We start from the raw sequence: 243,793 nt of genomic DNA, 5'->3' as shown, positions 1-243,793 counted from the left end.
TAAGTATATCCGTTATCATTATGTAACAACAACAAAAGGTAGCATTTACTTAGTGCACCTGGCACTGGACTGATTTCTTTACATGCATTATCTCGTGTGTTTGAACCTGTGCCCAGCATTTTGTTTGGTGCTTAGTTGTGATTTTCATTCCAGCATGGCCATACCGTGCTCATTTCTGGAGCTGAAGGCCAGAGAAGTTAAGAAACAACCTAGTTTGCACTGCACCTCAGTAGCAGGGCCAAGACTGGAACAGTGCCCTGTGCCCAGTCTGCTCCCTCTGGCGGTCCTCCAGGGCACCGCCCCTCCTCTCCGCCCTGACGCACTTGGGCCTCAGTCCTCCCCGTAGTACACGGCTCCGCCCTTTTGAATTCTACAAGATTCCGTCTCCCCGGCCTGCTTCTCCCAGCCAATCATCGCGGGCTTGGGATAACGGGAGGCGGGGCTCCCACGAGATGGGCAGCACCATCAGTCTCTAACATGAGGATGGGCTGGGATAGACAGCGCTATCCTCCAATAGGAGTAAAGCCAGATTCCTACGCGAGCCAATGGGGCCGGGAGGTGGGGTTCGGTTGTGTTAGAAGGGGCCCGGGGGATTGTCGCCGCTATCCCGGCGTCGGACGTGTAGGACAGCTGCGTGAGTCCTCCGGTGCTGTGTTCGCTGCTGCCATGAGCTATACAGGTGGGCCCGCCGGGTAGGGGTCGGGCTTCGGGTGGGGAGGGACAGGGACATGCCAGAGCCGCACCGTGCTCGCCCGCATCTCCCCCGGGGCCTGGACGCTGCCCTCTCTGCGGTCACAAAATGGCGCCGCAGGTCCGTCGCCTCAGGTTCGCTCCGCTCATGCCTTGGCGCCTCAGTTCTTTGTGCTCCGGCCCTCGCGTCCCGGCTCCCGGCCGCCCGAGGTCTTGGCCTCTGACGCTTGTGTCCGAGGGCCCCGGCCTGAGCGCGTGCGTTCTCTGAGCCCACCACCTCCGCCCTAGGTCGGGTCTGCTCGGACCTCGGAACCGCAGGTCGCCCTTCCTCAGGCCTTAACCCTTCAGATCGGGCAGCGGGCTGGGCTGCCTTCGCCATTGCCACAACCTCCCCCGCGCCGTTTCCCTGCAAAATGCCGCAGCTACCCACCCCCAACCCCTTCGCCTGCCCCAGGCTGGGAGAGGCGCCAGGCCCCGGGATGATGAGCGGGGGAACCTTGGGCCCAAGGGGCTGGGGGCTACGCCTGAGCCTTTGAGGAAGGACCGGCTTTTTCATTAATTCATTCGCCATCTGTCAGAGTCTCCGCGTCAGGTGCTGAACGAGCGCTGGGGAATTGACAGGAAATTCTGGAGCAGCTAATGGGCGGACCTTAACACGAAAACCAATGAATGTAGGATTCGCTCCCCGGGGCCCAGGCCGCCGAGGGGCTTGCTCGTTTGCGGGGGTGGGGGGGGGGGGTTGGGATCAAGGTAGAGAGGTGACATTTGAACAGACCTGAATGGAGTGAGGCAGATAAGGGTGTCTGGCCCAGGGTGCCATTGGCATAAAGGCCCATGAACAGAAACCGCCTGGCTTTTTAGATCAGCTAGTGAGGCCAGTGGGATTTGAGCAAAGCGGGGAGGGTGGATGTTGAGATCGGAGAGGGGACCCTGGGCTATGCTTGGACGGTTGTGAATTATCCCTGGAGGAGTTTGAAAGGCTGCCTGGGTTTGCCTTGGCAGTAACACACGAAGCTTCTCAGCCGGGAGCCATAAACTGGGCCTCCCCCTGTGACGGGGGTATTAGGCTCGAGCAAGTATGGTTGCTGGGTAACCTACGTTCTACTTGGAATGTTCAGGACTGACAATGGAAGTGGAGCCTCTGGGGCCGTTCCATACACTATTTTATGTTAGCCTCAGCAAAGAAGTAGTGCCAGGCGTCCCACCACTGGCCCCCAGGTGAGGAGCTTGGCAAGAACCCTAGCTTTTCCAGCAACCATCCCTTAGCTCCGTGGTTCTCAATCAGAGGTGGTTCTGCCCTCCTGCCCCTTCCGCCAATTCATTTGGCACTGTTTGCAGATGTTTCTGGTTGTCACATCTGAGAGTGGAGTTGCTACCGTCATCCAGTGGATAGAGGCCAGGAATGCTGCTAAACATCCTATAATGCACAGGGTGTCTCCCACCACCATAAATTATCTAGCCAGGAATATCAGTAGTGCCAAGGTTGGTCAGCCTTGCCCAGGCCTTTCTGTAGCTTTCCTGGTTCAGGAGAAAAGTCAGCAGGGTTGTTGCTGACATCTCTGGAATTGAGGTGTAATCTTTTCACCAAGTCTTGGATTTTAGGGGCAGGACTGCTGAGGAAAAAAGAAAAACAAAACAAAATGAAAGATTGGATGCTCTGGAGTAGCTTAATAATGGCGCATTTGAATTTATAGACAAGGAGACTATCTTTGAGAGAGTTGGAGAAGTCGCTAATGACCAGGTCTGAATTTCAACTCCAGATCTTGTAGGCTTTACATCTTGGCTCACTGAGGGAGCCAAGATAATGAGATAATGATTACTTTTTCCTTGATCTTGATCAACTAAAAACAACAGCAGTTTTATAATGTGAGTCTTTCCCGTTTAAGAAGCATACCACTGAAGTTAAAAAACTAAGTCCCGTTTCAAGGAATTAATGTGCCTTTAAGGAGGAGTTCGGGAGGCCTTGAAGTAGATGCTACCATTATTAACAAGCATAGGAGGTGATTAAAGTAACTTAACTTTTTGATAACTTGTCCAGCTTTTGAACCTAATTACTTTACGTGTACTTGGAAAAGGGGGCTCCATCTCTGGCACTGAGGAGAAGGATGGGAGCAATGGAAAAATAGGACAGAAGAATCCAAAATCAGGCCTTCAAACACTGCCAAACCTTTTATAAAAAGATTGCTTTCACCAAGTTTGTGTTGGGAGTGTGCAAGGGGTTTAGCTGTGTGGTTCTGGCTTGGGATCTCTGAGGTTACATTTTGGATATCCATCCAAAATGACTTCAGGGACTGTAGTCATCTGAAGGCTTGACGGGGGCTAAAGCATCCACCTCCAAGATGACTCAAACTCACATGGCTGGTGGGTTGATGCTAGCTGTTATCTCCTCACCATGTGGGCCTCTCCACAGGCCTGTTTGAAGGTCCTTACAGCATGGTAGCTGTTTGCCCTCAGAGTGAACGATCTAAAATAGAGCAAGGCAGAAACTATCGAAAGTCCTACTCAGGGGCGCCTGGGTGCTCAGTGGATTAAGCCTCTGCCTTCGGCTCAGGTCATGTCTTAGGTCCTGGGATTGAGCCCTGAATCAGGCTCTCTGCTCAGTGGGGAGCCTGCTTCCCCCTCTCTCTCCTCTTGCCTCTCTGCCTACTTGTAATCTCTCTCTCTGTGTCAAATAAATAAATAAAATCCTTTTTTTTTTTAATTTTTTAATTAAAAAAAAAAAGTCCTACTGAGTCATTTCTGCAGTCTTACTGGTTACACTGGCTACCTCTATTAGTTTGGGAAGGGACAGCAGCTTTAGGAAACAAGAATAAGTAGAGGCCATCTTGGAGGCTGGTTACCCCCAGACGGTAGAGGCTGGAGTCAACCTAACCTTGTTCCAGTTGTCTTCTAGTTTATATCACTTTGTCATTTCTTCAAAGAATCCCCTTTCAAAAAAAAAAAGAAGAAGAAAAAGAATAAAATGGAGAAGCTCTGTGTATTTTTGAATGAAGAAGATATCACAGTCTGACCAAGAGGGAGGGAGGGGTTATGATGCATAATTACCACAAATCCATGGTCTGACCATTAGCTTTCTAGGGCCAAACACTTATTTTTTCACCCAGAGCTGTTCAGGGTAAATCAAACCAAGAAGAGAAGGATTTATGAGCCAGATAAGAATTTATTCCTAAATGAAGCATAACAAGAATGTCCTACTCTGAAGACAGTATTGGGCAATAAAATGTGGACATGGGGAGGACAGAAGTAGAGCAGAGGTTGCCATTGACCTCTGAAGGCTTGGTGGATTGTCTTTCCCTTTTTTCCGGGGGAAGAACAAGGTCCCCACTCCCTTGAATAGACATAGATTCTTGGCTCTGCAGCTTTCATACTGTGTTCCAATTAGTAGTCCTGTCAGGGTGTGGTGGTTCCGGCCGCACCTGCTGTGTCTATAAACCATGTTACCTGAAGTCTGGAACCATTTCACTGGTGGCTTTATTGCTGAACAAACAGGTTTCGGGAAGCCAGTTAAGCAAACATTGTGGAGAAGGTAGGTGTAAGGTACTAATTTTTACACTGTGGGGCTTCCTCTCAAGTGAACCATCCAGAACGTGCTTTCACTGTTTCTTGTGGACATTGTTTAGGATGTATGCATCTTGGGAAGGTCCTGGGTCCCTGGAGGGAATCCATTATAATGTGCTGTTCTTAATTAGTGAAGGTAAAAATGGTTACCTTGGATACTTCGCCTTTCTCCTTCCCTAGCACCAAGTCTCAATTCCCTCCTCTGGGAAGTAAAGATAAAGTGTGGGTCCACTGATCTTTACTTGAAAGCTGGGAGCTGGGTATATTTTGGAATTCTAGCGTGAGAGGAGGACATTCCACAACACCCCCACTGGGGTGTGAGGAGCATCCTATAATTAAATGCATTATTTCTGTACTAGGTTGGGTAAAGAAAAATTGTAATTGTCCTCATAAGTCAGTTTTGTCCCACAGTGAGTGTTGGCACCACATTTGAGGAGAACACTTGGTTTTCAGATCTTTTTGGACTTGGGTACTGCAGGGTAAGGGATCTTGGCCCTGTCTTCTTTTGGCTGTGATGAGGATGAAATAAAATAATGCAGATAAGGCTCTTAGCACCCTGCGGGGGAAACACTTGTTAAATGTTGGCTTCTGTTGTGATCTTCTTTGTTGCTATGGTCCTAAAAGAAGAGCTAGAGAGACTATCAACATGTGAATGCCTACTCCTGGGAAGGCGATTGGTGTATGCTTTTGTTGATTTTCCAAAAAAAAAAAAAAAAGAGCTATTAAAGGTACTGGCTTTAATTTTTAGATCATGAATTGGCTCTGATGAGAATAGGCAAATATTGCCTCTTGGGTATCCATCACAGTTTCAGTGCTAAGGGTAAATCATTTTAAAATAATGTTTGTAAATGTAGTTTTAAAGATAGTACCAGGATTCATCATTTAAGAACAATAGTTTCTGATAGAGGTTCAAGTTTTCCTTATTTAGTACTAATTCATCTTAAGTTGAGAAATAGTTTGAGGGAAACCTGGCTCATTTGGATGAGTGTCTGCCTTCAGCTCAGGTCATGATTCCCAGGTCCAGGGATAGAGCCCCAAGTCAGGCTCCTTGCTCAGCAGGGAGTCTGCTTCTCCCCCTGCTTGTACACACACACATTCTCTCTTTCTCAAAAAATAAAATCTTAAAAAAAAAAGTTGAGAAAGTAAGAAATAATATGCATACTATATGACATTTGTTCGGTAAAAACATGCTTACCTCAAGTAATTTAATTGCATATACACATTTTTTATGGGAAAACTAGAAAATACAAAGCAATTTCTGTTTCAGAACGGGGGGGAAGGGAAGAGCTAATATTTGCCTTAACATTGTTCAGAACCAATACCCATCCTTGTTTGAATTGGAGGCGGCTCACCTTTCAGTCACTTGATATAAGTATTTTCCTCTTTTAACTGAATAATTTGGGCACTCATTTATCGAAACTGAATACTGGTTTAAATTGTTAGAACAGTTTTCTCCAGTGCTTCTAGTGTAGCAAGTTAAATATAGCCTGTCTTTTCATTGGCTAATATATCCTGGAGGTATAATTAAAGTGTTGAGAAGCTAGATATTTTGGAGGCTTTCCATTAAGAGGAGGGCCTGTCAGCCAGTCTACACTGAAGGGTAGTCTTAGGTCACCTCCATGTGGCTTGTTTTGGGAAATTAACCACACCATGTTTATATTTAGGCTTTGTCCAGGGATCTGAAACCACTTTGCAGTCGACGTACTCAGACACGAGCGCTCAGCCCACCTGTGATTATGGTAAGTGTGGGCCCCTGGGAACCAAAGGGTGAGAGCTTTGCCTTCTAGTGGCAGAGCAACCTCATGTCTCCTGGGTTGCCTTTGACTCTGCTCTCACTGTCTTGCTTGTCCTGGTGCAGTCTGTGTAAAACGGTGTGGTGGGCTCTTAGAATAGCTAGTGCTTCTGTTGGAAGCAGTAATGGGAAAGATGTGTGCTTTGAGCAGGCTGGAGTTCTTGGAGCTGTAAATGATTGGTCCCTTTGACCCTGTAACATGCTGTTGAAGTGCATATGGTCTGTGACAAAGGTCTGGCTTCACAAAATCCCCTTGAGAGCCTAGAAGGAGAGTCGCCAATCAAAGTCCAAAAGATTGGTCTGAGCAGAAACCTAGCCATCAGTTTAGCTTCGGGTTAGCATGTGGGATGTGTTTGTTAGAGAAGCTGCCTGTCTGAGTCTAGCAGGGATTTTAGAGACAGACCATCTCAAGCCAGCGGGCTCCTCACATGGGATTGAAGGAAAGTGTCGATCACTTTCTTAGTCATGATCAGACACACTAAATCTCTAATTCAGAAGTAGCCACTCGGGCACCTGGGTGGCTCAGTTGGTTAAGCGACTGCCTTTGGCTCCGGTCATAATCTTGGAGTCCTGGGATCAAGTCCCGAGTCGGGCTCCCTGCTTGGTGGGGAGTCTGCTTCTCCCTCTCCCTCTGCCCCTCCAGTTAGCATAGCAGTTGCTAACAGCCAATAAATGCTGGTCCACCTGTGGTCTGTGAACACAGATGTCTGTGAGAAGGAGCCCTCTTTGGAATTAATAAGGGTAATGCTTTGCATGCTGAGATGGGTAGATTGTTGCACTGTTAGGGTCTGGGGAGGGACTGAGCCTACACTGTGACACTACCTCAAGAGTCACTAAATAGGGGCACCTGGGTGGCTCAGTGGGTTAAAGCCTCTGCTCCGATCTCAGGGTCCGGGAATCGAGCCCCACATTGGGCTCTCTGCTCAGCAGGGAGCCTGCTTCCCCCTCTCTCTGTGCCTACTTGTGATCTCTGTCTGTCAAATAAATAACATCTTTAAAAAAAAAAAAAAAGAGTTACTGAATAAATGGACATAAACTCCCTCAAGTATTAGCAGCTAGTCCAGAGGGAGGAGGAGACTTAAAGTGTTAAGAAATTGAGTAAGGAGGTATCAGATATTTCCGAACAGAGGAGAAACTTGGTATATATGGCTTCCCTATCTTGCCCTGTCCGCCTCACCCCATTTAATCAAGCAGTAGTCCCAGATTGCACAGCTTATTTGAATTCTTTTCCCTCTGGTTTACATAGTCTCAGTATGGGCATTTTGGCAGATACACCATTTGCATATCTTTTCTTCCTGTCTGTGACCTGTCTATTCTTTTGTCAGTAGTGTCTTTCAAAGAACACAAGTTCTTCATTTTGATGAAGTCCTGTTTATCATTCTTCTCTTTAATATATGGGGATTTGGGTGTTGCGCCTAAGAAATTTTTGCCTAGGGGTGCCTGGGTGGCTCACTAGGTTAAGTGTCTGCCTTTGGCTCCAGGCAAGATCCCAAGGTACTGGGATCAACCCCCCATGTTGGGCTCCCTGCTCAGCAGGGAGCCTGCTTCTCCCTCTCCCTTTGCGGCTACCCCTGCTTGTGTGCGTGCGTGCACGCTCTCTCTCTGTGTCTGTCTCTCAGATAAATAAAATCTTAGAAAGGAAGGGAAGGAGGGAGGGAGGGAGGAAGGAAGGAAGGGATTTTTGCCTAATTCAGGTGCCCAAGATTGTCTTCTGAGTTTTCTTTTAGGTACTTTCTAGTTTTATATTTTCCATCTGTTCTGTGATCTATTTTTAGTTAGTATTTCTTCAAGGCATACATTATAGGTCAAGATTCTTTTTTAACTTTGTTGAAAATCTATCAAACCTCTATGTGTCGGTGTTTCTGGACTCTAATTCTGTTCTGGTCATCTGCATATCTGGATTTCCTCCAGTACCAGTCTGTCTTGATTACTATATAATGAGTCATTAAATCAGTTAATTCAGGTCCTCCAGATTTATTCTTTTTCCAGAATTGACTTGTATATTTTAGTTCTTTTCTTTTTGCCTATAAATCTCAGAATCAGTTTGTCGATTTCTGTAAGAATTCCTGCTGAGATTTTGAGTCGATGGCCTCAAATCTATAGATTCGTTTGGGAGAATTAACCTGCTAATGATATAAGTCTTCCGATCCATGAGTAAAGTGTCATTTGATTTAATTAGATCTTTGATTTCTTTCATTAGTGTTTTGTAGTTTTCAAAACACAGATCTTGCACATAGTTTGTTATAGTTGCATCTGCGTATTTCATATTTTTAGTTCCAAGGTAAATGATATTTTTTAAAGACTTCAGTTTTTAGTTGTTTATTGCTGATTTGTAGAAATTGGGTTGATTTTCATATATAGACCTTGTAATAAACCTTGCCAAGCTCACTTATTTTTGTAACTCATACAGATTTTTTTTACATAGTCAATCGTGAAAGAATAAAGACAGTTTTATATTCTGGCTTAAATTGTAAAAGCAGTATAACGATATTTTAAATAACATTTTGGAAGACAGTCAACTGCCATCCCGCCATATTAATACTTCTGTCAGCATTCCTGTTCTAAGTAGTTGAATATAGGAGGATAGAGTTTTGTGTATCCTGTTTTATTTGCTTACCGTTAGAAGCGTTTCCTTGTACTGGTAAGGCTGAATGGATTCTTTTTTGATGCCTCTATGAGGTATGTCACTGAGAAGGTAGGCTGTAACTTCCTTGAAGTTGACCATTTACGTTGTTCTGTATTTTTGTTCTATAAGTTTTGCTTACTATTACCATCTACTTTTCTCTTCTTCTGTTTGTTTTTCTCTTAATAAAAAGATTTTCATCCCAGGGCGCCTGGGTGACTTGGTTGTCTGCCTTCAGCTCAGGTCATGATCCTAGGGTAGCGGGATCCAGCCCTGCATCAGGCTCCCTGCTTCTCCCTCTCCTGCTCCCTCTGCTTGGTTCTCTTTCTGTGTCAAATAAATAAATAAAATCTTAAAAAAAAAAATTATATCCCTAAACTTTCCTGTGTCAACACTAGTCTCATCCCCCTCTGGAGGTAGAAGTGAGCTTTTGGAAGGGGCAGGTCTTAGGGACTCCCCAGGCTCAAAGTGTAGATAGAGGTTTCCCCTTGAAGGGACCTGGCTGGGAAGCCCCCTTCAGGGAGTCTGAGTTGCTCTGGGCATAGCAACAAGCACATGCGGAGTGCTTTCCAAGTCCTGTCTGTCAAAGGGCTATCACCTACCTATCCACTTGTCCTTGTGTTTACAGAGTTTAACATCCAATCCTGCTTCGTTTCCTTGTGCTTCCTTGCTCTGTTCTGGCAGATTTTCAGCCCCTAAAGCCCTGGAGAACCATACGCAAGCCTCATAAGTGGAGCCCCAGTGGGTCTGCCTTGGCTTCCCAGTCCTGTCTCCTTTTGAATAGCTAATGTCCACTGTTCCTGGTGCAAACACCCACGGGACCAGGCTCTTGTTAGTTGCTGGGGCTAAGTATATATTATTCCTTGGTTGCCTCTGGCAGCCTCTCTTCTTGCCTGTCAGAACAACTCCTTTGCCACTCATCTCTTAACTTGATTTCCTGCTGCCGGCTGTCCCTTGCTGCTTTCTAATTAGAAGTGTCTCCTTTAACAGACAGTGCTCTGGGCCTGAGCAGTGACCAGCACTGCCAACCTCTGCTGTTGTGTGCTTAGGATGATTGTTGAATAAAGGAATGAATGAGAAGCCTCTGCTTTGATTTCCCCAACCAAGAGGATTTTTGCTTTGTGAGCTCCCTGGAGCCCAAGGTGCATTAAGCGTAACAGTCATCTAGGGTTCTTTGCTGGTTTCTGATACCTCCCCATTCTGTTTATGCACTGGATTGAGGAGGAAACTGACTGTAGGACCTACCTTGGCCTGCCCCGTCCATCTTTTCAAGTTTATACACTCTTGCTGTCCTGTGACTGGACTCTGTCATTCATCACACTGCTGTCTCACTGAGCTTTGGTCCCTGTCCTGGGATAAAAGCATGTCTTGTCTGTCTGTAGGGTAGAGATAATAAGGAGTAGGAGACAACTCTGGAGTCTCACCAGAGACACTGGGAAAGTTCTGGTGGACTCCCCTGGGCAGGAACCATGTTTGCTTGGCTTGGAATTTCCACTTGACTTTGCACTTGGTCAATTCTCACTGGCTTTATATTCTGAAGGGGTGAATTTTTCTCGTGTGCTGGGTAAAATCCAGAATATATTCAGTTTATAATCCAGATTGTTCTCTCAGTAGCATTTCTCAAGCTGGGAATTGTTTGTCCTTACCTCTGCCAGTAGGTTTCTGCACAGCACACACAAGATTCAAGTGCTTGGTTGTCCTCCCTATTGAGGCATCTACTTGGGGGAACAGGATAGTCAGTTTCTCTGTTCCAGATGGCTTTTTTTGGGTGATTTGAGTGACATGATTTTCACAATGGATGTGGGCTCTGTGCTGAACTTCTTGTACAGCATAGTCTGTGAGAGGCACCAGAAACCGTTCTCCTCTTCCTCTGATTGGTGCTTAGCACAAAGTGGGAGTAGTCTAATTCTGGATCCTCAAGGGAGGAGTATGAGAGCCAAATTCCTCAGCTGGCAGTGTTGGCAAGGGGAGGCCCCTTAAGTAACAGACGGCCAGAGCCACAAAACTTCTGGCACCAGAGCAAGGGGTGACCTGGTTCATTTATGGAGTGCTCTTAAGCTCAGGGCTTCTCGGGGGAGGTTCAGTCTTCTGTCACCAGGCTGGCACTGGGAATCATCGTCTTTGTTTAAGCTCTTGTTGTATTATTATCAACTGTAGATGTAATTGCACTTTTCCTTTTTGTAGGGTATGGAACTTGGAACTCTGGGACAAACAGAGGCAAGTATTCCCATGAGTGCTCTCCTCTCCCTTGGGATTGAACTGGTTGTGTGTTTCCACCACTGCCCAGCTTGCCCAGAGTGTATTGGGAGGTGCTTTTGGGGGCCCCTGGTCCAGCTGCTCTTTCACAGGAGGTCCTGGGCTGGGACCCACCCAGCGGAATGGCTAGGCCCACCCAGCCTCAGGTGGCTAGGGTCCCCAGCTTGTCTCTGTGACAGAAGATGTCCTTGTCTCTCTGTCTGTCTCTCTGTCTGCCTGTCCTCTCCCTGTCCCTGCCATCTCCGTCCGTCCGTCTCTGTCTTCCTCCTTGCAGGCTACGAGAACTATGGCTATGGCTACGGCTATGGCCAGGATAACACCACCAACTATGGGTATGGTATGGCCACTTCAAACTCTTGGGAAATGCCTAGCTCTGACACAAATGCAAACCCTAGTGCTGCGGGTAGCGCCAGTGCCGATTCCGTTTTGTCCAGAATTAACCAGCGCCTAGATATGGTGCCACACTTGGAGACAGACATGATGCAAGGAGGCGTGTACGGCTCAGGTGGAGAAAGGTGAGTGGGTGTCCGCCCAGGGGCTGAGGCTCTGCCGGGTGCCTGCTGTCTGCGGGCACCTCCCTCTGTGACCTGCCTTCTGTGTCAGCTTTCTCTCCTTGCTTCACTGCTGGGGCTGCCGGAGACTGCTCAGCATCTGCTGTGCTTCCCTTCTCTGGCCTGGGGCCCCTCCTTGCCCTTTGCTCTTGCCTGGTGGCCAGTCTCCCCATAGCTCGTAAGGGGAAGAACAAGCCTCAGTTGGGCCAACTTCACTGTATCCTCTGAATGGCTCTTCTCAGGACCAGAGTGTAAAGGGGCCCCTCCCTGTGGAGACAGGCGTTTGGAGATCTCATGAGACTTTGTATCCCACACAGGGTCAGCGCAGGACACATTGGGTTGGGCTTGAAGCAGGACAATGAGTCTTTGGGGCTGACCACAACAAGCTGGACGTCCCCACGTAAGAGACCCAATATGGACACTTCCGGGCCACTCTTCTGAGCCTGACAAAGGTGTTCCTCTTGGGCCTCAAAAGTGCCTTTGTGAGGAACTGTTGTCGTCCTCATTCTTGAAGTGTAAGAGGTCACACTTCTTGCCTGAAGGCAGCCAGGACTAGGTGGTGGAACTGGGCCTGCCTCCTAGCTGTGCCCTATCCTGCAGCGTCATGCTGCGCGCATTTATCTGCCATTATCTGAACTGGTGCTGGCTCAGAAGTCCTCGTGCCTTAGTGAGAGGCTTCAGTGAGGAGGGCACACAATGGCGTGGAGGATCCTAATGGCTCCAGCTGACAGATGGGAGGAGAGCAGAGAGTAAGGAGGGGTCGGGCCGGGCACTGGTGGGTTCAGGTGAGGCCCCAGGGCCACTGGGGGCAAAGGCCACCAAAGGGACTTGCATGCATTGGCTCTGTAGCAGGCAAAAAGGGTGAGGGATCCCCAGACAGACCCCATACCCTCAGGCTGGGCAGCCGCTGTGCTTGGCACTAGAAGGGGCTTGGCTTTTGGCTAGTGGCTGTGTGGACCCTGTTGCTGCTGGTGCCTGCTCTCTGTGTACCTTCTTGCTACAGCCTAGAACAGGGGAGTAGGGATGAGGGAAGGGTGACAACTGGGTAGTGCTGGCTACTTCTCCCACAGTTGCTGGCACTTCATGGCTGCCCAGTTTTGCCAGGAGGGGCCTCTGTGCCTGTGAGACGTGTGGGGTTAGGGACGGGGTATGTGGGCTGCACCCATGGTTAGAAGAGTTTTCTGTACATTGGGGAGGGTATGTGCTATGGTGAGTGCTGCGAAATGTGTAAGCCTGATGACTCTCAGACCTGTACCCCTGGGGCAAATAATACATTATATGTTAATAAAAATAATTAAAAAAGAAAAAAAGACCTTTCTGTGGCGCTCTCTTTCTCCTGGGAGGCTTGGCCTGCCTTTCCAGTTGCTGTGGAGGGTTCGATCCCACAAGGTTGATGTGATAGAGCTCTTTCTCTAGTCCCTGGGCAAAATCACAGTTACTTTCCTGGGAAACACTCCCCACTTGTCTCCCTTCTCCTTTTGGGTGGTGAGAGCCTTTGGAGGATTGGAAGTTTGCTTAGCCAACAGGATGAGACCAGCACAGGGTTTCTTGTGGGCATCATCAGTCCTGTTGGACAAGCATTTGTGTGCTTAACTACCCACATACCACAGGACACTGGGGTGCTTGGTTCCACCCCCAAGTAGAGCCTTGGGCACTGTGGCTACCACAGATAAGTCCATGCTTCAAAGGGCTAAGGGCTGCAGGGTGTTTCTGCCCCTGTCTGAGATATACTCCATCCCATTGTCGGTTTGTCTTTGGGTCCCCTAGCTGGTGCAGAGGCAGTCCTGAACACTGAGCTGCTCTGACAGGGTACCGTAGGTGCTGGAGTAGGACTTCCTGTCCCGAGGACAGGGAGCTCTGGGGAAAGACAGGAACAGTAGGCTCCACCCAAGGGTAATGGGACCTGAGGGCCTCCCTGATGCTTGCCACCTGCTTCTGCAGATATGATTCCTATGAGGCCTGTGACTCGAGGGCCATTCTGAGCGAGCGCGACCTATACCGGTCAGGCTACGACTATGGCGAACTTGACCCCGAGATGGAAATGGCCTACGAGGGCCAATACGATGCCTACCGTGACCAGTTCCGCATGCGTGGCGGCGACACCTTTGGCCCACGGGCTCAGGGCTGGGCCCGGGACTCCAGGAGTGGCCGGCCGATGGCCTCGGGCTATGGGCGCATGTGGGAAGACCCCATGGGGGCCCGGGGCCAGTGCATGCCTGGTGCCTCCCGGCTGCCCTCCCTCTTCTCTCAGAACATCATCCCCGAGTACAGCATGTTCCAGGGCATGCGTGGCGGGGGCACCTTCCCAGGTGGCTCCCGCTTTGGCTTCGGTTTTGGCAATGGCATGAAGCAGATGAGGCGGACCTGGAAGACCTGGACCACGGCTGACTTCCGGGTGAGTGGAGGAAGCCATCCCTCCTGGCCCCTGCCTGGGTGGAGCAAGGAGCAAGGAGCGTGGAGCCGCCCGCCCTGACCCAGCTCCCACTTTCCAACCCAGACCAAGAAGAAGAAGAGAAAGCAGTGCGGCAGTCCCGATGAGCCAGACAGCAAAGCCACCCGGACGGACTGCTCAGACAACAGTGATTCAGACAATGGTGAGCTGGGCACTGGGTTGCCACTCCCTGCCCTCTATCCTGTGGGGCTCCCGGGCTGAGCTTGTCTCTTCGTGCTTTTCAGATGAGGGCACTGAGGGGGAGGCCGCAGAGGGCACTGAAGGCGCCGAGGCTGTGGAGAAGGGCTCCAGAGCAGTAAGTGGCTGCGCTCTGTGCACTGTCAGCAGGCGGGGCCTGTGCGGAGCGGGCTGGCTGAGCCTGTGCCGCGGGGCAGGGCTCTCCACGGGGGCCGCAGGCCATCCTGGTCGTGCACGTGTGAACAGCACAAGGGAGGTGGAGGTCTAGTGGAGAGAGAATAGGCTGCAGGCAGGCCATCCGGCTGGAGGCCGGGCTTCTTTATTAGAAAATGGTAAAATGAGCTCCCTGTGCAAGGGCTGCTGCGAGATTGTGAGACTTTTGGCCTAGTGCCTGACATTTCAGGCCTTGGCACTCAGAGCCATTATAAACAACTGTATGTGCTTTAACGTGGGGTTTTTGAAACTGTGTCCTAGGAAGGAGAAGATGAAGAGGGAAAAGAAGAAGGCAAAGAGGATGCAGAAAAGGGTGAGTCTTGTGAGTGGCCTGGATGCCGGGGAGACTGTTCCAGGCACTCAGAGTTGGAGGGATCCAGCTGAGGGCAGGGTTTTGACGGAAATGTGGTCAGCCTTGGTTTTACCTTCCTGTGGGGGCAGCAAGCAGAAGAGTTGGGGGGAACCACAGGCATACTTCCTGCCCTCCGTCCTTCAGTAGTGACAGTTCCAAGTCCTCAGTGGCTGGTATCTAAGTTGGGACCCTCGGTGCAGTTTTTACGGCTCTGGTTTGCGTGTCCTCTCCCTTAGCGCCTCTCCAGCCCCTGTTGGGAGTCCGTGTCCCCCTACCTGAGTGATGAGCGCCAGCAGGTACCTAACAGTAAATCCAGCCTCAGCCCACTGTTGCCGCGGTGCGCCGTGCGGGGGGGGAGGGGCCGAGTCCTATGAGCTTTCGGGTCTTTACCTCTGGGGGCTGCACTTAGGCCTCAGCCAAGGCCTCCCTGCATCCTGCTACCTGGCCCCTCTGAACTTGTGCCAGTGTCCCCACCCAGACGGCTTCTGTTTGCCTTCCAGCCTCCCTGTGGCCCTCTGCAGAGTATGGGTGTTCTGGAGAGCAGTGGGGTCAGTCTGTGTCCTCCTCTCTTCAGGAGCTAGGCCCAAAACGGTTCCCTGCCCAGCCCAGGGTGCCCAGTCCTGCTCGTGGCCGGAGTCCTTGTTCGAACGGCTGCTCTCAGAACGGACTATCTGGAGTAGAAGGCGGGTGATCCAGCCGGAGGCCCCAGGGCCTGCCCTGACCACTAGAACCAAGCTGGTGACTGTGCTCCTCTTTCCACAGGGGCCCTGAGCACCCAGGATGATAGTGGGCAGATCAAGCGCAAGTTGCAGGCAGGCAAGAAGAGCCAGGACAAGCAGAAAAAGCGGCAGCGAGACCGCATGGTGGAAAGGTAACCGGCTTCCCTCCAGTCCTTTGCCTCTGCCTCGCTCCGGGGCTGCCGCCTGGAGAGCAGGGCCATAGCTCTGCCGCCTCGCCGCCCTCAGGCCTCCCTCGGGAGCTGCCACCTGCTCGGCCGTGCATGGACCCTGCTTCCCGCCAGGCCCAGCTCCCAAGGCCTGACTCGTTCCCTGCCCCACTGCGGCCGCCTGGCGACCGCTGGCGTCTTTGACCTGAGACCCGACACTGCTCGGCACCGTTGCCCAGAAGCTCCAGCGCTAGGTCACTCGGCGCACGAGCCCCGAGGTGCACTGGGGGCCCGATGCCCCTGCGGGAGGGGGCCAGCTCATCAGAGACTCGAGGTCCAAGGCGCCTGTGCCACCCCAGCTAGCTGCCAAGAGGCCGCCGCCGCGCCCAGGAGAGATGGCAGCACCTGTGGGCTGTGGCAGCCGAGGGCCTGCCCTCTGCCCTGCCCGCCGGCCCTGTCAGGCCGGGCCTGTTTGCAGCTGAGGCCTTCACGCCCCTTGGTCGGGTCTGTCTGCCCTCAGGGCTCCCGCACTGGCGCTTGCCTCCTCCTCCTCCGCCTCAGACTCTTGCTCTTGCTGGACCTTCCTCAGCCTCGCCGGCGCCCGGCCCCTGGGCTCTCCAGACAAAGCTGACCCCGTGGCCCAGATAAGGACGTCCGGCAGAGGTAGGGACCCGCCCCGAGGCCTCGGTGGCGGCTGGCCTCCTCCGCCCCTTGCCACGGCGGCCTGCTCCAGCCCAGGCCCCAGACCCCGGGCTTCTGCTGTGGACACCAGGCCCAGACAGAGCACCTCGCTCAGGTGACTCCAGGCTGCCCTCTGGCAGGCCAGGCGGGCATCCTCCTTCCAGCTCAGACTGGTCTCTTCTTGGAAGAGGAAGATGAGGCAGCAGGAGCCCAGGCCTGCTTGCCTCCCATCCCTCCCGACACCACCCCCAAGCATTCTGAGCAGAGGATGGGCTGGGCCTTTCAGTCCCCCAGACCCAGAAGGAAGATGCAGCACCTTTTCGGGCCCTGCCTCGGGACTGTGTACTCCACTCTGCACCTCAGGGCCACCTGGCTCACGCCAGGGCATCCTTCCTTCCGGTCCCCAGCTGGGCCAAGTGCACACGCTCGTGCCCAGCCTTGCTAGAGAGGCCCACCGGCAGCCTTCCAGCGACTCCTGGCCTGTTGCAGCAGCTGCTGCCTCGGGTTTCAGCCTCCTGTCTGGGAAGGAAGAGTTCCACCCCTGCCCCCCACGTTGCAGTAACTGCAGTCTGCAGACTTTCTGTCCCTTTCTACTCCCGACCCTACTGGTCCCAGCTTGTCCCCCTGCTGGGACCGCCCTTCAGAGGCCCATGAGCAAGGCCTGTTTCAGGGCTCGCAGCTGGGTTGGGTGAGGCGGCAGCACTGCTCCCTGGGACCCTTGAGGCCTCAGCCCCTTGTTTCTTTCCGGTGGCAGGATCCAGTTTGTGTGCTCTCTCTGCAAATACCGGACCTTCTACGAGGAGGAGATGGCCAGCCACCTCGATAGCAAGTTCCACAAGGAGCACTTTAAATACGTAGGCACCAAGCTCCCCAAGCAGACAGCTGACTTTCTGCAGGTGAGCCTTGGAGCAGCAGTTTCTCAGACCCCTTGGAACACAGAGCAGCCTGCACAAACCTTGGTATCTCCTCGGTATCTTTGGCAGGAGTATGTTGCCAATAAAACCAAGAAGACAGAGGAACTCCGGAAAACCGTGGAGGACCTTGATGGTCTGATTCAGCAGATCTACAGAGACCAGGATCTTACCCAAGGTGAGGAGGTTCCATCCCACTCCAACAAGGCAGAGACTCAGCCTGCCCTTCTCTGATTCTCAGAGTGGGGTCAAGATACCCCTCTATTCCCCCAGGGAAGGTCAGTGAGAACAGCCTCAGGCCCACATGGAAATGGCAGGGCAAAGTGAGGAGCTGGTCTGGTGTTTTCCCTAAACTGCTGGGTATGTCTTAGGTCCCTGGAACCAGTGGTGACCCTCCTTCTCCTCCCTGCAGAAATTGCCATGGAGCATTTTGTGAAGAAAGTAGAGGCAGCGCACTGTGCAGCCTGTGACCTCTTCATTCCCATGCAGTTTGGGATCATTCAGAAGCACCTCAAGACCATGGATCACAACCGCAACCGCAGGGTGAGTGGCCACCAGTGCCCTTCTGCCATCCTGTGCATTGACTTAGGGGGCGGTGCTGGGGTTATAACCTCTGTTTGCCCATGAGGCACTGCAGGAGATGTGGTGAGGCAGGAAGATGGAGACATTTCAGTGCAGCTGTAGGGAGAAGGGAGGGAAATGGGGACACTGCCAGGTGCATTAGAGCTGGACCCTTAAGGCTGTGGGATATGGGGACCTTCGTGTGCATAGGGGCCACCAGCCAGAATAGGTTCAGAAACCCAAGAGGAAGTGTACATTGTGCATCTTGCTAGCGGAGGGGTTCGTGAGGGCTGGGCTGAGGGCCTTTGGCTCTCTCCTGTAGGCAGTTTTTAAGTCGGGCACTAACAGGATTAGAGTTGCTGCGCACTTGGTGTAGAGGGAGATCTCGGGGGCACAAGAAGAACTGTGGCACTACCGAGCTACAGGAGTGCCTCCACTTTGGGAGTGATGAGAAAGGCTGGACAGAAGGGCTATTTAAGGAAGTGACCATCTGGGATGTCTTGGGCTTCTGGCTTGAGTAACTAGGTGGACAGAGCTGCCGCTAAGATATGGTACAGGGAAAGGAGTAAGTCTGGCAAGAAGGTGAACAAATTCAGTCTTTTTGCCAATGTATCCTCAATGCCTAGCACACAAGCCAGAGGAGGTGTTTCTTGATTGAGGGGGTGACCTGCTGGGCTGAAGGTGGCTGTCAGAGGTTCGCTTGGGGTGGGGGGGCGGGGCAGCGGGGGGCGGAGGGATCTATGCAGTAGGGAGAGAACTCAGGACCAAGACCAGGACCAGGTCGGGGCCCCCAGAGGCTTGACTGCCACCATCCTGGAGGAGGCGGAGGGGATTTATGTGCAGATGATGGCAGCCAGGGGGAGCATAGGAAATAGCACTGCTCAGCCTTTTTCCACAGCCATCAGATTCATCTCTGGTCTTTCTTGATGCACTGATTCTCAACAATGGGATGGGGGAGGTGGTGGTGGAGATCTTGTGTGGATCTTGCCAACACCAGGTTCTGGAACTAGGATCTGATAAGGCGGTAAGAAGAGAGCAGACTGCAGTGCATGATATTAAAATGTGGAAAATCTAGGTGAAATGAGGGATAGCCAGTAAAACATAAACTCACATTGATCCTAGAAGTTTGGGGGAAAAAACAAAAAAGCCATAGCTGCTAATAGAGCTGCTAATAGAAGATAACTTAGAAATTAGAAAGCACTGGGTGCCTGGGTGGCTCAGTGGGTTAGGCCGCTGCCTTCGGCTCGGGTCATGATCTCAGGGTCCTTGGATCGAGTCCCGCATCGGGCTCTCTGCTCAGCGGGGAAGCCTGCTTCCTCCTCTCTCTCTCTGCCTGCCTCTCTGCCTACTTGTGATCTCTCTCTGTCAAATAAATAAATAAAATCTTTAAAAAAAAAAAGAAGAAAAAAAAATTAGAAAGCACCAGAAGTTGTTGAGTTACAGAGATTTGAGTACAATTTAAATACTGTATTTTAAGATTCCAGACTGTAGAAATGAATGAAAAACTTCTAATTGTAATTATTTTGGGTCACAGCTTTATTAAGATATAATTCATCTAGCATACAGTTCACCCATTTAAGCTATACAGTGCAGTAGTTTTTAGTATATTACAGTTGTGCAGCCATCAGCACAGTCAGTTATAGAACATTTTTATCACTTCAGAAAGAAACTCCTGTCCTTTCACTCTCACTCTCTAATGCCCCCACCATGTTTCCCCAGCCTCAGACAACCACTGAACTACTGTGTCTCTGTATATTTGCTAATTCTGGGCATTTCACGTAAATGGAAAATATGTGGTCTTCTGTGATCAGCTTCTTCCATTCATCGTGCGTTCAGGGTATATCCAGGTAGCATGTGTCTAAACGACATTCCTTATGGCCTAATCCTATTCTCTTGCATGGGTATACCATATTTGGTCTATCAGTTCATTAATTTGGACATTTGGGCTGTTTTCACCTTTTGGCTCTAACGCTATTACAAGCATTTGAACATGTGTGTACAAGTTTTTGTGTGAGCATATGTTTTTCTCTTGGGTATGTATCTAGGAGTGGAATGTATGAATCCAGTAGTAACTATGTTTAACTTCTTCAGGAACAGCAGAATATTTTCCAGAGTGGCTGCACCATTTTATATCCCATCATGTTTTATATTCCCATCAGCAATAGTGTGCGGGTTCTGGTTTCTCCATACTTCTTTAGCGCGGATATATGACTTTCTGATTCTAGCCTTCCTAGTGCATGTGAAGTCCTTTCTACTGTTTATTTACTTATTTATTTATTTAAAGATCTTAGAGAGATAGAGAGAGAATGAGTGGTAGGGAGGAGCAGAGGGAGAGACAGAGAAGCACCTGTAGAGCAGGAAGCCCGATGTGGGGCTTGATCCCAGGACGCTGGGATCACGACCCAGGCTGAAGACAGATGCTCAATCAACCGAGCAGCCCAGGAACCCCTATTTTTTATTTGGATTTCCCTAATGACAGTAATGTTGAGCATCTTTTAATGGGTTTGTTAGCCATTTATCTGTGTCCTTGGAGTTGGAGAATGTCTATTCAGATCTTGTGTTTTTTGTTTTTTTTTTTAAAGATTTTATTTATTCATTTGACAGACAGAGATAACAAGTAGGCAGAGAGGAAGGGAAGCAGGCTCCCCGCCGAGCAGAGAGCCCGATGTGGGGCTCGATCCCAGGACCCCGGGATCATGACCCAAGCCAAAGGCAGAGGCTTTAACCCACTGAGCCACACAGGTGCCCCTCTTGTGTTTGTTTCTTAGTTGCATGGTCTTCTTGAGTTATAGAGTTTTTAATATATTCTAGGGGTGCCTGGATAGCTCAATTGGTTAAGTGTCTGACTCCTGGTCTGGTTTCAGAGCAGGTCATGATCTCAGAGCCATGAGATCAAGCCCCATGTTGCGCTCTGCCCTCAGTTCAAGTTGGCTTGAGATTTTCTCCCTCTCCCTCTTCCCCCCACTCACATTCCTGCTATTTCTAAAACAAATAAATAAATGAGATCTTTAGAAAAAGAGTCCTTTATATATTCTAGATGCAAATCCTTCATCAGACCTACAGTTTACAAACATTTTCTCCGAGTTTGTATGTTGGTTTGTCACCTTCTTGATGTGTCTGCAGCACAAAAGTTCCATTTTGATAGAGACCAGTTTATTTTGTTGGCTTGTGCTTGGGGTGTCATGGCCAAGAGTCCATTGTTAAATCCAGGGTCACAAAGATTTATCCTTGTTTTTCTCATAAGCTTCAGCTCTTTTAATTTGGATCTTTTGATGCCATCTTTTTTTTAATCCAGTTTGACTATCTTTTGATTAGTTTGCTTAATCCATTCAGATTTAATGTTATTACTGAGATGATCAGATTTACATCTCTTGTTCTATTCCCCCTTTACTGGTTTTTGGTTTTTTGTTTTAATTTTTTAGTGTAACATTTTGATTTCCTTAATGATTTTTTTGTGTGTGCTGCATTTTTGGGGGGACATCTTTTCTGAGTGGTTTCTCTAGGGTTTACCTTATACATACTAACTTCTCAGAATCTTTTTCAGATAGAATACCTTTATTTCAATGGAACTGAATTACTCAAGTATAGCTCTCTCTATGTAGGCGGTTGTTGTGTTACTGTTGAATATAGTATTTTATCTGCATGTGTTATAATCCTAATAACACAAAGGCAATAGTGTAATACAGTATCATGACTACTTTATGTAATTTTATGTCTTTTAAGGAAGCTGACAGACGAAAGGGAAGCAATTATATATTTATATTATATATATTTCTAGTTTTTTGTATTTTTGTTATATTTCATATTTTTATATATTTTATATATATATTTATACATATTCTATATATTTCTAGTTTTTGTTATATTAGCCTTCTTATTTCTTACTTTTGGTTCTCTCCATCTGAGTTTTTCCTGTGGATTTAAGTTACCATCTGTAGTCACTTCTTTATTTGTCCAGTACAGCTTTAGTCCCGTTATTAGCAAAACATGTACCGTTATTAGCAAACATGTTTCTGTGTGCTAACAGATCAAACAGTACAAATGTGTGTGTGTGTGTATTGCTTTATACAACTAGTTTTTAGTCCGTTGAGAAGATAGGCAAAGAATCACACGTTTATAGTGTCTGTTTTTGTTGGTCTTTCACATGGGTTCGCATTACTGTCTGGGGTCACTTGCTTTCAGCATGGAGAACTTCCTTTAGTATTTCTTACAAGGTCTAATGGCAGCAGACGCAGGTATTCTTGATTGTGGAATGTCTATTTCACCTTTTTTTTTTTTTTTAAGATTTTGTTTATTTATTGGACAAGACAGAGATCCCAGGTAGGCAGAGAGGCAGGCAGAGAGAAAAGGGGAAGCAGGCTCCCTGCTGAGCAGAGGGCCCGATGTGGGGCTCGATCCCAGAACCCTGGGATCATGACCTGAGCCGAAAGCAGAGGCTTAACCCACCGAGCCACCCAGGCGCCCCATTCACCTTCATTTTTTGAAAGATAGCTTGGCTAGGCATAGGAGTCTCGTTTGACACTTTTTTCTTGGAACATTTTAAATATGTTCTTTTTGCTGCTTTCTAGCCTTGTTTCTCATGAGAAGCCAACCTTTAACCTTACTGGGATTCCCTTAAGTGATGATTCATTTTCCTTTTGCTTTCAACACTTTTTCCTTGTATTCAGCTTTTAGCACTTTTATTATGAGTCTTTTTGTGGATCTCTTTGTATTTATTCTACTTGGAGTTTGTTGAGCTTCTTGGATGTGTAGTTTTTCACCAGATTTACCAAGTTTGCATGCATTTTTTCCTTTTTTTTTTTTTTTTAAGATTTTATTTATTTGACAGAGAGATACAGCGAGAGAGAGAACACAAGCAGGGAGAGTGAAGAGAGAAAAGCAGGCTTTCCACTGAGCAGGGAGCCCAATGTGGGGCTCGATCCCAGGACCCTGGGATCATGACCTGAGCTGAAGGCAGACACTTAATGACCGAGCCACCCAGGCACCCCTGCATTCTTTCTTCATAAATTTTTTTTGGCTTCTTGCTCCTCTTGTGCTGGTATTCCCATTATGTGTATGTCAGGTCATCTACTGGTGTCCCAAGGTTGTCTGACAATATTTTTCTTTTTTCTCTGTTTTTCAGATCCTTTCTATAGATTTTCTAATTCTTCTGCCAGTTCAAATCTACCATTAAGCCCATGTAGTGAATTAATCATTTCAGTTACTGTACTTTTCAGCTCCAAGACTTATGTTTCTTTTCTATAATTTGTCTCTTTACTGATACTCTGTATTTGATGAGACCTTGTCATCATGCCTTTTCCTTCTTCCCACCCCTATCCTACTCTTGTTCCTGTATTTGCTTACTTATTTGTCTGGTCAAATTATTTGTTGAAGTCTTTCTCATCTCCACAACGTGAAGCCTTTGGTAGGGTGCCTTGGAGGAGGAAGCCATGGGACACAGCTTCCTGGAATAACAGCCATCCTGAAATAACAGTGGTTTTGACTGACAGGGTTCTCTTTTTTCTTTCTCAGACTAAACTTAACTATTACAAACTACAAAAACTGCAGATTGCTGTGTTGTTTTCAGCAGTGCTTCGAGACATTAAATTGTTCTCCAATCTGAGTCAATTAAATAAATCCAGGCTCTTTTATACTGATTATTTTTGAGGTCATTGTTTGAGAGTTCTGAGCCCTGTAGGCTCTTCTTTTTTTTAATATTTATTTATTTGACAGAGAGGGAGAGATCACAAGTAGGCAGAGAGGCAGGCAGAGGGGGAGGTGGAAGCAGGCTCCCTTTCTGAGCAGAGAGCCTGATGCGGGGCTCGATCCCAGGACCCTGAGATCATGACCTGAGCTGAAGGCAGAGACTTAACCCACTGAGCCACCCAGGCGCCCCCCTGTAGGCTCTTCTTAGCTGTTTTGTTGGTTCTCTCTGGTAATGGGGGACAGCTGATGATTTAGCTTATATTAGTATCCAATCTACTGGTCTCCTTTGAATTGCTTTTCCCCACACCCTCCACTGTTTTGAGAGAGCCCTCTGTCTTAAACTTCCTAACACACTTATGAATAAAGTAAGTTCCTTGGGGTGGGGGGCGCGCCTGGGTGGCTCAGTCATTAAGCTTCTGCCTTCTGCTTGGGTCATGATCCCAGGGTCCTGGAATCAAGCCCCGCGTCAGGCTCCCTGCTCAGCGGGATGCCTGCTTCTCCCTCTCCCACTCCCCCTGCTTGTATTCCCTCTCTTGCTGTGTCTCTCTGTCAAATAAATAAAATCCTAAAAAAAAAAAAGTTCCTTTGGAAAGAGAATTGGGAGCTCACTGTTTTAAGGCCTGTCTCTAGGTAAAACCTAAGCTTGATAACTTTTCCTTACTCAGTATTTCTTCATTTGCTGTATGTCCTTAGGACCTTTTCCCTTGACTTTAAAGGGTTGTGTTGTTCTATAGCCTTCATCAGTTTTACTACGGAGAAGGTTCACATAGCTTATCAAGTTGTCATGCTGGAAGTGTATCCTCTGATGTACTTTTAGGAAGATTTTTACAAGACCAGTGCTCTAACCCCTGAGCTATGGAGCCTAGGAAGATTTTTAAACCTTAATTCCAAAAATATGATAAGGATAATGCCAAGATAAAACTGTAGGGTAAAGAATAAAGTGTTGGATATAATATTAGTAATTACCAATATAGTAGAGCTTCAAGTGTATACTACATTTTTTTAAGGTTTTATTTATTTGACAGAGAGAGACACAGTGAGAGAAGGAACACAAGCAGGGGAAGTAGGGGAGGAAGAAGCAGGCTTCCTTCCCGCCAAGTGGGGAGCCCGATGTGGGGCTCAATCCTGGGACCCCTGGGATGACCTGAGCCAAAGGCAGAGGCCTAACGACTGAGCCACCCAGGCGCCCCATGTACTACACTGTAATTTAGTATGTTTCTGGAATACAAGGATGGTTCAGTAACAAATTAGCAACAGTATCAGTGTGAAATACTGGAAATGAAAACTTTATATGCAAATAATGTGATTATATTCTTAGAAAAGCTGAATGATTCCAACAGAATGGTCTTAGAATTAACAGAATGTGATAAAGGGATGGAATTCAAGATAATATCCAGAAAGAAATAGCCTTTCTCCATTCTGGTAATACCCAGTTAGAAATGAAAATGGGGAAAAATCTGGGGTACCTGGGTGGCTCAGTGGGTTGAGCCTCCGCCTTCGGCTCGGGTCATGATCTCAGGGTCCTGGGATCCAGTCCCGCATCGGACTCTCTGCATGGCGGGGAGCCTGCTTCCCCCTCTCTCTCTGCCTGCCTCTCTGCCTACTTGTGATCTCTGTCAGATAAAGAAAAATCTTTTAAAAAAAAGGGGGGGGTGAAAAATCTATTCACAGTAACCCCAAAGTATATAACACAACTAGGAATATAAATTTAAGAAGATAGATATGGGATCTTAAATTCCAAGGATAGGAAATAAGAATTCAGCTGAATAGAGGAATATATGGTGTTCTTCATAAGAGACTTAACAACAGAACAGAACAAACACATACATCTCCCCGCATTAATGTGTACAGTTAATGGGATTCCAGTCATACTCTGGGGAGGGGGACTCGATGAAATTGTTTTAAAGTTTATGTTGTAGAATTAAGTCTAACAATAGTCAAGAAAATTATAGAAAGGGTGGTAATTGAGTTCAGGGAGTTGGTTTCGCAAATAAAACTTTTTTTTTTTTAAGATTTTATTTTTTTATTTATTTGACAGAGAGAGAGAGATCACAAGTAGGCAGAGAGGCAGGCAGAGAGAGGGGGGAAGCAGGCTCCCTGCTGAGCAGAGAGGCTGATGCGGGGCTGGATCCCAGGACCCTGAGATCATGATCTGAGCCGAAGGCGGAGGCTCAGCCCACTGAGCCACTCAGGCGCCCCAGCAAATATAACTTTTTTAAAGCCACTACAATTAAAATGTGATATTGGCATAGTAATAAAGCAGTGGAACCAGAGTAGAGTCTAATGAAAGATGCCGGTATGTTTTGGAACTTAGTAATTGTCAAAGTCAGTACATGTTCCTTCTCTGAAACTCAAGGGCCAGATATTTTCAAATTAGTTTTTGGATTTCCAAACAGCTACGTGGTAATGATCACTAACATCCCTAGTGGGACCTGGGAGAGTGACTTGTAGTTGAACCATCAATAATGCCTCAAATGACTTACAGAAGTGGGATAAATAAAGATGGTATAAAAACACAATGGAGGGATGCCTGGGTGGCTCAGTTGGTTAAGCGTCTGCCTTCGGTTCAGGTCATAATCCCAAGATCTTGGGATAGAGTCCCACATCAGGCTCCTTGTTCAGCGGGGAGGATGTTTCTTCCTCTGCCTACCGCTCCCCCTGCTTGTGCCAATAAGTAAATAAAATCATAAAACACACACACACACACACACACACACACACACACACACACACAATGGAGCTTAGGAGAAAACTCTTCCTCTGGATTTAAGATTTGTGGAGAAGGGATTATTACGGACCTGTATGTCAACTTAATGGAGAAACAACTGTTTATCTCATTAGTTTCTGGGGAGAAAAGCTGGACCCCTAACCTACTACCAATATATTAAATTCTAGAAATAATGTGAAAAATTAAAGAGCAAAATTTAGAACCTGACCTGGAGGTTACACAAAGCCTTCCTGAGCAAGCCAGGAAACCCAGAAGATGACCTTCTAGAATGCTGGGCAAGGGGCCCCCGTGTGTCTGTCAGATCACTCACATTCACTGGTGGACAGGGAAATGCCAGCGAGACCTCATCCTTTTTTCTTTCCTTCAGCCACATAAGTATCCAACAGTGCTAACATCTGATGCTGCTTAGGAATCAAAGGGATAAGTATATTGTTTTAGTACAGGCGGAGGAAGCCCAACTTACTATAGCTTAATACAACTTTTTGCAGAGGACTGAGGCAGCACACTTTGGGGAACCTGTTGGGTAGCACTAATATGGAAGTATTTAAGTTTATTCTGGTGGTGTTTGGTTCTTGTAGCAAAATCTGGACACCATGTAAATGGGCTTCCCTTGGGAGCTGTGTGTACATCTCTGTGCCTACAGGGAGGAGGATCATGTGTTGGCAAGTAAGGAGTTGCAGAGGAAATGGTCTGACCTCGCATCCTAATTTTGCATCTTTAACTTGTTTCATTTTGAGCATGCATGAGGACTATCCATATTTTCCCCAAATAGTAGAGAAAATGAATAAAGAAAAAAAAAGATGAAGGTGGGAAAAGGAAATAGAAACAGCAAGTGAGAGGATGATGTGAAGAGCTGGCTGGGGTGCAGCAGTAGGATTCCTGGGGGTGGGCTCCCCATGCCAACAGAAATAGCTTTTATCTTCTTTCAGCTTATGGCTTTACACATACATTATCTTCATGATGATGAAAGTGAGATTTGCCTGTACTTACGCTACTGAGGAAACCACTTAGCATTTTGGTATAAATCCTTCCAGACAAAAATGCCCTGGCATGCTATGCACAGTGGCCCATCACAGACCTTTCTCCACACAGGAGATGAGCCTTTTTTTTTTTTAATTTATTTATTTGAGGAAGAGAGGGTACAGAAGCAGTGGGGAGGGGCAGAGGGAGACTCCCTGCGGAGTGTGAAACCCCGTGTGGGGCTTGATCCTAGGACCATGGGCTCATGACTTGAGCTGTAGTCTGTTGTTTAACCAGTTTAGCTATCCAGAGGCCCCAGAGATGAGCCCTGTCTTAAGGACTGCATGGGGTTCTTTAGAATGTTTTAACTACTTCACAGAACTTTTAGGTGCTTTCCAGTTTTTCACTACTGCAACTATGTGCATGAATGTTTCCAAGTCTTAAACTTAGGATAGTCTTGTAAAGAATTACTGAGACAAATTTTTAAGACAAGCTTTTGCTTTTGATACATTTTATCAAACTGCTTTCCAGAAAGTAAGTAAACATTTGACCCTGTCACCCTCAGGGTAGAAGGGTCTCCCTTCAGTGGGCTAAAAGGATGTATATCATTTAAATGTACTGTCTGACATTTGTATTCCTGTTCTTGTATCCTCCCTGTTAATCTTAAAAAGTTCCTTACATATGGGCAGTTGGCTTGTTGTTATGGGTTGCATCTCTGGCTTTTCATAGGTTTCCTAATTTGTTCACTGTTTGTAGTTTTTATGTAAGCACATCAGATTTCTGCTGTACAGCCGTAAAGACATATGTCTTTAATCAATTACATACAGTACGTATGGTGTGGAAGAATGGAGCATTCGAGCAAAGATCAGATCAGGTCTTGGCTCCGTGCTTGTAGAGTGGCCCTACGCTTGTACCCAAGGTACACCTGTACACTGATTTCACCATGTGGTTAGAGTGCTTGGCAGTGCTGAGCTGGGGGCAAGGGGGTTTGGGAGGACTCTGCAGATCTGGTGGGGTGGGGGAGGGGGGCTTTCTGGCGCCCAGAGCAGCCTCTCCAGCCCTACCTGCCTTGCCTGCAGCTCATGATGGAGCAGTCCAAGAAGTCCTCGCTCATGGTGGCCCGCAGCATCCTCAACAACAAAATCATCAGCAAGAAGCTGGAACGCTACCTGAAGGTGAGGCGCGCCGGCCCCAGCCCCCTGCCCCCACGGGTCCTTCCCTCGCTTCAGTGTTGGCCTCCTTCCCCACAGGGTGAAAACCCGTTCACTGATAGCCCCGAGGAGGAGAAGGAACAGGAGGAGGCCGAGGGCGGCGCCCTGGACGAGGGAGCGCTGGTCGAAGCGGCAGGGGGCGCCGAGGGTGCAGATGGCACGCCGGCGCAGCCCCCTGTGCCCCCGGAGCCAGCCCCCGAGGCCGCGTCCCCACCACCGCCACCGCCGCCGCCCCCCGAAGAGGAGGAGGAGGAGGCCGTGCCCCTGCTGGGTGGGGCGCTTCAGCGCCAGATCCGCGGTATCCCGGGCCTCGACGTGGAGGCCGACGACGACGAGGAGGGTGGCGGGGGCGCACCGTAACCCGGGCCCCAGGCGGGCAGGACCCGCGTGGCCAAAGCTGGAAGCCGGGCCTAATAAAGCTCTTCCCATCCCACTTCTAGTTCGTTTGTTGGTGTGCAGCAGGGTCGCCGTCGTTGGGAGCGGTGTGCGCCTGCGCACGGGACCCGGGAAGGGGTGGGGGTGCGCCTGCGCACTGGCGGCAGGAAGGAAGTGGGAAGCGCCTGCGCGCAGTAAGACTCGGTGGCCGGACCAAAACTCCCAAGATGCTGTGAAAGCCGAGCCCAAGCAACCGGAAGGCCCGCAGGGGAGACAGGGGCGGGTGCGCAGTGAAAGCTAGCCAATGGTGGTGTGCGGAAGGAGTGACGTATGCGCCTGGTCTTCCAGTAGCGGGCGGCGGAAGGTGTGTTGAGCGCATGCGTCCTGTGGCAGCCTAGAAAAAGGGGCTGCTGGCGGGCCGAGCTGAAGACATGGAGCAGGGCTACGGAGGTTCGTCAGGGTGGCTCAGTGCGGGGTGGAGGCAGACGGGTGCTCCCTCAGCAACGCAGCTAGGGCTGCGTAGAGGGCCGCGGACTCGGGCCTACGCCGGAGCGCGGTTACTCCAGCCCGACTCGCGGAGAGGAGGCCGGGGCGCGCGCGCGCGCTTCTCATTGGACCTAGGAGCCGTCGCTCCCGGGGCGCTGCGTGCGGATTGGTCGGCCAGGCTTGAGGAGGCGGGCGGGGTTTGGCGGGCAGACGCTGCGGCGGGCTTCGGGGGGCGCCTTGGGCTGTCCTGGCCGTTTCTACCCTCCAGCCCCAGCGAAGCTGGGTCGGTGGACCCCGCCGCTCGGAGGCCCGCCTTCCCCTTCCGAAGACCACAAAATGGCGGCGCCCGGGGGCGGAGCCACAGCGAGAGCTCGTGGGGCGCGGGGTCCGCGGTTGGAGCCCGAGGGAGTTGGGGTGCCTGTCTCCGGCCTGTGGGGCTTCGCGGGGGCCTGCGCGCGGTGCACGTGGTCGGTCGCGCGGGTCCCGGAAGCCGTCCGGGCGGCGCGGCGTCAGACCTTTCACCTCCAGTCCCGCGGTGCAGCGCAGTGGTTTTGAGCACGGTCTCTGCAGGGGTCAGTCTCGGCGGACTCCTGCCCTGTGCAGGAGTCGTGCTGGCCTAGGGACAAGACTTCGCGGTCAGGTGTTGGGTGTCTTTTTGTGCGTTGGGGGCGGGGAGGAGGGTGGCCTGGAAGTGGCTGAGAGCTGTGAAAGAGGGAGTGTGCCCCTTGGGCCTCGCAGCCTTCGGCAGGACGGATCTTCTCTAGCGGCTGGGTCTCAGTGCCCAGAATCAGAGGTTCCTCGGAGGCGTTTACTCCGTGCTGGAAGTCAGGTTTGCCCGGAGTGAGCAGTCGAACTTTGGAATACGTGGGATAGGACTTGACCAGGTGCAGTCCTTATCCAAGTATGTGAGCTTGGAGAAGCAAGCAGTCTGATCTCGGCCGCAACCGCTAGGGAAGGCACGGATCTTGAAAGGTGGCAGTGTGAGGATCCAGCAGCAGTAATTGCAAGGGAGGTGCTGAGGTGCACGGTGTGCTTTGTCTCCAGGGTCCAGGGGTGCCTCACCCTGGCTTCTCCCGTCTTTTCTGCAATCTGATGGGGTCTCGCAATTTTTTGCCTGTTTCTCACCAGATCTCTCAGACAGTAATCCTGCCCCGTGTACACACCCTGAGCATGAAGAGGTTTTGTTTCCCTCACTTCCTGTTTGCCAAAACCCTTCAGATTCAGTTTAGGTGGTGGGGCCTCCCTGAATTCTTCCTAGCTTGGGCACCTAGAGTTATTTCTCAGATTTCCTGAGTCTTGATAGTTGTTCTCTGGCTGTAGTAGGTATCTAGATCTGAGTTCAGGTCCCAGTTCTTCCATTCTCCAGCCACTTGGGCCTCTGGGTACAACAGGGTAATTATTACCCACCTAAAGGGGCGTTGTGAGGTTATGTGATTAGCGTATGCAACTTAGACCAGCACCCCGTAGTTGGCCATTTGCTGATAGACTCGCTGCTTGGTCTTTCTACCTCACACATGTAGAAGGCTGTGTGGCATGGGGAGACTGTAGTCTGGAGAGGGCAAACATCAGCGGCATGTCTTTGGATCAATGACCCTAACCTTTAAGCGTTAGCTTTCTAATCTCTAAATGGCATTCAGGGACACTAACGTATGCTCAGTGCCTGTCATGTGTCAGCACACGTTGGACACTTAGCTAGTGGCTTGGGTTGCTCTGGGGAGAGAGACAGGGTGTATTCCTGTTCTGTAATGTTGGGGATTGTTGACGGGTGTGGATAACTGCCCTTTCTCAGCTCTGAGGTTCCAGGGACAGAGAAATGACAAGCCCATACAGATGCTGTCATGGGAGTCCACAGGGGCAAGGGAAGCCACCACAGAGAGGAGTGCTACCTGGATACCTTAGGCCAGGGTGAAGCCCTGGGACTTGAAGGCCCAGGGGAGCATTGGAGGGTCCAAAGTCACAAAGAAGTGAGGCCTACAGTGGCACTGTTGTCGTCTCCAAATTCTGAACTTTGTTTTTCAGTTATGGGGGACTTAGGGCTGCTTGGTGAGCCAAACCGCCCCCAGGGTACGGACACAACTGTGTCCTCCTACCAGGCCAGCTGGCATTTTGTCCTGTGTTCTCCTAAGTTGTGGATTGAGACTTAGGCCACGGTCCCTCAGCAGGTTGCCGGCAGAGCTGGCCCCAAAGCCTATTCTCCCCAAATCTTTTTCTGCTTTGACCTCAGGCAGGTGGAGTGTGGTAATGCGAATCAACCAGTTGTGGAGAATTTTTAGAGGGACAGTGTGCATTCTGGTGCCTCGTGAGGCTGACATGGAACTCTCCTTAAAGGCGATCACTTTTGGCTCCTCAGAGCACCTCAGAAGCACCTCTTGTCTAGCGTGACAAATAGGATCGTAACTCACAGTTCTTCTCTCCGCAGGCTATGGGGCATGGAGTGCTGGACCTGCCAACACCCAAGGTGAGACCTTATGGGGAGGCACAGATTCCACCCCCGCAGGTCTGATCTGAAGTACCATCATAACAAACCTAGACACCGTGAACTGTAACCTGGAGAGGCTGACAGGGGGACTGGCGCTAGCCTGCAGATCCAGTGACCTTTTCTGTAAAGGGCTACACAGTGAAATTTGTTTTGGCTCTGGGAGCTACACAGTCTCTGCGATGCAGGAGTCACAGAGATGTTTATAGAGAAATAGATGTGGCTGTGTGCTGGTGATATTTACTTAAGAGCGCTGAAATTTGCATACCATGTAATTTTCATGTGTGATCGTCTTTATTTTAGGCATTTGGGTTATTCTAAGTAAATAGCCAGGGGGTTAATGAAAGATTTTTTTTGACTAATAGACTTTATTTTTCAATGGTTTTAGATTTATGGGATTAAGCAGATTCCATAGGATCTCTCCACAGGATTCCATATGATCTCTCTACTTTTCACCCCAGGAGTTTCCCTTATTATTAATATTTAGCATTAGTGGGAAACATTTATTGTCAGCAACAAGTCAGTGTCAATACACTGTTGTTAGTTATGATCCACAGTTATACTCACTGGTTGCATGGTTCTGTGAGTTTTGACAAGTATATGAAGGACACAAAGAATGCATTTCACGTCATGAAATACTTTTTTTTTTTTAATTTGCAGCCATTTAAAAAAGTAAAACCCATTCTTAGCTTGTTGGCTGTACAAAAACAGGCAGCAGACTAGATGTGACGTGGGGGCTTGACTTCCGCCCCTGCTCTGGAATCCAGATCACGAGGCTCTCTGTGCTTGAAGGACCCAAATGTCCTTCCTGGTGGCAAAGTTTTCTGCTTTTTGCCAGCATTTGTTCCAGGGGATGGGCTGAGGGCCCTCCTTGTTTTCTGAGCCCGGAACTTGCCCTTAGCACCATTGGGGGTGGTGGAATCACTTTTTCACCCATCACCAAGTTTTAAAAGAAGAGGCCCTTCATGTCACTAGGGTACATAATGTCCCCTTCCTCAGTTGAGTCGGGGACATGATTTTCCACTGATACATTGTCTGTGTTGATGGTGCCTGAGCTCCGGCTGCTGGTGAGAACTGGCACTTTTGAAGGGCTCTGCCAGGGGATCTGGCCTCTTGGCTGGTGGCCCACGCTGGACACTTCCTGGGAATGCTGCAGCGTCCTTTCCGCTTGTCCTACTCGGGGAGACGGGGCTTGCCTACGAGAGAAGTCTTGGTTATGCTTAGTTGAGTGCTCCACACAGGAAATGAGTTTTACAGCTGGTGGGCCCCAGCCATTCCTGGCCTTATCGGACAGCCAGGGGTGCCTCCCACAGATTGCCGCCTGCGGCCCTGGACCTGTGGGTAGTGGAGTGAGGGGATGGTTAGCGGGGCTATTTCAGGTACCTTCACTCTGTATACAAAACTCTTGTCTGTTTTTGTTTCCTCTAAGGTGCCTACGGAACTGGTGTGGCCAGCTGGCAAGGTAGGCCCTTTGGGTGTCTGTGAGTGCGCAAGATGTTCCTCTGGTCAGCTACCCAGAAGGGCTGGGACACAGGGACCTCCCATCCCCATCTCCCATTCTAGCTGGGCTCGTAGCTCTCCTGAAGACTTGGCAGGTCCAGGCATTCTCAAGGAGAACTTGTTGGAGGCCAGGGTTGTGGTTGTGTTCTGGGAGCAGCAGCCCCCACTGCTGCTTGTGCGTTCTCAGCCATCTCTGGCTTTGGATGAGGAGCAAGACTTCAGATCTGGCATGGAAAACCTACCGCTCATTGCTGAGGCTGCATCGCTGCCCTTCTCCTGCTGTCTTTTGGCAGGCGATGTGCACAGTGTGGGGTGATGCCAGTTACACTTGGTTCCTTGACACTCTTCCTTCTGTGTGGGTAGTGGGTGCTTCTCCCCAGATGTGTCTGCCATAGACTGACTTTGTGGCTTGGCTCTTCCTCCCTGTGGCAGGTTATGAAAACTACAATTATTATGGCGCACAGAACACCAATGTCAACACGGGAGCGACCTACAGCTATGGCCCAGCCTCATGGGAGGCCACCAAGGCCAGTGATGGCCTGGGAGCTGGGGGCCCTGCCGTGCACATGGCTTCTTACGGCCCAGAGCCGTGCACCGACAATTCCGACTCTCTCATTGCCAAGATCAACCAGCGTTTGGACATGATGTCCAAGGAAGGAGGCAGGGGCGGGAGCAGCGGCGGTGGGGAGGGCATGCAGGACCGGGAGAGGTGATTATGAACCTGGTCCCTTCCTTGAGGATCCCCCCCCAGCCCCAGCTTTGTGCAGATGACAGTGGGCACCCCCTCTTCCGGGGAGGGCTTTCCCCTAGCTCCCTCCTGAGTGTGGAGTAGATGAGTTGGGCAGAGGCATCACAGTGGGACTATTTGTGTCTGGGGTGGTGGGGCTTAGCTAAACTACACCAGTGCTAGACTTCTTATTTCTGCGTCAGGTACCTGTAGATCTTGTTCTTGTGGCCAAGGGTTTCATGTACCTCATTCAGCAATGTCCAAGGGGGTTTATATGTTGTGCCTTCTCAGCATTGAGGAGACCTCTGTGGTGGTGTGGTGTGCTGTTCTGAATATAGGGAAGCCAGCTGTGAAGGAGACCTGGGCTTGTACCTGGATTATAGTGACGGTTATGCTTCCTTTCCAGCTCCTTCCGCTTCCAGTCGTTCGAGTCCTATGACTCCAGGTCTTGCCTCCCCGAGCACCATCCTTATCGCCCCAGCTATAGCTACGATTATGACTTTGACCTGGGGCCTGACCGAAACGGTGGCTTTAGCAGTCAGTACAGTGACTGCCGAGACCCAGCCCGTGAGCGGGGCTCCCTTGATGGCTTCATGCGGGGCCGGGGCCAGGGCCAGGGCCGCTTCCAGGACCGGAGCAACCCCAGCACCTTCATGCGCAGCGACCCTTTCATGCCGCCCGCAGCCCCCTCGGAGCCCTTGTCTGCTCCCTGGACAGAACTGAACTATGTGGGTGGGCGGGGCCTGGGAGGCCCCTCCCCCAGCCGGCCACCGCCTTCCCTGTTCTCCCAGTCCGTGGCCCCTGACTTCGGTGTAATGGGCATGCAGGGGGCCGGCGGTTATGACAACTCGGTGTCCTACGGATGTGGCCGGTCACAGACCCGGATGAGGGATCGGGTAAGCCCTCAGGAAGTTCTAATCTGCCTTTTCAAACAGCTAGGTAGAGGCAAATTTGTGTCCTGTAAGATTCACTCATTTTTAAGTGCACGATCAGGTTTTAGTAAAACGTACAGAATTGTGCAGCCTTCACCAGCATCTAATTTTATGACATTTCCATCCGCTGGGAAAGATGCAAACCTCTGCCATTAGCAGTCACTCCCCATCCTCGCCTCCAGCCTTGGCAAGCACTAATCTGCTTTCTATCTTTGTAAGAGTCATTTCTCCCAAGCTTTCATGTGAATGCAGTCATAACATGTGGCCTTCTGTGTCTGACTTATGCGTGGCATGAAATTGGGGATGGGGGCATGGCTCAACTATGTCTTCTCCCTTTGTTTTCTGGAAATATCTTCTCTGACGTTACAACCTCTCCTTTCTTCGTTTCTCTGGGGTATCTTAATGGTCCGGGTAAGCGGTACATCAGATGTGCTTGTGTCTGTAGCCCAGGCGGAGAGGGTTTGACCGCTGTGGCCCAGACAGCATGGGCAGAAAACGGAAGCAGTTCCAGATCTACGATGAGCCAGATGCCAAACTGGCCCGGGCTGATAGCGAAGGAGATTTTTCTGAAAACGGTAGGCCCCGGGGGGTGTGGGATGAATCTGTTTCCTGCTCAGTGCTCTACCTACCCGCCCGTACATACAGTGGACAGGTGTTGAACTCGAGGGTAGCGCGTGTCACCCACTCTCCCGCGGCCCCCACTGCAGTTAGCACAAGCACGGTCACTCTGGACAGTGAGCCTGGGAGGGTGAAACAAGGAGTGGACCAACTCCCAAGGGGCTGACTTTCTCTCTCCTTTGTGTCTGGTAGATGATGGAGCTGCTGACTTCCGGTCAGGAGATGAAGAATTCAGGGGTGTAAGTCCATCTTCACTGGTCACCCTTTTTTATTTCTCTAGTGTGGGATTTTTTCTTTACTTAGCCTTTTTCTCCCAAAGAGGCAGGAACAGCTTCTGTGGTAGACTTGATTGCTTTGTGAGTGGATTTAATAGTCTGACTTGCAGCTAGATTTCTAAGAGTTTTGCACTCATGACAATCCTTCCTTCTTGAAAAAAACCCTGGCCATTCCTGTATCGTCAGTGATTTGCATAGCCACACGCGGGCCGAGACTTTCAAACTCGTGTTTGAAAGTGAGCACCCTGTGCTGGTGCTCAGCTGCCTCCTTGTCATCAGCCCTTAAAGCCAGTCACAGGAGAGAGGCATTAAAGGCCACCCCTGAGCCATGACCACACACGAGCACCTAGGTGGTGAGCCTTTGCTGCCCCTGCAAACTCTAATCCATGTCTGGGGGTAGCCTGGAGACCTGGATGTGTGAAGGCTTCGACCAAGTGCTTCTGATGGTCAGATTGGGGCTGGGGGCGGGGGGGGGGGGGGCGTGTCTTACTCACTCCCTAATTGGTTTGCTTAGATCTTGAGTCTGGGAATCTCTGCTGGTGACTTTTATTTAATCTTGAGCTGAATGTCTAAGAAATGGGCAATGTTTCGATTTTCAGTTACAGATGCATCATTTTTAATCCACACCTGGTTTGTTACAGCCTTTGGTAAATATGAACAGAAGGCTGGGGAACATGGTAAAGCCCTTTTTCGGTAAAGCTTGCTGGAGTTAGCATCCTGTCAGTCAGGGTTTCATGACATAGAGCTGATGGATGGGCTCTTGGCACTCCCACGTGCAGAACTGCGCAGGCACACAATTACCAAGGGCAGTTCTTTAGCCGTAGAAAGAACCAGAAAAGAGCCAGTGACTTTACTAGAAAAGCAGCTGGTCATTGCAGAATCTCAGAAGGCAACCAAGAGCAGTGACAGAACACGCTCAGCCTCTCCCACTGCCCTGGGACTTGTCCTGACACACTGTGACCAGGTGGTGGCAGGGTGCTAGGTCGGTTGTAGAAAGTTACAGAAACTCCACCTCATAGTCCGACTTTATGTGTTCCCTTTTTCAGGAGGATGAATTCTTCGACCCCGGGAGGCAGAGAGGTAGGCATTGCTTGGTGTCCCTCTGAGCTTTCCTTTGTCTGCTCAGCTCAGGCCGGGCTGGCCTTCTGAGCAAGCCTGGGGCCTGGATGCAGGGACTGGTGGCTCAGGGCAGAAGAGAGGCCATGGCCACTGGGTGGGCCTTGGCCATGGCGCTCACCGTGAGGCCCTACTACAGTGCTTAGAGGAGCACTTGTTGGAAACAAATCTGTTTGCCTCACTTCATGGGAGGCTGTGGCGGGGGGCTGGGGGAACACCTCATTTCTGAGTGTCTACAACAGCTTGCGGTGGTAGGGAAGGGAGAGTCTCAGAAATGAAAGAAAGGCGCTCTCCAGCCCATCTTCTGTGTTACTTATTGGCCAGTGCAGATCCCTCTACTGTCTTTTCCTGGGCTTCTTTCTTTCCTCATAGTTCCTCGGCTGCCAGCCCAGTCTTGTGCCCTCAGCTTCTGTGGTGGGATGCCAGCAGCAGCAGTCGTCCTGCTGTGCAGGACAGTTTAGACACCTGCCCCGGTTGGGAGCTGGGGGAGGAGGGAGGGGAGACCTGTCAGGTACACCCAAGCCCGGGATCCTCCAGAGATTGTCCTTGCTCAGCAGGGCTCACCAGTGCCCTTACAGGGCACCTGCAAGTCCAAAATAAGTGGCAAGAGCAGAGCAAAGCTAAACCTTTTTGACGGGCCATGGAGAAGCAGCCTGAGACTATGTGGCCTTGAGCTTACCCAGAAACCACTTGTTTCTTTTCCTGTTCCCAAGGGTCTGTCCGTAGCTGCTTTTCCCCAAGAATGACAGGCTGCCTCCTTTGTGGCTCTGCTCCCATCAGTCTGCAGGCCCCTGGCTTAGATCCTCTTCCTGTGTGTTCAGGCCGAGCCACCCTGCTGAGGTCCTCCCGCCTCAGTCCTGAAGCAGTTATGCCTGTAGCTTGGGACCACACAGCATTTAGCAGCTCGTGCAGCAGGGCAGATGCTAAAGCAAAGGTGACATGTTTATTGCGCGCAGGTCCTGCTGCCTACCCGGGATGACTTTGCTATTAAACAGCAGTAATAGTTTCAGGCAGTGACCTCTTGCCAAAAACCCCACACGCCCTTTTGAGAGGCTTCTGAGCAGCGCACGCCGGTCGCCATCTTCGTGGGACAGTCTCGTGACTGGCATCAGGGGTAGGGGTTACAGTTCAGATGCTTATCCAACCTTTCCTTAGTGTCTGGCCCTGGCCCTGAGCCACAGTGGCCTGGCCTGGCCTGACGCTGGGACGCTGGGCTGCACAGCTCTCGGAGGAGCTCCTGCACTGGCCCCAGGGGACGACGGAGGACCAGTTGGTCTCTTCCCACTTTTGTTTCTAGGACTGCTTCCCTCGTAGCCCTGGGAAGGCCCTAGATGGACTGTTTTTGTGAGTGGAAGATAGAGTTTGGGCCAGCAAGGACTGTCAGACCTGCTGAGGCCCTAGTTCAGAAGAGGCTGACGGGACAGTCGTCATGGCCCACCCAGAGGTGGGACGGAGGGCGGTAGAGTGGCTTGCTTTATTTTCTGAGGCCTTCCAGCTGCTGCCTCTTTATCTGGGAAGAACTGCTTCTCTCTCTCCTTAAGTGACTTTGGGAGAAGACCCAATGGTAGGGCACTGGATCGGAAAAGCAGGATAGGAAAGGACAAGAGAGCAGGTGGGCCACGGTGTGAGTGGGATGGGCGGACTGGGTCTCTGGCCCATCCCAGCCTTAGCAGGCCATGGGGGGGAAGTAAGGTGACTCCCTGGGAACTCCCAAGGGTTCTCATCAAAGGCACATCCCTGTTGGGAGCCTTTGACAGACTATTGGTGCCTCAGGGTGTCCTGACCCTGCCCTGTGTGGAGGCAGCGGCGGGTATGGGGGCGTAGTGGCCATACTGTGGCCCCCCACCCCCATCAAGGCCCTGGTGCCTCAGCTCCTCTGTGGGCTCCTCAGGGCATCTCGAAGGAAGTTATCTGTTGCAGGAGAGAAGGACGATGAGGATGATGAAGTAAAGAAGAGAAGAGAAAAGCAAAGGAGGAGAGACCGGATGCGAGACCGAGCGGCCGACAGGTGAGGAGGCAGGCAACGTGGGAGGTTGGCCGGAAGCTGAGCGCTGGCAGGGTTCTCCGGAGCCCATCTGTCTTCACTCCACAATGCAGGAGCAGCTTGGTTTGATCTGCCTCTGGAGCCTGTCAGGTGGAGAGGAGACAAAACTGGGGAAACAGATGGCATTCTGTTCTTGCCAGTGGGTCTCTGTGGCCCGCATGTATCCAGCAGGGGGCTCTCTTGCTCTCTGCTCCCCTCCCGCGAGTTTCCTTGCCCCTGGTTTGTGTGTGTCACTCCGGAGAGGTGAACTTCATTCAGCAGAACTGCTGAGAAGGTGCTTTGGGTGTCTTATCCAAATCCAGACCACCTCCAGAGTTCAACATGGCAGTTACGTATGCAAGGATAGTATCTTACAGATTTTGTCTCTAAACAGAAAAAGAATTACAAAAGTGCAAAGGGTGTTGGGGTGACCACACCATGTGCCTCTCTGTCTCTCCAGTGATCAGGTGACTACTGACTAGAGATGTAAACTACTGGTGGCCACGGGAGCCCTTGGTTGCTCAGGCCTTGACCACATGTGGTTTTTCTACACGCAGGCTCTCCTTCTGTCGTAAGGGGGGATCCTTGCCCTTAAGGCTCAAATGGGGTGGTGCTTTTTCTGTGCAAATAAATGCAAAAGAAACTTTAGTAAAAGAGCCAACAGTTGGGGTGCCTGGGTGGCTCAGTCGGTTAACCTTCTGTCTTCAGCTCAGGTCATGATCTCAGGGTCCTGGGATTGAGCCCCACATCTGGGCGCTCTGCTCAGCAGGAAACTCCCCCCTCCCCTCTCTGCTGCCTCTCTGCCTACTTGTGATGTCTCTCTCTCTGTCAAGTAAATACTTTTTTTTTTTTTAAGTTTTTAAAAAAGAGCCAACAGTAGAGCAAGAAAGCCGGGAACTAGAAGGTAGGATCTTCTGAGTGTTAAACAGAAATTCATCAAAATTTTTGTTTTCAGATAGATAAATACATGATGACTAGGTCATATTATTTTCATGCCTTAAGAGAACTGAGATGACTTTTTCAGAAGGAATCTTTAGACTCCACCCTAGGGACAGAAGGTCCTCAAAGAGACCTGGAGAAATTGTTACAGGGGTAGTAAAGCTGAAGCAGGAACCCCACACTTCTTTGATAGCTTCCTGATACCCGTTCGTACTCATAGGGCCCTAGAGCTTTTTCCTTCATTCCTCTTATCGAGGGGCGTGCCTGAGTGGCTCAGTCACTTGAGCATCTCCCTTGCCTTCAGCTCAAGTTGTGATCCCAGAGTCCTGGGATCAAGCCCCGAATCGGGCTCCCCGCTTGGTGGGGAGCCTGCTTCTCCCTCTTCCTCTGTTTCTCCCCCAGCTTGTGTTGCTCACTTTTTGTCTCTCAAATAAACAAATAAAACCTTTAGGGAAAGAAAAAAAAAATCACTCCTCTGTCGAGAGTATATGCAAAACCAGGTGTCTTGTGCCTTGTTCGGAGGTCAGAAGCCAGGCATTGAGAGCTGGCAGAAGTCTGAGTTGGTAGATGTGGAATCCTGAGTGCCACAGGGCCTATGCTATTAACCCAGATACACCAAAGCCGCCTGGGCATAGCAGAGGGAAGCAGCGCCTCTACTGTGAGGACATAGGGCTTTGTTGGCTGTTCTCTTGCTTTATAATATGACTACATTTGTGAGGTTTTTAAAGTACACAACAAAGATTATGGTTTTTAGCTGTAGAATTTGATAATGATAGGTCTTAATGTTAAGTCCCAGGGGAAAATTGTTCTTGGTTTTGTGAGTTTTAAATCGTGGAAGGTCTTCAGGAATTTCTCCCTCACACTAAAATGAGGTTCCCATGCGCTATCCTGGTGGCACAGGAAGAAGTTACAGAGTTAGGTACTACACCCGCATCTGCTCCTCCCCAAGCAGTGGTCTGGGGCCTTCAGGGAGTCCACAGTTTGGAAAGTCTCCACCTTAGTGTCTTCTCTTATGGGCCCTTGGGCCAAAAAGACTGGTGTGGTGCATGAATCATTTTCCTAAAACACTTGCAAGATTGCACCCCCATTCTCAGGATAGGGAGACCTGGGGCGTCTGCTACTCTGATGCCCCACACGTCAAAAGTCTTGGTAAATTGCTTCCCCGTTTCCATTTCCATTCTGACCAAAGATGAGCTGATTATTGTTAGGTCATCATTCTTTTCATCTTTTCTCCAGGATTCAGTTTGCCTGCTCTGTGTGCAAGTTTCGTAGCTTTGAAGATGAAGAAATCCAGAAGCATCTACAAAGCAAATTTCACAAAGAGACACTGAGGTTTATCAGTACCAAACTCCCTGACAAGACGGTGGAGTTCCTCCAGGTAAAGCACACTTGACCTCAATCGCAGTTTCCTGATGGTCCTCCAGGAATTGATCCCTCACAGAGAAGGGAGAGGGAAGGGAAATAAGAGGCCTGGACATTTCAGAATAACAGCAGACAAGTTCCAAGTCCGAGGGACAGCTAAGCACTCCAGCCATTGTAGTTCCCATCTGTGGGGTAGCTGAGACAGAGCTGTCCTCTGCTGGGGGCTTGGTAGCCACCTTGGTGGACTGCCTCTGGTGTAGCTGGGAGAGGCACACACACCATGCTGTCCTTGTTTCATTCGGTGACATCTCCTCTAGGAGTACATCGTAAACAGGAACAAGAAGATTGAGAAGCGGCGTCAGGAGTTGATGGACAAGGAAAGCACAAAACCCAAACCAGATCCTTTCAAAGGTGAGTTGTGATGCTGGGGCACGCCATTCCATGTGCTGCTTAGACATGAGGCATGGCGCAGAGCCGGCCCAGCGCAGGGCTGCTGAGACTCTGATGGGAGGACCCTCGGGTGGGACACTCGGCGATGGAAAGAGCCTTGTGAGCATGGCCTGATGAATGTCACACGGCTACTGGCAGCTTATTGGACTGATAGGAAGCCCTCTGGTGTTTTTTCCTTCTTCTTGTGAAAAAAAAAAAAAAAATGATGAGAAGGATGAAAAATGTTGAAGATCCCCAGGTATAGAAGGGCTTCTGTCCACACACCCATGCTGGAGGGCGGTGATGGCCCCACAGATGCTGTCCTAACCTGGTCCTTCGGGACTGCTGGGAGTATATGGGGGCCCTTCTGGGGGCAGGAGAAGAGCATCACTTGCCAGCTGTCCCAGATGGCACCAGACTTGGGTTCTGTCAACAGGGATTGGCCAGGAGCACTTTTTCAAGAAGATAGAGGCCGCTCACTGCCTGGCTTGTGACATGCTGATCCCCGCGCAGCATCAGCTCCTCCAGCGGCACCTGCACTCGGTGGACCACAATCACAACCGCAGGGTGAGTCCCCTCCCCAGGCCGGGCCAGGTTGGGACCTGCAGGCCGCCAGCGGTGGGGCGCAGAGCCTTCTGTGTCTTGCAGGGAATGCTGGCATCTTCAGGCGGTCTTGATGGAGTCCACTGAGTCTGTGATTTCATCAGTGCTCATAAGAGGCATTCCAGTTTCTACTAAATTGTGAAAAAAACGTGTTGCTTAGGGTTGACTTAGAGTAGCTGAAATTCTCCTGGTTAAGAATGTCCCTTTTGGGGTGCCTGGGTGGCTCAGTGGGTTAAGCCGCTGCCTTCGGCTCAGGTAATGATCTCAGGGTCCTGGGATCGAGTCCCACATTGGGCTCTTTGCTCAGCAGGGAGCCTGCTTCCTCCTCTCTCTCTCTCTGCCTCTCTGTCTACTTGTGATCTCTCTCTGTCAAATAAATAAATAAAATCTTTAAAAAAAAAAAAAAAAAAGAATGTCTCTTTTAAACCACACAAGTGTGTTTCCCAGTTGCTGACAAACTGGGTTTCCTGGGAGCAGAGGCCAAGGGCTGTCCAGAGCACAGTGGCCTAGGGGACCCATAGTTAAGAACTGACTTGGTCCTACTTAGCTGATGGGGCCCAAGACTAAATGTGTAGCTTGGTATTACCAGGGGTTTTTTGTGTGTGTTTGGTTTTTGTTTTTGTTTTTTTAAAGATTTTATTTATTTATTTGACAGAGATCACAAGTAGGCAGAGAGGCAGGCAGAGAGAGAGGAGGAAGCAGGCTTCCTGCTGAGCAGAGAGCCCGATGTGGGGCTCGATCCCAGGACCCTGGGATCATGACATGAGCTGAAGGCAGTCACTTAACCAACTTAGCCACCCAGGAGCCCGGTTTTAGTTATTTTGTTGTTGTTGTTGTTGTTGTTTTTATAAAGAGTCAAATCACAGACTTTGGCTTTGCAGGCCCCAGGGTCTCTACCACCTCACAGCTGCTGCTGGTGGGCAGAAGCAGGAGTCCAGATGTAAAGCATGGGCGTGGCCACATTTGGCCCTAGCCTCTGGCTTGCTGAGCCCTGGTTTAAGGCCTGTCCTTACTCCTGCCTTAGAATCTGCTAGTTTATGAAAGATCATCCAGAGAGCATCGTACCAACAAGGGGTTATCATTTGAATGGGTCGAGCTCTAAAACAGCCAAATAGTTGCAGCATTCCTACTTCCGTGGCTGAATTTGTCACTGAAACTCAGAAAACTGAAAAGAAAAATTTGCCCTTCTGCTATACCGAGCCGACACAGCAGCTGTCTGTCTGCAGGTGTCCTCATTCTGTCCTTGTTCATGCACAGGGGACCTGGATGTCTGTGGTGTCCTTGTGCTCTTATCTTTGATCAGACTTTTCTGCATTGCCTCATGTTCTCAGTTCCACTATCCCTCCAGGGCCACCTTTCTCTCATTACTGGAGTCTGGCATCAGAGGACTTGCCATAGTGAAGAGAGATGGTAGTCCTCGTCCTGTCTCGGGCTGACACCAGGGCAACTCAGGGGAGCCTGGCTAGTGTTTCTTGCCCCCCTCTGTGTACACCATGTGTAAAAGTTCTCCTTTGGTTCCATTTGCAGTTGGCTGCTGAACAGTTCAAGAAGACCAGTCTCCATGTGGCTAAGAGTGTTTTGAACAACAGACACATAGTGAAGATGCTGGAAAAATATCTCAAGGTTTGTGCTTAGGAGTGCAGTGGACAGGAGAAGCTTCTGGAGTGCAGGATGACTCTGCAAGTGTGGAGCTGCATCCAGAGCGCAGTATTTAGCATTTCTGAGTCTTGGGAGGAACAGCCAGGTGCAGGAATGTTTTGGGCCAGGTTTCCTGCACCTCCGTGCTTGCCCAGGGTCTGGGATATGATCCTGCTTGATTGGTCTGTGTGGCGGTGCGGGCTTACCATAAGAAACCTCGAATATCTGCGAAATACTGAGCAAGTGATGCTGAGGTACTCACAGGGAAATCCAGGTTAGGTGATGCTTGTCCAGGAAAGAAGCCAGAAAGAGGTTTTGCAGCAGAGGCAGCTATCCGTGAGCCAAGAGCTCGAGGGGAGGAAGGGCCAGTGCTGCCACAATACTGAGCCTTAGTGACAGGAGCAGAATAGTAGAATTCCAGACAGGGTGCCCTGGAGCGAAGCCCAGCTGGGACAGCCCCTGCTTCCTCCTTGGGAAGCCCATTTGCTAAACACTTCACCCCCGACTTCAGTGTGGGGGGTGCAGAGTAAAGCACCAGCACAGCCCAACTACGAGGACCTGTTTGCTAGCCTTTCGGTCCTTAAATTCTTCTTTTCGTGCCAGCCGTTAAAGGCATAGAATCTAAATAACAATTTAAGAACTGTGGCTGGTCAGTGCTTTTGTTTGTACTTTATTTTAAAGATTTTTTTTCTTTTTTTGAGATTTTATTTATTTATTTGACAGAGAGACGGCAAGAGAGGGATCACAAGCAGGCAGGGGAGTGGGAGAGGTAGAAGCAGGCTCCCCCCTGAGCAGGGAGCCCAGTGCGGGACTTGATCCCAGGACCCTGGAATCACGACCCAAGCCAAAGGCAGATGATGTTTAACCAACCAAGCCGCCCAGGCACCCCGATTTTTTTTTTCTTAAGTAACCTCTGCACCCAGTGTGGGCCTTGAACTCCTGACCCTGAGGTCAAGAGTCATGTGCTCCCCTGACTGAGCCAGCCAGGCGCCCCCTAAATACTGTATTTTTAAAATCCACTTCTTCATCTGCTGATGATGTCTACATTTCCTAAACTAGAGACAGTTTTAGCTGAATTTTGGCTTTTGAGAGTCAGATTTGGATTCCATCCTGGCCTTGGACAGCTTGCTGAGTCTTCTTACCTACAAAATGGGGCACCTGTATAACCTGTGTACTTAAATGACACGAAAATTTAAAATAGTCTTTTTTGTTTCAATTGGGTTAAGAAATCCTAAGTCTTTTTGAACCTTTCTTCACTATTATATGCTTGAATAAAAAGTGTAAAACGGGGGCAGTTGTATTAGATATTTGTAAATAGGGGCACCTGGGTGGCTCACTAAATGTCTGCCTTTAGCTCAGGTCATGATCCCAGGGTTCTGGGATCGAGCCATGTGTCAGGCTCCCTGCTCAGCAGGGAGTCTGCTGCTTTTTCTGCCCCTCTCTCACATGCATGCGCTCTCTTTCTTTTTTATTTTATTTTATTTTATTTATTTATTTGTCAGAGAGAGACACAGCAAGAGAGGAAAAAAAGCAGGAAGAGCATCAGCTGAGGGAGAAGCAGGTTCTCCACTGAGCAGGGAGCCTGACTCAGGGCTTGATCCCAGGACCCTGGGATCATGACCTGAGCCGAAGGCAGATAAATAACCAACTGACCACCCAGGTGTCTCTCTCTCTTTCTTGAACAATTCAAAGTCTTTAAAATAAATTAATAAGTACTTGTAAATCATTCTAAAATATATTAAAAGCTTTTGAATGAGGGAGAAGTACATCTTTCAAAAACCCATTGTGAATATTAAAATTACTAGTATACAAAACAAGAATAGCCCCTGATTCTGCCTTCCCCATTCTGCTTTAGTCCTAGCTAACCAAATAAGAAAATAAAAGTTCGGGCGTCTGGGTGGCTCATTTGGTTAAGCAACTGCCTTCGGCTCAGGTCACGGTCCCGGAGTCCTGGGATCGAGTCCCGCATCAGGTTCCCAGCTCTATGGGGAGTCTGCTTCTCCCTCTGACCATCTCGCCTCTCATGCTCTCTCTCACTGTCTCTCTCTCAAATAAATAAAATCTTTAAAATAAAAAATAAAAGTTAAAAGACAAAAGGTGCAAAACGGTTGCAGTGAGGCTTTTCTGAGAAGCCTTTTCTGAATCTGGTGGTGCTGAGCACCTGTTGGGCGCACTCCCTGGCTGTAGTGGGAAGTGTTTCTCTTGTTGGCTGTTCAGCATAAAAACACGGCACCCTGGGCTCCCTTCAGTCTCCCTCTGCTCTTCCTGGCCAGGGTGAAGACCCTTTCACCAGCGAAGCTGTCGATGCAGAAATCGAAGGAGATGACAATTTAGGAGGTGAGGAAAAGGAGGAGACACCCGAGGAGGTGGCCGCGGAGGTGTTGGCTGAGGTCATTACGGCAGCAGTGAGAGCGGTAGATGGGGAAGGAGCGCCAGCTCCGGGAGGCAGTGACGCGCTGGCCCAAGGGGAAGGCCCCACGGACGCAGCCCTAGCCGCTTGCGGTCCCCACTCCGAACAGCTGGTGGGAGTGGAGGCACCGTGTGGCGTGGCCTCTGAGAAGGGCAGCGCCGAAGCGGAGGCAGGAGGTGAAGCCGCCGAGGCCGGAGGGGACATGCAGGCGGCCGCAGCAGAGGTGGAAGACCCCGTGAGGGTCGTAACTCCGGCCCCGGCTGTCGCAGAAGCCGAAGCAGAACAGACTGATGCGGACCCCAAAGACGTCCCTCCCACAGAGTGACCCTCCTCCCTGTCACCAGGGACGTGTTTCATCACGCGTTGCTCTTTTCTCCTTTTGTTTGTAAGCAGAACTAGGGTGTGTGTTTCTGGAACATGCTGGAAAATTTGGTGAAGAGACCCAGCCATTTGCTTCAAAAAAGTGTACCTCACGGGCTTGTGTTCTAGAGTTGTATGGCTTTCTGCCTTGGTTCGGAGGCTGCAGAAGTTGTACATTCCCCGTGGCTGTGAAGTCTCTCTACACTGCAGTTGGAATAATAAAAGATGGGTAATTAGATTTTGATGATATTTTGCTTGTTAAATACAGCAGCTGGCTGAATGCCCTTTTTTATTTTTTTTTCTGAGAGCAGCTTAATACTGGGATGTATCTTGCTTTATACAGGATTTTTTTTTTTTTTTTTAAGTTTTAAGACTTGGCTTTGGCTTCAGTTTTTGACCTGCTTCGGTAGCACACTGCGTGTGGTGTGTGATCCTCACAAGATGTAGCGGGATCTTGTGAACGCGATGTTGGTTCTGGCACACCCATGAGCTGTGCTTGAAGGCCTCATGAATTTGGTGGACCTGCGCACTCGGACTCCCGCCCACCAGCCCCTCCAGAATGAGGACGTTTTGCCTAAGGTGTTACTCCCACAATCTCTGTAGTCTCTGGTGAATCACTCTGTAGTTTGGAGGGGTTTTGTGTTGGCCTTTTTATTTTTTTTCCTCTTTTTTTTTTTTTTTTTAACCTCATTTGTGTTTCTCTGTTATTTCAGGGTTTTTGTTCCTGTTTTTCCTTTCAATTGAGTTACTACTCCCTAAGTATATTTAAAAGCAAAAACTTAGTATCACTCCCATGAATAGAAAATATATAAATTGCCATAGATAGATGCTATCTGTAAGAAATGAATATAGTGAAATAAACACATTTCAGATAAATACTATTCCTTTAGAGGTTTCTGAATCTGTGGGAAAGGAAAGCTGGCACTTGTTAAAGGGTTGCAAGCAACAGTCACACTTTCATATAATCAAAAGAAGTGGAAGATACTTCCCTCTGGAAATGCTGCTTCTGGGTCTGTTTTCCCTGCAGACCCTTAACGGTCTTCCTGGGGGAAGCATTGGCCAGAGGAACTGGCGAGATGGTAGGAGGCTCCATGAGCATCTACTGCATACCAGGTGCTCATTCATGATAAAAGGAAGAGAAAGGCCCTGCTCTCAAGGACCTTTACTGGAAATGTGAGATGAATATTTATGAAAAGTCAGTATAAGAATTAGAAACAAATAAATTGCTCAGTAAGTAAGAAAATGGTGTCTTTGAATTGTCTGTGCCCGGCGCCACTATTGTTAACGTCACTACTGTTACATTGGTGTGCCTTACCCACAGGTTGCGGGTGCCCTTTGAAGTTTCTTCTCTTGAGGCAAAAAGGTTGGTGGCATTGAACGTCAGTAGTCTCAGAAAGGGTAACAGAACTCTGAAACTGCTCTTTTGTCTCTTGTAAATAATCCAAGGCCTAGCCTAAAACCAATCTAAATTTCAGCATATTTCTTCCTCTCGCCAGTGTGAAAGGACACAAATCATTTTACTTCTAAACTTGGATTAAACCAGGCCCTCATTCCCCAAGATGGGAGTAAGTACTTGGATTGCACTAAGGGATGCCCTTCGGTCTCCTGAGGGGACAGGAATAACCTGCAGGCCCCTTACTTTAGTTGTTTCCCACTGGTTGACGAGAAACCCGAGGGGAAGTGTAAGTAACTTTTAGGGTTGACATCTGAAGATACGCAGGTAACCCAAATTAATGCACAGATAATGTGAGACACCAGTGGCCCTGAACTTTATAGAGACCTTTTTTTTTTTTTTAAGATTTTATTTCTTCATTTGACAGAGATCACCAGTATGCCGAGAGGCAGGCAGAGAGAGAGGAGGAAGCAGGCTCCCCGCTGAGCAGCGAGCCCGATGCGGGGCTTGATCTCAGGACCCTGAGATCATGACCTGAGCCGAAAGCAGAAGCTTTAACCCACTGAGCCACCCAGGTGCCCCCAGACTTTTTTTTCTTTTAAGATGATTTAGGAGATGAGGCATCTGGGTAACTGTTAAGCATTTGCCTTCAGCTCAGGTCATGATCTCCAGGTCCTGGGTCGGGCTCCCTGTTCAGGGGGCAGTCTTTTTCCCTTTCCTACTTCCTGCTCCCACACACTCTCTCAAGTAAAAAATCTTCAAAAAAAAAAGGTTTATAGGATTTGACAATCCCTGCTATTCCCAAGCCAAAATATCTCAGAAATGGCAGCCTGATGTCAGCTTCATGTAATCCTATTGTGGACCTGTGTGATTTCACTGGGTTTTTTATGAAATTAATTCAGTTACTAAAGGGGAAATACCACAGTGTAATAAGCAAAGTACTCGTTCCAGAGGACATCAGGGGCACCTGGCTTGTTCGGATGGAAGAACATGCAACTGTTGATCTCAGGGTCACAAGTTTGAGAGGCACAGTCATTACATGTAGAGATCACTAAAAAAAAAAGTAAAAGTGCATAGTCGGGGGTACCTGAGTACCCCAATTAAGTGTCCTACTCTTTTTTTTTTTTTAAGATTTTATTTACTTATTAGAACACAAACAAGGGGAGTGGTAGCCAGAGAGAGAGGGAGAAGCAGGCTCCCTACAGAGCAGGGGAAGCCCAATACAGGACTCGACCCCTGGACTCTCAAGGGTCATGACCTGAGCTGAAGACAGTGGCTTAACCAACTGAGCCATCCAGGCACCCAAGTGTCCTACTCTTGATTTCGGCTCAGGTCATGATCCTAGGCTGTGAGATTGAGCCCGACCTTGGGCTCCTCACTGGAGCCTGCTTGGGATTCTCTCTCTCATCCACTCTGTTCCTACTCCTCTTTCAAAAAAAAAAAATTATCAATATTAATAAGTCCTCTCCAGTTAAATTTTGGACCATAATAAAACATTTCCACTGTCCAACAACTTGGCTGAAAGAGGGTCTTGCTCACTCCAAGTGTGCCCAGTAGTGATTAGACAGGCACAGTGATGTTCAAGTAGAACCTCAGAACCAACAGTAGAAGAGCCATTCAGCATCTTTTGGAAGTAGCATCCTTGAAGCATTTCATAGATGGGTATAGAAAACACGGTGTGGCTTTATACTGATTTAATACTGATGGCTCTTGGGTCATGATGAAAGTATGGGGGGGCACCTGGGTGGCTCAGTTTAAGCATCTGCCTTCAGCTCAGGTCATGATCTCAGGGTCCTGGGACTGAGCCCTACATCGGGCTCCCTGCTCAGCAGGAGCAGGGAGCATGCATGAGTGGGTACGTGTACACACTGTGTCAAATAAAATGTTTAAAAAAAAAAAGAATTCAGGGGCACCTGGGTGGCTCAGTGGGGTAAAGCCTCTGCCTTGGGCTCAGGTCATGATCTCAGGATCCTGGGATCAAGTCCCGCATCGGGCTCTCTGCTCAGCAGGGAGACTACTTTCCTTCCTCTCTCTCTCTGCCTGCCTCTCTGCCTACTTGTGATCTCTCTCTGTCAAATAAATAAATAAAATCTTAAAAAAAAAAAAAAAGAATTCAGCCACTTCCTTTATCTTTTTTTTTTTTTTAAGATTTTATTTATTTATTTGACAGAGATCACAAGCAGGCAGACAGGCAGGCAGAGGGCGGGGGGGGGGGGGGGGGGGCGGGGCGGGGTTGGAGCAGGCTCCCCGCCAAGCAGGGAGCCAGACGGGGGAACTGATCCCAGGACCCTGAGACCATAACCTGAGCCGAAGGCAGAGGCTTAACCCACTGAGCCACCCAGGCGCCCCTCCATTAACCATTTCAAAGCAGACAATGCAGTAGCATCTGGTACACTCACCACCTGCAACTGGTTCTCCGATATTTTCCTCAGGAAACTGCACGCTCCCATTGGCACTAACCCCATTCCTCCCTCCCCCATCCCCTGACAACCAGTAATCTGCTTTGTGTCTTGGATTTATTTGGTCTGGACGTTTCATGCAGAGGGAACCATACACTACATGACCATGGCTTCTTTCACGAAGCCTGTTTTGGAGGTTCCCCTGTGCTGGAGCCTGGATCAGTACATCATTCCGTTGCATGGCTGAATAGTACTCTACTGCATGTATATACCCCATCTGTTTATCCACTCATCCAATAAGAGAGATTTGAGTTCCCACATTTATGACTATTTTGAATAGTGCTGCTAGGAACGTCCTTGAACAGCCACAATAGCTGTACCATTTTACATTTCCATCAGAAGTGTACAAGAGTTGCAATTTCTTCACGTCCTTACTGATACTTCCATTTTCCCCCCACTTCCGGCCATCCTAGTAGGTGTGAAGTGGTATCTCATTACAGTTTTGATTTGCACTTTTTTTTTTTAAGATTTTATTTATTTGGCTATCAGACACATGAAAAAATGTTCATCACTAGCCATCAGGGAGATTCAAATTAAAACCACATTGAGATACCACCTTACACCAGTTAGAATGGCCAAAATTAGCAAGACAGGAAACAACGTGTGTTGGAGGGGATGTGGAGAAAGGGGAACCCTCTTCCACTGTTGGTGGGAATGCAAGTTGGTGCAGCCACTTTGGAGAACAGTGTGGAGATCCTTCAGAAATTAAAAATAGAGCTTCCCTATGACCCTGCAATTGCACTCCTGGGTATTTACCCCAAAGATACAGATGGAGTGAAAAGAAGGGCCATCTGTACCCCAGTGTTTATAGCAGCAATGGCCACGGTCGCCAAACGGTGGAAAGAACCAAGATGCCCTTCAACGGACGAATGGATAAGGAAGATGTGGTCCATATACACTATGGAGTATTATGCCTCCATCAGAAAGGATGAATCCCCAACTTTTGTAGCAACATGGACGGGACTGGAGGAGATTATGCTGAGTGAAATAAGTCAAGCAGAGAGAGTCAAGTATCTTACGGTTTCACTTATTTGTGGAGCATAACAAATAGCATGGAGGACATGGGGAGATGGAGAGGAGAAGGGAGTTGAGGGAAATTGGAAGGGGAGGTGAACGCTGAGAGACTACGGACTCTGAAAAACAATCTGAGGGTTTTGAAGGGGCGGGGGTGGGAGGTCGGGAGCACTGGGTGTGGTGCATAAACAATGAATTCCGGGGCACCTGGGTGGCTCAGTGGGTTAAGCCTCTGCCTTCGGCTCAGGTCATGATCCCAGGGGCCTGGGATTGAGTCCCGCATTGGGCTCTCTGCTCAGCAGGGAGCCTGCTTCTCCTCATCTCTCTCTCTGTCTGTCTCTCTGCCTATTTGTGATGTCTCTCTCTCTGTCAAATAAATAAATAAAATCTTTAAAAAAAAAAAAAAAACAATGAATTCCGTCACACTGAAAAAAATTTTTTTTTTAATTCTAAAAAAAAAAAAGATTTTATTTATTTATTTGACAGAATCACAAGTAGGCAGAGAGGCAAGCAGAGAGAGAGGTGAAAGCAGGCTCCCCGCTGAGCAGGGAGCCTGACATGGGGCTCGATTCCAGGACTCCTGGAAGGCAGAGGCTTAACCCACTGAGCCACCGGGGGACCCTGATTTGCATTTCCTGATGACTACTGATGGCGGACATTCCTTCATGGGCTTGTTGATCATTTGTTTACATTTCGAGAAATGCCTATTCAAATCTTTGCCTGGTGTGTGTGGGGGTGGGGGGCAGGCTTGCGGGGAGGGTCAGAGGGAGAGGGAGAAAGAGGGAGAAAGAGAATTCTACATGTGGATTCTGATGCAGGGCTTGATCTCAAAACCCTGAGATCATGACCTGAGCTGAAATTAAGAGTGGGACACTTGCAGGGGGGGCACCGGGGTGGCTCATCGGTTAAGCATCTGCCTTCAGCTCAGGTCATGATCCCAGAGTTCTGGGATCCAGCCCTGTGTGGGGCTCCCTGCTCAGTGGGGAGCCTGCTTTTCCCTCTCTTGCTCCCCCTGCTTGTGTGCACTCTCTGTCAAATAAATTAATAAAATCTTAAAAAAAAAAAAAAAAGAAGAGTGGATGCCTGGGACGCCTGGGTTTCTCTGGTCAGTTAAGCATCTGACTTTGGCTCAGGTCATGATCCTGGAGTCCCAGGCTCCTTGCTCAGCAGGGAGTCTGCTTCTCCCTCTCCCTCTGCCCCTCCCTCTGCTCCTTCTCTCTGTGTCTCTCTACTCTCTCTCACTTGCTCTCTCAAATAAATAAATAGAATCTTTTTTTTTTTTAAAGATTTTATTTATTTATTTGACAGAGATCACAAGTAGGCAGAGAGGCAGGCAGAGAGAAAGAGAGAGAAAGAGGGAAGCAGGCTTCCTGTGGAGCAGAGAGCCCGATGCGGGGCTCGATCCCAGGACCCTGAGATCATGACCCGAGCCGAAGGCAGCAGCCCAAACCACTGAGCCACCCAGGCGCCCCAATAAATAGAATCTTAAAAAAAAAAACAAAAACTGGGATGCTTAGAATGGGTAGAGCCAGCCATGAGGCACTCTTTGCTTATTTTTTTAATTGAGTTGTCTTTTTATTAATCGTAGGAGTTCTTTATATATTCTGGATGCTATTTATATATTTTAGATACTATATTTACTATATATATTCTGGATACTAAATCAGATATGATTGCAAATTTTTTTTTCCCCATTCTGGACTCTTCATTCTCTTAGTAGTGCCCTTTGGTGCAAAAATTTTCTTTCCCATCAAGTCCAATTTATATATATTTTTTTCTTGATGCTTTTACTTTTGGCATTTTTTTTTTAATTTTATATATTTATATGACAGAGGGCGAGAGCACAACAGTGGAGAGGGTCAGAGGGAGAGGGAAAAGCAGAATCCCAGTTGGGTAGGGAGCCCAAAGTGGGGGTTGATCCCAGGACCCTGGAATCATGACTTGAGCTGAAAGCAGACACTTAAGAGCATCTTATGTATGTAAAAAGCATTGTCAAATCTAAGGCCACTAAGATGTACCCCTACATTTCTTCTAAGAGTTCATGGTTTTAGGGGCACCCGAGTGGCTCAATCGTTTAAGCATCTGCCTTTGGCCCAGGTCATGATCTCAGGGTCCTGGGATTGAGCCTTGCATCAGGCAGGGAGTCTGTTTCTCCCTCTCCCTCTGCCTGCCGCTCCCCCTGCTTGAGCTCTCTCTGCCATATAAATAAATAAAATCTTTTTTTTTTTAAGATTTTATTTATTTGACAGAGAGTAGGCAGAGGCAGACGGGGGGGGGGGGGCAGGCTCCCCGCTGAGCAGAGAGCCCGATGCGATGCGGGGCTCCATCCCAGGACCCTGAGATCATGACCCAAGCCAAAGGCAGAGGCTTCAACCCACTGAGCCACCCAAGCCCCCAATAAAATCTTTCTTTTAAGAGTTTTATGATTTTAGCTGTTGCATTTAGGCCTGTGATCCATTCTGTGTTAATTTTTGTGTATGGTGTGATATAAGAGTCCAACTTCACTGCATTCCATGTGACTATCTGGTTGTCCCAGCACCATTTGTTAAAGACGCTGTTCCTTCTTTCTTTTTTTTTTTTTTTAAATTTTATTTATTTATTTGAGAGAGAGAGAGAGAAAAAGAACAAGCAGGGGAGAGGCAGAAGCAAAGGGAGAAACAGGTTCCCCGCTGAGCAGGGAGCCAGATGCGGAACTCGATGCCAGGACTCCAGGATCATGACCTGAGCCAAAGGCACATGCTCAACAACTGAGCCACCCAGACACCCCAAAGACATTGTTCTTTCTGCTGAATGGTCTTGGCACCCTTGTCGAAGGGAAGATGACTGTAGCCACTAGGGTTTACTTCTGGCCGCTCAATTTGATTCTTTTATTCTATACAGCTATCCTTATGCCAATATCACAGTGGAGCTCTGTGGAATCAGGAACTGTGAATCTTCCAACTTTCTTCCTCTTTTTAAAGATTGTTTTGGTTATTATGGGTCTCTTGAGTTTTCATATTTTTTGTAAGAATCAGCTTATCAATTTCTACAAAGAAGCCAGCTGTATTCTGATAGGGATTACACTGAATCTATAGGTCACTTTGGGGAATACTGCCATCTTTACACTATTAAGTTTTCTAATTCATGAACACTGATGTCTTTCCACTTATTTAGGTCTACTTTAATTTCTGTAAGTAGTGCTAAGTTGTTCTCAGTGTATAACTTCTACCTTTTTTTTTTTTTTAAAGATTTTATTTATTTATTTGACAGACAGAGATTACAAGTAGGCAGAGAGGCAGGCAGAGAGGAGGAAGCAGGCTCCCTGATGAGCAGAGAGCCCGATGCGGGGCTTGTTCCCAGGACCCTGGGATCATGACCTGAGCTAAAGGCAGAGGCTTTAACCCACTGAGCCACCCAGGCGCCCCAACTTCTACCTTTTTAAAGAAGATTTTATTTATTTGACAGAGAGGGAGACCTACAGAGGGAAAGGGAGAAGCAGGCTCCCCACTGAGCAAGGAGCCCAATGTGGGACTAAATCCCAGGACCCTGAGATCATGACCTGAGCTGAAGGGAGATGCTTAACCAACTGAGTCACCCAGATGCCCCTATAGACGTTCTTCTTATATTAGATTCCAAGTGCCTGCTTCATCAACCCCCCCTTTTTTTTTTTTTTTTGAAGATTAAAGGAACAAAAAAGATGCAGGCTTTCAGTCTTGACATGTACTTACACTGATGAGAGCACGCTATTGGTACAAAGCTTTAAAAACAGACCTACTCATGGAGTCCGTGCTAAAATAAGTTTTATCTGGCATCCCTCCCCACAATAGCCTGTTTTCAACAATGGTGAGAATCGGTCAAGACAAGAAGCATTCCTTACTCAGCAAATGCCAAAGAGAATGTTTTTAGCAGCTGGAGCGGGTTCACTTGGCTCACTGCCACTCGTTTTGATGCCGCGATTCCACAGGGCCTTGAACTCATGGGATGTCAGGGGCTCATGACCAGAATTTTATCAGAACCACGAGCCTCCTGTGTGAGTCTTAAACGAGAAGGTATCTTACAACGCGGCTCATTTCCTGGCCAGACATTCAGAAGTCTGTACATTGCAGGGCACCTGGGTGGTTCAGTCGTTAAGCATCTACCTTCCGCTCGGGTCATGGTCCCAGGGCTCTGGGATCAAGCCCTACATTGGGCTCCCTGCTCAGCGGAGAGACTGCTTCTCCTTCTCCCACTTCCCCTGCTTGTGTTCCCTCTCTCTGTCAAATAAATAAATAGAATCTTTAAAAAAAAAAAAAAAAGAAATTTGTACATTGTGTCTGCATCATTTGCGTTTTCTATTTACTTTTCTTGCTCAGGCAGTTTTCTTTACATATGGCATTCTTTCTTCTTTTTTTTTTTTTTTTTAAGATTTTATTTATTTATTTGACAGACAGAGATCACCGGTAGGCAGAGAGGCAAGCAGAGAGAGAGGAGGAAGCAGGCTCCCCGCCGAGCAGAGAGCCCGATGCGGGGCTCGATCCCAGGATCCCGGAATCATGACCTGAGCCGAAGGCAGAGGCTTTAACCCACTGAGCCACCCAGGCGCCCCTATGGCATTCTTTCTTAAAAAATGGAAACACAGGGGCACCTGGGTGGCTCAGTCGGTTGAGTGTCTGACACTTGGTTTCAGCTCAGGTCATGATCTCAGGGTTGTGGGAAGGAGCCCTGTGTGGGGTCCGTGCTCAGTGCAGTCTGCTTAAGATTCTCTCTCTCCCTCTGCCTTTTCCCTTACTAGTGCACATGCACGCTTTCTTTCTCCAAAATAAAATAAAATAAAAATTGAAACACAAAATATGCATAAAGCATAGGTATAGTGAAATTACAAAGCTAATGCAGTCAAGAAGTGGAACACTGTTCATTCACGTAAGATGAAAAAGCTCTAGAGACCTGCTCTACAACATTGTACTTATAGTTCTCTATACCATACACTCAAAAAACTAAGAAGGTATAGATCTCACACTTTTTTTTAAGCGCATTAAAATATTGGCTATGCCCACCCATCCCCTCATCCCTTCCTGGTCACCCTCTCAGACAACCACTGGTGACTGCTTTTCTTTATAGTTTTTTTCCCTAAAAACTTCAGTCTATTTTCCTGTTTTAAAATTCAACATAGGGACGCCTGGGTGGCTCAGTTGGTTAAGCAGCTGCCTTCGGCTCAGGTCATGATCCCAGCGTTCTGGGATCGAGTCCCACATCGGGCTCCTTGCTCGGCAGGGAGCCTGCTTCTCCCTCTGCCTCTAGCCTGCCACTCTGTCTGCCTGTGCTTGCGCTCTGTATCTCTCTCTCTAACAAATAAATAAAATCTTTAAAAAAAAAAAAAAATTCAACATAGTGGGACACCTGGGTGGGTTGATTGGTTAAGCCTCTGTCTTTGGCTGAGGTCATGATCCCTGGGTCCTGGGATCCAGCCCTAAATCGGGCTCCCTACTCAGTGGAAAGCCTGCTTGTGTTCTCTCTCGCTGAGTCTCTCTGTCAAATAAATAAATAAAAAACCTTAAAAAATAAAAAATAAAAATCAACATAGGAATGGAATCATCACATAGGCACATGGGCCTTGCTTCTAGACCAAATGATAAACAATATATGGGTGCTCCTACTACCATTCATTGACCTCCAGATTCCTTCTTCTTGAGTTTCATTCCTTGTGCAACATCTGCATTTTCTTTCCACGTTCAAACTTTTTTTTTTTAATCACTTCCTTTCTTTTTTTAATTGCAATTATATGACTCTCCATACTAGGTCTTCCAGTAGTATCTCATTATTTTGAGTGTGACAGTGAATGATGTTTGTCAAACACTTCAAAACTAAGCAAAACCATGACAAAATACAAAATAACGAAGTAGCAGAGACTAAAAATTACCCTTCGGGCTATCATGCACCTGTTTGTGGCTGACAGAATGCAGTGTTCTACTCTGAAGCTTACTTTTGTTCCTAGCTAATTTATGAGTTAAAAACTGGCAAGCATTAAAGGTGCATACATGTCATTACACATTTGTCGTAATACATAGAATAGGGGTGCCTGGATATGGTTAAGTGTCTGCCTTCGGCTCGGGTCATGATCTCAGAGTCCTGGGACTGAGCCCCACCGTTGGCTCCCTGCTCTGAGGAGTCTGTTTCTGTTTCTCTCTCTCTCTCTCTCTCTCAGCCCACCCACTTGTGCTTGCTCTTTCTCTCTCAAATTAATAAAATCCTTTTATTTATTTTTATTTTTTTTAAAGATTTATTTATTTGAGAGAGAGAGACAGTGAGAGAGAGCATGAGCGAGGAGAAGGTCAGAGGGAGAAGCAGACTCCCCATGCAGCTGGGAGCCTGATGCCGGACTCGATCCCGGGACTCCAGGATCATGACCTGAGCCGAAGGCAGTCGTCCAACCAACTGAGCCACCCAAGCGTCCCAATAAAATCTTTTTAAAAACAGCAACAAGGGGCACCTGGGTGGCTCAATGGGTTAAAGTCTGCCTTCAGCTCAGGTCTTGATCCCAGGGTCCTGGGATCCAGCCCCACATTGGGTTTTCTGCTCAGCAGTGAGCCTGCTTCCCCCTCCCCCACTTTCTGCCTGCCTCTCTGCCTACTTGTGATCTCTGTCAAATAAATAAATAAAATCTTTAAAAAGCAAAACAAAACAAAAAAACCCAGCAGCAACTCATAGAACATAAAATACAAAGAGTGACTCCTACTATAAACTATGGACTTTAGATAATAATCACTATCCATATTGGGTCATCAACTCTAACAAATGTACCACATTGTGCATAATAATAATGGGGGAAGTGGAGAGGGGAAGTAAGGGGGTATATGGGAACTCTGTACTTTCCACTCAATTTTAACGTAAATCTAAAACAGCTAAAAACAAATGAATTAGCAAAAAAATGCAAGTAGAATAGCTTCTGTAGAATGGTAAAGAAATTTCCATTTTCTAGGCTTCAGGGAGCTGCTTCTAGGGAGCAGCAAACTACCGTCTTTGGGATAAATCTGGACTGCCGTCTGTATATGTACAGTCTTCCAGCAAAGAATGATATATATGGCCTATAGGATTATACAGTTATATATAATATATACATAATAATTTATATAAATATATACAAATAAAATCTTTAAAAAAGAAAAAATCAAAAGAATATTTTGTGATTCCTGAAGTTGGTATGAAATTCTAACTTTAGTACACAACATTTTATTGGGACATAGCCACACCCATTCACTTACATATTAATTATGGCTGCTTTTTTGTACCACAATGGCAGAGCTACAAAGACTGGAAATGTTATAGATTGTATGGCACACAAAACAAAATATTGATACTTTTTTGGGGAGCCTGGGTGGCTCAGTGGGTTAAAGCCTCTGCCTTCGGCTTGGGTCATGATCCCAGGGTCCTGGGATCGAGCCCCGCATCGGGCTCTCTGCTCAGCGGGGAACCTGCTTCCTCCTCTCTCTCTCTACCTGCCTCTCTGCCTACTTGTGATCTTTGTCTGTCAAATAAATAAATAAAATCTTTAAAAAAAAATATTGATACTTTTTTTTTCAAATATTGAAAGAAACTGTCAACTCTGGAGCTAGCGAAAAGAAGCAGACAGGCTTCATGGAGTCTGGAGATTTGTAAATGTATAATGTGTAAATGTGTAAATGTGTGATCTTGGGTGAATCACTCACTATCTCTAGGCCCTAATTCCAGTATGTAACTCCATGGTCAAGTTCTTACTCGAAAGTGGATATGGATTCAGGCCATAACAAATCAAACATGTCCAGGATGCTTGGGTGGCTCAGTCAGGTAAGTGTCTGCCTTTGGCTCCGGTCGTGATCCCAGAGTCCTGGGATGGAGTCTCACAGTGGGTTCCCTGCTCAGCAGGGAGTCTGCTTTTCCCTCTGCCTTTTGCTTCCCCTGCTTGTGCTTTCTTTTTCTCTGACAAATAGATAAATAAAATCTTAAAACAACAACAAACAAATCAATCACCTCCAACTCTTCCAAAACTGGTTTATAAATTTATCCTTGTTTTTTTAAATTATTTTTTTATTTTTAAAGATTTTATTTATTTATTTGACAGAAAGAGATCACAAGTAGGCAGTGAAGCAGGCAGAGAAAGAAGGAAGCAGGCTCCCTGCTGAGCAGAGAGCCTGAGGCAGGGCTCCATCCCAGGACCCTGGGATCATGACCTGAGCTGAAGGCAGAGGCTTTAAGCCACTGAGCCACCCAAGCACCCCTTATCCTTGCTTTTAAGAAAACACTAATATATTTTTTAAGATTTAAAAAAAAATTTTTTTTTTTTTTTAAAGATTTTATTTATTTATTTGACAGAGAGAAATCACAAGTAGATGGAGAGGCAGCCAGAGAGAGAGAGAGGGAAGCAGGCTCCCCGCCGAGCAGAGAGCCCGATGCGGGCCTCGATCCCAGGACCCTGAGATCATGACCCGAGCCGAAGTGATTTCTACACCCAATGTAGGCTTGAACCCACAACCCTGAAATCAAGAGTTGCATGTTCCACCAACTGAGCCATCAGAGTAATCCCAGATCTTTTTAATCTGGGAAAATGCTGGCAAGTATGAAAGGAAAACGGTAAATGTATAGGATGTTTATTGTAATGCTAGTATGATGGAAAAACTAGAACTGAATTAAATGTTCAAAATGGTGGAACAATTAAATAAGTTATGATCTATCCCTTCCAGATAACATACCATACGTCATTTTGGAGTTATCTCCCAATTAGTCAGAACTCATGTGGAATGGCTTTTAAGATACAGTAAATGAAAAAGGCATGCTACAAATTAACAAGTAGAGAAGGCTCCCTTTTGTTTTAGAACAATACAACTATTTCTATGGATACATATTGATGCATAGAAAAGTCTAGACAGGGTATAGATTTGTGGAACTACTATATTGTACACCTGAAACTAATGTAACGTTGTGTGTCAACTATACTTTAAGAACAACAAAAAGACCAAGGAACTCCTGGCTGGCTCAGTGGTAGAGCATACAATTCTTGATCCTGTGGTTGTGAGTTCCAGCCCTATGTTGGGCATATAGCTTACTTAAAAGAATAAATAACACGCTGTCACAAATTTTAAAAAAAGTCTAGACCAGTATTGCTCAATAGAAATATGCTGCGAGCTGTATATGTAATTTTATCTTATCTAGTAGCCCACATTAAAAGAGTAAAAACAGGAACGCCTGGGTGGCTGGGCTGGTTGGTGGCTCATCTGCCTTCAGGTCAGGTCATGATCCTAGGGACCTGGGATGCAGTCCTGCATTGGGTTTCTTGCTCAAGCAGGGAGGCTGCTTCTCCCTCTGACTGCCACTCCCCCTGCTGGTGCTCTTTCTCTCTTTCTTTCTTTGACAAATAAATAGATAAAATCTTAAATAAATAAATAAAAGAGTAAAAAGAAACAGGGAAAATTAAATTTAATAACTATTTTATTTAATCCAATATACAAAACATTATTCCAACATATAATCAATACAAAAAGTAAGATATTTTACGTGTTTTTCTTCTACCAAATCTTTGAAATGTAATGTGTATTTTACACTTACAGCACATCTCAATTTGGGTCATCTACATTTCAAGTACTCAATAGCCATGTGTGGTCCTATCAGAAAGCATAGGTCTAAAACACATAGAAGAGATAACAGTGGTTACTCTGGTGAGGGAGGGGAAGAGATAAGAGGGTACTTTATTTTTTTCTCTAGATTCTTTTTCATTGTTCAGTTAAAATGGTTTCATGTATTATTTTATTTAAAATGAATAATGCATATTTAAAACCAATCAGAATTATAGTATGTACTTCATGTCTCATTCCTTAATATTTTTATTAATCTCTCCTGGTTTTCAGTATTGCAAACACAGTAATAACAAGAGAAAAGGTGCTTATTATGGGAACCATTAAAAAGCAACACTTTTTATGAAACTGATTCAACCGGATAAACATTTTCTGAGTTTAAGCTGTAAGGAGTTAGTTAGGGTCTGCACTATGGAAGACAAGAAGAATGGGATGTTGGAAACAGCTTTTGGAACTGCCTCTATAGTTTGCATATTCTATTCAGGCTGGAAATGACTTCTAGCAACAGCCCAAAGTCCTCCAGTTTGGTTCAGTAGAACAAGCTAAATGTTACAGTTTTGTTTAAATGAAGTGTGACTCAAGTAAAGTGTAAGATTCTGTTACCTGACTTGCAAACTGGCAGCTTCAAATTACTTCCAAAAACATGATCAGCAACAACAATAAATTAAGTAGATAATACAAGAAGACAACCATGGAAAGGACAGCTTCAAATGGATACATTCTGGTTTCCTTAAAAAGAAAAAAAAAGTTGTTACTCCACATTCACATAGCCCTGGGTACTTTCCTATTCGTTTTCCACTTCTGATCCTCTTCCACAAACTGCTGAGCATGCAAAAAAAGGAGCCAGAGGATATTCACAAAATTTCAGTATTCTTTAATATATGATTAAAGGAAGTTGACTAATAATCTGGTTACAATCACTTCTTTTATTTCTTGCACTTGTTATCTCATGGTTTGCTAAAATAACTGATAAATTTAAGTCTTTGCTTTCCTTAAGACTGATCACCCTTGAAGCCTGAGCAAACAGCATGACATAGACATCACTGTTTGACTGTTATGCTAGTGTACTGATATATTTTGGAAGAAGGGGCTATCAGAGAATTTAAAAAAAATTTTTTTTTTAAAGATTTTATTCATTTATTTGACAGACATAGAACACAAGTAGGCAGAGAGGCAGGCAGAGAGAGAGAGAGAGAGAGAGAGAGAGAGAGAAGCAGGTTCTGCACTGAGCAGAGAGCCCGATGCGGGGCTCGATCCCATGACCTGAGCCAAAGGCAGAGGCTTTAACCCACTGAGCCACCCAGGCGCCCCAATTACCTAGATTTTTTACAGGAACGGCATCTGCGATTTCTAAAAGATGGAACTAAAAGCACTAAAGGTGGGGTACCTGGGTGGCTCAGTTGGTTAAGCATGGGACTTCTGATTTCTGCTCAGGTCATGATCTCAGCGTTGTGAGATGGAGCCCTAAATGGGGCTCTGGGCTCGGTGGGGCGTCTGCTTGGGATTCTCTCTCTCTCTCTCCCTCTGCCCCCTCCCCTACTAATGCTCTGTCTCAAAAAAAGAAAATCTTTTAAAAATGAAAGTGCTAAAAGAGTGAAGAGCAAACGGGAAGGAAGTTTTTGCTTTCCCATTTGAGTAATTTAACAGAATCATCATTATTTTTTATTTTAATGTTTTTAAGTAAGCTCTCCGTTCAACGTGGGGCTCGAACTCACGACCTCGCGATCAAGACTAGTCGGGACTGCCCACTGAGCCAGCCAGGAGCCCCCAGAATCTTCATTTTAAAATCCAAGCGACCTAAGCCTTAACCCCTTCGTTCTGTGGAGCTGACTTGTCTGGGAGGCTCGCGGCTGAGGAACGGCCGGGGCACAGCTGGAGGGACGGCGATGCGGCCCGGCCCAGCACCTCCAGCCCGCGCACCCCGCAGCGGCGGGCCGGGACCGACGCCGCCGCGGCCCTGCGCACAGTTGCCTTCGCCCTCCCACTGCGCCCGGCGCCCCGTCGCCAACTCGCGGGCCGAAGCGACCCAGCCTCCCTCCAACACCCTTCCGCCCTGGCGCCCAGGGGCCCCTCCTCGGCCTCTGCCGGCAGCCTCTGGGGGTCTCTCCTCACCTTCCTCCCTGTCGCTGAGGGTCTCATCTTCTTACAATTTTGGACATCTCCCTTCTCAGTCCCAGCCTTCAGTCTGTTAGATCTCCCCGCCCCCCCACCCCGTTCTCTCCTCTGGTCCGCAGGGTCACGCCCCTCCGTCTGCGGGGGTGTCTTCCCTGGGTCCGCCTGATCCCTGCGCCCTCCAGCCGAGGGGTTCCCCCAACCCCGCGCGCCCGCCTCCCCCACTCACCTAGCGCCTGCTAGCTCTCCCGAGCTTGCCTGCGCCGGGCGCGGTCGCGGGACGCGCACGCCGGGTGGCGGCGCGGGGCCGCGCGCGCAGCGTACGTGGTGACGTCAGTGCGCTGGCGGCGGCGGCGGCGGCGGCGGCAGCGGCAGGGCTGTTTGTTCTGCTCTCCCGCAGCCGAGGAGCCGAAGCGGTGGCTGCGGCGGCGGCGGCTGCCGGCAGTGCCCGCAGGCGAGCGGGGCCTGTGAGCGCGGCGGAGCGGCGGGCGTGGCGGGCGGGCCCCGGCGCCGCGCAGGCAGCCCGAAGAGGAGGGGGCGGCGGCGGCGGGCGGCCGGCGGGGGCGGCGTGCGGCCTAGCGTCTCAGGTGAGGACCGGTGCCCTTCGGGGTGGCGGGCGGCGCGGGGCGGCCGGCGGGGACCCGCGGCGCGGCCCGCGTAACCTGCATTGCGTAATGGGGCCGGTGCGCCAGCACCTACGCCATCGGCGCGGCGCGGGGGCGGGGAGGCCGGGGCGACGCGGGCTCGGGCCTGCGGGCCTCCCGCGTCCGCGCGCGGTGCCGCTTGCGCCGGGCCCGGGCGGCCTGCGCCGTTGGCGTCGGAGTGGCTGGGCAGCTCGCGGCTCCCCGGCCGTTGGCGCCGCCGGCCTCCGGCTTGGGCCGGCCGGCGGGGCAGGGGCGCGGGCGGGGGGCGCGGGCGCCGCGGCGGGGCGGGTGGCCGGGGGCGGGCGGGGGGCGGGCCGAGGCGCCCGGCACTTCCTGCCGCCGCCATTTTGTCAAGTGAGGAGGAGGAGGAGGAGGAAGCGGCCGCCGCGGGGCCGCGGCGCGCCCGGCCCCGGTAAGTCCGGGCCTGGCGTGGTGGCCACGGGCGCCGCTGTCCCCGACCGCGGTCCCCGAGGCGGCCTTGGCCCCGGCGCTCACGTGGGCCGGCCTCAGCGCGCGCTCTCTCGGCGCCTGGGTCCTACCCGGACTGGGGCAGCGCGCCCCCGCCCCCATTTCCTCGGCTTCCCGGCTGTCTCCGTATCTCTGCGGAGAATGGAGCTGGTCCCCAGGTGGAGGGAGGAGGCTGCTTCTGCACGCCTGCGGGAAGACAGCCTCGTGGGTGGGAGCGGTGCTGTGTCGGGCGAACCTGACCCCCTTTACCCACCCACTCCCAGTCCGGCAGCCCTACGCTGGACGCTTTGTTTTGCTCGGTCGGTGCTCGCTGGCGTCCTTGCTACGGCCTGGTCTGTTTGCGGTGTTGTGCGGGGTGGTGGTTTGGGGTGGGGATGTGGGGGAGTTGTGATTCAGCGAAATAAAATGACACTCCCCCCGCCCCTACGGAAGCAGCACAACTTTACCCGACTGAGCTGCCCCCAAGGCCTGCGGTGGCCTTGGATGAAAATGGGAAATCCCACTTTGGTGTGGTGGACAGTGTAAATACTTATATTCAGGTCTGTGGATGAGTCATGTGCTTTTTGCTCAGTGGCTGACCTCCCATTTACTTAAGACCACGCATTGTTTTTTGAAATGTTATTTTTATTTGTTTACTCATTTAATGTTTTCAGCAACCTGGTGCGGTTTATGGTATTGGTCTTTGGGTTCATTTTTATGTGTTGGATGCAAGAAGTGACCTCTTCGAGCCTGTTTCGTGAGAATTGAAGTGTCTTTGCTGCCCTTTGAGAGGGCTCTGTCTGTCCCTGTTTACAAAAACGAAGTTCCAGTGTAGCTCTAAGCCAGTGGCTCTTTGGCGCTCTAATAAGGGGAGATTTTTATGAATGGGGCCGTCAAGTTCCTTAAGTTGTTAGTCTTTAAAATTTGTAGTCTGGAAGCGGTAAAGAAAGCTATACTCAACAGGATTTATGAATGTGTTTTCAATTCCAACTAGGTTTTGGATGGTAAAATCTGTTTTATGACCTTTCAGTAATTTAATAAAACATTCCTTTTGGTTTAGTTTGGATGGGGATTATCTTTTCTTCAAGGTGGTATAGGTAACCAAGCCCTTCTCCCCCAGAACTTCATTCTGGGGAGGATAAACCTCTCAGATGGTTTCCAGTGACTAACTCTAGAAGGAAAAGCAAGATTTGTTTAAAAAATAAAACAAAAGGGGCGCCTGGGTGGCTCAGTGGGTTGGAGCCTCTGCCTTCGGCTGGGGTCGTGATCCCAGGGTCCTGGGATCGAGCCCCCTCATCCGGCTCTCTGCTCGTCGGGGAGCCTGCTCCCCCCACCCCACCCCCGCCTGCCTCTCTGCCTACTTGTGATCTCTGTCAAATAAATAAATAAAATCATAAAAAAAAAAGGCATTGTTTCCTAGTTATCCACCGTACCCCTTTCCTTAGTAGAGAGCATAATATCTAAGGGCTCAAGCTGTGGAGTAAATCTAATAAGATCAGGGGCGCCTGGGTGGCTCAGTGGGTTAAGCCGCTGCCTTCTGCTCAGGTCATGATCTCAGGGTCCTGGGATCGAGTCCTGCATCGGGCTCTCTGCTCGTCAGGGAGCCTGCTTCCCTCTCTCTCTCTCTCTCTGCCTGCCTCTCCATCTACTTGTGATTTCTCTCTGTCAAATAAATAAATAAAATTAAAAAAAAATCTAATAAGATCACTTTAGTTGGTTGTAATTGGAAGGAGATGAGCCCACCTGTGTATATCTAGCTAGAGTTCAGCCTCAGCCAATTTGCTGAAGATAAAGAGCTCTGCCTGCAGATTAAAGTTGGAACTTGAAAGTGGCTACATTTTCAAGATAGTTTGACTGTTCCAGGGTGCCCATCTGACAAGCTTCCTACTTTAGGATGGTGATGAGAAAAAAAAAGTCTGGCCACTTTGTAAAATTTCCACTAAATTATTGAATTGTTTAAAGGAATTTAGACTTTGTTTCCAAAAGTTACCCTTTTGAGCAAGTTGTGATCTTTGTACTAAATTGCACTTTTGTTTTTGGAGGTTGGGAGGGTGCGATATTTTTCTGTTACACAATTCAGGTTATTGAATGACCTGAGATTTATAGATCTAGAAGGAGATTGGAATCCTTGTTCTTAATTTAAAGCAAAATTACTTGGTACTTCTATGATTTGAAGACTAGGGGCTGTTAAGTCTTTTGACAACCCACTGTCCTCTGTCACAGTTGTATTGTAAAGTATTTCGATTTCTGATTTTGAATAAACTTGTAGAGTAGATCGTGTTTGTCTTTTATGTGCCCGGCAAATATATAAAAAGGAAAGAAAAGCTTGTCGTTGGAAACTGCTACTGATATTTTGTAAGTCTTTGTGATTTTTTGTGTTTAGCAAGGACTGCATGTTTGCAAGGTGAGAAATGGGATTCTTTGTGAATGCTGACAGTTCATTTTTAATTAATAAGACATGAGTTTGTAAAAAATAAAATTTTACATTTTTCTCTTTGTTTTACTGGAATGTAAGTTCCATGCAGGCAGGTTTATGTTTGCTTGGTTTTGCCTATTTTAATTCTCTGTTGTATCCTCAGCACCTAGAAGAGCACTTAAAATATTTTTTGAGTGAACAAACTGGAGAGATAATTAAGCAAGAATTTGGCATATCAAATGCAAGTAACATTAAATTAATGTTAGGAGGGGACATAATTGGTTAGTAGTGATTTAGAAGTAATGTGACTTTCAACTAGGATGGTAAGGTCCAGAAATTGCAGTGAACTTATTTATAGTCTGGACAATGTGGCATGCAGTTTCTTTTGTGCACTGTCTACTGTACATTTCCCACTTAGTTTGAAATGTGGTAAGTGGGTTTGGGCTGTGCTTCAACAGTGGCCTGGGAAAAGTATTTTAAGAGGGAGATGAAGTGGGTAATAAACATGTATGGGTAGCATTTCTTAATGTGACTCTCATGTTGTCAGTAAAAGTTTGATTTTTTTTTTTTAACATTGAGCACTTCCTTTTTAATATTCGGATTTCATGTGGATGTGATTGCCCAGTCAATTTCAGCGATTAGTTCCTGAGCTCTTACTATGTGCAAAGAAAGACAAAAAGATATTTGCACATGAGTTTTCTTTGGCAGGTTGCTTTATTAGGGTATTTATTGCCAAACATTTACTGAATGTAAATTGTGTATAACTTGAGCATTACACTATTACTGTGATAAAATCCCACCAAATATCCTTTTTTAAAGAAATAATAGCTTTATCGAGATACAGTTCACACATACGATACAGTTCACCAATTTAAAGTGGACAATTCAATGGTTTTCAGTATATTCAGAATTGTGCAGCCATCGCCATAACGAATGTGAAGACATTTACATCTCCAAAAAGAAATCTGTATACGTTAGCTGTGGCTCTCCATACCCACCCTGCCCACCAGTGCCTGGCAACCACTAATCTATTCTCTGTCTCTATAAATTTGTCTCCTGGTTATTTCAGGAATCAAACAATATAGCTATTCGTGTCTGATTTCTTTCAGCATAATGTTTTCAAGGTTTGTACTATAGTATGAATCAGTACTTCATTCTTTTTTTAATTTATTTTTTAATTTTTTGGTTATTTTTAAAAGATATGATTTATTTATTTGACAGAGAGACAGCAAGAGAGAGAACACAAGCAGGGGGAGTGGGAGAGGGAGAACCAGGCTTCATGCTGAGCAGGATGCCCTCTGCCGGGCTCTATCCCAGGACTCTGGCATCATGACCTGCATCTGGGGCAAGATGCCTCATGACTGAGCCACCTAGGCACCCCAGTACTTCATTCTTTTTATAACTGAATGATATTCCATTATGTGAATCCGTGCCACATTTTATTTATCCATTCATTAGTTGGTGGATATTTGGGTTGTTTCCACTTTGGCCTCTGTGAACATTCATGTACAAGTTTTTGTGCAGAGATTTTCTTAGATATTTAAAAGTGGAATTGCTGGGTCATGGTATCTATTTGTCGATGTGCAATGACTTTAAGTGCCTTGATTTTGTAATGTATTCACAAGGGGTTAAAAGAAAAGCTTGCTGAGCTGTGGGTGTACCCATTTAAAAAAATGAGGAAATGGAAGTGCAAGGATGTCAGCATGTTGCATGTAGTACAGTCTGAGTGGTCTGATCCCAACTTAGTTTTTAAAAATTGTACATTCCTAGAGAACAGTTTGAAATGCTGGTAAGGCACAGAAACCCTTCTGGAAGACGCACTCCAGACTTCTAGTGTTGTAAAGAGTAATTGTTAAAACCCTTAATTTCCTTTTTCAGTCTTAACAGGCTACAACTCATTAAGCTGCATCTGTAAATCCCACCTTAAATCATGGAATATATTCCACTCAAAAGAAATAGATGGAGTCCAGTGTCAAATTTAGGGCAAACAGCCATCTGTCCCATTCTTGACTGAACCCTGAAGGGGAATAGCACAGATTGATCCACCATCATTTGAAAATGAGATTGTAAGGTTTTTTTTTTTTTCTTCCTTTCTTAAAAGTCGTTTGTGGTCATTTGAAATAATTTGAAAAATAGCAATATTAACAGTGTGAAGTGTCAAACTATCCCTTGATCTCATTTGTATTCCAATTTTTTCTATTTATGAGTAACAAAATTAGATTATACTCTTAAATTTTCAAATATTAAAATTAAATTAGATTTCAAATATTTTTTAAATATTACATTGTGAACACTTCCAAGATGCCCTTTTAAAATAGTTGTCTAATATTCTACCATACGAATATACCATAACTTAATTCTGCTATCTTTGGAGATGATTTTCAAGTTGTCTTTTTTCATGTCTAGGGAGGAAATCACTAGATCAAAGGCTGTACATTTTTTAAACCTTGATACAAATTAGTTTTCCTGAAAAGTTCCATGAATGTCTATTTCTACACAATTACAGCTTGTTAGTGTCTTGTTTATAACGGTGAGGTTTTTAACATTTTTTTTTCCCATAAAAAGCAATTGGATCAAAACAAAATGTCCTCTTGAGTGTGTTCTGAAGGCTTCTGAGAAGCAGTTATGTCTCCACATCTTGCTGATTGACCTTTCTACTCTCTCCTGCCAGAGTTGGACTTTGTTTCTTGAAATCAAGTCTCAGAATTCCTGATACTGTGATAGGAACCCAGTGTTATCTGAATGCTCTGGGGAAGGGTACTGGGGAGGGTTTGTGTAGCCTCTTGACATCTGATCTGTCTCATATTTGCTAGCCTGCTCCAAAGACTGATAACACCAGTATGACACAGACCCTGGTTTGAGTCCTGGCCCTGCTGCCACCTGCGTGGCCTTCAACTTGTCTCTCTACCTCCCACAAATTTCACTTTTTTCATCTGAGGGTAAAATGAGGTGATTCCCTTTCAAGGTTAGCTGCTTACTTCCTATTATTGCCCAGGGTGAAAAATGAAAGTGGGAAGAGATAGCCAGGTATAAGAGTAGAGCTATTCAAGGCTAGGAAGTACACCAGCTGGTAATCCTAGAAATCATGTCACCAGGTGACACCAAGGTCTGCCAGGTGCCTTTTAAGAAGAATCCCCTTTGTGTTGTGCCTTTTTCCCAAGTAAACGGTGCATGGAGACCAGCGGAGGAGGTGATTTAAAGTGGGGATTTGGGTTTGTTGTTGTTGTTGTTGTTTTGTTTTGTTTTGAACGTGAGGATTTGTTTTTATCTCATATTGAGATTAAAAGGGATGCTAATGGGATTAAGGGAAATTTAGTGGTTTGGGGGCATCCATTCTGGGATATTGGCTGCAGAGTTTAGGGAAGTGATGTAGCAGGGAAGTGTAGCCTGGTGTATTTTCAGGCCTGAAATGTAACTTTCCTATTTCATTAAAACTTTGTTATATGAATAAAGGCAATGGCCATGGTGCCAGAAGTCGTTGGTGGACTAAAGTTTTTCCAGAGCACAAGCACAGCATCTTTCCCTACCATTTTTGGCTGTAATCTGAATTGTGTTGACATCTTGGTGTGATAGAAGGATTCCGATCTCCAAGAAGGTTTGTGTCACAAATCAGTCTCCCCCTGGAAAGGAGACAGGCGGCTGGATGGGCCAGGAAAGTGGAGTTTCTGGTTGGGAGGCTGAGGTCCTACTAAGGGACTTTGGGCCTTGTTGACCCAATGAACCAGTTGACGTCAGTCACCGTTACTAGGGACCATGAGGACCAGTGACATATGGGGGTATTTTTTGTGTTAAACCCATTTGGAAAATAACTTTCAGAGATCAGGCAAATCTGAGCATTTAACTGCAGATTAAGAGTGCTTGAATGAATATGCTGTTCGTTTTGATCTGTGACATACTTACAAAGACTTTTTTTAGTCCATCCTAAGTATAGGCTATTCTGTGATCTTTTTCTTGACAAGTATTGGCCTGTTCTACCCAGTGTAGGAACTTCTAGGTCTTTGGGCTGTGGAGAGCAGGCTTGTTGGAGCTGTATCACTGGTGAGGGATAACTGTGGAGACCACTGTCAAGGTTCGGTCCCAGCCCTGTACCCTTTTGGTCTTGTCCTCAGGTGATTTACATAATCTCTCTAAACCTCAGTTTCCTTATTTGTAAGATGGAATCTGTATACCTGAGCATTGGCGGTTGGCCAGAAGGTACAGAGGAGGGGAGGGGTCTGTATTGTATTCAGTTTGAGTGGGGTCTGAAGGGAGTGCTTGCTTTGCTCTTCCTTAAGGACTTTGAGAAAAGCTGTCCATACTCTACTTTGAAAGTGGTCACCTTCCTTGTCTTGGTTCTCTCTAAGGCTCAAAGTCCTTATTTGTTCCTTGTTGCTGTCAAGTTAGGAGGCACTGACGCACTGTGAAAGCAGTGCCAGGGGAGAGGTGTTGGGCTTGGTATTGTGCAGTTTCCAGGAACAGGAATTAGTAATTCTTATGTCTTTGTAAGTGGCTGATGTACGCATTTGTCCTACCCCAGGCCATAACACATATACATCTGTGGGCAAATTGGCCTTTGAGATTGTTTTGTGTTTTAAGAATAAAGAGAAAGAAGAGAGTGAGATCAATTTAGGGATTTTACAGCTGAAACGTTTTCTACTGTTTTTGAGGAAACCTATATTTGGTGGGAGCAGATTGTTAATGTGAGGGTGTAAACAGAATTGTATGGAGTATGGAACCTGCCAGCACAGTGTGTGTGTGTCTGTCCGTGTGTGTATGTGCATGCATGAGAACCAGGTACAGGGGCACACTGTACTTGCATTGGACCAGTCCCCTACACTCTTAAGTCTGGTTTCTCATGTAAAAGAGGGTAATAGGTTTGGACTCCAGACAACTTTGGCCAGAATTTAGATTTTAAAAGAAAGTCATTCTTGTTTTTTATCCCCCCCCCCCCAAACTTAAGGGTTGCAGACATTGTTTAGGGGGAAAAATGAAATGTCAAAGGGTGTCACACATTGAAGAGTATTTCATAAAATCTGTACTTGGACTATATGTAATGTTGTGTACATGATAAAACGAGTATCTTATTGTGGGTCCTGTCAGAACAGTGTTAAATAATTAAATAACATTGTTTTAGATACCATTCAACTTGTAACTGTAGGTACCTTGATGGTAGTTTTTCCTCTTAACCGTATTGCAGTCTGTTTCTTCCCCACTTGTCTGAGGGTGAACCCTGCGTATGCTTTCTAGTAGCAGGTGAATTGCATTGCTCTTCAGTGTCTTTCTTCCTTGTACCCACTGCTTGCTGAGCCCTCTCTGTAGGGGCTGGAGTGGGTGGGGGAGTTGAGGAAGCATGTATTGGTTAAGGTTGTCAGTAGTCTGCAACAGGCAAAACAGGTATATAAAGAGTGTGTGTGTGTATTAAAAAAATTCAACAGTTAATTTTAAAGATCTTAGTTGACTTTATTTGATGATTCATGAATTGAGCATCATCTCACCTAGTAAATACAAAAGAGCTCTAAAGAGCTGTGTTAGTGAAAGGTTTTTATAGGCAGAAGGGGGCAGGATGAGGAAGTTACAGACAGTGAAGAGCAGATTGTTTTGGGCAAGGTCACCTTCCTTTAGGGGCTGGGGTCAGTTGGGCAGATTACCTCACTAGTGCTGACCAAGTAATTCCAGATTGACTGGTTTAAAATTCCACTCCTGGGAGAAGTTGAAACCATAATTAGTTATTAAGTCTCAGTTTGGTGACTGTGGAGCTTAGCGCAAGTGATTCCATTTGGGGCCTTTTATCACTTGAAGTGTGTGAGGCAGACTACCTGTCCTTTATTCTCAGAAACACTCCTTCCAACTTTTTTTTTTTTTTTAAGGTTTTATTTATTTATTTGACAGAGAGAGAGAGAGACAGAGATCACAAGCAGGCAGAGAGGCAGGCAGAGGCAGAGAGAGAAGCAGGTTCCCCGCTGAGCAAGGAGCCCGATGCCGGGCTCCATCCCAGGACCCTGATCATGACCTGAGCTGAAGGCAGCGGCTTAACCCACTGAGCCACTCAGGCGCCCCTCCTTCCAACTTTCTAATTAAGATATCTCTCTCTCTCTCTTTGTCTTTGGAAATAGTTTTTTTTGTTGTTTTTTTTTTTAATTTTTAATTTTTTATAAACATATTTTTTTATCCCCAGGGGTACAGGTCTGTGAATCGCCAGGTTTACACACTTCACAGCACTCACCAAAGCACATACCCTCCCCAGTGTCCATAACCCCACCCCCCTTCTCCCAACCCCCCTTTCCCCAGCAACCCTCAGTTTGTTTTGTGAGATTAAGAGTCACTTATGGTTTGTCTCCCTCGTCTTTGGAAATAGTTTTATTGGTTAGGTATTTCTGGTATAAGTAACTAATGTAAAACTATTAAAAGGGAAATTTGTTGGCTGATGTGACAAGAAGTCGAGTGGGTCTCAAACAGGGACATCAGAGCTTGTTACCCATCTCTGATATTCTGATCTCAGGGTCAAGATTGAATCTTCCCCAGTAGTGCTGTCTGATGGCAGAAGACTCTGACTTGGATCATTGCCCATCACTGACTGTATGCAGAATGGGAATGCCAAACGACCCTGCCTCAGACATGAGACCTGTACCCATCTCTGCCCTCTGCTTGCTCACCCCAGCAGCACCTTGCTCATCATTATGAGGCATGCTAGGTGAAATACTTGGGTTGAGCAGTCTGTCTTTTCACTAGAAGTGGTGTGCCCCTTAACTGGAAGCAGGAAATTTTGAATGGCTGAGAGGGAAGCTAATTTTCCATACTAAGTCATAAATCAGAACTCAGATCCGCTTCGAGTGACTCTCATAACTCAAGAAAAGGGTAAAGAGAAGGTGGTTATGGATCATGTATTTCAAATCCTTTTGTAGAGGATGAAATGGTTTATTTTGCTAGGTGCTGGGTACAGAGGGAGCCACTCTGGGGAGCTGTGAGAAGCGTTAAGCCAAGTCTTAATGTCTCTTTGAGAGGAGTGAGTTGACTCAGATCACCAGTGATGATAGGGTCCAGTTTGGCCAGAGAAAAAGCCCTCAGGAAGCAAAGGGGTGAGATGGGGTTCTACATGGAGGGAGCACAGGGCAAGAGTTGGAAAATAGACCAGGTACATAAGTTTCAGTAAACACTGACATGAATGAAATTGTAATGGAGAGCATTTCAGTAGACTGGGTTCATCTTTCGTCCATGCCTGTGAAAACTACAGTTGTAATTTTGCCATTTGCTAAGCTGTTTCTGTACTTGAGTTCTTGTAAAGTCTGCTGCTTGGCATTCCTCTAGTATTACAGAATGCCTGCTCAGATTTCCATAATCAAAAACAAGTGTTAAGCATTGCTAGAGTAATCATTTTCCTACAGTTCTCGCTGTTGGATTTATTCAGTCCTTTAAGAGCCTTGGAATAATTGAGGATCCAGTGGCCAAGGATGAGACCAGCCCTGCTTCTCACTAGATCCTCAGGTCTTTCTTTTTTTTAATATATTTTTAAAGATTTTATATTATTTAGCTGACAGCACAGCAGGGGAGCCGCTGGCAGGCAGAGGGAGAGGGAGAACCAGGCTTTGCACCGAGCTAGGAGCCCAACGTGGGGCTTGATCCCAAGAGATCCTGGCATCACCAAACCAAAGGCAGCCACCCAACTGACTGAGCCACCCAGGTGCCCCAGAGCTTCAGTTCTTAACTTGAGGGGAGGTCAGAGGTCATCTTAAGAATGTGACGAATGCTGGGGTGACTGGGTGGCTCAGTTGTTAACCATCTGCCTTCAGCTCAGGTCATGATCCCAGGGTCCTGGGTTTGAGCCCCACATGGGGCTCCCTGCTTGGCAGGAAGCCTGCTTCTCCCTCTCCCACTCCCCTGCTTGTGCTCCCTCTCTCGCTGTTTCACTCTATCAAATAAATAAATAAAATCTTTAAAAAATGTGACGAATGCTGTGGGTCCTTTCTCTTGGAAAAAATGCTTATGCGTGAACGTTGTACATTTGTGGAGATGGTTCTCATGAACCAGAGCCAATCCAAGAAGCATGTACTAAAATGAATTTCCTGAGCTTTAATTTGAGAATGAATTTATTATTATGTTAATTAAAAGGCTCTTGGTGGTTTTGAAGACTTTCCTTTTTACATGCAGCCTGCTTTTGGAGACATTTACAAATATATGATGTGGAAATGGTGTGAAGCGCCCATTTTGGTCTGTCCTTGTAAAATCCTCCAGAGGGTGTTAAAGAGCTGTTAGCATGAGAGTTAGCAGTGGTACAAACCTACCCAGGACCCCTGTGTACCTCTCTTTCCCAGCTTGTTTTCTTTTCTGGGGTTGAGGAATGTCAGAATGGGCCTGTCCGCGACTGCAGAAGAAGAGAGGTTTTTGTTCAGTGCAGTTGCCACTGTTGGTAAAACTGTCTCCAGGGTTGGGTGTTGGCCTGGAGCTTTTGCTCCAGAACGTAACCCAGCAGGCCATTAGTTAGCCTGTCATTTGGTGGTGTTGGATGTGGGTAGACTTAGAATAATGACTGTGAGTCCCTCTTGTGATTTAGTGTCTCCTCTTCATGCATGCTCTAGAACTATACGCGGAGGGAGATAGAACTTGTGGGACGGCAAAGTATTCTTCAGCATAATGTTTAGTTCAGGAATATGAACATAACATGTTCCTCCAGGTGTGGAGCACGGTGCACGCTGCTGTCTCTCCCCACATCCCTGTGTGGTGGAAGGAATAGGAAACACAATACCATAAACTTGAATAATTCATACTTCTGTAATTGGGGCAGAGTTGTTGGAGGATGGAAAAGAACTCCTGTTACTTCTAAGAATAGTGCGTATTAAAAACTCTGTTACTCCTTAATCTCTAAAATTCAAAGATTAAACTTGTTAGGTGCTGATGTATAGTTTACCTTTTCATTTACTGTTGGTGTTGGCTCTAATTAATCCCATTGCTCTGCTCAGTTGAATTACAGTCTTATTGTATGGGCATGATTTTTGTCGCTTGAGCAGTTTCCCCATTCTGTTCTCTAATTAAGAGAAGCAAGATAGGGCACCTGGAAGAGTTTTAAGGTTTTTTTGTTTGTTTGTTTTTAAGATTTTATTTATTTGCCCGAGATTACAAATAGGCAGAGAGGCAGGCAGGGGGCAGGGGAGCAGGCTCCCTGCCTAGCAGAGAGCCCCATGCGGGGCTCAATTCCAGGACCCTAAGATCGTGACCTGAGCCGAAGGCAGAGGCTCAACCCACTGAGCCACCCAGGCGCCCCCTTGGAAGAGTTTTGTAAAAGGTGGCGCCATCCGTGTGTAGGTTGTTTTCATTTATAATCTTGGTTGAAAATTACTTGGTGCTCAAGTTCTTTCAGTTATAAAAAGCTGCTAAGTAAGAAAGTCATGGTATGTGTCTTCATTTGTTTTCCTTTTGACACTTGGAAACAATTGAGCTGACAGATTAGCTGTCTGGAAATACCACCACCTTTGTGTTCATCTATTTCAGAATCGTAGCACGCATCTTTGTAATCCCAGCAATGCAGTTTTGAGTTACCAGTGTTGGAGCCCTTTGGAGTTGCAGCACATGCAGCCTGTAATTCAGTTGGCCTATCCTCAGGGTCCTCTCTGAGGACATCTGCAGGCCTGTTTGCTTTGGGATCCCTTTGTGAGCATCCTTCTCTTGTACTTGTGAGGGCTGAATGTCCTTCCTGGTCTGTGGCCCTTTCTGCTTGCTTTCCAGACCCCCACATTCCCTCTGTTCGCCTTGAGGCGGTGCTTGTCTTTGATCCATAGCTGTTTGTGAAAAGGTTTTTTCCTAAGGGTAGAACTATATTTTCTGAACTAAGGTATTTTTGGTGTGTTTTGTTTTGTATTGTTTTTTTTGTTTTTGTTTTGTTTTGTTTCTTTTCCCTCCCTCTAGTACTGCTTGCCTTTTTCGAAATGGTGAAGTCAAACATGAGTCACCTGGCTGGCTGTCAGCCTTAATATATGGAGCTGCAGTGTGGGTCTCTTCTTTCTCACTGTTTCCCCAGATGGGAAGCTTGAGCATATGTTTATGAGCACTCTGTTTTAGTGAGTAGTTGAGTGGTTACTGTGGCCCAGGTGCTAGATTTCTGAGAAAGCCTCCTATGTTTTCCTTAAGTCTTCACAAAACGACCTTACTAACTGGGTGCTAGTATTCTCTCTGTTTTGTAAAAGGAAGATGACGCCCAGAGAGCTCATCCCTTGAGCAGAGATGCAAGGGCATGGAGCTGGCAAGTGGCAGCGCCTGGCTCCAGAGCCCATGCACGTGCTTAATCGCTCCCTCCTCCCCCCCCCCCCCCCGGATTTTATTTTTAAGTAATCTCTACACCCAGCATGGGGCTTGAACTTATAACTTGGAGATCAAGAGTTGCATGTTCCACTGACTGAGCCAGCCAGGTATCTCCTACATGCTCTTGATTTCTATTTTACAAGCTGTGGAAGGAGGCAATCTGTCATGTGTAGATGGTTGGGATGGTACACAGTGGGCACAAGGTAGATTGCGGGAGTGCTTTCTTTTTTTTTTTTTTTTTTTTAAAATATTTTATTTATTTATTTGACAGAGAGAGATCACAAGTAGGCAGAGAGGCAGGCAGAGAGAGAGAGGAGGAAGCAGGCTCCCCGCTGAGCAGAGAGCCCGACGCGGGACTCGATCCCAGGACCCTGAGATCATGACCTGAACCGAAGGCAGCGGCTTAACCCACTGAGCCACCCAGGCGCCCTGCGGGAGTGCTTTCTGAGAAGTATGGGCCAGCCACTCTGAAGGAAGAAAGAGAGAGCTTCCAGCTGTGAGCATAGGAAAGAAGCAGGCATTTTGGCTGGTCCATCTGAGGACAGCTGAGGCTTGGATGGAGATCTGGACTGTTTTGCAAGCAAGCATCTGTACCTTGGAGGCACTCATCAGGATGGGGAATAGTCAGAGGGGGGTTTTTTACTCTGGGCAGATCTCCTTTTCATCTGGGCATCTGGTCACTAAATGCTGTGTCACTCTACTGAGTAGTCTCGAAGAAATTCGTATGAGTGGAATTAAACTTCACCTGTCTCGATTTGGTTTCCCCTCCCTTTTTTTTTTCCAGTATGTGTGTGCATGTGTGTATTTTTTTTTTTTTTAAGATTTTATTTATTTACTTGACAGACAGAGATCACAAGTAGGCAGAGAGGCAGGCAGAGAGAGAGGAGGAAGCAGGCTCCCCGTCGAGCAGAGAGCCCGATGTGGGGCTCCATTCCAGGACCTTGAGATCACGACCTGAGCCGAAGGCAGAGGCCTTAACCTACTGAGCCACCCAGGTGCCCCTTCACCTCCATTTTTTCCTTGTTACTCTAGAGAAAGTCTGAATACAGAAAAGGGAGTTTGGGCTGGAATAAACTTCATTTTTAGCCTGTGTGCACCAGGCTTGTTAAAGCAGGGGTGTGATCTGGATGATCTCTTAGGATTCTGGTGAGTCTGTCTCAAAGTGCTGCTTATTATAGGGTGCAGTTGAGTTCCTGCTCATGGGTGCTTATTTCCCACTTAGGGACTCTTGTTTAAAGGGAATTTCCTGCCTGAAGCAAACAGGCCAAATTCTGCCAGGGTGTGAGTAGGACTTACTAGGTAATCAGTTGCTGTGCTGTATTCTGTGTGTGCAGTGAAGATTCATTGGTTAATAAAGGTATTTTCTATGTATGCCATGTACAATTAAAGCATGTCTGAGGGGCAGAGTGAGGCAAGTGTTTAAGGGGTCCTAATATGTCCAGTGGTGGGCAGTGGCTCAGTGCTAGAAAGGTGGTAATTTATTTAATAAAAGTGTCTTGAAGAAATTGATTATTTTACTTTTAAGACCTGTCTTTTACTTTGTAAGATCACAAATGATCTCATTGAGTAAGAGTTTGGCTCTGAGTAGCTGTGAGAAAAATCCAGTCAAGAGAAAGTGATAAAAGTGGTTAAACAGGCTTCATGCAAAACTAAAAAACTAGACTAGTAAGCTGGTTGGAATATGATCAAAATGTAATAGATTTATTGCAGCAAAATTCTCCTGTTGCTCTAAAACCCAGACTCCCATCCTGTGGTACTCCAAGCTCTAGCTTCAGTGGCGGATTGTTGTCCCATGTCTTTGGTTCTTTGCTTTTTCTAGACACCCCCTTACTCCCCATCTTTCAGGGTCCAGTTTGGATCTTAGTTTACAGTGACCTACCAAGTTTGTTTTTGTTTGTTTGTTTTTTAAAAAGCTTGCTCCACATCCACCCTGGGGGCTTGAACTCACAACCCTAAGATCAAAAGTCTCGTGCTCTTCCGACTGAGCCAGCCAGGTGCTCTGACCTACCTAGTTTGTAAAGCAGTGGTATCCTTGGAACTTCCTGCAGTAATGGAAAATCTGCTTTCTGAGTTACCATCCAGCATGGTAGCCACTCTCACCCCATGGCAAGTGTGCCTGATTTGACAGGTTTTAGAGAAGATAGGCTTGTTTTAGTTCACTGGTGCTTGTGGTTGAAATTGCCTTGTAGGCAGGTGAATTGTGGTTCTGGAATGCCGGGGCAGGCCTAGGCCAGAAGTGACTTTGGGTATTGCTGGGAGGGTGGGCGAGGTCTTCTTGGGGCTGTGAGGAGAGAGAAGAGGAGGGGCCCTGGGGCTACATTTAGAGTGAGAGGACAGTCAGGAACTGGATCCTGATTTGTGAGAAATGGCAAATACCTTGCTCCCATTCCCACAGAAGGCTGGAAATGGAGTCCCAGCAAGGTCCCAGGCTAGAGAAAGCCAAGCCTGTATAGCCTTAGAACTCATATGGAGAATTAAGCTTCATCGGCTTAGGAAAAGTTTATGTTTTGTTTTGTTTTTTTAAACTATCCATTGTGGAGTGAATGCCAGTTACCTAGGTTAAATATGGTATCCTTCAGTCTCTGGCCTTCTGTTTTTGTGGCCTAGAAAATTTCTTACTCCTCCTTGCTTTATCTGACATCTTTCGTTTCATTCCCTCCTTCCCCATTTTGTGAGCAGAGATTTTGGGGAGGGCTGGTGCATTTGACCCATTATCTTTGGATGTGGAGAATGTGAACAAAGGCTGAAGCAGTGACTGAAGTCAGCTGTGGTTATAGAAAGTGCCAGTGGTGGTCTGCCTGGATTGAATCAACTGAACCAGATGGATCAAGCCTGCCCACAGAGTTTGTGCTAGTGTCCTGCAGACTAGACCTCAAGGCCTATTGGGTTTATTCTGTGAGATGTGCAAAGTTAATACCAAATCATAACATTCACTTTTATTAATACTATGATTAATAGAGTTTATTGAGCACATATTTTCTGTTGCGTACCATTTGACACTTCACCAGCCCTGTGAGAGACAGTCTGATCTCCATATCTGAGTTCAGGAATCTGGTGAAGCCATCGGCCCCCATTAGTCAAAAACATATAAAAGTATCATCTTGGGGCACCTGGGTGGCTCAGTGGGTTAAAGCCTCTGCCTTCGGCTCAGGTCATGATCACAGGGTCCTGGGATTGAGCCCCGCATCGGGCTTTCTGCTCAGCAGGGAGCCTGCTTCCTCCTCTCTCTCTCTGCCTGCGTCTCTGCTTACTTGTGATCTCTAAATAAAGTCTTTTAAAAAAAGTTTTATCTTAATGTTTTTAAGTATATACATGTTATTGTGCAGTAGATCTCTAGAACTTTTTCATCTTGCAAAACTGAAACTATATCCGTTTAAAAACTCTCTTTCCAACTTCCCTCCAGCCCCTTGGCAACCACATATGCTACTTTCTGTTTCTAAGAGTTCGACTATTTTAGATACCTCACATAAGTGGAATCATGCTATTTGTCTTTCTGTCACAAGCTTGCTTCACTTAGCAAATGTCTTCCATGTTGTCACATATGAGAGGATATCCTTTTTTAAGGCAGAAAATATCCTATTGTACATACTTACACATTTTCTTAATCCAGTCATATGTTAATTGACTTTGGGATTGCTTTCCCTTCTTGGCTTATTAGGGATAGTGCTGCAGTGAAATGAACCTGAATGCACCTGGGTTTACAAATAGCCACTTGGATACTTTTAAATACAGATTTCTTTCTTTTTTTTTAAGATTTCATTTTTTTTGTCAGGGAGAGAGCAAGCACACAAGCAGGGGTCGAGGCAGGCTCCCTGCTGGGCAAGGAGCCCAAGGACCCAAGACCCTGGGATCTTGACGTGATCGGAAGGGGGAGGCTTAACTGACTGAGCCATTGAGGTGTCCCTGAACATGGGTTTCAATTTAGAAGTTGGATACAGAAACCCGCTACAAAATTGCCATGTCCTGTTTGCATGCTGAAACTGATCTGGGATTGGAGGGTTTTTATTTGGCAGCTGTGAAAAGTAGACACAAAGGTACAAGAAGGGAGATGGTGCAGCTGGGGTCACCTGTCCAGCAAGGTATCTTTCAGGGCACCCTAAAAGAAAACATGTGACTGGTTGCAAATGCTGTGGACTCTACCCCTTTTTAGGGTCTTATCCTGTCAGTTATCCCACAGCCATGGCTTCTCAGCCCAACCCACTAATGACATTTTCCATGGCAAGTAGCTTGCCTCATATTTTCATTTCAGCCAGTCTAATCCTGAAAAGGCTCACAGACTCACTGTAGCTTAACATTTCTCTACGCATTGCCTCAGAATGTGACTAGAGCAGCCTAACTTTTGAAATCCTTTAAATGGGGTGGCCCTTACCAACTCACGATCACATAGATGAAGCAGAGGTGAGAAGTGTTTCCAGTGTCCAGTCTTAGCAGGCTCTGCTTTTCCATGCATTCAGTGTCCTGTGACTCATTCCTGGACAACTTGGATTGCTTCATCCTCCCTCCTGCCCAGTGCAAGAAGCACCACATGCCACCTCTCCTTGGAATGCGAGCACAGAGCCTCAGGATAGATGAACTAGACAGCTTGCTTCCCCAAAAGGAGGCAGCTGAGATTTTGATTTTTCCTTTCTCGGAAAATCTGGTCCCATTTTTACAAATGGGACCATTCATTCATCAGTTCATGTACATGTCCATTTCTGCTTTTTGATTCTTATGAAAAACGCTGCTATGAAGTTTCACATGCAAGATTTTGTGTAAACCTGTTTTTCTTCCCTTTGATTTTATAGCTAAGGGTGAAACTTCCTCCTTCTATGGTAACTGTTTAATCTTTCCAGGAACTGCGGACTGCTTTCCAAAGTCACTCCCCTATTTTTACATTCCTGTCATCAGTGTATGAAGGTTCCAGTTTCCCTACATCTTTGTCAACACTTGTTGTTATCTGTCTTTCCGATTGTAACAAATTCCTTTCAACCCAGCAGAATTGAAGAAGTTTCAGCTTTTACCTCTGACTCTCTTCGTTTTGATCTTCTGGATAAGCAGCAGTTGCAGGATAAGGAATTGTTTTCTGGTGTTCTTGCAGGATATTTCTGCCCAGATGAGTCTTACCATGTGACATGCCAGTAACAAGACATTGTATGCAGATCTGAATGCATGGTATTGTTAAGAGGTTGAATTTTAAGTTGTATTGTGGAACTTATTTCTGTGAACTTTTTTTCCTAGTGATAACCTTAATTGATCTTTTAGGTAATAGAGTGTTGATGTCTTCAGGTAAGGGTCCCGGTCCACATTCTCCCTTCCAGTTTTTTACTCACAGGTGTGCATGTGTACCTGAGGCTAAAGATTTATCTCAGAACCCATCTCACTCTCTGTAAGATGAGCTTCTGGTCCAGGGCAGAGGATGAGGGCTTGATTCATCAGGAATCTTAAGCAGACTGTGCCTCCCAGGTTTTGAAACCAGCCATAACCTTGAAGTCACTCTTTTTACTGTTTAACAGCAATTGGCATTCTCTTGTCCTGGTACCAGAATGAGCTAGTCACTCAACGTTTTATTTCATGCTTAACAGATGTTCTGTTTATCTCTGTTGTGTTTTATGTTAGCCAGTAGAGCATGCTGAAAATGGAATGAACCACTTAAGGAGGTAAATAGATGAGCTGTGACTAGTGGTGTTAAAACTGAAAATGTACACTCACTGGCATTTGAAGAAATGGGTAGCGATCTCGGACAGTCTGCTTAAGCTTTGAGCCTCTGTTTCCCTACAGTCAGTAAAAGTGGGTAACAAAAACCCCACCTCCCTCAAGTCTGGGATCAGGTAGCTCTAGTGTTAGTAAAAAGCTCCTGCCGGGAGGCACAGCAGAGGGAACATGCTCTGATGTAGAAGGTGCTGTGGATTCAGTCATACATGATTAAAGATGCAGTGATTTGCACTTGAAACCTGATTGATTCTAATTGCTGTCTTCCAGCTTGACCAGTTCAGTTGAGTTTGCTTTGTGTATGCTTTCCCTACCTTATTTCCTTGCCCATCCTGAATTTTGAAGTCACCATCCTTTTTCACTGTGGTCTCAGTTGCATATTACCTCTAAAGAGTACATTGCTTTGTCTTACTGTTTATCAGCTTTTATTACCCATGCCAACACATTATTTGCAGGGTTCTGTCACTTCCTCATTTAAGTTCGTGCATTTGTGGCAGCTATATCTCATTCATTTTCACCAGAGTGTGAATGTATCATGATTGGTTCTCATATTGGTGGACATTTGGGTGCTCAGATAGATAGATTGATTTTAAGATTTTGTTTTTAAGCAAGTTCTACCCCCGACAAGGGTTTAAGATTCCCAGCCCCATGATCAAGAGCTCAACCAACTGAGTCAGACAGGTGGTCCCTTTAGATGTATTTGTACTGAAGGGGGAAGGGAGGGTGGAATTGGTGTCATTAGAAAGCATTGTTGCTCTGAGCGTTCTTCTGCATACAGACATGCACCTGAGACCTGTGTACAAGTGTTTCAGTAAGTGCCAGGAGTGGAATTAACTGGATCATCAGGGATACCTTAATACCAAATGATTTTTGGAAACGGTTCCATCAGTTTACCTGGCCACATCCTAAAATGTTGAACCACATTTTCACAAACATTGGCATTAATGGACTTCTTATAGTTTACCAGTCTTGATGGGTACAAAAATGTCATTGTGGCTTCCGTTATCAGGGAAATGAAGATTAATGAGGCTGGGCACCTTTTTTAAAAATTTAACTTTATTTAAATTAATTAACATGTAGTGTATTACTAGTTTCAGAGATAGAGTTCAGTGATTTATCAGTTGCATATGACACCCAGTGCTTATCACATCACATGCCTTCCTTAATGCCCAGCACCTAGTTCACCCATTCCCCCCACCTCCCCTCCAGCAACCCTGTTTGTTTCCTATAGTTAAGAGTCTCAAGGTTTGTCTCTGTCTCTGATTTCATGTTATTTCCCCTCTCTTCCCCTGTGATCCTGTTTTCTTACGTTCCCTATATGAGTGAAATCATATGATAATTCTTTATCTGATTGACTTACTTTGCTTAGCATAATATCCTCTAGTTCCACATCATTGCTAATGGCAAGGTTTCATTCTTTCTGATAAATAGTATTCCTTTGTGTGTGTATGTACACCACATCTTTATCTGTTCGAATATCTGTCCAATGACATCTGGCCTCTCCATAGTTTGGCTATTGTGGTCATTTCTGCTGTAAACATTGGTGGGGGCAGGTGGCCCTTGGGATTACTATGTTTGTATCCTTTGGGTAAATACTTAGTAATGTAATTGCTGGGTCCTGGAATAGCTCTATTTTTAACTTATTTAAAAAAATTATTTTTTATTTTTTAAATTTATCTGTCAGGGGGGAAGAGAGAGAGTGCGCATGCGTGCACTCAAGCAGGCAGAGTGGCAGGTAGAGGCTGAGAGAGAAGCAGGCTCCCTGCCCAGCAAGGAGCCCAATGCGAAATTCAATCCCAGGACCCTGGGATCATGATGTGAGCTGAAGGCAGTGGCTTAACCGACTGAGCCATCCAGGCATCCCTATTTTTAACTTTTTGAGGAGTCTCCCTACTGTTTCCCAGAGTGGTTGGACCAGCTTGCATTCCCACCAGCAGTGTAAAAGGGTTCACCTTTCTCCACATCCTCATCAACATTTATTGTTTCCTGACTTGTTAATTTGATTTTATTTATTTATTTGAAGGAGAGACAGTGAGAGAGAGCATGAGAGGCGAGAAGGTCAGAGGGAGAAGCAGACTCCCCATGGAGCTGGGAGCCCGATGCGGGACTCGATGCTGGGACTCCGGGACCGTGACCGAAGCCGAAGGCAGTTGCTTAACCAACTGAGCCACCCAGGCGCCCATGACTTGTTAATTTTAAGACTGAGCACTTTCTTGTGTATATTCAGTGTTGTTGAAAATGCCTGTTTCTGATTTTTGCTCATTTTCTGTTAGCCTATTTATTTATTTATTTATTTATTTTGAGCAAGTATGTGCCTGCACTAGCCAAGTGGGTGGGGTAGGGGCAGAGGGAGGGTGAGTGTGAATCCTAAGCAGGCTCTGTGCCCAGTGCAGAGCTGGACATGGGGCTCGATCTCAGCACGGTGAGATTCTCACCGGAGCCGGAGCCGAGATCAAGAGTCCCATGCTTAACCAACTGAGCCACCAGATGCCCCTAGCATATTTATTTTTTTAAATTGATTTGCAGAAGTTGTTTATAGAGTATGAGTACTGGATCTTTGTGGATAGATTTTATTTTTAAAGATTTTATTTATTTATTTGATAGAGATCACAAGTAGGCAGAGAGGCAGGCAGAGAGAGAGGGGGAAGCAGGCTCCCCTCTGAGCAGAGAGCCCGATGTGGGGCTCGATCCCAGGACCCTGAGATCATGACCTGAGCCGAAGGCAGCGGCTTAACTCACTGAGCCACCCAGGCGCCCCTGTGGATAGATTTTTTTGCAAATATTTTTCCCTAGTTTAGTGCCCCACCCCCGCCGCCTCGTAGTCTTTGGACACAGGAGATGTTAATATTAACATGGGTGAATATATAAATCTTTGTTTTTACAATTAGTGGAAAGAACACTACCTGAAAAATACTCTGTATTGTTTTTATAAAAGTTGTAAGGTTTTTATTTTCAAATGTATGCCCTTAATTCATCAGGAAATGATTTCTGGGTACAGGGTGAGAAGTTGTGCAGGCTTTGTGACCACAGATGAATGAATGCCATTTCTAGCCTTAGCATCCTCTTCTGTGAGATCTTGGTCCTTACCTGTGCAAGGTTCTCATGGTGTGTGGGATACAGCATACTAGCACACTGGGCCTGAGCCACAGTGAGCATTCAGTAATTGCTCATTGGTCTCAGTCCAGCTGCATTCCCTAAGCATGTGGACACTCAGGGAAAGTTGGCACTTAACTGGGAAAGTTGTTTCTTATACATCGCCTGCCAGCCGCTACAAGCATTGTGGCCAGCCTGGGTTTGGCTGCTCAGCAAATCTCTGGCAGGGCACTGGCTAGCTTGGAGAATGTTCAGCTGTATGCAAAGCTTGGCTGATTGAGGCAGGTGCTCAGTCAGTATCAGAGCTAATTGGTGTGATATCTGATGCATTCTAGAAATGACTGTTTCCTAGGTTCCTAGTGCAGTCACAAGCCTGGGTCCAAGATACTTTCCTAACCAGGAGATTTGGGCCTTGAGTGGAGCTTGTTTGGTGACTGACATTGAGTGTGCAGGAGTGTTCAGACGTGGGCATGCCTTCGTATGTTCTGGGAGGTCAGATGTCAAAATGAGGGCTTTGGGAGATCGAAAAGCATTGATTCTAACGCCTGCTTATGGAATTTGTGCAGTAGTTACTGTCCTGTCTGTGAGCCTTTTCCAGTTAGGCTCTGCTGGTGTTCTCACTGGCATTTTGACCAGGGGCTTTATCATACACCTACGGAGGGGGCCACTGACGGCATGTAATAATAAACCATCAAATGTTTCTTGATCCCTTTCAACTCTGTAATCTCCACATTGGAAAACTGGAAATAATCTCAATTTAAAACAGCTGGGTGTGGTTCATGAGCTTTGGCCTTGTGATGGGTAGCAGTGGCTGTCACTTCACGGTTAAAGGTGACGACGGGTCTGTATACAGATCCCATCAACACAAGAACACAGGATGTGAGGAGAATATTAATTGTGGGTAATCCTGTGTGCTTCTACACATGAAAATACGTGTTACTACTTTTTTTCCCCCCCAAGATTTTATTTATTTATTAGAGTTCATGAGCAGGGGGGAAGGGTAGAGGAAGAAGCAGACTCCCCACTGTGCAGGGAGCCTGATGCGGTGAACTTGATCTCAGGACTCTGAGATCATGACCTGAGCTGAAAGCAGACGCTTAATTGACTGAGCCATCCAGGTGGCCAGAAGTAGGTGTTACGATATGGGGTGACCTTTTCCCTACTTGTGGCTTTGTTGCATTTTATTGTAAGGACAGTGAAATGTTTTAATGAGAAGACCTCATTCTGCAGGTAAAAATGTCCTGCTGAACCTGAAGATGTTCTGCTCTTGGCCAGGAGGGAATTGCTTGCTTCTCTGACACTTCATTGTCTAGGGGCTGCCTCACCTGCTCCTGCCCCTCCCTTTACTAGTTTTGAGATTCAACCAAAACTTTAAAATTGAGCCAAGGCCTTCTAGGAAGCATTTAGTTTGAAAAATTATTCTACCCTGTAGCTTTGTGTGTCACCATAAGTTAGTTGTCTCAAAAGATTAATGAACTGTACTTTAAACTCTCTGGAAGAGCTGAGTTATCAATTTTCCCCCTGCTCTGAGTTAGGAGTAGTCCTTTTCCTCAGTTGATGCGAGTGCAGGAAATGCTGTGGTTGTACAGCCCACAAGGATTTTTGTTACTCTTAAGATTGTTAATCTTGCTGCTTTTCTGTCTTAAATATAAACCACAAGTCACAGAACCCATTCTTTACCTTCAACTAGAGTTTTCCTTTCAGAAAAGTACTTTTAAACACTTAGCTGTTCAGCAGTGTTTGAGGAGCTCTGATTTTGTAGGAGGCTCAGTCTATACAGGTGAGTTTCTGTTTCAGAAAATAGACTATTTGGGTTCTTTCCCCCTTGTCCTTTGATAACGGATTGAACAACACCGAGCACTTTACATATGTCAGGCACCCTTTTTAAGCCTGCTAATCCATGGGGCAGCCCTGAGGGTATCCCCTGTGAAGCACTTAGTTCACAGATGAGGAGTCAGAGCTTAAGGGTGGCCTGTGTCTCCCAGCTCAGCTCTGGTGCTTGGTGTTCAGACCAGGCTGTTGCTCTTCTTGTTCAGCACTTGCAGGTCTGTGTCTGCCCTCCTCGCAGGGCAGCAGGTCTGAGTGGGTGGGGCCCAGTTGTGGTATATTTGTTTATTCATTCTCTCTTTTTTTTTTTTTTTTGTTTATTCATTCTCTTAACTTCGCTGTAAAACTCACTCTGACAAATGCACTACCACAGTAAGAAACAGTATTTCTAGCATCCCCCCAAATTCTCCTTGTGCCTCTTGGTAGTCAGCTCCTCTTCCCACTCCCAGCTCCACACATGCGTTTTTAAAACAAGCTCCCCCCAAAATTCTCTTTGCAGCCAGAAATGAGAGCCTCCACTTCACAAGCTCTTAGCAGAGCAGCAGTCAGGTCGTTTTTTTGCTTATGATCCTTGGTGGATGAGATGCAGAAGTGGGTGGCCACTTGCCATAAGCACAGATAGCACCAGAATGTTGGGTCCTGTTTCTGAGTTGCTGCAGGAAGGAGAAAACATTGATGGTGTGCCACGGAGTGCACTCATGTTGGGCCACCAAAGGAGTACTGGAAATGTGTCCCTGTCCCATTTGCTTCTCTACATCTGTCTATATTGGGAATTCTGAGGTTAGTGCATCTTTTACAGGTAATCCCCAAATTGCTTTTTTTACCTGGGATTGGCCAAACCTGGATACACCCCAGGTGTCTCTCACCCTCCCATCCCCCACTTCTGCTAAGGGACTCTGAGTTGATTGCTGACTGAACACATGTATCACTGCAAAAGAATTGTGGCTTAGTGAAAGTTGCAGAACTCTCTGAGGGGAAGATTCTTTTAAAAATACGGGGGGACACTGCTCATTCATGCATAATTTTTTTTTTTGAAGATTTTATTTATTCATTTGACACAGAGAGATCACCAGTAGGCAGAGAGGCAGGCAGAGAGAGAGAGAGGAGGAAGCAGGCTCCCCGCAGAGCAGAGAACCCGATGCGGGACTCGATCCCAGGACCCTGAGATCATGACCTGAGCCGAAGGCAGCGGCTTAACCCACTGAGCCACCCAGGCGCCCTCATGCATAATTTTTTTTAAAAGATTTTATTTATTTGACAGAGACACAGCGAGAGAGAATGAGAGAGAGAACACAAGCAGGGGAGTGGGAGAGGGAGAAGCAGGCTTCCTGCTGAGCAGGGAGCCTAATATGGGGCTTCATCTGAGGACCTGAAGGCAGATGCTTAATGACTGAGCCACTCAGGGGCCTGCATAATCACCTTCTAATAAGATGCTGTAAGACAGGCATGTGGATTACTAGTGAGCAGTGTCAGGCTAGAACCTCAGGTATTCATGCAGGTAGCTGTGATAGCTGAGCACATTTGCTCCCCAGATGTCTGTGTCTGCAAGTGTTTGTTGTTCCCTGAGACAAGGAACAGCTCCGTGCCGGCAGAAGGAGGCTGTTGCTACACTGCACGGGGCACCACCCATAAAGGCGACATAGTGATGTGCCAGCAGTCACCCAGGTGCTGGCATTCTAGGACATTAGCCTGGACTGCTTGGGATCTCTTAGCATCGTGGGACCCGTTTTCTTTGCTAAGACCTCGTGTGGATTGTATATTTAACTAGGGGTGACTGATGTGGCCTTTGTTCTTTTAAGCTGATTCTCTGGTTGTAGGAATTAGATTGTTGTAATTTTGGTTTAGTTCACAGCTGTTAGGGAAGCTGTATAGAAGTGTACTTCTATATAGGGTGTTGGTGAGAGGTGGAAGTAGGGAGAGGAATAATGACCACAGGCTTTTACGCTAAGAATGCCAGGAAAACATTTTGCAGGTTTGTTTTTGTTTGTTTGTTTGTTTTGGATAGCCCTTTGAATTATCCACAGTCTTCTTACAAACTTAGCCAGGATTCAGGCAGAAATGAACCAAATACTTCAGCAGTGCTTACAGTATGTATTTCTGTTGTGGACTTGTACCTGTGTCCCATGTTTGTGTGTTTTGCAGAGTCCATCAATAACCAGGGCTTAATAATGAAGTTCAGATTGACTGGGTTGTGAGTATGTTGGCTTGCCTGGGGTACCATAGGGCAAGCATAAAGAAACCTTTACTATAGTTGTTGGCTGTCGAGTAACCAGGTGCCTCCTGTCCTGTTGCAGCTCATAGTGATTCTCTCCCAACTAACAACACTGGTTGTAACAAAGTCCCTGTTGTGCTTCACTTTCATCTTAAAGATGAGATTGCAGAAAGGCCTGATTGGGACTGGGGATGAAGACATGCAAACAGCCCCCCTCTCTCCCTGCTGCTGGTCCCTTGGGGGAGTCCAAGGTGTTTGGGTTGAGCTGGGCCCTTCTATTCTCCTGTTAACATTCCATCTTTGATTTCCAGTTGAAATGCTGCTTTCTGCCTCTTACATCATCCCCTATGATAAGGGCAAGCCTCAGAAAGGAAATAAGGACACTCCTAGTGGGAGCCCACATCTGTATTCCCCTTGTCAGCAGGTGGGGGCATTTCCCACTAGACCTGAGCCACTTGCAAAGGCAGAGATCAAAAAGTAGATGAAAAGTCAATATGCTCTAAAAGAGGGCTACTGAGTATCCAAATAGAAAGTTTCTTGTACTTGTTGGGCAGACAAAGCAAAGGAAGGTGTGGGAGTGTGTTAGGTTTTTATTATTTATTTTTATTTTTTATTTTTGTGTGTGTGTGTTAGGTTTTGATGAGTAAAAAACTTAAGCGAAGGAAGCCCCCCACAAAGCTGTTTACAAATTTTGTGAAGGCATAATTGAGGGGCTGTACATTCTTTTCTGTGTTGTGTGTGCAAGATGTGAAGATGAGGGAGTAATATATTCTACCTGATCTATGTTTAACAACAGAAAAGGGTAATAATGCTCTCAGTGCTTAGAACTGCTTAACCAACAACTTGGGAAGGCCTCACAGCCTTTGCGGCCTCATCACAGGAGAGTGACAGGTTTCCTTGGTCATTCTGACCTGTCAAAGTGCCATACTGGTTGCCACGCTGTGTCCTTTGTCAAGATTGTGAGAATGTAGGGCGCCTGGGTGGCTCAGTGGGTTAAGCCGCTGCCTTCGGCTCAGGTCATGATCTCAGGGTCCTGAGATCGAGTCCCGCATCGGGCTCTCTGCTCAACAGGGAGCCTGCTTCCCTCTCTCTCTCTGCCTGCCTCTCCGACTACTTGTGATTTCTCTCTGTCAAATAAATAAATAAAATCTTTAAAAAAAAAAAAAAAGATTGTGAGAATGTAACCAGGGGCTGTTACTGTTTTAAGTCCTGACATTACCTGTTTGTGTGTGGGAAGGGAAGGCGCTGATTTTTCTTTACTTTTTAAAAAAATCATCTGCTAGAAGCTTTGCCAACTGCCTTTTTCTTTTTTTCTTTTTCTTTTTTTTTTTTTTTCAGTCCTTACAAAAACACAAGGTAGATACCCTACAAGAAGAAGGGCCTTGGGCTGAGGTGCTTGCTTGCCCAGGGTCATCTGGACATGATCTGAACTACGGTCTTGCTGGATCTGAAGTACAGGATTTACAGAGGGGAAGTGTCACCACCATCAAAGGCTTCTCCCTGTGAAAGGGAGGCAAAAGGGGTCATGTGTTTAGAGAACCAGAGAGAAATGAGTTGTTCTCCAGATTAGAGAAGCCTCTGTCAGTATACCTCCTTTGTTAAGTAGATTTTCAGAGGATTTGAGAATAAGTTAGTCTTCCTTTAGTCCCTTGGAATTTTAAATCTTAAATTTAAAGCCTGAGGTTGAGCAGAGTGCTGCTGCTTCAGGAGCCAGAGCTTGTGCAGTTGAAAGGTCAGGAGACCACTGGGGTGCCACCTCCCTCCTGTGCTGATTCCCTGGGCTCCCTGTTGACTTTAGCAGCCATGACATACTCTACATTACTGCTGTCTAAAGACACATTGGCTCATCTGCAGGTGTCCTGCCCTCTTTCTGGGGTTAGTGGGTCTCTGTTGTAGACTTACAACTTTGTGTGACTGGCATTTATGGTCGGTTTCTGGCTTTCTTTAAAACATTTATTGGGACCTTTCAACCTGCCAGGTGCTGACTTGATGATAGTAATAACAGTATGAACTTGGAAGAAAAGGAGCACACACCATCATAGTTTGGTGGATGCTGTGGTTGCTCCCAGTTTCAAATTCGAATTTTTCATTGCTGGTGAATAGGGCCTTGTATCTTGCAGCCTTGCTATAATTGCTTCTTAGTTCTAGGTGATTTTTTAATTCTTTGGGATTCTCTACATAGACAGTCCTGTCATCTGCACATAAAAAGTTTTATTCCTTCCTTTCTAGTCTGTATCTCTTTAATTTCTTTTTCTTAATTCATTAGGACTTCCAGGACAAAGTTGAAAAGGGGTGGTAAGAAGGGATACTCTTGCCTCGGTCCAGATCTTTGGGGGAAAACATCGAGTTTCTCAGCATTGAGTGGATCCTGTGATTGTGATGAGACAAAATCTGGCCGCAGGAATCCTTGAGAAGACCATGAAAGGCAGACTTGGTGTATGTGTGTTGGGGTAGGGATTCAGGGAAGGCTTTCTGAAGGAGAGGGGTTTGACAGGATGGGGTGCTGTGGGGAACAGGGTTGATTGATATTCCAGACAGGGAAGGTCTAGTATATTCAAAGAAATCTAGAGTGTCGGGGGTGCCTGGGAGCTTCAGTTAGTAAAGTGTCTGACTCTTGATTTTGGCTCAGGTCATGATATCAGGGTTGCAAGATTTGAGCCCTGCATTGGGCTCTGAACTCAGCTTGGGGTCCATTTGTCCCTCTCCCTCTGCTACTCTCCCGGCTCCCACCCCTTCTGCTGTTTTTTTTTTTTTTTTAAGATTTTATTTATTTATTTGACAGAGATCACAGAGAGGGTGGGGGGGTGCAGAAGCAGGCTCCTGGCTGAGCAGAGAGCCCCGATGCGGGGCTTGATCCCAGGACCCCGAGATCATGACTTGAGCCAAAGGTAGAGGCTCCAACCCACTGAGCCACCCTGGTGCCCCAATAAAATCTTTTTTAAAAAAGTGTTAGAATGGTACATGTGCAAGCAACAATGAACATATCTGTGAGAGAGAATGAACATACCTGTCTAGAATTCTTGAGCTTCTGTCATGTGCCAGGTACCCTGAGGTGGCAGGGACGCATTTTGTGTAGGTACCAGAGTACTCCGAGGCTGCAGTTGGAGTTCAGACGTGGCACAGCTTCCTTTAACAGGCTGGCTCTTTGGGGTGGGCAGGGTCTACCAGGGTTGAGCTTCAGCTGTATTGCGTGTTCCTTAGGCCAGTGCCCCCCTTCATGACCCCTGTGACTGGTGGCTGACTCGGAAAGTCTACACAGCATAGGTAGTGTTACGGTGTTGAATGTTGAGGCAGTTGTGGAAACAGTCATAGCTAAAGAATAGTTTTATCTCTTCCCTTTTTGAAGGTAGACATCTTAATTCTTTGTTCTCTAATGGCCTCTGGGGTCTAGGATAGCCTGCCCCACACTGTTCACTCTCTTTGACTGCTTTGCCACTTTACCACACAGGGCCCCAAACTCCAGGCCTTGCCCCACACTGGCTCTCTGCATCCTAGGAATCTTGGATGTCAGCCAGGCCCTAGAGCTCCAGGCTCTGAGGAGATCAGCGATTCCGTTCATCTTGGATTAGCCCTGGCACCCAGCCATCATTTACAACATTCTTCCCTGGGAATGCAGCAGAGAAAAGTCCCAGGAACTGGCTTGATGTACCTTTGGAACATGAGCCTGCTTTAGGTTGCTGGTTGCCCATGGTACGTTAAGAAGACTTTTCTGCAAGAACAGTGAGAAAAGTGAAATTTCCACACCCAGAAATTAGCCCTGGAATTATAGCCAACTTTTAGTCATATTCAGTGCTAGTGGCAGAATCCTGTTCCACCATTCCTCTTTCCATCCTCTTGGCTTCTGGACTGAAGAGGAAATGAATGGACCCAGGAAATCCTTACATGAGGGTGTTTCCATCTAAGCTGGTGGAGATCACAGTGGATTCCTGGTGCCTTCTCTGTCGGGTGTGTACATAGAGGTCAGGGTGTCCCCGCCACTGTGAACTGCACGTCCAGACCAATACCAGTTACAGCTGTGAAGGAGAACATTCCATTTTGGTGTTTTCATTTGTATTGTACTCAAAACAAGAATGTTTAGCTTCAGGGCGCCTGGGTGGCTCAGTGGGTTAAGCCGCTGCCTTCGGCTCAGGTCATGATCTCAGGGTCCTGGGATCGAGTCCCGCATGGGGCTCTCTGCTCAGCAGGGAGCCTGCTTCCTCCTCTCTCTCTCTCTCTGCCTGCCTCTCTGCCTACTTGTGATCTCTGTCTGTCAAATAAATAAATAAAATCTTTAAAAAAAAAAAAAAAGAATGTTTAGCTTCAGATTATGAGCAAATTGTCACAAATTACATTTGTGAAAACTTATGGACTCCTGGTATGTTCTAGCATGGTACCTCATTTCTTGATCTTGATTGTACAGTGGTTCAAAGTCTTGGCTTGGATATTAGAATCACCTGGGGAGTTTATGAAACTCCTAATACTTGGCCCCCACCCAGGATCGTTTTCATTGGCACAGCTCTGTGGGAAGGAGCCCAGGAGTCAGTATATTTTAAGGTTTCCTGAAAGCTGCCAGCTGTAGACTTCTTTAAACTGCTCTTTGTACCCGATTTTACCCTGGTCAGGTGCTGGACGTAGAGCGTGCAGAAGGGGCACAGTGTCATGAGGAGAGACATGATACTGGGCAAGTTGCAGGCACTGCTGGGAAATGCTTGGCTGAAGTGTTTGTTTTGTTTTTTTAATTTCCACCCCTGGATTTTTTCTTTGCTAACTTCACTGCTGAGTACTATCTTCTTAGTTTGGGGACTTGAGGGAATGGTGGTCTGGTTAAGACCCGGTTGACTGTCTTGGCTACGTACGTTTGGGCCCTGCTGAAATCTGGGAAATGAGGCCCTGACTTAAGTGCCGAAGCTATTTCTGCTGTTCATTTGAGATGGAAAACTTTCTGAAATGAATCTTTGCACTGGGGTAAAAAGAAGTATGCCATCAGCAATGTTCCTAACAGCACTCTTCACAAAAGCCAAAAGGTAGAAGCAACCCAAATGTCTACTGACAGACAAATGGATAAACAAAGTATGGCATAGCTGTGTAATGGTATATTACTCACCTGAAAAAGGAAGAAGATTCTGGCACATGCCACAAAATGGATGAACCTTGAAGACATCATGGCAAGTGAAATAAACCTGATACAAAAGGACAAATACTGTATGATCCCACTTATATGGGATTCCTTATAACATAGTCAAATTCCTAGAGAAAGAAAATGGGGGGGAGATTGCCTGGGTGGCTCAGTTGGTTGGGCGGCTGCCTTCAAATTGAGCCCCACATCAGGCTTCTTGCTGATGGGGGAACCTGCTTCTCCCCTGCCTGCCATTCCCCCTGCCTGTGCCTGCGCACACTTTCTTTCTGTCAGATGAATGAATGAATGACTGAATGGTTGAAAGAAAGGGAGGAAGGAAGAAAGGAAGAAAGAAAAAGAAAATGGAATGGTGGTGGCAGGGGTGCAGCAGGAGGTGGAGTGGGAGTTCTTTAAGGCAGAGTTTTGGTTTGGGATGATGAAAAATTCTGGAGGGTAGCGTTGGTGGTTGCACAACAGTATGAATGTACTTAAAGCTGCTAAGCTGTACACTTAAAAATAGTTAAAATGGTCAGCTTCATGTTGTATATATTTAACCATAAACACACACACAATTTTTTAAAAATGAGTGTGTCTTGCTTCTTCCAGGTAGATGGCTGGGGGCCCTCTCACTGCATTTTGATCTTATTCACCACAGAATAATAATGAGTGGCGCCTGCGCAGGTTGCCTAAGGCTGTTGCCTCTGCCATGGCAGTTAAATTGTTCACTGTTTTTCTTTTGGTAAGATGTAAAACAGCATAGTTGTCTCGTTGCCTGCTATTGCATTGCCAGCCATTGCTTCCTGCTCTTGTGCCTTCAGCTGCTCCACTTCCCTTTCAGTGGGTTGCCTCTAATCTGGTGTTCTGGGGACAGAGATAAGCCTGGCTTCCCAGTGGTGTGAGGCTTTGTGGTGGCCCTACCCAGAGCCACCCTCCTAGGACTTCAAATGTCCAAGAACCCCTCTCATCAACCACTCTTGTAGAGTTAAAATACTGAGTTTCAGGTTTTTTAGGTTCAGCTAATCTTGTTTTGTTTTGTTTTTTTTTTTTTTAAGATTTTATTTATTTATTTGTCAGAGAGACAGCGAGCGAGAGCGAGCACAGGCAGACAGAGAGGCAGGCAGAGTCAGAAGGAGAAGCAGGCTCCCTGCGGAGCAAGGAGCCTGATGTGGGACTCGATCCCAGGACGCTGGGATCATGACCTGAGCCGAAGGCAGCTGCTTAACCAACTGAGCCACCCAGGCGTCCCTCAGCTAATCTTGTTTTGAGTTAAAGAGTTTTTCATTGTTTTTTCTGTCTCAAAGTCACTGTTCCCCCCCGCCCCCCAAAGTCGCTGTTTTGAGTGGTGCTTCCATTGGCCTCCTTAAGCTGTTGGCATCAGTTGTAGATGGCTGATGTGAGCACGCCTGGGTGTGCACTTGGTGTAGTGGTCTGACATGAGGCAGCCTTCCAAGGCCACTGAACATCTGGAGGAGGTGCTCATCCTCCTGTCTGCCCAGTGCTAGCAGAGAGCTCCTCTCTTCCTTTGTGGAATCTGCTTGGGCCTGAAATTGTGAAACTGGGATTTAGGATGCTTTCAGCTTGGGGTGTTCGGGCTTTTCAGAAAACATCTGTAGATGTTTTCTCATGTGCTCACGGTGCCTTATTAGGCAAACAGCTTTGCACACAGTCCATTGTGTAATCCAAATAATGCCAAGGGCTTCTGGGGCCAGGGTTTTCAGCAGCAGAGAGAGATCCTTGGGGTGTAGGGGAGTCACCAGAGTCTGCAGTGAAGGGTAGGGGTCATGAAGGCATCTCCCCAGATGGTTGTGACATGAAACTCTTTTGCCTTCAGCACTTAGGAACCGTGAAACCTCTGAGGATTCTTCTGCGATAGAGAGAAGACCAGGTCGTTAAGTGGCTTGTTTTCATAACTAAGGAACTTTTGGGGTGCCTTGGAGGCTTTCAGTTGGTTAGGCGTCTGCCTTCTGCTCAGGTCATGATCCCAGGATCCCGGGATTGAGCCCAGCGTTGAACTCCCTGCTCAGCAGAGAGCCTGCTCTCGTTCCCTCTGCCTGCCACTCCCCCTGCTTGTGCACTTAATCTTTAAAAAAAAAAAAAAAAGCGCCCCTGGGTGGCTCAGTGGATTAAGCCGCTGCTTTTGGCCCAGGTCAGCTTTCGGCCCAGGTCGTGATCTCAGGGTCCTGGGATTGAGCCCTGCATCGGGCTCTCTGCTCATCAGGGAGTGTCGTCCCCCCCGCCTACTTGTGATCTCTCTCTCTGTCAAATAAATAAATCTTAAAAAAAGAAAAGAAAAGAAAAGGAAAAAAAAAAACCTCTGGGGGACTCTTTTTTGGCTTACTTTCCTAAGTTAAAAAATGGAGCATACTTGTGAAGTGAAAAATCAGGATTTGGTCAGCTGACTAGCTGTCATTCAGTTTATGTTGTGGCATTTATTTATTTAGGGAATCATTTAGTAACTACCAGCAAAATAACTGGTGTGCTGAAAGGAATTAGCATCTTTCTGACTGTAACAATGTAAACCTAGGGTTTGCTGTCACTGCAACCTGCCTGAGGGGTAAAGTCTAAGGACCACCTGACTGACTCTTGACTCTGCAACAGGATGTGTCTCTGCTGGTTAAAATCAATGTCTAGGCTAAAAGTAAAGTTGTGATACAGAGCTGGCTTAATGAGCTGTGTTGTCTTGTGTGTAAATGATCAGAGCTGAATAAATTCTGTCCTTTAGTTGTCTTCAAGGGGTGGTAGTGTAAAGATGGTATCACTGAATGGAAGCTGCAATTTTAAGTAAGCCACAAGCCCCTGAATATACAGGAGATAGATGTATCTGGGGACTCTGCTCTGTTTTACACGTGAAAGAGGCTTTTGTGGAGAAGGTTGGTTTTCTGGGCACCTGAGTGGCTCAGTCGGTTAGGTGTCTGCCTTCAGCTCAGGTCATGGTCTTGAGATGCTGGGACCAAGCCCCATGTCCCACTTCCTTCTCAGTGGGAAGTCTACCCCTCACCTGCTCGTGCTCCTCCGTGGGTGCCCTCTCCTTCCCTAATAAATTAAAATCTGTAAAAATAAATAAGTCGTTTTTTCCCCCTTAAGTTTGTTTTCTATTTTTTCTTAAGTTTGCTTTCTATTTAATGCATAATACGGAGGAAATGAGATCAGGAACCACAGAACCTCGTTTATGAAAGTCGCAAGGGACTCCTTTTAAAAAAGATGAAAAAAACTTAAAAAGCACCAATCTCATGTGTCCCTTTTTTCCTATAGTATACCACAATTTTAGTTGTCTTTTCATTCTTGATTGTCCCCATGCCCCCGTCTGTGGGCTGAAATGTGGACCCATGCATGACTGCAGGTGTCTTTGTGCCGAATCCCAAGAGACTGCAGTGTTGCAAGATACATAGTTTGTTGACTGTCTGAATCAGAAATCCAGAGTTTTTAACCTGAGCCACAAACGACGGTGTATACCCACTCATTCCCAGGGCCAATCTTTCTTGGCCAGCCAGGAGTTGGTTCTCAGCCTGTTCTTCACCTCAACCCCCATCTCCTTATAGAGCCATGCCAAAAAATACATACTAGCGCATAACAGATACATGTTCACATGTATCAGCAAAGGTGGGCAGCAAAAGTCAGAAGCAGAGCAGGCCAAGTTGATACTGTTTAGGAGGGGAGGAATGATATTCAGATTACGGGAGCAAAGCTAAGAGAAGAAGTCCTTACCAGAACCCCTTAATTAGGGGTTTTGCAGGGGTCAGAGTGCCATTACACCTATGTCTTTCCATCTGGGTCCTGCTGTAGGACCATTACTTCTGGATGCAGTAAGACTTTTTTTTTTTAAATAAAGAATGCTTTTTATTTTTATTTTTGTTTTTTCAAAGATTTTATTTATTTATTTGACAGAGAGAAATCAGAAGTAGATGGAGAGGCAGGCAGAGAGAGAGAGAGAGGGAACAGGCTCCCTGCTGAGCAGAGAGCCCGATGTGGGACTCGATCCCAGGATCCTGAGATCATGACCTGAGCCGAAGGAAGCGGCGTAACCCACTGAGCCACCCAGACGCCCTAAAGAACGCTTTTTAAAACTTCTCAGATCAGGGGTGCGTGGGTGGCTCAGTCATTCTGTGTCTGCCTTCGGCTCAGGTCATGATCCCCGCATTGGGCTCCGTGCTTGGTGAGAAGCCTGCTTCTCCCTCTTCCACTCTCCCTGCTTGTGTTCCCTCTCTCACTGTCTCTCTCTCTCTCTCTGTGTCAAATAAATAAAAAAAAATTTTTTTAAAGATTTTATTTATTTGCCAGAGAGACCGAGCAGGAGAGTGCGCACAAGCAGGGAGAACAGCAGGCAGAGGCAGAAGCTGATGCAGAGGCAAGATGCGGGACTTGATCCCAAGACCCTGGGATCGTGACCTGAGCCAAAGGCAGATGTTTAACCGACTGAGCCACCCAGGCATTCCCAATAAATAAAATCTTAAAAAAAAAATCTCTCAGATCGTACCTTGGGTTGAAATCATACCTGCAGTGGCCTTTGTCTCTGTCTTTACTTACTAGAGATAGTGAACTGATTTCACGAGGGACCTTGTGTCTGTTGAGGGGGAGTGGAGCTTACATTTTCATAAATATGGGTCATTATGGGGCGCCTGGGTGGCTCAGTGGGTTAAGCCGCTGCCTTCGGCTCAGGTCATGATCTCAGGGTCCTGGGATCGAGTCCCGCATCGGGCTCTCTGCTCAGCAGGGAGCCTGCTTCCTTCTCTCTCTCTCTGCCTGCCTCTCAGTGTACTTGTAATTTCTCTCTGTCAAATAAATAAATAAAAATCTTTAAAAAAAAAAAATATGGGTCATTATGAAAACGGAACAAATCAGAAACGTTGACAGCTGTGGACCTGGAGCAGGAAGGAGGCATGTGTGCTTTGTGCTTGATCACTTCTGGGATGTGCTAGGGTGGAGGAGGAGTTTCATGCTTGAGTCTCTGTGGGAGGGCAGCTTGGCCAGGTCAGTTGTGTTTGCCTCTAGGATCTTCCTTAGGGCTCATGTTTATATGTTTGTGTTGTGTGAGTGAGTGAAATTCCTTTCTCTGCTAGGTCCGAGGCACATCTGTTTGGGTGGTGGTCTAGGGATGCTTGAGGTGCTTGCCCCCATGTATTATTAAAGGGATTTGAGTTTGAATTGGATTTGATGGGGATTTTTCTTCACCCATGGTGCATTTTTTTACCCAAAAGTATAATGCATTTTGATGCCATTTCTATGGCAACTGGTGAACTCCAAGGGAACAAATTCTATTTTTGTGCTCTTAACATGGTAACAGGATTAGTGAAGGCACATTGAAAATTCCATTCTAAGTCAGTGCTGCATTTTGAGGAGAATTGAAATGGTCCTGTACTAAAATTTGAACATTGACTCCATTTGAATACACTTGTAATAATCTGCATGTCACTCAGCTTTGTCTCTGTGGGTTGGGAGGGGATTGTTGGGAGCTGATTTTTAATCCCAGATGGGTCCTCAGTAAAGTTTTACGGAGCTCTGTTCTGAAGGTTTCAGAAGCACCTTGTGTTCGAGTGTGTGACATCCTCCCCCCACGTAAGCCTGCAAGTCAGAGAGGGCCCCCCCCCCCCCGCCGGCCTTCAAACCAGACCTCACCGAGAGACCAAATAAAAAAGTGAACTCCTCTGCTGTGGACCTGAGAAAGATCACTTCCTCAGGAATCTTTCTCTGACCTGAGCTCTTTGCTGAGGTGCCCTTGGGCCCCTGGGAGGTAGTGTCCTGTACCTTCTGTCTGTGAGGGCAAGTTGCTAGTAGTGGGTGGCCTCCCATTGGGAGGGGGTGGTCCAATACCCCAAGGAGCACAGTTAGCTCCCATTGCTTGTGAGCCACACCTTTCTTTGCTTCCAAGCTCTTGGATTCATCAGATTGAGCTCCTGATACTGGTTTCGGTTGGGGAAATGATAACCTATTTTCTGATTTTTAACTCCGTAAGAAGCCTAAGCTTTCCACGGGAGTGGTTTGGAGACACTTGGGGTGAAGGATCTCAATCCTTGCTGGCTGTAGGTGCTTGTGTCTGAACCTGGAAGCAGGGTGGGAGGGCTGGGTAGGGAGGTGGGGAGCTGGACAAGGGCAGCCAGAGGTAGAAGAAAGACAGGGAGAAATTTTGGTGTGCTTCTGCACTTTGGTTTCCTCCAGTTGAAGACAGAGAAACTATAGCTTCTGTTTAGCTTCTTGTGTTAAGTTTGTCTGTTCGAGACACCTTGATAGGGACCTGGGCAGTTGTTTTGCCAGAGTATGGAGGACTGAGGACTTGGTGCCTGTTCCTCTGACCCTTCTTTCCCCTCAGCAGATGGTACTGTTGCATGTTCTCCCTCACCAATGAAAGAGCTCATTCATGCCATTCACTGAGGGTGGACTCAGAGCTCTGCCCTCCCCCATCTGCTGGGGACGAACCTGCCACCCAGCTTGGAGACTGCCCTCTTGTGTTGACATCCTACCAGCCGGATGCTGGGCACTCTCCTGGGTAGCATCAGGTGCTTAGTGGCCAAATCTGAACAAGGGAAATGCAGATCCTCTCTGTGCTTCTATCTCCAGGGAGAGAAGCCACCTGAGTTTGTGGCGGGGGCAGGTGGGGGGGGTGTTGCTCAAGGCAGTGTCAGTGGTCTGGGCTAGATTCTGTGTGTCACAGAACAGCTTCTGGGAAGGAGCTAAGTTTATGGCTGGATCCTGCATGCCATTCCCCTCCTAGTTATGAGGAGCCTGGGGCCCAGGCTCTGAAACCTTTGTCCATTACTTTGACATCTCGCCTCTCCCTTTTTTTTTTTTTTTTTTTAAAGATTTTATTTATTTATTTGACAGACAGAGATCACAAGTAGGCAGAGAGGCAGGCAGAGAGTGAGAGAGGGAAGCAGGCTCCCCGCTGAGCAGAGAGCCCGATGCGGGACTCGATCCCAGGACCCCGAGATCATGACCTGAGCCGAAGGCAGCGGCTTAACCCACTGAGCCACCCAGGCGCCCACGCCTCTCCCTTTTTGTGTGTGTTTACCTTGGTCTAAAACTCTGCTTTAGGATCTGGTGTTTTTTTTCTAGGATGGTTTCCACTTCTCTTTCATGTTACTATTCAACTTTCAGAGGACAAACACAGAGTACCACCCCCTCCCCCCAAGCAGGGACTTCATTTGACCTTCTGGGTACTCTACTTTCTGGACACAAAATTTCCTGCATGGTCTCACCCAGGCCTGATACTCAGCTGCTGCTCTCCTTCTATTCCCTGGTAATCAGCTTTTTACCAATTTGTCTTGTGATGATTCATCAGTTGAGGTTAATCCTGGACACTCTCTTGACCTCAACAATTAGGATTTAGCCTCTTAAATTGTCTTTGAGTCTGGCCCCATTCTCTGCCCTTTATTTGGTCTTGTTTTGTTCCTACAGTAAATAGCCTCCATTTAAATTTGCTCTGCACCCGCACCCCCTCCCCCCCCCCCGTAATGTTCCCAAGTTGTGGGATGCCTAAGTTAGGTGACTCTAGCTAGACCAGAGACTGGCATTCCCCATGGGAGGAGGACACACTTCGCCCTTCAGTTTCTTGCAGTCCTGCTCACATTGAGGAGAAAGTCTCACCGGGAGCTGATCTCCTCCCTTGATGCAAATTTAGTATGCTCAGACTTGGGCCAGCAGGCACTCCAGTGATGTTGTTTTCATCGTACTTATTTTTACACTGGCTTTCTCTTCAATGCAGCTGGTGCTGGGTGGTTTTTTTTTTTTTTTTAAGATTTTATTTATTTATTTGACAGAGATCACAAGCAGGCAGAGAGGCAGGCAGAGAAAGAGGAGGAAGCAGGCTCCCTGCCGAGCAGAGAGCCCCATGCGGGGCTCGATCCTAGGACCCTGAGAACATGACCTGAGCTGAAGGCAGAGGCTTTAACCCCCTGAGCCACCCAGGCGCCTCTGGTACTGGTTTTTAAGTTAATGACTTTCCTTTTAATTTCATATGTTTATCAATGCACAGGTTTTTTTGTTTTGGTAAATCTTTTGAAAGTAAATTTCACATGTGAGTTTACCACATGTACTTTGGCAGACATCCCTATAAGAATAAGGGCATTTTCTTGGAAAGCAGGGACTGTGTATGTCCATGTTCATAGCAGCAAATGGCCAAAACAGTAGAAGTCACCCAACTGTCCATGGATAGATGAATAGATGAACAAATGTGGCCTAGCCATATGATGGAATATTTTATTCAACCTTAAAAAGGAAGGAAATTCTCACATGGGTTACAACATGGATGAGCTTTGAGGACATTTTGCAAAGTGAGAGAAGCCAGTCAAAAAAAGGATAGACTGAATGATTCCACTTACATGAGGTACTTAGTCTGATTCATGGAGGCACAGTAGAGTGGTGGGTGCCAGGTGGAAGGAGGGAATGGAGATTCGGTGTTTAATGTAAGAGTTTTGGTTTTGCAAGACAAAATTCTGGAGATGGTGATGGTTGCACACCAGTGTGAATGTACTTAGTGTCACTGAGGTGTACATTTAAAAATGAATGAAATGATAAATTTATGAAGGCCATTTTACTATAATGAAAAGATTTTTAAGATATTAAGGTTATTATTTTTTTAAGATATTATGTGTTTGTCAGAGAGAGAGCGCACATGCCGGGAGAGGGAGAAGCCGGCTCCCTGCCACGGAAGGAGCCTGATGTGACTATATCCCAGGACCCTGGGATCATGACCCTAGCTGAATGCAGACACTTAACCAATTGAGCCACCCAGGTGTCCCAGATTACTAAAGTTTTTATTCTTTTTTTTAATAAGGACATTGTCCTATAGAACTACAGTAAACATGGTTAAATATGAGAAAATCAATAATTGCAACCCATGTTAAGATTGTCCTTTTGTCTCTCGTAATGCCTGTCTAGTTCAAATAGATTCATTCACACTTCACATGGAATACGTTAATTTTTAAAATATTTTCTTTTCCTTTTTTTTAAAGATTTTATTTATTTATTTGACAGACAGAGATCACAAGCAGGCAGAGAGGCAGGCAGAGAGAGAGGAAGGGAAGCAGGCTCCATGCTGAGCAGAGAGCCCAATGCGGGGCTCGATCCTAGGACCCTGGGATCACTACCTGAGCCGAAGGCAGAGGCTTTAACCCACTGAGCCATCCAGGAGTGCCCCTTAATGTTTTCTTTTAAATAAATAGAAGTTTGTAAGAAGCAATTTGACTTTTAAAAAGATTTTATGTATTTTTTACTTACTATTTTTTTTTAAAGTTTTTATTTATTTATTTGAGGGAGGGAGAGCACAGAAGGAGAGGGAGATGGGGAAGCCGACTCCCCTGCTGAGCAGAGAGGCAGGTGTTAGGCTGAATCCCAGGACCTTGAGATCATGACTTGAGCTGAAGGCTGATGAGACACTTAACCAGTTGAACCAACCAGGTGCCCCAGATTTTATTTATTTCTTTATTTTAGAGAGAGAGAGAGAGTGCGCACAAGAGTTGGGGGGAGGACTAGAGGGAGAAGGATAAGCAGACTCTGTGCTGAGTGCAGAGCTGGAGGTGGAGCCTGATACCACACTCCTAGATCACAGCTTGAGCCAGAATCAGAGCCACATGCTCAACTAACTGAACCACGTAGGTGCCCCAAAAGCAAGTTGATTTGAAGCACACATGGATATTTGGGTGATGAAGTTGGTAGGTGTGGACTAAGGTCCAGCCAACCCTGAATGTATAATGGTGTAGGTCCCTGTGGCCCTAGAGCCAAGTTCCTGGCTTCCTTTCTAGAAGAGGGAATCTTCCAGATGTTTATGGTAAGATCAGCACTAACTTCTTAGAGCTCTTGAGCATCAGAATGTGGCTTGTGTGACTGAGGAACTGAACTTTAAAATTTTATTGTTGCTTAATTATTGGAGAACTTTAAAAAATGTTTCGAATACTTTGGGCATGTGAAGCTACTTTTTCTTTTCTTTCTTTCTTTTCTTTTCTTTTCTTTTTTTTTTTTTTAAAGATTCATTATTTATTTGACATCACAAGTAGGCTGAGAGGCAGGCAGAGAGAGAGGAGGAAGCAGGCTCCCTGCTGAGCAGAGAGCCAGATGCCGGGCTCGATCCCAGGACTCTGGGATCATGACCTGAGCCAAAGGCAGAGGCTTTAACCTACTGAGCCACCCAGGTGACCCGAATCTACTTTTTCACCTGTAAATTTTATAGAATCTAAATGCAGATAAAACATTTTTAAAGTACTTTATGAAAGTTTAGTCCTGCATTGAGATGTGCTGTAAAGATGGAGCATGCACTTGGATCTCAGACATTTAGTACAAAAAGAAATGTAAAATGTCCAGGTTTTTTGGTGTGTGTGTTTTTTAAACTAATTTATTTATTTAAGAGGAGGGAGTGCGTGTGATAGAGACAGCGCAAGCTGGGTGGAGGGACGGAGGGAGAGGAAGAGGGCGACTCCCTGCTGAGCAGGGAGCCAACCCAGGCACAGGCAGATCCCAGGACCCCCAGGAAGGCAGGTGCTTACCTGACCAAACCACCCAGGCACTCCTCCCAGTTTTTTCTAGTTATTATAATTGAGATGGTACTTGGGATGGTATATTGGGTTCCGTGAAAATAATACTGTTATACATTGAATGAAATATATGGATAACTTCACCTTTTTAAATTAATGCGGCTACTAGAAAATTTTGAATTGAGTTGGCCATATTTTATTTGTCAGACACAAAGATATGGTGCAGGTATACAGTATCTGCTTTCTCTGTGCAGCAGCTCCCAATGCCACCCTCCTCCAGGTCCTCTTACTTCCCTTTCCGGGCTACTGAAGATTTTAGGCCCTGTTGGCTTTTGGTGAGTTCTCACTGGAGTCTCTGCCACTTGCTTGGTCCTTCTGTCTTGACAAGGCCTCAGGCCTGTGAGTATATGAGCCTTAGGCACACCTGTGCTCCTATACTAAGCGTTAGGTTTAGTGGAAGGGCTCTGCTACATCTCTCACCTGTGCAGGGTTTGCTGGGAAGCAGGAGGAACATGCGGCCTGATCTGTGTTCCTGGCTACATGGGAGACAACCTCTCTGTTCCTCCTCGGTCTAGCTCTTTGCCCCATGTCCTCAGCAGAGATGTGGGAATCACTGGTGGGAGGGCATTGGGACCCCAGAGTGGACAGAGGAGGTACTTGCTCAGCTCAGCTCCAGGTGACATGGGCCCAGGATGGAGAGCTGGGAAAGGCCTGGGCCTGAAGCAGCCCATTATGTGGGTCTCCAGCTTCCCCTGCGCACAGCCTGAAAACCACTTACTAAACCCAGTGCAAGGCCATTTTCACTGAGGAACATGCATGTGTGCACATTTTTGTTTACTTAGTCATTATGCTAGACCCTAGTTAGAAGCTTCAGACGTGACGAATGTTAGTTCCACTTCCTTAAATTTTTTTCAGTTTTAATATAAAGGTACTGAGGAGTTGTGGGGAATGTTGCAAGTTCATTGAATGAGTGTGCATGGGGGCAGCTGTTTTAGTTTTTGACCAGTTGAAAGCTCCTCACCAAGTGAGCGGCTCTTATTCCTAAGTGGACACTAAGGAGAAGCTGACTGTGCCTGCCAGAGAGTAAACTTGGATTATGTGACAATCTGAGTCTGAGATGCTCACTTGGCTGCAGCCGAGGCTCTCCTGGGGCAGGGATCAGTGCCTGTCCCATGCTGCCCAGGGAGTAGTGGGCTGGAGATAGGTGAAGTGGGGGTGGGGGTTGCGGGGGGATGGCGGGTGGGTCCTGCAAGGATATCGCATCTGCTTTGTGTCATGTGTCCTTTTTCTCCGTGGTACCTGCATCCCCGTTCCTGTCAGTGTTAAAAGGGTATTTAACCTCTCTGGGTCATTTACTTCAGTGGAAATTAAGTGGAATTAATGGCAATAAGAGCACTAATTGTTACAAAACCACAGATCACTTCAAGTTCTTTTGCTTCTTTAGTTGCTCTCTTCTGAAATGATGTGAGTTTTGTCCCTGCTCAGCTCCTTTGCACTCTGAAAGTTATTGAGATCTAGAGAAGGTTGGTTTATTTAAATCCACCTCAAACTGACACAGATTGTCAGGGCAGAAGTAGACCCTGAGTGTTTGGTGAGGGCTGAGGCCTCCCAGCAGACAAAGGATTGGCAAGCTTACCCTTTACCTGATAGAAGAGGTGCCTGACAGGAAGTCAAGACCATGTGGTGGGTGGGCCCCTTGGCCTGTTTTCTCTGGTGTTGCTTGACTCTCAGGACCGGCCTTTGGTAATATTTCTAGTTTTGATGCTGTCAGCTCTCATGACTGATTGTCTTTAGGCCTTGGGTCAGTCTTTTCAGTTCCTTTCAGTCCCCCAGTTCCAACTGGGGACTTGGGGAGTCTTTCTAGTTCTGATGCTAATTTTTTCACCTCCTTTGGGAAAAGTGATATTCTCTCCCACTCCCACCCATATTATTTGGGTTCTGCACCTGATAAAAACTGAGGCATGCTGAGAAGTAAAGTTTTCTCTCCTAGAGTCATATCCTGAGAGTGCCGATACTGACAGATGTAATCTTTTTCACAGATTCATTTTTTTTTTTTTTTTTTTTTTAAATTCAGCTTCTCAGTGAGTGTCAGAGGGTAATGCTGTTGAGGTAAAGGCTACCCACTAAGTATCAGCTTTTCATCAGTGTGACTGAGCTCCTGCAGCTCTAAACCGACAGTCCGCATGTGCCCTTCTCCTTCATGGGTTCGGTGTTCTGGCTCCTTGCAACGTCTTCATGTCTCTGTGTGTCTTCTTGGTCATTGAAGGCCTGGTTTGGCCTTTCCTCTCCATGAAGGCTCTCAGTGGTCATCGCATCTCTGGAAACACTTTTACTGGCCCTGTTCCTGATCCCCTTTTGTCCCCAAGGAGCATAGGTGGGTCCCTGGGACACCTTAAGTCTTGCCCTCAGCCACCATGCTGTGACTTGAAGAGAAGCTTAGAGGCAGGATGTGCTGTTGGTCAATCTATCCTGCCCCACCCTGTTACCTCTGCTTCCCAGGATATGAAATTGTAGGAAGGTTGATTGGAATGTTGTGTTTCCCACTTGTGGATCTGTTCATGCACTGAATGTTGTTTTCACTTACATACAGCAGAGCTAACTGTGTGCTGAGCTGGCATGTTTTGCAACACTGCAGCCACAGGCAGTGGACTGCCTCTCCCCTGTGTGGAGCTAGCCACTGGCTGTGCAGGTGGTTCATCACCTGCACTTCACCTTCTGCTTCTTGGCCTCCCAAATTTAGAAAGAACTTGACATTGATCATTGGAGGTTGACGTTAATCTATTTCCCAGTATTTCATGTGCTGGAAACACCGTAGGTAATTGTCTTTTTTTTTTTTTTAATAGTTTTAAGTTTTGTTAATGAAGATCCTGAACTTGATTTTTATCCTTTTGTTGGAATTGAGAGGGTTCCAAAGGATACCATGTGATGTCATCCTCGGAAGCTTTCTAGTCTACAGCAGGGCTGCCCAAGACTGTATTATCAGCCTAGTTGGGACTCATCTAGTTTCTCACTCTTGAACTTTTACCTCATTTCAGTAGTTTCACAGTCCTGTGAGAGGTGAACATCAACTCCCAGTCTTTTTATTTTTTTTTAAAGATTTTATTTATTTGACAGAGAGACCACGAGAGAGGGAGCACAAGCACAGGGAGTGGGAGAGGGAGAAGCAGGCTTCCCACAGAGCAGGGATCCCGATGTGGGACTTGAGCCCAGGACTTTGGGATTATGACCTGAGCCAGAGGCAAACGCTTAACAACTGGGAGCCATCTAGGCACCCCTTGACTCCCACTCCTGGTGCCTTGCAGATTCTTCTTTTTTCCCAGTGTCTGTGTGTCCTTCCTACTGGAAAACCCTCGTCTAAGTGAAGGAAGAAGTACCCAGCCTTGCTCTCTACTTCAGCTTTGCAGTCCGCATGGCTTTGTGGCCATCTCAGAGTTCATCTTTCAAAGCAGGACTTCTCTACATGAATTAACGGTCCTTTTGCATTCCATATTACAGTGTAGATTAAGCTCAGTGCCACATATACCACGTCAGCTTTTTTGGTTAAGTAAATAACTGGGGGAAAAAGGTGTGAAAGTGAAGTCAGGTAAAGAAGTTGGAGTAATGACTTTATTTATTTTTAAAGATTTTATTTATTTAACAGAGTAAACAAGCAGGGGGAGCAGCAAGCAGAGGGAGAGGGAGAAACAGGCTCCCCAAGGAGCAGGGAGCCCAAAGCGGGGGCTCAACCCCAGGAGCCTGGGATCACGACCGAGAGGCGAAGGCTCAGACACTTAACTGACACTTAAACTGAGCCACTGGGAGCCCCTGGGTAATAGCTTTAAAAAGAGACAGCCTGAGGAAAATGTCACTTACCCTTACCTATGAAAGGCAGAGCCCTAAGGTCACATCCCCCGGTCAGTGGGACTGCATCGTTTGTATTAATGGTATCATATTTCTGTCATAACCTTCCAGCCTCTAATTTGGAGTGTTGTCGCAGGTCAAGGCAGCTTTGGGAAGCAGTGCCTGGAGGCCAGCTCACCAGGTAGAAAGGCAGATAGACAGAGTGATGCACCACACCAACGGAGGTCAGTGGGGACTTCGAAACAAGAGGCCAGGCTATTTTTACATATGTATTGGTTTGGTTTTCAAAGTTACTAGGTAAGAGTCATCTGCACACCCACCACCCATGTCCCACTTTATCTTACAGTTCCATGTAGCCACTCATTTGCACATCTTTACCTAATTTCATCTATAATTTTGTATTGTTTTTCTTTTATTTTTTTATTGTAAAGGTTTTGAGAGTGTGTGCGGGCATGAAAGACAACATCAGTTGGGGGCGGGGAGAAAGGCAGAGAGGGAGAAGTAGGCTTTCCACTGAGCAGGGAGCCTGACATGGGGCTTGATCCCAGGACCCTGAGATCATGACCCGACCCAAAGGAGACAGATGCTTAATGGACTGAGCCATCCAGGTGTCCCTCTGAACATAACATTTTCTAACATAACATTTTGTCACATATATTTCCCTTCCCTTGAGTTAAAGCCTAGAAATCTCTGGAACAAAACTACAGCCTGTGTGGGTCAGTCTGAATTTTATTGGCACACAGCCACTCTCATTTGTCTAAGGATTGTCGGTGAGCTGCTTTCACAATACAGCAGCAGCGGAATGGAGTATTACAATAAACCGTATGTCTTGTACCGCTGACTGTATTTACTCTCTCAGCCTTTATAGGAAAAATCAGCCTGCCCCTGCTGGAATGTTTTAGTATAGCAGTTTTGATCTTGTCCACATCAGAGGTTTTTTTTTTTTTTTTTTTTTTTACTGCATGCCTATCAGAGGAATTTTTTTTTTTTTAATATTTCATTCATTTATTTGACAGAGGGAGCTCAAGTGGCGGGGGGGAGCGGCAGGCAGAGAGAGAGGGAGAAGCAAGGAGCCAGATGCGAAACTCGATTCCAGGACCCTGGGATCATGACCCAAGACAAAGGCAACTGCTTAACCAACTGAGCCACCCAGGCACCCCTCACAGGAACATTTTAATTTTTAAAAAATATTTTATTTTTTTATTTGGGAAAGGATTAGGGACAGAGGGAGAGAGAGAATCTTAAGCAGGCTCCATGCTCAGTGCAGAGCTCAGTGTGGGGTTTGATCTCATGACCCTGAGGTCACGATCCAAGCTGAAATCAAGAGATGGGATGCCAACCGACTGAGCCGCCCGGGCACCCCCACAGGAACATTCCAAATTCACAAGTCCATCCACCCACTTCTAACCATCAGCACCATGATGTAAACCGTATGTAACAGTGGAACTTTATACTGTGCCTGAGTTGGTCATCCCTCCAGCTTCTGGCTGCTTTTGTAGGAAAAGATGGTGCAAAATTCTCAGTGCCACTGATTTAATGGGCCTCCTGTTTGGTTTCTAAAGCAAAAGGACAGGAATTCTGATTGGCGGTGTTGTGATCTTCTGGGCCTGGCTCCCCATCCTGGCTACAAGGTCTATATGGGCCTGGTGCCTCCCCCCCGCCCCCCACCGTTGTGGAACAGAGCTTCAGTGTGTCTGCACTCCCCTACCAGGAAGGTAGCTCATCTCCACCTTGGGTTGCCTGGCTCGAGGCAGGCTGAAGGGCCAAGTCTGAGGTAATGGGCCCCTGCTTGGCAGGTCTGAGGGGCAGGAGTTAGATCTCTTAACAAGCTGCACGAAGGAGGATTAAGTCTTCTGAGAGGTGCCGCAGCGCACAGCCACTGGCCAGGCGCCAGACAGTGCAGTCTGGCTGATGCGGTCTGGCTGATGACACCAGTGCTGTTCTCACCAGCTGCCTGAGCCGGTTAGATGGAAAAGTAATCCTGTTTGTGCTTCCCCACTGACACACATACGCATTGAAATGGACCATAGCCATGAATGGAAATAGCTTCTGCTCTGGGACCAGGAGGGAGTGGACCTTCTGATATTAGTGTTCCATAACTAGCATAACCATTCAAGAAAGAGGTTGCTAGGACAGGATAAGATTTTCTGCAAATTGACTGGTACTGAGAAATTGCCAGATTTTTACCAAAGTCGGGATTCTCCAACCCCTTCTTTTTTTTTTTTTTTTTTTTTAAGATTTTTTTATTTATTGCCAGAGAAAGAGCACCAGCAGGCAGAGTCAGTCGCAGGCAGAGGCAGAGAGGGAAAGCAGGCTCCCTGCTGGACAAGGAGCCTGACGCGGGACTCGATCCCAGCACCCCGGGACCATGACCTGAGCAGAAGGCAGCAGCTTAACCGACTGAGCCACCCAGGCGTCCCAGACAACCCCTTCTTTTTATCTCTGGGTAGAATCTTGCATTTACTCCAAGTAATTTTTTTTTTTTTTTAAGATTTTATTTATTTATTTGGCAGAGAGAGAGAGAGATCACAAGTAGTCAGAGAGGCAGACAGGGGGGTGGGAAGCAGGCTCCCTGCTGAGGAGAGAGCTCGATTCGGGGCCCAATCCCGGGACCTGGAGATCCATGACCTGAGCCGAAGGCAGAGGCTTTAACCCACTGAGCCACCCATGTGCCCCCCAAGTGATTCTTTATAGGAGAACCTTGCAGTGGTGGGGAGGTGCCTTCCTCTGAAGGATATGTGTAACTGTGCATTTGTAATTTCTTTTTTTTTTTTTTTAAGATTTTATTTATTTATTTGACAGAGAGAAATCATAAGTAGACGGAGAGGCAGGCAGAGAGAGAGAGAGGGAAGCAGGCTCCCTGCTGAGCAGAGAGCCTGATGCAGGGCTCGATCCCAGGACCCTGGGATCATGACCTGAGCCGAAGGCAGCGGCTTAACCCACTGAGCCACCCAGGTGCCCTGCATTTGTAATTTCTTGAGGGGCTGTGGTCAGCTGGCAAAAGCTTGGCAGGAAACAGGTTCAAGGCAGAGCTCCTTGTGGCCCTACTGTGTCAGAAGCATAAATAACAACTTGGACTCTGTTCCTCTCAGCTCTGTCCCCATGGCATCAGCAGGAAAGTCACACTATAGACTGACAAACAGATGGCCAGGTGTTGAGAGAGTTATCTTGGCTCTGATTTGTTTCGGGGGAAAAACCACTTCTGGAAATCTGACTTGAGACCCAACCTGAGGGTCACATGGCGTTGGGCTGCTTCTGCAGAGAGGGCAGTGTTGGCCTGCTGATTAATACCTGCCAGAGTGTGGAAGTGGGGTGCCCCTGTGGCGAACCAGTCCGGGCAGGCCCAGCGGTGCTGGTTGACTGGGCCTCTGCCCCATGATTGGTGAGCAGGGGCAGCTGTGGAGCAGAGTACTTGAGATCTTCGCAGCCCCAGGTGACCTCCAGCTGATTGACCAGGCCACCATCCACTCTCCTGTGTTACCACAGGGATGAAGATGATATTGGCACTTGCCTTGTAGGGCTGCTGTGAGGATTAGCTAAGCAGGTACAGCTCTAGTGCCCAGCAGAGAGCACCAGCCCGGGACGTGGCAGGTACGTACTGACAACTTGCCTAGGCCCTAGTGTGGGTGAGTGTGGTGATGGCTTGCACAAAGCTGGTCACAGTATTTCATTAGAGAATTCTTAAGGCTTCCAGTTAACCTGCACTGCTCTCGTTTTCCCTGGTGTCTTGCTGCCCAGGTGCTGTGTCACATCAGGGTGAACATGACAAAGTGGATGTGGGGTCCTTTGGCTTTGTGGGCCCTTGGGAGTCTAGGACTTCATTTGGAACTACAAGTACAAAATCTGTTGTCCACAGCGCATTAGGTTAACTCAGCCTCTTGTGATGGACAGAAATACGCTCAAATTAGCCTCCTTCTGGGCAGTTGTATATGGCCTTTCTCTTGCTTGTCCTCAGTGTCCCAGAACCAAGCCTACCGATGTCTATTTCTTTCTGTCTTAACCTTCTAATCTCCAGGAAACAAAACTTGCTGTTAATTTGAAAAGCATTATAATTGTGTTGTCTGCTAAATGCTGTCTCTCCTTAAAATTCTCTGAGATCATTTAGAGGAATTGGGATGTTAGCAAATAGTATTTCTGAAAGCAGGAATGTTTAATCAGGGGTCTGCTTAGGAAAAGAATTTGCATTTTTATTTTCATTAACTCAGAAGTTCCTAAACTTTCTGGTTCACAGCATCCTTAGCATCTCTGATTTTCGTGATGTTCCTAGGCCGAAGGAAATACTGAACAGTTTTGTTTATTAGGCAGTTTAGATACAGACAACTGAATAAGTACTAATGTCCCAACAGCTGTACAGCTGTCTGAAGAAATAAAACAGGTAAATTGAAAGGGAAAATATTACAACCTTTCATAATCACAGTTACTCCCTGATGGAATGTGCGTGCCTGTTGGGTACTGCTTAACTGCTCACACCTTAGAACCAGCTCCAATACCTGCCCCCTGCATTTCCTGTCCATACTGGGTTTTATGTAGTATTTACTTTTTTTAAAAAAAACATTTTTTATTAATTACATTTTTCTTTTTTTCTTAATTTCTTTCTTTCTTTCTTTTTTTTTTTTTTTAAAGATTTTACTTACTTATTTGACAAGAGAGATCACAAGTAGGCAGAGAGAGAGGGAAGGAGGTAGGCTTCCCGATGAGCAGAGAGCCCAATGCAGGACTCAATCCCAGGACCCTGAGATCATGACCTGAGCCGAAGGCAGAGGCCCAACCCACTGAGCCACCCAGGCGCCCTGGTATTTGCTTTTTAAAAAAGATATTATTTACTTTTAGAGAGAGCAGTAAGGAAGAGCAGAGAGAGAGTCTTAAGCAGACTCTGCGCTGAGCACAGAGCCCAATCTGGGGCTCAGTCCCACAACTCTGAGATCACGACCTGAGCCTAAATCAAGAGTTGGATGCTTAACTGACTGCATCACCCAGGCACACCTGTGGTATTTGCTTTTCATTTCAGCGTTTGCTGAATGCCAAGTTTTGCACGATGTGACATTGTCAGAAGGCATATAATGCAATCTAATGTTGAAATTATCGATTGCCTTCTACCTGTAGTTCCTACAGTACCCCTCTGAGGTACCATGACACCCTTGGCACTCAGTTTGGGGACCAGGGCACTTACTGTCTAATCTCTTTTCATCTTTTTCTTTTTCCTTAAATTGGGAAATTGTTATAGGATATTAGTTGGGAGTAGATCCAGGAATAGGACACCCAGTTGAATCATACAGCCTTCTTTGGGTTGGAAACAATAGGTGAAATTCTCTTCCTGTCCCTTGTTCTTCATCTAACTCAACACAGTGAATGGTGGCTCCTGCTGCTTGGCCACAGGTCAGTATTTAAACAGACAGCATTTTAAGATCTTTTAGGCTCAGAACTTTGCTTGAAGATGATGTCTACTTACTTACATGTCTACTTACGAGTTTCTGAGCATTCAGTTTGTTTCCCCCTCATTTAGCCTTGGTGCTGAGCCATTGATTTACCCTGTCCCTGTGTGTGCAATCCCCTCTTGGGTTCTCTGTCTTTTGCATCTGTAAACTGCATTGGTGTAGGTGTAGTTAAAAATGAAATAGCAGGGGCACCTGGGTGGCTCAGTTGGTCAAACAACTGCCCTTGGCTCAGGTCATGATCCTGGAGTACCAGGATCGAGTCCTGCATCGGGCTCCCAGCTCCTCAGGGAGTCTGCTTCTCCCACTGATCTTCTCCTCTCTCATGCTCTCTCTCAAATAAATCTTTAAAAAAATAAAAAAAAAAAAGAGGGGCACCTGGGTGGCTCAGTGGGTTGGGCCTCTGCCTTTGGCTCAGGTCGTGATCCCCGAGTCCTGGGATTGAGCCCGGCGTCGGGCTCTCTGCTCAGCAGGGAGCCTGCTTCCCTTCCTTTTTCTCTGCCTGCCTCTCTGCCTACTTGTGATCTCTGTCTGTCAAATAAATGAATAAAATCTTAAAAAAAAAAAAGAAAGAAAGAAAAGAAAAGAAATATCAGGCAGGGGATTCCTATAGTATCTACATGTTCTGAATGACCCTGGAATCTGTCCCCCATGCTCCATCCAAGCACAACCCCAACTTTGGTCCTCCCACTGTGTTCTCTACCCCATCTGGGCCTGGCTTGAAAATGAAATATAAAAGCCCAGTGTAGTTACATGGTCCCTGTGCTTTGCCTCCTGCACCCCCCACCCCCACCTTCACCACCAAGTCAGCTCCTCAAATGTGCTGGTATCTCTCCTGCCTCCAGACCTGGGCCTGTGTTCCTACATTGGTCCTACTTTCTTTTACAAGTCTCTTTACAAGAGACTTTCTGCCGGTCTCTGCCTCACCTACCACGTGAGCGCACACCCTCCCTGTCCTTGGCCCGAGCACCCCAGCCCTTTTCCTTACCGTAGTTGCCCGAGTATTGCTTAATCACTGGAAGAATGTCGTGTTGACCGCAGAGTCCTGGGCGTGGCACGTAGTTGACACGGGATGCATTGGCTGAGCAAATGAGAGTCTGGCAGTCACCACATTTTTCTGTGTGAGAGCATGAGCTGCTTTCCTTTTCCAAAGCTTCAGGATTGATCTAGAACAGAATCCTCAGGGTGACATTCATGTGTGGTCAGTGTAGGGTGTTTTCTGTACCCGAATCATGCACTGAGCACTTGGTGGGTATCGGGAGAAGAAGAATGACAGGCTTCCCTGTGTGCGCTCATGGGGCCGACAGGGAAAGCCACTCTAAACAGATCAGGGAAGCACCAGGTGCAGCAAATGAAAGGCCTGAAGGTCACAGGGAAGGGGGCCCACTGTGGCCTCTGTGCTGAGTGTTGATGCTGTGGTCTGGAGGCAGTGTAGGGTGGAAGTTCCTGCTGTGGGAAGAATTTAAGGTGGCAACCTTGTTGGATATTTGTGTCAGAGAAGTCCCCCTGGCTCTCACGTAGAGCTGCTTGCTGGTGCCTCTAGTTCTTGGCCCACAACAGACCAGAGAGTCTTTCTGGTTTCCCTCGTGTTCTTTGCTCTGTTGCAGGTGAGTGGCTTCTGGAAGTTTCATAAGGATTTTACTTGCCTGCAGTTCTGAGGGCTGAGCTGCAAGATGCAGGTTGTCTGGGCATGGCCTCTCAGTGTGTGGGTGCTCTTGAGGCCTCTGAGTGCGAAACAGGACATCCCAGGGATTTCATGGTGATCCTCACATGGGGGCCATGGATGTTACCTGTCATTGTCTTCACAGCCTCCTCAAAGAAACTTTCAGGTACTTGTGTCTCCCAGGTCTATCTGATCTGTTAAACTATATCATGCCTTCCATTTGAACTTCTTTCCTTATGAAATTGACTTGGGTTGTTGAAAGTGTGTGGATCTTGTGCTTAATATTCATATTACTTAAGATGGGCGTATCTGTCCCGACCATTTGCACTGGACCCTTCTGGGGTTGAATGTTCATCTCGTAAATGGGGACTTCTTGGTTCCAAGTCCAACTGAAACTTCAGGGCCACCGTGGCTGCTTAGGCCTGATTTTTCTGCTTCCTGGATAAGTTATTTTCTGTACCTCAGTTTCATCATCTTTAAAATGGAGATAAGACCAGAAGCAATCTCAGAGTTGTTTTGAAGATTTAAATACTACTGTATATCAAATGTGAGAACACTGGCTCGGAAGGATGTTTTGGCTTTTGTGGTGAAGGTAGTAGTTTAAACCACAGAGATGAGGCAAAGTTTAGCGTCAGGCTTTCTGTAGCAAAAGCTCTGTTCATCTGGTGAACAAAAAAACACAGCTTCCTTGGCTCAAAGGCCCATCTGGGCCTGGCTTGAAGGTGAAGTAAAGTGGTTATGTGCAGAGCCCTCTATCCCCTGGCCTCACTGAGAGTCCGTTTGGAAAGAAAAAAAGGCGACAGCGCAGCCCACAAGTTCCAGAAATCAGTTAACCTTGATTTCATCTTGCCTCCAGATCATTGCCCGAAGATTTCCAGAATGTCACTGCTTAATGGAAAAATGTGTGGGACTGCTTCCTCCCAGTGGGATGTGCTTGGCCCCCTGACATGTGTCCTTGTGGCTGACAGGGTTCCTCCACTGCCCTGGGTCCAGAATGTCTCCCCTAGGATGGTGCCACTGCTGCCCCTTGCCTGCTGCAGCTTACCTGGCATGTGCTTGTCTGGGTAATTCTGCATTGCTTTCTAGGAGAAATTGAAGAGCGGAAACCAAACTGCTTATCATTCTTTATCCTCACTTAATGCCGCTCTCCCTCCAGGGCTCACGTCAGTGCATCCGGCCTCCCTCCATGATGAGGCCACATTTACACTTGTTCCCTTTTATTCCTTCGGACATTTTGGTCCTACTGCGTGGAAACTCTCTCTTAGCTGACTCCAGGACTCCTTAAAAACCCCACCGGCATATTTTCTTCTCTGTGATGCTGCCTCCCTGTTGATAACGTGTTATCCAAGCACTCAAGTCCTGTATCTCTCTGTGCCTGGTCCATGGCCACCATACAAAGGATCCTGGCCAGCTGGCACATTGTCATTCTTCTGTTTCCCCTTCCTGCCTCACTGGCCCCACTCCAGTTTCTGTAGTTGCCCAGTAAATGATTACTCCCATCCACTTACCTGTGGAGGATTTTTGAGGGAGTGCTCCAAAGTCCTGTGCATGGGTTCCCGTCCTCCGTCCCCGCACTTTCCTGCAAACCTTCCTGACCACTGGCTTCACCTCGAGCCTGCAGTCGGTCTTGGCTCGCTCCGCTCCAGAGAGAAAGTATTTGGGGGTTTTTGTTTGTTTGTTTGTTTTGTTTTGTTTTGTTTTTAATCTGTTTACTGTTTTGTTTATAGTACTTGTATTTTGGAAGGAAACTAAATCAGAAGCCACACATGGGTTTCAGTAAAAATTAAATATCGTGAGAACAAAACAGCATTGTTAAAGTCTATGTGGATGATCATATGGTGCACCTTTGTGCACAGCCTTTTACACTGGCATCAGATGGGGACTCCTTTTCAGCCCTGGAATGAGTGAAATGAAAACCGGGGAACACACACCAGGTGATTAAATGCCATCCACCTAAAGCCTGCCCTGTGAACCGTCCCACAGCCCCACGGGAGCCCCTGCATGTCGCTCTGAGGTGTCTGTAGACTTTGCCTCTCTGGGATTGAGGTGCCCTCTTTATTGATTAAAGCTCAGAGGTTGGCAAAACCCTCTTCTGTCTTTCTTGCTGCTCACCTCAGCAGTGAAGGCACACTTTTTGAAGGCTTCCATGCATGGCCGAATGCAGCTTCTGGGATGCTTCCTCCCTTCTTCCCATGTCCTACTCAATGACATGTGATTCACCCTGGCCCCTAGGTTTCTCTTCCTCTGTTCTTGCCTCTGAGAAGGCTCTTTCCGATGGTTCCACACCTTATCCCATTCTTTGGGTGCTTCCCCTCCCTCGATCTGTATGTGGCCTTCTTCCTGCTCCCATTGGGGTGCCTTTACTCAGCTCACTGGCCTCTGGCTCCCATCCTGTCCTTTCTTAGCTGCCAGTTGGGCTCACCTCATGCACCCCTTATGTGCCTCTCTCCCATCAGTAGTGCCTCTGTCCCAGCTGTCTTGCCTTGATTCATGCCCAGGCACTTCTTTCCAGAACCACATGGCCGTTAGTTCTGGCCGAAGTCCCCAAAGTCTGGAGCAGGCCTATCCAGTTACATCTGCCTTTGGAAACTATTACAGTGCACAGTATTCCCCATTTTCAAATGAAGTTCATTTGGGGAAATGCCCCTCTCTTGTACTGAGTTCCTGGAGCACCACTCTTATGAGGTGCTCTGCAGGCTGCTGCCCAGTTCCCCACCTCCAGTGCGCCCTCAGGCTCTGATGCCAGATGACTGGTTTCAGCTCTGGGTGCTCCTTCCCCATATTTAGCACCATGCGAGAGGTATCAGGAAATGGCTTCATATCTGCAAAGCCCCCCTCCTCTCCTGTAAGTGTTCTTCCTGGGCTAGTATTCTCCCAGTAGAGTATACCCATCATAGAGGTTGCCATAGGAGCCTCCCTCCCTTTCTCAAATCTCTGGAGGACCCTGAGAGGGCACAGACTAAAATAGTCACCTGGTGTCTTGGACACAGTTGGGCCTCATTAATACTTAAGTTTAGCATCGGATACTAAAGGCCACACCTAGGCTCCTTTACATTGCCCTGCTAAAACATACCCGTCCTCCAGAGCCTTGGGTAATAGCACTAGTGTTTCTCCACAGTGTCTTCCCTCCTGTGAGATATAAATGATTAGTGAATTATCTAGTTTTGGGTTTTGAGTGTTTGTCATCCCATCTGTGAAAAACCAAAAGGCATTCATAGATCTTCTACTTGTTTGGTGAAAAAGAATAAGGAACAGTCTTTCCTCTTAAAGCAAACATGGATTCAGTTCTCAGACTGAGTCTGTAAGATTCAGGGTCTTGCATGTGATGGCCTTTGCCTGTTTCTGCCTGGATCCCCTCTCTGCAGCAGCCTTCTCCTTGTAGCAGTGTCCTCTCCATGTGGTTACTAGCCAGTTAACAGCTAGACCTGCAGTCAGCCGGAGCACCCCGGAAGGAATGCTGTCTCCTTGACCAGGTCAGTTTTGTCAGTTCTTGGGCTCACACTGCAACTGGGACGTAGGTGTGGGGGGTGGTCAGCCTCAGGCGGGGAGTTCCAGCTTGCCACAGCCTCCTAGGACATACTCAGCACTGAGTTGTATTTACACAGCAAGCTTTCCCTTCGTGCTTTTCAAATTTGGTAACTTGCCAGAACTGAACTTACAAAAACCTTTGTGGGGACTTTCGTATAAATTACACTTGGTTTGGGGCGCCTGGGTGGTTCAGTGGGTTAAAGCCTCTGCCTTTGGCTCAGGTCACGATCTCAGGGTCCTGGGATCAAGCTCCGCATCGGGCTCTCTGCTTGGCAGGGAGCCTGCTTCCTCCTCTCTCTCTGCCTGCTTCTCTGCCTACTTGTGATCTCTCTTTCTGTCAAATAAATAAACAAAAATTAAAAAAAAATACACTTGGTTTGGGGGCACCTGGGTGGCTCAGTGGGTTAAGCCTTGATCTCAGGGTCCTGGGATTGAGCCCCACATCGGGCTCTCTGCTCACCAGGGAGCCACCCCCCCGCCTCCTTGTGATCTCTGTCAAATAAATAAATAAAATCTTCAAAAAAAAATAAAGATTTTATTTATTTATTTGACAGAGACCATAAGTAGGCAGAGAGAGAGAGAGAGAAGGAATCAGGCTCTCTGCTCGGCAGGGGGCCTGCTTCCCTTTCCCTCTCTCTGCCTGCTTCTCTGCCTACTTGTAATCTCTGTCTGTCAAATAAATAAAATCTTAAAAAAAATAAAAAAATTACACTTGGTTTGAATTATAAAAAATTCATGAGCAGCCAGAGTGCCTGGTGTGTGGTATGTTCCAGAAAGAAAACCATGACAGAGCCAGTGAACTTATTCTATCTTTTTTTGTCCCCTTTGCCTACCAGAGTGTGGTTGTAAAATCTGTCTGACTTCCCCAGCCAGAGAGGTTTTCTTACCCCACTGAACTCCTGGGTTTATTACTAGAGATGCTCATTACATACAGGCAGTTCCTAGATTACAGAGTTCTTATTTCAGGGACTAGGTTTAAAGGTGAAACTTCCTTTTTCTTGCCAGTAGAAAAGTGTCAGAAAAACAGTGGACAGAAAGAATGCCAAATAGTACATGTTTGAACAGATGTTTCTTCCCATTAATAGAGTGTGGGAACTCTCAGCACTGCAAGTAAGGGGTGGGTTAGTGTGTTTCTGGAGGGCAGTTTGGCAGTAACAACATGGACCCGGGATGTGTGGTTTTGTTAGAGTAACTGGACCAGGTGCACAGAGTTGCCGTGGCGAGGATGCTCGTGACAAGATTTGTGGTGTTGGCATGTCCCGAAGCAGGGGTCGTTTGTGTGAGGGGAGGGCACAGGATGGGGTGCTGACACAGGCATTGAGCTGAGGGTCTTGCACCCGTTGTGCCGGTCACAGAGGTGCCCGTTTTTATAGCTCTCTAAATAAGCTTTGAAAACTTAGTTAATGAAGTGGTAGGTTGAGTGTGGATTCATTTTTAGGTTATCAGCAGTTACCCTGTAGGATTTCTTGAATCAGCAAATATGCATTATTTTCAGTTACCAAGGAGGTGTTCTCAGTGAGTGTGAGGCTTCACCCTGCGGACTTAGCAGTGGACTAGGTGGGCTACTCTCCCTTCCTGTCCCCAATCACCAAACAGAATTACTGACTTTTCTTGATGTTTCATGAGCTAGAGGTGCAAAGAATTCTAATGTAAAGGATATATTTGGGGGCTTGCAAATCATCCTCTCTCCCACACCGGCGGGGTCCTTTAAAAATTCTCATTTGTCATGAAAACCTGGTTTGTTGCTTATTCTGCCCCTTTTTACGTGGATTCAGTATGTGTCCACAGCCCTTGCCTGCACCTGGTCAGTTCCTTTCTCTGAACCCTGTGTCCCTCATACCCCTCCCCGTTGGTACTTGATCCCTCTTCCCTGCTGTCGGATACATCTTTGAGGAAAGCAGATACGGGGCCCTTTTGGTCAGTGCATGGAGTGGCTCTCTGGTCAGCTTGACAGCTTTCCACCAGAGGAGCTCAGCCCTTGGAGGCCACAGCCATGTGTTACTCTGAGTGGTGCCCATCTGAATGCCTGGTTTCTGATGAAGGCTTTTCTCTTCCCTTGTAGAGTGCCCAGTGAAGAATGTGATGGGATCAGTAGCATGTCTGCGGAGAGCGGCCCTGGGACGAGATTGAGAAATCTGCCAGTAATGGGGGATGGACTAGAAACTACCCAAATGTCTACAACGCAGGCCCAGGCCCAACCCCAGCAAGCCAACGCAGCCAGCACCAATCCCCCGCCCCCAGAGACCTCCAACCCCAACAAGCCCAAGAGGCAGACGAACCAACTGCAATATCTGCTCAAAGTGGTGCTCAAGACACTATGGAAACACCAGTTTGCGTGGCCTTTCCAGCAGCCTGTGGACGCCGTCAAGCTAAACCTCCCTGTGAGTAACCTGGGCAGGGCCCAGGGCTGCTGTCTTCCAGGTCTCTTCCCATGTTGCTCCTGGTGAGGGTGGGCTCAAGGTCGGGGCAGAGGGTGTCGTGGGCAGAGATATCTTTGGGGCCCAGCTCTGAAACCCCAATACTCACAAGGCCCTTGAATGAGTGGTTTCAGTTGTCCTGATGGTTGGAAATAGGAAAGGGGAAGAGAACGTGCTGACTCACATAATAACTGGCTCTTAGATGTTAGGATCCAGGCGATACTATGTAGAGATATTGAAATAGGGGTGAAGGTGTGCTTGCAGCTTTCCTTCCGATTCCATAGGGGAGCTGAAGTGGGAGCAAGCATAGTCCAGGTCCCCTACTTCTCTTACATGGTTGTAAGTGGAGGTGTGGTTGGTCACACTGTGGAAGTGGGACTGGTTTGCTGCAGTGTCTTCTTCGGTTGGTACCGGCATCATCATCATTGTCATCACCCAGAGCACAGGACAGGAAAAGGTAGTGGAATCCCAGGGAGTAAGCGCATGCAAGGGCTGGTTGGCGAGCAGAGGTACGGATGCAGCTGTGCCCTCAGAGGCCTCTGTGCGCGCCCTCCACCTGCTGTGCCATAGCCACAGCACACTTCTTCCTGTTCTTTTGTACCCCTCCTCTTCTCTTCCCTGGAGAGTTTTCCTTTTGCCCCATTCCTAGCAAATGGTTCTGGAAATCAGTTTGTATCTCAGGGAAGAAACAGGATAGATGCTTTTTTTCCTGTTCTTTTCTTCAGAGCATCAGGGATTGATTGTCTTTAAGTTAACCCCTGCTGAGGCACCTGGGTGGTTCAGTGGGTTACGGGTGACCTGCCTTCGGCTCATGATCCCAGGTTCCTAGGATTGAGCCCTGCATCTGGCTCCCTGCTCAGTGGAGAGCCTGCTTCTCCCACTGCCTGATGTTCCCCCGCTTGTGCGCACACATATGTGCGCGTGCTCTCTCTGTCAAATAAATAAATCAATCGGAAAAGAGAAAAACGTTAACCCCTGCTGTTTGCTACATCCGACACACTCCCAGATGAGGAATTATGTGATTACTGCCTTAGCCCCAGGCAGCGGTCTGTGGGTGTTAGAGCTGCACCATTGTAGGAGCCTTAGTGTCTGACCGGCATCCAGTTTCAAGAAAGATGAATACAGTAGTGTGACCCTCCTCACAGACAGAAAGTGTCTGTGGCAACCGTCCAGTTATTTCTGTCTGCTGAATAGGTGTCATGCGTTTGGGAAGAGCCAAGTCAGGAGGATGCACTTCAGGTCTGGATCATGAATCGGCTCAAGAGAGGGGATGGAGACAAAAGAGGGTCCTTGCGAGATCTGGGCTTCAGAGGCCACTCTTTTCTGTTGACCATGAGAAGGAGTAGAGGCAGACAACCTGTCACTGGGGTAGGTTCTTGGGAGAGCTTGCTACGACGGCATAACCTCGGTCTGGGCTAGTGGGCTAGACTGGGCCAAGGCCAAGCCACGCAGGGTCCACAGGTGAGGGTGATCTTCTCAGAGTAAATGCAAAGGATGGGGACAGAAGGAGTGGGGGGTGGGGTGGAATGCAGGGGGCGTGAGGCTTTGACAGCACCAGAGGGCAGTGGGAGGCCTACAGAAGAGCCAGGGGAAACACCAGCAGAGAGCAGTCCCCCCACCCCTACCCCGTTCCCACATCAGAGGCTACAGGGAGGTCAAAGAGATGAGGATTCCGACCTGACCCTCCTGTTGGCCTTTAGGAGGGCATTGGTGACCTTAGGAAGATGTGACGCAGAAGTAAAAACCAGATTCCCGACGGTGTGAATGAGAAGGTGAGGATGCGAAGCCATCATTTCAAGAAATTTGGCTTTGAAGGGAAAGCGTGGCAAGGCGAGAGTGGAGGAGGGGTTGGTTTGTTCCAGGAAGATACAGAGGGCTTAGAGGGTGAAGACAGAGGAGAAGGGGGTGGTACTGGGGGACCTGAGATCCCGAGGAGGCAGTGTCCCAGCCAGCGGTACAGACATGGGTGTGGGTGGTCTGTAAGGCCCAGTGGTTGGGGAGTTGGAGGTCATTCCAACATGGAGGTCAGGCTCCCCAGAGGTCACAGGGTGAATCTCTGTCTCTGTTACTGTTGGACGTCACCATCACCCCCAGCAGCTCTGACTCGGAAGAAGAGGCCTTTGGAAGGTGCCACTGGTCTGGTGTCTTCAGGAAGGTGGGAGAGCAAGGAGCTGGCCCAGAGGAGCAGGGCAGGGCTGGTCAGCTGAGAGCCATGTCATGCTTAAAGCCTGGTTTTCCGGGGACCTCTCCCCCTCCTTGAGGAAATGTTAATATAGCCAACAAAAGAAGGGTTCCTTCTTTTTCTCTTTTCTGACACCTTCCAGGAATCTTGACCCGAGTTTTGGCCTCTGATCTTTGCTGGACTTCTCACTAGAATGCCTGCCTCTCTGTTCAGTAAATGTGTATAGTTGGATTGTTAAGCCCCTAAACCCACCGCCCCCTTGTCAGTGCACTCTGCCCTCAAGCACTGTCCTGTCTGGCCTTGAGCCACTTGACAGACTATGGGCAGTTCAAGCACTTGACGCCACTGTAGGCCATAGAATAAAGTATGTTTCCACTGGGGCACATATGTTTGGCTTTGGTAGGTCTCTTGGGAAAGGTGGTCAGAGCCATAGTATAGCATAGAAAGTCTGGTGCAGTCTGTCTTCCTGGTCTCTTGGCCAGGGTACCCAGGCATGCTTGTGCAGCCCTCGTCAGGTCAGGGACATGATCTCTGCCACTCGTCATATGTAAGCTAGTTGTTTTTGTTCCTTTCTCATGGGTGTCAGAGCAACCTAAAACCTCACATGCTGTGTTCACCTTTTCAGTACTGTCCACCATTTCTAGGCAAGAGCTTGGTACTTGCTAAAGGATAGACCTGTCTTTTCTGCCATCGGTTCCCACTTGGACTTGTTCTGATACCCCAGTCATACCCAGTTACCGGAGCCTCTGAGATAGCGGGCTGTGGAGTGGGCCAGATGACACAGGTCCCCCTGCCTTGGCTCTGTTTGATCCTTCTATCTGGAAACCTGGTGTGTTGCCTCTTCTGCCCCCAAGATACCTCCTGTGGCGGTTTTTAAAAATAAACATTTAGTATAGGTTTAGATTTAGAGAAAAGCTGACAGTAGTAGAGTCTGATTTGAAGGGCTTTAGGGCATCTATACCTGCCATCCAGCTCCTTCTGTTGGGCACTTGTAGAGTAAGATCTGAAGCTTTGAGGGGTGGGGTCTGTGGATTTTTTTAAACTGAGGATTGTACAGATTGTCCAGATTCCTCATTAACCTGGGTAGTTGTTCAGATATATCCATGTACCACTAAGGGATCCTTAGAAAGACTATGTGCTAGTAAAAGAAATGGAAGTGCGATGAACTTGAGTGAAGGTGGAGGCTTCTGCTCCCTGGTTCTTCAGTATGCCCAGAAGCAGGGAGTCCAGTTGTTCCAGGTGGGCTTTACCGCTGGTTCCATAGGATTTTGTGTTTTATGGACCAATAACATTTCAAATGGTAGAGGAAAAGTAGAACTTGCCATGGGTTGTTTCTTTAGGTAAGAAGTGCTTTTAAGTGTTTTCCCCATTATATATTAAAAATTAAAGGATTTTACCATCACCACCACCAACAACAACAACAAAAATAGAAAGAAAGCATAGATCCTCTGTAAATACAACCTGTTCCCAGACCAGGCAGTTGATAGACTTGCACATTTCCCCTCCAGATTGCCAACCAACATTTAAGAATTCTTTCCTTGATTCACTTTATCTTGGGGTTCCCCTTGAGATTGCTTGCTGAGACCATGGAAGAGCTTCGGTCTTTGCTGTGGCTCTCATCTGTGCTCCTTGAGTGAGATCCACAGGCCCACTATGAGTGCTGCATGGCCGGGGAGGTGACACTGGCCTTTTGCTCTCTTTGCTCTTCAGGATTACTATAAAATCATTAAAACACCTATGGATATGGGAACAATAAAGAAGCGCTTGGAAAACAACTATTACTGGAATGCTCAGGAATGTATCCAGGACTTCAACACTATGTTTACAAATTGTTACATCTACAACAAGGTGAGATGTGGTGGAAGATGTCCAGCTGCCCTGAGGGGAGGGGAGGGGTGGAGAAGAAGGCTGGCATATCTGGAGTCTGTGGGCAGGGGTGCTTGGGAGCAGGTGGGATTAGTCTAATGGGATATCATTTGGAGCAGAAATAATGGGACCCGTGGTTTTGCCTGTGACTGGGTGTTTCTTTTTCGGGGAGGAGGGTGCTGGCCTTGTTTGACTTTCAAGCCGTCCTTGTTAGCTTGAAGCATGTGCTTCCGGTGCCCTTGGGATTTTAGTTCTTGAGCATGTCTAGAGAAGGTGTGAGGAGGACAGTGACGACTCATTAAAAAGTCCATTTGGGTGATGTAAATGGTCAGGAAGGAGCCTACTAAAATATAGTTGTGCAAAGGTGTGCTCAAATTTCAATGTGAGAGAGGGTGTGCTGGGGCCCACTGCATCTGAAACTGTGGACATGACCACTGACAACTGGTGGCCATAGAATTGAATGTCCCCTGATCTCACATGTAGACCTGAAAGTCACTTCTTAACCCCGTTAGCCAAACCTTTTGGCTCGGCTGTGCCATGAAGCCAGATCATTTGTTTACAGTTCAGACCACAGATGTGATTAAAACCAACCCTTTCATATAGAACGGCTCTGGAGGGAGACCCTATACAGAACTCAGCTTTTGGCCTCTGCTGGTGTAGTGGGTAAAATTGCCCAGAAGAGATGGGTAGGTGAGTTTCTTGAAGTTTACTGTGTTTTTTTAAAGTCTTAGCTCCCACCACTAAGTTTAAGTGACATGTGCACAGAAAAGGTTCTCGGGTTAGAGCTGAGTGGGAATAGCATGTCGTAGATGAGGCAACAAGTGGGGACCCATAATGCAGTTCAAGATAGGCATGGCCCCGAGCCCCGATGAGCTGCCTTGAGGGTACACTGGGGAGCATTATCAGAGCCCTGCTAATGTATCTGTGGCAAGAAATCCTGTGTAATGCAAGTATTTATAGTGAAGTTGAATTGTGTCAGAGGAGGGCTTCTGTCAGTGATTGGCAGGGCTTGTTAGATACTTAAGGCATTAAGATGGCTTCTCAGGCCAGAGCTTAAAAGATGAGAGGGAGGTGCAGGTGGATGGGTGCTGGTACAGGCACATGAGCCTTCGTGATATCTGGTGGTGTAACTGTTGTGGCCCTTGAGGGTTCAGATCGGGAAGGAGCCCGACTATGATACTTGATGCTTTGGAGCAGGGAGTGGGTGGCACAGGGTGGGGAGCTCTTGCTCCGTCTGGAGAGGTGGTGAGGGCTTTCTGATGCTCACCCCTGTGTCTCCTTTTCCAGCCTGGAGATGACATAGTCTTAATGGCAGAAGCTCTGGAGAAGCTCTTCTTGCAGAAAATCAATGAACTGCCCACTGAAGAAACTGAGATCATGATAGTCCAGGCAAAAGGAAGAGGACGTGGGAGGAAAGAAGCAGGTAGGGTACCTCCGGTGCGCCGAGCACTGTTGGCCTCACACTGAGACAGCAAGGACATTGGCTTTCCTGTTCCCCAGTCTTTGGTCCTTCTCCAGGTTCGGAGGGGGCAGGAGGGGAGGGTACTCTTAGTGTTGGACACGCCCCAGAGGGTCACTTGACTGGGTAACCTCCCACAAAGTAGAAGTAATTGGGCCCTGCCTTTTGATTGACTTTGGTTAAAAAGAAAGTGTAAATTTTGCAAAGCATTTTTAAGTTTTTTGAATTCTTCACTCCATTTAAAAAGAAAAAATTTTTAAGATTATTTATTTATTTATTTGTCAGTGATAGAGGGAGAGAGAGCGAGCAAGCACAGGCAGACAGAGAGGCAGGCAGAGGCAGAGGGAGAAGCAGGCTCCCTGCCGAGCAAGGAGCCCGATGGTGGGACTCGATCCCAGGACGCTGGTATCATGACCTGAGCCGAAGGCAGCCGCTTAACCACTGAGCCACCCAGGCGTCCCTTCTTCGCTCCATTTTAGAGAAGAGACAGTTTGCCAAGGGCAGTTTTAATTCCTAGTCCCTATCTTGGAACCTCAAGGTTGGTTATTTGAATTATTTTTAAGATGCTTATGTCAGAGCCAGGCCTGCCTTATGATGCTGCTGAAGTCGAAGTGAAACCCTTCACTCTGCCCCTGTCTCTTAGCCTGACACAGGATTCTAAAGGCCAGCTGGCGGGGAGACAATGAAATGTTTCTGTCTAGGAAAAGCTCTACCAGCTGCCTTTTGCATCTTGCCATCCTCCACTCTGTGCTGAGGTGGCCCATGCTGTGAGTCATTTGCTTCTCTCCACAGAGGGCTTTCACCTGGCTTCCCACCCTGCTCAGAAGTGGTGGCTTCATGGGAGCAAAGGTGCTTGGCTGGATCCCAGGCAGTGCTGAGGCGTAGCCAAGGAGAGGTGGTCCTAAGGGTCACCCCTTAGCTGTGGATCCGGCTAAGAGGTGTCCTGTATCCTTAACAATCCAGGAGTCCTGCCCTTGTGGCCTGGGACCAGGAGTTTGGTCTGCACATGGGACAGACACAGGGCATTGTGTGTTTGGGCTCACGTGCACAGCTGCAAGGAGGCAGTCTGAGCCGGTCACAAAGGGCAGCAGCCGTCCAGCCTCCTCCTGCGGCTCAGGGAGGTGGAAGCTTGCCAGTTTCCAGAAACCTTGGCCAGGGCTCCCGATGCTGGCTTCTTGCCAGAATTGCTTACTCAGAAGGCAGCGCTTCTGGGAATGAGGACAGCTCTGTCCAAAAAGCGCCAAGGAACATTTTTCCGCTCTCCTTCTACCGTCCTGGTGCTAACTCTCAGCATGTGTTTCCTGCTCCTTTGGCCCAGGCCTCCGTGCTTTTGAAGGCGTCTTTGTGCCTGATTTGGGGCTTGAAGCCAGGATGCCTCAGGAACTGTGTAATGCAGTGTGCCACTGCTCTCAGAGAACCTAAGGGCAGGTGGACCAGTTTGGCTGAGGTCTGGGGTGTTCGAGTTGTTCTGTCTCTAAGACTAATAGTCACCGTGACAGTGTGTGCCATGCGCATGCAGATGTGTGTTCTCCACATGTGACAGTGTTCCCATAAGGTCAGCCAGCGTGTGTTGGGCTCGGCATCTAACCACCTGTCCCTTTTATGATTGATAGGGACAGCAAAACCTGGCGTCTCTACGGTACCAAACACAACGCAGGCATCGACTCCTCCGCAGACCCAGACCCCCCAGCAGAACCCTCCGCCCGTGCAGGCCACACCTCACCCCTTCCCTGCGGTCACCCCAGACCTCATCGTCCAGACCCCCGTCATGACAGTGGTGCCTCCCCAGCCACTGCAGACACCCCCACCGGTACCCCCTCAGCCACCACCCCCACCCGCGCCAAACCCCCAGCCTGTGCAGAGCCACCCGCCCATCATCGCGGCCACCCCACAGCCTGTGAAGGTGAGCATCCTGTGCGTGTGTGTGGCCCAGCCCGGTCGCTGGCAGGCTCCTACCACCTCAGCTAGCACACCTTCTCTTGTCTTCTCCGTAACAGTGAGGCTGGCAGGAGACAGTCGCTTGTCCCTGCCAGTGCTTCATGCGGAGCCTGGCCTGGTTCTCCAGGCACTTGTGGGTATTTTCTGGGGGGATTGTATAGGCTTTATTAAGTCACAGCCTCGAAGCTGCTGCCCTGCTGGCCCACAGATTCCAGAGTTGAGAACCTAAATAGTCTCTAAAACATGCCTCCTGTGGGGATGGGGGTTAGTGTGACGAGGCTTGGCTCTGAGTGACTTCCCTGGCGTTAAGTAGGAAGCTGCTTCTGTAGCTTTCTTTGGGCTCCAGTGAGCAGATTCTGCACTTGGGTGTGTGCTTCCTCATGCCCCTGGCTGGGGTCCTGTCCCAGCTGCAGAGCAGAATGGTGGGACAGGGTCTGTTCTTGCCTTGGTCTTTCACCCTTGGAGTTACTTTTGAGCCCTATCCCCCAAGAATGTTGGAACCCTAGAAAGGACCTGGCTTCAGAAGTGACCTGAGGGCCACCTGTGCCAGCTGCCACCTGTGACGACGCTTGTTGCACGTGTGCTCTTGGCAGACAAAGAAGGGAGTTAAGAGGAAAGCGGATACCACCACCCCCACCACCATCGACCCCATTCATGAACCACCATCACTACCGCCAGAGCCTAAGACCACCAAGCTGGGCCCCCGGCGGGAGAGTAGCCGGCCTGTGAAGCCCCCCAAAAAGGATGTACCCGACTCACAGCAGCACCCAGTGCCAGAGAAGAGCAGCAAGGTCTCGGAGCAGCTGAAGTGCTGCAGTGGCATCCTCAAGGAGATGTTTGCCAAGAAGCACGCAGCCTATGCCTGGCCGTTCTACAAGCCTGTGGATGTAGAGGCTCTGGGTCTGCACGACTACTGCGACATCATCAAGCACCCCATGGATATGAGCACGATCAAGGTAAGCAGATGCCCCTCCCAGAGCTGGGGGCGGGGCTTCCTGGGACAGAGAAGGGCAGAACCTCCCAGGCTAGTCCAAGAGGAGGGCCCTGGCCTTGGGCTCTGCTGAACTATGCCTTAGTAGCGTCTCTCCTCCTCGGCTCAAAGAAGCCCTGCGCCCCCTGCTGGGAATTGTGGAGTCAACCTCCAGGACCGCATGCTTGGGCATTTTCTTCTCTGACAGCACTGCTGCCCCCTTGTCTCGGGACAAGCCCTCTGTGACCTTGGGTCCCACTGTCCATAGGCAGCTTGCACAGTAGATGCTCCAGGACTCGTTGAGGGTTGGTGACTTTGCCAGGCTGTGTTATGCAGGGGGCCTTGATGTCACCTCTCTGTAAGAGGCACACAGTGCTGGCATTTTCATTGTCGTATTATTTTGAGACCGTTTTGATTGTTTGTTTATTTTTTATTTGTAATTTTTTAAAGATTTTATTTATTTATTTGACCAAGAGAGAGAGATCACAAGTAGGCAGAGAGAGAGAAGAAAGCAAGCTCCTTGATAAGTAGAGAGCCGGACGTGGGGCTCAAGCCCAGGACCCTGAGATCATGACCTGAGCCGAAGGTAGACACCCAACCAACTGAGCCACCCAGGCGCCCCATGTTTGTTTATTTTAAACTGTTTTGCGTTTTTATTTGGGAGTGGAATAAACATGGCCAAACATGGGACAGGCGGGGGTGGAGCACAGTATTTGTGGTCCCCTCCCACTTTTTTTTTTTTTAAGATTTATTCATTTTAGAGCACATGAGCTTGTGGGGAGGGGTTGAAGGTGAACGAGGAGAGGGAGCGAGAAACTTCAGTAGCCTTCTAGCCGAGAGTGGAGCCCGACTTGGGGCTTGATTTTATGACCCGAGGTGAATCCAAGAGTTGGACACTTAACCATCTACGCCACCCAGGGGCCTCTGGTTGTGTTCCTTTTCAGTGTCCTGTCCTGTGTCATCAAGATAAGTGTATGTCAGGTCAGAACTAGTCCTAGTCCTCCCCTTACAGTCTGGCTTAAGCTCTGCCTCCATTTATTCTGTGTCCTCTTTCCCCATAGCCCATCACAGTGACCAGGGTGGGTGGGGTTGACGTAGCAGGGCATTTCCCAGCCCCGAGATTTGCTCTTGAGTGTCTCCTTGTCCACTTGACATAGAGAAGAACCAAGGTGTTGATGACCTCTCCTCTGCTCCACTGAGAAGCCAACTTGCTCCTACAGACAGCTCTTCTGGCATCCCATCCCCTTTGGAGCAGGGGCAGACATAACCAACAAGGGACCTGTCTTGTCTTTTTAGTCTAAACTGGAGGCCCGAGAGTACCGTGATGCTCAGGAATTTGGTGCTGATGTCCGATTGATGTTCTCCAACTGCTACAAGTACAACCCTCCTGACCATGAGGTGGTGGCCATGGCCCGCAAGCTCCAGGTAAGGTTCTGGGGAAGCTCTTAGCACAACATCCTGTGGTAGGCAGGCTGGAGTCCTGGGTAGGCCAGATCTCCATGGGCCTTTGTATGTTTTACATCTTTCTTTTGCTTTGGTATGATGCTGTATTGTTTTGAAGATGAGCTCAAGTCAGGATGACATGTCATTTTACATTGAGATTATATCATTGTAATTAAAGCAGGGTGGTTAGTTTGGGTCTTGGGTACTTGGGGTTTTGTTCTGGGGTGTCCCACTGAAAGTCCCCTGCCCAGTAACTACATTTCGCTGCCCTTGGCCAAGAAGAATGCACATGCTGTGAATGGCCCAGTGTGTCTCCACAAAACAGACCTGTCTCACATTGGTGGATGACACTCAAAATAGTCATGTTGACAGAGTTGTGAGCTGAAGTAACTGTTTTCCTGTGGGCACTTCTTCACTGGGGCCTTGAAGTTTTTTGCCTTCTTGCTGTAGGGTAGCTGCTTGTTGGCATTCTGGGAGGCCACATTTCCCTTAGGGTTGTCTGGGGATTGTGGCACCTTTAGGTTGAGCCGGGCGGTACACACGGTCAAGCAAGTATAGGTGGAGCGGAGGGGGACAGATGACACATAATGTATGAACTAACTTCATTTTGCTCCATTTAAAAAAGGAAAAGTGTACCCAGATTTCAACAGTGCTTATCTTTGGGTAGAGAGATCAGGAGTTAAGAATTATGGAGAATTGGGGCACCCGGCTGGCTCACTCAGTGGAGTCTGCCACTGTTGATCTTAGGGTCATGAGTTTAAACCCTACACTGGGTGTGGAGATTACCAAAGGGAAAAAAAAATCTCTTAAAAATATGGAGAATAGGGGTGCCTGGGTGACTCAGTGGGTTAAGCCTCTGCCTTTGGCTCAGGGTCCTGGGATCAAGCCCCCCATTGGGCTCTCTGCTCAGCAGGGAGTCTGCTTCCCTGTTTCTCTGCCTGCTTCTCTGCCTACTTGTGCTCTCTCTTTGTGTCAAATAAATAAATAAAGTCTTTTAAACAGCATATGAGAATAAATCTGTATTTAGTACTTTTATGTAACTTTTTAAAAAATTCTTTAAAATTACACATGTAAACAAACATTTCCGGCCTTTTCTCCCCAAGACCCTGGGTTACTCCTGCTCTCAGTCAGGACCGACCCTGGGCTGGGTTACCTGCCATCACAAAGGGGGCAGGCAGTTTGGTCGGAGCCCAGTGCCAGTTTGCACATCTCCTGTCCTACTCCTACCTGAAGGCTGGGTGAACAGTGGTTCCTAACACCTGGGTTTCCTGGCCATCTGTGGAGTGCTTCCAGGGCAGAAGTGAGTACTTGCCTTTGGCAATTTGTGGATCTGTTCTGCTCAGAGGCTGCCTGAGCCCTTTTGCTCACCTGCCTCCTAATGCTGTTAGCTCCACATGTTGTCGCAGACTCACCATCATAGTGTCTCCTACCTCCACACACTGTATCCAAGGCGTGGTCTTTGCCATTCCTTCACTTGGCCCGTGGTCTGTGTCTTGGGCCACCTTTGGTTCGAAGGGTGTGTCCTGAAGTTCTTATGGTAGATTAAAAAAACTTATTACTAGTATGAACCTGGCTGTTGTTATTTTAATGGCACACCCAGCCTCAAATGTTCTTACAGTTTTTACTGTTTGTTTTTCGGTCTTATTTTTGCTGAGGTTTTTTGTTTGGTTGGTTTTTTGTGTTTTTGTTTGTTTGTTTTGTTTTTTTTCAGATGGGGGGTGGCTTTTAATTTGGTGCTCTCTGATTTCTTCACAAAGCTGCCCTTTGTTTACTTCTGCATTTCCCATCCTTAAAGGAGCTCAGACTTTATAATTTTATGTCAATTCTCCTATGTGGCCACCAGGTGGCAGTGGTGCCCTCAGATCTGTCTTCAACATCCTCTTGTGAGGACTGGGGAAACCCATACCCTTTATTTGCCCTCTTGCAAACAGCTAAACCAAAACAAGTTCTCTCTAAGCACCAAGATTGCTATTCTGAGCTACTTTACTTTAAAAAGAACAGCAAAGATATTCTAGTGTGCTCTCTCCAGTTTCTGTGCCTGTTTCAAGTGTTTTGGTTTTGGTTTTGATTTTTCTTCATTTTTCTCCTGGGAGTGGCATGAACATGGCCCAAACATGCAGTTTACCCATAGCAAGAGCGCTGAGCTGTTTTCCATACAGTACCCTTTTTCTGGACATTTTTTGTTCCAGACACCAGGCTGGACTAGATGAGGTCCTTGCCCTGGAAGAGGGTACATTTCAGGCAGGGGCAGTGCCTGGGAGCCATTGGGCATGGGGCTGCCTCTGCCCCTAGCCTGCTTTGCCCACCTCAGGGTGGGTTGCAGTGTTACCGGAAGTAATGTCACTTCTCCATTGCCACAAGGCAGGTGGAAGTATCTGCTTCAAGTGCAGAGTTGCTGTGAAGGGTTTCTTGTCTGGAAGGGAGTTGCTGTGCCTTTGTTATTTCAGGCTTTTTCCTCTTCTTTTTTGAGCTTTCCTGGATCAGCATGCTTTAGATGGCTAGATTGTCCAGAAGGGAGGAGGAGCAACCAAGTCCCTGTCCTTGTTTGCCTCTTTAAGAGGTGTTAGACCTGCCTTCTCTTAAGTAGGTTGTATCCAGGGACTGAGATTTACCTGAAAAGTTATATGGAAAATGGTCCACTGTGTTTTCTTCTTCTGGTTTCTAAAGTCCAGGCCTTTAGAAAAAATTCGCATCCCACCACCACCTGGCAGCCACGGTCACAGAGACAGCCAGTAATGTCTGGACTCAGGGTTGCTTCGGCCCAAGGGTGGCTTGGGCTAAGGCCTGCCAGCCTACCTGGTAGGCCCAGAGCTGCTGGTGGTACTCTCCACTGCTTGTCATGAAGTGAGGAGTCACTTAGGATATTTTGGCACTCATGTAGATCCACCAGACTTACATTTCAAGAAAAAGTGAAAATTCAAGGTGGTATACAATTATTTTTACAGCAAGGAAAAATGAAAATTGCATTGGGATATCCTGCATTAGATCTCAGAGGCAGGAAGCTTTTGAGGTGTGCGTAAATGTATGTGTCTGGATGTCCTCCACTCATGGCTGCATCTCCAGTATCTGGCACCTAGTGGCCTGCCACTGCCTGCATTCTCCCCACCACCACCCCCATCCTCATCCTCTGGGCCTTGGTATGCCCAGGTATGGCCACGCCCCACAGCCACATCCAGACTTGGCCCCCCTTGACCTTTGGGCACTCCAGCAGCCAGCTTAATTAGAGGAGGCCTGGGGTGTGCTTCCCCATGAATCTGATGCAGCCCAGAGTAGGTGGCCCAGTGAACCTTCTACCAAGAGGAGAGGCATGCTCTGAAACCAGCTTGCTTTGCTGATTGATGCTTAGAGTCTTGGTGTGGGTGGAGGCGATGGCATAGGGGGGAGAGCCGGCTCCACCTGGAGACCTTCCCAGTCCTAGCGTGGGAGGCTGAGCCCCTATTCCCCTAGAGAATGCTGCTTGTTGGTATTCACTGCCCCTCATCAGCACCGTCCTCCCTCACAAGACCTTCGGCCAAGGCGCGTTTCATTTGGTTTTGGCATCCTCTTGCCTGGCTGCACACCCTTTCCACCCATTCTCCAGCTGGCCACTGGGATGAGCACCCGGATTCATGAGTCACACCTTTCTCTCCTTAGAGCCATCCTTGCTAGATCTTTGTAGCTGTTGGCATCTTGTCTCCCACTCCTCCTGAGCTTTCAGGTTTCTCACAGGCTTTCCGCCACCCCCTTTCTGTTTCCACCTTAAGCACCTTAGAGCACTTTACAATTTTCACGTTCACTTCTTGAGGGCAGGGAGCACATTGTTTGTGTTTACCATTCAGCAGGCCCTGGCAAGTGCTAGTCTATCTCAGTGACTTGGGAAGGTTCTTCTGCAGTAGCCTTCAGCTCACTGTCAGGCCAAAGAACATGTCCCAGGATGTCCCCCACTGGAGCCAGAGCAGATGGGAGGAGGACAGGTCTTGTAGCTGGGCGTGTCCAGGAAGCCAGAAGCCCCAGCTTGCAGGCCCTGCAGTTCATTCCCAGCCAGCCCACCTGGCCTCCTATCTTGTGCTCTTCTCTGTTTATGGTCTTGGAATGACAGGGCCCTAGAGTATCCTTGAAGTGGAAGGAGCCTCGGGATGAGTTCTCCCCCCACCCCTTCCACAACAGCCACAACGTGTTGGGGAGCAGCAGGATGTCCTTGTGGCAAGGGTAGTATTGTCTGGCGGCTGGCAGGAGAGGCTGGGTGTACGTGGATAAGTGGCATGAGGCAGCTCCCACCTAGTCAAGGCTCATCTCCCAGCAGCACCGAGTACTTGGCCGTGCTTCCCACTCTCCTTCCTGGTGGGGTCCTGACACTTCAGGCACACTCCTTGATCCTGCGCTTTGCCCATATCCAGGGCACTGTGGGGCACGTCTCTTCAGCAGCCTGGGCAGTGATAGTCTCTGCGCATCCCCTGGGTGTGTAATTCTCCATTGCCCTCAGACCTGCTTCAGAATTTATTTCTGTGTGAATTATAAAGGCATTACCCTTTCAGCACTTAGTCTGGTAGCAGAACCATTTAGACAGCAGTCTAGGTTCTCACCTTATTAGGAAGAGGAGCTCCCTTGAAGGAGGCTGAGGTGGGTGGAGGGGACAGCATGCAGTTGTGGACAAACCTACTCTGTTGCTGGGGTCACCATTCCCAGCTGCCTTGGGGCAGGGAAACCTGAAGCTGTGTTTCCAGAGATATAAGGGGAGGTTTCTAGGGCCAGCTTTGTCAAGTGGACCCTAGTTTGTTTGACACAGCAGCTCTGGAGCTTGCTCCCGCGGCCCTCTTGGGCCATGCTGCTCCGAAGTATCAACTCACACTTGAGGAAGGCCTCCTCCTTACAGGAGATGACATGTTGACAAACGTTTTCCAGGCTTAAGGCAGGTCCTAACATCCTGCTGGGAAGGTAGCTGTGTTCTCTTCACTGCTGTCCTCTGTCCTGAGTCATTACTGGGTTTATGGTCCCAGAGCCCTCGGGGTAGGAAGGGACCCACCAGCTGGCTGATGAGGCAGCACAGACGGACTCCTGTGCCCAGGTGGAGCTGTTGCCCCCAGGCTTTGTGACCCCACGTGGAGTACCATCAAATTCTTGGGTCTTAGAATTTGAAGGTCTCAGTCTCCCATCAAGGGATCCTGTCTTAATAGTCCTGGGACCTTTGCTTGGGTCACTGGCATCTCACAAGACCTCACTCCCTCCTGCAGCTCATCCGCCGGAACCCCCATAGCCATTCTCCTATACTTTCCCACCTTGGCCGGGCATGCCCTGGAGACACCTCAGCCAGTGGCATGGCTGTGCTCAGTTACATGCCCTGCAGGTGATTTGAGGAGTGGGGAGGCGGATGCAGATGTGCCCACTGTAGCAGAGGCTCAGTCGCCTCACTGGACATTGGCTCCATGCCAGGCACGTTTACTGCAGGGCTGGGCCATTGCATGTTCTGTTTCCTTCGCCTGGAATGGTGTCCAGAACTATAGAACACACCCACTTCCTGCAGGAGAATGACCCCGAGGTGTGTAGAAGCTCCTGTTCTGTTCACTGCTGTTGCTTGGTGCCCGGCCCTGGCATCCAGAAGGCTCCCTCAGGAAGTGCTGAGTAAGCACCTACCTGATGAGAGCCTTAGGGCCCTCTTTGTGGGTCCCTCCTTTGACCCGTCATCTATCTCCAGTCCCCAAGCAGCCACCGTCAGTGGGCCAGCTGCCTCCTGTGACCTGGGTCACATGTACATACCTGGGCTGTCTCTCCTGGGGAATGGGGGCCAGGCCATGGCAGGAGCATATTTCATTTCAAAGTGAAGTTTGTGAGGAGCGTTGGAAGAGCTGGCAAGGGGCCTTGGCCCACCCCTTGCCTTAGTGGGCAGGGTGGGGGGGGGGTCATCATCAGCCCAGCCCTCTTTGACCCTCCTGCTTACTTCCTCTTGAGTCAACCCTAGCAGCCAAGGACGCTGTGGTGATGCTGAGCCACATCCCAGGCAGCCCCCTGCCACACATGCCTGGGCACCTGGGAGCCCTCATGGGCATGGCTTCTCCCCCACCAGGATGTGTTCGAGATGCGCTTTGCCAAGATGCCAGATGAGCCAGAGGAGCCTGTGGTGGCCGTGTCCTCCCCGGCGGTGCCACCCCCCACCAAAGTGGTGGCCCCACCCTCGTCCAGCGACAGCAGCAGTGATAGCTCCTCAGATAGTGACAGCTCCACTGATGACTCTGAAGAGGAGCGAGCCCAGCGGCTGGCAGAGCTCCAGGAGCAGGTGAGGATGCAGGCGGCCCCATTCGCAGTCCCCCAGAATCCATGGCCTGGGCAGTCAGTCTCTCTCCACAGGTCTCCATGACATGGGGAGTTCCAGCAGGAGCAGGATTCCCACTGGTCTCCGTGTGCCGGGTGCACATGCATTCTAAACACACAGTTAACCTTTGAGCAGTGTGAAGCCATCTGTGCTTCAGAAATTAGTGTATAATTTTTAACTCCCCCAGAAAACTTAAGCAGTAGTCTGCTCTTACCTGTAATGTAGTCGATGAGCTTATGCTTTATAGGTTATACCCATTACGTACTGTATTCTTAACAATAAAGTAAGGTGTTAATAAAGTGAAAAAAATGTAAGCAATAGAGGATACGCTTACAGTATTGTATTGATTGTAAAAAACAAACTACATATAAGTTGACCTGCATAGTTCAAACCTAGGTTTTTCAGGAGTCAGTTGTACATACATAGGTGTTTGTTGGGGAGATGTGGCTGTTCTCTGGGTAGAGGTGAGGCTTCTGGACCCTTCCAGTATCTGGAAGGAGGAGCCAGAGCCAGGATATCCATCTCTCCTGGGGCCCTACAGGCCAGAGATCAGGGCCACCCTTCTAGTCACCCTCCTTCCGGATGGTCATAGATGGGCATAGATGCCAGCTCCCCTGGCAAAGAAGGACAGTGGCCACCCTTGGAATCTGTGGCCTGGGTGGGCATGGGCAGTTTGAAAATTTGGTGAGGCAGCAGGTCACAAGGCTGAGGGCCAAGCACTCTCCCCGTGCTTCCCCCCCCCCCGCTCCCTTACACCTGGGGCTGCACACAGAGACTAGGATGATGGGTGTGTGTGTCTTGCTTGTCTGTTCCACAGCTCAAAGCCGTGCACGAGCAGCTTGCAGCCCTCTCCCAGCCCCAGCAGAACAAACCAAAGAAAAAGGAGAAAGACAAAAAAGAAAAGAAAAAGGAAAAGCACAAAAAGAAAGAGGAAGTAGAGGAGAATAAGAAGAGTAAAGCCAAGGAACTTCCTCCTAAAAAGACCAAGAAAAATAACAGCAGCAACAGCAATGCGAGGTCTGTGCCTCCCCAGTTTACCTTGGGTGGGGACCCCTGCCTGCCGTGATGGGTAGGGAGGCCGCCTCTCTGCCCTTCCCTCTGGGATGGATCTTTGGCGCCCACTGTGTTTGGGTAAGGAGGAGGAGCATAGCAAGTAGCACGGAGTGGAAGGCGAGAACCAGGGCACGGTTTGCAGTCTGTCGCCAACAGGTGCTCCTGGTGACAGCCTCCCTGTTTTCCTTGAAGGCTTCTGGGTGGGGGTGTGGAAGCTGTCCACCAAGCCCCAGGTGGAGGAATGGGTGCCTGGCTTTCCCAGGACACCCGTACCTCACATTCCTGCATTGTCCGTTCGTAGCAAGAAGGAGCCAGCGCCCATGAAAAGCAAGCCGCCGCCGGCGTACGAGTCGGAGGAGGAGGACAAGTGCAAGCCCATGTCCTATGAGGAGAAGCGGCAGCTCAGCCTGGACATCAACAAGCTCCCTGGTGAGAAGCTGGGCCGAGTGGTGCATATCATCCAGTCGCGGGAGCCCTCCCTCAAGAACTCCAACCCTGATGAGATCGAGATTGACTTCGAGACTCTGAAGCCGTCCACCCTGCGAGAACTGGAGCGCTATGTGACCTCTTGTCTGCGCAAGAAAAGGAAACCTCAAGGTGCTCTTGGGCTCCCCAGGGTGGGGAAGCAGGGTGTGTTCTAGCCATCCCAGCCGAGAGGGAGGAGGCTAGCCACAGTTCACTTTGCCTTCCACACGTGGCCTTCTCCCTTTGCAGGCTGTTTTTCCAATTATAAAAGCTGCGTTCTTAGCAAAGAAATCTCTGGGGGGTGGTGACATTGCCCTGGACCCTGGACTGTGGGTGCTGTTCTTGGCCTCCTGACTGGTACCGACCTGGGTCTCCACCTCCCCCTGCACCTCAGCAGCCCCTTCCCGGAGCAGCACTTCTCTTACTCTTGCCGCTGAGCCTCCCTCAACGCCAGCCACTTGCCCCCGCTGCCGCCTCTTTGCAGTAGGCATGGGGGTGGGGGAGGTCAGGAGAAAGGATGATGTAGGTCAGCATTGTCCTGCCTGCTGTCTCCTCCACAACGTTCTGCCAGGCAGCTCTTTCCTGTTAGAAATGCCTTGTCTTAGCTCACAGCTTTTGTCTTGAGACCAGTAGGACTTAGGATCCACATCAGAATGTGATGCATAGCCTCTCTCAGCCTGGACTGCTTCCTGGGGTTCTCGGGCCCCTCCATGAGGTGCTGCCCAATGACGTTCTGCCCTCGGTCTACATGCCGAGGTGCTGGGGACTCCTGGGACTCTTTCATGTCTTACTTTGTCTTTGCTGTCATGTCTCCTTTGGGTCGCCTTCACCTACTGCCTGAGAAGTAGCCGAGGGAGCCCCAGCAGTTGCTCATGTTAGGGAATCCCCTCCTGCCTTTTTTGGACTCTCTGAGGAACCCAGCACAAGGTATTCTGTGGGGTCGCTTTAAAATTCTGGTACTCAGAATTTTCTGGCTGATGTGCAGTAGGCTAGCAGTTTAGCATGGGGAGATACGGGACTGGTAGCAGCCCCCTCTGGCTCACAAGCCACCGACTCGCTGCTGGCCCTTCTTGCAGGCTGTTGGGGTGTGTCTGTGGCCAGCGGCAGCCTCCTTGATCAGGGCCCTGCCTGACTCAGTCCCTGTTGCTTTATTACAGCTGAGAAAGTTGACGTGATTGCTGGCTCCTCCAAGATGAAGGGTTTCTCATCCTCGGAGTCAGAGAGCACCAGCGAGTCCAGCTCCTCTGACAGCGAAGACTCCGAAACAGGTTAGGTGTACTTCCTTCATGACTCGTCACATTCCTACCTGTGTCAGGCTTAGTCATGTGTTCGGGCTGCTAGAGACCAGAGATGGTGGTCCTAAGAACTTTCTGGGCCGCCATGGTGACCCTCTCCCTGGGGCAGTGGGTGACTCTGCACCCTGAGGAGGAGTTGCTGAAGGTATTGACTGCACAGTCCTGGGGGGCTTGGGGGCTTGCTGGTGAGGACTTTGGGTATTGGGGCCCAGGTGGTGGCATTGATCTTAGTGTGACCTTGCTCAGTCTTACGGTCTTCCCGATGTCTCAGTCGCATGCAGCATGGCTGTTTCAGGTGATGTGCTTTTGCAGGTGTGGCGCAGTCTGCTATGGCCTCTGCTGTCACCCGCGCTCAGGGCATTACCTTCCTCCCCAGAGGGTGCTCACAGCTGCACTGGCTGCTCCTGACTCTGCATGCACTGGGACCGCTGTGTCTTGCAGCCTCTAACGGTTCCTCTCTCCATGTTTCATGGGCCTGCACGTGTGCCCCCTGGTGCCCTAGGAGAGCGCCACATCCCCCCCCCCCAAGCCTGAGCAGCAGCTTCGGTGTGGGGGGTGGGAGCGAGTAAGGGCAGGCAGAGATGCTGAGAGCTGCATGGTGGTAGGGAGAGGAGCTTTTCCTCTAGATGTGTACTTTCCTGATTATTCTCGGGGAGCAGGCAGGTGCTCACACGGGCCCGGAGGAGAGGCTAGAGAAGAAACCTGGCGCCCAGCTTGTGTTGTGAGGTGGAGCTGGCCACGTGTGCCTGGGTGAGCGTGGTTGCCCCTGGGCAGTCTACTCCATCAGCTGAGCAGACAGTCTCCAGACCACTGGAGAGCCAGCTCTGGGGCTTTAGGCACGCCCCTCCAGGCAGGTTGTAGTATGAGTATCCACAGTGGGAAACATGTTTCGGCAACAAAGACCCCTGGTGTTTTCTTTCATAGATCTACCCCCTCTCTGGCATTGTATTCTTACTGGAGATAAACAGTAAGCCCCACTTAATCAGTTCATGTAAATAACCTGATCTGATCATGCCAAGGAAGTGTGAGGATTGCTCACCCTGCCTCCGTTTCGGGGAAGCAGAGGATGGGAGGGCTTCTGGGTCTTCTCATTCTTCCTTGTCACTTTTATGGTAGAGTACCAAACTTCCCTAGTGGGTTGGAGGGCTGCCTTGGGGTAGGCTAAGGGCTTCTCCAGGACTCCAAATTCTGTACACCACCTCATTTCCAGGGGGTTCGACTGAGACTCATTAAGCTGAATTCTGTATTTATTGAGCTCTGTTGTATGCAGACAGCTGTGGGCAGTTTGCGGCCTCCTGTCTCCATCCTTTGTCCTTTTTTCCCTAACCAACCCCCCACATACCATGGCTTTTTAATCTGTCAACCAGCAGGGGGCGCCACAGCCCATGCCTGCCAGGGAGGGTTGGCCCCAAGCCAGGACCCACTGCCCTCAGTAGGATGAATGGCCATATTCTTGGGCCCAATTAGCATGCCGGGTGGCCACTGACTTCTCACTTTCAGTACCAGCCACGCCTCGGGTTTGCCATTGCCGTGGGCTTTTGCACCTTCTCTGGTCCCTAGTAGGCTGCTCCTACTAGGGGTTTCATAGCGTTTTCTCCTAAGGATCTGTGTGGCCAAAAGAAAACCCCAAAGGTTGGAATTGGCAGGGGACCTGAATGTTAAAAACAGTGCGGTTTGGCCCAGTGCAGACTTTTTGCCCCATGGTGGCACCCGACCATCAGGTCCTGATGGCAAGTCTGTGACTTTGGCCTTTGTTCCTGATCCCCAAGCTCTTCTTTGGGGTCATGTTGGCTTGAGGAGGGAATTCTCCCGGGCTCCTAAGTGCCCTGCACCCACCTCCTGCCTTGTGCTGTGGGATGGCTGTGACGGCATCTTCGGCAGCTCTGGACTGCTGAGATTATTTTTCCCTTTTTGTCCCCCCTTTGAAAGAAATGGAAAGATTGTGCAACAAGTAATCTGAGAGTCCTGGGAACAGCTGTCTGGGCGGGAAGGAGGGTGAGATTTACAGTTTCCTAGCCGCCAGCCTTTAGGCTCCCAGGCTCCAGTGATTCGGCCCCAGTGGCTTGCTCCGTTGCTTCCGGCTCATCCCTCTTTCCAGGCACCCTCCCCACCTTGTGTCTTGGGACCCCCCCCCCATTTGTTTTCAAGGTCCTGGCTTTTCCTTTTCCATCTGTGTGCCCTGGAGAGCTTTGGTGTAGGTCACCTGAGTGCTTCTACCCTGTGCCTATGCCCTGGGTCTCAGACACTGTCAGCCCCAAAGTGGGAGCTTGTACCTCTGCACCACTGAATGCAACCATCCCCCACCCTGTCCCACACAGGAAACCGCACTCACTTCTAGGGCAGCTCCTCCAGCAGCTGCTTGCGCTAGGTCCCTGCAGCTAGGCAGCCCTGATTTCTGTGACCAGTTAGTGGGCATAGAGCAGGGTGGGGGGCACTGAAGGTATTTCCTTTGGTCTTTTGGGACTTAATTGTTTTGCCCTCCTCGTTCTTGTGTTTCCATTTGGACCGGAGCCGAAATTCCTGAAAGAGCCTATTTTTGTCACTTGTAGTAAGGGTCATTTCTGCTGACAGGGCCCAGAGACATGAATCACCAAAAGAAACCAAACAGAGGCATGAAATTGGGGCTTGATGGGGATGGGGGTTGCATAGACCCTTCCTGGCTTCTCTTCATAGATAAGGATGCCTGTGGGCTCCTCAGGGCACGGGCCTGGTCTGTGGGGCCAAGCTGTAGTTCAGGGAGGCGATGCTCCCACAGTTGGGGATTGGGGGATGGGGAGGTGGGTTGGACTTCTAGCTGTGTTCCCAGGCTACCACGTATCCTGTCCTTCCCGCCCGCATGCCCAGAAGCACGCTGTTGGCCGGTCCTGGCACGTCATCCGAGCCCAGCTATTGCTTGGGTTGTGGTCTTTTGTTGAGCTTCAGTTCTGGCTGATGACTGAGTCTGCTTCTTCACGGTTTGGTACTCAGATAGGATGGGGTATACAAATGCCACTTTTTCATGGCCATCCCAGGTGGGCTGTGGGCAGAGCCGTGGCCTCCCCTGCATCACCCATGCTGGGATTGTGCCTGCCTGGCTCGTGGGGCCAAGAGGGATGTCCTTGGCCTCTTTGTCCAGCCTTCCACTCCATCACATTGCTGATGATGGACTCTTTCCATGTGCCATCCACAGGTCTTCTGGGCAGGGTAGACACAGCTCATGTCCCTCTTAGGAGGACACCCTCCTACCCCAGCTACCTGGGCTCGGACAGGTTCGGGGAGGTATGGGCATTGCTCTTGGATTTGGGCCTGGTCTTCTAGTTGCAGTGGGAGCACACTCCAGCTATTTTAGTCTCCTTGTTTCCTTTTCCCAGGATTGGAGCGCGTGGGTGTTTCTTAATAGCTCTAGGGGAAAAAGGAATGCTTGATGTTTTGGAAAGATTTGAGCCGGAAAGTGCAGGCAGAGGCCATGGGGCGTTCTTCCCAGACAACCAGCCTCAGCTTCCGGCCCCTGGGGTCTTTGAGGGACTGGGTCCCAGTCCCATCTTGGGGCTGCTACTGCCTGCTCCAAGGGCGTGACACTTACTCTTGGGAAAAGGGAGAGGTCCCGGTAGGAGTGGGGGTGGAGTGGAGATAGGAGGAGACCCGGAGGGTGGGACTAGAGCCGGTCTGCTGGTACTGGCAGGTGACCCCTCATACGCCCACATGCAGGGGTCGCAGCTGGAGGGACTCTGGGAGCTTCGTGGGCAAGGGTGAGCCTTGTGGAATGTGGAACAGTAGGCCGCTGGTGGGTGGGTTTTTCCCACGCACACACTTGAAGACCATGGGAGTGCAGTGTTGGTTGCATCCGTGGCTCTAATAGAGGCATCCGCTCTGCTGTGTGGGTGGGAACGGGCCCCATGCTCCTCCCCGGCCAAGGGGAGACACACTCGATGCCCTGGGAAAAGGAGGACAGCTTTGCTCCTCCGACTGTCTTCATTTTATTTTTTCCCCTGGTGGTAATTCCCCAGTTATACACAGTGTGTATAATTGCTTACTCTTTTTATAATTTGAGTGTGTTGTTTTTGTTTTGGAAGGGTTGTTTTGGTGGTTTTTTGGGTTTTTTTTGTGTGGTGGTGGTGGTTTCTTGGGGTTTGTAGGAATGCAGAAATGAGGCTGTTTGCTGGAGGTCCTGTACTCCAAAACCCCTTTCTGGGGCATTTTCGTACCTCTGTCTAGGCCCTGAGGAAGGGCTGGCATCCCCTGCATGAGGTGGACAGTGTGCAGAAAAGCGGATCTAGTGGGGATAGGCTTAGAGTCAGGGGTGCCTGATGGGTGTGGCTCACCTGGCTAGTCTTCAGGAGTGATGGCAATTAGGGCAGGCAAGGGCACCTTCCACGTTGAAAGACCTTTAGGAAAGGAAATGCCAGCCTGCGCTCAGGGAGCTCATGGAACTTGTTACTGGAAGCAGCTGTTTTGTATAGAAGCATAATCAGGGCCCTGGGTGGTTTTGGAGACATATGCTGGAACTGTGCCCATTGTAAAAGGAAGGTGGGTCTGTTGCCACCTGTGGCTGGCCAGGCAGGGGGCAGGGCTCCTAGGCTCTAGCGCTGTTCTCTCGTGCCCTGTCAGCGGGCAGGGCACAGGAGGCTGGCTCGGTCTGTGGTTCTTCTGTTCTTGTGACTTGAACGGTACATTCCACACCATTTCTCTCACACTGGTTTCTCTCTCCCTCTATGTAGGTCCTGCCTAATCATTGGACACGGACTCTTAATAAAACGGTCTTCAGTTCCAGATTCCTTCCCAGCAAGCTATAGCTTAAGTCCATTTTCTTCTGTGAAAGGGACAGGACTCCATCAAGTTATGGAATTCCTCAGAGCCCTGGGCCTGTCCCCCGGGGTGGATTAGTCATGTCCAGCAGTACACGCCTAGTCCCGCCTCCGGGAAGGCTGCCTGCTTGGCTGGCCACCCGGCCTCCTGTGTAAAGACTGCCTGGCTGTCCTGCCCAGCCTCCCTGGTCGTCTGGGGTCTTCTGGGTGGGTGGCATCTCCCAGCGGATGATGACAATCCCCCCTGTACACACATACATGTGGTGCTGCTCCGTGTGCAAGGCCCCATCACAAGTATGTTTTTTCTCTTCATCCCTCCCTCTTTGTCTGAATCCTGACCACTTTTCTCCTGGACCTTAAAATGGCGTTAGGCCAGGGAAGGTCTCATTCAGCCTAAGGAAGAATAATACTCTTAACATCTAGAGTTTTCCCCAGTGAGGAACAGGGGCCTTCGGGCAAGTGTGGTTGGGCCTGGAAGCTCACAGGGCTGTCCCTCAGCATGCCCTCTCTCTGGTGGCTTGTGAGGCTCCATCAGCTGGAGGCTGTCACCAGCTACAGCTGACTCCCAGGCCCCTGGAGTCTTCCTTCTGTTTTTATTGTTCCCATTGTTGCCTCTTGGGCATTTTCCCAGCTTTTTTGGCCTCTTTACCTAAAGTCACAGAGGGGAAAGTACCTCTTGGGCTGCCTCCCTGTCCCTCCCAAGTAATCGGAAGCAGGCTGCAGTGGTCAAGAGCCGCTTTCAGGAGGGTCCCTGCCGAGGGGCACTTGAGAAACAACTATACAGCCAGCTGACCTAGCCCTGGAGTCCATGATTACTGTCCCCAATGGGGTGGGGTGCTGGGCTAGTGGTCAAGAAAGGGCTCTCAAACCCAGAGCACTGGACCAGTCTGTAGTGAGGCCATCCAAGCCCTCGGGCCTGCTCCGTGCACATCTCTGAGGGGTGTTGCCAGTGCAAGCTCCCTCCCGTTCTTCAGTGCCCTAGAATAATGACAGCCTGAGGGGCTAGGGCAGGCCGGGGTGGCCGCATCATCCAAGCCCTCTGAGAGGCGCTGAATAGGATTTTTTGCTCTAAAAATAAATAACGGCCCTTTTTTGGTCATGAATCCAGCATTTCAGCAGAAAACTGACGAAAAGTCCCCTAAGGAACAGCATCTGTGTTTCAGGGAGTGCTCCCCCCCCCCCTTTTTTTAAAGTGTAGTTTGTGTGTATTTCTTCAAGGCCTGTAGCAATTTCCTGGCATCTTGGAGCCTGCCTTCCGGAGCTGGAAGCAAGTTTGAGGACGTGTAGTTCACCATCAGCAGGCCCTCGGGCACTGGCCACCTCCAGTGCAGAAACCCTGGGACCCTTCTTCTGGGCTCTGTGTTCTAGATCCAGCCCCTCCAGGGCCCTGCAGTGATGTTTGCAAGTTCCTCTGGCCGCTTGATTTCCAGTCAAGCTCCATTTGCCAAACAGACTATTTTGAGCTGCCCTTTGGCCTGTGCCTGATGTGTTCCCAGTGCAGCTCGGCCTGGCTGGAGCCAGGGGGCTTCATGCCCGGAGATTCCCACAGGACAGTTGGGAAGCTGTTGGCATTGTCTTTCTGGGAAGATTCTGCTGTCTTGGAACAAATGGCAGCCTGGATTCCCACAGTGTCGAGCTGTGTGCTGCCCCACCCCTTCCCACACTCGTGCATACCAGCTATAGCCACAGGCCAGCTCTCCTGCAGGGTCTTTGCGCCCTTTCTGTCTGTGGATCCTGGCCTCCTTGCCCGTGGGGCTTCCATCTGTCAGAGAACTTGATCTGTAGACTTGAGCCGGCACCTGTGCCCAGTGCCCCAGTAATAGAGCAGAGAGAGCAGTACCCATTCCTTATTGGCAGCCTCCTGTGTGCGGGCAGGGGGACATGCCCACTGGGCCTTGACACACCAGCCAGCCTGCAGGGGCCTGAGGAGTTGCTGTAGGAGGGGTGGGTGGCCTGTGCCTCTGCTCTGCCCTGCCCTTACTCTCTCAATCCTGTCTCCTTCCCTTGAGTGGGGGTGGGGGAGGGGCGGGAGGAATCAGTGTTTTAATCAGATTTTACAAAAAAACGTTTTAATTCTTTGTACAATTATCATCCTATGTAAAGATTAAATTTGTGTTGAGTTCAAGATTTTCATGGAATAAAGATCACACAGTACTTGAGGCCATCTTCATGTAACCCTTTCCAGAGAGTTTTGTGTGGGGTGTCTTGGGGCTGGTGTGTTGTGAAGCTGTGCACTTCCTGTCTTGTCTTCCTACCAGTAACTCCGACAGGAGGCTCGGGCCATGTGAGCCAGATGCAGCTGTCCCAAACAGGCTCCAGCGCCCCTTGGTTCCCACTGCCGGCCGCTGTAGTGTCCTCTGGTCCTAGAGGTCTGTTATACACCTCCCACTGGTTCTCCCAGCCTGTGCCTGCCCCCTAACCAGCACTTCCTCATGGAGACCTGGATCTGGGACACTTTCCAAGGCAGCCACTCTCTGGAGCTGCTGGGACCCTGCTGCATTTTGTCCCGATGAGTGTTCATGTGGGCCTCTCTGTTCCCCCGCTGCGGGGAGATAGTGAAGGCTCAGAGCCACCATCCCTCCTTTATGGTGGATAAAACAGTGCTTTCCCTGGGGCCATGAGAGGACAGGCCACCCCAACACAGTGTCTTCTCCTGGCCAGACTTTACCCATTGGCCCCTTTCTTACTCCAGTTTCCAATCACCCAGTCTCCCAAAGGCCTGTCCAGTGTGTGAGCAGCTGTTCCAGCCTGCCTCGAGCTTCAGTGTATGTTACTGGAATCTGCCGGGAGAGGTACCCATCCTGGAGGGACCCTCGGCCCCTTCCTCTTGCTCCCGTCAGCTCAGTGGCCTCTGTATACCGTGCTTTCCCCCAGCGCATACAGGGTCCTTTTGGTCCTGGGCTTCCCACCTTTCTAGTTCAGTATGTCTCCTTTACCCCTCAGCTGCCAGCCCCATGGCCCTAATCCTGCAAGTCACTCAAACTGTCCCCTTTTATATGTCCCACCCACAAGAGTGTTCCTCTCACCTGGTTTCCTGCTGTGACCGAAAGTGCCCTGAACCCTGTATCCTGGCATCTCCAGTGCCCAGGTTTGAGGCTGGGCATATGGTTCGCGTGTCCCAGACGTCCTCAGTTGCTGCCATTTGTATGAGGACGTGTGTCTGTAGCTTCTGAGGTCTGTGTCACACTGTCTTGTCTCTTGCATGGAGTGGTGAGCTCTCGCAGGGCACGAGGTCCCTTCTCATCCCTTTTGGTAGCGCACTGTACACTGTGGCTCTGCACCTCACAGAAGCTTAGCCCGGCCCTCAGTGAAGCAGCTGCAAGTGGAGGTAGCAAAACGTGTCCTCCCAACACCAGCAAGAGCCGGCGCCCTGGCAAGGAGCTTAGGGAGTGCCAGGCAAAGCCATGAGGTGTCTCTTGGTGACAGGAATTCGGAAGGCACCATGGGTCGCACCTCCCACCTGGCTGGTGACTTCATCATTTCCTAGCCCACGAGTACTACTGGCTGGTTCTCCTCTCCCTCTTTGGGGTTTGCACACCAGCTGGTATTGGTGAGGGGCAAACACCTGGCAAGAGATGGTTAGCACAGATCTGTGGAGTGGGTGCCGAGGTGGGCTTGTGCTGGCTCCTGCACATTCTCTGCAGGGCAGGCCCACCCTGGATGCGTCCACGCGATGGCAGCAACCAACCATCAGCCCCTGAGGGACCAGGGCACACACGGCAGGGAGGGTCCCTGCAGCAGCTGTGTCCCAACACGGGGACTTATCGGAGGCTGGTCTCCCACAAGGACGGGCGTACTGGTTGGTGGCCTCCTTTTGCTGCCAGTGGTGTGGTAGTGAGCACCTTTCCTATTTCCTGCTGGTCATTCCTGGGAGACCAGCCTGTTTCCTTCCGTCCCACTCTCCCCACAGTGCTCGCTCTGCGGCCAGGCCTCTTGGTGTGGGTCAGTCCCGCTGCACGCTCTCACCCCCGGTTGTGCATCTTGGCTTTCCCTGGGAGGATGGGAAGGAGCCCGCATAGAGGGCAGTGCAGTTGGAGGCTACCATGCTGTTACTCTGTAGCTGTGTGACGGGGGCAAGTGCCTTCATTTCTCTTTGAGTCTCACTTGGCTAATCCATCAAATGGATGTGATGATTTCTAATGTCAAGATTGTTGCACAGCAAAGCGGGCTGGGGTGCAGACACTTGGGTCACCATAGTGGCGTCTGACCAGCAAGTAGGGGGAGATGCTGGGCAAGGAGGGGTCTGTAGCTCAGCTCCCGTGTACCCGGGTGTCGTCCTTGCACGGAACCAGCTGGTGGTCTGGAAATTGGCAGGGGTCTTTTCATTATGTCCCCCACTGGGAAAAGCAGCAGGCAAATGTGTAGGTGACACCCTCCATGTTTTCCCTTTTCCTGAGGCTGGCTCCCATCCCAGATAACCCTGCTACCCGCCCAGTCACCATCACCGACCCATCTCCTGAACTTACCCTATGTTTTCTCCTTGCTCTGCCTCCGAGGCCAGCTTACAGTCCTCTCCCCCACAGCCTCACCACCTTCTCTTTCCCTCTGCAGAGATGGCTCCGAAGTCAAAAAAGAAGGGGCACCCCGGGAGGGAGCAGAAGAAGGTACGTGGTCTCAGGGGTGTCCTCCAGCAGGTGAGCAGTGGCCACCTGCCCTCGTGGGCCCTGAGGGTACCCAGGTGTGCCGCCTGCCTGACACCAGCCTGTCTATCTGCAGCACCATCACCACCACCATCAGCAGATGCAGCAGGCCCCGGCCCCTGTGCCCCAGCAGCCCCCGCCGCCGCCCCAGCAGCCCCCGCCGCCTCCACCTCCACAGCAGCAGCAGCAGCAGCCCCCGCCCCCGCCGCCCCCACCTTCCATGCCGCCGCAGGCAGCCCCCACGATGAAGTCCTCGCCTCCGCCCTTCATCGCCGCCCAGGTGCCCGTCCTGGAGCCCCAGCTCCCAGGCAGTGTCTTCGACCCCATCGGCCACTTCACCCAGCCCATCCTGCACCTGCCGCAGCCCGAGCTGCCCCCCCACCTGCCCCAGCCGCCCGAGCACAGCACTCCACCTCATCTCAACCAGCACTCGGTGGTCTCTCCTCCAGGTGAGCTGCAGCCACACCTGCTGAGGGGTGGGGAAGCCCCTTCCATCCTGCTCTTTCCCTGTGATTAGGCTCTCTGGGCAACCTGTGGAGCCCCCACCTCGGCCGTAGTTGTCTTGCCTCCCAAGGGGAGTTTCAGTGGCTTCCCTGAGCTGTTAAGGACACTGTGAGCCACCGAGGCACAGGCTTTGCTATTTAGTGTCTCGATACTGAAGGTATTGACTCGTTTTTTCTGGGCCAAGCATTGTGTGATATGGAAAAAAAGATGGGTGCGCCCCCTTCCCGCCAGCACCCCAGCTCCACGTTGAGGATGGAGATGCTGGGAAACACACACACGCGCGCACACACACACACACACACACACACACCCCACCCCCACACCCCCCACACCCCCCCCCCCCGGGGGGGGGATTCAGGGAAGGCCTACACTGAGACCTGAAGGGCAGGTGTGAAAATAGGGAGCAGCTGAAGGGAAGGGAGGAAGGTTGGGTGCAGAGCGCAGGGCAGAATGGCAGCGATCGGCAGCCCAATCCTGTAGACTTCTCTGGAAACTGTTCTTATTCTGGAATTTGTGAGAAGCAGAAGAGGGCCGAGTGCGATGACTAGTTGGAGGGAAACCGGCAGGAGGTCATGATGGAGCAGGAATGCTGGGCTGGGGTCACGGGGTGCAGAAGCTGTGAGCCTCACCGCCACGCCATCCTGTCCTTCCAGCTTTGCACAACGCGCTGCCCCAGCAGCCATCGCGGCCCAGCAACCGAGCCGCCGCCCTACCCCCCAAGCCTGCCCGGCCCCCGGCCGTGTCGCCTGCCCTGGCCCAGCCACCCCTTCTCCCACAGCCCCCCATGGCTCAGCCCCCCCAAGTGCTATTGCAGGAGGACGAAGAGCCACCCGCCCCACCCCTCACCTCCATGCAGATGCAGCTCTACCTGCAGCAGCTGCAGAAGGTGCAGCCCCCCACACCACTACTTCCTTCCGTGAAGGTGCAGTCCCAGCCCCCACCCCCTTTGCCCCCCCCACCTCACCCCTCAGTGCAGCAGCAGCTACAGCAGCAGCCACCGCCACCACCCCCCCAGCCACAGCCTCCGCCCCAGCAGCAGCACCAGCCCCCCCCACGGCCCGTGCACATGCAGCCCATGCAGTTCCCTACCCACATCCAGCAGCCCCCCCCACCCCCGGGCCAGCAGCCCCCACATCCGCCCCCGGGCCAGCAGCCGCCGCCGCCACAGCCCGCCAAGCCTCAGCAGGTCATCCAGCATCACCCTTCTCCCCGGCACCACAAGTCGGACCCCTATTCAACTGGTAAGTTGGCTTTTGCCCCTGGGCTCTGGGGAGGCTGATGCGGGCCCAGAATTTTGTCTTTAAGAAGTCAGACTGGTCAGCTCATACTTTAGGCTGAGGTGGATTCAGAGCCCCCCACCTTAAAGGTTTTGGGTTAGTTGCAGAAGTTGCTGAAGGGGGTGTCGGTGCTTCACATAGCATTGTTACTGGGGTTTGTCTTGACTTGTAGCTTCATGACTGGGAACAAGGTCCCCAGTCGTCCTTCTCTTGGAACTCACAGGAGCATTACAGTACATCGTGATCCTAGGTGGGGAAGTCAGGGCACACTTCCTGGAGGAGGTGAACAGAGGGTGAGCCAGAGCTAATTTAACAAACAGGGTGGGGAGTGACGTCCAGGCAGAGCTGGGGCAGGCCTGGGCAGCAGGGGGTTGTTTGGGAACTTGTAGGAGCAGGTGCTCTGTTCTTACCGAGGCTTACCTGGTGGGAGTCAGGACCTCATGGGAGAGAATTGGGCTAAAGCTGAAAGGTAGCTTGGGTTGTAATCGGCAGCCATTTCCCATTCCCTGCCTCCACACTGATCCAGGCTGTCCTTTTTCTGTGTTAATCCGGCCATGCCCGCTTGCCTTTCCTTGCTCTTATTTTCTAAGTGTCTGTGACCAAACTGTCCCAGCCTCAGCAAGGGAATTGTTCCAGTCAGTGCCTCATGGTGTGTGACACGTGAGGGTCAGGGTTGAGGCTCCTGGACTTGGCAGTTCAGACCATGTAGCCTGGCTAGGGAGTGCAGGTGCCGCCTGCAAATTGAACAACAAGGCTGTTGATCTTAGGCTGTGACTGCTCTGAAACCTAGCAAAAGCTGCCAGGTGCCAAGTGGATTATTGGACTCCCCGAGCCAAGAACAGCTGGCTGTCCTCCCTGGGAAAGGCTGGTGCTGGTCCTGGTCCCAGCACCTGTGCAGCTGTGCCTGTTTCCACCCTTAAGGAAGGCCAGGCTTCCCTGGTGGGGGCAGTGATGAGCAGATGAGATGCCTTCAGTAGAGCTAGTTCTCTCCATGGGGCAAGTTCCCTCTGAGGACCTATGCTGTGAGTCTCCAGGCCCACCTACCCTGAGCTCCTATGGCCTTCGGTAGCTTAGGGTGGGTCACAGGGAGCCATTGTGGCTTAGAGCGCAGCTGGGGACTTTGGGCCAAAGGCCAAGTTGGGAGTCCCAGGGAGGTACATCCCTGGGCACCTGGCCAGCTCGCAGGCACCACCCTGAGCCACCGGGCTCCCCTCTAGCTGCTGTTGGATGAAGCCACTGGTAGGCGGGAGATAACCTACCAATCATAGATGCAAGCATCTGCCTACCGTCACCCAGTCAGGCCTCAGCAGGTACTGCTGAGGGAGCCAGCCCAGACCAGACAGTGTCACCACCATGTGCCTGCAGATCCCGAGGCCTGGACTGGGGCCCCGAACACCAAGGCTGGAGAAACCAGCCACATGGGGCTGGGGACCAGGCTGCAGGTGTGTGCTGGTCTTCACTGCCATGTTGTCTTTGAGCAGCTGTTCTGCCTTTTTGGGGTTAGAAGCAAGTTCTGGCTTTAGAGAGATGGGCAGGGAGGGCCCACCATACCTGAGGCATTGTGGTCTGTGCCAGGCCCAGGGGGTCTGGGGGAGGGCCAAGAGTGTTGCTGTCTCTGCTGGCAGATAGCAGCTGACATCTGCCTGCAGAAGGTCAGTGGGAGGGCCTGCATGCAGAGCTTGGGTTAGTTTGTTCAGTGTGAGGCACATGGCAGGACTAGGAGCGAGGTGGCTTTGTTTTGTGGACGAGTGTGGCTTGTCCCATGCCGGAGCTGGCCAAGACATGTCAGGTATTGAAGCAAGAGGGTGTTTCCATGCTAGAGTAGGTAGAAGAGTCAAAGGCAGGACTTAGCGACTGTGACCTAGGGCTGTTTTCTCACCAGTGAAGCTGAGGTGTCAGACCTAAGTGCTTTGATGGCGCTTTCCAGGCTCCTGCTTTGTGCCAGATTAACTTGGACCTTGTGGCTGCCTGGATCTCCACTCTCCCACCCACCCCACCTATGGTTTGAGGAAGGTGGGTGGCCTGGCCCAATTCCTGTAAGAACCACAGGCGGAGGACCTGATCTACCAGCTCTCCTGTGGTGCGGGCCAGTTCCAGGCATCCCTCTTATGAACAGCTTGCAGGCTGAGTTGTGTGGGGAAGGTCTCCTGGGGATCCAGTCCAAGGTCCAAAGCATTTGTCCATGCAGGCAGGTTCAGCCTATACACGGACAGTTGGGAGCCCAGGCTGTCTTTGTAAGGTTACTGCTATCCTTTTTTCTTTTCTTTTTTTTTTTTTAAAGATTTTATTTATTTGTCAGAACATGTGTGCACAATGGGGAGTGGCAAGGAGAGGGAGAAGCAGGCTTCCTGCTGAGCAGGGAGCCCGATTTGGGGCTCCATCCCAGAACTGTGGGATCATGACCAGAGTCAAAGACAGACACTTAACTAACTGAGCCACCCAGGTGTCCTGTTGATGTCTTTTGTATTTAACCCAGGCTATGCATGGAGCCATCTGGAGAACTTTTAAAAAGTACTCAGGCCCAGACCTGTTACCTTACCTGTGACCAACTACATCAGGATCTGCACTTCTCAGAGATTCCTGATGATTCTGACACACAGGGGCATCAGACACCAGGACTGAGCTCATGGCTCCACAGAGCCCTGCTGTACACTGAGCTAGGGTCCTGATGTGCTTGGGGCTCAGGCAGTGTGGGTCTCCCCCAGGTTAGGGAGGCACCTGGCTGGGGCCAGGCCAGTGGCATCGACATGAGTTCTGCTGACATGCTTCTTATCCCCTCTCCTAGGTCACCTCCGTGAAGCCCCCTCCCCGCTTATGATACATTCCCCCCAGATGCCACCGTTCCAGAGCCTAACCCACCAGTCGCCACCCCAGCAAAACGTTCAGCCTAAGAAGCAGGTAAAGGGCAGGGCTGGGCCACAGCCCCAGGGGCCAGGTGCGGGCCAGTGCCAAAGGCACCCACCTGCCTCAATGGCCACTGTGCCTGTGTCTTCCCAGGAGCTGCGTGCAGCCTCTGTGGTCCAGCCCCAGCCCCTGGTCGTGGTAAAGGAGGAGAAGATCCACTCACCCATCATTCGCAGCGAGCCTTTCAGTCCCTCACTGCGGCCAGAGCCCCCTAAACACCCAGAGAGCATCAAGGCGCCCGTTCACCTGCCCCAACGTGAGTGCCCTCTACCCCCGACCCGCACTGGATGGAAGCCTTCTGTGGTCTGGTTGACTCTGCCCTGCTGGGCCTGGGGACTGGGGGTAAAGGGGCCCCGGCCCTGGCCTACAAGCTTTGTGTTCCAGGGCCTGAGATGAAGCCTGTGGATGTTGGGAGGCCTGTGATCCGGCCCCCTGAGCAGAATGCGCCCCCACCAGGGACCTCTGACAAGGACAAACAGAAACAGGAGCCGAAGACGCCAGTTGCACCCAAAAAGGTAGGAACAGTGAGTCCACAAGTGTTCCCATTACCAGGGAGGCACCTTGAGGGCGTGCGATGTGCCCCCAGGCTTTGGGCCTCTGGGGAGGAGTCCAGGTGCAGCAGGACCCCTCACCCACCCTGTGGTTTCTCTGGCAGGACTTAAAAATCAAGAACATGGGTTCTTGGGCTAGCTTGGTGCAGAAGCATCCCACCACCCCGTCCTCTACCGCCAAGTCCTCGAGTGACAGCTTCGAGCAGTTCCGCCGTGCTGCCAGGGAGAAGGAGGAGCGCGAGAAGGCCTTGAAGGCGCAGGCTGAGCACGCAGAGAAGGAGAAGGAGCGGCTTCGGCAGGAGCGCATGAGGTGGGCTGGGGTCGCAGGCAGCCTAGGGCCTCTGGGGCTGGCGCTGCCCCTGTGCTGACCCGCAGCTCTGCTCTGCTCTGCTCAGGAGCCGAGAGGATGAGGATGCGCTGGAGCAGGCCCGGCGAGCCCATGAGGAGGCCCGCCGGCGCCAGGAGCAGCAGCAGCAGCAACGGCAGGAGCAGCAGCAGCAGCAGCAGCAGCAGCAGGCCGCCGCCGTGGCCGCCGCCGCAGCCCCCCAGGCCCAGAGCTCCCAGCCCCAGTCCATGCTGGACCAACAAAGGGAGTTGGCCCGAAAGCGGGAGCAGGAGCGAAGGCGCCGGGAAGCTGTGAGTAGGGGACCTCTGGGGAGGAGTCCACCCTTGGAGGGGCTTGGGAAGGGGACCGGGAACGTGGGGGTGAAGGCAGTTACTCTCTGACATGTGGGGTGAGAAGGGAGCTCATGGGGTGGGTGCTCAGGACAGAGCTCCTGCTTGGTCACTCAGTGCTGCTGGCCTCGGGGTCTCACGGGTGGCTCAGGCTCAGGCCCAGGGTCGGGAGGTTTCTGGGTGTGGGCCCTGAGGGCCTGGTCACTACTGGAGGTCGGGGGGCGGGGTTGGAAGGTGAAGTAAGGGTAGGGCACCTCGTCTCACTCCCTCCCTCTTCTCCCCTCCAGATGGCAGCTACCATTGACATGAATTTCCAGAGTGATCTATTGTCAATATTTGAAGAAAATCTTTTCTGAGAGCACCTAGGTGACTTCTGACTTTGATTTTCTGACAAAACGTTGACTCTCCATAGTGTTAGGGGCGGCAGTGGAGGCGGTAGCAGTGGCAAGGGGGTGTCTCCGGGCCTGGCCCTCCTGCATGCTATGCCCGGGGCAGGGCCTGACGGGCAGCTGAGGATCGCAGAGCCTGTCTGCCTTACAGCCAGCCGGACGTCCCGCCACCCACCACCCCCTCACAGGACGTCAGCTCAGAGCACGCCTCTCCACAAGCAAGTGCCGGCCAGACCCCAGCTGCGCGTCCCCGCGTGTGGGGCAGAGGTCCTGCTCTCCGCCAAATGTCTACACAGTATACACAGGACATTGTTGCTGCCGCCGCCGTGACTGGTTTTCTGTCCCCAAGAACGTGACTTCGTGACGTCCTGCCCACCAGGAGTCCTTCCCCCACACCCCAGCCACCACCGCCCGCTCCCAGGAGGCCAGGGCAGGCCCGAGTGAGCTGGAGGCGGGCGAGGGCGCCGGCCCACCCCTTTGCTGGCACTGACTTTGCCTTGAACAGACCCCATCCCTCCCCTCCCCCCACAAGCCTTTAATCGAGAGCCGCTCTCTGTAAGTGTTCGCTTGTGCAAAAGGGAATAGTGCCGTGGAGGTGTGTGTGTGTCCATGGCAATTTGGAGCGAGGTGACTGTCACACGCGCGTGTGTGGGCCGGCCTCGTCCAGTGAGTGAGGCCACCAACCAAAGTCAGTTCCTTCCCACCTGTGTTTCTGGGTTTTGTTTTTTTTTTTGTTTTTGTTTTTTGTTTTTTTTTCTATATATATATTTTTTGTTGGATTCTATTTTATTTTTAATTCTCTCTTCTCCTCCAGACACAATGGCACTGCTTATCTCTGAAATGGTGTGATCGTCTCCTCATTGAGCGGCGGCTGCCACCGCGCTGTGGGTAGTGTGTGACCGTGGCTGTACTGTGTAGTGAACATAGTTGGCATATCTTTGTTTGAAGTTTGTTGGTGACTCCACCAAACTGGTGTAAAAAACTCAAAAAAAAAAAAAAAAACCCACAAAAAACAAAACAAAACACACAAAACACAAAAAAAAACCTGCCTATATTTTACTCAGTTTCAAACTTTATTAGTCTATTTTTAATTATAAAGCCATGTTTTCTTTTCCCTCCCCTCCCCCCCCATTTGTTTTAATGTCAAATCTGTTCGAGTTGTGTTTTTTTTTTTTAACCAGGAAAGTAAGGGCCAGAGGACAAGGCAGGCACCGGGGGCTGGGGGGCCACAGACCCCCGAGGTAGAGGCTCCCCACCCAGCCTGACTAGCCAGCTGCCCCTTCCCCCACTTTTTTTTTTTTTTTTTTTTAATTTTATAATTGGAGCCCTTGGTGAGGTTACGTGTGCCATGAGAACCCACTCTACACCACGACGCTGGTGCCTCAGTGTTGGCCAAACTCTGGAGTCACTGACTGGTTTGACTTTCATACGGTGAATATGCATTTGGTCTGTACTGATCATGGAATAAACACATCTCTCTTTTTTAATGCTGGCGTCTTCCTGACATTTCTTTGTGAACCACCTGTTGCCTAGGCTAGGCCCAGGGGCCCCCGAAATCTCCAGCCACCTTTGTACAAGAACTACCATAGGGCCAACCAGCCCATCTCCTGTGACCAAGCTGAAGCTGTGACAGGGAGCCCAGGTACCCATTCTTCCTGTGGACCCTGGCCTTCTAGGTGGGTAACATGCTGCAGCAGAACCTGGCCAAACTCCAGACAGTATTCTTACCCCTTGCCCTCCTGCATCCTGGTCCCCCAATCACCAGAGGACTTGGGCCGCTTCTCCCACCTCACCTGCCTCTACCTTAACTACTCCTTTCATTTAAGCTCAGGGTTAACCAGGTGTTCTTAGATAAGTGTACACTGCCCGCCCCCCCCAACCAGGATCCTTTCCTCCCACGCATGTAGACACGCACGCACACATTCCCACCCAAGAGAGCCCGCCATGTGGCTGCTGCTGTGCCCACCAGCATGCCACAAGGCAAGGGCAGCCCTTAAGAGTGGCCCCTAGGATGTAAGATGAAAGTCTGTCATTTATGTGTGCAGAAACACAAACTGAAACATTTCTAGCACTGTTTATTAACCCCCATCCCCCTTTGTTTATCAACCAGAAAAGCCCTAGTATCTTATGTTTGGGATCTGCAAAACCTGGCAAGGGTGTGGTTCAGGCATCCAGCCAGAGGCCCCCAGTTGCCTCCCTGCCCCCACCCCCCAGCAGGCACTTCCTTGTGTGCCCCTGTGCTGGTTCAAGTGGGACTTAGATTTTTGGTTCTTTGGGGTTTCTTCATCTCTTCCCGCCCCCTCATTTCTGTTCTGTGTTTTATTGGTTAACTTCCCCAGGCCAGGTCCAACTGTTTAGCTGGAGAAATGGTTTTGTCTGCACCTTCCTCCTAAATCTAACTCTGCCATGGCCCTCTCCACACCTTCCTGATGATGGGTGTTTCTCTAACTGGGTTGTATTTTAGAACTTGGGTCTACTATTTAATTTCTCTGGCCATTCCCCACTCCCTCCCACAGTACAAGAAATCTTAGTCCTATACAAGAGTAAGAGGTGTGTACAAGCCCCCACTGTACTGTATGCACGGATCGCTTGGCCAATAATTATGTCAGTGAATCTGAGACTTGTATTAAACACTTTAGACATTTGTAGAAGGGAATTCGTAGACTTTTCACTTATATACTAAAGGTTTTTTTTTTTTTTTTTGTGCAGTTCTCATTGCAAAAATAAACATTTGTACTGAATATAAAATTACCATCCTGTGACTACCGCTGTCTTTTTGTTTGAGGGTAGAACTGGGGGTACGGGGGTGGTGTCAGTTTTGTGTAGCAGAGCAAGAAGGACGATCCCCAGACACTCACTAGCCGTCCAGCCAGATTAGAGGACTTGGGAGGGATTCCGGGATCATCCAGTGGTTGGAAAATTGATTTGGTGGAAAGTGTAAAAGAAACCAAAGCTATGATACAGGCTAATCGTGCAAGAAAAGAAAGGTACTAAGTACAGGGAGAATAAATCTTTGTACAATACTGGCTGTGTAATCATAGCCGTCTACCTGAGGCAGAGATACCTTGTTTACTGAGGTGGAACCACATAAACCACCATTCCCCTTTATGTAGGAACCCACAGACTTAATTATGGTCCCAGGACAGTGTAATGTTTAGCAGCCAGAACAATACAAAGGTAAGGTTAGAAGTGGGAGGTGACAGAAACAATGAGTAGAGTGCTGAAAATTAAAGGAAACCAATAGGAAGACTAAAAACGGGTAAGGCCTGTCCGGTGGTGATGACGGAGTCGATGCAATGCTTAATGCCCCAAATTGGTCATCAAGAAATAGCCACACAAGCGGATTGCGAGGTACCTGGATAATCACCAGAAGAAAGCTATAAGCATTCCGATGGCTCCCTCTTGGCTGAAGTAGAGGTGGAGCCTGACACTGGTGCTTTTTCTGTAAGTCCTGTTCAGCAAGCTGTGTGGCTTTAGGCAAATGACTTAAGCCCGGAATTTCAGGTTCGTGGTCTGTAATACAGAGATGTGATAATAGTACCTAAACTTAATAGAGGTGTTATACGGGTTAAGCCATGAGTGACCCTGAAATGCTTAGGATCTTGGGGGAAGATTGCAAAACAGGAGGAGGAAGCTGGCCCTATCGGGCCTCTTGCCCGACCTTGCCCCACTTCCTCTTTCAGACAGCCCTACTGGCTCAACCGGCCCGGTCCTCCCGCTCTCGGGCCGGGCCTGCCTTCTAGAAGTCAGAGTCTCCCAGTCTTCGTTGGTCCGCCCCCGCGGAGCCCCCGGCCTCAACACCTGCCGATTGGCTGCGGGGCGAGACCTGTGGCCTGCACGTCAATAACCACCGCCCTCCAATCACAGCCGCGTAGGGGCGGGCCGACGACGGACCTGCCGGACTAACCGGAGGCCGGCGCAGGGTCGAGGCCACTGGACCCGCCGTTGGAATCAGGCCTGGGTGAGGGTGCTGCTAGTTCTCTCCCAGCCAGGCCAAGGACAGGGTCGCACGCTCCAGGAGGGAGAGCTCTCGGAGGGCGGCGGAAGGGGCCCCCCAGGCCTCCTCGGCTTGCGGCGACCGCCCGCGCCTAATCCCAACCAAGACACTACCTGCCTCCTCCTTCCGCTTCCGGGCCCACCGGCCCCGCCATATTAGGTTCCGGCCCCGCCCCCCGTCTCATTGGCCCGGACCCAGGCCCACCTCCAGCTTATTGGTCCAGCCCTCGCACCCAAACCCAACCCACCCAGCCTAGGGCCTTCTCCCGGCTAACTTCAGGTCCCTCCTCGTCTGGGCTCCACCCTCTCCCCGCCCACCCTTTAAGCCACGCCCCGGTCGTGCAACGCTTCTAGGCCAAATTGGGTCCAAGTTTCGGGCTCGTAGGCCGCATTGCTCCGCCCCTTCGATCCAGGCTCCGCCCATTTCACCCAGGTACTCCGCCGTACCCCGCTCGTTAGTTCCCATGTCAATCTACACTTCAGATCCCCACCCACCGGCGCCGGGAGTCCTACTAGACCCCGCCCCCTTCTTAAGCCCCGCCCAAGCCTGCCTAGGCCCCGCCCTCAATTCGCTTCCCTCCTCGCCAAGGCCCCTCCCCAGCCACCGAAGCCTGGTCCTCACAGGCTCCATCCCTGCACCCCATCCAGTTCCCTGTCGCCGTCGCACCCAGGTGTTTACCTGGCTCTTAGGTGAGTCGTGTGCCCTGGCGGTTTCGGTCTAAGCCTCCCGCCTCTTCTCCGGGAGGGTTCCTCAAGCCCGGAAGACACGGAGGGGCCCCAGACCAAAGGCGGCGGGCTCCCCAGCCCGGGTCCCGCCTCGGTGAGGCTGCTCGCGCCCCCCGCCCACACCCCCGAAGGCAGCGCCGAAGTGGTCCCGGGTCGCGGCGACATGCCCGAGCTGGTGGTGACAGCGCTACTGGCGCCGTCGCGCCTCAGTCTGAAGCTGCTGCGCGCCTTCATGTGGAGCCTCGTGTTCTCCGCGGCGCTGGTGGCCGCCGCCGTCTATGGCTGCATCGCGTTCACACACGTGCTGTGCCGGCCCCGACGCGGCTGCTGCGGGCGCCCCCGGAGCGCCCCACCCGCCTGTGTGAGCGACCCCACGCTGGGCGAACACTGCTTCCTGACCCTCAAGGTGAGCGCTCGCGCTCCCCGGGGCGGGCGGGGCGGGGATGGTGTGTGAGGCCTTCGGGGCTGGGGGAGGGGGTCAAGCGGCCCCGGAAGTCGGGCCCTGTGGGGCTAGGGGGGCGGGGTGAGCAGACAGCAAATGGTTGAATCCATATCTGGGGCTGGGGTGTTCAAGCCTAGCGAGGAAGGGTTTCCCCGGTCTCAGACTGTGCTGTCCCCCAGAGCTCCGGCCTGCGCCTGCACTACGTCTCCGCCGGACGTGGCAATGGGCCCCTCATGCTGTTTCTGCACGGCTTCCCAGAGAACTGGTAGGTCTGAAGCCCAGGCTCGAGGGGCACACAAGCCCGGAGGTGGGGCTGGAGATGGAGCTCGCAGCACCAGGGCATCCAGAAGGTGGGCTCGCAGGCTGGGTAGACTGGGGGCACAGAACATCCAGATGGGGTGCTCGAAGACAGAGATCTGTCTACAGGAGGAGGCCCTGAAGAGATGGGACAAAGAGGTCTTGGATCCAGTATGCAGCTGACCTTGCCCTCTGCATGGGGTTCCCCCATCTTCCTTTCTGGGAAGCCCAGGGCAGGAAGGCGGGGGAGGTGAAGGCCCCTGCTGGGCATAGGGTGGAGGTGGAGATACAGCCTGGGGACCCTGACAGCCTCCCTCCCCACCCGCCTGACAGGTTCTCCTGGCGCTACCAGCTTTGGGAATTCCAGAGCCGCTTCCACGTGGTGGCTGTGGACCTACGGGGATATGGACCCTCAGATGCCCCTCGGGATGTAGACTGCTACACCATGGACCTGCTGATGACAGACATCCAGGATATCATCCTGGGCCTGGGTGGGGATAGCCCCCTCCGAGGCCTGGCCTCTCTCCCCCTGCCTCACCTCTCCTTGGCATCTCGCTGACACCAGTTCCTCTGGCCCCCCAGGTTATTCTAGGTGTATCCTGGTGGCCCATGACTGGGGTGCACTCATCGCCTGGAATTTCTCCATCTACTACCCATCCCTGGTCGAGCGGATGGTAATTGTCAGTGCTGCCCCCATGTCCGTGTACCAAGGTGTGTTGGGGAGTCCAGGGTGCTGGGATGTGCCTGTGTCTGTGTCTGTGCTTCCCCAGGGGCTGGGGACACACATACCACTCCCCACCTGCAGTCAGTGACAGCACACATAGGAGTGACTCCGTGTCTGGAGCGCCTGCAGGTAACCATTGCTCTGACAGGGAGCTCGCATACAGTAACCTGCACAAGCCTTCTGAGCAGATGAAAGTGTGATCATCTTCGTGGTCCAGTTGAGGGAAATTAAGGCAAGAGAGGTTAAATGCCTTTCTTCTGACAAGGAAGGTATAGATAATGAAGCAACTACCATAGCATGAGATGCCTGTCACCTCACCTGATTCTTTTCACCAGTATTGCAGTCGAAGTGACATAGTGACATGGCCTCTCATCTTTTTTCTCTCTCTCTCTTTCTCCCTTTCTCTCTCTCTTCCTGTCCCTTTTTGTTGACTTTTCTCATCTCTCTCTGTCTTTAGACTGTCAGCTCCCAGGGGCCAGGGAGTTTTGTCTGTTCCTTTTACTGCTGTGTCTCCAGGGTTTTAAACAGGTCCTAGGTGCTCAGTAAATATTGAAATGCATCCAGGCCTGGGCAGGCGAAGCACACCAATGGCTCTGGGGGCTCCTGGGAGCTGCGGAGGGAGGGGCCCCCGTTTTGTGGGCACAGTGACAACTGGGCAGGGAAGGAAGCTGGTCCCCAGGCCAGGAGGAGTGTCGAGCATCCTCAGGGCCTCAGGCAAGCAGTGATGACATTCCTGAGTGTTGGCACATCTGTGTGCCTGACCTGGGTGTCTGTAGGAGCGCAGGGGTGTGGGGCCACCCTGGGCCCAGGCCTAGGCCTCACATCTGCCTTTCCCCTGCCCCCAGACTACTCTATACACCACATCGGCCAGTTCTTCCGTTCCAACTACATTTTCCTGTTCCAGCTTCCCTGGCTGCCTGAGAAATTACTGTCCATGTCTGACTTCCAGGTGCAGTGTGGCAAAGGACAGTGGTAGGTGGAGGGTAGAGGGTTGGGCCTGGGCAGGTGGGGCACTGAAACCACAGTCCTGTTGTGTACCCAGATCCTGAAGACCACCCTCACACACCGCAAGAGAGGCATCCCACACTTAACCCCCAACGAGCTTGAGGCCTTCCTTTATGACTTCTCACAGCCCGGTGGTCTCACTGGGCCCCTCAACTATTACCGAAACCTCTTCAGGTGAGAATAGACCCAAGGCGGAAAGCTCAGGAGAGTTGTGGGGGCAGGGAGTTGGGGTGGTCATTCTTCTGTCTCTCCCTGTCTTGGCCACAGGAACTTCCCCCTGGAGCCCCAGGAGCTTGCCACCCCAACTCTGCTGCTGTGGGGAGAGAAGGACACCTACTTCGAGCAGGGGCTGGTGGGAGCCATCAGCAGTCGCTTTGTGCCCGGCCGGCTGGAGGCCCATATCCTGCCAGGCGTGGGGCACTGGATCCCACAGAGCAACCCTGGGGAGATGCATGAGTACATGTGGGCCTTCTTGCAAGACCTGCTGGACTAGTGGCCCTCGCTCACTGGCCTGTGTGCACCTAGGAGACCCCACAGTGCATGTACGTGGGTGGACTCCTGGATTGTGCATGGGCGTGGAACTCGAGGCTGCACCCAAGGGTGTCTGCGGAGGCCCTCAGGCACACCAGCCCATGGGCTCGCCCACAGGTGTGCGTGTGTGCGCAGGTGAACAAGCGCCTTGATCCTGGAGAACCAGGGGCAGCTCTCCTCGTGGAGTTAGATGTGGAGTGTCCTACCTCTCCCCACCCCCAGGGCCTCACTGTTCTCCCCAGCGTCGGCCATCAGAGCAGCACCAGACACAGACTCTGACCTTCCTGTCCCTGGCTTTCCCCTGCAGTCTGAGTCTTCAGCTAAATGCTGCTGTGTGCGATAGGATGCTGGCAGCCACATCTGGCCGCTTCGGTTCACATGCAAAGTAACTAAAAGAAAATCAATTAAAAATTCAGTTCCCCAGTCACGCCGGCCATACTTCAAGGGCTCAGTTGCCACAGCGGTATAAGGGATTCCGCCGGACAGTGCCGAGGGGCGTGCTCCTAGAACAGGGGTATCCACACCGCGCTCCTGACCAGCTTCCCTGAGGGAGAACGCCCATGTGCCAGCAGCTGGGTGTCTAGACTGTGGTCTAGCTGGACCCTGAGCAGTTCCCACGACCTTCCGCCCAGCCGTGACTCCAGGCCTTGTAAGCTCAAGTTCTCTTGCTGCGGCCTGGGAAAGATCCCTGGGACCCCTGTCTCAGATCCATGGAAAAATGGCTCTAGGCTCCATTAGGTTGGATGTGTGAGATTCTGGACTGGCCCAGGAAGGGACCAGCTCTTTGAATGATCATCTGAGGTCTGAGAACTGCCTCTCCAGCTCCGGGAATCTTCTCCAAATGAACCACAGTTTCTCCTGATTCTCTCTGGGGTCCTCCGGCTCCAGCCTCTGGGTGAGGGAGGTACAAGTAGAGGGTGAACCATCCAGCACCAGGCTGATGACAGCACTTCGATCTCCCCAGCGTTTGCCTGGCCTTTAGGAACGGTGTCCTGACCTGCCGTGTGTTGAACCTCTCTGGAGACCAGCACCCTCAGAAATACATTCTCTTATTCATGGGATGGCCCAGCCTGGCTAACGCCTGCCTGCTGGTCACCCCCCTCTGTCCTCTCTTGTCTCCACCATAATATCCTGCCTCTCATCCGTCATGTGTGCCAGGCACTGATCTAGGCCCCGGTGGTAGAATTAGCAGAGAACAGGCATAGAGAGTAGGACGGCTCTGGAAGGGCTTCCTTAGCTGGGGAACGCACTTCTAAGCAGTAAATTGGAAGGTCGGAGGCAGAAATCAGCTTAGGCTGGCTACTGGAGGAGCAACGTGGGGATTAGCGGCTGCTAGGGCAGGGCCGGGGAAGAGAAGAGGCCACACAGCCAGACCGCCAGGGGCTGCGAAGAGTTTGGATTGATTCTCAAGGGGAGCCAGGGGAGGGTTTTCAGCAGGGGAGGGACATGGCTTGCATTTTGAAAAGCTCCCTGTTGTGGCTGGGCCGTCCCACGCAAGAGAGCGAGCGGGGAAACTGGCAGGGGGCTATGCACAGCCTCAGCACGGGGCAGCCCGTTTGGCCCGACGGGAGCCGGGGCCCCCCACCCCCTGCCTGGGTGGGAGCAGCGCCCCCTAGGGGCGAGGAGATGGGCGGGAGGGGAAGGGGACCCCGCGATCTCGGAGCCTGGGGCGAGGAGGCCTGCGGGCAGGATGAGGACGGTGTGTCCAGGGGGCGGTGGGTCTGCCGACGGTTGCCAGGGGGACGGGGAAAGGGCTGATGGTTGACCGGAACGGGTAGCGGTTGTCTGGGTGATTGAAGGGGCCCAGGCGAAGGCTGACGGGAGGCCTCGGACAGTTGCCGGGGCGACGGGTCCGCTGACGGTTGCCAGGCAACTAGAAGGCGCCGTCTTCCACCGCCTCTGCAGCAGGCGGGAGGGAGTCAGAGTCTAGGGGGTGGGAGGGCGAAGATTAATCGCGCTGATTGGATAGAGTCCTGGCGAGTGAGCCAATGGAGGCTCGTGGCTCGGCCAAAGCCCTCCTCTCCCATCCTGAGCCAATCCTGGCGCGCCTTTCTCCAGGCCGAGGGGCTCGGCGCGCGCAATCCCTTCGAGCGGGAGAAGGGACCCGGAGGGCTCCGCGAGAGGGGGCGGGGGGAGCGGCTCCGGCTGAGACCCCTCCCAGGCCCGGCAACTCCCTCTCCTTGCTCCCGCCTCCGAATCACCTTTCACCAGTCAGTCACCCGTTCATCTGTCCGTACTAACAGCTCTAAGCCTCTGGCCGCGCACCAGAGGGGCGGGGGAGCCGGAGCCGGACTGAGCGGAATAAGGCACGGGGCGCTTACGGAGTGGGAGGGAAGGCTCCCTGGAGGAGGCAGCCTTGGAGCTAAACTCTAAAAGGGTGTGCGCCAACCCACCCTCCAATCCAACCTCCGCGAGACTGGGGGGGCGGGGTGAAGTTTGGGATGGGAAGATGTAGGATTGCAAAGGACTTCAAACATCGGGCGAGCGGGGAGCTTGATCCCCAGTAGGCTGGGCGCCAGCAGGGGAGGGTTCCGGACAGATTTGCGTGTTTGGAATCTTACTTGGGGGATGGTGAGGGGGAAGGACCAGAGGGGGAAGACTGAGGGTCAGGAGGCTTGGAAAGAGGATGGGCATGGTTCAGACAATAAAGGGTGAGGTACAAATCTAGGTTCTGGGTGAGGAGCAGATCCAAAGGGAAGACCAGAAGCAGGCTTAGGTCGTGCTCAGTCTAAGGAGCCTGAATCCCTGGGCCAAGGACCTAGACACATCTGTGGGTTAAAGACAAAGACGGCCAAACGACCCTGTCTGTGTGGTGGGGCAGAGAGATGCCGAAGCTGGGTAAGGATTAAGTCTTCCCAGAGCGGAGCAGACAACAAAACTGGAGACAGAGCCCTTGGGGCCCCGACATCTAAGGGACAGGCAGAGCAGAGAAACCACAGAGTTAGGAGGCAAAGCAGGCAAGCATGGTGCCCCCGCAGCGGTTGGGGGGGGAGGACGTCAAGGAGGAGCGCACAGCCCATGGTGTCACAAGCTGCTGACAGATTGAGAGGACTGAGTCCTGCACATCTTGGGGGGGGGGGCGGATCTGAGAGTGAAGGCTGAGGATACAGGACTTGGATGTTCTGAGCACCCTTAAGCAGGAGTGAGGAGGGAAGCATGGGGACCCCAGCTGGGAGCCTAGGGGAGATAAGTGGCACATTCCAGTGGGGTCATTTGAGGCAGGTTTGCTATAGGGACTATATACAGTGGGCAGGGTTTGGGGAAGCCAGAGGGGTGAGCACCCATGGAGAGCCTTTACCATCTCCCGGTTCTCCCTGACCAGACAAGGAGAAAGAAGACTGTTAGAACCGAGGGGTAGATTTATGTGCACAGGGCCTCGGTCACGGGGTACAACCCCTGAGGTGACCCTATGGGAAGGGATGCAAGAGGATTAATATCCCATTCTCTCCTTCCGCTTCATCTTCTGCCAGTGCCTCCTGTTGGCCAAACCCACCTGGCAGCCAGAGGACAAGGCTGTCCATTGATGCAGTCTGTAGAGGTCAGCCTCTGCGGGCACGGAGTGGAGAGAAGGGGAAGAATGAAGCCAGGCATGTGCAGAGAAGCAGGGCAGAGAGTGAGGGGGTGGGGAATGTGAGCCGGGGAGACGAGCATTTGCTATGGATTCCTGCAAACTTCACTTTGTCATGGAAGAGACCTCAACCTATGGCCAAGGGAAGTGGTCACGAAAAGCCCTGGGGGAGGCATTCCCCTTTTCTGAAGCAGGAGGACAAGTGCCACACTTTCAGGAAGGATAGGCTTCAAGGGCTAGGGGGCCAAGGACAGGCAGGGCACATCAGAGCATCATGGTTCAGACCTAAGCAAGAGGAGATGGGGTCTGGAAGATGAGAGTGGTCTGGGCCCAGGGTCCATGAGGCCAAGACATCCAGTGGGTGTCCCACCCAATGGAGGGTCCTAAGACAAGGAAACCACCGTCTATCTCCGTAAGGCATGGGAGGTGCCCTCCTCTTTCGCTTGTCCAGAACTGCAGGGCCTGTAGCTTCTCACTTGAAGGGAGTTCCCTTCTCTTCACTCTCTTCCATATTCAATTTTCGCCCCCTCTCCTCCTCTGACAAGGCAGCCCCCATCCCTGCCTGTGACCGAGCCCTGATTCAATGGGGACGTCTCAAGGGCTGGCACTGGGCACATTCAGGTCGCAGCTCCTGGGTATTGCTCTGCACTGAGAGGTGCTTGGTGTATCCATTCATTCGACCTACTGTGAAACAGACTCACTGCTAGACACTGCGGATTCAGCAGCAAGCCAGACGGATGCCCACAGAGCTCAGAATGCGGTGGGGAGCCAGGAAGGATCACGCGGAGTGAAGAGGCCACGGGAGGCCAGAGGAGACGGGGGGGAGCCTCGGGGACAACTCCCTGGGAGAGGAGAAGGCAGATCTTCCAGAGTGGTCTTCTACAACTTCCGTCAAATCAGCTTCTCCCTGCAGAACCCTCTAGTGGCGACCACCATGCTTGTGATAAAATCCCAGACCCTGTAGCCCCTTGAGACCTGGCCTGAAGCATCTCCCTCAACCTCCCACCCCTCACGCCCTCTGTGCCTAGCACCCTGGCTTCGTCCCTGTTCCTCTCTTATCCACTTGCCCCTTCTTCCTCTGGCCGGGCCTTTGCACTTGCCAATCCCTCTACCTGGCACCCCCTTCTTCTGGCTGTTTGCTCCTGCTTGGCTTCTTCTCCTCCTTCAGGTCCGAGTTGTTACGTCCTCTAATTCAGAGAGGACTGTCCTGCCCCCCAACACTGAAATCTCTCCTTCCCCTGAGTCACACTCAACGGTTATTTGTGTGCCTTCTTGTTTCTGGCTTGTCTCCTCCATCAGGACAGGAAACAGCTCTCTGGCTTTGTCGCCTCTGCCTTAATAGGGCCTAGCATCAAGTAGGTAGTCAGTAAGGTTTGTTGAATGAATGAAGGTGAGAAGAGCTGGGGGGTCCTCGTGATTTGCCAGGTGAAAGGAGCCTTCGGGGTATGAGAAGTTTGCTCCTGTGGTGGGTACAGTGCGTGCCACGACAGGAAAGGCTGGGAGACAAGTGAAACTGGTAAGGTGAGGGCGGTGTCACTCTGGGCAGTGGGGAGCCATAGAGGGTTGGAGCAGGAGAGGGCCCTAGGGAGGCAGTGGCCGAAAGAACTGGCTGGGTCTATAGCCAATGGCCCCTGGTGTCCAGCCTTCCCACTCTCGCCCAGGGCCCACAGCCAGCAGCCCTCACCCCTGCTGGTCCTTCTTGGACTCCCACGGCCCACTGGGCACGAAGGCCTGGCCCCAGCTTTGGTGACGAGGGCAGGACTGTGGTCCCGGGAGGAGACGCTGAGGGCACGTTCTCAGGTTCCTGGTCATCGGCCCTGGGCCCAGCAGCTGCGTCTTGGCCTGGCCCCAGGTCCTGTGTCCCTGGGGACTGAGCTCATTGAGGAGAAATGCAGTCCTGGGCCAAGGCTGTCGGCAGGGGCAGGGGAGAGGGCTCGAGCTCACCCCTACCCCCACCACATTGGGAGTTGTGTGGCAGCCCACTGCAAGGCTGTGGGAATGGTTGCTCCAGACTATCCTGTCCCCTAAGGATCCTGATACCTTGAGGTGGTTCTGCCACTGTGGTTCAAGGGTGGCAGGAATCTGGAGCCAGGAATCCACGTTCTGCTGGCTGAGTCATGGAGACTTCAGAAAGGGGTTGACACACAATAGGCGCTCCGTAGACTTTCTTTCTTTTGTGCCCACTCTCCCCCCCGCCCCCGCCCCACCATGCTGGCCTCACCTATGTTTTCACTATTATTGCTCCCTCTCTGTCTGTGTTTGTCACAGACCAGAGTCCACCAGATCAGCAGAGTCACAGACTCTAGACTTCCTGTCTAGCAAAATGTGGGTCCAGGTTCCTTGGTTGCTCCTTCTGATGGGGAGCTCAGCATCTCAGAGGCCATCCATTCCAACAAAAAGTCCTTTCTCAAGATGGGTCACGGTTGGAGCTAGCCTCCCTCCTGAAGCCCCTACCTTTGCCCCTGGAGCCCCAACCTCTAGAAGGGTACTGAAGAGAGTGGTCCCCCTGTGGCAGCCCTTCTGGGGTGGGCATCCCAACTCCTTCAGCCAATTCCTGAGTCACCAAACCTTCCCATGTCATCCCTTCTGTGTCCACAGCATACTGCCTGGTTCCTGGGAAGCTCCTAGTTTAGGTGGGGATACAGAGAAGGATAAAGATATCCCAGCCATTTATGGATAAGGCAGAGAGAGACAGAAGGAGGATGCTGGGAAAGCCCAGGGGGGCTCTGCCTGCAGAGGAAGAGAGGCCTTCCTAGAACAGGAACCTACTTCCTTCTTTCTTTCTTTCTTTCCTTCTTTCCTTTTTAAAGATTTTATTTATTTATTTCAGAGAGATAGAGCATGGGGGTGGTGGTGTCAGAGGAAGAAGCAGACTTCCTGCTGAGCAGGGATCCTGTGTGGCTGGATCCTAGGACCCTGAGATCATGACCTGAGCCACAGGCAGATGCTTAACTGACTGAGCCACCCAGGAGCCCCTGGAGTCGGACTCTTGAGGAATACACGGGAGCTCCCCAGATACAGGAATGGGGAGTGGGAAGGCAAGCCAGAAAGAGGGACCTGCATGGGTAAAGCGGTGTCGTGTGTGGGAAATAACAGAGTATTCCCTATAACTAGGAGAAAATACCTTTTTTTAAGAGAACACATTTGTTGTGAGTTCCTGCTGGGGAAGGAAGCAAGGGTCCTTTTAGCTCGTTGGGTGTCTCAGTCGAGGGAAGAACCTGGGCAAAGGCCAGGAGGGCGCAAGGCCTGCTGGGTGAGGAGGCAGTTTGACTCCGTGTGATGGGGGTAGGGCTGGAGAGGGCACAGGGCTCGGATGGGCTAAGGGTTCTGAAGGCAAAACCAGGGAAGGGGGCGGGCGGCTTGGATTTCCTCCTGGGATGATGGGCACGGGGGAAGGACCGAAGCCACACCTGCCCTAGGACCTGTTGACGCAGCACGCTCACTGTGAATCAGGTTGCACCCCTTCTTGTGCAACTTTTGTCCGTTTAGCAGCCCAATCCCCAGCCTCACCCCACCCCACCCCTCACACTCCGTGTGGCCTGGAGTCACTCAGCCCTGGGTTTGAATGTCAGTTCTTCCTCTAGAAAGCCTCCAGCAAGTCACCAGAAGATGGGCAGATACTTCCTCTCCGTGGGAGCGGCAGCCAGGCCCTGGGGGAGGGGCAGAGCATCTTCAGTTCCTGTCCCCAGGGGCTGGCCTGTCTATACCCGTTAGGCCAGGCCGGCTCCAGCCAATCATTCCACTTGCACCCTTGGCCCTTCATGCTTCTTGGTTCTCTCCAACAGCACTTCTCCGCCTCCTTCCCCTCTTCCTCTTAGGGCATTTAAAAATCATCTCATGGGGCGCCTGGGTGGCTGAGTCGCTGGGTGTCTGCCTTCGGCTCAGGTCGTGATTCTGGGGTCCTGGGATCAGGCCTGCATCGGGCTCCCTGCTCGGCAGGAGGCCTGCTTCTCCCTCTCCCACTCCCCCTGCTTGTGCTCCTTCTCTCGCTGTCTCTCTCTCTGTCAAATAAATAAAACCTTAAAAAAAAATTCACCTGGTGAGGGGGACGCCTGGGTGTCTCAGTTGGTTAAGTGACTGCCTTCTGCTCAGGTAGTGATCCTGGGGTTCTGGGGTTGAGTCTCACACCAGGCTCTCTGCTTAGCAGGGAGTCTGCTTCTCCCTCTCTGACCCTCCCTTTGTTGTGCTCTCTCTCTCTCTCTCTCCCATTCTCTCTCTCAAATAAATAAATTTTTTAAAAATCGTAAAAAAAAAAAACCCACCTCGGGTCTCCTGGGTGGCTCAGTCTGTTGAGCAGCTGCCTTCAGCTCAGGTCATGGAGTCATGTTCCTGGGGTCCTGGGATGGAGCCCCGCATTGGGCTCTCTGCTCGGCGGGGGCCCTGCTTCTCCCTCTGCCGGCCACTCTGCCTACTTGTACTCTCTATCTCTCTGTCAAACAAATAAATAAAATCTTTTAAAAAATCATCACACGTATTAATGGGTGAATGGATAAGCAAAATATGGTATAGCCATTCAATGTGATATTAGTGGGCCACGAGAAAGAATGATGCTACATGGAGAACCCCCCCAAAACATGAGGCTGAGTGAAACAAAAGCCAGACACAGAAGGCCTCACACTGATTCCATGTACACAAAATATTTAGAACAGGCAAATCCTTAGAGGCAGAGGGCAGACTGGTGGCTGCCAGGGGCTGGGAGAGGAGGCTTGGGAGCGCCTGCCTTTGGGGAAGGGGCTTCCTTAAGGGGTGATGAAAGTGTCCTGGAAGTAGACAGAGGTGATGCTTGAACTAAAGGTCTCTGAACTTTACACTCCAAAATGGTAAGTGGTTGGGGCGCCTGGGTGGCTCATGGGGTAAGCCTCTGTCTTCAGCTCAGGTCATGATCTCAGGGGGTCCTGGGATTGAGCCCCACCTCAGGCTCTCTGGTCAGCGGGGAGCCTGCTTCCTCCACTCTCTCTGCCTGCCTCTCTGCGTACTTGTTGTGATCTCTGTCTGTCAAATAAATAAATAAAATATTAAAAAAATAAAATGGTAAGTGGTTAATTATATAGTATGTGAATTTTATCTCAGTGTGAAAAAAAAAAAAAAAACACCTCCTTGGAGGAAATCAGTCCATGCCAGAACCAGCAGGGGGAAATTTTGATGGGCACCAGGATATTCACATTGTCTCAAAGTATCTCCCCACATGATATTGATATCAATTTTTTAGGGGAGGAAGAATGGGAAAAAATGGTACCTCAAGAGTAGGGAAGCCTGAGAAACCTGAAACTTCACTCAAGTGATAAAATTCTAATGTCACCGATGTTGGGAACTGATGTCAGGTACCTCCAGGTATGAGGCATGGGGGGGTGGGGTGGTGGCCAGCATCACCTCTGTGATGAAGACAGAGACAGACGAAGACACACACCTGAACCGGGTCAGGAGGAAACAGCAGGCCGGCTCACTGGGGACTTTCTGTGAAATGGGTGATTTCCACTCTGAAAATATTAATATCACAGAAGATGGGGGAAAGCTGAGGAAGTGATTCAGATTACAGGTACGAAGAGACGTGACCAGTTCATGAAACACATGGTCAGGGATTGGATCCTGGGCCAGCAAAGAAACATGCTATCGAAGATGCTACTGGGGCAACAGAAAACTTGGAACACAGACTAAGGGTGACAACCGTGGTCTGTTTGGGTAAGAGAATGCGCTCATGCTCCGAAAACACACAGTGGTGTATTAGGGGGTCAAGGAACATCACATCTGCGATCTGCTCTCAAAACTAAAAACACAACTGGGCGCCTGGATCTCAGTTGGTTGAGCATCCGGACTCTTGGTTTCTGCTCTCTGGTCTGATCTCTGGGTGGAGAGGTGCTCAGCAGGGAGTCTCCTTGGGATTTTCTCCCTCTCCCTCTGCCCCTCCCCCTGCTTGTGCAGGCTCTCTCACTTTCTCAAAACAAATAAAAACTCAAAAAAATAAAAAGGCACATAGATAGATATTTGTGTGTGTTCATATAGATCTATAAAGCAAATGTGGCCAAGTGTGGAAAGAGTTGGTGAATCTAGACAAAGGGAATATGGAAATTGTGTTATTCAACATTTGAAATTATTTTATTTTATTTTTTTTAGATTTTATTTATTTATTTGACAGAGAGAGAGAGAGATCACAAGCAGGCAGAGAGGCAGGCAGAGAGAGGAGGAAGCTGGCTCACCGCCGAGCAGAGAGCCCGATGCGGGGCTCGATCCCAGGACCCTGAGATCATGACCTGAGCTGAAGGCAGAGGCTTAACCCACCGAGCCACTCAGGTGCCCCAATATTTGAAATTATTTTAAAATAAAAAGGTTAAAAGTTGCCTGAAGATCTCGGGGTGCCTTTGTGACTATCTCCCACCATTGGCTTCCCTGTGCTCAGCCCAGTGTTCAGCTGCACATAGGTGACCTCCAGGGTCCACGGATTCAGCACCTCACCCCCCAGATCATTTCTCCCCCTGCAGCCTTACCAGCAAGCCAAATACCAGGGAGGCAGTCTGGTCTCCTTCTCCTCTTCCTCCAGGCCAGTGTGACCCTGGCCTGTCCACTCCTTCTCCTTTCTCTGCTCCCTCCTGTGGCTGCAGGCCTGTGTCTCTGCTGGGATGGTTTCCCTCTAATTCATCTGTCCTGGCTGAGCTCCATTGGGCCCCCCTCTGGGAAAGCCCTCTCTGGAGGAGCAAGGTGTACCTCCAGCCCCTGGAACAAAGTCAGATATAGGACTGGAGTTTTATACCTACTCATTGAATAAATGAATGAACAAGTAAGTAACTACTCTCAGGCCAAGCCCCCACCAGCCCCTCTATGTACTCTTCCCAGACTCTGCCCTCCCAGACGCTGTCCCTCTGGCCCAGCTTTGAATCCCCAGTGCTGGGGGTGGGGGTGGCATTCTCTGTCCGACTTTTTCTTCCGCAGACTGAGGGCTCCTCCAGGGATGGGCTTGGGGTCTTTTGGAGTCCCCATTATCGCCACAGGGACAGAATGGGCTGCTCCGTGGCTTTGCAGCAGAACTGATTTTGGAAAAGGCAGTTGATCCAAAATCAGCAGGACTGATTTTTGGAAAAGGCGGTTGATGGAACTGCCAGGCTGAGCAGCAAAGCTGTGTAGGGTTTGGGTGGGGCTGGGGGCTGGATGGACCTTTGGAGTTCACACAGGGTAGTAAGGAGCTTTCTAGGAGAGCTGCGAGTAAGAAGGTGTGTGTGTCTGCCCACATGCGGGAGGCTCCTTCCTAATGTGTGTCTGAGGTCTGAGGCTGCAGACGCTGCCCCCCAGCTCAAGGCCTGGCTTGGGCCTGAGCTTCTAAATCCCCATGAAGCTCTGGGCATGCATGTGCATTTGTGCGTGGTAGCTGTGTGTGCATGAGCTTCTCAGGACGAGCTTGGCTTCCGTTTTGGGGTATCTGGAGGTCTGTGTTTGCGCCCTGGCTCTGTGTGTGTCCCGGGCTCTGAGTGTGCGCTGGGAGCCAGGGTGTTCACGAAGCCGGTGTGTCTGTCACTGCGGATTCAACCCACCCTTCACTGCATGGCCGGACTGAATTTCCTAGGGTCTGCGGGTCCCAGGCTGTGTGGGTGGAGGAGGGTGGGCAGGGACCCCGGGAGGCCGGGTAGGGGGTAGGGGTGGGGGGTGCGGGGGAGCTCAGGGCCGGCCCCGGGGCGGGGCGAGCCGCCCAAGGCTGGGGGCGGGGCGGCCCGGCAGCCTCACTTTGGCGAAGTTGGCGGCGCGGAGGCTGGCCCGGGACGCGCCCGGAGCCCAGGGAAGGAGGGAGGAGGGAGGAGGGAGGGTCGCGGCCTGCCGCCATGGGGCCGGGGACCCGGGGCCGCCGCCGCCGCCGTCGCCCGATGTCGTCGCCGCCACCACTGCCGCCCGTGTGGGCACTGCCCCTGTTGCTACTGCTAGCGGGGCCCGGGGCTGCAGGTGAGGGGCTGGGACCTAGCGGGCGGGACTGGGTGGGTGGGTTGGGGGAGGGTAAGAGCGGAGTTTAAGGACCCCCGAGTCTGGGACTGAGGAGCTGGTCTAGAAGACAAGGACTAGAGCGGGGGCAGGGAGCAGGAGCTCGGGGGCTACGTGCCAGTCCCGGGGGGACAGGGGCTCAGTAGGGGGAGGGGGCAGGTCCCCAGAGGTCCGAAGAATAGGGGTCCCGGAACGATCAGAGTTGCGGATGAAGGGATCCAGGGATGAGGGACTGGAAGCTTGAGGTGCGGGGATCAGGGACGCAAGATCGGGGGGACCAAGAGTCTGGGGTTTGCTCCCAATGCACGTCGGTCTGCAGTCTTGGGAAAGTCACGATTGATGCCCAATACCCCCAGGTAGGGGACCCCTCGCACAAAAGCCCCCCTACATACCCAGGGCTGGCCTGGCCGGGCGGGGGACGGGGAGGGGGCGCGAAGTTCTCGGAGCTCCGAACTCGGGGAAAAACTTCTCAGGCCGGAGCGCGGCAAGACCCGGAGCCGGAGTCGGAGCTGGAGGCACATCGGCGCCCGCGCCCCTTTCCCCGCCCGCGGCCCCGCTCCCTCCCCTGGCCGCAGGGACCGGGAGGCCACGGGACCCCGCCCCCGCGAGGGGAGGAAAGGGAGGGCGGGGGGCGCGAGCCCAAGTGCTCCTCTCCAGCTCCAGCGCCCCGTCTCCGCAGCCCGAGCCCCTCCCCAGCCGGCCGGGGCCCCCCGCCCCTCCCCCTCCCCGCTCTCCCTTCCCCCGCTTGGGACAATGGCCGCGCCGTCTAGACACCCCCTCCCCCCCGGGCCGGCCTCGCGCTTTCTTTGCCAGACAAAGCGGTACGGGCGGCGGGGTCTGGGCGGGGGCTGCGGGGGCGCACACCCCCAAGGGAGGCCTGGCCGGCGGAAGAGGGACACTGGCCGAAAGCCCCTGGCCCTGGGTCCCAGGGAGCCGCTGTGGGGCTCGGCTCTGGGAAGGAAGGGCCTGCACCGCCCAGCCCGGTGCCCGACGGGGCAGGATGGGGCAGGAGCTGCCGCCCCCGCGGGGCCAGCGCACACACACATGGCCTGTCACACAATCTGTGGCACACACAGCCCGGGGTCACACAGGCAGCTAGAGACGTGCACACACACACGCACACGCAGTACACCCGCCCAGCGGATATGCAGCCCGCACACTAACATACTTGCACATACAATTGCACATGTTCATACACACCAAGGATCAGCAGCCCAGAGCCTTGTACTTGCTGCCTGCGTACATTCAGACACACACTGATCCAAGGCATGCCTGCACCCAGTGTAACACATGCAGAGAGGCACACCCAACCCATACACAGACACACCTGAGAATACACTGGACGCAGAGACAGAGAGCTGTGTACCATATGAACGGGGCTCACGTGCATGGGCACCCGTGACAGACCCAGTGCACACATAGATGGCGCAGGCATTTGTACACACATGTACTTCGAGCACACGCACACATGGCTCACATGGCCTGCTGTTCTTGAGGCCAGCAGTCTGTGTCACATGGCTCCTACTGTGAGTTCCCAAACACCCACAGGCCCTTGTCTGGGCGGTAGTGTCCTGTCTCTCCCTGTCCCCTGAGGAAGGGGACACATGCCATGTTGTCCTCTTCGCGTGTCCAGCTCAACTTATGTGTCTCTCCCTCTCTCCCTCTGTACTTCTCTGCCTTCTCTCTGTGTCGGCTGCTTCTAGTTTCCTTGTGTCTGTCTCTGTTTTTCTCTGTCTCCCTCCGTCTCTTTCCATCTCTCCATCTGTGACACACACACACACACACACACACACACACACACAGAGGTCCCACACCTGCCGACATACACAGTTCTCCACTAGCTCACACCCAGCCGCGTCTGGCACAGACCAGTCTGGCAGGACAGTTAGACTGCCACGCCCCAGAGGGACACAGCCCTCAGGGATGAGGACGCTGGACCGGGCAGCACATGCCTACTGCCAGCTGCCCCTCCCTTCAACCCACACTCTATCCCTGCAGCATCCAGTGCTGGCTGGGCGTGGGGTACAGACCTTAGCCCCTCTCACCAGAGCACCACACAGCTCTGCCCAGCTGGAGCAGATGCCCAACATCAGGCCAACAAAGACCCAGGGGCCCAGGCCTCCTCGCCCCTGCCCTCTCCATTACCCTGGGATCTGGGCACACAGCCCCGGACCTCCCTTCAACGCTCAGCACCCTCACTTCCTGCCTCTGCACCCTCCATTCTGGCAGCTTCCTGAGTCCCCACATCTGGCACAAGTCAGCACCTCCTCCTGCCCGCCCCTGCCTTGTGGTTCCCAGGGCTTGAGCTGGCAGGGACAGCTGCAGCCCCAACAGCTGGGGCCGGGGCGGGGGGCCGTGGGAACTGGGGATGCGGGGGCTCCATGCACCCACAGAGACACCCCCAGCCCGTTGCAGCTGTTGCCTGGGGGAGGGAAGGATGGGCTTTGTCATTCTGAGCTGGGGTTCCTGGGTGCCTGACTGACCCCCCCCAATTTTCCTTTGCCCCCACACAGCACCTCCTTGCCTGGACGGAAGCCCGTGTATGAATGGAGGTCGTTGCACCCAGCTGCCCTCCCGGGAGGCTGCCTGCCTGTGAGTGCCTGGCTCTGTGCCATCAGTGGGTCCTCTGTGGGGAGGTAGTCTGTCTTCTTCCCTTGCCTCTGTGTCCACCACTAACGCCTCTGCCACTTCCTACATGTGTATGGCTTGGGTAACCTCTTGTTCCCCATTGGAATTGAGCAGGGTTAAGAAGTGAGGAAGGTTCAGAGCAGGGGCTCTGCAATTTGCCTGGCTGGGGTTCAGATCCCACATCGTGTTGCTGACTGCCTGGGATCTAAACCCTTTAAGCTTTGGTGTCCTGGTCTGGAAAACAGGCACATTAAACCCCACTTCACAGAGTTCTTGGCTGCCTGAGGTAACGTGTAAAGCCTCTGATGGAGGTAGTTATTATTCAATCAACAGATCTTCAGGGACCAATGGCTTGGCAATAGTGGGCACACCAATTGCATCTTCCCATGTCTCGACCTTTAGTGGTGGGCATACAGGGGGCTGTAATACAGCTCTGCAATGTCACTTTCTTGTTGTGTGACCTTGGGTTAGTCACTTCTCTCTGGATCTCAGAAATAGGGGCACTTTCCCCTGGCTTGTGACCATGAAGGGGCTAAGAATTCAGTTGTTAGATAATATAGGGAAAGGCAGAGGGTTGAAGTTGCTGAGCAGAGGCTGGGAAAGAACTGAGCAGAGGGAGACAGAACTCAGTTTGAATTCTGGGCTCTGGGATACCTTGAGCAAGTGCTTTGAGCTCTCTGAACCTCAGTTTTTGCATCTGGAAAATGGGGCAATCATAGTCCCTCTTTAATGGGGTTGACTATAAAGATTAAGAGACCCTTCATGGGATGAACTCAGTGTAATGCTCAGCGAGCAGTAAGTGCTCCATAAATAGGGAAGAAGATGATGATGATGAAGATTAGTAGGGGCACAGGAAATACGTGCCATAAAGGTGAACGTCTCAAGGTTTTGGGGAAATGGATAGGTCCTTTTATAATATCTGTCGTTAGTAATAGTAGCCATTGATTGATTCATTAATGTATTCGTTTATTCAACAACAAGTTGAATGTGTGTGCCAAGCTGGGCGGGTCTGGGGTGACTTTTGATCCCGGAGAGCCCCTTTGAAGTTACACACGCGCTTTGACTGGAGCCCACTGGGGCTCACCCAGGTGGGGACTTAAGCCTTGCCAAGCGGGTTCCTCGGGTTGGGAGTCTGCGTTGGTGGGGGTGGGGGAAAGTGTGACCTTATCTGGAACCACTCACCTGGGAGGCGGAGCCGCGGGCCTGGCGCCTGCGCAGTGGAGCTCAGCACCTGGAATACAGCCGACAGGTGAATGCTGCCGCGGCTGCTCCGCCCCTCAACAGGTGAATCACCAGCGCGCGCGGCGGCCCGGAGCCCGGATTCCCCGGAGTGGAGCGGGCTGTTCCCCGAGCTGGGCCGTGAGAACCACTTCCCACGGGCCCCCCAATCTCCTTCAAGGTTCCAAATACTCGTGTCTTTTCAGGAACGTCCCAATATGTCACTTCTCCACGAATCCCCCCTTAGCCTCTTCCTCAAAGTAGCCTTCCAAGGCAACGTCTCTGTCTCCCAGTCCTCGCCGCACCCCCTCCCCTCCCCTCCCCCGCCCTTCCCTCTCCTCCCCTCCTACCGACCCCCAACCAAGAGTGTTCTTCCCCCTCTCGGCTCCCCCAAAGCCCTGGCTGCGAGGCGGGGCGCGGGCGGAGGCTGGAACCGGCCCGACCGGTCGGCGGGGGAGCGGGGCGCAGAGCGTGGGAACCCGCCCGGGGCGTCGGGAGGGGGCCGCGCGGCCGCGCCCAGCCTGGCGGTGGGACCGGCAGTCCCCCGCGCCCGGCGCAGCGCGCCCTCTCTCGGCCCGCAGTAGTGACAGACGCCCTCACCCTGCGGGGCTGTGGGAAGGGGGCTGGGAGCCTGGCCCTCCCTTCTCAACACCATTGGCACCCCTGCCCTGCCGTGCCCCGGCCTGTTTCGCTGGGGGCCGGGGTGGGGGATCTTGTGGGTGACGCTAGGAACTGAGTCAGCTGCCTGAGGTTAGCCCCAAGCGGCTGGGATGAGCCAGAGGGAGGGAACGCGCCAGGGGTGGGCAGCGTCGGGGCGGGACCTTGGACCCTCTTGCCAGTCTAAACCCTTCCCTTCCAACCGTGCCAGTGTCCCTCCGTCCCTCCTCTGCCTCCGGAGGTTTCCAGTCTTAAGGCCAACCGCCTTATTTCCTTCCTACTCAAGGTTTTCTTGGGGAGTTTGGGGAAGGGGCTGCAGGCCGGAGGACTCTCTCCCAGTCAGAGGGCACCAGCAGTGGCGTCCACCTCCTCCTCCCAGTGGCAGGAAGGGATGTCTGAGTTACACTCTCTCTCCACATGAGAGCTACCCATCTGTGAACTGAGCTGTGGATTTGGGTCTGAATGTTTGCCAGGCCAGTATGTGGAACTGGCTGTCCTGCTGTGTTATCTGTGTATGTTTCTGAGTCTCTCTGTGCCAGAGTGGTTGTCTTCTGGAGTCTGAGACTTTGCATTTGCTATTCCCTCTGCCTGGAAGGCTCTTCCTTACACAACCCCATGCCCCTCTCCCTTACCTTCTTCAGTCCAAAAAGACCATGTTTGCCTGCCTTCCTTACTCATCTCCCTCATCCTGTGTCCTAGTTTCCTGGCTACCATAACAAACCACCAAACACTGGGTGGTTTAAAGAAGAGAAATTTATTCTCACAGCTCTGGGGGTCAGAAGTCCGAATTCCAGGTGCCGGCAGCCCCGCCATCTGCAGGGCCTTTCCGAGAGAATCCTTCCTCGCCTCTTCCATCTCCTGGCAGCTCCAGGGGCTCCTGGGCTTGTGGGTGCAACACCCTGTGTCTGCTTCTGTCTTCCACGTGGCCTTCTCTTCTTTCTCCCATATCTCCCTCGGCCAGTGGATTTGGGGGCCCATTTGGAAAATCCAGGATGATCTCATCTTGTTATCTGTCACTTAGTTACCTCCACAATAAGGTCAGAATCACAGGTTCTGGGACATGAGCATTTCTTTCCTGGGGCCATGACTCAAAACCCACTGAACTGGGGCGCCTGGGTGGCTCAGTGGGTTAAGCCTCTATTCGGCTCAGGTCTTGATCTCAGGGTCCTGGGATCGAGGCCCACGTTGGGCTCTCTGCTCAGCGGGGAGTCGGCTTCCCAAACCTCTCTCTATCTGCCTGCCTCTCTGCCTACTTTTCATCTCTCTCTGTCAAATAAATAAATAAATAAATAAATAAATAAAAAACAAAACAACAACCCGCTGAACTCTTCATGGCCCTTACCACCCCATGCTGGCATGTTATCTCATTCATGATTTGTGTATCTTCTCTTTGCCCAGCTTGGTTGTGAGCATAAAGAGGGTGGGGATGACTTTTAATGTGTTTGCGACTGTATTCCTATTGTTAAGAACACAGTAGTTAGTCAGTGAATGTTGGTTGCATGAATAAACGGGCGTGCCTGATTGTTGGGCTACTTGCATGTGTATTTCTTGCTGTCACGTGTGTGTATCTCTGTGTCTGGGATGCTTCTGCCTGGTACCACCCTAGTACTTCCCTATACTAAGCTATCTCTGCCTACAGGTGCCCGCCAGGTTGGGTGGGTGAGCGATGCCAGCTGGAAGACCCCTGCCATTCGGGTCCCTGTGCTGGCCGGGGCGTCTGCCAGAGCTCCGTGGTGGCAGGCACCGCCCGGTTCTCCTGCCGCTGCCCCCGTGGCTTCCGAGGTAAGGGATGGTCTGGAGGGAAGCCCAAGCCAGTCAAGCATGTGAACAGCCCAAGCTCACCCTCTTCTGGTCCCTTTAGGTCCCGACTGTTCCCTACCGGACCCCTGCCTCAGCAGCCCCTGTACCCACGGTGCCCGTTGCTCGGTGGGGCCCGATGGCCGGTACATCTGCTCCTGCCCGCCTGGCTACCAGGGCCGCAGCTGCCGAAGCGATGTGGATGAGTGCCGGGTGGGAGGGCCCTGCCGCCACGGTGGCACCTGCCTCAACACACCTGGTTCTTTCCGCTGCCAGTGCCCAGCTGGCTACACGGGGCCACTGTGTGAGAATGCTGCCGTGCCCTGCGCCCCCTCACCGTGCCGTAACGGGGGCACATGCAGACAGAGTGGCGATCTCACCTATGACTGTGCCTGCCTTCCTGGTGAGGAAGCTGTGCCCTGGGGAGGCAGCAGGAGTGCAGGGACAGCGGGCCGCCTGGCAGTGACGGTCTTTGCTTTCCTCCCCTGCTAGGGTTCGAGGGCCAGAACTGTGAAGTCAATGTGGACGACTGTCCAGGGCACCGATGTCTAAATGGGGGGACATGTGTGGATGGCGTGAACACCTACAACTGCCAGTGCCCTCCTGAATGGACAGGTGAGCAGCAGGGCTGAAGAGAGCCAGGTGGCAGACCTTGGGTGGGTGTGCAGCGGGTGTGGACTGCTGTGTCTGTGTGCCACAGGCCAATTCTGCACGGAGGATGTGGATGAATGTCAGCTGCAGCCCAACGCTTGCCACAATGGGGGCACCTGCTTCAACACTCTGGGTGGCCACAGCTGTGTGTGTGTCAATGGCTGGACCGGCGAGAGCTGCAGTCAGAATATCGATGACTGTGCCACGGCTGTGTGCTTCCATGGGGCCACCTGCCATGACCGTGTGGCCTCGTTCTACTGTGCCTGTCCCATGGGCAAGACCGGTGAGTGGCTGTTTTCCTTATAGGGAGCAGGGAGCCATTGATGGTTCTATAGTGGGAGCAGGGATGGAGTCTGAGTTGAGTGTTAGAATGATTTGGGGTGCAGGGTGAGCCTGGGAGGGGTCTAAGGAGACACTGGCCCACAGTCCAGGGCAGGAGCCATGGGAATAGAGAGCTACCTGTGACTGAGAAAGAGATGGGACCTTTGCAAGCGGCCAGGGTCAGGGAAGGTGTTTGGGAGGGGGACTTGGATATGGAGGACAGGGCGAGTCAGGCAGAAGATACCGCAGAGGCCAAGACTTGAAAGTATGTAATTAGAAAAGGAGTCAACATATTTTAAAACAGTGTGTGGATGTTTCCAACTCATTTTCGAGTGGTTCCGAAATACAACAACAACAACATAAAGCTTATGAGAGTTGAATCTAGGTGGTGGGCGTGTGAATCAACTTTGCTGTACATTTGAAAATTTTTATAATAAACAATTGGGGAAAATAGCTCCTAAATACACTGCACTTTGATAGAAACAAAACACAAAACAGTATGTGGCGGATGTGAGACCTTTGGGCAGAGCTGGAGGGTCCCTCCCGAACTCTGTCTAACGTCTTCCAGGGCTTCTATGTCACCTGGATGACGCCTGCGTCAGCAACCCCTGTCACGAGGATGCTATCTGCGACACAAACCCCGTGAATGGCCGGGCCATCTGCACCTGTCCACCAGGCTTCACCGGCGGGGCGTGTGACCAGGATGTGGATGAGTGCTCTATTGGTGAGGGGGGGTGTGTTGTCTGAGGGTTGGGAGGGAGGGGAGAGGCGGGTCCTTAGCCACCCACACTCACACTGGCCTTGCTTCCTCCTGCAGGCGCCAACCCATGTGAACACCTCGGCCGGTGCGTGAACACACAGGGCTCCTTCCTGTGCCAGTGTGGCCGTGGCTACACTGGCCCGCGCTGTGAGACTGATGTCAACGAGTGCCTATCCGGGCCCTGCCGCAACCAGGCCACATGCCTTGATCGAATAGGCCAGTTCACCTGCATCTGCATGGCAGGTGCGTGGTGGGTGTGGCCAGGGCGGAGCCTGAGGCTGGGGGCGTGGCAAGGGACACCTCCCTCCCCCTTTCCTGGTGAAACTGTCTGGAACGGAACCCTGACATGAGGTGGAGGCTGGGCCAGAGTAGCAGCTTTGTGCATGGCTGGGACCACGGTCAAAGGGAGTCTGTAGAACCTCCGATGGGCTGGGACTGGAGTCTGTGCCTTAGGACCCACTGGGGGGCGGGAGATGATACGAGGGCCGGACCCGGAGATGGAGTGGGTCAAGGTGGAGCCTGCAGACAGTCTTGCACTAACCCTGAGATGGGATGGAGGCTGGGCCCCAGGTTACGTGGGTGCTGGGCCTGGTACCCGAGGACCCGGTAGAGTGTGAGGCCTGCAGAGGGAAGAGAGTGGTCTGAAGGGAAGGCCCATAGGGAGGCTCATAAGCTTTGGCCGTTCGTTCGGATCCACAGTTGGGTGAGGTCCATCAAGAGGTCAAAAGCTGAATCTGGGATTGGCCCTGGGGGGTGGGGATGCGGAAGGCCAAGCAAGGCTCAGAGGAACCGTCTTCGGGTAGGAAAGGGAGTACCTTCCCACGTGCTCTCCCTTTAGACCAGAGGCTAACCCGCACTGCCCTAATCCCCCTCCCTCACTCCCCAGGCTTTACAGGCACCTATTGTGAGCTGGACATGGATGAGTGTCAGAGCAGCCCGTGTGTCAATGGTGGGGTCTGCAAGGACAGAGTCAACGGCTTCAGCTGCACCTGCCCCTCGGGTGAGGACCCTGGGCCAGGGAGCCTGAAGAAGACAGGTCCCTGCAGAGGCAAAGGCTCTAGGGGAGCCCTCTAAGACCATGTTAGTGGATAACTTTCATAACAGAAACCACGTGCTATGAAAAACCTTGAAATTAATTTAAAACCAAGTTGGGGTGCCTGGGTGACTCCGTCGGGTTAAACCTGATTCTTGATCTCAGCTCAGGTCTTGGTCTCGGGGTTGAGTTCAAGCCCTCCGTTGGGCTCCACGCTGGGCATGGAGCCTATTTAAAAAACAGACAAAACACACGCACATTAAAAACTAAGTAAATGATCATCCCACTCATCCCACCCAAACAAGGCAGGGCTGGCAAGGGGTGACGTCTCTGACCCTATCTGGGCCTCTGCCCATCCCACTTCCCACCCTAAGGCTTCAGTGGGGCCATGTGTCAGCTGGATGTGGATGAGTGCGCGAGCACACCCTGCCGGAATGGAGCCAAGTGTGTGGACCAGCCTGATGGCTATGAATGCCGCTGCGCAGAGGGTGAGAGAGGGCCAATGACAGGCCAGCAAGAGTCTGGGGGCAGGACAAGTGGGGTGAAGGCAAATAACAGTCTTGGGGACAATTTGGGGGCAGGGCTACAGCAAGGCAGGACTCGAGAGAGCCAATGACAGAGCCAGGGGGTGGAGCCAATGATGGATGTAAGCAGTGGTAAGGCTAGGAGTGGGGCCAATGGGTCTGGCAGAGAAGGGGTGCACTTTGGTAGAGGGGGAGTGTCCAAATCCCTCTACACCCAGGCACTTCCCATGTGTCCCTATTTCCAGTCCAGAGTGGGAAGTGAGGCGGAACAGGGCTGATAGGGTAAAGACTGGAGGAGAGGTTGCGGTTGGGGATGGGATTTATCTGTGCAAGTGTCTTGGCCAGGGGCGGGCGAGTCCTGGAACTTGTGGCTAGAGGGAGTTAAGGGGCGGGGCCTGAATAGAGCCCACCTCCTTTGGCTAGATGGGCAGGGCCTGAGGTAGAGCTGGGCGAGGATTGGTCCGAGGCCACGGCTGCGGGCAGAACCTTGGCAGGTGGGTGGAGCCTGACCCTTTGGTCCTCCAGGCTTTGAAGGCACGCTGTGTGAGCGCAACGTGGATGACTGCTCCCCGGACCCGTGCCACCATGGGCGTTGTGTGGACGGCATTGCCAGCTTCTCGTGCGCCTGCGCCCCGGGATACACAGGCACACGCTGTGAGAGCCAGGTGGACGAGTGCCGCAGCCAGCCCTGCCGCCACGGAGGCAAATGTCTAGACTTGGTGGACAAATATCTCTGCCGCTGCCCTCCTGGCACCACAGGTGGGGCTGGAGGCCGGGTTGGGGCAGGAAGGGCACAGAGGCTTTGGGAATGGTGCCCCTGGTGGGACTCAGTGGTGGCCGTGTTCCCCCTCCCCAGGAGTGAACTGCGAGGTGAACATTGATGATTGTGCCAGCAACCCCTGCACCTTTGGAGTCTGCCGCGATGGCATCAACCGCTATGACTGTGTCTGCCAGCCTGGCTTTACAGGTGGGCAGGTGGCTGCCATGGGAAGAGGGTCTTTATAGGCTGAGAGGGTGAGGATGAAAGTACTCTGTTCTTAGTTGAGTTTGCCCCTCTCTTTGCATTTGCTTGTCCAATGAGATTGTCCACACTTAGCCCTGAGGTTGTGCTCTCTCCCACTGGACTGAGGTTGTCCCCATATCAGCTCAAGGTTATCCTGGAACACAGATGAGGGTCCAGTCTCAGGTAACGTGTTTCTGCGTAGGGCCAAAGTAATCCTTTGTGAAAATGAAGGTGATTTCATGGAAGTCTGGGGACAAGTATGATCTGGGGGCAGCTCTGGGTTGAGGCGCTGGCTGTCTTAATCTGTACAAGAGCTGGTGTGTTCTGAAGGTGAGATTGGTCTTGCTCAAGGGTGTGGCCATGCTAAGTGAGGCAAGGTTGCCTTTCCCTGTTGGCACCATCGTCCTTGTCCTGGGATGAGGTTGCCTTCGTGCTCTCCAGGGCCCCTTTGCAACGTGGAGATCAACGAGTGTGCGTCCAGTCCGTGCGGTGACGGAGGCTCCTGTGTGGATGGGGAAAATGGCTTCCGCTGCCTCTGCCCTCCTGGCTCCCTGCCCCCACTCTGCCTTCCCGCGAGCCATCCCTGTGCCCAGGATCCTTGCAGTCATGGTGTCTGCCACGATGCACCCGGAGGGTGAGGACTCTCCCCAACTCCTGAACCCTTGCTGTGTCCCTGCCCATGGGCATGCCCTGACTGCCTTCCCCTCCAGGTTCCGCTGTGTGTGTGAGCCTGGCTGGAGTGGTCCCCGATGCAGCCAGAGCCTGGCTCGAGATGCCTGTGAATCCCAGCCCTGCCGGTCTGGTGGCACCTGCACCATTGATGGAATGGGCTTCCACTGTACCTGTCCCCCTGGTGTACAGGGTGTGTGTCCCCACGTTCCCACCCCAGGCTCGCCCTCCCCACTTCTTCCTGCTCATTTCCTTTCTGCTCCACTCCCCCTCCTCTACATTTGGCTTTTTTCCCCTTTTCCTCCCCTATCCTCCCCGGGAGATTTGGAGGTGGGTAACAAGGTGGGGACCCTGGAAGGAGATGGGGAAAAGGAATCTGTCAAGACTATCTCACTCTGCCTGCCCGCCACAGGTCATCAGTGTGAGCTGCTGTCCCCCTGTGCCCCGAACCCCTGTGAGCACGGGGGCCACTGCGAGTCTGTCCCTGGCCAGCTGCCTGTCTGCTCCTGCCCCCCTGGCTGGCAAGGTACACCACCTGCTTCTTTCTCCTCCTCCTCTTTTCCTCCACCTCCTCTGCACCCCTGCTGCATAGTGGCTGGTGCTGGGGACCCAGAGGGAAACATGTCCTTGGCCCTGTTTTTTGAGGGGGCTTCTTTTTAGGAAGGGACCAAGCTGAACACAGACACTTGCAACCGTGTGGTCGGTTCTGGAGAAGATGAAGGGATACGGGAGTGGGGAAGCTAGGATTCAGGCGGAGGGTTTGGGGACAGCTCCCTGGAGGGGCAGACCTCAATCAGAAAGCCTTCACTACCCACTGACATAAGGCAAAGGCAGTTTAGGAACAGCATGTGCAAAACAGCCAGAGGCCAATGACCACACACCTTGTTCTCGTATTCACCCCCTCAGCCTTCCAGTTCTTCCTGAGGGCCAGGTACTCTCGGGCCCTGCCCTGCCCCCTCTAACCCTGGATGTTACCTTGCTCCTCATCCCTAGGCCCACGATGCCAGCAGGATGTGGACGAGTGTGCTGGGCCCTCCCCCTGTGGCTCCCATGGTACCTGCACCAACTTGGAGGGGAGTTTCAGCTGTACCTGCCACAGGGGGTATAGTGGGCCTTCCTGTGACCAGGACATCGATGACTGTGACCCCAGTGAGTTCAGGGGAGACCCCGGGGCGGGGGGAGGAGCTGCTCTAGTGAGCACATTCCTCAAGCCCATACTATGTGCTCTACACTGAGCTTTCTTATTCACTCTTCTCTCACTTTCCCCATTTTATTCTTGAAAACTGAGGTCCCAAAGAGGTTAGGTGGCTTGCCCAAGGTCACGAAGGGAGAGGGATGAGGTGGGATCTGAGCACAGGTCTGTCTGAAGCCCGTAGGCTGCCTCTGGCAACAAGGAAATTAACGTTATGTGGAAAGTATGACATGATAGACCCCGAGTGAGTGCTCCAGGAGCTCTGTCTGAGAGGCCAGGAACGTAAGCCACATATACACATAAAATTTTTCTAGTCGCCACATTGAAAAAGTAAAAAAAAAAAAAGATGTTAAATTTAATATTAATAATATTAATATAATAAATATATATAAATAAATAATATCAATAAATAATAAATATTTAATTTAAACATTTAAAGTGTTATTTTAACATGTAATCAATATCAAATTATTGAGCTCTTTTACATTCATTTTTGTTTTCATATGAAGTCTTCAAAATCAGAAATCTAGTCTTTATTCGACTCTTATAGCCCATCCCAATTTGGGCCAGCCACATATCAAGGGCTTACTAGATACACGAGGCCAATGACCACTCTACTGGCTAGCACAGGTCTGGAGGCCTTCAGTGCTGTGCCCAGGAATTGAATAGACACATCTAGCAGCATGTGCTTGGCAGCTCAAAGGGACCTTTTGGCTCCCCCATCTCTGTCTCCCTTGCCCATAGGTGAGGCTTCCAGATAAGGGAGGGGATGAGGCCACAGAGGGGACGGAATTTGATCCCTCTGACCAAATGTGCCCCTCCCAGTTCATTAAGCCTGGTTTCCTCTTGAGTTCCCTCTATGAAAGGCATGGCTGGGTCAGGTTGAGCTGATGGAGGGCGAAGTATATGACCAGGGCTTCTCTCTTTGGACCTTAGACCCCTGCCTGAATGGTGGCTCCTGTCAGGATGGCCTGGGCTCCTTTTCGTGCTCCTGCCTTCCTGGTTTCGCTGGTCCCCGCTGTGCCCGAGATGTGGACGAGTGTCTGAGCAGCCCCTGTGGCCCAGGCACATGCACTGACCACGTGGCCTCCTTTACCTGCACCTGTCCACCTGGTTATGGAGGTTTCCACTGCGAGCAGGATCTACCAGACTGCAGCCCTAGGTGCGTGGGGTCCCTACTAGGAGCTTGGGGACCCTAGCATGGGATGGGGTTTGGAACATGAGAAGGGGTGGGGACAAGAAGAGGGTTCTTGGCTTGGCACGCACCTCACAGCTCTGATCTGTGATGAGCAGTGTCCGGGAAGGGTTAGGGTTAGGGCATCTGTTTGGAGGTCACCTTAGGGACTCTGGTCCGGAATGAGCGAGGCCAGGTCAGGGCGGGGCCTCCACATGGCTCCCACCGTAGCTCTGAAGTACTTGGTAAGTTGGGGCTAAGGGACAGGAAGGGGCAGGACCTCTGCTAGGGCTGCAGCTTCTTGTGGGTGGGGATGGTCACAGAAGAGTGCCCTTTTGGTGCGGGGAGGGGCCAGGAAGGCGGGGCCTGCATGGGGGCGGAGCCTGACCCATTCCTCACTTCCCCTCCAGCTCCTGCTTCCACGGTGGGACCTGCGTGGACGGCGTGAACTCGTTCAGCTGCCAGTGCCGTCCGGGCTACACGGGCGCACACTGCCAGCACGAGGCTGACCCCTGCCTCTCTCGGCCCTGTCTGCATGGGGGCGTCTGCAGTGCTGCCCACCCTGGCTTCCGCTGCACCTGCCCAGAGGGCTTCACTGGCGCGCAGTGCCAGGTGGGCGGCGTCACCGGGGGCCTGTGGGAGGAATTTGGAGGGCTGGTCTAGGGTAGGGGCCTGCCTGGGACCCTGGAGAAGCTGGGGAGCGGCTCCTCGGGGGTCCTTGAGCGCTGACGCTGACAGCTTCCCCTCCAGACGCTGGTAGACTGGTGCAGCCGCGCGCCCTGTCAGAACGGGGGTCGCTGTGCTCGGACCGGGGCCACCTTCTACTGCCTTTGCCCCCCGGGGTGGAGCGGCCGCCTCTGTGACATCCGGAGTCTGCCCTGCAGGGAGGCCGCAGCCCAGATGGGTGAGGGGGAGCACAGAGGCGGGGTGTGGGGCTCCAGAGGGTGTGTGTGCACAGACTTCTTGCTAACGAGAATCCAGCAAAGCTATGGCAGAGCGTATGGGCGGGATGGGGTGCGTGGCCGAGTTTTTGTGGATGTGTAATGTGGGGCAGCTGGCCAGTGCCAGGATGGTGGATGCCTCTGTCACCATGAGGCAGCTGGGATGACATCGTAGCAGGGATGAGGTAGCTGTGTGTGACTGAGCTAGGGTGGACAGCAAAGGTGTGGATATGTGTTTGTGTGACAGTGTCTGAGATCATGCCAGTTTGGAGGGCTGACAACCCAGTGGGGTGTGTGTGAGACCCTGGTGACTGATGCCAGCAGGGGTGTTTGGTGATGCTGTGAGCGATGCAGTCAGGAAGGAGCAAATATGTGATTGACCCTGCTCTCCTCTGCGTAGGGGTGCGGCTGGAAGAGCTGTGTCAGACAGGTGGGCAGTGCGTGGACAAGGACAATTCCCACTACTGCGTGTGCCCAAAAGGCCGCACGGGCAGCCACTGTGAGCAGGAGGTGGACCCCTGCTCGGGCCAGCCCTGCCAGCATGGGGGCACCTGCCGAGGCTACATGGGGGGTTATGTGTGTGAGGTAAGGGGCACCCAGACTTGGGGAGAGGGGAGCTAGTCATGCTGTGTGTCTGTGACCTGGTGTGGGTGTGTTGCATGTCTGGTTTTTGCTTTTGTGTCTTTGGGTATAATCTTGTGGGTGTATTTCTTGGTTGATCTGAGAGACTTTCTGTCTGTCTGGGTGTGCCTCTGTCTTCGGTTGTTTTCTAGATGTATCTCTGTATTCCTCCATATACCCTGCCCTTTGGGTGTGAATGCACATGCTGGTGTCCCAGTGCATCTCTGGTTGTATGTGTCTTGGGTACATCTGGATGTTTCTCCTGTGTGTCTATCCTGTGCATTTGTGTGTGTGTGTCCTTCTGCACTGGCTGTGTCTCTAACCCTCTGTGACTGGGTGTGTTTCCTTGTACTGTGTGTGTGTGTGTGTGTGTTTCTGTACACGGGGCATGGCTCTCTGTGTTGGATGAGACTGTAGGTCCTCTTGTTCTGTGATCTCTGTGTCTTCCTGGGGAGTATCTGTGTCCCTCTGGGCTTAGAGGTCCCTGTCTCACATCGCTGCAGTGTCCAGCTGGCTACACAGGGGACAGCTGTGAGGATGATATGGATGAGTGTGCCTCCCAGCCCTGCCAGCACGGGGGCTTCTGCATCGACCTTGTGGCCCGTTATCTTTGCTCCTGCCCCCCAGGAACACTGGGTATGCCAGGGCCAGGGTTGGGGGACAGGATGGGAGGCTAGGTCTCTGTCCCCTCCTGACTTCCCCCCCATCCTCCCCTCCCCAAGGTGTGCTCTGTGAGATTAATGAGGACGACTGTGGCCCAGGCCCACCCCTGGACCAGGGCCCCCGGTGCCTGCACAATGGTACCTGCGTGGACCTGGTGGGGGGCTTCCGCTGCAGCTGCCCCCCCGGGTACACTGGTTTGCGCTGTGAGGCGGACATCAATGAGTGTCACCCGGGTGCCTGCCACGATGCACACACTCGGGATTGTCTGCAGGACCCAGGTGGGGGCTTCCGCTGCATCTGCCGTCCAGGCTTCACAGGTAAGCATCCGAGGCGGCTGCCCTGGGACCCTGCCTGTGTTCCTACCCTGTGGCTGACCCGCCAGCTCCTGCTTGTCTAGGTCCCCGATGTCAGACTGCCCTGTCTCCCTGCGAGTCCCAGCCCTGCCAGCATGGAGGCCAGTGCCGTCCCAACCCAGGCCCTGGGGGTGTGCTGACATTTACCTGTCATTGCATTCCGGTAGGTCACATCCGGGTCTCTGGGAGAGGAGGGTGAGCATGGCCTTTTTGGAGGGCGTGGCTTTAGGGGAGGAGAGGTGGAAGGGAAGGGGGTTCCTGAGAAATACTGAAAATACCTGGAGAGAGAGAGAGAGAGAGAGAGAGAGAGAGACTGTGTGTGTGTGTGTGTGTGTGTGTGTGTGTGTGTTGCGGGGAGGCACAAGTTTGGAGGCATGGCCTCCGGGGGAAGGAGGGGCTTCTCTGCTAGGGGTGAGGTGTGTGTGTGTGTGTGTGTGTGTGTGTGTGTGTGTGTGTTGCGGGGAGGCACAAGTTTGGAGGCATGGCCTCCGGGGGAAGGAGGGGCTTCTCTGCTAGGGGTGAGGTTGGGCGGGACCTGGCGGGATTGGAGGCTCAACCTTCCGAAGCCTTGACCCTATCGTTCTTTCTCTCTTCTCCACCTTTCCAAATCCCTCGCTCCCTCTCTTTCCCCAGCCGTTTTGGGGCCCGCGTTGCGAGCGGGTGGCGCGCACCTGCCGGGAGCTGCAGTGCCCGGCGGGCGTCCCGTGCCAGCAGACGGTCCGTGGGCCGCGCTGCGCCTGTCCCCCAGGACTATCGGGGCCCGCCTGCCGGGGCGCGCGGGGGTCGCCTCCGGGGGCCGCCAACGCCAGCTGCGTGGCCTCCCCGTGCCTCCACGGGGGCTCCTGCCGCCCCGCGCCGCTCGCACCCTTCTTCCGCTGCGCGTGCGCGCCGGGCTGGGCCGGACCAAGGTGCGAGGCGCCCACGGCGGCGCCCGAGGCCCCGGAGGAGCCCCTGTGCCCGAGCGCCGCCTGCGAGGCCAAGAGCGGGGACAAGCGCTGCGACCGCGAGTGCAACAGCCCGGGCTGCGGCTGGGACGGCGGCGACTGCTCGCTGAGCGTGGGCGACCCCTGGCGGCAGTGCGCGGCGCTGCAGTGCTGGCGCCTCTTCAACAACAGCCGCTGCGACCCCGCCTGCAGCTCGCCCGCCTGCCTCTACGACAACTTCGATTGCCGCGCGGGCGGCCGCGAGCGCACCTGCAAGTGAGCCCCTCCGTCTGTCTGTCTGTCCGTCGTCCCTCGGACCGGTCCGTTCGACCGCTCGCCGGTTTGTGTCTTCTCCGTCCGTTGGCCCCACCTGCGCATCTGTGGGCCCTGCCTCTCTCTCGGCTGCTTGGCTGGCTTAATGTCAGTCCATCTTTAGACTGTCCGTAGGATGTCCACTCCTTCGCCCTCACTTTCCTCGTGGACCCTGTCTGCCCGTCTGAGTGCTGTTGGTCTGTCTGTGTGGCTCATCTGCCCACGCATGTGCCACTGCTCTCTGTCCCTCCAACCACACACGACATGACCTGTCCCTGTTGTGTCTTTCTTTCTACCTGCGCACTCCATCTGCCTCTCCCCATGTCCTGTTTGTCCATCTTTGGACTTTGTTCTGTCCATCCGTGAATTCCTTTCGTCCCTCAGCACACCCAAATGTCTGTCTACTTCTTTTTTTTTTTTTTAAGATTTTTTTTAGATTTTATCCATTCATTTGAGAGAAGGGAGAGCATGCGCAGAAGCTGGGTGAGGGGAGGGGCAGAGGGAGAAGCAGACTCCCTGATGAGCCGGGAGCCTGATGGGGGACTTGATCCCAGGCCCCTGAGATCATGACCTGAGCTGAAGGCAGATGCTTGACTGACTGAGCCACCCAGGTGTCCCTGTCTACACCTCTTCTGGTCCATTCTTGGACCTCATCTGTCCATCCCTCTGCTCTGCCTCTTTTGTCCCTCTGTCTGCCTAGAAGGCTTCCCTCACTTTTATCTCCCTGTCTTTATTACTCCGACTTTCCTCCTCACTCACTGTGCCCCAGACACCCTGGCCTCTGCCATTTCTCAGATACCTTAGGCTTGGTTGCACCTCAGGGTCTTTGCACTGCACTGGCTGTTCCCTCTGCCAGGAATCCTCTGCCCTCAGGAAGCTACATGGCTCCTTCCTCACCTACTTCAAGCCTTCACTCCAACAGCAGTCCCTTCTCAGTGAGCTCCTCCCTGGCCACCTCCAATACTTCCCCTGCTTTATTTTCCTCGTTAGCCTTTAATTCCCATAGTTTCCTGCATATGTGTGTGTTTATATTCAGCCTTTTCTGATGTGTAATTGAAATGCTCTGTATTCTGCTGCTCATTCATCTCTTTCAATGTCTGTCTCTGCCCACTGGAATGCCTGCTGTCCCTGGGCGGGCATATTTTTGGATGCCTACAGCAGGCATCTGTCCATAGTTATTTGCTACTAGTTACTGAAGGAACGGCTGGGTTTGCAGAAGGCCTTACACCTGTCGGATACATTCGAGCCCTCTCTGCTCTCACCGTCTGTACCCCTTGTGTCTCTGGAGTCTGGGTCCTCTCTGGGGCGTGTGCGGGGGTGTTGGACGATTCTGACCGCACTCCTCTCTCCCCCCAGTCCCGTGTACGAGAAGTACTGTGCAGACCACTTTGCTGATGGCCGCTGTGACCAGGGCTGCAACACGGAGGAGTGCGGCTGGGACGGGCTGGACTGTGCGGGTGAGGTGCCCGCCCTGCTGGCCCGCGGCGTGCTGGTGCTCACCGTGCTGCTGCCGCCCGAGGAGCTGCTGCGCTCCAGCGCCGACTTCCTGCAGCGGCTCAGCGGCATCCTGCGCACCTCGCTGCGCTTCCGCCTGGACGAGAACGGCCAGGCCATGGTCTTCCCTTACCATAGGCCGGGTCCTGGCTCCGAGTCCCGGAACCGGCGCGAGCTGGCCCCGGAGGTGATCGGGTGCGTGCTGCACTGGAGGAGCCACAGGGGCCCTTGAGGGTGCTGGTCGGGGAGCGGAGGGTCCCCGCTCCTCAGGGCTTATGGGTTTCACTTCCCTTAACATCTTGGGGAGCCTTCTTGGTGATGTGACCTGCATGTCCCACCTTCTGCACCTCTGTCATCTGGGGCTGGGTCATTGTTTGCTTGGGGAGGAGGTTGTCTTGGGAGCCGGCTTGGCCTCCACCCATTATGTGCAGGTGCCCCCCCCTTCCCCCAAGATGTGACAGAAGTGCCTCTGGGTACCAGAAAGGGTCCTCTGGAGAGCAGAGTGGTTAAGGGCATGTGTAGTTTTTGCTTTTTTTTTTTTTTTTAGAAATGGAAAACAGAATTTTCCTGTGGGTGGCCTGGGAGGGAGGCCAGAAGGGAGGTGTGGCCTCTGAGCAGGCAAGAGGCCCTCGGCCAAGGAGGGCTGGATTCTAGAGATGGAGGGTAGGGGCTCTGACAGGGACAGTTGGCGTGGGGGAGTCATGGAGTCTGGCTGACCTACCGGTCCCTGGATGCGCCCTGGGTGTGGTGATAGGGTCTCTGGGCAGCGGGGGCAGGGGTGTGTGTCTCACCCAGAAAAGGACACAGGGTGATAAACAGGGATCATAGGCTTGCAGAATCTGAGGATTCTGGGGTATTGTAGAGGTCCCCCCTCCAGGAGACAGGCAAGGCTGAAGGCACAGATGAGAAAGACAAAAGGGTGTTGAAGCCATGGGAGGGACTCACAGAAGTGGAGACAAAAGAATGACTTGGGGACACAGAGACCCAGGGATTGGTTGAGGGAAATCCGCTCACAAAAGAGGAGAGGGAACAGCCAGAGAGCTAGGATGGCATCTCAAGGTGAGAGGGAGTTTGGAGAGTCTGAGATGGGGATTCAGACGTCTGTGCCGCAAGGAAGGGTGCTCTCAGGAGAGAGGGATGGAGGGAAGCAGGGGGAGGCAGGAAGGGGTCTCCGTCTGGCCTCAGTGCAATTCCTCAGGGAGCTCTAGAGCGCAAATAACACCCCGAGTCAGTCGCCCCCTTGAGACCGGAGGGCCACTGTGTACACCCTGTACCAGCCAGTCCTGGGCTGAGGGCTGCCCTAAGGGGTGTCACCTCCCAAGTGAAGAGGTCGCCACTTTGCTGAGGTCCATTTCCTGGAGTAGAGGCGGCTGTCAGCTGTTAGAAGCTGGAGACTTGGGTGTGCGCCGACGGCATCCACTAGAGATGTTGACGTGAAAACAGTGCCCACTGGATTTGTGGTCAGGGGACCCTGGTGGCCACAACAAGACTGGTTTCGGGGCGTTAGTGGGGTTCGGTGCCAGACTGGGGGCATGTGGGCCCTGACAACACGGTGAGAGGACAGGGCTCTTCTGAGCCCCCGGGGTCGGGGCTCCGGGCCTGGCTGACGGCAGGTGCGCCGTGGAACCTGCCTGTCATTCCCTCGTGTCCCTGCAGCTCTGTGGTGATGCTGGAGATCGACAACCGGCTGTGCCTGCAGTCGCCCGAGAATGACCACTGCTTCCCGGACGCCCAGAGCGCGGCCGACTACCTGGGAGCGCTGTCGGCCGTGGAGCGCCTGGACTTCCCGTACCCGCTGCGGGCCGTGCGGGGTGAGGCCCGGCCTGGTGGGTGAGGAGGGTGGCGTTGGGGCTCCGCGGGGGTGGTGGGGGCCGGGCCTGTGCTCGAGCCCCCCTGCTTCCCGCCCCCAGGGGAGCCGCTGGAGCTGCCGGAGCCAAGCGTGCCATTGCTTCCCCTGCTGGCTGCGAGCGCGGTCTTCCTGCTGGTCATCCTCGTCCTGGGGGTCATGGTGGCCCGCCGCAAGCGTGAGCACAGCACCCTCTGGTTCCCCGAGGGCTTCGCGCTCCACAAGGATGTGGCTGCTGGCCACAAGGGCCGGCGGGAGCCTGTGGGCCAAGACGCGCTGGGCATGAAGTAAGGACCCTGGCTGCTCCCCGTGCCTGACTGTGGGGCCGCTTGGGAGCCCTTGAGCCCCCTGTGGCCTGACTCTAACCTCTCATCCCAAGCAGACCCTAACTTCAGATTCCAGCCAGGACCTCAGGGCTCATCCCCTTAACAACTGACTGACTCGGTGATCCCTGGGGGCCACCCTGGACTCATGACCCTCTGACTTCTTTTCCTGTATCTCAGTTTCCTTGACCCCAACCCTGACCCTGACCCTGACCCCACCGTGACCCTGCCCTGATCCTGGCCTCCCGAACTTCACCGTGATACTCAAATTTGTGGGCCTCATGATCCCTGTCTGTACCTCAATCTCTTACTGACCCGTGGCCCTATCCTCTATGGCCCCCAAGTACTGCCTCTGGCTCTAACTCACCCTGACCTTTGACTTCATTCTGACCTTGGCACTGGGTCTCGCCTCCAACTCCCTGATGTGTCCCTCAAGACCTCCAACCCCACCCTGACCTAACCTCTGAATTGACCCCTCTCCTGTGACCTCATGACCTCCTGATTCCTACTACAACCTCCTTGATCCTGGCTTCATCTCTCACCTGTGGTGAGGATAACTCCATCCTCATGACTCCTGATGTCATCTTCTGTAATCCCTGCTGCATGCCTGTGACCTCCATCTATCCCATAGCCCACTGTCCTGACCCTGACCCCACTCCTTGCCCAATTCTACCTTAAGATCCTGGCTGCCACCCATCGTAACTTGTGACTATCCCCCACTGTGACCTTGACTTCATCCTACATCCCCTCTTTGGACCCTGTATCTTGACCCTGTCTCCTGTGCCTACTGACCCAGGACCCCAGAACCCAGACCCAGACCCAGACCCAGACCTGGCCTCTGGGAGCTCTTCTCTGACCCCGCCCCCGATCCGCCTTTCAGGGTGCACGTCCCCACTGTCTCCTCTCTCCTACCCCCTTTCAACTGTCCCCACAGGAACATGGCCAAGAGCGAGAGTCTGATGGGGGAGGTGGCCACAGACTGGATGGATACGGAGTGCCCAGAGGCTAAGCGACTGAAGGTGGTGCCCCTTTCTCTGATTCCTGCCCTCAGGGTCCTGGGTGGAGGTCCCGATGGCCAGGGGGAGAGTCAGGGGGAATCTCTGCTCTCCCCAGCTCTGGGGAGCTGTCATGGCACCCGCCCCATCCTGCCCCTCTCTAACCAGGCCTCTGCTCCCAGGCCAAGGTGGGATCTTCCTGGAGGGGAGCCCCCAGCCCAGAGAGAAACTCTGCTTTCTCTGTGCTGGGTCCAAGTCTGTCCAGCGTGTGCAGGCCGAAAGTGCTCCTAGAGGGTTTTAAACACCATGTCCTTTGCTGGGGCCACACCCGTGGGGCCTTTGTTAGCTTGGGCTGCTGTTATGAAATACCACAGACTGGGGGACTTATCAGCAGATCTTTATTTTCTCACAGTTCTGCGGGCTGGAAGTCCCAAGGCCAAGGTGCCGGCAGGGTTGGTTCTTGGCGAGCTCTCTTCTGGGCTCTTTGACAGTTGCCTTCTCATGGGTCCGCATGAACGCACGCATTCTTCTGTGGGCCTGGAGGGGGAGAGCCCTGGTGCTTCTTCCTTTTCTTACAAAGATATCAATCCTATTGCATTAGGGCTACACTCTTAGGCTCTTGCGTCACCTTAATTACCTCCTTAAAGGTCCCACATCCAAATATAGTCATGTTGGAGGTTAGGGCTTCCACATATGACTTTTGGGGGAGCACAGTTCTGTCTGTAACAGGTTCCTGCTAGCATTTCCTTCTACTTGCTGAATGTCTTGAACACACACAAGCATCTTATTTCATCTTTATGAGGATCCTATAAAGCAGCTATTAATATACACCTCAGTTCTCAGCTGCCTCTCTCTGCCTAGAGGCAGTTCTCAGCCTGCCTCTCCCCTTTATTTATGAGAGGGAGAGCGCGAGAGAGCGAGAGTGCACACAGAGCGAGAGTGCACACACAAGTGGGGGAGGGACACAGGACAAGGAGGAGAGAATCTCAGGCAGACCGGGCTGAGCGTGGAGCCCGTCCTGGGGTTCAGTCTCTCCACCCTGAGACTGTGACCTGAGCCAAAACCAAGAGTCTGTTGCTTAAGTGACTGAGCCACACGGGCACCCTTAGCCTAGATTTTAATGTTCATGAAAAGAGACATATATTACAATTGACACCTGAAGAAATCTGTTCACCTCAGGCTTTTCTTTTTCGTTCTTATCCCAAAGTGGATATTAAGTAGATAGTGCAATATATTTTTTTAAGCAAAATATGTTTTTGTAAAGATTTTTTTTTAAGATTTTTAAAAGATTTTTTAAAGATTTTATTTATTTATTGGACGGACAGAGATCACAGTAGGCAAAGAAGCAGGTGTGGGGGGGGAAGCAGGCTCCCTGCTGAGCAGAGAGCCCGATGCGGGGTCCATCCCAGGACTCTGGGATCATGATCGGAGCCGAAGGCAGAGGCTTTAACCCACTGAGCCACCCAGGTGCCCCCACAATATATTTTTTTAAGATTTTATTTATTTATTTGACAGAGAGATCACAAGTAGGCAGAGAGGCAGGTAGAGAGAAGAGGGAAGCAGGCTCCCCGCCGAGCAAAGAGCCTGATGTGGGGCTCGATCCCAGGATCCTGAGATCATGACCAGAGCCAAAGGCAGAGGCTTTAACCCACTGAGCCACCCAGGTGCCCCTACAATATGTTTTTGATGGCATTTTTGCATTGCAGAATGACAGCATTATCCTGACTTTGCTAATGAGATGCTCAGAGCTCTAGTGTGATTTGCCAGCTGAGGGACAGCTAACCAGAAAGGGTCAGGGAGGATGAGACAACTGTCCATCATCTGGCTTTCCCCTTCCATGAAATTCAACTCTCTACCTGGGTCCTTAAGCGCAGGTCTGACTTGATCAGGCTGTGTTTGGTTCCTGAAGACTCTTAAATATCCTGGCAGGCTAGTTAAGAATACTCCGTCCTGTTTCCATAACATCACTATGCCTTTTGGACCCTGAGTCTGAAATTTATCAAGCTCCTGCCAGGGGCCCAGGTGCTATGCTTGTGAAGGGAAATCGGTGCATTTGTGTATGACTGTTCTGTCCTGATACCTTATGTTCATGTTCATGGTACTGAGTAGGAGTCCCACTTGGTACCCAGAGCATCTCTCTTGATTTTCTCTTTCTCTCCCATCCAATCACCCTTTTCTCAGATTAAAATTGATCCGTGAAGGACCACCCAGCCCTGCCCCTGCATTTCTTTTACCGGTGATTTATAGCTTCCAGAATGCAAGTTTTGCATTTCTTCTGTTAAATTTACTTTTAAATATTATATTCTTCTTGATACTGGTGTCATGATATTGTTCCCCTAATTTCATTTTTGGTATGTTATGTCTCGTGTATAGAGAGGTGTGTTCTGACAGGTGCTATGCTCTCTGTCTCTTCCTTGATCACCCATCTTGGGTTTCTGGCCCTCCCCACTTCCAACCCAGAGTAAAATCCCTCTTCTTCTGGGGTGTCTAGGTGGCCCAGTTGGTTAAGCAACTGCCTTGGGCTGGCGTCATGATCCTGGAGTTCTGGAATCCAGTTCTGCACTGGGCTCCCTGCTCAGCAGGGAGTCTGCTTCTCCCTCTGACTCTCTTCCCTCTCGTGCTCTCTCTCTCTCAAGTAAATAAATAAAATCTTAAAAAAAAAAAAAATCCCTGTTCTTCCTTTGAGGAGTTCTGAGCTCCAGCATGTCAATTTCCTGTTTCCGTAGGTATAAGAGAAGGAGAATATTCATGGTATCTTGGGACTGGGAGTGCATTTCCATGAGAGGAACCTGTGAGGGTGCTCAGACCGTCCCTCTAACTGTATCTCTCTCAACTCCTTGTGAGAGCCTTGGTCCTTGTGCCTCCAGGTAGAGGAGCCCGGTGTGGGGGCCGAGGATACTGTGGATTGCCGCCAGTGGACCCAACACCACCTGGTTGCTGCCGACATCCGTGTGGCGCCGGCCATGGCGTTGACACCCCCGCAGGGCGATGTGGATGCCGATGGCATGGATGTCAATGTGCGAGGCCCAGGTCAGTGACGGGGCCTCCCCGCCAAGGATGCCCCTTCCCCGTCCTGCTGTGAAAAGTTGCATCTAGGTCTGCGTTCTGGGGGGGGAGAGTTGGCTGTGTCCAGCGTGCGTCTGTGGGGTTGTGTTTAATCAGGACTCTTGGTTGTGAGTGATAATAGCCCAGCTCAAACTAGGTGAAGTAAAACAAGGGATTTACTGGCTTTTGTAACCAGAAGCGTCATGGATTTTTGGGTCCAGGACGCACGGCCGCCCAGCTCCAGCCTGCGGAGGCGTTCCCTTGGTTGCGCGGTAGACTCAAGTCTCACCAGCCTTATAAAACCTGTATTACCAGCGGCAACGGCAGAAGTTCCAGAATGACTTCTGATTGGATGGGCTAGAGTCACGTGCTCAGCCCTCAGCTAATCAGTGTGCTCTGGGAGTTGGAATATGCAGATGAATTCAGGGGGCGGGGCTAAAGGCTGTCTTTGAGCCAGGGACTGGGTTTAGCACTATCCAAGGCTGGAGGGTGGGGAATGGGGTGCGCGTGGCTCCCCTAACCAGGGCAAATGCTCACGCGGAATGTAGCAGATGACAGTATTTGGATCCTCTTGGATCAGTCTTTGCCACATTTCAGGGTAGTTCTCCACCAGCTCATTTTGCTTTTGTTCCAAACGGCCTGCTCCTGTGGCTCTCTTTTGAAATTCCTCAAGCTACCAGGGTCTGCGCTGCCTGGGGATCTTATGTCCCTGGAGTGGCTCTTACCCAGTGGGTGGGGGCGTGGGAAAGGCACAGCTCTTTCGCCTCGAGCAGTTTGAGGTACAGCTCAGCCTCCAGAGTCCCCCTTCAGGATCAGGCTGACCTAACCTCCTGGGAATTTGCCTGAGGCTGAAGGCTTGCTCCTCCCTCCCTCCTGGATACCCTCCTGCTTTCTGGATCCCCTCTCGTGACAAATCACGGAAGGGCTGCCTGTGAATCCTTCTCTGGGCTGGCTTCTGGGGTACCTGACACAGGTGTGTGTGTGCACGCACCATTCCCTCTTGTGCTCCTATGTGTCCCATTTCCTCCTAATGCAGTGTCCTCAGTGGTATTCCCTGGAAAGGTCCCTGTGCCCACCTCCCTTGTGACAGACTCCTGGTCCCCACAGATGGCTTCACCCCACTGATGCTGGCCTCCTTCTGTGGGGGGGCCTTGGAGCCAATGCCCACCGAGGAGGATGAGGCAGAAGACACATCAGCCAGCATCATCTCAGACTTGATCTGTCAGGGAGCCCAGCTTGGGGCACGGACTGACCGCACAGGCGAGACGGCCCTGCACCTGGCTGCCCGCTATGCCCGGGCTGATGCAGCCAAGCGGCTGCTGGATGCGGGGGCAGACACCAATGCCCAGGACCACTCAGGGCGCACTCCTTTGCACACTGCTGTCACCGCGGATGCCCAGGGTGTGTTCCAGGTGAGATGCACCAACCCCTTTGGACTCTGGAACTGGCACATGCATCAGACCTGGGTTTGAGCCCTCGTCCTGCAAAATACAGCTCTGTTTTTCTCATTTGGGAAGTGGCAATGTATCGTGGCTGGCAGGTAGCTGCTTCCCGAACTTTGTGGAGTCTAGGGGCTACGGGGATTGGGGAATTCAGGGGACTTAGGGATGCTCCTGGTCCCTCTGTTAATGCCATGACCCTCCCTTCTGCATGCCTTCTCTTCTAGATTCTCATCCGGAACCGCTCCACAGACCTGGATGCCCGCATGGCAGATGGCTCCACGGCACTGATCCTGGCAGCCCGCCTGGCGGTGGAGGGCATGGTGGAAGAGCTCATTGCCAGCCATGCTGATGTCAATGCCGTGGATGAGCTCGGTAAGCTGTGGGCAGTAGCATTGGGTGGAGGCTTTAGAGGGTGTCCCTTGGGCCCCGACTGTCATGTATGTTATGTGAATTAGGTGAATTACTTTGAGACCCAATCACTGAAACTCACATATGAGGGCTTTGACATGGACTTAAACTCACATGCTTTTTTTTTCTTTTTTCACGGCGTCCCCTAGCCCATAGGACACCTCAGTGACTTAGAAAAAGGGGGCCTTCCCCAAGGCACATCATTTCCATCTGTTTTGTTAGAAGAACCTACTCTGCTGCCCTCTGCTGGACAGTTGGCATACTATGTTTGTGAATTAGCCAAATCCACACGTGGTGTTACCTACCTCTGTGGAGATGGCTTGATGGCCCAGGTCCTGGCCCAAGTGGATTCACAGCAACCTGCCCTCATGGCCGGAGGATCTCACACAGATGCTCATAAGCATCCTTGGGAGCTGCTGTTCTCAACCTCTGCGCCATTTACACTAGGGGTTGAATGATTGTTTGTGAGGAGGGCAGTCCTTGCAAAGTAGAATATTAAGTGGCATCCCTGGCCTTGACCCACTAGATGCCAGCAGCACTCCACTCCCTAGCTGTGACAGCCCAGAATGTCTTCAGACATTGGCAAATGTCCCTGGGTGGGGACATCACCCCAGTTGAGAACTGTGGCTCTGGAGGACCGCTGTCCAATAGAACTTTCCATGATGATGGAGATATTCCTGGTCTGTGCCATCCATTGTGGTGGCCGCTGGCCACACTTGGTGGCTTTGGAGCTCTTGAAATGTGGCTAGGGTGAATGAAGGGCTAAATGTCTTATTTCATTTAAAATTTTTTAAAGGTTTTATTTATTTATTTCAAACAGAGCGAGAGAGTAAGCATGAGTTGGTGGGGGGAGAGGCAGAGGGAGAGGGAGAGGCAGGCTCGCCGCTGAGCAGAGAACCCAAGGCCAGGCTTGATCCCAGGATCCCAGGATCATGACCTGAGCTGAAGGCAGATGCTTAACTGACTGAGCCACCCAGGCACTCTTATTTAATTTTTTAACCTTTGTTGTGCTTGCTTTTTTTTTTTTTTTTCAAGGCTTTATTTAGATATAATTCACATACCATACAATTTAGCCATTGGAAGTATAACATCCAGTGGCTTTTCATATAATCACATGGTTGTGCCACTGTCATCACACTACAATTTAGAACATTTTCATCACCTGGAACACAAGCTCTCACTATTACTGACCCCCTCCAATCTTGTCTTCCTAGCCCTGGGCAACCACTAATGAATGTACTTTCTCTATCTATGGATTTGCCTACTCTGAATATTTCCTATAAGGGGTATCAAATAATATGTGGTCTTTTTTGATTGGCTTCTTTCACTCAGCGTAATGTTTTTAAGGTTTATGAAGTGTGGTAGCATGGATCAGTACTTTTAACTTGTTTTTAAAATTTTAAAAAAGATTTTATTTATTTATTTGACAGACAGAGATCACAAATAGGCAGAGAGACAGGCAGAGAGAGAGGAGGAAGCAGGCTCCCTGCTGGGCAGAGAGCCCTATGTGGGGCTCCATCCCAGGACCCTGGGACCATGACCCGAGCTGAAGGCAGAAGCTTTAACCCACTGAGCCACCCAGGCGTCCCTGTTTTTAATTTTTTAATGGTCAAATAACATTCGGTTGTATGGATATACATTTTGTTCATCGGTTTATCCATTGATGGATATTAGGGTTGTTTTTGCTTTTCGGCTACCACTACTGTGAACATTCGTGTTCATGTTTTGGTGTGGATGTATGTTTTCATTTCTCTTGGGTACAAATCCAGGAGTGGCATTGCTGGGTGGGTCGTGTGGTCATGTGATCACTCTGTGTTGGACCTCGTGGGGAGCGGCCAGACTGTTTTCCACAGTCCCCGCCCCGGTTTGATGCCCCTGCCAGTGGTGCACGAGGGTTCCAGTTCCAGTTTCTCCATGTCCTCCCAAACAGTTGTTACTGTCTGTCGTGTGTGCCTTCCTAGTGGGTGTGCCTGGGCATCTCACTGTGGTTTTGATTTTTATTTCCCTGCTGGATAATATATTGAGCGTGTTTCCCTGTGCTTATTGCCCATTTGTAGATCTTCTTTGGAGAAATGTCTATTCTGATCCTTGGCCCATTTTTAATTTTTTTTTTTCAACTTTGGGGTCTTTTTTGTTTTTTAAAAGATTTCAGGGGTGCTTTTGTGGCTCAGTGGGTTAAACCTTTGCCTTCGGCTCAGGTCACGATCTCAGAGTCCTGGGATTGAGTCCTGCTTTGGGCTCTCTGCTCGGCGGGGAGCCTGCTTCCTCCTCTCTCTCTGCCTGCATCTCTGCCTACTTGTGATCTCTTTCTCTCTATCAAATAAACAGATAAAATCTTTAAGAAAAAATTTAATTCCAGGTGCCAGGTGCCTGGGTTAAGCAACTGCCTCAAGCTTGGGTCATGATCCCGGGGTTCTGTGATCGAGTCTCGCATGGGGTTCCCTGCTCTGCAGGGAGCCTGCTTCTCCCTCTCCCTCTGCCTGCTGCTCTCCCTGGTTGTGCTCTCTCTGTCAAATAAATGGATAAAATCTTTAAAAAAAAAAAAAAGGGAAGATCACTTAAAAAATTCTTTTAATTCCAGCATAGTTAACATAGTGGGTTTTTGTCTTTTTATTATTGAGTTTTGAGTTTTTTATATGTTCCAGATTTAGGTCTCTTAGTAGACATATAGTTTATAACTACTTCTCCCATTTATAGGGTTTCTTTTCACGCAGAAGCACAAACATTTTAATTTTGGTGAAGTTCAATATATCTATTTCTCTTGTTATTGTTGCTTGTTTTTTGGTATCATATCTAAGAATCCTTTGCCTAATTCAAAGTCATGAAGTTTTAGTCCTATGTTTTCCTGTAAATATTTTATAGTTTGAGCTCTTACGTTTAGGTCTCTGGTTCATTTTGAGTGAATTTTTGTATTTGGTGTGAGGTAGGGACCCAACTTTATTCTTTTGCATGTGGAGAGCCAATTGTTCCAACAGTGTTCGTTGAGAAGACTGTCCTTTCCCCGTCGAGCACCTATGTTGTTTAGTTGTAATTAGTTTAAATCTGAAGAGCAGTATGTGCCTGGTGGCTACTGCACTGGACAAGCCCAGCTCTAGCTACAACCAGCGCCCCACATAGTACCCCCGCTTATGGACAGTCACACACTGTAGGTTCCCTGGACAGAGAGAGTCACTCCACAGGTCTGCACATACATGGATCCAAACACATGGTCAGATACTCATGGCAGACCCCCCCCCCCAGCCCACCCCGCTAAAAGGCCAGATTCTGGATACTTCCCCTCCCTCTGCCATGGGATCCTAGCAAATGAACCCAGTCCTAACCTGACCTCTCTTCCTGCACCCCCCCCAGGGAAATCAGCCTTACACTGGGCAGCGGCAGTCAACAATGTGGAGGCCACCTTGGCCCTGCTCAAAAATGGAGCCAACAAGGACATGCAGGATAGCAAGGTGAGCCCCAGCCCTTGACCCACCAGGCAGTCAGCCCTGGAACAATTCCCTAAATGTGGCAAAGAGCAGGGCGGGGTAAGTTAGTGGGGGCATCTGTCTTGCCTGCAGCCAGGTTTCAGTGTAGGATTTGGACCTAACAGGCTCCACCAGGGTCAGAGGAAACAGCTGTGTGAACTTGGGCAAATTGCTTAACATCTCTGAGCTTTACTGTCCTCATCTTGAAGTGGGGAAGCACTAGGACCCACCACACTTTTGTCTCCTGAGGATTCAGTGAACTCAAACATTTGTAAAATGCTTAGCAGATCCTCAGTAAAACGTAAGTGTTATGATCGCTGTTTTAAAACCCTAGCAAGGGGAAGTTACTCTCCTCACTTTATAAATGGGAAGAGTGAGGCCTGGAGGGGCACAGGGTAGATTCTGTCCTTATCGGACGTTTGGATATTTTATTCATTATGTATCTTTTGCAATACTCTTAATTTAAAAAGTAATGCATTAAAATATCATTTATTTTGATGATTCGTTTTTGACACCCCTTAAATGTTGTGCCTAAAGAGAGTACCTTACTTTCCTTACTCTAGTCCTGGCTTTGAGGCGTGGTGCTTAGTAGGTCCTGGATGAAAGTGCTTTAAGATCACTTGCCCAGTTTCTGTTAGCAGAGCTGGGATTCTAGCCAAGTCTGTTGGGCTGGAGAGTATGGATTCTTGGCTCTCAGTGTCCACCAGGGGCCTATGAGATCTTGGCCAGGAGTTAGTCCTGGCTCTCGTGACGCTGACCTCTGGTGGGTTCTGTGCCCCACTCCCCCTCAGGAGGAAACTCCATTGTTTCTGGCTGCCCGGGAGGGCAGCTACGAGGCTGCCAAGCTGCTGCTGGACCACTTTGCCAACCGTGAGATCACGGACCACCTGGACAGGCTGCCGCGGGATGTGGCCCAGGAGCGGCTGCACCAGGACATCGTGCGCCTGCTGGACCAGCCCAGTGGGCCCCGTAGCCCTCATGGCCCACATGGCCTGGGGCCCCTCCTCTGCCCCCCAGGGGCCTTCCTTCCTGGCCTCAAGGTGGCACAGTCAGGGGGCAAGAAGAGCCGGAGGCCACCAGGGAAGGCGGGGCTGGGGCCACAGGGCACCCGGGGACGGGGCAAGAAGCTGACGCTGGCCTGCCCGGGTCCCCTGGCCGAGAGCTCGGTCACACTGTCGCCCGTGGACTCGCTGGACTCCCCGCGGCCCTTCGGTGGGCCCCCTGCATCCCCTGGTGGCTTCTCCCTTGAAGGGCCCTATGCAGCAGCCACTGCCACGGCCGTGTCCCTGGCTCAGCTTGGTGGTGCGGGCCGGGCGGGTCTAGGGCGCCAGCCTCCTGGGGGCTGCGTGCTCAGCTTGGGTCTACTGAACCCCGTGGCCGTTCCCCTCGACTGGGCCCGGCTGCCTCCACCTGCCCCGCCAGGCCCCTCATTCCTGCTGCCGCTGGCGCCGGGGCCCCAGCTGCTGAATCCTGGGACCCCCGTGTCCCCCCAGGAACGGCCCCCGCCATATCTGGCGGCTGCGGGACACGGCGAAGAGTACCCGGCAGCTGGCACCCATGGCAGCCCCCCCAAGGCCCGCTTCCTGAGGGTCCCGAGCGAGCACCCTTACCTGACCCCATCCCCCGAGTCCCCTGAGCACTGGGCCAGCCCCTCGCCTCCCTTGCTCTCGGACTGGTCGGACTCCACGCCCAGCCCAGCCACTGCCACGGGGCCTACGGCCACAGCCGCTGGGGCACTGCCTGCCCAGCCGCTCCCCCTTTCTGTCCCAGGCCCGCTAGCTCAGGCCCAGACCCAGCTGGGGCCCCAGCCCGAAGTCACCCCCAAGAGGCAGGTGTTGGCCTGAAGGCTCTTCAGTTCCTGGATTTTGGGGGGCCGAACAGACATCCCATCCTGACTCTCTCTTTCTTTTTAGACCTTTCCATTCTCTTCTCTCCCCCCCTCCCCTCCTGAAGCCCCCCCACCCCCCTGAAGCTGACTGAGATGGGTCACCAGCCTAGGCTTTTTCAGTCCTCCTTTATTTATAGGGGGTGCGTGCTGACCCCCGCCCTCTGGGCCTTGTGAAGAGCCTGGGACCTCCTCCTGCACCCCCTTTCCCACATTCTTCCTCCCCGCCCTCTCTGGTCTCTGTCCTTACACTCTGACACGAGTGGATTATTATTATGGGTTTTTTTTTTTTTTTTTTACATTTTGTATAGAAACAAATTCATTTAAGCAAACTTATTATTATTATTATTTTTTACAAAATATATATATGGAGACACTCCCTGCCCCCGCGAACCCCCCAGTGCCCCCGTGGGGCTGAGTCTGTGGGCCCATTCGGCCAAGCTGGATTCTGTGTACCGAGTACACAGGCATGACCGGGATCCTGTGTACCGAGTACACAACCCTGGTGTGTACCACGTAGGCACCCTTGGACGTACCCTCCGGGGCAGGGCTTGGGTGAGACTTGGGAGCCTCTTTCCTATCCCGCCTCCCTCACTTCACTGCATTCCATATGGAACTTGTTCTATAGCTTTGCCGGGGAAGGACCCTTCTGGCCCACAGAGCCCGCCCCAGGTCCCCCCTACCCTAGAGCCTGGGCTACTCCCTTGGAGAACTGGGTGGGGGTAGCTGGTGAGAACAGGACGACCGGGGGAGATGTGTGCGTTTCACTTTGTCTCCCTGTAAATATGGGGCTCTAGGAAGGGAAGGAACCACCTGCGTGGCACCCCCTCCTCCTGGTACTCCCCTGGCCCAGCCCCGGGGGGCAGAATAGAAGTATTTTTAGGCTATTTTTGTAATGTGGCTTCTGGCCACAATCCCTGTGTAGCTAAGTTCCCAGGCCTTGTGTTGTACAGCTCCCACTCCCCTCACCACCTAATAAAGGAATAGTTAACACTCCGTGTCACTGGTCTGTGTCTGGGGGGGCGCGGTTGGTGGTACCGGTGGATCTTCCGTATCTCCAGGGCCAATGTGTGAGCTGCCATCTTGGAGCGAAGCCCTTTAGCTTGTCCTCCCGCCCCTGCTTCCGCTTTTGACAGCTGACTCCACTGATTGTGGCTCAGAGGTGGTCACCTGACTCGAGGTGAGCCCATCAGAGTCCCCTGCCCCCCCGAAGGTTTTTATTGAGATGTTAAGAAAGTGGTCAGTCGCCGGAACTTCTAAGGCCAAAGGCAGATGGAGAAATATGGGTGGCCAATCTGGGGTGGTGAGGGCAGCTGAGCACACAGAGCAGAAGAATGGGGCTGACAGAAGCAGAGATGAGAGCTCAGATGTCTCCGGAGCATTGGAGGCATCTCTCAGTTCCAGATGGAGCGTCCGTTCCAGTGACTTGAGCATGCAACCCAGTGACTTCAACAGGTCCTTATTCATTGCTTCCTTAAGTGCCCAACGCTGGTTCTGCAGGAGTCTCCCCTCTCCCTCATCCTCCTTTGGGTTCTGGAGACAATGTTGCACCGTGGAATGGATCCTCCCTTCCACATACCAGCTTGAAAGGGTTTCTGTGTCTTGCAACCAGCTCCGCCCCCAAATGACGTGGTGTTTATACCGGGGACCCACCTGGAAAGGAGATTGGGTTAATCGTCCATCCTGTCATTTTGTCATTGGCCGGGTCCCTTCTCTGCCTCTCCGCTGATCTCAGTTCTTGGTTCTTGAGTTTGGCTGAGAAAAGACTTGAGAGCTAAATTCTCAAGCAAGAGTTTGATACAGTAAAAGATAAAGTGTATTCCCAGGAAGGGAGAGTAAGCAGGTCCGGAAGTGGCAACTCTAGAGGGGTCAGGGTTGTCTTGCTTTTACACTTGCATGGGTCACAGGTCATAGCTAGGGCTGGCTCTCTCTACCTCTCTCTCTCTGGTTTCAGGGGTTTGGTTTTATTTTGCAGTACAAAATCATTTGGAGCCATTTTGAGACCGTCATCACGGAAGCAGGGGCTCTGCAAATCAATACTGCGTTGCAGCTGGGTTGGTTGAGGAAGACAAACCTGGGATTCAAAAGAAGCGTCTCTGCTTACCTGCTTTATGATCGGTTTCTTTCCCTTTTGCTTTCATCAATTTTGTAAGGCCAAAACACGGCACACAGCTTGGGTGGTCTCTGCCTGGGGCTGCCTCCCATCATCTAAGGGACTCCTCCTACTGGTTGGCTTGGTGGGGGGTTGGCCCCCCTCCCCCACCCACCCCAAGGTCCTCGTGGAACTATCCTGGCAGCCCTCCCTGAAGGGGGTGTCAGAACCGCAAGGTAAATGTATTATTAAGAAGCTAGAGGTTACTGGAGGGCAGTGATTGGAGGGGAGAACGCACGCCCATCCTCTCCGCGCCCTCATGGGTCTGTCTCTGCTGTGCGGAACTCGGTGTCGTCCTTTTGGTCAGTTGGAAAGCATTTGTCCCCCACTCACATCTCGCTGACTGCCTACCCTATCCATTTGGAGTGCCCTTGGTTGCAAGTGACAAAAAAGCCGACTCAATTGGCTTAAACAGGAAAGGAATTTAACAGCTCATTTAACTAAAGAGGACCAGCTTCAGGGGAGATTTGATCTAGTGGCTCAGATGAGGTGAGCAAGGGCTGAATTTCTCTTTATCTCTCTAGATTTTTCTCTGGGCATCAGTGTCACCCTCAGGCTCCACTAAGACCCAGCCTAATCTCTCTTCCCACCCCACACAGCTCTAACCCTCCTCTGTTAGCAAAATCAGGGCAAAGGGCATAGACCATATTGCACTTTCCAGAGACTTGAGAAGCTTCTAGTTTTTTTTTTTTTTTAAGATTTTATTTATTTGAGAGAGAGCGAGCGAGAGAGCACAACTGAGGGGCGGGAGCGGCAGAGGGAGAGGGAGAAGCAGGCTCCCCTCTGAGGAGGGAACATGACATGGGGCTCTCTCCCAGGACCCCAAGATCATGATCTGAACCAAAGGCAGATGCTCAACCGACTGAGCCACCCAGGTGCCTTCAGAAGCTTCTAGTTTTGAGGTTGATTTTGTATTGGCCCCAACTGGATCATGTATCTGTCCTCTGACTTAGGGTTCTCAACATTGACTGTATCAACATTTGGGGCCAGATCATTCTTCGCTCTGAGGGCTGATCCTATGCATTGTAAAATGTTTAACAGCATCCCTGGCCTCCACCCACTAGATGCTTGCAGCAACACCCCCCTTCCTTTGCAACAACGGAAAATGTCTCCAGACATGGCCAGTTGTTACCTGGGAGTGGGGGGAGTTTCTCTTCAACACCACTGCTCAACCAGTTACTGTGGCAGTGGGATGTGGGATGTGCTGATTTCTTAAAGCAAGAGGTCTCTGCTCTGAAATTGGAGGGGTGTGTGTGTGTGTGTGTGTGTGTGTGTGTGTGTGTATTTGTGTGTTTGTTAAACTTAGGGACAATCAGGTTTGCAGAAATAGGCTTTCTGTGGAAACAACTAATACATGTCCCCTCTCTCTCCCCACCTCTGGATGAATCTTTGGAGATGGAACAATCTCTTTTATCATTGTCTTAAGTTTATTTTATGCATGTTCATCTAGCCTCTGGTTGCTTGTTGGGCACTTACTGCATGCCAAATTCTGGACTAGTTGGGAGTAGAATGAGGAATTATATGGCCCACTCTCTGCTCTTATGGTATTTCAGGCGAGTTAGGGGATGGATAGTGGGCCTGCCATTGTGTCCCTTTGGATCTTACCACTCCAGATGTTGGCAGAGTCTCAGAACCCCAAAAACTCTCTACCTGGGGGCTTTCTCTTGTGTGGGGCAGGAATTGCCCTCAAAACTGAGAGGTGGATAGGAGTTGATGGATAAATACCCCAGTCTCCTTGCTCCTCTGTGGGGGAAATTCAGAGGTGCGTCCCACAGACTCAGAGGATGTCCACTGGGATCGAGCCCATTGCCTGTGGCAGCAACTAACTTTCCTGGGAGTCCCTTCCCTGGGACTTTGTGGGATATTTCTTTTTGGAATGTTCATACTGGGTATTTCTGGAATAATTTTTCAGATAAAATCTTTGCACTTGAATCCTTGGCTCCAGAGAGAGCCACCTTAGCTGTGTGTATGAGTTGACTCAGGGGAGAAACCAAAACATTTGGGGATCTTCTTCCTGAGTGCTACTCAAAGGAAGACAAAGTCATTCTTTCTACCCACTATGCTTACTTTATCCTGCCACCCTGACTTTATATAAACAGGGCATTGGAGGGGCGCCTGGGTGGCTCAGTCGTTCAGCATCTCTGCCTTTGGCTCAGGTCATGATCCCAGGGTCCTGGAATCGAGTCCCACGTCGGGCACTCTGCTCTGTGCGGAGTCTGCTTCTCCCTCTCCCTCTGCTGCTCCCCCTGCTTGTGCTCTCTCTCTCTCCCTCTGTCAAATAAATAAATAAATAAATAAATAAATAATAAAAAATTAAATCGGAGATGCTTGTTCCACAAGGTGGAACCTATTTTCATGTCTGGTGGAGCCAGCTTTTTGTAAGTACATGTGAGACTTCTCTGCTCTGCGGGCTCCCTGGAATGGTTGGGAGAGGGGTGTCTCGTGGGAGAATAGGAAGTCTGTTCACTTCCTCAATGAGCTAGTGAGATTCAGAGATTCATGCGCATGTGACTTCACTGGCAGCCACAAGTTTCAGAGACCTTATCCTAGTTGAGTTTTTAAAAAAAGATTTATGTATTTATTCTAGGGAGAGAGAGAGCATGTCTGTGTGCGGGTGAGGGGCAGAGACTTCTTGACTGACAAGATAATTCTAAAACAGCTGTGTGTCCACTGATCGCCCCTCCAGACCTACCCTCCCCCTTCTCCACTCTGTTCTGTGCTTGGGAGTATGACGCAAGCAGATGGCGTCGTTGGGCTCCTCTGTCCTCCGGCTTCCATTTGGGTTTGGCCGATGAGATGGAAGAGGAGAAAATAGAATGCACTTATTTTCCTGGTTCTTCTCCTGCAGGTAGCTGTGGTGCTCTCCTAGCTGCCCTCTGCGAGTCTGAGTATTTATTCTCTCTCCCTCTCCTTAGCCCTTCTGGCCTAGGGGTGGTGAAGTCTCTCTATCATTACAAGTTCCAAGGTCCAGTTCCAGAACTTGCCTATATCCTGCCCTTTGCTCCTTTCTTTCGCTCTTTCTCTCTTCCTTCCTTCCTTCCTTTCTTTCTTTCTTTCTTTCTTTCTTTCTTTCTTTCTTTCTTTCTTTCTTTCTTTCTTTCTTCTTTCTTTCTCCCTCTCTCTCTCTCTCTCTCTCTCTCTCTTTTTCTTTCTCCCAGAAGAAGGAAGGGAGGATGTGTTCTCCATTTCTTTCTTTCTTCTTTTCTTCCTCCTTTCCTTTCCTCTTCCTCTCTCTCTCTCTCTCTCTCCCCTTCTCTCCCTTCCTGCCGTCTTTCCTTCCATCATTTACCTATTCATTTATTTTTGTTCAGCTTTATGAGGTATAACTAACATATAATAAAGGTTTTTTTTTTAAAAAGATTTTTATTTATTTACATTTGAGAGAGAAAGAGAGAGAGAGAGTGTGCACGAGCAGGTTGAGGGGCAGAGGGAGAAGCAGATTCTTTGCTGAGCAGGGAGCTCAATGAGGGGCTCGATCCCAGGACCCTGGGATCATGACCTAAGCTGAAGGCAGATCCTTAACCAACTGAGTCACCCAGGTGTCCCACTAACATAAAGTTAATCTGTTTTGGGCACCTGGGTGGCTCAGTGGGTTAAGCCGCTGCCTTCGGCTCGGGTCGTGATCCCAGGGTCCTGGAATCGAGTTCCACATCGGGCTCTCTGCTCAGTGGGGGGCCTGCTTCCCTCTCTCTCTCTCTGCCTGCCTCTCTACCTACTTGTGATCTCTCTCTGTCAAATAAATAAAAAAAACTTAAAAAAAGTTAATCATTTTTAAGTGTAAAACATGATGAGTTTGGACAAATGCATAATCACAAAACCACTACCACAATCATGTTTCCTCACACTCTTGTGTAGTCAATATCCTCCCACACCTCTGGCTGTAACAATCAGGGGTTTGCTGTCCTCCCTATAGTTTTGCCTTTTCTAGAATTTCATACAAATGGAATTATGCAGTGTGTTGTGTTTTGAATCTGGCTTTCAAAACTCACCATTAATGCTTTTGCGACTCATGCATGTTATAAGATACATCAGTCCTTATGAGTGTCATGTGCTTTGTGCTTTTTTTTTTTAATTGCTGACAACAGTATGCATGATGTGTGTTACAGATACGCAGCGATTGGCTTATCCATTTGTCACTTGAGGGACATTTTGGTACTTTTCAATTCTGGGTGTTATGAATGAATTTTCTATAAACATTCATCATCTGGACACGTTTGCCGTTTGCATTTTTCTTAGGTATGTTTCCTGAGGCATGAGACGGCTAGGTTTTATGGTGCTTGTCGACCTTCAAGAAACCATCCGGCTGTTTTCTCAAGTGGCTGTACCATTTTGTCTTCCCAGTGGTGATGCATGAGAGTGCCAGTGACTCCACATCTTTGTTAACCCTTGCTATTGTCAGTTTTCCTAATGTCAGCTCTTCTGGTGATATAGTGGTACTTCACTGTGCTTTTTTTTTTTTTTTTTAAAGATTTTATTTATTTATTTGACAGAGAGAGACCACAGTAGACAGAGAGGCAGGCAGAGAGAGAGGGAAGCAGGCTACCCGCGGAGCAGAGAGCCGGATGCGGGACTCGATCCCAGGACCCCGAGATTACGACCCGAGCCGAAGGCAGCGGCCCAACCCACCGAGCCACCCAGGCGCCCTTCACTGTGCTTTTTATTTGTGTTTAATTTGAAAATAAGTGCATCGCTTCATGTGCTTATTTGAAACTCATCATCTTTGGTGAAGTATGTGTTCAGATCTTTTTCCCATTTAAACTTTTTTTTTAGTTTTCAAAATAACATACTATAAAATTTACTTTGTATGTATGCACAGATCTGTGTTTTCACACGTGCGTAGATTTACATCTAGCCTACCACTCCAAAAAAATTCCTCACTCTGCATTTTTGTGGTCATGCCTTCCCACCAGTCCTAACCCTTGGCAACCATTGATCTGTTCTTCATCCTTTTACTTTCGCCTTAAAACACACACACACACACACACACACACACACACACACACACAAAATGGAATCATACATTCTGCATCCTATTGAAATTTGCTGTTTTTCACTCAGCATAATGATCTTTGAGATTCATCTATGGTGTTAGTATTCTAATAGTTTCCTCTTTCTCTTACTGAGTAATATTCCCTCATGGTAAGGATGTATCCCCGTATGCCTGAGCATTTACTCATTGGCGGACTTTTGCGTTATTTCCGGTTTTTGGAGATTATGAGTAGAGCTGTTACAAACATTGTGTGTACAGGCTTTGAGTGGACACACGTTTTTGTTTTCTGGCTTTTGATGTCGTGACTAGGAATTTCTTGCCCTATTGCATGGGGCAGGACCTCAGGACGATATCGAATAGGAGTGGTAAAAGGAGACAGTTTTGCCTTGTTTTATATCTTAGGGGAAACACATTTAGTCTTGAAGTAGAATGTTAGCTGTAGGTTTGTGTGGAAGCAGAACATCAGGTTGTGGCAGTCCCTCCTATTTCTAGCTTGCTGACAGTCTTTATCAGGCATGGGTGTTGGATTTTGTCAAGGGCTTTTTCTGTGTCAACTAATACGGTTAAAAAGTTTTCTTTCAGCGCGCCTGGGTGGCTCAGTGGGTTAAAGCCTCTGCCTTCGGCTCAGGTCATGATCTCAGGGTCCTGGGATCGAGTCCCGCATCAGGCTCTCTGCTCAGCGGGGAGCCTGCTTCCTCCTCTCCCTCTGCCTGCCTCTCTGTCTACTTGTGATCTTTCTCTGTCAAATAATTAAATAAAAAATCTTAAAAAAAAAGTTTTCTTTCTTTTTTTTTCTTGCTTGTTAATATGGTGGGTTACATTGATATTTATTTATTTACTTATTTATTTTAAAATTTATTTTTTATTTATTTGACAGAAATCACGAGTAGGCAGAGAGGCAGGCAGAGAGAGAAGGGAAAGCAGGCTCCCCGCTGAGCAGAGAGCCGAACGCGGGGCTTGATTCCAGGACCCCAAGACCACAACCCGAGCCAAAAGCTGAGGTTTAACCCAGTGAGCCACCCAGGCGCCCCTGATTGTTATTTATTTTTACGATTTTATTTAATTTTTAAAAATTAGAAAGATTTTTATTATTTATTTATTTAGTGTGTGGGAGTGGTCAAGAGGGGCAGAGGGAGAGGAAAAGAGAGAATCTCAAGCAGACTCCGTGCTGACTGTAGAGCCCGACTTGATCCCATGACCTTGAGATCACGACCTGAGCTGAAACCAAGAGCTGGATGCTCAACTGACTGAGCTACCTAGGTGCCCCTTTAAGATTTTATTTTAAGTAACTTCTACATCCAATATGGGGCTGAAACTCACAACCCTGAGATCAAGAATCGCATGCTCTACTGGCTGAGCCAGGCATCACACATTAATGGATTTTTAAATTAAGACATACTGTAAAATTCACCACTCACCATTTTTAAAAAAGATTTTTAAAAATTTATTTATTTGACAGAGAGAGAGAGAGATATCACAAGTAGGCAGAGAGGCAGGCAGAGAGAGAGAGAGGGAAGCAGACTCTCCGCCGAGCAGAGAGCCTGATGTGGGGCCAGATCCCAGGACCCTGAGATCATGACCTGAGCCGAAGGCAGCGGCTCAACCCACTGAGCCACCCAGGCGCCCCACCACTCACCATTTAAACATAAATTCATGCATTCACCATTTAGACATGTACAGTTCAGTGGGTTATAGTATATTCACACGGTTGTGCACTTACCTTCACTGTCCAATTCCAATTTTCTCATTGCTCTCTGAAGGAGGAATTTTTGATAGTCATTACCCTGACATTTTTGCTGACATCACTCCTCATGTTGATTGATTTTTGGTTGTTGGTATTATGGGTCTGCCGTTCAGAGGGTGTGACTGATGTAGGGTATAGATTTGGGGAGTACTGGCATGGGGATGGTATTTAACTCCATATGATTATACTGATCAGCTGGGGGAGAGGAGAGAGTCAAGACTGAAGCCCTGGACAGCCCCAGTCTTAGGGCTGAGGAAGAGAAGGAGACTGGGATGGAGTGTCAGAGACCAAGGGGGAAATTGAGGTATAGCAGATGCCCCTGTCCATAGCGCTTTGCTCTGACCAGGTCAGTGAACATCAGCCTGACTTCCCCCAGCCAGTGCTCACATCTGTTTGTCTGAGGGCATTCTCTGCCATGAAAGCCTACTCCACTCACATGTGCAGCCAGCCAGGATTACTGGGGAATTACCCCCAGCACAAGCTCTCAACAATGACCAACTGGGCTTGGTGTCTACACGCCTCAGCTCCCTCACCCCTCTGAAGTGAATATATCCACAGAGGGAATGAACCCCAACTGCCCCAGGGAGAGCTTGCTTGAGAAACATGCTTTCATAGCTTCTTTTCCTTTCTTTTCTTCTTTCTTCACTCCCCCTACTTGCCTTTTCTGGGCTCACCTCCCAAAATAACTTACCTCCACTGGAATCCTTGTCACAGGAGCTGCTTCTGGGGGAACCCAACTACAACCAGGGTTGTTGGTCTAGAGCAGGTATGCAAAATCATGAGACTGAGCTCATGTACACCCATGAAATTTAACTCATGAGATTAAATATCTCACTAGGACTCCCATATTCACTGCAGCTCTATTCACAATAGCCAAAATGTGGAAACAACCTAAATGTCAATCACTAGATGGCTGCATAAAGATGCCCAGCTATGGAAAGAACCTAGAGGTCCATCAACAGATGAATGGATAAAGAAGATGTGGTCCATATATACAATGGAATACTATGCAGCCATCAAAAGAAATGAAATATTGCCATTTGCAACGACATGGATGGAACTAGAGGGTATTACGCTGAGTGAAATAAGTCAATCAGAGAAAGACAATTCTCATATGGTCTCCCTGATATGAGGAATTTGAGAGGCAGAGTGGGGGGCTGTGGGGGGTAGGGAAGGAAAAAATGAAACAAGATGGGATTGGGAGAGAGACAAACCATAAGAGACTCTTAATCTCAGGAAACAAACTGAGGGTTGCTGGGGGGTGGGGGAGCAGAGAGAGGGTGGCTGGATGATGGACATTGGGGAGGGTGTATGCTATGGTGAGTGCTGTGAAATGTGTAAGCCTGATGATTCACAGACCTGTACCCCTGGGGCAAATAATATATTATACGTTAATAAAAATAATTAAAAAAAAAGATGTGTGTGTGTGTATACATTGCATATATAATATACATTGTTTATAACGTGTATCTGTATGTGTATGTGCATACATACTCACACACAATGGTATGTTTGTTATTCAGCCACAAGAAAGGAGGAAGTTGTGCCCATTGTGACAACTTGGTGGACCATTATGCTAAGTGAGGTAACTCAGACACAGGACAAATATTGTGTGATATCACTCTTATGTGGAATTTCAAGAAGCAAAACTCAGAAAAACAGAGAATAGAGAATAGAGTAATGGTTACCAGGAATTCAAGGTAAGGGTAATGGGGAGGTATCGGTCCAAGGACACAAACTTCCAGTTATAAGATTAACAAGTTCTGGGGCTCCTGGGTGGCTCAGTTGTTGGACGTCTGCTTTTGGCTCAGGTCATAATCCCAGGGTTCTGGGAGTGAGTCCCACATCAGGCTCCCTGTGCAGCAGGAAGCCTGCTTTTCCCTCTACCACTCCCCCTGCTTGTGTTCCCTCTCTCACTGTCTCTCTCTTTGTTACATAAATAAATAAGATAAAATTAAAAATTTAACAAGTTCTGAGGATCTAATGTGCACATGGTGATTATAGTTAATAATACTGTATTATATACTTGGAAGTTGCTAAGAGAGTAGATCTTAAATGGACTCACCACAAAAAAAGAAATGGTAATTATGTGATGGGTTGGACGTATTGGCTAACACTTTGGTGGTAATCATTTTGCAATATATAAGTGTATCAAATCAATGAGCAGCACACCTTAAACATACAAATTTTTAAAAAAAGATATTATTTATTGGGGTGCCTGGATGGCTCAGTGGGTTAAAGCCTTTGCCTTTGGCTCAGGTCATGTTCCCAGGGTCCTGGGATCCAGCCGCACTTTGAGGTGGGGGGGTCTCTGCTCAGCAGGGAGCTTGCTTCCTCCTCTCTCTCTGCCTGCTTCTCTGCCTACTTGTGATCTCTGTATGTCAAATAAATAAATAAAAATTTTAAAAGATTTTATTTATTTGGTTAACAGGGAGAGAGACAGTGAGAGAGGGGACACAAGCTGGGGGAGTGGGAGAGGGAGAAGCAGGCTCCCCGCTGAGCAGGGAGCCCGATGCGGGGCTCCATCCCAGGACCCTGGGATCATGACCTGAGCCGAAGGCAGACACCTAACTGACTGAGCCACCCAGAAGCCCCTAAGGTTACACAATGTTATATGTCAATTGTATCCCAATAAAGCTGGGGAAAATAAAAAAGATTCTCAGCTAGGGAGAGAAGAGAGGGTCTAGGAGTGAACTCTGGCGAGTTCTAATTTTAGATGCTGTGAGAGGAAGAGACTGAGAAAGGGTGGTGTATGGGGGTGGAGAAAAAGCAGGTGCCATGGAAAGCAAGAGAGTGGCCACGGCAAGGAGGGCATTCATCATTTGGGTTCAAAGCTCCTGGAAGGTGGAGAGGGAGGAGGACCGTTCCAGGGAGCTCACAGGCTACGGGGGGACACACAAGGACACAGACAATATGAAGAGGAAACCCAGGATGTGTGGGAGTGCAGATGCCACAGGCGACTAGCTTGGAGTGATCAGGGCAGGCTTCCTAGGGGAGGTGATAGAGATGTGTGTTTCTGGAGGAGTAGGAATTTTCCAGGAGGCTAGGAGGAGGGAGAAAGAAATTCCTGAGAGAGCAGCATGGGTGGGGGGCACGGGCAAAAGGATGCCGGACAGCATGGGAATGTCGGAGGAAGGGTCAGCAAGTCGGAATGGCTGGGTCTATACCTCCCTTCCTTATGAGTAATCGGTTAAATGGATGCGTGTCATTTTGCGTGGAGGGAACCGTGCGTGGCTGGATTTGGAAGTAGAGAAGATAGCAGGGCCAGATCACAAGGGTCTTGAATAGGAACATGGGGAATTTCAAACTTTACTCTGGGAGCCACGGGGAGCCACGGAGGTCTCTGAGTAGAGAGGGGACGTTGGCAGAGCCTTCTGTTTTGGTGGCCAATCCAGAGGATGGACTGGAGGGAGGTGGCACTGCAGGCTTCTGCTGGGTGAGAAGGACGCACTTGAGTCAGGGTGGGGCTGGGGGTTAGTATAGAAAAGGAGGGAGGACAGAGAAAACATCGGACAATTCTGGGGAGAGTAGGGGGAGGGATCGACGGGGCTGGGGTCACTATAAGAAGCTGAGCCTGGGCAACATGTGCATAACATCTAGTGATCCACTTCTTCCTCCCAGCTCCGGGGGGAGGCAGTGTGCCTGTGTGTGTGTGCGTGTGTGCATGTGTGTGTGTGCGGACATGCCTCTTCCCTGGGGCAGCAGCCTTGCCCAGCACACAGCGAGCACTAATGGGCACTGGGGAGCACACATGTTGTGAGGAGTGTGTGTGTTAGCTCCACCACAAAAATAAATCATAATTGGTTCTTCCCCCCACTTTTTGCCCTTGGAGCCTGGGGGCTGGGAAAGCTGTCCCTGGGGTTTCTAGTTTCCAGTAGGGAGAAAATCTGCAGGGAGTCACCAGCCTGAGCCCTGGGGTGCTTGTTAGTGTCTGGGGAGCCCCTTGGGCAGGAGCTCTGGGGACCCCTGCATAACAGGATCTGGGTCTTCAGCCCCTCCCTTCTCAGGCTGTGAGCAGAGAGCAATGCGGGCAGGCACCGTGGGAACCTGTCTTGGCCATGGTGAGTGTGGATTCAGAGCCTTTGTAAGGCTGGAGAAGTGACTCTGGCCCATCCCTGGTCTTCCGGGTGAAATATGAAAAGAAGTCGGGAGAGAGAAATGCCAGAGGGACTGAGTGTTAACCTGAAAAGATGGGCTTGGATGGCATTTGCCGGAAGGGTGCATGAGTCCCCCAAGCTTAGCTCAGCATGTGTCTGCCGACGGTATTCCCTGAGACGACAGAGTCTCCTGGGCCCCCTAGCTGGACCCGTCTTGCCCTGCATACTCTTGAAGCTGCTCGGCCGCCCCGGTGCCCTGTCTTTGCTTTCACACCTGCATCCAACCTGTTAGGAAGTCTGGTGGGCTCCACCTGCACAACCTGTCCAGCATTGCCCACCTCTCACCGCCTCCACGGCCCTCACCCTGGTCAGTGCCCGTCATCCCTCACCTGGACCAGCTCCGCCGCCTCTTCCTCGGTCTCCCAACTTTCAGCTGTGTCCCCCCACCACATTCTGTTCTCCCTCCATGATCAGAGGGTGCCTGGGAAAGCCTGAGTCAGGTCACGTCCCTCCTCTGCTCAGAATCTTCCATCGGCCCCATGCCACTTGGCATGAGAGCTAAAGTCCTCCCTGGAACCCACAGACCCTAGCAACTTGCCCCCGTCACTCCTGTGGCCTCACCTCCTTTCCCACTTTTGTTCTCTCTATTACTCTGTTCCTCCTGCCTCTTCCTGTTCCAGGTGCAGTCTGCTTCCTCCTCTCTCTCTGCCTGCTTGTGATCTCTGTCTGTCAAATAAATAAATAAAATCTTTAAAAAATATTTTATATATTTATTTGTCAGAGACAGAGGACAAGCATGGGGAGCAGCGGGCTGAGGGAGAAGCAGGCTCCCCGCTGAGCTAGGAGCCCAGTGCTGGCACGACCTGGGATCAGGACCCAAGATCAGGACATGGCCTGAAGGCAGACGCTTAACCAACCGAACCTCCTAGGCATCCCGTTATCACTTATTCTTTTAAAAATGTTTTAAAAGAAGATTTTATTTTATTTTTCTGACAGAGAGAGAAAAAACACAAGCAGGGGTAGCAGGAGGCAGAGAGAGAGGGAGAAGCAGGCTCCCTGTGAGCAGAGAGCACTTTGTGGGACTCAATCCTAAGACCCTGGGATCATGACCTGAACTGAAGGCAGATGCTTAAGTGACTGAGCCACTGAGTCGTCCCATTAACAGATTTGTAAGTCACCACTGCATGGAACATGGGGTTCAAACTTGACCCTGAGATCAAGAGTCACAAACTCCATAGCGACCAGCCAGGTGCCCCAAGTTATTGATGATGACGATGATGATGATTTAGAGAGAGAACGGGCCTGTGAGTGTCTGCAGGTGAGTGTCAGGGGAGAAGGGGCAGAGGGAGTGAGAAGTTTCAGTTGTACCCCGTAATGATTCCATGTTATTATACATGGCAACACGATCACCATCATAAGTCTGTCTCTCACCATACATAGGTACAAATTCTTTTTCTTGTGATGAGAACTTTTAAGATGTACCATCCAGTAACTTTCAAATACCCAGTACAGTATTATGAACTATGGTCACCAGGCTGGACTTGATATCCCATGACTGACTTATCTTAACTGGAAGCTTTCATTTTCTTCTTAATGATTTGTAAGAGCTAAATATATTTTAGGGCCACGACCTTTCCTAGTTTGTGACTCGCCTATACATTTGTTTCAGTTTAACAATGCTTTGTGAGATTTGGAAATTACATTTTTTTATGAGACTGACGCGCTGCCTACTGCGCTAAGAAGGCACTGAAATTACATTTTTTTAAACGGTCGTATCCAATTACTTCAGGAAGTCTTCCAGGTCACTGGTTTCTATTATTCTCACTCTATAAAGGCGCTGATGTTCTCTCTGATACTGTTTAATTTGCAGCAAAAAGGCTTCTTTTAGACACCTGCTTCTCTGCCCAGTGTGCCTTTTCTCAGTCTAGAGTTCTTAAGTGGAGTACAAGATTCTTGGTTTTTGAGTTTCATTTTGCTTCAGTTTCTGCAGATGTCAAGGTAGGCGTTGCTTTTATCACACAATGAATTCCTAAGAGGATCTCTTTGGAGTTTCCCTAAGTTGAGTATTGTTTTAGTTCTACTCGTGCTAGATCAGAGGTTGGCAGACTGCAGCCCGAGGACCAGATCCGGCCCACTGCCTGCTTTTGTAAATAAAGTTTTATTGAAACAGCCGTGCGCACTTGTTTATACATTGTCTATGGCCTCTTTCACACTAGAATGGCAGAGTTGAGCAGTTATGGCCGAGATGGTGCAGCCCACAACGTCTAAAATATTCCCTCTCCGGTCCTTTCCAGAGAAGTCTGCACCCCTGTGCTTGATTGATGTGGCTGCCTGTTTCTTCCTTCCCTTGCCACCTTTTCCCTTCTAAGTTCTCCAATCGTCCTGACTTGTCTTCTTTGAAACCAGAATATAGATCAAGAGCATTTTTGTTGTTTTTCTCTATTTTATATGTCTTCAGAACTAAAGTCTAAAATTTGTTTCCTAAATTAAAATTTCAGCAAACTTCCAAGACATTTAAATGATTACTCTTAACTTCTATGGCCCCACTGCTGTGGATGAGAATTGTCAGGCACAGCCATTCATTATTCCTCTTCTTAGGGGTCACAGTTAGCAGGTTACCCCAAAATGCCACTAGGTGGCTCCTAAACCAGTCCTGTCCTCTCCACCCTCCTTTCCAGCCACCCTGTCTCTTGAGTTGGTGTTTGAGGAACTCAAGACTTGAGTTTTGCTTATCTAAGCCAAGGAACCCTTGGTCATCAGGAAAAGATGGGACGGGGGGCATTTTCCTTAAAAAAGTCCCATGTTCTAAATGAGTGCAAAATACTATGAGGAACGTTTCAATATAGGTTCTTTTTTTTTTTTTTTTTTTTTTTTTACCTGAGCTGGCAGGTTAATGGATCATAAAACAATGATGCTATCTCCAATCCAGGATTTTTACCAAAGCCTCATCATTTGAATTAAAGTGGTCAATAATTTAAGAGTTGTTTTCCATTTAATTAACACAGTTGTAGCCTTTAGTACAATGCCCAGGGTCCTCAATACTATTGGGTGGGAATGGGGGAGAGTATGAAACTTTGTAATTTCTCAGATCAGAAGAAATAAATAAACTTTGAGGATTGAAGAATATATTCATCTTTATACTAATACAGTCCTATAACATAAACCTTTAAAGTGTGATAATATTTAAATAATTTTATTTTATTATTTTTTGTTGTTAAATAATTTTTTAAATTTATTTTTTATTTTCAGCATAACAGTATTCATTATTTTTGCACCACACCCAGTGCTCCATGCAATCCGTTCCCTCTATAATACCCACCACCTGGTACCCCGACCTCCCACCCCCGCCCCTTCAAAACCCTCAGATTGTTTTTCAGAGTCCATATTCTCTCATGGTTCACCTCCCCTTCCAATTTACCCCAACTCCCTTCTCCTCTCTAACTCCCCAAGTCCTCCATGCTTGTTAAATAATTTTACATAAAATTTAGATTTTATTTATTTGATTCAATAAATTCTATTTAAACACAATTGAGATACAAATAAGAGAGTTTGTTATGGGGAAGGCAGAAGTGCCTAGCGCCCACAGAACTCATGATGTAGCCCTAACATTCAGATTCCTAAAGGTGTTATTTTGTTCACTGCAGATGTCACTGTTACAGGCTTTGTATTCTTTCTGGGGTGTTCTTTTCTTTTCCCTTTTTTTTTTTTAAAGATTTTATTTATTTATGTGACAGAGAGAAATCACAAGTAGGCAGAGAGGCAGGCAGAGGGAGAGGAGGAAACAGGCTTCCCACTGAGCAGAGATCCCGATGTGGGGCTCGATCCCAGGACCCTGAGATCATGACCTGAGCCGAAGGCAGAGGCTTAACCCACTGAGCCACCCAGGCACCGCTCTGGGGTATTCTTTTCACATGGACTGCAGCAGACCCTGTAAATTCCTCTCCCACATCCCTTTGACCCTTATATGTTTTTTCTCATCAGATGGGAACTGTGAATTCCCCGTTCATGTCAGGTGGGAATTACTGGGAAATTCATGCCTCCTGGTAGAAACTTAAAAAAAAAAAGTTTTTATTTATTTTAAGTAGGCTTCATGCCCAACATGTGTCTTGAACTCATGACCCTGAGATCAGGGCTTGCACAACCAACTGACTGAGCTAGCCAGGCATGCCCCCCTGGTAGAAACTTTTAAGTAATGACCATTTTACTCTGGTTTTTTTTTTTTTAAAAGAGTTTGGCTATTTTATTTTATTTTTTAAAAGATTTTATTTATTTATTTGACAGAGAGAGATCACAAGTAGACAGAGGGGCAGGCAGAGAGAGAGGGAGAAGCAGACCCCCCCCCCCCCGCCCCGAGCAGAAAGCCTGATGCCAGGCTCCATCCCAGGACCCCGAGATTAGGACCTGAGCCGAAGGCAATGGCCCAACCCACTGAGCCACCCAGGTGCCCCAAGAGTTTGACTCTTTTAGTGCTCAACATCACTCAGCATCAAGGAAATACAAATCAAAACCACAGTGAGATACCACCTCCACCAGTCAGAATGGCTAAAATTAACAAGTCAGGGAATGACGTGTTGGTGAGGATGTGGAGAAAGGGGAAACCCTCCTACACTGTAGGTGGAAAAAGCTGGTGCAGCCACTCTGGAGAGCAGTGTGGAGGATCCTCAAAAAGTTGAAAATAGAGCTACCCTATGACCCAGCAATCACACTACTTGGTATTTCCCCTAAAGATACAAATGTAGGTGTGCCTGGGTGGCTCAGTGGGTAAAGCCTCTGCCTTTGGCTTAGGTCATGATCTCAGGGTCCTGGGATGGAGCCCTGCACTGGGCTTTCTGCTCAGCGGGAGCCTGCTTCCCCCTCTTTCTCTGCCTGCCGCTCTGCCTACTTGTAACCTCTCTCTCTCTGTGTCAAATGAATATACAAAATCTTAAAAAGAAAAAAGTTACAAATATAGAGATCTGAAGGGGCACGTGCACCTGAATGTTTATAGCAGCAATGTCCACAACAGCCAAACTATGGAAAGAACCTAGATGTTCATCAACAGGTGAATGGATAAAGAAGAAGTAGTATATCTATACAATGGAATACTATGCAGCCATCAACCCCCCCAACCCCTGGCGAAATCCTGCCATTTACAATGACATGGATGGAACTAGAGGGTATTATGGTGAGTGAAATAAATCAATCAGAGAAAGACAACTCTCATATGATTTCTCTGATATGAGGAATTTGAGAGGCAGTGGGGGGGGTTCATGGGGCATAGGGAGGGAAAAAATGAAACAAGATGAGATCAGGAGGGAGACAAACCATAAGAGTCTCTTAATCTCACAAAACAAACTGAGGGTTGCTGGGAGTTCCGGGGACAGGGAGAGGGTGGCTGGATGATGGACATTAGGGAGGATATGTGCTATGGTGAGTGCTGTGAATTGGGTAAGCCTGATAATCCACACACCGATACCCCTGAAGAAAATAATGCACTACATTTAAAAAATATATTTAAAATGCATTATAATTAAAAGATATATTTAAAAAACTAAAAAAAAAAAAAAAGAATTTGGCTCTTTCATATTCCACCTATGAACGGTACCATACTGTATTTGTCTTTCCTTATCTGTCTTATCTCACTCAACATAATATCTTCAAGATCCAGCCGAGTTAGTAGCCCAAGGCAGGATTTGCTTTTTTCCCAAGGATGATTAATATTCCGTAGTGTGTATACAGCCCTTCTCCTCCTCCTCCTCCCTCTCCTCCTCCTCCTTGTTCTTTTAAAGTAATCTCTAGGGGGCGCTGGGAGGCTCAGTCATTAGGTATCTGCCAGGGTCCTGGGATGGAGCCCCGCATCGGGCTCCGTGCTCAGTGGGAAGCCTGCTTCTCCCTCTCCCACTCCCCCTGCGCGTGTTCCCTCTCTCGCTGTCTCTCTGTCAAATAAATAAATAAAACCTTAAAACAAAAATTCTGGACACCAAGCATAGGCTTGAACTTGCCACCCCATGAGTCGCATGTCCTACCAGTGAGCCCGCCAGGTGCCCTACACCACATCTTTATTCATTCATCCCTTGACTGACACAGGCTGTTTCCAAATCTGCAATTTTCTTGCCTATTGACAGACACTGACTAGCTGGGTGATATTAAGGAAAAGAAGTAACATAATTTTTTTAAAAAATAATTTTATTGGGGCGCCTGGGTGGCTCAGTTGGTTAAGCAACCGCCTTCGGCTCAGGTCACAGTCCCGGAGTCCCAGGATTGAGTCCCGCATCAGGCTCCCCGCTCCATGGGGAGTCTGCTTCTCCCTCTGACCTTCTCGCCTCTCATGCTCTCTCTCACTGTTTCTCTCTCAAATAAATAAATAAAAATCTTAAAAAAAAAGAATTTTATTTATTTATTTGACAGAGAGAGAGATCACAAGTAAGCAGAGCAGCAGGCAGAGAGAGGGGTAGCAGGCTCCACTGAGTAAAGAGCCTGAAGCTGGGCTCGATCCCAGGACCCTGAGATCATGACCTGAGCTGAAGGCAGAGGGTTATCCCACTGAGCCACCCAGGCACCCCTAGAAGTGACATAATTTCTGAGACTCTTCCCTTTTTTTTATGTTTCGTAAAACAGGGATGATTTCCCGCCCTATCGGTACAGATGTATGGCAGATGGCTACAAAATTGTCCCATTCCATTTACTCTGTCCTTTCCTCTCAGGCTCCTGAGAAGCAGCAGGAAAATGCCACCTGGCTGGTGACTGAGTTTGTGCTGGTGGGTTTCTCCAACCTCCCACACCTGAGATATACCCTCTTCGGGCTCTTCTTCCTCACATACCTGGTCACCCTCAGTGGCAACATCACCATCATCACCATCATCCAGGTAGATCGGACCCTTCACACTCCCATGTACCGCTTCCTGGCGGTGCTGTCCCTCTCCGAGACCTCCTACACGCTGGTCACTATCCCCAACATGCTGGCCCATCTGCTCATGGAGAGCCAGGCCATCTCCATCCCTGGCTGTCGGGCTCAGATGTTCTTCTTCCTGGGTCTGGGATGCAGCCACTGCTTCCTCCTTACCCTGATGGGCTATGACCGCTACGTGGCCATCTGCCACCCCCTGCGGTACTCGGCGATCATGAGACCCACAGTGTGTCTCCGCCTGGGAGCCCTGGTTTTCTGCTCCGGCTTCTCGGTGGCCTCGATTGAGACCAGCATGATCTTCTCCTCGCCTTTCTGCGGCAGCAACCGCGTGGAGCACTTCTTCTGTGACATCGCGCCGGTCCTGAAGCTCAGCTGCTCCGAGAGCGCTGGCAAAGCGCTGGCCATCTTCTTCCTGAGCGTCCTCGTGGTGCTGGTCTCCTTCCTCCTCATCCTCCTGTCCTACGCCTTCATCGTGGCCGCCATCGTGAGGATTCCCTCCGCCGCCGGCCGGCGCAAGGCCTTCTCCACCTGCGCGGCCCACCTCACCGTGGTCATTGTGCATTTTGGCTGCGCCTCCATCATCTACCTGCGGCCCGAGTCCGGGGCCAAGCCTGAGCAGGACCGCCTGGTGGCTGTGTTCTACACGGTGGTGACGCCGCTGCTGAACCCCGTGGTGTACACGCTGCGCAACAAGGAGGTGCGTGTGGCTCTGAGGAGGACCCTGGGGCGGAGCCGCGGGGTTTTTCAATAAACGCTTGATCCACGTTCCCCTTCTAGCTTCTTCATGAACGTGTATCCCGCCTGGCGCTCAGTTTCCCCGCTTGGAATACAGGGGTCCCTCCCATAGCCTTGAATGAAATAGCCTCTTCAATGAGGCAACTGGCAGTGGCTGAGACCCACCACGAAGTCCAGGAAGAGAGCGCGGTCTCCTCTTCCTTTGGTCCTTGAGCCTTTGACTTGGCGGCGATGCACCGCGCTCTGCAGTGCAGATGGTCACCAGCCATGAACCCTGCCAAGCCTGGGCGAGCGGGGCGGGGTAGCGCTGACAGAGAGCAGGGAAGGCTGCTTCCTTCTTGCCCTGGGAGGTGAGGACCGCCAGGGAGCCTTCTGCCATCCCCTGGGGCACTGGGTGATCCTGAGACGCAGAGCTCCCATCTGACGCGGAGCCCGGGTTTTCTAATCCGTGTTCTGGGTGGTTTTGCACCAGCGGCCGCAGGCTGTCTTTTTCCTTCCTGCCGAATCACATCCTTAAATCTAGTGGGAGGAGGCAACAAACAGTAAGATCCTCTGCGTGATAAATATTTGTAGAAACTAGAGTGTCATGATGATTAGAATTGATTTCATGATGGTTCTCTAGCTTCTTCCTCTTGGATCTCTTATTTCTTTGTTGTGTGACGGGAAAGGAAAGTGGAGGATTTCATAAATCATTGTGGTGCAATTTGTGTAACATACATTTTGTCATTTTATCCATTAAAATCTTTATTATTGAGTTTCATGCGTTCTTTGTAGATTTGGGATGACAGTCCTTTATCAGATATGTGTGTGAAAAGTTTTTATTTAAGTTCCAGGTAGTGAACATACAGTGTTATACTGTTTCCGGGTGTACCGTGTAGTGGTTTAACCCTTCCGCACGTCACCGGGCGCACGTGTTCGTCCCCATCGCCTCCTCAATCCGTCCGGCCACCCTCCTCCCCTCTGGCAACCACCAGTTTGCTCTTTTGAAAATTTTTATTTTTAAAAAATTAAAAAAAAGATTTTATTTATTTATTTGACAGACAGAGATCACAAGTAGGCAGAGAGGCAGGCTGAAAGACAGAGAGGAAGAAGAAGGCTCCCTGCTGAGCAGAGAGCCCGATGTGGGATTTGATCCCAGGATCCTGGGATCATGACCTTAGCCAAAGGCAGAGGCTTAACCCATTGAACCACCCAGGCACCCCTGATTTGTATTTGTCAGAGAGAGAGCACAAGCAGGGGGAAGGGCAGGCAGAGGGAGAAGCAGTCTCTCCACTGAGCAAGGAGCCCTATGAGGGGCTCAATCGTAGGACCCTGCACAGAAGGCAGATGCTTAATCAACTGAGCCATCCAGGCATCCCAATCTGTTCTTTATAATTAAGCATCTGTAGCTTGATTTCTCTCTCTCTTATTTTTCTCCCTTCATTTGTTTAGTTTGGTTTGCTTCTTAAATTCCACGTGAGTGAAATCGTATGGTGTTTGTCTCTCTGATTTCGCTCAGCATTATACTCTCTGGTTCCATCCACATCGTTGCAAATGTTAAGACTTCATTCTGTTTTTATGGCTGAATCATATTCCATGGTATATATATATATATATATATATATATATATATATATACAATCTCTATTTAATTCATTCACCAGTCTTTCAACTCTTGATTTCATCTGGGGACATGATCTCGGGAGTTGTGGGATGGAGTCCACATCAGGCTCTGGGCTCGGTGGGGAGTCTACTTGGGGTTTTTCTCTCTTTCTCTTCCTCTGTCCTTCCCCCACTTCTGCGTCCTCTCTCTCTTTTTAAATATTTTATTTATTTGACACAGAGAGAGAGATAGTGAGAGCAGGAACACAAGCAGGGGAAGTGGGAGAGGGAGAAGCAGGCTTCCTGACATACAGGGAGCCTGATGTGGGGCTCGATCCCAGGACCCTGGGATCTTGACCTGAGCTGAAGGCAGACACTTAAAGACTGAGCCACCCAGGTGGCCCCCCTCTCGTTCTAAAATAAATTAACAAAATCTTTAAAAACATTATGGTAAATGCATAAGCCAGATATAAAAGTACAAATATATGATTCCACTTACATGAAATATCTAGAATAAGCAAATTTATAGAGACAGAAAGTAGATTTGAGGTTACCAGAGACTGGGAGTAGGGGGGAATGAAGAATCATTGTTTCTGCTATCCTCATTCTTGCCAAAATTAATTCTCCACTTTTTGAGATTGTAGCCACCCTAGTATATGTGAAACAGCTTAGTAATTCACTGTTGTCTAATTAAACCTGATGATGGATTGAAATCCTCCTGAGCATCTTCTCTGACCACTGTGGGATGAAATAAGAAATCAGTGACAGAAGGAAACTGGAAACTTGCCAAATAAGTAGCAATGAAACAATACAGAGGCAGAGGCTTAACCCACTGAGCCACCCAGGCGCCCCTAAACACTATGCTCTCAAACAACGGGATCAAAGAAGTAATTACAAGTTAGATTGGAAAATAGTTTAAGATGAATGTACATGAAAACACAACATACCAAAACTTAGGGGATACAGCAAAAGCAGTGCTCAGAGGGAAACTCATAGTTGTAAGTGTTTCCATTAAAAAGGGAGAAAGAGGGGTGCCTGGGTGGCTCAGTGGGATAAGTCTCTGCCTTCGGCTCAGGTCATGATCTCAGGGTCCTGGGATCGAGCCTGACACTGAGCTCTCTGTGGAGCGGGGAGCATGCTTCGTCCTCTCTCTCTGCCTGCCTCTCTGCCTACTTACTCTCTGTCTAAATAAATAAATAAATACATAAATAAATAAATAAAATCTTTAAAGAGGAAGAAAGATATAACCAACAACCTTACTATACATGCCAAGGAATTAGAAACACAAGAACAAGCTAAACACTGAGGATGGGGTTTCCACCTTGAGATTCACCAGCAAGCTATGGTCTGTGTGTTATATGCTGTATCTTCCATTTGTCAGAGAAAGACTCAGGAGACCAACCTGTATGGATCACACTGATGGGCTCTCTGCCTTCTGGCTTCTGGTTAGGTTTGGTCAATGAGAGGCACTGTCAGGAGATGGAGGGTAGGAGCATACACAGGCCAGGGTATTACTCTCTCCAATCCATCTCTACATGTGTCCATGGGTGGCCACTCTTAGTCAGAGGTCACAGTGTTTTCCACACAACCAATCTTTCTGGCTATGGCCATGGTTTCCTTAGTTTCTTTAGGCATGCTGACAGCTCTCCAGGGCTGCTAGTTCTGGGGTGCTTCTCCAGCCCCTAACTCTGCTCACACCTTTACAAACAGCACCACCACCCCTTTTAAAAAGATTTTATTTATTTATTTGACACAGAGAGGTACGGTGAGAGAAGGAGCCAACTAGGGGGAGTGCAAGAGTGAGAAGCAAGTTTCCTGCTGAGCAGGGAGCCCAATGTGGGGTTTGATCCCAGGACCCTGGGATCATGACCTCAGCCTGAAAGCAGATGTTTAGTGACTGAGCCACTGAGGTGCCCCTATGAACAGCCCCTTTTAAAAACTGCCCTTGCATTACCCACTCAGAGTGAATCACAATTTTCTGTTGGATCCTGTTGATACACTTACAAATGGAGTTCCTTAAGAAAAGAACAAAACATCTCATAAAACTTACCCTATCGACGCATCTCTGATTCCCCTGGGGAAACCAAGTCACTTCTCTGACAACCCTGACGTCTCACGTGAACGCCTGTGCCTTGCATGGGACATGCCTCTCCTTGCTTCTCTGTTTTATAACTGTGCTACTCATTCTGTGTATTTACTTGTATGTGATTGTATGAGTTTTTCAGGGATAAGATTTAAAAATTCCCAAACAGATGTGTTTCTTGAAATCCTCTGCATTCCCTTGAAATGATTCTGCCATTGTGGTCCTGCAGAAAAAAGAGGGTGATGCCTACTTTGGGAAGGTGTCAGCGGGGGGTGGGGTGGGGTGAAGACTGCTTTTGCAGTAGCAGAAGAAGAGAAGAAGAGAGGTTGCATGTAGAAGCTGGGGAAACAAAAGGTCAACACTGGAGTCCTGAAATGCAGAAGAGGGCACAATATGGCAGAGAGCCTTGAATATAGTCCCCAGTGATCCTATCTCCTGGTGCTCGTGACCTCATGTAATTCCCTCCCCTTGAGTAACTAGCTTCTAATCAACAAAATATGAAAATATGAGGGAATGTCATTTCCGTGGTCAGGTTACAAAGACTGTGGCTTCACTCCTGCTACTGGACACTTTCCCTTACTGGTTTTGATGGAGCAAATTGCACACAAGAGTTAGAGAAGCCCACTGAGAGTAGCCTTCAGCCAACAGTGAGACCCTGAGGCCCTGAGTTCAATGGCTCTTGAGGAACACAGTTTAGTCTGAAAACAAAGAAAGGAAAAGGATCCTTCCCCACTTGAGTCTTCAGATGAGACCTCAGTCCTGGCCAACATTCTGATCACAGCCTATGAGAGGTTGTGTCACAGAGGTCCTTGCTAAGCCTTGCTCAGATTCCCGATCTACACAAATGTTGAGATCATAAATGTGTGTGGTTTTAAGCCTTAAGTTTTGGGTATATGTTATGCAGTAATAGATAACTAATAAAGGTATATATTTTTGGGGGTGAAAAAGTAAGAGTCTTCTTTTCTCTTCCTTGGAATGAGCTTTTGGAAGAGCCTGTCACGTCAGGTGGTTCACCCAACATTTGTTTTTCTCCCCCCTACCCTTAAAAAAAAACATTTATTTATTTTCTTGAGAGAGGGTAGGGAGACAGAGGGAGAGGGAGAGAAGCCCAAGCAGACTCCCCACTGAGCATGGAACCCAACATAGGGCTTGATCTTATGAGTCTGAGACCATGACCTGAGTTGAAACAAGAGAAACCAAGAGTCAGGTGCCCCACCAACTGGCGGCTCTTTTCCTGCTAGTATGATTTTGGGTTCTGGAGATGTTGTAGAAGCTGATTAGTTACAAATAGTACATGAACATCATGTTGGGAGTCATAGACTGTAGTGTTCCTTTAGTGTTACTGCGCTGTCTTGATCCCTCTTCCTGGAAAATGGAAATTTATTACGTGTGTTTGTGGCAGGATAGGGCTTTTAACCTCTCTCTTTTCCAAGGGAAGCATTGGAAAAATCCAAGAAAGAACGAGTCTGGACAAAATGATGAATTAAAAGTTATGCTATCACACCCATTGGGATGGTTAGTACAAACCCCACCCCCAGAAGGTAACAAAAGTTGGTGAGGATGTTGGTAAACTGGGACCCTTGTGTCCTATGTGTGTGTGTGTGTGTGTGTGTGTGTGTGAAATGGTGTAGTTGCTGTGGAAATCATTATGGTGGTTCCTCTAAAAATGTAAGAGTATCTAGTGATTCCACTTCTGGATATATATCTAGAAGAATTCAAAGCAGGGTCTCAAAGAGATGTTTGCATGTCCATGTTCATAGCAGCATTATCTCCAATGGCCAAAGGTAGAAGTAATTTTTCACTGACAGATGAATGGATAAACAAAATGTGGTCTATCCATCTGATGGAATATTATTCAGCATTAAAAAAGAAGGAAATTTTGGGGCATATGGATGGTTCAATCTGTTAAGTGGTCGCTTTTGGCTCAGGTCATGATCCCAGGGTCCTGCAGTTGAGCCACACGTTGGGCTCCCTGCTGAGCAGAGTGCCTGCTTCTCCTTCTCCCTCTCCCTCTGCCTGCTGCTCTGCCTACCTGTGCTCTCTATCTCTCTGTCAAATAAATAAAAAAATAAAATTAAAAAAAAAAAAAAAAAAGGAAGGCGCCTGGATGGCTCAGTTGGTTAGGTGACTGCCTTCATCTCGGGTCATGATCCTGGAGTCCTGGGATCGAGTCCCACATTGGGCTCCTGGGTCCATGGGGAGTCTGCTTCTGCCTCTGACCTTGTCCCTTCTCATGCTCTCTCTTAGTCTCTCTCTCTCAAATAAATAAATAAAGTTTTTAAAGAAAAGAAAAGGAAGGAAATTCTGACCTAGGCTGCCACATGGATGAATGGATGAGCCTTGAGGACATTATGTTAAATGAAATAAGTCAGACACAAAAGGACAAGATTATGGGAGTCTGCTCATATGGTCAAAGTCATAGAGACAGGAAGTAGAACAGTGGTAGACGGGGCTGAGGGACATGGAGGAATGGGGAGTTGTTGTTTCATGGGGACAGAGTTTCGATTTTTAAAGAGGAAGAGTTTTAGAGACATTCTAGAGAATGTACTTAGCACTCTGATCTGTACACTTTAAGGGGTCAGTGGGTTACATGGTAAGATGGTAAATTTCATGTTATGTGTATTTTATCATAATTTAAAATTGAAAAGTAGCACTGAGGCAGGGATGCCATGTGTGGCAGTCGATACTGGCAAGAGAAGGATTTGTTTATCTTGCAGATATCTTGGTGCTGATGAATCTGAAAGTAGCTCCCTAGACAAGCAGAACCAGAAGGACAGGTGCCGCTGTTCTTACTGTCATAGACTATGCCCACACCATTCCTTCTCCTGCATCCAGCACCCTTGCTGGGGGATGTAACCCAGTCAGTCATCTGTTCACTGTGTAGTGTTTGAAATAGGAGCTCTATTCTTCAAGCCCTGCAGTGGCTTCTCCCATTCTGGCCACCCATGATCTTTTTTTTTTTTTTTTTTAAAGATTTTATTTATTTATTTGACAGACAGAGATCACAAGTAGGCATTGAAGCAGGCAGAGAGAGAGGAAGGGAAGCAGGCTCCCTGCTGAGCAGACAGCCTGATGTGGGACTTAATCCCAGGACTCTGGGATCATGACCTGAGCCGAAGGCAGAGGCTTTAACCTACTGAGCCACCCAGGCACCCCGCCACCCATGAACTTTAGAAAACTCCAATCTCTGCGTGAAATAGATGTTAAAACCACAATGAAAAACAGCAACGACAAAACAACAAACCTCAGTGGGGGCCTGGGAAGCACACAGAAGTCGCAGAACTTAGCAACTTAAAATTTTTGTTAGGCTCCTCCCCTTGCTGTAAGCCAGTTGGTTGTACCATTGTCTTCCGTGGCCCTGGGCTCTGCCCTCCCTGAGCCTCCTCACTGGGCTCTGTCCTCCATCACCGCTTTGGAAATTTTCTCAGTGCATTTCCTGTGGTTATGGTTTTGGGGACCTCATCGTGGAACACTGGGGCATTGTTTTATGAGCCCATAGTCAACAGTTTTTTTTTTTTTAAAGATTTTATTTATTTGACAAAGAGAGAGAGACAGACCATGAGCAGGGGGAGGGGGAGGCAAAGGCAGAGGGAGAAGCAGCCTCCCCACTGAGCAGGGAGCCTGATGTGGAGCTCGATCCCAGAACCCTGGGATCATCATCTTAGCAGAAGGCAGATGCTTAACTGAATGAGCCATCCAGGCGCCCCTTCAACAGTCATTTACAGGCTCTCAGTTTTTCTAAAAAATTTAGGAGGTGCTCCATCTTCGTGTGTCCAGACAGCTCCAAGTGCAAGCAAGCACAGCCAAAGATTTCCTCTCCCTCGGTTCTCTTTTGTTTCCATTTCCTTTATTGTGGTAAACTACCCGTAATGTAAAATCAACCGTCTTAACCCCTTTTTACCTGTACACTTCAGTGGCAGTAAATACATTCAGAATGTTATGCAACCATCCCCGCCATCCCTCTCCAGAACTCTTCCTCTTGTAAAACGGAAACTCTGTCCCATTTAAACACTAATTCCATTCCTCCCTCTCTGCCAGCCCTGACAACCATGCTTCTACTTCCTGTCTTCATGAATTTGACCACTCTAAGGCCTGCATGTGAAAGGATTCATACCACATTGGTCTTTTGGGGATGGCCTTATTTCACTTAGCATCATGTCCTCACGGTTCATCATCTGATATAGGTTGATTTATTTATTTGAGAGTGAGAGAGAATGAACACACATATGATTGGGGAGGAGGGACAGAAGGAGAGGGAGAGAGAATCATCAAGCAGACTCCCCGCTGAGCGTGGAGCCTGAGGAGGGGCTCGATCTCATGACCCTGAGATCATGACCTGAGCTGAAGGCAAGAGTTGAATGCTTGACTGACAGCACCATCCAGGCGCCCCTGGCATTAACTTTTGTGTCAGTTATTGTACAGTGGGAGCTGCTATAACAACAAGGAGATTCCAAAACACAGCAGCTGAAACTGGACATTGCAGTCTCCAGGTGGTGATTGGTTTCATGCTGGTCAAGTGGTTCCTCTTTCCTTATAAACCATGTCTTCAATCCCTGGACCAAAGTAAGTTCTTTACGTTGCACCATTGTATCTACATCCCAGCCTACAGGAAAGGGTGAAAGGCTCAAAGGAGCACATGCTCTTTCCTCTGAAGGGCACAGTGTGGATGTGGTGGTCGTCACATCTGTTCGTGTCCCATGGCCATAACTCGGACCCTATGGCAGGCAGCAAGGGTATCTGGACACATGCTTTTTAGGGGGATTGACATGTGCTGGGCCACATCTTGGGAGTCCTATTTATTTTTATTTTTTTAAGTAAACTCTACTTACTTTTTTTTCTAAAGTAAGCTCATGGGGCTTGAACTCACAAGCCCAAGACCAAGAGTGGCGTGCTCTACTGACTGAGCCAGCCCAGCACCCCCTGGGAGTTCTATCTTTAAAGGAGGGAGGTGAGAATAATTTTTGGCAGCAAAGTAGCAACACATTACTTGTATCCGCCCATGGATCAAGATTGCTATTTCCATCATATTGGTAAGAAACACTGAGAGTTCAAAAACATCGCCCCGTATCACACAGCTACTGAAGACCCAAGGTGGGAATCTGTCCCATGTGCTGTGTGCTCTTAGGACCTTCTCAGTTCCCTGGGAGCCAGGAGCCAGCGGAACTGAGAGATCACACATGATCTGAAAGAAATGTGGGATGAGAAGTGGAAGGGAGAGTAGAGCAAAGACATTCCTAGATTTCCATCTCAGGTCATTTGATGGGTGACTCAAGAGAATAATGAAATTTGGACAAATTTTTATTTTTACTTTCATTTATTTATTTAAAAATTTTTTTTTCAGCATAACAGAATTCATTGTTTTTGCAGCACACCCAGTGCTCCATGCAATACGTGCCCTCCTTAATACCCACCACCTGGCTCCACCAAACCTCCCACCCCCACCCCTTCAAAGCCCTCAGATTGTTTTTCAGAGTCTATAGTCTCTCATGGTTCATCTCCCCTTCCAATTTCCCTCAACTCCCTTCTCTCCATCTCCCCTTGTCCTCCATGTTATTTGTTATGCTCCACAAATAAGTGAAACCATATGATACTTGACTCTCTCTGCTTGACTGATTTCACTCAGCATAATCTTTTCCAGTCCCATCCATGTTGCTACAAAAGTTGGGGATTCATCCTTTCTGATGGAGGCATAATACTCCATAGTGTATATGGACCACATCTTCCTTATCCACTTATCCGTTGAGGGGCTCTTGGTTCTTTCCACAGTTTGGCGACCATGGCCATTGCTGCTATAAACATTGGGGTACAGGTGGCCCTTCTTTTCACTCCATCTGTATCTTTGGGGTAAATACCCAGGAGTGCAATGGCAGGGTCATAGGGACGTTCTATTTTTAATTTCTTGAGGAATCTCCACACTGTTCTCCAAAGTGGCTGCACCAACTTGCATTCTCACCAACAGTGGAAGAGGGTTCCTCTTTCTCCACATCCTCTCCGACACATGTTGTTTCCTGTCTTGCTAATTTTGGCCATTCTAACTGATGTAAGGCGATATCTCAATGTGGTTTTAATTTGAAACTCCCTGATGGCTAGTGATGATGAACATTTTTTCATGTATCTGGTAGCCATTTGTATGTCTTCCTTGGAGAAGTGTCTGTTCATATCTTCTGCCCATTTTTCGATATGATTATCGGTTTTGTGTGTGTTGAGTTTTAGGAGTTCTTTATAGATCCTGGATATCAACCTTTTGTCTGTACTGTTATTTCCAAATATCTTCTCCCATTCCGTGGGTTGCCTCTTTGTTTTCTTGACTGTTTCCTTTGCTGTGCAAAAGCTTTTGATCTTGGGGCGCCTGGGTGGCTCAGTGGGTTAAGCCGCTGCCTTCGGCTCAGGTCATGATCTCAGGGTCCTGGGATCGAGTCCCACATGGGGCTCTCTGCTCAGCAGGGAGCCTGCTTCCTTCTCTCACTCTCTCTCTGCCTGCCTCTGTGCCTACTTATGATCCGTCTGTCAAATAAATAAATAAAATCTTAAAAACAAACAAACAAAGAAACAAACAAAATAAAGCTTTTGATCGTGATGAAGTCCTAAAAGTTCATTTTCGCTTTTGTTTGCTTTGTCTTTGGAGACATATCTTGAAAGAAGTTGCTGTTGCTGATATCGAAGAGGTTACTGCCTATATTCTCGTCCAGGATTCTGATGGATTTCTGTCTCACGTTGAGGTCTTTTATCCATTTTGAGTTTATCTTTGTGTACAGTGTAAGAGAATGGTCAAGTTTCATTCTTCTACATATAGCTGTCCAATTTTCCAGCACCATTTATTCAAGAGACTGTCTTTTTTCCACTGTATATTTTTTCCTGTTTTGTCGAAGATTGATTGACCATAGAGTTGAGGGTCCATATCTGGGCTCTCTACTCTGTTCCACTGGTGTATGTGTCTGTTTTTATGCCAGTACTATGCTGTCTTGGTGATCACAGTTTTGTAGTAAAGCTTGAAATCAGGTAACGTGATGTGCCAGTTTTATTTATTTATTTATTTATTTTAAAAGATTTTTATTTATTTATTTGACAGAGATCACAAGTAGGCAGAGAAGCAGGCAGAGAGAGAGAGGAGGAAGCAGGCTCGCTGCCAAGCAGAGAGCCCGATATGGGGCTCGATCCCAGGACCCTGAGGTCATGACCTGAGCCGAAGGCAGAGGCTTAACCCACTGAGCCACCCAGGCGCCCCTGCCAGTTTTATTTTTGTTTTTCATATTTCCTTAGCAATTCGGGGTCTCTTCTGATTCCAAAAAATTTTAGAATTATTTGCTCCAACTCTTTGAAAAAAGTTAACTACAAAGTCAACTTTGTAGACTTTGCACTTTCTACAAATTGAAGGTGTTTGGCAATCCTGGGTCGAGACAGGCTGCTGGCACTGGTGTTCTAACAGCGTGGAATTTTGATCATAATGGCATTAAAAGTGTAGATTGCTCTAGGCAGTATAGACATTTTAACAATGTTTATTCTTCTGATCCAAGAGCATGGAATGGTCTTCCATCTTTTTGTGTCTTCTTCAATTTCTTTCATGATTTTTCTGTAGTTCCTCAAGTACAGATCCTTTACCTCTTTGGTTAGGTTTATTCCCAGGTATCTTATGGTTCTTGGTGTTATAGTAAATGGAATCGATTCTCTAATTTCCCTTTCTGTATTTTCATTGTTAGTGTATAAGAATAAAATTTGGACAAATTTTTAGATGCCGTGTGTTCATGATTATCTACTCTCTCTTTTTAAAAAAGATTTTATGTATTAATTTGATTATCTACTCTCTCTTTTTTAAAAAGGATTTTATTTATTTCTTTGACAGAATGAGATAGCAAGGGAAAGAATACAAGCAGGGGGGAGTGGGAGTGGGAGAGGGAGAAGCAGGCCTCCTGGTGTGAGGAGGGATCTCAGGACCCTGAGATCATTAACCCACTGAGCCACCCAGGCGTCCTCCATTTGTATTTTAAAGTTCATATTAAGCACGTGAAAATTTTTGTAGAATGCTTCCATTTTTCTTTTAGATTTGGGAATCAGATGATTCATAAATCACTAAGAAGTACCAGAAACTTAGCACAGGCACCTCATTTGATTGCACATAGCTTTTTGGTGCTTCCTTTTCCTACACTTTGTAGACGTTGCACTTTCTACAAATTGAAGGTGTGTGGCAATCCTGGGTCGAGACAGGCTGCTGGCACTGGTGTTCTAACAGCGTTTGCTCATGTCACCTCTCTGTGTCAGTTTTTGGTAGTTCCAGCCATATTTCAAACTTCACTAGCATGGTATTTGTTATGATGATCTGTGGTCAGTGATCTTTGATGCTACTACTGTAATTGTATGGGGGTGCCATGAACTGCGCCCATAGTAGTAGGTCAAATTAATAAATGTGTGTGTTCTCCCAGCTCCACTGACCAGCTGGTGCCCCATCTCTCTCCTCTCCTCAGGCCTCCCTGTTCCTGGAGACACAACAATATTGAAATTAGGCCAATTAACAACCCTACAATAACTTCTAAGTCTTCAAGTGAAAGGAAGAGTCACACATCTCTCACCTAAAAGCCAAAGGAAGGACGACCAAGTTTAGTGAGGAAGGCAGGTTGCAGGTAGAGAGAGGCTGGAGGCAAGGCCTCTTGTGCCAGTTAGTCGACCTGTGATGCAAAGGAAATGAAAGTGCTACCCTAGTGAACAAAGAAAGCGAAACCGCCTTCTTGCTGATAGGAACTAAGTCTGAGTGCTCTGGGTAGAAGATCAAACCACCATGTTCCTTTAATCCAAAGCCTAGTCCAGAGCAAGGCTCTAACTCTCTTCAATTCTGTGAAGGCTCAGAGTTCCGGGGAAGCTACAGAAGCAAAGTCTGAGGCCAGCGGAGGTTGGCTCATGAGGTTCAAGGAAGGAAACCAACTTCATAACCTGAAAGTGCCCGTGAAACGGTAGGTGCTGACGTAGAAGCCTCAGCAAGGGACCGGGAAGAGGCTGATTCATGAAGGTGGTGACCCTACTCAGCAGACTGTCAGTGCACATGAGACAGCCAAGATGTCACCCAGGACTTTCAGAGAGAGAAGTCAATGCCTGGCTGCAAAGCTTCGAAGGACAGGCTGACTCTCTTGTTGGGGGCTAATGCGGCTGGGGATCAAGTTGAAGTCAATGCTTATTTACCACTTGGAAAATCCTAAGGTCCTTAAGAATTATGCTAAATCTACTCAGTCTGTGCTCTAGAAAGGGAACAACAAAGTGTAGATGATAGCACATGTTTGTAGGATGGTTTACTAAATATTTTAAGTCCACTGTTTGAGACCTACTGCTCCAAAAGAGAAAGAAGGAAGAAAGAAAGGAAGAAAGAAAGAAGAGAAAGATTCCTCTCTACATATTACTGCTTGGGACACTTTGCCTGGGTGGCTCAACTAGTTGAGCATCTGCCTTTGGCTCAGGTCATGGTCCCAGGGTCCTGGGATTGAATCCCACATCGGGCTCTTTGCTCGGTGGGGAGCCTGCTTCTGCCTCTGCCTGTCGCTCCCCCTGCTTGTGCTCTTTGTCTGTCTGTGTCTCTGTGACAAATAAATCAATAGAATCTTAAAAAAGTATTGCTTGTTGACAAGGCACACGGTCACCCAAGAGCTCTGATGGGATGTGCCATGAGATTAATGTTGTTTTCATACCTGCTGTCACAACATCCATTCTGCAGCCCATGGGCCAAGGAGAAATTTTGACTTTTTGAAATATTTATTTATTTATTTGAGGGAGAGAACGAGAGAGAAAGCGTACAAGCGGGCAGAGGAGCAGAGGAGCGGGACAAGCCGACTTCAGGTTGAGTGCGGGGCCCGATGCAGGACTGGATCTCATGACCCTGAAATCACAACCTGAGTGGAAATGTTTAACGACTGAGCCACCCAGGTGCCCCAGTCATTTTTACTTTTGAGCTTAGTCTTTAAGAAATACATTTTTTTTTAAAGATTTTATTTATTTATTTGACAGAGAGAAATCACAAGTAGATGGAGAGGCAGGCAGAGAGAGAGGAGGAAGCAGGCTCCCCGCCGAGCAGAGAGCCCGATGCGGGACTCGATCCCAGGACCCTGAGATCATGACCTGAGCTGAAGGCAGCGGCTTAACCCACTGAGCCACCCAGGCGCCCAAGAAATACATTTTTAAAAGACTACAGCTGCCACAGACAGTGAGTCCTCTGATGCATCTGGGCAAAATAAACTGAAAAGCTTCTGGAAAGGGTTTACCATTGTAGATGCCATTAAGAACATCTGTGGCTCAAGGATTTTGATGGATTCCTTTGTCACATTGAGGTCCTTCATCCATTTTGAGTCTACCTGATATGAGGAAGTGGTGATGCAACATGGGGGCTTAAGTGGGTAGATGAATAATCAATGAAACAAGATGGAATTGGGAGGGAGACAAACCATAAGTGACTCTTAATCTCACAAAACAAACTGAGGGTTGCTGGGGTAGGGGGGTTGGGAGAAGGGGGTGGGATTATGGACATTGGGGAGGGTATGTGCTTTGGTGAGTGCTGTGAAGTGTGTAAACCTGGTGATTCACAGACCTGTACCCCTGGGGATAAAAATATATGTTTATAAAAAATAAAAAATTAAAAAGAAAAGAACATCTGTGGCTCATGGGAAGAGATCAAAATATGAACATGAACAGGAGTCTGGAAGCCGTGGATTCCAACCCTCATGGATGTCTGAGGGTTCAAGACGTCGGTGGAGGAAGTAGCCGCAGGTGTGATGGAAACAGCCAAAGAGCTTGAATCAGAAGTGGAGCCTGACGATGGGACTGAATTGTTCCAACCTGATGTTGAAACTTGAAGGGATGAGGAGTTGCTTCTAACGGATGAGCACATGGTTTCCTGAGCTGGATTCTACTCGTGGTGAACATGCTGTGAAGACTGGAAATGACCACAAAGGGCGGAGAGTATTATAGAAAACGAGCTGATAAAGCAGTGGCAGCATTTGAGGGGATGGACTCCCATTGTGAAAGAAGTCCTACTGTGTTTCAAATGCTAACAAACAGCATCGCATGCTATGGAGAGATCATCTGTGAAAGACAGAACCAATTGGTGAGGTAAACTTCCTTGTGGTCTTATTTTAAGAAACTGCCACAGCCACCCGAGC

The 243,793-nt window shown here is 50.0% G+C and overlaps 6 protein-coding genes and 2 long non-coding RNA genes across 20 annotated transcripts; 6 read left to right on the top strand and 2 right to left on the bottom strand.

The window, feature by feature from the left end:
* The first annotated feature begins 554 nt into the window (after positions 1-554).
* On the top strand, positions 555-28,720 carry AKAP8L (A-kinase anchoring protein 8 like). Of its 4 annotated transcripts, XM_032314007.1 has the most exons (15): positions 555-679; positions 5,913-5,987; positions 10,848-10,880; positions 11,194-11,251; positions 11,354-11,434; positions 13,412-13,865; positions 13,968-14,064; positions 14,147-14,217; positions 14,574-14,625; positions 15,427-15,535; positions 16,986-17,127; positions 17,215-17,320; positions 17,555-17,685; positions 28,156-28,251; positions 28,327-28,720. In XM_032314007.1, exons 1-15 carry the CDS (start codon positions 667-669, stop codon positions 28,645-28,647), a joined length of 1,839 nt encoding a protein of 612 aa, XP_032169898.1. In that variant the 5' UTR covers positions 555-666; the 3' UTR covers positions 28,648-28,720. The 4 variants fall into 4 exon arrangements, with proteins under 4 accessions (XP_032169898.1, XP_032169889.1, XP_032169910.1 ...); XM_032313998.1 differs by having other exon boundaries at positions 11,194-11,434; XM_032314019.1 differs by lacking the exon at positions 28,327-28,720 and adding an exon at positions 27,904-27,995 and having other exon boundaries at positions 11,194-11,434; positions 28,156-28,245.
* A 279-nt stretch (positions 28,721-28,999) lies between these two features.
* Positions 29,000-47,794, top strand: AKAP8 (A-kinase anchoring protein 8). The gene is made up of 14 exons (XM_032314033.1): positions 29,000-29,112; positions 31,568-31,606; positions 33,054-33,086; positions 33,557-33,833; positions 34,258-34,747; positions 35,229-35,358; positions 35,594-35,640; positions 36,723-36,756; positions 38,713-38,800; positions 40,991-41,132; positions 41,434-41,527; positions 41,982-42,112; positions 43,676-43,771; positions 46,060-47,794. The coding sequence occupies exons 1-14, from the start codon at positions 29,094-29,096 to the stop codon at positions 46,519-46,521; spliced, it is 2,082 nt and encodes a 693-aa protein (XP_032169924.1). The 5' UTR covers positions 29,000-29,093; the 3' UTR covers positions 46,522-47,794.
* Positions 47,795-61,099: 13,305 nt separating this feature from the next.
* On the bottom strand, positions 61,100-63,484 carry LOC116573741. Of its 2 annotated transcripts, none has more exons than XR_004278976.1 (2): positions 63,095-63,484; positions 61,100-61,711 (listed from the first exon to the last, which is right to left on the bottom strand). It is a non-coding gene; the product is annotated as an uncharacterized LOC116573741 (long non-coding RNA). The 2 variants fall into 2 exon arrangements; XR_004278977.1 differs by having other exon boundaries at positions 63,324-63,436.
* Positions 63,485-63,552: 68 nt separating this feature from the next.
* Positions 63,553-157,819, top strand: BRD4 (bromodomain containing 4). 7 transcript variants are annotated; one of them, XM_032313966.1, is made up of 19 exons: positions 63,553-63,681; positions 121,771-122,089; positions 126,018-126,155; positions 127,461-127,596; positions 129,246-129,535; positions 130,164-130,526; positions 131,837-131,965; positions 138,024-138,233; positions 139,087-139,286; positions 139,624-139,919; positions 140,945-141,055; positions 150,418-150,470; positions 150,583-150,955; positions 151,664-152,251; positions 155,073-155,447; positions 155,576-155,706; positions 155,847-156,052; positions 156,138-156,378; positions 156,705-157,819. In XM_032313966.1, the coding sequence occupies exons 2-19, from the start codon at positions 121,805-121,807 to the stop codon at positions 156,771-156,773; spliced, it is 4,194 nt and encodes a 1,397-aa protein (XP_032169857.1). In that variant the 5' UTR covers positions 63,553-63,681; positions 121,771-121,804; the 3' UTR covers positions 156,774-157,819. The 7 variants fall into 7 exon arrangements, with proteins under 7 accessions (XP_032169857.1, XP_032169846.1, XP_032169841.1 ...); XM_032313955.1 differs by lacking the exon at positions 63,553-63,681 and adding an exon at positions 64,037-64,150; XM_032313950.1 differs by lacking the exon at positions 63,553-63,681 and having other exon boundaries at positions 155,073-155,185; positions 155,285-155,447.
* A 163-nt stretch (positions 157,820-157,982) lies between these two features.
* LOC116573748 lies at positions 157,983-160,953 on the bottom strand. The gene is made up of 2 exons (XR_004278978.1): positions 160,917-160,953; positions 157,983-160,319 (listed from the first exon to the last, which is right to left on the bottom strand). It is a non-coding gene; the product is annotated as an uncharacterized LOC116573748 (long non-coding RNA).
* Positions 160,662-164,942, top strand: EPHX3 (epoxide hydrolase 3). Of its 3 annotated transcripts, XM_032314065.1 has the most exons (8): positions 160,666-161,492; positions 161,739-161,934; positions 162,150-162,235; positions 162,601-162,758; positions 162,850-162,978; positions 163,837-163,940; positions 164,034-164,170; positions 164,264-164,587. In XM_032314065.1, exons 2-8 carry the CDS (start codon positions 161,761-161,763, stop codon positions 164,487-164,489), a joined length of 1,014 nt encoding a protein of 337 aa, XP_032169956.1. In that variant the 5' UTR covers positions 160,666-161,492; positions 161,739-161,760; the 3' UTR covers positions 164,490-164,587. The 3 variants fall into 3 exon arrangements, with proteins under 3 accessions (XP_032169946.1, XP_032169936.1, XP_032169956.1); XM_032314045.1 differs by having other exon boundaries at positions 160,665-161,934; XM_032314055.1 differs by lacking the exons at positions 163,837-163,940; positions 164,034-164,170 and having other exon boundaries at positions 160,662-161,934; positions 164,264-164,942.
* A 10,848-nt stretch (positions 164,943-175,790) lies between these two features.
* On the top strand, positions 175,791-209,386 carry NOTCH3 (notch receptor 3). Its single transcript, XM_032313933.1, has 33 exons — positions 175,791-176,018; positions 178,568-178,646; positions 182,197-182,339; positions 182,419-182,757; positions 182,847-182,969; positions 183,055-183,288; positions 183,895-184,050; positions 184,144-184,329; positions 184,973-185,086; positions 185,494-185,607; positions 186,169-186,402; positions 186,500-186,610; positions 187,088-187,280; positions 187,357-187,508; positions 187,728-187,841; positions 188,309-188,464; positions 189,444-189,669; positions 190,092-190,293; positions 190,432-190,585; positions 191,023-191,207; positions 191,747-191,879; positions 191,966-192,223; positions 192,304-192,422; positions 192,893-193,458; positions 194,851-195,183; positions 196,645-196,799; positions 196,899-197,121; positions 198,092-198,176; positions 201,020-201,182; positions 202,305-202,609; positions 202,864-203,011; positions 206,396-206,493; positions 207,300-209,386. The coding sequence occupies exons 1-33, from the start codon at positions 175,901-175,903 to the stop codon at positions 208,350-208,352; spliced, it is 6,972 nt and encodes a 2,323-aa protein (XP_032169824.1). The 5' UTR covers positions 175,791-175,900; the 3' UTR covers positions 208,353-209,386.
* Positions 209,387-228,000: 18,614 nt separating this feature from the next.
* On the top strand, positions 228,001-229,077 carry LOC116573673 (olfactory receptor 10T2-like). Its single transcript, XM_032313924.1, has one exon. It carries the CDS (start codon positions 228,012-228,014, stop codon positions 229,011-229,013), a length of 1,002 nt encoding a protein of 333 aa, XP_032169815.1. The 5' UTR covers positions 228,001-228,011; the 3' UTR covers positions 229,014-229,077.
* The last annotated feature ends 14,716 nt before the right edge of the window (positions 229,078-243,793 follow it).

This window comes from Mustela erminea, chromosome 1 (assembly GCF_009829155.1).
Source record: "Mustela erminea isolate mMusErm1 chromosome 1, mMusErm1.Pri, whole genome shotgun sequence".
Taxonomy (NCBI): Eukaryota; Metazoa; Chordata; class Mammalia; order Carnivora; family Mustelidae; genus Mustela; species Mustela erminea.
The sequence above is the reverse complement of the archived record's forward strand: the minus strand, read 5'-3'. Positions and strand labels throughout refer to the sequence as shown.

Excerpts from the sequence above, each read along its gene's own strand:
- EPHX3 (XM_032314045.1), top strand. The coding sequence starts at position 161,692 with ATGCCCGAGCTGGTGGTGACAGCGCTACTGGCGCCGTCGCGCCTCAGT. Across the intron at positions 162,236-162,600 it reads CACGGCTTCCCAGAGAACTG|GTTCTCCTGGCGCTACCAGC; the intron begins GTAGGTCTGAAG and ends CCCGCCTGACAG. Across the intron at positions 162,979-163,836 it reads CCCCATGTCCGTGTACCAAG|ACTACTCTATACACCACATC; the intron begins GTGTGTTGGGGA and ends CCCTGCCCCCAG.
- AKAP8 (XM_032314033.1), top strand. Across the intron at positions 41,528-41,981 it reads CAAACCAGATCCTTTCAAAG|GGATTGGCCAGGAGCACTTT; the intron begins GTGAGTTGTGAT and ends TTCTGTCAACAG. Across the intron at positions 42,113-43,675 it reads ACCACAATCACAACCGCAGG|TTGGCTGCTGAACAGTTCAA; the intron begins GTGAGTCCCCTC and ends TTCCATTTGCAG.
- LOC116573673 (XM_032313924.1), top strand. The coding sequence starts at position 228,012 with ATGGCTACAAAATTGTCCCATTCCATTTACTCTGTCCTTTCCTCTCAG.
- AKAP8L (XM_032314013.1), top strand. The coding sequence starts at position 10,893 with ATGAGTGCTCTCCTCTCCCTTGGGATTGAACTGGTTGTGTGTTTCCAC. Across the intron at positions 14,065-14,146 it reads CAACAGTGATTCAGACAATG|ATGAGGGCACTGAGGGGGAG; the intron begins GTGAGCTGGGCA and ends CGTGCTTTTCAG. Across the intron at positions 17,686-28,155 it reads ATCACAACCGCAACCGCAGG|CTCATGATGGAGCAGTCCAA; the intron begins GTGAGTGGCCAC and ends CCTTGCCTGCAG.
- NOTCH3 (XM_032313933.1), top strand. The coding sequence starts at position 175,901 with ATGGGGCCGGGGACCCGGGGCCGCCGCCGCCGCCGTCGCCCGATGTCG. Across the intron at positions 176,019-178,567 it reads AGCGGGGCCCGGGGCTGCAG|CACCTCCTTGCCTGGACGGA; the intron begins GTGAGGGGCTGG and ends GCCCCCACACAG. Across the intron at positions 198,177-201,019 it reads CAGAGGCTAAGCGACTGAAG|GTAGAGGAGCCCGGTGTGGG; the intron begins GTGGTGCCCCTT and ends TTGTGCCTCCAG.
- BRD4 (XM_032313966.1), top strand. The coding sequence starts at position 121,805 with ATGTCTGCGGAGAGCGGCCCTGGGACGAGATTGAGAAATCTGCCAGTA. Across the intron at positions 131,966-138,023 it reads CCATGGCCCGCAAGCTCCAG|GATGTGTTCGAGATGCGCTT; the intron begins GTAAGGTTCTGG and ends CTCCCCCACCAG. Across the intron at positions 155,707-155,846 it reads CGCCAGTTGCACCCAAAAAG|GACTTAAAAATCAAGAACAT; the intron begins GTAGGAACAGTG and ends TTTCTCTGGCAG.